The sequence below is a fragment of the Lissotriton vulgaris genome, chromosome 2_1, assembly GCF_964263255.1.
Source record: "Lissotriton vulgaris chromosome 2_1, aLisVul1.2, whole genome shotgun sequence".
NCBI classification, from domain to species: Eukaryota; Metazoa; Chordata; class Amphibia; order Caudata; family Salamandridae; genus Lissotriton; species Lissotriton vulgaris.
Window position 1 is genome coordinate 1,813,746,686 of NC_141687.1, and position 288,358 is coordinate 1,814,035,043.

At 45.6% G+C, this 288,358-nt stretch overlaps 1 protein-coding gene across 1 annotated transcript; it reads left to right on the top strand.

Moving 5' to 3' along the window:
* Window positions 1–58,847: 58,847 nt before the first annotated feature.
* Window positions 58,848–220,398, top strand: MTHFS (methenyltetrahydrofolate synthetase). Its single transcript, XM_086957894.1, has 3 exons — window positions 58,848–59,055; window positions 153,087–153,348; window positions 219,889–220,398. Exons 1-3 carry the CDS (start codon window positions 58,933–58,935, stop codon window positions 220,131–220,133), a joined length of 630 nt encoding a protein of 209 aa, XP_086814020.1. The 5' UTR covers window positions 58,848–58,932; the 3' UTR covers window positions 220,134–220,398.
* The last annotated feature ends 67,960 nt before the right edge of the window (window positions 220,399–288,358 follow it).

The following is a 288,358-nucleotide window of genomic DNA, read 5'->3' on the forward strand; positions in this document are numbered from 1 at the left end:
ATGGAAGGATGAAAGGGTGGATGGATGATGAATGGATGGATGGATGGATAAAAGGTTGCATGGATGAATGATGGATGGATGGATGTGTGAAAAGGTGGGTGTGTGGATGGACGGGTGGATAGGTAAAGGATGGATGTATGGATGGAAGGATGAAAGGGTGGATGGATGAAGGATGGATGGATGTGTGGAAGTGTGGGTGGATGAATGATGGATGGATGGATGTGATGAGGTCTAACAGGCGCATTTATGGTTGTCGATAGTTGTTTATGATGAGGAGTACCAGTTTCTAGAATCTTTTGTCGGAAGGGGGTCCTTACGCCTAAAAAGGTTTTACAAGGGGGTCTCAGCATCAAAAAGTTTGAAGACCTCTGGTGTAGAAGATGTCCACTTTTTAATGGAATCACTGTGTTAAATGTTCCTGTTAGTGCTGCATTAAAGCTGGCCAGCATGGCTGCGGGATCTTGGTCATTTCTACTGCTAGACAGGACGGGGATCCTTCTAGGGCTGGGATGCAGGTTTCCCATGTGAGAAAATTATAGGGTTGCATCTTCACTAAACAGATTGAGGAGTCTGACTCTCAATGTTAAAGGGCTCAATAACATAGTTAAAAGACGAGCTACCCTCTCTTATCTAGAACATAAACATGCTGATATTTGCTTGTTGCAGGAGACTCACCTATTAGCGAGTGATTGGCATAGGCTTAAGTCCAAGTTCTTTCCCCAACAACATTTCTCCTCCTCAGCGTACAAGGCAGCAGGAGTAGCAATATTATTGTCACGCTCTTTCTGAGGGAAAGTGTGGTCCAAAATAGCAGAAATTTGGGGCCTGCTTCTGGTTTATCGCATCTATTTCACACCACATTCATTGATAATAGGATCCCTGTACGCTCCCAATGAGGGACAGGAACAGTTCCTGTGCAGGGCAGTGATGGACACCATGACAACACAGGACCGGTGGGTGGTGCTCGGGAGGGACCTTAACCCAGTTTTCCATAATGAATTGGAACGCTCAGCCCACAGGTAGGGTGAGGCGGGAGCTGTTACCACAGGGGGTGCCCTCTAGCTCCAGGAGATGGGATTGAGGGATCTCTGGCAGGATAAATCTCCACTAACACAAGATTACACCTTTTATTCCCATGGACATAAATCATATGCAAGATTGGACAACTTCCTGGGTTCGCAAAGGTGCAGATGGTAGTCATCTCAGTGGAAATAGAACCATGCTTACTTTCTGATCACTCTGCCATTTTGTTGGATGTCACACTCTTGTGCGAGACACTATCACCATACCTGGCAGCTGTGAGAGACCCTTCTGTGTAGACCAGAAGTGGTCCAGCAAATAGCGAAGGCAATTGTGGATTATTTGAGGATTAACTTCACCCCTGTTACCCCTGTCTCAATTGTCTGGGACTCGCTCAAGGCAGTCATACAAGGGGACAATAAAATAAGGAAGGACAAGCCTGCATAATTACAGCAGCAGGTTCGGGAGTTGGAGTGCATCCATCACCGCACAGGGGCCCCTAGAGTGTGGCATCAGTTGGAGTCTGCCCCAAAACAACTAACAGGGTTGGATCTAGATAGCACAGAATACTCAATTCTCCATCTCAAAAAGTCCTTCTATGTAGGGAGGAACAAATGTGGGAGGTTATTGGTGAATAAACTCAGGGCCCAACGTCAAGCTACCACAGTAGACACCTTACTGATGGAGGAGGGACCCCCTGTTGAGGGGGACAGGCCTGTGCCGGCACAGTTTGGAGAATTCTATAGAGACCTTTATTCCACACAGGCTCTTCCCGCCCCTAGCATAACTACTTACTTAGGAGAATCTAGAGTGACCCATTTGACAGAAAAGTAGGCAGCAAGGATTAGACAGTCCGATAAAGATAGAAGATCTTATCATTGATCTTGAGGCAGAAACCCCTTAAATCACCTGGCCCAGACAGTTTCCAAGTGGCCTTCTATAAGGTCTTCTCTTTGTCCATAACTCCGCTTCTTACTAGAATATTTAACTCCATCACGAGCTCAGCCTTGCTTCCTCCCTCAACGACGGAAGCTTCCATATTGGTCCTAGCAAAACCAGGCAAAGACAAGCAGCAGTGTGTGTGTTCTATCGACCCATTTTCCTCTTAAATGTTGATGCGAAATTATCCAATGTAATATTGGGAGCCCGCCTTGCACCTTTAATGCCCGGATTGGTGGTCCCTGATCAAGCAGGTTTTATCCCTATCAGTCACTGCGCAGACAACACTAAACAGATTTGACATCTTATAGACAAAGCCACTTGTTCCCAGAGTGAAGTAATGCTATTTTCCATCGATGTCGAAAAGACGTTTGATCTCGTTCACTGGTAAAACTTAGCCAAGACACTGGCACACTTTGGCTTAGGGAAACAGTTCCGTGCCTAGATTCTTAGTGGTTATGGGGCACCGAATGCCTCCGTCACAGTTAATGGGAGAAGCACAACCCAGTTTCTCATACGTTGGGCACGTGGTAGGGGTGCCCCTTGTCTCCTCTAATAGTTACGCTCTTCATGGAGCTGTTTGCCCAGATGTAAAATGTAAAATGTAAATTGATACTTGTATAGCGCACTACTCACCCGCAAGGGTCTCAAGGCGCTTGTACGAATACCGCTGTGGAACCCATCCTGGCTTTCCTTGTGAGGCGTCCACTCCTGGGCACCCCCAAGGTGGAGGCCAGGCATCCTTAGCGTTGTGGGGGCCGTTGTGGAGATTAAGCAAGCTATTGCCCAGAGTTGCAGAGTGGAACTCCATGATTGGAATAGGCACCGAGGCGAGAATGATCAGGTCCGTGGAATTTTGAGCCCAAGACCCGCCGAGGCAGGTAATTGAACCCTGGTCCCGGGCTAGACCTTTGCATCAGGGTCTGCCGCTCTAATCATTGAGCCACACTTCTCGACAGATGGTCAGGGATAACCAAAACATCACTGGGGTAAGCTATGGAGGTGAAGAACAAGTTATTACACTATACGCTGTTGATGTTACTGTTTCCCTAGACAACCCTAGAGAGGACCCTCCCAGTTTCTTGGATGAGATGTAACACTTCGGATCTGCGTCTGAATTTCATATGAACCTTGCTAAATTACAGGCCCTAGACCTCACAGTCCCACCCACCGTAAAGGACTACTTGACCCAGAATTACTCAATCCAGCGGACTTCGGGATCTATCTCATACCAGGGTATCCAACTGGCCCCAACTATCGTCAGGGTCATGACTCTTAACTAAAGGGAAGGCTGACTTGGCATGATGTCAACTATATCCCCTTTCCTGGCTGGGACAGGCTGCAGCCCTTAAATGAAGGGTCTACCTAAGATTTTATATAGCTTCCAAACACTCCCCCTGCAACCCACACCGGGGATGCTCCAGACTCTACAAGATGGACTGCAGCATTTTGTGTGGGCTGGTAAGCGACCTCAGATGAAAAGTGATCGCAGTTGGCATCCCCCGGTCGAGGGTGGCCTGGAGTACCCATGCCTACTATAATTTTCAAGCAACACAGCTTCGGTATTTGGTGGAGTGTTCTTGGCCTGAGTCGGAAAAGTCATGGGTATTAATGGATAAAGCACTGGCGGGAATGTCTTCATGGAAGGATCGGTTTCTGGCCCGCATTCACCGCCCTGTAAATCTTTATTTGTCCTTAATCACTGCGCCTACCCTGAGGGTTTGGGATAGTCTAGCAACTCAGAGAGGCCTTACATCCTTTCCTTCCACCTTAACTCCAGTTTGAGGAAATGGAGACTTTACCCCCAGGTCTAGATAGCACACTGTTCCGAGCTTGGAAACAGTTGGGATACCGGTCTATAGGCCTATAGGACTGCAAATAACCACAGCTTTCAAACTCTATATTCTGTTCCCATTTCGGAAATATATGGATTTCATAGATACCTATTTTTCACCCTTTGTATTTTACCAAATGATTTGCTACTTATCCGGTACACAATGAAAAACCATTGCAAGACGTAACTCAGTTATTGTCTCTGGGTTCCTATAGTTCTTGGTTAACCTACAAGTCCTATATGACGCTGCAACTAGAAGGGTCCAGCAGATGTAACAGTATCTTGCTTTTAAAACTCTGACATACGTAGAAGAAGTTGCAAGTGAAAATGATGGCACAAATAGCTGTTTTTTTTTACACTCAATTCCAATATTTTTGTTATATTAAACTGTTAGTTTCTATCAGAAAACCTTGAAGGTTCTACACAAATGACCCCTTGCTGAATTTGCAAGTATGTCTCATTTTCAGAAATGTAAAGCTTTCGATTATTCATTATTGCTTTTACACCCATTTCTACCACTAACTGAAAGGAGGATGAACGCACATAAAATAGCAAAAATAGGCTATGTCCAAGTAAAAACTGTGCAGATAATATTGGTTTTCTGACAAAAGTCGGCTTGTCCCTAAAAGCTGGGAATATGGTGATGTCAGCATTACAAACTCTTGTTCATACCATTTTTATGATCAATACAGACTTACTTATTACTTTCTGCTCCTCTCCAAACCCCATTTCCAGACATCTGTGTTCATATCTAGGATGCTGCAAAATGTTGCTCATAAACATGGCTCTACAAGTCAGACATAGAAAAGCAAGCAGACGTGCTTACTAAAACTTAATGGTCCCCATATTTGGCAAGAACAAATGAGTTGTGATGGGAGAGATATATGTTAACCTCATTTGCAGCCGTCTTTTTAGAAAGTGAAATACAGAGATTGATTTGCTTAAACTTCTAATAGTCATTATTATGTTTATGTGAGCAAGCTCACTTCCACTCACAAGATTATTTTTTAGTTCCATCTCCAAAATATACTTTGAACTTTAATGAATTTTAAACAGATGTAAAACACTCCATATATAATGAAAGTTCATCTAAAGTTATGGAAATCATTGCTAGATTCCGTTTTTTACTGCTGTAAGTCATACTTGTCAATAGACTGGATACACAGATATGTTCATAGACGAGGCACTGGTATAATAAAGGAGTTTTAATGTAATTCCTTGAATATTCTGTTTGATTTTTTTCTCTAAGTAAGCTATGGCGCAGAAAGCTTAACATCTTTCTGAAGAATTGTTTATGAATGTCTGTAGAGTCATCTTACATCACAATGACAAAATGTAACCATATTCTGCTTACTTGAACCTGTGATGTTATGATTCACCTTGACTGTTGTTTAGTTTGTGTGGCTTGCTGAATCAGGGCAGTCTGTTCCAAGAAGTTACCGATCTTCCCTCCAGGGGTGGTTGATGAAAAATGATGTGGAAATGGTTGTAAGCATATTATATGGCGGCATTTAATTTTACACCAGTAGCCATATTGTTAATTATTCCCGCAAACTGCTTGCATAAGAGGCATTAGTACTCTCAGGTCCTGGTTTAGTAACACTGAATAGGCTTCTGTCACTACCAGCCTTTCCATTCCAAATGTGACTTTCCGTACGTTTTATCACTTCCTATTCAGTACCTGTGATTATTTAGTGACACATATTAGAGAGCTTCTAAGCTGCCTGACTGCATTCTGCTCCTTCCATATCTTTGAAAGCAGTTTGTGATGTATCCAATCTACTTTTATAGCCTGTTCGCTCCATGGCTAATAGTCCGACCAATCACTCATACTGCTGCATTGTGTTGATTGCAATTCTGATGTTGACTGGTCTAGTCTTGCTTTCATGGGGTCCACTTACTTTACTGTGCCTCCGTTCCACAGATTCCCATGTTTCCCTTACCTTTCCACCTTTGGGTGTAGATTAATATGCCTTGGTATGCTAAACCTGACACAGGGATGCCAGGGTGTTGTGTATCTTCACGTCATATTTTGCACAGACATTTGCCATAGTGACACAACTGACAGAAAATCCAGAATGTTGTTGTATAAATACATTGCTTAACATTTGAAAATGCCTTTAAAATAGAATGTTACAAAGCTTTGGGGATTTGTCAAATTATTATAGTTGGTTTTTTGTTTGTTCTGCTATTTAAAATGACGAGGGGGGCAACATTTTAATTTATAAGCCACTTACTTCTGATGGATAATTTTAACCATATATTTATTAGCTTGATAATATTCCTCAGGGGCCAGACAGGATCCGAAAACTTTTCATAACAAGGACCCCGTGCGCCTCTATGTTGCGCTGTGCGGCTTATAGTAGACTTTGTGCCACCCAAGATGTGACAGAGTGGAGCCACAAATAAGCGCCACCACTGTAGGCCGACATCAGTTCCTTTCTTCTCATTGGAATGTGGTTCTGGAGCTCCGCTCCCACTTTTGTCAGTCTTTGACTCCTAAAATGAAATTCAGTGTGCAAAGGAACAGTGTCTTCTCCTAAAACAACAGGTTTCCGACCATGCTATGAGTGCAGAAAGCATATGAGGCTCCATTTTCGTTTTTGCTCCGACTCTGGCCAGTGTTTGCTGCCGTCCATTTGTAGCCCTGGACCTCTTGGGAAGCGGTCCCACTTGAGTTCAATGCACAGAGACCGGCTGATAAGTTGCATGGTTGTTTTACCACTCACAATTCCCCCTTCCTGAACGGATTTTTCTATAACTCGTATTCAGCAAGGCAGTAGGCGGACTTTGTGCATGGTTGAAAGGGTTGGCAGTGCGTGCACCCGCCCTTTATGTGCCGTAAATCACTGGGGCATGTGTCAATGTGTGCATCATTATATTTTTGTTTCATTATATTCTTGTTTCAGGCACAAACCTAACCTTGCTTAAACCCAGTTTTGACAGTCACTGTCTTTGTTAGAACAGATTCACAATTGCTTTATTAACCTTCCTGCTTTCTCAAATTTGCTTGAAAATGTACTATTTGCCCAATATTTTTTCAAAATTTTCTGTGGGTGGGAACCCCACCAAAGCCCCCCCATAGCCCCATTAAGCGGTTCGGGCTGGCTCGCTTGGCTCGCACGCATTACCTTGTCATTATGTGGAGATTGTCTAAAAGGTGTGTCACCAACATGAAAAGTTTGGAAAGCTGTGTCCTAGGGAGTACTGCGGTACTTAAAATAAATATTTAAAACATTGTTAAAAAATTTAAAAATGCACTGTGCTGCACTATATTTTACAGCTATACTAGTACAGTGTATTTTCTATTTTTAAAATATTTAAATGTGCACAAAAAAGTGTATGGAGTATCGTGAAAATACCTACAAATTACAGTGAAACAAATGTGTAGCTCTCCCTAACCTGCTGTAAAAATATATAGAACATTATAAATACATTTCTCTACCTATAACCACTTAAATTAAGTGGTATTAGGTAGGGAAGAAAAATAAAACCTATCACTTACCTATATCTAAGATCCTGACCCAAAACGCAGCAAAACGTTACTCATAACTACATTGATGACTTTTACATTTGGAAAACACAGCTATTAGCCAATCACATATTGCCTTCTAATCTGCATGTATCATGGTATACTGAAGCAAAATATATAACTAAGTATTTTAAAAATTATAACTTTAAAGCTACTAACATTATTTGTACACAATTTCATAAATTAACATTTACACCTCATAAAGTGTATTCCTGCCACCTACATCTACATGTGTACACACATTTTCACATTAGGTATGTTTCAATTACCAAACTCCACTCTACGCCACTCTACTCTATGCCACTCTACTCTACGCTACTGCACTCTACATCACTCCACTCTACGTCAGTCCACTATCTACCACTCCATTCTCCCCTAATCCACTGTACGCCACACCACTCTATCACACTCCATTCTACGCCACTCCACTCTACACAACTCCACTGTATGCTGTTACACTCTAGGCCACCCTATTCTATGACACACCGGTGTCATATAATAGGGTGGCCTAAAGTGTAACAGGGACAACTCTACTCTACGATAAAGCCCTCTACACTATTTTACTATATGCCACTCCACTATACACAACTTCAGTGTGTACACCACTCCATTGTATGCCACTCAACTGTATCCGACTCCATTGTAAGCTATTACACTGCACACCACTCCACTCTATGACAATACACTTTATACTACTACACAATACACTATCCACTTTACAACACTCCACTTTGTGATATTCCACTATATGCCATTCCTTCTATGTCTCTGCACTGTACACCAGCAAACTCACCATTCTTCCGCTCTAAGCTATTCCACTATATGACAGTCGACTCTACCAAACTCTATGCCACTGCACTGTACACCACTCAACTGTACTCTATTCCTCTGTATGCACTCCACTTGTGTATATCACTCCACTACATGCCACTACACTATGTGCTAATCCTCTCTACACTATTCGACTTTACACCACTCCACTGTACCACACTCCACTTTATGCTATCCCACTCCATGCCACTCCGCTGTATGGTACTCCACTGTACACCACTCTACAATAAAGTTAACATTCCTTTGTACTCCATTTCACTCTACGCCCCTCTAGTTTACCCCACTCCACTCTATCTCATTCCACTCTATAGCACACCACGGTATGCCACTCCACTGTATCCCCTCCATTCTATGCATCTCCAGTCTCCGCCACTCCACTGTGGGCTACTCCATTACATGCAACCCCACTCTATGCTATTCCACTGTACGCAACTTCACTCTACGACATTCCACTCTATGCCACTTCACTGTATGCCACTCCAGTATACTCTACTACACAGTATGCGACTCCACTCTACACCACTACACTCTATGCCTCTTCAGTATATTCAACTACACTCGAAGCCACTTCAAGGTGCTCCGCTCAGCAACACCATAGTCTACTCAACAATAGTCTATGCCCCTCCACTCTACCACACTGTTCTCCACTTTTCAGCACTTCACTGTGCAGCAATAAACTTCTGTCAATACCAGTGTACATCACTCTACTTTACTACAATGTACTTCAGTCTATGATACTCTATGCATCTTTCTTTACGCCGCTCCACCCCAGCTAATATACTCTACTCTAGGAGACACTACCCCGCTGTACTCTGCTTCGCCACTCCACTGTATGCTGCCCTATGCCACTCAGTCTATCCCACTTCACTCTACCATACTGTACCGCACTATACTCTACTCCATACCACTCCACTATACACCACTTTCATTCACTCTGTGACACTCTACTCACCACTCTACTCCACTGTACTACACACCACTCCACTCTACAACACTTTATTCCACTGTATACTATGCTATTCCACTTCAATAGACTCCCGCCACTCTACTGAAGAACACACTACTCCACTATATGTTATGCTACTCTACTGGACTCCACTCCACCGCAGTACACTGAATGACACTTTACCCCACTCTGTGGCACTGTACAACACTCCACTCTACATCCCTTCACTATAGCACACTCTATTCCACTCTCTGCACATCCACCCTACAAGACTCTACTACACTGTGTGCCACTATACAACACTGTACTTCACTCTATGCCCCTATACCACACTATACAACCATCTACTCCTCTCTATGCCCCTACACCCCAGAGTAAAACACTGTACTGCACTCTACAACACTTTCCAACAATCTGTGACAAACCACTCCACTGTACTGTACCTTACTCCAACTTATAATCCTTTACTCGACTCAAACTGAACAGAGGAAAAAACTAAGTCTGAGTCCTCGGTAAACAACATGACCTTTGGAGCCCTAAGCATTGGCCTTCAGAGATGGGTGCCCCCCCTCCATCCGAACACGTGCAAAACCTAGGGGTTATCATTGATAATGGCCTTACTATGCAGTGTCAAGTAAACAAGGTGGCAGCCACCTGTTTCACCATTCTGCGTTGGTTAAAAAAGATTATCTGGATGCTGCCCCCGACACCCAAAAGTCCGTTGTCAATGCACCGAGAACCTCGAGGTTGGATTACGGAAATGTCCTCTACCTAGGGGCCACCAAGGCAGTCATCAGTCGCCTCCAACTTGTCCAAAATGCCGCTGCGAGACTGCTTTGCGACATCACTGGGCACCTGCGTGATCTTCACTGGCTGAGAGTGGAGAGCCGGGTCAAGTTAAAAACCCTGAGTTACATGCACAAAATAAAGTGGGGGACTGCCCCCCTTTACCTTCAATCTTTGGTCCACTCCTACATTCCTGCACGCTGTCTCCGATCTTCATCTCAAGGCCTTTTTCATGTACCTAAGTGCAGACTCGCCAGAATGGGCGGAAGGTCCTTTTCCTTCTTAGGTCCTAAACTATGGAACTCCCTCCCATGCAACATCCGTTCAGAGACTAGTTACTTCAGTTTCCGTAGGGCTATCAAGACCTGGCTCTTTAACCAGTAAAGCCCCAGTACATGGTATTTTCGAGACACTTGCTCACTGTCTCTTCAGCGCCGGGAAACCCTTTTTGGGTAGCTGTCGCGCTCTACAAACTCAACAAATAAATAAATAAAAAATACACTATGGCTATCCATTCTAGTGCACTCCACACCACTATATTATAAAACACACCACCGCACTATACAATTCATTCCACTGTACACTATGCCACTCTACCCTACTCTACTGTACCACATTCCACTCTACACCACTCTACTGTATGCTATTCCACTGTACGCCTCTCCGCGGTAACACACTCCACTCTACGGCAGTAAACGCTACGTACTATAACTAACCACTCTACCCTGCACTATATTCTCCCAAAAGTTGTTATTTGGGATGCCATAGCTATTATTGTAAATACTAATATTTTAAATGGTATAAATGATGTAATATAAAACTATATAAACAGCGCATGGAAAAGGTGTGAGTTATAATTAATGTAGTGTGGCTACTGAGTTGAATACAGTTGCATGGAGGTATGCGAGTTACAATAATTTGAAGGTGTTAGGTAAATACAAATATTAAAGGTATGAGTATCGGTTTTCAGTTTTTAATTTTCGCGAAGTTTGTTTTCATTTGTGGTTTAAGAATAAATAAAGTTATAAACTTTAGAATTGGTAATGTTTGTATATTTCAGGTTTGGTTTGTATAGAAAGACTAAATAATGTTTTCCTTACTATAACAACGGTTTAACCTTTGGTTTTTTTCTGTATATACACAAATACATATATATATAGTTTCAGTTTCAGTTTTCTGTTTATTACATTTTATTCGTCGTTGGTCAATGATGAAAGCATACATACAGTAAAATACAATTCAATACAATTTAAGGTCATTTGCAATATCAATTACCAGAGCATGCCACAACACTAAAATATAAAACTAAGAAGAATCTACAATGCGATACCGGCTTGCCTGCCAGTTACAAATACCAAGAAGCCCACAGAGCATACACCAATAACAAAATATTAATAAGAGCAGATTTATTTTAAAATGCACTGAGCCCCAAGAGCGAACAGCTGCACGGAGGAAAAAGCTTACACAAGCACATGTCTCTTCATACGACAGCTGTTGCAAATAATAGTAAGCTGGGGTACAATGCCTAAGGTTTCTTGATTCCATAACAGGCACAAAACATTTTTTGTGTGCAATTTGTAAAAATTACAAAGGAATACAAAGTGGAACATAGATTGCTTGGATGACCTGTAACAAGAGCATACACTCTCTTCAAGATTACATTATTAATTATTATTATTGGTACCCAAGAGGGGAGCACAACAAAAATCTGGTTGTATCAGTTCTGAAACGAAATTACAGGGAGCACTTCCAGTTCCCCCTGCTCTGCCGCAGATGGCTAGTAGCCACAGTACTTAGGTTCAAATAAGTTACAACTGCAAGCTTCAAGGATTCAACCTTTGACCTGTCTTCTCGTGACTGTGATAAAAGTAGTGCATGCACTTATTTTTTATCTACAGCCGCACACATGGTCGTATCGGAAATGGCTTGACCAAAACCAATCCTTTCCAATGATCATTTGACATTTGCCAACCATGGGATTGATAAGCCATTGTCGCAAGCTAGGCAGTCGGTGAATATATCTCTTGTTAGTGTTGCTTCCTCTGCCAACCAAATTGATAGCCACAGTGATGAGGGTCTAGCACTAATATAAACACTCAAGTAGGGGGGCATAGATATGGGGTAACCAAAGAGTTCCTGCTAAATCGATTTTATTCGCTTTGCAAGGCCAAGCAATCTGAGATGCCCTAAATTCCCACTCCGTAGGAAGCTATCGGGGCACATTGGTCGGTATTTATACGTAACATGGGGGCCGTTGCCCTGCCACATGGGGCACATGGAAGGCTTAACAGGGAACCAACCGATCCCTCTGGCTAGCTTTACCCTACTTTGGGCAATATGCTGAGCCCTAGGACCTGCTGAGCTAAAAGTCACGCCCAAGTAGTAAAAAGTATGAGGGCTATGCAAGGAATTTGAGTAAACTGAAATACTGGAGATTTGTAATCACTTAAGACCACAGGTCATAACTAATGATTTGCAAAAGTTGGTCAGTAGATCTAGATTTGCTGTAAAATGCACAAAAGAGTGAACAAGCTTGCAAAGGGCTTTCGTCATGTAAGCCATGAATATGGCATTGTCCACGTAGAGTAATGCAGAAAGAGGAACACCCTTAATCCTGGCAATGTTGTGCGAGTTCTTAACTAAGCGTGAACTAAGATTGTTAATGTATAGGATGAATAGTATTCGGGCGAGCACGCCACCTTGGCAAATTCTGCACCCAATGCTAATTTCAACCGCCACTTCACCATTCTGACAGAACCTGACCCTGGCTTTCGTGTTTGTATGCAAAATTAGCAAATTCACGAGGGCCTCATCTAACCCCCCCAACTGTGTTAGGAGTTGCGCCAACTTTGACATGTTAACACAGTCAAATGCCATGGACAAGTACATAAACGCCAAATTAAAGTGGGGCCCGTTTTGCAACTGTAGATTTTCCTATTACAAGATTTTTATTAAAACAATGTTCCACTGTGCCAATGTTAGCACGAAAGCTATACTGGCATGCATGTCAAATATTATTGCCAGTAACCCAATCTTGAATACTGTTATAAAGAACCCTCCCAAGAATTATTGAAGGGATGTAAATCAATCAGATGGGGCGGTAACAGAGCAGTTTCGAGAGCGATCCCATTTTTTGAAAATTGGTCCTATGACTGAGCTTACCCAAGAGCCAGGAATGGTAGAATGGGCTAGGCTTTTAAAAACATTAGTCAACTGGGGACCCATAGATTCACATTGCATTTAATTAGGTCTACTGGGACACCATTAGGTCCAGGGGCTTTACTCGCTCAACTCTGCTGAATGGCCAAAGTGACTTCCTGTACATTGGCCTGGATGAATGAGGGCCGAGCCTCACATACAGGCTTTAAAATATTACAGTTAGGAACTACGTAAATCTGAGAAAAATTAGTCATCCAGGTCTCATTATTTATGTGACAGCTAGTGCGGGATATTTTCTGATCAAGAGAGTGCATATTGGAGACGGCCACCGTAAAAGATTTAGGGCCAGATGTATCAAGGCTTTTGCGTCTCGCAAAGGCCGAAATTCGCAGAATTTCGGCCATTGCGACTCGCAAACGGCCGATTTGCGATTTTTGATATGTATCAAAAAATCGCAATTTAAGGAATCGCACTTATTTGCGATTCCTTATTTTGCCATAGCATTTAAGGAATCGCAAATTTTGCGATTCCTTAAATGATATGTATGACACATTTTTGTTTTGCGAATTTGTGTTAAGAAATCGCAATTTACCACCAACTTATAGTTGGTGGTAATTTGCGATTTCTTTTAAAAATGCCCTAATTGGCATTTGTAAGGGTGGCATGTGACACACATACATGCCCATAGGGCATGTATGTGTGCCACATGCACACACATGTAGATTTCAGGGGTGCAGCAGGGTGTCTTTGAGACACCCCTGCACCCTTGAAATAATTCTCAAATTGCGATTAGCAAATTGCGAATTCGCAATTTGAGAATTATTGCACTATCATTCCTATTGGCCTTCTGGCCCATAGGAATGCATTGGAAACTAGTCTTTATTTGCGAATTTGCAAATTGCGAATTCGCAAATAAAGAATAATGGGCCACATGCATCAATGTAAGGTTTTGCGATTCCTTATTTACGAAAAATAGGGAATCGCAAATAAGGAATCGCAAAACGGGATGCATCAATTTAATTGCATAATTTTTGCGATTTGGTAAAAATCGCAATTTTTACCGAATCGCAAATATTATGCGAATTCTAATTTGCGATTTCGCAATTCCCATTGATTCCTATGGGCCAAAAGGCCCATAGGAATCAATGAGAAGGCATTGACATTTTGTGAATTTTAATTAGCGATTCGCAAAATGTTAATGCATTCCATGGGTGCAGGGGGGGGTCCAAAGGACCCCCCCCCTGCACCCCTGAAATGTATTTTAAAGTGCATGTTTCACACACACATGTCCTAAGGACATGTGTGTCTGTAACATGACAGTGTTTAAAATGCTAATTTGAGCATTTTAAATGTTTTTCGCAAATTACCACGAGGTTCACCCTCGTGGTAATTTGCACCCCCTAATTGCGAATTCGCAATTTTAAAAGCAATCATGCATTGCTTTTAAGGAATCGCAAATGTGCGATTCCTTAAAAGCAATCGCATTTTTGGAATTCGCTAAAAATAGCGATTTTCCAAAAAATGTTTGATGCATCTCAAAAACCTATTTAGGAATCGCAAACGGCCGAATTTACCGAGTCGCACCGTTTGCACTTCCGAAATAAGTTGATGCATGTGCCCCAATAAGAAATCGCTAAAAAATAGCGATTTTGTACAAACATACCGTTTTGCGAATTCTAAATAGCGATTCTCAAAAAATCGCTATTTAGGATTCGCAAAACGGTATCTTGATACATCTGGCCCTTACTGTCTGCAGTGCATGCAGTGTGCGTGAGTGCTTCTCATTGTTGGGTGATGATTTTGTTTCACCTGCGTGCTATTGTTGGTTTATATTGCTTCCGCATAGTGGCTTCCACAGCTGGGTCGCTTGGTTTGTTCATCTATGGCTGTGCACAGAGGGAAGTTGAGGAGAGAGCAGTCATGGCCAACCATCTAGGGGCCTTAGGCACTGATGTATAAGGTTTACAAAGCAATTGTCTAACTTTTTTTTTAAACCTTTTTATTTTTATTGGAAGACAAGCAAAAGACAGTAGTGAAGCATATACAAAGCATATAAAGATTCAGATATAGTGCAATGCAGCAGCGTACATGGAAAGTCCAGGCGTCAGGTCCAGACGGGGAACACGGCAGGCAGGAATGGGGCCACGACATCAGCAAATACAAGGGGTGCAACACAGCTGTACAGAGCATAGAAGTACATTAGTAATGTGGATAACAAGCATACACCCCTACAGGAAGGAGATTAGCATCAGCACAGTGGGGGTGCACTTCTAGTTCATCTGTCCCTGAGTCGAGGCATCCTAAGCAGCACCACAAAGGGGAGGGCAGTGAATCCCCGCCTCCCCCCCAATGATCATACAGCGTACCCCATGCAAGTAAACAAGCAGTAGTATAAAGAGAACTTCCCGGTCATTGTGTCATATGGCATGTGGTAGACAGACGTGTAGTCCCAACAAATGGAACCCCATCAACCCACCCCAACCCGATCTGCACTGTCCGAATCAGAATCCTGCACAGCCCTGGTAAGTAGGTACACCTGCAGTGGGCTACAAAAGTCCTTAGGCCTACAGCGCACAGGCATCATTTCTGCGTATATATTATATTGGTCTTGACAATAAAGGACATTTTTCAGCCAGTCCCCGAACTGTGGTACCCTGCCCCGCCCCCAGCAACAGGCCACACGCCGTTTCGCCAGCAGTAAAGCCACATCCACAAATCTACGATAGAGCGCCGGCACTTCCTTGGTATATCCTAACAATAGGACCATAGGGTCGAATAATACCCCATCCTCAGTCATGACATGAAGGGCGTCATGAACCTGCACCCAGTACTCAGAAATAGCCCCACACTCCCACGCCAAGTGAAGAAAATCGGCCCCCGGCGCATGACAACGAGCACATCTGTCGTCTTCCGCTAACCGGAACCTGAGTTTCTTAGCTGGAGTGTAATAAAATCGTTGTATGAATTTATAGTGTATGATTTTTAAGCGGCAGCTAGAGGAGATATTGGCAGTCACACCACAACAGTATGCCCATTGGTCATCAGAGATAGAAATTCCAAGCTCAACATTCCACTGTTCACGTACCCGACCAGGCGACGCAACCCGTTGTTTCCTGATGGCACCATACAACCTAGACACCAGATGACGCCCATCAGAGAGTAACATCACGTGAAGCGGTAAAGCCACGCCCTGCTCCCTGGGGAACTCAGGTAGCAGCAACCTCAGGCCTTGTCGTAGCCGGACATAATAGAACATTTCCAGTGGGGAGTATTCTCCACCCCCAAAGAATTGCTCAAGGGTGCGGAAGGTGCCTTCACGAAAAAGGTCCCCCCAAGTAAGTATCACAAGACGTTTGCACAGGCGTTGGAACCCCGTCTCCTGCAGCAAAGACAGAGCTGGGTGATACACCAGAGGTAATGCAGGTGAGTAGAGGAATGCAAGATCCAGCGCCCTTGCGACTCGTTTCCAGGCATCAACCGTACACGTGACCGTCGTCTGGTGAGTGTCTATGTCCCCAACATTCCCCAGGACCATGCCCTCCAATGGGAGAGGATGAGCAACCCACTGTTCAGCAGCCACCTGAGGCATAAACGGTGTGGGGCGCATCCAGTGATAGGCGTAGTGTGCCTGGGCGCTAACATAATATAGTTCAAAATCAGGGACGTCAAAGCCCCCATTGACATAAGGCAACGTCAATGTAGACCATGCCACTCGCGGCTGTTTGCCCCCCCAAAATAGTCGAATCAGCTCCGAGCGGAGACGTGTGAAAAAATACGCCCCAGGGTGATATGGAATATTCTGAAACAAGTACAGGAAGCGGGGTAACACCACCATTTTTATCAGAGACGCCCTACCCGCCATGGACAGTGGCAAAGACATCCATCTCGTTATGTTATCCGCTAGCTTAGTTATAGCGACGCCGTAATTAAGCCTGATCGTCTCCTCCTTGTGCAAAGATACAACAATACCAAGATACCGTAGCTCCGAGTCACACCACTCCAGAGGGTAGTCAAGTGGGAAACGATGAACCGCTGCAGTGAGCGGAAAGAATTGGGATTTCTGCCAATTGATATGCACTCCAGAAACACCGCCAAAGGCAACAAACTCACGCAGAATCGCATTAAGATTCAACTGCGGATCTTTCACATACAGTGTAACATCATCCGCGTACAGAGATATCCCAATCTGTCGCTGAAAACAATTAAACGCACTCTGTTGATGTAATTGTCGAACCCTACATGCCAGAGGCTCTATGGCAATGGCAAACAGGAGGGGAGAGAGAGGACACCCCTGCCTGGTCCCCCTCGTGATCGGAAAAGGGGAGGACAGCACACCATTCACAACCACCCTTGCCACCGGGTCGGTGTAAAGCAATTTGACCCATGAGATAAATATCCGGGGAAAGCCCATTCGGCACAAAACGTCTATCAAGTAGCCCCATTCCACTGAGTCAAACGCTTTCGTAGCGTCTAAAAAAACAGCAGCCACCGGGAGCTCTGGAGCTATGGTCGGAATCAAGGAGAATAATGTCCGAAGATTATGAGATGTTGCCCGGCCAGGCACAAAGCCCGACTGGTCAGGTAGGACTATAACGGGCATAAGCTCAGAGAGACGCGTCGCCAATACTTTAGCCAAAATTTTAACATCGCAGTTAAGCAATGAAAGAGGCCTATAAGACCCCACGTCTAGGGGATCTTTTCCAGGTTTGAGCAACGAGGTGATAGCAACTTCCCTCATGGACCCCGGCAGTTTCCCCACCTCAAGGGATTCCTCAAACACCTCCCGGAGCACCGGAGCCATAATATCCACGTAACATTTATAGAATTCGGCGGGGAGACCATCCAGACCCGTAGCCTTGCCATTATTAAGAGACATAATGGCACTTCTGATTTCATCCACCTCCAGGGGCCTACCCAGAAAAGCCCTATGATCGTCGGATAGCCAACAGAGCGACAGCTCGTCCAGAAACCCCCCATATCTCACGTCTCCTGATTGCTGGGAAGTGTATAAGTGTGTGTAATGCTGTATAAACGTGTCCTGAATATCCTTCGTGTCTCTACAGCGCGTGCTATCAGGCAAGACCAATTCCAACACATCTGAACTATGCCTCTGATGTCTCGTAAGTGCGGCAAGCACCTTCCCTGGCCTCTCACCTTCACAATACCTTCTAGCCATCCAGTATTTCCCCCTATGCTTCGCCTCCCTGGCCGCCTCCTCCTCGTACTCTGAGAGTTTACTCCTAAACTGTTGCATGAGGTCAGGATCAGGGCCATCCAGCAACCCACGCTCTAGTTGTTGTAACTCAGCCTCCAAGCCTGCAATCCTACGTACAATAGTCCTGAGTATCCCACAGCTCTTGGAGATTGTGACCCCCCGGATTGTAACTTTAAATGCCTCCCATATCACTTCCACACTTTCGACAGAACCCCTATTCCTCGGGAAAAAAGCCTCCACTTCCTCGCCTAGCTCCGCCTTAAAGATGGGATCCAACAGGGCAGAAGGGAAAAGTCTCCAAGGTGGCCGCGGTCTGTGCAGTCCAGGCACCGATAATACAACCCTAACTGGACAGTGGTCTGAGTATGTCCTGGGGAGGTGTGTCACACCATGTAACCCCGCCACAAGTCCCCTGGAAAGGAAGATATAGTCCAATCTCGCCCAGGTACGGGCCTGTGCTGTAAAATGCGTGCCCTCCTTAACAGTGGGGTGTACATATCGCCAACTATCTATCAAGCCTGCTTCCTCCACAATGCCCCACAAGACATCTCTGGCCTGGACATTGTACTGAGAGCCTCCCTCCGACCTGTCTTCAAGAGCCCTCATTGCCAGATTGAAATCCCCCCCCATACAATATGCGAGGCGTCTACCGCAATAATATGGCCCCATAGTGCAAGAAAAAAGGCAGGTGTATCAACATTCGGTGCATAACAATTCACAAAAAGCACAGTGATCTGCCCAATCCTCCCCCACAGCAGCACGTATCTCCCGTCTGAGTCTATGCGTGATCCCAACTCCTGGAAGGTAAGTGATTTCTTGATCAATATAGCAACCTCCCGCGCGTAAGATGAGTACGATGAAAATTTCCTCACTGTGGCCCACCTCCCTCCGAACGCATGTGCAGGCGCCTGGCGCAGATGCGTTTCCTGCAGTAATGCCACCTGTATAGCATGTCGATCCAGATATTGAAGTACATTACGACATTTCCTGGCATCATTAAGCCCACGCACATTCCAAGACAAAATCGATATCCTATCTAACATCTCGACTGACATTACTCATAAGGAATGTGTGATAGGGTACGCTGAAACCCTGCACCAGGCACACTTCCCGAGCAAAGGCAGTGGACCGTAACCGCTGCATACATCTTCCACCTAGCGTAACGCACACCACAGTCATCCATGCCGTCTTCCATCCACAGAACCAATCCGCCCCTCCCAGATCCAAAAAAACCACAACCGTGCAACAGGCACGCGGTACATCCAGATATCAACGCGCATCCATCACAACCAGCAAGTGAAAGAGAAACTACCATTGCATTCCCTCCTCCCCCCGCCCACCTGACCAACCCCAAACTGTCAGGACCCCCTACCACCCCCCTCCCCACACTCCATTCATCCATCCAACCATCCAGAAAGTCAGTCGCACAAAAAAAGAAACTTTTAACAATGGTGGGGTATTCCCGTTGGGGGTGCCCACCAGAGGTGCACTTCACCACTCTCTCACACTATGCCGATCCTCCAGCCGCAGGGCAAAGAACCGACTCAGGCACAGTGCGGGAGTGGGTGCCCGGAGCAAAGAATTATCACCAACCATCGCCTCCATGACAGTCTCAACTAGTGGACGCTCGGAATAGACCGGCGATCCACCCAACCGCCCTCAACAGTACATGCCTGTGGAAACCCAGACTCTAAGAGCAGACATATAAGTATCAGTGCGAAGTGTGCAGCATAGCCATCCCGTTTCTAGAAACCTGGTCAGGCGTCCTCCTCTTCTCCCGCCGATTGGTGGCCATTCTGTCCCATCTCGTCCTGGCGTCCAGCAGCAGCCCGCTCCCTCCTGAGACGCTTCACAAAGTCCTCCGCCTGCTGCGGGTTCGTGAAGAAAGTCTGCCTCGCCTGATGAGTCACCCTTAGCTTCGCAGGGTATGACAAGGCGTAGTCCACCTGCAGTTCCCTAAGCTTTTTCTTAACCGCCAGGAATTTGCGTCGCTGCTCCTGCACCATGGGGGTGAAGTCCGGATATATGGTGAAATTGACCCCCTCAAAGGAGAGTGAGCGGGAAGTGCGAGCCGCACGAAGAGCCGCGTCACGATCCCGATAGTTCAGGAGGCGCGCAATGATAGGACGCGGCGCCGCGCCAGAGGCCGGCCGCGGTCCAAGGGATCGGTGTGCCCGCTCCACAATAAACTGAGTGGAAAAAGCTTCTGCTCCAACCGCACCAACCAGTAGTCTTTCCACATACGTCTCCATTTTCCCAACATTCGTCGTCTCCGGCACACCTACCACGCGAATGTTGTTACGCCGACTTCTCGCCTCCAACTCCTCATTCTTGGCAGCTATCACCCTCAGGATATTGTCCATCCTCGCCAATTGAGTGGTATGAGTGGCCGCAGTGTCGTCATGATCCGAGAAACGCTGCTCCGCCGTGGTCAGGCGTTCCTCATGGATATCAAGTTTTTGCACCACTGCGTCCATGCGCGAGGATAGTTTGTCCACTTTGTCCACAATGGTGGCGAAAACCTGCCGCATCTCCTGCATCATCTGCTGGAAATCCGGGGTGGTGGGCTGCGGAATAGCATCAGCGACAGGCGGAGGGGGGGATCTTGAGCTCCCTGCCTCCTGTGCCAGGCGAGCGCCCCTCCTAGAAGCCGTAGAGTCAAATGAGAGCTTAGGTTGCTTATTGTCCGGCTTCCCCATGATGATACACACACAACTTGCAGCAGTTCTCACAGTAATGTGCAAAGAGGAGTGAGGGGATCCCCGGGGACAAGCCCACGGCCACCAAGGTTGTGCACCCAACAGAACACGCAGCTCAGCAAAATTCAAAAGTGGGGTGTATTATGCTTACATCCACGCTGCATCGCCAGCACCCTCCAAACAGTCGCAGCCTGCTGTCGCCACCTGCGTGGCAAAAGGCAGCCACAATGCCAGCGGACGGAGGCAGCCCGATAGGACACAGCAGTGGCCCGCCACCGCCCACCACAGAGTAGTAAGGGCAGCGCCACTTACAAAGTGCGACAGGGACAGTGCGCAGGCATCAGCACCGATGTCGTCCCACAAGGACCAGGGCGGCACAATCCAAGACTGTGTGGCAAATGAAGCACAGCAGGGGGCGACGGTGGACAGCGCAGTCAGATGGGGCAGGTGCCACCATAACCAGTGGAGAACCCTGCCGCAATATCCAGCACGGCGGGCTCCGCCATATAGCAACCGCCGCGACGAAAATGGCGCCAAATGGAGGAAAGAACGGCCCCCCAGCAGGGTGATTAGCAATGTCTCATTTAAGCCTTTACCCCGACCGCAGTCCACCTCCGCTCGTACCTGGTAGATTCCAGTCGGTCAGGACAGCACCATAGACGGGGACACGAGCAGGCGTGTATGCCCCGCCACTCCCCTCTGTGCAATGGCCGTTTCCGAATCAGGGGGTAAATTGGAGCCCCCGCTGCAGCTCCTCCGCCACAGTCCTCGGCGACACCTGCGATGGCGCCTCACACCCTGCACCACCGGTCACGAGCCTCAGGGACAGCCACCGGCCGCGTCCAGGCGGGCAGTCACGAAGAAACACTGAGGGGGAGGGGATCGGGCCTCCACCCACGTGCAAAGCAGCGGACTAAAGTGGGCCGAGACGCCGGGCCGCGGAGCGCCTGCTCCCCAGAGTGCTTGGCGTTGAATCTTCCGGACCTTCTAACTCCGGCCAGGAACCTCCAATCGGCGCAGGATTTGGACCGAGTGTAGTCCGTAGCCTACCAAGGGATAATCCAGGATCAGGGTAGGTAACAGTGACGATCAGTAGGATAGTTAGACGGATGAAAGCTCCGGGCTGCAGGAGCCTCACGGCAGTGCGGCCATGCTGCAGTGCGCCCTCTAGCGCCCCCCTCAATTGTCTAACTTTGGCATATAGGGCAACAAAAAGCCAACTATATTAACTTGATCGGTAGCCTCAGCCAGGCATTCCTTATCTCACTCAAGGTTTTCTGTTGCTATTTTTTCCATAAATAGAGGGGGTCTGTCAGTTTCCAGCACAGTCTGAGTGTCAGTGGACATTGACAAATCTGTGAGGTCAGCTAGAATTTTTAAATCCTTGCGGGGTGGAACTGTGAGCGTCAACTCGACTGAGTTGTGATCCCCGTAGCTGGTCTTGATAACTGTGCGGGAGGCAAACATATGATGTAATCAATCACTGAGTGTCTATTCCTGCCCCTAAAGGTCGGTATGCTGAATGTATTGTTCCCCGTCAGTCTCATCATCCCGTTGAACAAGTCGAATGTAACAATATATCCTTCCAGCTCTTTACCTCTCATATGTAATATCCCCTACAGGCCATAGGGACACTGCAGTTATAAACATTGGGTAATTTAGCATTAAAGTTAACAAAGTCATTATTTTAAGAACTTGACTAGGTACCATATGAGGACAGGACCCTCCTCCCTCCCGCAAAGGACATGGAATGGGCCCCACTCTGGACTCAGCCGGGAGCTCTCGGGCCAGGGTACTGTGCCGAAAGGGCCCCCTGGGCTCGCCCCCACCTCCCCCGCACTGCAGGGGCCTTTGTTACGCCACTGCGCGAAGGGATGGCTGGAGAATGAGGCAGGGGAAACCACCGAAGGCTCCGGGGTGCACAGCCCAAGTCTCGTGCATTTAGCACAATATTAAAATATTTTACTAACAGTAGTCAGTCGGGCAGCGCTAGCTTATTACGCAGCCCTGCGATAGTCCAGCTCACTGTTCGTAGAGGGCGCTGAGTGAATACCGCTGGGCTCATAAGTCTCGCATGTTTGAAGGGCCTGCACTTATCCTTGGCGTGTGTGCTCTCTGGGTCTCCCGGCGTGGCTGTGGGCAATGATTCAGCAGGAGGCTGGTTCCTGACTGGGAGATATAGGGATCTTGTTCATAAAACGTTATGAATAAATAAATACATAGGGGGGCATGCAGGGAGCCTGGGCAAGTTAAAAGAGTTTAACCTGAAGTTACTCTCGGCACACTCTGTCAGCCAACCTCATTACAGTCAGATAACAGGGCAAAGCTGTTGCAACATTTATAGAGTTGTATTTTCAGATAGATAGGCAGGCAGACAGACAGACAGGCAGACAGACAGACAGACAGACAGATAGATAGATAGATAGATAGATAGATAGATAGATAGATAGATAGATAGATAGATAGATAGATAGATAGATAGATAGATAGATAGATAGATAGATAGATAGATAGATAGATAGATAGAGTGAGGGTGATAGATAGATAGACAGATAGATAGATACCATATCAAGAGAGGTGCAGGGTTGTTTAAAATCAAGAAGTGCTGCATCTTTTTGTGCTACCATTTTAGAATATCCGCTTCACTTTAAGAACCCGGAAATTTAGTTGTATAGGGATGCACTTTAGGTATATCTTAGCTACTGTTATGGCCAGACACCATACTTAAAAGACAGACCATTGAAGCATGAGATACACACAGGACTTTGTATCTATTACGTCCTGCTGACACAGCTTACAGCTGATTTTGAAGCCATTGGGTCAGACAGCAGGTGCAGCAAAATAATATTGTCTAGAAGCACAGTAATTGTCTGTGCCATTCTCGCACAATGTGACAGTGACCTTTTAGCACCAGCCACTGACTCTGTATAGCAGCCGACATGTGACCAAGCCTGCATCGACCTATTCCTAGGCAGACAAAGAGAGCCTGGCTGTGCTCTGGGACTCTGAACATTGTCATTTGTTCACATTTGGAAATCCGGCCCTTCAGTCATGATTCATCAAAAGCATGTCACAACATTTTAGAACCCAGGAAAGGTACTCCAACTTTATCCATTGCTAATGCACTCACTTTAAGCAATGTGTTGACAGGATTTCGGTGTCCATAATGCCTTGCAAATGTCAAAATAAGCATCATTGCGCCCTTCATTTCTCAGCCATAACACCGTGCCTTATTGAATTTCAGTGAGACTGAGCGTGATTTTTCTTGTGTTATATTGGGCAATGATGCCTATTTTGATAGTTGCAAGGCATTATGGACACTGAAGTCCTATTAACACATGGTTACTTGGATCAGTATGAAAAACTCTCGAACATTGCTTAAAGTGAGTGCATTAGAAATGGGTAAAGTTAGAGTACTTGTTTTATTATGTGCTCTTTGATCCTCAACAGTGAGAAACGGTGAAGTTTACAAGTAATTGACATTCTTGCTAACATTGTGTCTGCACACTGAGTCTTTCCTCACTGTTTAAGTTCACAGTGTATTTAAACCCAAGTTCAACTGACCCTGGTACTTTGCATATGATTAAGACCCTGTTTAGAATCGAAATGCCTCATGACATGCTGTTGGGTTTGCCTGCTGCCATTAAAAACCTGCTTTACCTGTTCTCGATTGGAGGGCTTGTCTTTTCACGCCGTCGAGTGTGCTAGATTTTTCTTGTGTATATATATAAATATATATATATATATATATATATATATATATATATATATATATATATATATTACAGCACGCTTGCCTCGATCCTCCTATCGCACGAAGAAGGCAAGTGCAGACCCAAGTCGATTAAAAGTGCTTTTTATTGTGCTACCACCCTTTCGCCATGACGTGTTTCGGCCGGAGACACCCAGCCTTGTTCACTCAACAGCGCATGGGCGGCAGTGTCTCCTTTTTAAAGTACAAGGTGATACATATCTCAGCATGGAAATAGAGGACATACTATATACATGGCTCCCAATGACAGTGTAAATGCTTTTAAAATTCAAGACTATACATTGAACTCTTTTAGAATTTTTTCAAAAACAATACTGTAGATAGCAGCATAAATTCTTTAAAAACTCCATATATAGCAGCATAAATGCATGTCAAATCAATTATTGCATGGTGGGGCAAACAGTTAATAACAAATATCCTCCTAAACAGCACCTATGTTTCTGTAAAATACACACAGTGTTTACTTGCTTTGTTTAAAAATGTCATTAAACTTCCTGTTAGGGGATAGTTATATATGTATATCCTATTATACATCATATATTTATATACCCGTCAATTGGCCACACTCCAAATCCCATAATGCACCTTGTGAGACAGCGTGCTCCTTGTGTGATCTTCGTGAAGTTACCTACTCCTGTCTCACAATCTTGATAGTATCAGGTAAGTATGGCCATACAGGAGAAAGACTGGTGCACCGGTGAGACAGGAGTAGGTAACATCACGAAGATCACACAAGGAGCTCGCTGTCTCACAAGGTGCATTATGGGATTTGGAGTGTGGCCAATTGATGGGTATGTGTTAAGGTACAACTGGGACATTGCACTTAATGAGGACCCACCTTTGAGAAAAGCAAATGCTGAAAACACTTCAGGTGCCACTGTCAAGGGACTGCCTGTGCCAATTGTAATAAAGCACCTTTTTCCAGGAACCGGGTCTTAGCGCATTTCTTGTTTGGATTGTTATTACGGAAATTGCTGTCTTCCGCATTTGTCAAGACCGCCCTGCAGGGTTGGGGGCCTCCGACGACAGCATCTCTTCTTTCATTGATATATGTATGTATGCGTGATCAAGGGCTTTCCGCCCGAAACGCGTCGCTGGTTCTGTTTTAATCAATAAATTACCATCTTGCTGACTTTGCTGGTCCGGTCCTCATTCTTTGCTGGCGTGGAGGCGGTGTCTGCGAGCGCAGAGCAAGCTGAGGAGGAATCTCTTTTTTCATATATATATATATATATATATATATATATATATATATATATATATATATATATATATATATATATATATATATATATATATATATATATATATATATATATATATTTCAAAGAGCATCTTCCTCCGTTGAGTAGCCAGAAGGGGACACGGTGTGGCTGTAATTATAGTAGTTCAGAGCCTGGCAAGACGCGTTTCGGCAAGAGCCTTCTTCAGTTGCCTCTGGCGCTGTGGTTCTAAGTTGATTTCAAAGTATTAGGCCATCCTCCTAGAGTAGGCTGTGATCCTCCTACTCACGCTCTAAGACACGCCCAAAAGCTGTTGTAAGGACTGCATTACCCATCATGCAGTTTGTTCGTCACGTTTTTGGGGGATGTTACTATCAGCCTGTTTTTTGGATGTCTCAAGTTTAAGGGGCTGATATCGAGCGTGGTTGGACTTGAACCGGCACTTGTACTGGGCAGAAACTGTCATTACAGCCCACACTTCCTACTTCCTATATATATAGCACAATCTTGCGGAAGTTGGTCCCGTGCTCACTACGCCACTGGAGTCAAGCTATCCTGGCTGATGATGGCTGAAAGCCAGAAACCGGTCCTAGGATGCTTGATTCCGGTCCAGGGAAGACATGGCTTAGCAGTTCGGGCTGGACTGTTCCCATGAGGCACAGAGTCAAGACTGATTTGCATATGGCCATGTCTGAACTGGGGTGGCGTGGTGAGCAAAATAACAATGGATTAAACCCAGATCTGTGACTGGGGGCGAATGTTCTGCCAATGTGCAACATTCAGTCCATCACCTTGTGTATTTTGCTAACGACATAACAACAACAGAAATAAGTAATAAAAAATCGAATATAAAGTCATCGAATTGTGTGCATCTCTTTGGGAAAGAATCTACGAAAACAGACTTGGCAACTGCCGGCATTAGGTTTCAAATTATTTTAAAGGCAACTGATAATATGGCTCTGAATCAAATGCTAGGTGCTCATCCTGGTCCTCATCCTTTGGCCGTAAAAGCTCAAGTCCATGCTCCCTGCGCTATGATTACCATGTCCAAGCCAAGTGGTATTAATAGTGGGTCTATGGAAAAGTAGTAACTAAGGCTAGAAATGGATCAGAGAAAAGCATGGAAAAGGATAAGAAAGATGGTAAATTACCTAATGAAGTGTACTGGAGAGAGGATACATCAGTGATAAGTATATCAACAGATATAGAGTCACATTGCATAGATGATGTATTTTTCCCATCCTTCATTCAATCACCAAGAAACCTGGCCCTACCTAGTTATAATAGGGATGAGATTGGTTACAACTTGAGTCCGGAAATCATGTTAAGTTCGAAGATTCAGAAAACCGGATCTGAACTGGATCCTTTTAACCTAATTTCAACAATAGGGAGATCCAGTTCTGATCCAAAACAGAAATGATTCCCAAGGTGGTAGATAATAAATGCACAAATCCGACAAATAAATCAGAGAACGCTGATTCTATGAATAATCCTCTCAATTCAGCTGATCTCTCCTAATTAGCCAAATATGACACAATTTCTTTTGTGGAAAGAGGAACAGATGAGGACTGTAAGGACATTCAAACCTTAGTATGGGGCAGTTTGCTTAATAGAATGGATACTATAACCAACTCCTTGAGCCATCATTCTGACAAACTGAGTATCCATGTGGATCTATTAAATACACTTGCCATTTATGTAGCAAGAATAGGCTCTAAATTATTAAATTTGACGGACCTAGTAGTAAGGGTATAAGCGGAAAGGGATATCCAAATGATTTCCTGTAGATGTGCAGATATAATAGATAAAATATCAGACCTTCCGATTATAGATGGTTCTCTCGTGGACGAAGTAATACTAATGTCAAGGCAGAGTAAAACAATGTCAGTCATTTCAAATATGAATGATCCTAACCATGGCCATGATATTAAGGATACATCTATCCCAAAACAATGTAGGCAGACTAAGTATAGATGATTATGTGAGGGGATTAATTATAAGGATTTACATAAGGATTTGGAATCAGAACCACAAATTTGCGAAAAGGATGAATAACAAATTAATATTAAAATTGAACAGGGAAGTATACAATCGTTGTTGGTTAATTGTGAAATTGAAGGCGATAGACAAGAAATAGCTCAAATTGGAGAGGTTTATCAAGTACCATACGCTTTAGAATCACCGGTTAACCAAAAATCAGTGGGTCTTACTAAAAGAGCAAGGAAAAAACAAAGAAAAGCACATAATAAAATAAATCGGAAAAATAAACAAACTAATTCAAGTGTTTTGCACACCATTAACCAGGTCTATCCAATGTTCAAAGTATCGAAAAAATTATCTTGTAATGCAACAGATGGAGATAAAGGGGATATAGGTAAATCCTCGTCGATTGAAGACGCATTGAGTAAGATAACACCTCCACAAAGTGGCGAAGTCCCACTTAGATTTTTTGTTGATTTATATTTTTATTAACATTTTCAATAAATAACAATGCTGCCTACCATATATGCTCATTGCGGCTCATATCACAGTAACAAACCACAACAAGATCATGAGATACAAGAATTTGAACAGTTCCATTTCAGGGTTTTTCTTTTGCACCCTCGTTTCTGTCCCAAGTTACATATAGCGTATGCACATCTGCTGTTGACATCTCATCTAGTCAGTGTCTTCCAATAGAGAGTCTTCCTGTGGGGGTTCACAAATGTTTCCTCGGTAGGAATTCCTCTTTCCCCATATTCGTGTCCTTTTTTTGGGGCATCTCCTATGCACGAATACTGATTTTTTCCATCACCATTAAGTCATCCATGTCTCAACACCATCTACCCGTTGTGTGAGTCGGCCTGGCACCCCATAATTGTGCTATGTTCCTTTTAGCTAATGTCATACCTAACGCCACCCAAGTTTGAGCTTCGTGATTAAGATCAGTCGGCTCCCAGAAGTTAAGTAAGAATCTTTTGGGTTCCGGATCAATCGATATCCTCATCACCTGAGAGATTGTGTGCATGATTGCCTTCCAGTACATAGTGATCTCTGTGCATTGCCAGATTGTATGACAAAATGTACTGTGTTCTCCACACTGCCGGAGACAAAGTGGTGTGTCTGGTATAATACGTGCAGTGCAGAACCTTGAGTTGTATTAGCTTGATTCTGGAGGAGATCGCTACCTCTCTAGGGGATGCCAGTGCTTCCTGGCATTCTGCCTCTTCTAGTTCACCCAGGTCTGTCTCCCATCTGTTTTTCAGTATTACTGTTGAGTCAAGTTGGTTATTGATTACTTTTTTATAAGTCAATGAGATGGTTCTTTTCGTCATATCATCAGTGAGGAGTCTATCTTCAAGGGGTGATGACTCTGGTAGTTGCGTGCCATTGGGGATCAGTGTCACGAGTGCGTGTCTAATCTGCACATATCTATAAGCCTCCGAATGTGCCAGGCCGTAGGAATGTTGTAGTTGTGGAAATGGGATGGTCTCACCTTTTTTCCATAGGTCTCCAATCTTTGAGATGCCTATTAGATCCCATTGCCAAAAAGCCCTTGGTGAAGTCCCACATAGTTGTGTGGTTCAACAAGGTTCTTTGCGAAAGTTGCCACCAGCAGATGGAGTCCTTAAGACTCAGATCCAGGTTGATAACAAAGAAAGTCAAAACAATTCCTTAATCATATTGGAGGAAATACAATTGTCAAATATAATATTGTCACTGTCCTCTTTAGTTGGTAAAAAGAAAATTCTTATACAACCTGACAAAGTCATTTCAGGACCAAATTGTGAACTTGGGCAAACTGCTTGTGTCAAAGAAAGTCAAAGAGCTCTGAGGTTACAAGGCACAAGTTTAAATTGTAATTTTATCTTTTATTAATCATCTACTTAAAAAGAATCCAACTATGATTGGGGATGTGTGGTTCTGTGGTTCTGTGGTTCTGCGGTACTGAGGTTCCGTGATTCCGAACCTGTTCAATGCAGGTCGTCGTATATAGACGATTTTGGTGTCAGCGGACCGCAAATGACGAGTGAGGTGTGTACGAGTGTTTTTCGTCATAACCGATCAATGAGAACACTGCGTATTCAGGGATTTCGTTTGAACCCTCAGGTTCCATTATGTGTGCGGCAGCCATTTTGTGTGGTTGCCCTCACATAGGCCAATGACTATGGCCGAACGAGTCTTTGGGACACGTACAACTTAGCTGACTTCTGTGTGACCTGGCCAAACTGACTCCCTTGCCCGAGGCTGACCTAGTTGAGCCAGTACCTTGTTAAGCAGCTGGTCAGATAGAGATCAAAGAGCAGGACATTGCTGAGTTTATGGTACATGCACACACCCTTCTATCTTGCTTCTCATCTGCTTCTGTTCCTTCCTTTATGGCTTAATTATTGATTTGGGTTGAGGTCTTTATGATGGGTTTGTCCGGCCCGTTCAAACAGGAATGTTGGATTTTGCTTGGTCATTTCTGGTGGGCTGGACAACGGAAAGTGGGATTGTCGTCATGCGATATGTTTGAAATGTCACCCTTCTATTGGTCAGTTTGTATGTAATTGATGCTAGCCAGGAATGTGATTTTTAGCATAAAAGACGATGCTCCGCTCTATGAATTTGTGCAGTCTCTAGCGAACCACCCGTGTTGTGCTTCGTAGACCTCTGTTCCTGGTTGCAGCCAATAAAATTTGGTCTTTGACGTCATCAAGAAGTGTCCCGTGTCTCTGTTTGCCGAGGCAGGGGAATCCGAAGACATCGGGCATTATCCCTGGCGCCGCTGGGTTCTAAAACCCGGTTCTTCAGTTGGCGCCCAACGTGGGGCGACTTCAGCGGTACCGGTCCAAGCCTGAAGATCGTGAGGAGCTTCGTGTGGAAATTCTGGAGGAAGGCCTGCCACTTCATCGACCCCTGTATGTCATTGTGGTCCGAAAGTCTTTGCTGCGAGGTTCCCCGCTTTCCGACGGCTACGAAGGACTGCTGCCCTGACTGTCACCCTGTCTTGGAGCCATTAGACGATTTGTAGAGCGAGACAATAGACGGGTCTTCTGGTGACGCCATCGACATTTCAGTTAAGAGTGAGTGGAGCGTCTCCCAGTCCTTAGTTTTGTTTGGTATCCCTTCGGGATCGCTTTGAATTGGTACCTGCAGGCCCCAAAGCCGAGGGACTCGTGTATTCACGAGACTATCGTTTTAAGATTTCCCTTGAAGTTTGAAGCTAGACTAGTGAGCGAAGATGCCTGGTCGTAGCAGACTTGGAAAGATATATGGTTGCGGTTGTACTAGGGATTCCCGATTGGAGGATTTGTGTCCGGTTCCTCCGATTGGAACTCCGACCTATGAGCTCTACGTAAAACATGGAGTGGGCCCCATTGCGTATTATGAAATATGGGTCAAATATACCAGGACAGACGGTGTCATACAGTGGCCCCGTTATGGTAGCTTTGAAACTGAGATTATAGACAATCTCGAAGTTAAACTGTTCAAAAAGAAAGCCCGGCCGGCGATGTTTGACTCTTTCCTCTTATGGCGCAAGGAAGCCAAACAGAAAGAAATTAAGTTGGCGAAGAAAAACAAACGAGAATGAGGTATGTCTATGATGCAAGCTGCTTTACAGTTTAGGGATAATGAAGAAGAACAAGAAAGCGAACAGATGCTTATGCAACGTAAACTAGCGGTAGACAAGTGCTATCCAGCTTTGCCACCTCAACAACAAGAAGAGAAGAAAGATCTTGTGAAAGATCCTTTAATGTTGCATCTATTGAGTTCGCCACCCCCTTATGTGCAGAGTGCTACAGCACCTCCGCCACCTGTAGTTGCGCAACCTCCGGTTGCTTTGCCTCCTGTGATTCTTCAACAGCCAGCTCTTCTTCCGTTGGCTCCTATTTCTCTGGTGCAGCCTTCTCAAGGGCCGCCGATTTTGCTACCTCCTTCGTCTGCTACTCCTACGCCTGTCTTGTTTACTCCTCCTGTTACTGTTCCTTCTTCGGTTTCTTCTCATTCTGCTCCGTCTCCTGTTCTTTTGTCAACTTCTCCTTCTGCTCGACAGAGAATGACTGATGCTGTTGCTGGTCTCTTTCCTCCTCTGGTTCATTGGGTATATCTCCTGTTGTAGAGCGTAAGCAATTGCGTAGCCAATTGCCTAGTCCTAATGAACGTGTTAGATCACTTAGCGCGTAAATGGGTTACGTAACCTTCGCACTATGACCTTGAGGGTGTTATGGATGTTTTCCATCAATGGGAAGCACCGAAACAAAGATATGTTTTCGATATGATGTGTTCTTTCCTTCGCGAACAATGGGAAGATGGTGAGGTAGGAGAAACTCCGCCTGAGTTGTACCGTATACGTTCTGAGTTTGCATAAGGGACTGTTGTGGGTCTTGGAGTTGAGAAAGCAGTTGCGACGTTGTTGTCGTTTAGGAGTGAATCTCCTTCTCAGCGACTGTTTGAGCCTGATCCGTCGGTTAGGAGAAAGGCACGCCAATATCCGATGCGTGAGGTTCCTCGAGTTTGGAGACCTGGTGATGCACAAGCTGTTCCACCTGTTCAGCCACACTTTCAGCGTGTCTGGGTACATGATCCATGGAAACGTGCTGAAGTCTTAGCTCTTAAGCAGACTTTGCCTGATCCGCGTAAAAATCCAGCAGGGTTTTATAAGGAGCTATCTCAAACTGCGGATTCATGTATCATGAATCTAGCTGATATAGATATGTTGTTTGGGAATGTTGTTCCACAGCCTATTTGGGGAAAAATTCGTCACACCGATCATGCGGATGAATTAGGTCATACATGGGATAATCTTAGAGCTGCAGATACTAGACAAGTAGGTGGTGCTAAGCCTGAAGATGTAATTGCCGAACTACCTGGTAGGATTATTGATTATATGAAGACTTTGATGCCGGCTTTGCGTGTTAATTGGGACAAATTGTCTGCATGCAAGCAGAAGAAAGACAAAACTGTGTCCGACTTTTTCACTAGATTTGAAGGGACCTTTGAAGACCACAGTGGTCAGGACATGAGTACAGAAGGTGGTCAACGGTTGTTCGTTGACAAATTTGTTCATAATTTGCTTCCAGAATTCTGCAATAGGATGAAGGATTCTGAGAGTGCTTGGGCTGTTTCTACGTCAGCCCAGATTTTGGCTACTGCCCTGTACTATGAGAATAGGAACAAGGATGAGATAGAGAAAGCGATAGGAAGACTAAGGAATTGAAGACAAAGGTTCTTCTACAGCAAGCTTATCCGCCTTGTAATAATCAGCGCGATTATCAGCAACCTCAGCAATATCAGAGAAACTCGCAGAGGTTCGAGTCTTCTCAACAGCGTTTTCCCGTAGGCCCTAATCAATGTGCGTATCGCAAAGAAGAGGGTAATTTTCAAGAGTAGTTGTCCGGTTCTGTTACAACGCACGAATGGTGCTTCTGGTGTGAGAGGTCGAGGTGTACAACAAGCTCCTAGAGGTAGAGGTCGTGGTCAGAATGCACGTTCTTTGCCTCCACAGAATTCTATGAATAGCTTTGATCAGCAGAATGGTGTGTCTGGTAGGACGGCACAGTACTATGCGGACGATTATTATGTTGAAGGTGAGAATGTGGATGGTAATGATTGCTAGGACAGCCATGGACAAAGAGAGGGAGTTGTTTCAGTTCGGTTCCAGTAGATCAGAGTGGACCTTATGTTGAAGTGATTGCATCAGGTGTGTCAGAGCCTTTTCTGTTGGATACTGGTGCTGCAAAGAGTTCTATTATGCACTCTAAACTCCCTGGCACACCTTTGTCTGGCTTAAAGAATGTTTCAGTAGGTTTTTCTGGTGCCCCGGTTACGAATCCGATTTCTGATCCGTTGTCTATTTTTGTTGGACCTTGTGAATTCGAAGCACCCCTCATTCTAACGACTGGTTGTGGTGAGAACTTGTTGGGATTGGACTTGTTAAAGAGATTGTATGCGACGCTATATTGTTCTCCTTCGGGAGTACATCTTACATTGGGTAACAGAGTGATCTCTCCGATGTACTTGTCTAAAGATTGGTTTCCACCTGAATTGTCTTCTCTCCCTGATTCTCTTTGGGCTACTGGTCCGAACGATGTGGGTCTCCTAGAGATTCCGCCATATGTTGTGACGTTGAAAGCGAATGCTAGATTACCACGCATTCCGCAATATCGAATTTCCAGTGATGGTGAAAGAGCACTTTTGGCAATCATCTATGATCTGATTGAGAAAGGTGTGATTGAGGAAACAAGAGGTAATGTGTGCAATAGTCCGGTTTTGCCTGTTCTGAAAAGAACTGATTCTTCACAGCCTCCTGTTTATAGGTTCGTGATCGATCTCCGCGAGGTGAATAAGATTGTAGTTCCGCAATTTCCTGTTGTACCTGATATCACCGCTTTACTGACTTTGATCCCGGCTACAGCCATGTGGTTTTCGGTGATTGACTTGAAGAATGCTTTCTTCAGCATCCCGATTGCCTTGGAAAGTAGAGATATTTTTGGCTTCTCTTTAGGAGGACGAAGTTTCCGGTTTAAGCGCGCTCCTCAAGGCTATTGTGAGAGTCCATCGATCTATAGTCAAGCTTTGAAGACGCAACTTGACTTGCTTGTTTTACCTGATGGTGCTGCTCTTATCCAGTATGTTGACGATCTGTTAGTTGCTGCTGACAATGAAGAGATCTGTAGAGAGGCTACTTTGTCGTTGTTACGTCATCTGTCCGATTTCCATCATAAGGTTTCTCTTTCGAAGTTGCAATATTGTCGACAAGAAGTTACCTATTTAGGTCACCTCTTATCAAAGGAGGGAAGGAAACTGACCCCAGAAAGAGTCCAAGCGATTGCGAAAATGAGTGTGCCAATGACACAGAGAGAAGTACGTGCTTTCTTAGGTATTACGTCGTACTGTAGACAGTGGATCCCTAATTTTTCGTTGCTTGCGAAGCCTTTGATAGCTCTTACTGTTAAGGATACTCCAAATCCTATTCCTTGGACTGACAAATGTCAGAAGAGCTTTTCAGAATTACGCGATGCGTTGTGTTTAGCTCCTGTGTTGGGTACCCCCGACTTCAGTAAGCCTTTCACATTGTATGTCCACAAGAGAGAGGGATGTGCATTGTCAGTTTTGACTCAACAGTTTGGCGATAAGCAGCGTCCATGTGCTTATTTTTCGTCGACTTTGGATCCGGTAGCTAGAGCATTGCCGAGTTGTCTGAGAGCTACAGCGGCAGCGGCTGTCTCGATCCGACAGTCTGCTGGTTTGGTGATGGACAATACACTGATTGTGATGGTTCCACATGCAGTGGATACCTTGTTGAATCGTACCAAGACACAGCACTTAACTAGTGCTCGGTTATTGGGTTACGAATTGACCTTGTTAGCGAGTCATGTGCATATAAAGAGATGCAACACGTTGAATCCAGCTACGTTGTTGCTGATTTCAACTGAGACAGACGTTGCTGAACAGCATGATTGTTTCCTTAGGACAGAGGAAGAAACGAAAGGGAGGATAGATCTTAGGGATACTCCTCTTTCAGAGTGTGATGGTACTCTATGGGTTGATGGTTCGTGCTTCAAGCTTCCGAATGGTGATACGACTGTGGCATATGCTGTTACGACTTTGCATACGATTGTTGAAGCTGCATGTATCTCACATAATTCAGCACAAGCAGCAGAGTTGATTGCATTGACAAGAGCGTGTGTGTTGGCGAAAGGAAAACGAGTGACTGTGTATACCGATAGCCAGTATGCGTTCGGTGTGGCTCATAGTTTTGGACGTTTGTGGAGAGAGCGTGGGTTCCTGACTTCGCATGGGACGAAGATCCAGCATGGTCAGTTGGTGAATGAACTTCTTCAATCTCTTACTTTGCCGTTGCAAGTAGCGATTGTGAAATGCAGTGTGCATAAGAAAGTTACGGATGATGTTGGTCGTGGTAATGCGTTTGTAGATGAAGTCACGAAAGAAACTGCAAGAGATGTGATGAGTCGAATGTATGTTGCGGGTCCGGCGAGATGGGTTCTAGATGGAAGTATGTGTGAAGATACGATTGAGAGTGTAAAATCCATCCAAGCTGAAGCTACAGAGAAAGAGTTGAATGAATGGAGAGAGAGCAAGGGTAAATTGGATTCGAATGGTTGTTGGATTGATTTGTCAAAGCATCAGAGATGGTTGTTACCTGATGCGTATGTACTTCCGGTGGTTACGATGGCTCATGGATTGGCTCACATTAGCGTGAAAGGGATTTGCAAGTTGTTGGCTCCGGTTTGACAGAATGCTGGAATTCCTAAGTGTGTAGAGAATCTGGTTAAGAACTGTATGGTGTGTTTGATGTACAATCCTGGTAAGAGAATTCCAACTCCAGCTGGTCATTTTGCTCCTCCAACGTATCCGTTTGAGGCTTTGCGGCTAGATTTCATCTACATGGAGAGGTGCAACAACCTAAAGTATGTGTTAGTGGTTGTTTGCTCTTTTTCTAGATGGGTGGAAGCCTACCCTTTGAAAGATAACACTGCCTTGTCCACAGCGAAAGCTCTTATTAAGGAATTCTTCCCTAGGTATGGTTTGCCGAGAATGATCTGGAGTGACAATTGGAGTGAATTTGTGGGTCAAGTGATGAAGAGAGTATGTGATGGATTAGGAATTAAGCAGAAGTTCCACGCTGCAAATCACCCCCAATCAGCTGGTCTAGTTGAGTGCTACAATGGCACTCTTAAACTGAAATTAGCCAAAATTCAAGCGAGCTCTGGTTTACAATGGCCAGATGCCTTGCCTCTAGCCCTTTTGTCCACTAGAATGACTGTGCATTCACGAATGGGTTTGAGTCCATACGAGGTAGTGTTTGGTCACCCGGCAAACATTTGGGGTGTGCCGCGGCCGACAAAGTTTAGCGAAATAGAACATCCTGTGTTGCTTGACTACCTGTATGAATTGACGGCTAAATTGCGTGTTTTGCATCAACAGGTTCACAATACACTGCCACAAGCTTCTGAAGATCCAGGACATGCCATTGAACCTGGCACGTGGGTGCTCGTGAAAAACTTTCAGCGGACCAAGAACGAGCAGCCCCGCTGGACTGGACCATATCTGGTGTTATTATCTACCCGTTCTGCAGTTCGAGTGCACTGTAAAAAGAACTGGATCCACGGCGTACATTGTAAGAGGGCTCCTTTACCTCTTCCGTACGACCGGTGGGTCCGGAAAGGACTTCCTGATTCTGAGACTGAGACCGTGCCTCGCTTTCTGCCTTTCAGCGATGCCCGTTTGATTGGAACGAACACTGAGCAAGAAAGTGATGATCTTCTTCAAGAAGCTGTGCCTCCATTGAATCGTTTGAACACTATTGAACCTGATTTACTGTTCCGTGAACAGACATTGCCTGGCAAAGAGCGTTATAATTTGCGAACAAGAGTCGCTGGACTAATAAAGTATTGAGATTTTTTTCTGATTTTGCAGGTTAACTCTCCTCCGAGGAACTACTTTGATTTTTTTTTTTCGAACCGCCATCCGGGTTCAGCTGTAGGGTCGCGGTTGTCAAGTCTTTGGAGTGCAAGCCGAAGACGTTAGGTCGACGGTTCTGGTTGGTCTAAGGGAGTTGCCCTGGACTGACAGAAGCATTCCTTAGCATAGAACACCCTACCGCCGCGAGCAGCAATTACAGAGGATGGAGTTTTTCGAGATGGCGAGACCTGTTGAAAGAATAAGCTTTAAAAGCAAAATCTGTAAATTGATGAGCCGAAAACGTTTTTTAATATTGTGTTTGTTTATGTTGCTTAGCTTAATGATGTTTTTAATTGGATATGTGACATTCTCTTTTCAAGTGACGTTCATGCCCACTACGCAACCTATACCTCCTTCTACTGTTTCTTCTCATTCTTTTCACCCTTTGCCCGAACATGAAATCGTTAGAAGATCGGAATTTGCTAACAATTCCTTTGTTCAGCTTTTGCACCAACTCCAGCTAGTAATGAACCCAACAAATTGTTGGATTTGTGGCCTTATGCCCCATACGACCGATAAAGGTATTCCTTACCTGGTTTTGCCTTTCAGCTACAATGGTTCTATTTGGGCATATAGAACGATGTTCATTTATGCTCATGGAGTCTATCCCCAACGTTCTGTGAAAGATAGTCCAAAGACTAGTGCTCTGGTCAAGGGTATAGTCGACATGATTAGAGGAATTAGTTCCTATGAGACTATTCCGAGAGATGAGACACAAGCATACATTGGTTGGAACCTTACTGGATATGGAGTTAGTCTGAGTGTTAACCAGCGAGCGAAAAGTTCTCCACCAATTTGGATAGTGCCCCATCAGGGTCATTATTGTCTGCAAGGTAATGGCAGGAATCCGAGAGCTCAGTTAGGGAAGAGTGTTTGCACTGAGACTTATGTATTTGCGTCTCAGACTTCCCCAGCGTTCCTAGCAGCTAAGGGTACCTATTTCATCTGTTACGATAAAGCGTAGACATGGTTGCCCCCTTACTTTTCGGGCACATGTTTTGTTTCATTCCTGTTGCCCCCCACTTTTACAGCTGCAGCAGATTACCATAAGACAAGAGTTGCTAGAGGTGTCTTCAGTAAGGAAGATACCGCAGGACAAGAATTGGGAGATTTCTTTAAGGGTTTTCTGCCGTTCTGGGGACCTATGGCTAACAGCAGGAACATTCGACAGTTGACGAGAGTGGTTGAGTCCACCATAGTCGAAACTGCCGGTGCCCTTAGTAACTTGACTGCTGAGCTCCAGTCGGATCAACTTATGACTCTTCAGAACAGAGTTGCGTTAGATGTCATACTTGCAGATTGAGGTGGGGTGTGTTAACTGATTCAATCGAGCTGCTGCGTTTTCATTCCAGACAACGCTCCGACAGTCTTCGAGGCCATTTCCAAGCTACATAAGATCTCCGAGTCTGTACTTATAGACGAGGGAGATTGGTCGTTGATGGGATGGTTTTGGCGATTGTTATCCATGTGGGGATGGAAGATTCTGATGGTCATTGGGATGATCTCAGCTATCCTTTTCCTGTTCTGTCTCTGTGTACAGTGTGCTCCTGCTATATGTGGCCTTTGTGCTACTTCGTGTGCAAGGAGACCTGTCCAGAGAGAGTTGCTTAGTACTAGGATGATGCTACAGCAACATCTTGATGATCTGATGAATATAGACCTGGATTCAGACTGACATGGGTTTGGGTTTATTGCCTATGTAAGGGCAAAAGGAGGGTCTGTGGTTCTGTGGTTCTGCGGTACTGAGGTTCCGTGATTCCGAACCTGTTCAATAAATGCCGTCGGATATAGACGATTTTGGTGTCAGCGGACCGCAAATGACGAGTGCGGTGTGTACAAGTGTTTTTCGTCATACCCGATCAATAAGAACACTACGTATTCAGGGATTTCGTTTGAAACCTCGGGTTCCATTTTGTGTGCGGCAGCCATTTTGTGTGGTTGCCCTCACATAGGCCGATGACTATGGCCGAACGAGTCTTTGGGACACGTACACCTTAGCTGACTTCTGTGTGACCTGGCCGAACTGACTCCCTTGCCCGAGGCTGACCTCGTTGAGCCAGTTCCTTGTTAAGCAGCTGGTCAGATACAGATCAAAGAGCAGGATATTGCTGAGTTTATGGTACATGCACACACCCTTCTATCTTGCTTCTCATCTGCTTCTGTTCCTTCCTTTATGGCTTAATTATTGATTTGGGTTGAGGTCTTTATGATGGGTTTGTCCGGCCCGTTCGAACAGGAATGTTGGATTTTGCTTGGTCATTTCTGGTGGGCTGGACAACGGAAAGTGGGATTGTCGTCATGCGATATGTTTGAAATGTCACTCTTCTATTGGTCAGTTTGTATGTAATTGATGCTAGCCAGGAATGTGATTTTTAGCATAAAAGACGATGCTCCGCTCTATGAATTTGTGCAGTCTCTAGCGAACCACCCGTGTCGTGCTTCGTAGACCTCTGTTCCTGGTTGCAGCCAATAAAATTTGGTCTTTGACGTCATCAAGAAGTGTCCCGTGTCTCTGTTTGCCGAGGCAGGGGAATCCGAAGACATCGGGCGTTATCCCTGGCGCCGCTGGGTTCTAAAACCCGGTTCTTCAGACGGTTGTGCTGTTTCTCCTGCAAAGTTACTTTTTATTCCCTTGTATGTCTCAAGGGGTCAATATGATATTTTAAATTGTGGCAATATATTAAAGCTATTAGCTTCTATACCAGAGCTTAGTAACCTAACATCGAATGCATTAGAAGCTGTTCAATTTAAACAGGATGCTGATAACCCCAAACATCAAGTAACTTGTACCATATGGCAAAGTGAAGAGATAATCGATAGAATACTGAAATATACACAGCAATTCGAGAAATGGGGAATTCAAATATAAAAATGTAAAGATAGTTTGTATCCAACATTGTTGATACCCAATATCAACATACAAATATATCTACAAGCTAAACCAACAATTATGGAATCAAAAGAGGAGAATGTTAAAACTTTGAAAGGGGCAATAGGATGTCAAACTTTAAAGGATACACTGGAGTGGCCCCCTCAGGAACAGAAGCTCTTACCCCAACTCCCCTCCAAGCCAAAACCAAAGACAACCTTGAACTCACTGCCCGTAGAATTAGCCCGGGGGGGAAAGGGGAAGTGGAAGACAAACCAGAGAGAGACACGCTTCGGACACTGGCTCCGACCCTGGTCTGGTCTGGATTTAGCTGCAAAGGAAAACACTTATTAGACTCCTGACTAAGCAATCTGTACGATTAATGCTAAACCTTTCTGACTAACTTTTGTGTCTTACCAGTGTCTAACTAGAAGCTAGCTCCTCCCTAGGTTGTTTGTCTGTAACATACAATATCTGATTCACCGGAAGAACAACTGACACCAAAAGGAACTTCTGATGTGGTGAACTTCCAATGCCAAGGAGAATTGTCCAAAATACTCTAGCGAACAGTCTTTATAGCCTAGCATTAGGCTCGTAGAACGTTGGAAACATGAGAGTCTTAATTTACCACACATTCCATTAGGTGAATTAGTCTCTGAAGGCTCAAGGATCCTCTGTTCTTCAGAGTTCGAAATGTCCGAAGATCGTATCACCTTTAGTCATAGCCTTAAGACTCTATGAACTGTACCAAATACGCTTACTTGAAATTGGTGAGGTCTTCTCTTGACTGAAGACGCTCCGGGATACTCTGCTCCGGTTATTCAGCCGAATAACTTTCAACACTATCTCTGGAAACGACTGTCTCGAGTGTTCTGAGGAGAAAAGTTTTAATTATCAACAATTCTTTAAACCAGGACTAAGGCATTCCATTCATACTTCCCATAGAAGTAGACGAGTGTAGGCAAACAAAATTCTCTGGAGACCCAGTCATCACAAATCAGGTATTCCACACGACAGGAAACAAAACACGAAACACTTTCTGACTCCACCCACCCTCCTGTCAGGTGCTATAACACACCTCACCACCAGAAGCAAATCCTGATGTACCAAGCACCAAAGGCCTGGAAAGGGAGGGCGGGCGGGATGTATGACTGGGTCGAGGACGAGTAGGACTAAGAGTAATCAAAGCATTACCTCTACGTCCCTCGTCCTCGACCCAGTCATCACAAATGAGGCATACCAAAGCAACCCCACAAAGGCCTTTGCCACACCACAAACAGCAACAGAACAGACACCAAGGAGTGCAGCAAGACAGAGTTTAATAATAAACAGAAACTAATAGAATCAAGCAGGGGGGGACCCCCACAGCTTGCAATACACCAGAACCAAAATTAGGGCGGCCAGACAGAGCACAATTCAAGCGATAATGGCGCACAAAAGTGGACTTGGATGCCCAGGTCCCCGCCCTACAAATCTCCTCAAGGGGAACTCCATGGAAAGCAGCCCAAGAAGCAGACACACCCCTGGTAGATCTCACCTGAACACCAGACGGGCAAGGCAAACCAGAGCCCTGGTAAGCCAAAGAGATCACAGCCTTGATCCAGCGACCCAAAGTAAGGCGAGAGGTAGCTTTACCCCTACCAGCCAAACCAAAGGTCACGAAGAGGGAGTCAGAAGACCTAAACCCAGCAGAACGTGCAACGTAAACAGACAAAGCACGCCTCACGTCCAAAGAATGGAGCAAGATGTCAGAAGGCGAGGAAGGAGAAGGACAGAGAGAAGGGAGAATCAATTCCTGGGAGGAATGGAAACGGGAACGAACTGTAGGCAAAAACCCGGGGTCCAAGGAAAGGGCACCGCGTCGTCCATAAACCTCAAAAAGGGGGGAGAACAGCGCAACGCCGTAAGCTCGCCCAACCTCCGAGCAGAAGTAACAGCGACCAAAAAGGCCACCTTGAAAGACAGGCACCCAAAACCAAAGAAAGATCCCAAGGAGGAACGGGAGAGCGGACAGAAGGAGCAGAAAGAGAGAAACTCCGAAACAGACGGGAAACCAACAACCCGTCCGAAGGCAGAAGAGAAGCTGGATCCCGAAAGGCCAGGATAGCAGCCCACTGACCCTTCAAAGCGGACAAAGCATAGCGCTCTTGAAAGCCATCCAAAAAAAACTGAAGACCAGAAGAAACATCACAGGAGGCAGGGGACAGGCCCCGGGAAGCACACAAAGAAGAAAAGGAACCCCAGTGCTTGGAATAGGAGGAAAGAGTGGACTTCCGACGAGAAGCCTGCATCACAGTGATGAGGTGGTCGGGCAAACCCTGGACACCAAGAGACAGCCGTTCAACCTCCAGACCACCAAGGTGAGAGGAACCAACAGGGAGGACGACGGGAAACCCAGAGGAGACGGGTAGCGGGGCAGGATCCACGGAGGGCCCACCGCCAGACTCAGCAGCAGAGGAAACCAGGAGCGGCGAGGCCAATAAGGGAGAACAGCCACCACCTGAGCCCCCACCCGCTGAACCTTCAGCAAGAAACAGGGATCAGAGGAAAGGGGGGAAATGCATAGAGGAACCAAAGAGGCCAAAGGACAGACAAGGCATCCACTCCCCAAGCCCCCGACTCCGGAGTCCTGGAACAGAACAGGGGAAGCAGGGCATCGGTCTGGGAGGCAAACAGATCCAGCACCGGAATCCCGAATCTCAGGCAGAGCAACCGGAAAAACTGAGGGGCCAGACACAGGGAGAGAGAGGACGGGAACCTCCGACTCAAGGAATCCGCAACCACGTTGTCCACACCCCGAATGTGCTGAGCAGAGAGGGCCACCAGATGACACTCGGCCCAACTCGCAATTGCACACGCCACCAAGTTCAGGGAAAGGCAGTGGGTACTGCCCTGGTGGTTGATGTAGGCCACGGCCACAGTATTGTCCGACCTCACCAACACGTTGCACCCCAGAAGACGATCCTTGAAAAGGTGAAGAGCCCTCTCCACCGCAGACAGCTCCCTCCAATTCGAAGAACGGCGTGACTCCAAAGGAAGCCAACGTGCCTGCACCGCCCAAGGACCCAGAGTCGCACCCCAACCGGAAGCGCTGGCATCCGTTGTCAACACCAAGGGGGGCGGAGGATGGAACCACATGCCCCGCGTCAGATCCGAAGAAACCAGCCACAACTGGAGAGCAGACACCAACTCTGGAGACACAGGCACAGGAAACGAGAAGTCCTGGACAGGAAAGGGCACCCAACGCTGAATATGCCACAACAGAGGCCGAAGATGAACCCTGGCCCAGGGCACCGTGAACACAGTGATAGACATGTGGCCCTGAACCACCAGCCACTGCAGGAGAGGAGCCGAAACCTTGGAAAGCAACCTCCTCAGCAAAGACTGAAGAAGCAGAATCCGGGACTCCGGGAGAAAGACCTTGCCCAGCACAGAGTCGAACACCGCCCCAATGAAGGTCCTCCGAGTATCAGGGTCTAGGTGACTCTTTGGCAGATTGACAAGGAAGCCATGATCCTCGAGCGTACACATGGTTACGGAAAGGTGGCGGGACATGACCTCCGGAGACGGAGCCTGCAGCAGTCAAATGTCTAGGTACGGAAACACGGACACCCCCAGGAGATGGAGATGAGCCACCAAGGGAGCAGCCACCTCGGTGAACACCCTGGGGGCAGACCGGAGACCGAAGGGAAGGACGCAGAACTGCCAGTGACGACCCTCCAGGCAGAAGTGCAGAACCCGCTTATCCCCCAACGCCATCAGAACATGCAGGTAGGCATCCTGGAGATCCAGCGAGGTGAACACCCAACCCTCCTGGATCAGGGGAATCACCTTCTGCAAAGTCTCAATCTTGAATGGGATTTTCTGGACAAATAAGTTCAGGGTCCGAAGATTGATGACAACACGGAAACTCCCCGTGATCTTCAGCACCACAAAAACAACGGAATAAGTCCCCAGACCACGTTCCAGGGGGGGAACCGGGACAATCGCCCGCTTGTCGAACAGTAATTGAACACCCTCCAGCAACGCCAGATGGCGAGAAGGGTCGAAGGTAAAGAGGTCACCACCACACCCGAGGGAGGAGGAGGAGACAGGAACTCTATCCGGTAACCCCAGGAAAGAACATCCAGCACCCACTGGTCGGAGGTCGTCAGCAGCCAAGCATGGAGGAGCAGCCGCAGTCTCCCACCAACCGCGGGCTGACCACCAGCGAGAACGGGCACCGGAACGGCGTAGTCAGGAACGAGGAGTGCCAGACCCACCATCCGGCTGGGGCTTCTTCTGGAATCTCCGAGGAAAGGACCTACGAGCACCACGCTAGCCCTTAAACGAGGACTGCTGAAATCTGGAAGGCTGGCGAAAGGACCGGGCATTCGAGAAGGAGGACCCCCTATGAGAAGGAGTATGACGGAATGACAACGAATGCTTCCTCTCCTTGAAGACCTTATGCTGCTTGTCCTCCAGGGCGTCTCCAAAAAGATGAGTACCAGAAAACGGCACCCTCAAGGCCATAGAACGCTGTGCAGCATCCGTCTTCCAACCCCCAGAAGTAAGTTCCGACGGGCAGCAACAGAGGAACCACAAGACAGAGCAGAAGCCCTGACCGAGCCAAAGGCGATGTCCGAAAGGAATTCCGATTGACGTTCCATAGATTCCAGCAACTCTGGACAAGTGCCCCCCTCCTGCATAGTAGAAAACAAAGTCTTGAAGTCAGCCAGCAAGGACTGCGCAACATACGCACCATACACCCCAGACCTCAGAGCCAGGTGAGAGCCAGCATAAGATTTCTTCAGAGCAGAGTCAATCTTTTTATCGACGCCATCCTTCGGGATATTATCATCCGCCATGGAAGGTCTACCAACCAGAGAAGCAACCACAGAATCCACCTGCACCGAATCAGGCAGGGCAACCTCCATATCTTGTAAGGGATACAGTTTAGACATGAACCTGGGCATAGAAATATGGTCCAGGTCCTTCCACTCCTTAAGGAGGACATCCATGACAAAGGGGTGGATGGGCATGGAAGAAGACACAGGCCTCCGAAACTGCAGCAGAACAGTGTCCTGGGAGGTACTGGGCACAGAGTCCATAGGGAAACCCATATTCTCCCGAACATGACAAAGAAGATCAGGCATCAGGTCCCTCGAAATGTACTTGCCCTGCAGATCCACCGCACCCAAAGTGGACTCATCAGAGGAAGCAGAGGAAGAAATATCCGAATATAGGGGAGCAGCAGTCTCAGAGCGACCCCAGCACCTTTCCTGGAAGCCTTGAGACCGGACAGCGTCTCCAAAATCAGGCGCTTCAGCCGCTTAGAGCCACCCAGACCAGCACTCCGATCAGCAGGGGCAGAATCACTACTGCCCGAGGAGGAGGAGGAAGACGACCTAACAGGAGAGACATGCATTCTCTTCCTGTGGTGTTTCCCCATTGCAAACAGCACCACGAGACACAGCAAACCAGCAAAAGCAACACGGGACGCACAGCAACTCCACAAGTGTCACAGGAGAGAAAGAACACTGGATTCCCGCCATAAATAGGAGGAAAACACTCACCCCACAGCTGCAGCCCGTGGAAACCGAGGAGGAAGAAGGAGGGGCAGAAAACCTGCCTCCCTGGAGCGGCCTTCAAAGGAAACAACCAAAGTCACCCAGGCCGAAAGAAGACAATGACGTCATCGCCACGAGCCGTCCAGCCAATCAGGAGAGGAAGGCAGGGAACCCGGAGCCCACCCGGGCTCCCACACAGGCAAAAATGAGGAGCAGAAGCGGGGAACGGCTTCCTGCCGACGTCCGACATCCCAGCCCCCGGTAACCTTTGAAGAAACGGCCCCCGCAATCCAGGGGCAACCAAAACAGAAGGGAGGACGTCCCCGAATCCACTGAGGTGAGCGAGCCCAGCCAACCAGAACTGGCAAGGGCAGGACGCGCGGGGAAGCAGCGCGCCCGTCCAAGCGCAGCCAGTCCACCGGAGCAAGCCGCCAAACAAGGGACAGTGAATCGGGCAGAAAGCCCCGGGGCGCCCCGCAGAACCACCGCATCCAGCGCTCCAACCACCAAAGATGTCCAGGAATCCAGGAGCACGAAGAAACCCACGGGGACCCGAGAAGCCCCGCAACCCAGGGCCCCCGCCAGGAGGAAAGCACAGGAAGCCCAGCAGCCCGTCTTTCAAAGTCCCACGGAGGTCCACGAGCACCCCCAAGGCCCAGCAAAGGAGGAAACCACAGGACAGTCATAGCAGGTAAGTGCCCGGCACTCACCCAAGCGTCACCCATCAGAAGTCCAACCGACAGGAAACAAAACAGGATTTGCTTCTGGTGGTGAGGTGTGTTATAGCACCTGACAGGAGGGTGGGAGGAGTCAGAAAGCGTTTCCTGTTTTGTTTCCAGTCGTGTGGAATACCTCATTTGTGATGACTGGGTCGAGGACGAGGGACGTAGAGGTAATGGTCGATCGCTTTCCGGTAAAACCAGCTTTTAGGGGAAACCTTCATACATCGAAAAGGAAAATATGGTATTCACACAGGTTACATAAAAAAAGGCTCTTACTAAAGCTTCTCATGCTATTTGTAAACCATCACATGGAGTAGTTAAATTTACCCAATTATGTTTAATAAAGAAATTAAGGAAATCATATAAAAATGAGATTTGGAAAGCAAAAAGAGAATATAAGGAAGATTTGTGGATACAACTGCACCATGTAAGTGAGACAAATAATCTAAGAGCATTTTGGGTATTATTAACTCTTTGGAACATGGCAATATGAGAGCTAGTAGTGCTTATATTTCCGCAATAGCCTGGGAGTCTTTTATTCCTACCCTGTATTGGACTAATACTGCAAATGGGCCACACTCCATTAATGACGCATGTAACCGATTGTCGATAATTAATATATATATTGAGAATAGAAAGCACGAAGATTATGATGATCGGTTATTAATATTTGAGACACCGCAGGTGGACATGGTAAAGTCATTGATAAGTAGGATGAAAACAAATGGTGTGCCTGGTCCAAATGGGATCCCGAATGCTGTTTTTAAAGCATATGGTCAAAATCCCTTACCCATATGTTTGAAGACATCGTAAAAAGCAAGAAGGTTCCAGAGTCTTGGCAAGACAGCATAATACATCCTATTTATAAAAGTGGCCTGCCTGAAAACCCAGCAAACTATAGGCTAATTGCCCTAACGGATGTAGAGGCAAAAATGTTTGCAACATTATTACTCAAAGATCTAGAAGAATGGGCAACTACAAGGAAAGTTATCCCAATTTTTCGAACTGGATTTCGTAGGGGACAATCAACAATAACGAATCTGGTGGCAGAAAAAACCAAATTCAAAAAGCAAAAACCTTTTATTTGTTATGTAGATGTAAAGGCAGCTTTTGATTCTGTTTCGCGTAATCTTCTTTGGGCAAAGTCATCAGCATGGGGCGTACCAAAAAATCTTTTAGATATGATTGTACAATTGTATACAAATACGTGGGTACAGGTCAAAGTGGGGGATGGAAATAGTACCACCCGTCGCCTTGAAACATATAGTGGCCTTAAACAGGGCTGCATACTTGTCCCTGTCTTTTTCACCTTTTTATGGCTGACTTGTCTCGTCATTTAAATAGTGTCAATGCACACTTGCCAATCCTTGCAGGCCAAAGTGTAAAATATTTGTAATATGCAGACGATACCATCTGCTAAGTCACACACAAATAGGTCTGCAAAGATTGATAGAGTCATTTGATCAATATATATTGGCAAATGGTTTACAAATAAATACCAAAAAAACTAAAATGATGATAATAGGATCAACAAAATCAGATAAGACATTATGGAAAATGAAGGATTTATCTATTGAAACAGTAAAGCAGAATAAATACTTAGGAGTTACGCTGGATGATAGAATGACTTTTAAATCACACTTTGATAACTTAAAGGCCAAGTCAACTTCATTGTCTTTTGCCTTTAGATCATTGCGTGATGAACTTTCATGCCCAAGTTACAGCCACTTATTATAAGTAATGAAAGTGAAACCTATCCCTGCTCTTACGTATGGGTCAATAATTTCCAGAGGAAAAGATAGCCCACTGTTGGATAAATTACAAATAAAAGTTTTCAAGTCAATTGTTAGGATTTCAAAAAATGTTGGACACGCTATAGTTAGATTGGAATTCGGTTTGCTAAACCAAATATTGGTAAGACAAGCTGCATTTTTAAAATGTCTATTTTCACTTTATTTATCGGACGCTGAGTCCCTTGCATATATGTATTGGCAAGAAATAAATAAGAAGGAGTATACCAGACCATGGAGGTCATATTTAACGGAAAGTTTGAATACTTTTAAGATCCTACCTTTTGACAATATGATTAGAAATAAAACCATTTTAAAACAGATTTTAAATCAAACAACTAAATTGGCATCATTGTTATTGGATCAGGATCAGACTGTAGAAAAAAGCACGCCTGGTCGGTTATTAATTTGTATAATAAAATTGAACCCCAATCTAACTTCTTGCTTGAAACCGGCGGTAAGGGATATATTGCTTAAGCTTAGGTTTGGCCACTACCCAACAAAAGATGGGACACCTAGATGGGTACAAGTTTGGCAATCACAAAAGTGTAGATTATGTGGTTATATTAATGAAACACTATTGCACATTGTATGTATTTGAACCAAATTGTGTCAAGAAAGATTAACACTTTTAAAACCAATATTCAACAAACAAGGGGTGAGAACGTGTCGCAAAGCGATAATATTGTGCTTCAAGGGTGTAGCATCAATTTAACAGTTAACTTTGTCAACTTTATCCTTATAACTGAGAAAAAACTGGCTCAGGACGATGTTGTGGTCATATAATAAGAATAGAAATCGGCTATGATTCCAACTATATTGTTTTCCCATATACTGGCAATGTAACTTGATACATTTTATAAAGTATCTAAGGTTTGGGGTAATTTTAAGAAGCATGGATGCACTTTATATTTTAAGCATTAAGATCATAACTGGACCAAATATGTGTTGCTGTATGCTTTGCATCTTTTAAGGGGCTGTTTAAAAACCAGAGAGGGGACTCAAAGATTATCTGTCAGGATGGGTTTACTAATATGTATGGTGAACAATAATGAAATGTAATGTTTATATTCGGTTATGAACAAAATACTTTTTTATGATATTTTATGTATTTCTAACAGTTATAAAGATATATTAACACTTCCTCATTATCTTTAAGAATGTAATAAATTGACTTGTTTTATGAACTGTGTTGTTTTATTGTAAGGATTTTAACTAATCGGACAATAAAGAATATATATATATATATATATATATATATATATATATATATATATATATATATATATCTCCTTTATATCTTCTGGATGCCTTTCTGACCTATTCTACCACTACAGGTCATGGCCTTCTGACAGTTCCTGGTTTCCACTGAAGCTTTTGATCTGACATTGCTAGGCTCAGTGGCCCATTTGCACATGGCTTGTTCAAGATCCTTGCCCACTACTCATCTGTTCTACCCCTGCCTTTCATCACCTCCCTTCGGGCCTTGTTTTCCCACTCCAGCACTTAGCCTTCCATCTGTTTCTGCCATTCCCTGAAGCACCTGGTTTGCGCCACAGCTCATGGCTCTCCTGGCAGTTCCAAACATCTCTATAGCTTGGCCTTCCCAATATTCCTGGAGCCCCTGAGCCAATTCCCCCTCCCCGCAGCGCTTGTCCTGACTGTGGGTCCTCTTCTTACCTCTCCTGCCATATCAGAATCTAACCTCCCTGCTGTCCCTCCTGTCCTTTCTGCTGTGTGAGCCTCTTTAAAGGTCCTGGGTCACCTTATCCTCCCTCCTTTTGTTGCCGCTGCAGAACCTGGCAGTTCAGCAGTTCCTGTACTTTTTGCATTTTCTGGGCTACTGTTTCCCTTGCAGGTACTAGGTGGGAAGAAATATATAGTATAATCCTAGTTAGGATGCAATGCAACAATGCTGAACAGCAGACGAGAGCCCAGGAATATGAATCATTAATATTAACATACATGCAAGTAATTGATGCGCTCCTGTTGTGTGGCTGGGCAGTGTTCTTGACGAGATGTGAGTTCAGATCGCTTCTGTATTACAGGAGGGCTGGACCCGTTCTGATGGTGGAGGTGCTGTGCCCTTAAAATTCCATCTGCCCTATGCCCATTGCTCACCTATACTGACCTTGCAGTTTCTGTCCTCCGTTCATCTCTTGGTCCTCTGGCCTCCCTCCAAATTCTGGTTTGTGGGTTGTGTGCAGCTCCTGTGCTCCCTGAGACCTGTCGGAAAGAGTTATCATGCCACCCTACCCCACACACGAGCAGCTCGTGCAGTGCTGTTTTTTTTGTTTAGAATTATAGTAACTCAATTTCTCCCCCATTGTAAATGCATGACTATCATGTATAAGAATGCAAAGTTAAACTAAACCCACAACTGAAGGGGGTATTGTTGCCTGACATGGAGAAACTTGAGAGCATATCTCTTTACCTGACGCATTCATCTCTTTTATTTTATTTGAAGGTTTTGGAAAGTGCTCAACCTACAAGCTGCAAACCCCCGGAGACCTGGCACATAGAGACAGAGAACACCATTGAATCCTTAGAAATGTACCGTTTTTGTATCAGGGAGCAAAATGCCTAAGAATACATTTACATTATATGAAAGGCAAAAGGTCTCCCAGGGTGTGAAAACCTTTAAGTAAGGATTGAGCGCTTCAATATGACTGGCCGCAGGTGGAAGGGAGTTCCAAAGGAATGACCCTGTGGATTTAGAGATCTACTGTTTGGCCCCCTGCAGCTCCTTCCTGCACTCCCTGCAGAATCTAGAGTCTGTGCTGCTATGTCCCTCCCATTGCAAGAAAAACAATGGTCCTTGACACAAAAATAGAAAGATATAATAATTATAGGCCACAATGTGCGCTATAATAGCAAAAAAGTCCAGCCGGACTTACAAATTTATTCAATAATTCAGTAAACTAATTTAAAGGGAACAATAAAACAGTGGGACACAGTCCTGTATCCACAATGCTTATACAAACTTGGAGACAATACAAACATATAAGGTGTATCAGGCATGTAAAAATTGGAGCAAGAAAGAGAAACTCTATAATGCACTTGCTTCACATATGTGGGGAACAAAACAAATTATGCACATAATAGTGAACTAGTGTTAAGCCCACATATCATGTCGACGGCGTTTCGATCCATTCAGAGATAGTGGATCATCATCAGGACAACAATTGTCTGCCTGAATTAAAGCATCAGGGCGAGGAGAAGTTGAGCTGCCACATTGAGTCCCGATGGGCTGGGGGGGACTGGGTCAGAGCTAACTAGCCGCGGTGCGCCGATGCGCTTGTGCCGAGTGCCCTGGGGTTGATTGGAGCAGTAGACTAGGCACCAGGTTTGCGAGTAGTCTGAGGATAATGGTATTGGGACAGCTGTGCAAGGATCATGGAAGTGCTCCGGATGGGGGCGAGGTCTCGTAGGAGTTGCGGCGTGGGTCTTAGGGTGACCAGGGTTGCGACGCTTGCGGAATTGAGGCACGGTCGCTAGTAGGGAAAATTAGAACCGGTAGGGGGTCGAAGGGTAAGCTGGATGGGGGGACCCGTACGGTCAGCTATCAGATGGGCTGAGTTGGGTTCCTTCGTTCTTGGTAGAACGGCAGGAGACGTCCCGGTGCACGATCGCGCCGTGGCTCCTCAATTCCGCAAGCGTCGCAACCCTGGTCACCCTAAGACCCACGCCGCAACTCCTACGAGACCTCGCCCCCATCCGGAGCACTTCCATGATCCTCGCACAGCTGTACCAATACCATTATCCTCAGACTACTCGCAAACCTGGTGCCTAGTCTACTGCTCCAATCAACCCCAGGGCACTCGGCACAAGCGCATCGGCGCACCGCGGCTAGTTAGCTCTGACCCAGTCCCCCCCAGCCCATCGGGACTCAACGTGGCAGCTCAACTTCTCCTCGCCCTGATGCTTTAATTCAGGCAGACAATGGTTGTCCTGATGATGATCCACTATCTCTGAATGGATCGAAACGCCGTCGACATGATATGTGGGCTTAACACTAGTTCACTATTATGTGCATAATTTGTTTTGTTCCCCACATATGTGAAGCAAGTGCATTATAGAGTTTCCCTTTCTTGCTCCAATTTTTACATGCCTGATACACCTTATATGTTTGTATTGTCTCCAAGTTTGTATAAGCATTGTGGATACAGGACTGTGTCCCACTGTTTTATTGTTCCCTTTAAATTAGTTTACTGAATTATTGAATACATTTGTAAGTCCGGCTGGACTTTTTTGCTATTATAGCGCACATTGGGGCCTATAATTATTATATCTTTCTATTTTTGTGTCAAGGACCATTGTTTTTCTTGCAATTGATACCCCAGGTCCTTGCCTACCTAGCGGGTTCCCTTGTTCTTTATAGTGCTATGTCCCTCCCAAGCATATTCTGAGCATCGCAGCCAAAGGCAATGCTTGACACTGACTGAAACTGAGATCTGACAGCTCGGCTGATTTCACCCATCCTGGTTGGCTTGAGGAATGGGTCTTGCACTGACTGACTCAAGGGTGTGCAGTGTGGGCACACTACTGAGAGGGAGGAATGCTCGAGCTAACTGAGCCGACTCACCACACAATACACAAATGGAACAAGGGAGAAAAAAAGCTCAAACATGAGTCTCCCTTTTGAGGTTTTTCCTCGAGTGTGGGCGGAGTTAACCCATTTCATGGCTCGAATGGAACCAGCTCCCAAATGAACCTGCTCTCAGGCACATCAGATCTCCTCTGAAGCCTAGCAGCCCAGTGTTAAATGTGTGCAATGGATGCAGAGGGGTGTGCGTCACTCACTGGACAGATGCAAGCACATATTACTCCTATAAATATGTGTTTGTCTAAAGAGCTAGCTTCAGCATAGTGTAATGCATGCAGTCTGTCTTCGTGCCTGGGTACCATGATGATGCCTGGGAGGGAAGCCCCCTCAGCAGCCCTGCTAGAGTTGGTCACGCGCATCTTTGCGGCTGAACTCGTTAAATCGTAATGCTGGAGTGGGCTTCATTGTCTTTTTGCTCTGAAATTACAAGTTCACCTATGTGCTTGAGATCTTTACTATTAAGCTCATCTCTTCACCACTAGGTGCCCCAGTACGAGCAAAAGGCCCCAAAAGGCTCATCAATGACATGGAGAAATTGTCACAGGTTGCCTGACAAGTAAGGACAGTATATAGTATCTTCATCTAGTGCATTCCCATGCAGTTGTACTGAAGCTACTGTTTCATGCCTTAGCCACCACTGAGCACAACACTAGGGGTGGGCGGAATTTGCGTAGTCACGCTACGCAAAGCTCTGTGAAACGGTAAGAAATCTCTGCAAGCATGCAGGGTTCCGCGAACACGTGGATTTGCTTGTTTCGTCCGTTTGCGATGCTTTTTTCCTGTTCGCAAACGCTGTTTGCATGCTCAGTGGCGGGGGGGGGGGGAATATCTCCTGAACACGCATTTTTAAAGCACGAACAAGCAAAAAATTCCACAAAGCCGCGGATCGTGGAATTTTTGGCAATTCTGCGTTATCCGCGGAATGGGTAATTACCCAAATTCCGCGAGCGGAACGGAATTTAGCGTCCAAGCCTACACATCACCACATCAGACGTGCGGGGCAGGGCTGAGAGATATTGCGGAGAGCTGCAGAGTAGAGCAAATTTGTGAAACAATGGCTTCAGTTTCAGACTGTTTTGTTACAGTAAGCACGCACCTGCAACCATTGGCTTTACCATATCATCCAGCAAGGACTTTGAGATCAGTCAGCATATGCCAAAAAAAGTAGATTTTGGAGGAAAGTCATTAAAAGTCCAGGGACCACTTATCTGGTATACTCTCCCTTACACGCTGAGAAAGCATGAGTACTTTTTGCCAAACCAGAAAAGAGTTGAAAACCGTCTTATTCACTGATGCTATTTTTATTCCCCCCAACCTCTCCCTCCCAGATAAAATGATTTTGATTTACTGTCTTTGACCTGCTTTTACAGCCTTATGATCTGCTTTTCCACACCTTTTCTAGTATTTATCCCACAGCCAGGGCCGGACTGGCAATCCCCCGGTGCGCCGCACAGGTGGGGGACGGTTTGGGCCCCTGGGGGCCGTTTTAGCTACAGGGCCGTTTTTGCAGCATAGCTGCAAAATCAGCCCTGTACTAAAATCGGCTGAAAACCGGCCCCGGCAAAGAGCTCGGCAGCACCTCCAACCCCCCCGAGTATGGAGGAGGGGCCGGCCGAGCACTTTGCCAGGGCCGGTTGTGGTTCCCAGTCCAGCCCTGCCCACAGCATCAATTCTCTTCCTTCTGACCCTCCTTTTTTCGGTCTAGCCTAGTGGCAGCGCACATGCAATAGTCGAATGTGCTGTGGAAGTCTAGCCTTCTCTCCGCCCATATTTTTGAAAGACTGGTGTCATTGTCCTTGGTAAATGCTGGTTTCCGATTGATAATGAGACTTGTTAGTCCCTCCTTGTTACAGCCCTATCGCCAGTTGTTACCTCCCATGAGGACTGGATCTTTTACTTGTGGCATTACACGGTCTCCTTCATAAGTCGGTAAGCACTATTTATTTTTTATTTGCAGCACGGTCCGCTGTGGCTGCGCTTGTTTATTTAATTAATTTGCCACGTGGGCCGAAAGGGAGCGTTTCTACTTACTAATCTAACAAGCATTTGCAATTAAATAGGTCTCACATTTATGCGAAGTTGAGCGACATTGCGACATAACAATTCCTTTTATTTTTGTTTTCGTTTTTAAAACATGAATAAAAGGCATTGTCATTTACAATGCCAATAGCTTAAACTCGTGTAAATGCCAGCCCTATTGCATTGCAAATCCTTGTGTTTTTTTAAGCAGCACGGCCACCCTGTAACACAGGCACCTGCTTTCAACCACTTTAACCCGGCATTATCTTGTGTCTTTTTCAAACCCCCTCTCCACCCCCAAAGTAAAATGGAATTAGAAAAGATTAGCAAATTAAGTCATGTGAATTCCAGGTAGCACATAATCATGTGCTAATGGGCTGAAGCTGACAATAGCCCATCTGTGTTACATGTCCTCTGTACTAAAGCCACCTGATGGGTTGTTTTCAAAAGCCTGTTTTATTAACAACACCACCACTACCACCAATACCTCCACCACCACCATTACCGCCAACACCAGTACCACCACCACCAGTACCACCAGTACCACTACCAGTACCACCACCACCACTACCAGTACCACCACTACCAGTACCACCACCACTACCAGTACCACCACCACCACCACTACCAGTACCACCACTACCACCACCACCATTACCACCAGTACCACCACCAGTACGACCACCACCAGTAACATCACCACCACCACCTCTACCACCACCACCACCAGTACCACCACCTCCACCACCAGTACCACCACCACAGTACCAGTACCACCACCTCTACCAGAACCACGAGTACCACCAGTACAAGTACCACCACCAGTACCACCAGTACCATAAACACAGTACCAGTACAACTGCCTCCCCCAGAACCACCACCAGTACCACCAGTACCAGTACCACCACCGTCAGTACCAGTGCCACCAGTACCACCACCAGTACCACCACCACCACTACCACCAGTTCCACCACCAGTACCACCACTACCGCTACCACCAGTACCACCACCACACCACCACTACCACCACCAGTACCACCACCGGTACCACCACTATACCACCACCACCACCAGTACCACCACCACCACCACCAGTACCACTAGTACCACCACCAGTACCACCTCCAGTACCACCAGTACCACCACCACCAGTTCTACCACCAATACCACTAGTACAAGTACCACCACCAATACCACCAGTACCATCACCACCAGTACCACGAGTACCGGTACCACCACCAGTACCACCACCACCAGTACCACCACAATCAGTACTACCACCAGAACCACCACCAGCACCAGTACCACCAGCACCAGTACAACCACCACCAGCAAAACCAGCACCAATACCACTTCAACCAGTACCACCACCAGTACCACCACCACCAGTACCACCACCCCCAGTACCACCACCACCAGTGCCACCAGTGCCACCACCACCACCCCCAGTACCACCGCCACCACCACCAGTACCATCACCACAACCTGTACCACCACCAGTACCACCACCACCACAAGTACTAGTACCACCACCACCACCACCAGTGCCACCACCACCCCCACCAGTACCACCACCACCTGTACCACCACCACCAGTACTACCACCACCAGTACCACAACCACCGGTATCACTCTACTCCACCACACTCTACTCCACAATAATCCACTCCAAGCCACTCTACGCCACTCCAATCTACGCCACACCACTCCACTCCACTCTACTATACTCCACTATATGACACTCTACATGTTTTAGGGCCATTGGACTGTTGAGAAGGGTGTTTCCCTATCTACCTGACAACCATAGGAAGACGTTAGTCCAGGCACTAGTTATTAGTAGACTGGACTACTGCAACTGCCTTCTTCTATCAACCAATGAAGGCCAATTTAACAAACTGCAAGTAGTCCAAAATACGGCGGCGAGGTTAGTCCTTAACGTTCCATCTAGGACTCCCTCCCGACCTCTACTGGCTGAACTCCACTGGCTGCCAGTGCGGCAACGCAATAAGTTTAAAATTTTGTGCACTATCCACAAATGTCTGATAGGAAAGGGCCCCAAATATCTTACAAAGGACTTTCAACCCTATGTCCCAGGCCGCTCCTTACGATCTAGTAACCTTCAGCTATTACAGGTTCCAAAAATAAAAAAATCTCGACAAGGAGGCCATGCTCTGGCACACACTGGACCCGCTCTCTGGAACTCCCTCCCCCTAACATTAAAACATATCACTAATCACCTATCCTTCCGAAAACCCCTCAAAACCCACCTTTTTACTAGTAGTTAAACACTCTTCATGCCCCAGTCACTCCGTGGTATGACCTGGTACAGTGTATGCTCCTTCTGCTGGCAAAAAGCGCGGAGATACCCCTTCGTGGGTCTATTCAGGCGCTATATAAGCACATAAAATAAAATAAATAAATAAATACTATATTCCACTCTACGCCACTCCACTCTAACCACTCTACTTTTCTCCCCTCCACTCTATGCCACTCCGCACCACTTTACTCCACTATATGTCACTGCACCCTACTCCATTTTACTTCACTCTACGACATTTTACTCAACTCCATGCCACTCCACTCCACTCAGTGCCAGTCCACTCTACATAATTCTACTCCACTGTGCTCCAATCTACTCTACTCCACTCCACTCCACTGTACTCCTCCACTCTATGTCACTTAACTCTACTCCACTTAATTCTACTCCTCCACTATATGCCACTCCATGACACCAGTGGCGTAATGAAACTTGAAGGGGCCCCCCTGCAAGGTACTTGGAGGGGCCCCCTTCGGGCTCAATCAGGAACTCCTGGGCTGGAGCAGTGTGCAGAAGGGGTTCCCCTGGATCTTGGGGGACCCCTGGATCCGAAGCTGCGGGTGCCTGTGTTACGCCCCGGCATGACACTTTACTCCACAACACTCTACTCCACAACACTCTATTCCATGCCACTCTTCACTACTCCACTCTACGCCACTCAACTCTACAACATTCTATTCCACTTTATGCCAAGCTACTCTACTCCACTTTACTCTTCAACTCTTTGCCAAATTACTCCACTTTACTCCTCCACTATATGCCACTCCATGACACTTTACTCCACAACACTCTGCTCCACAACCCTCTATTCCATGCCACTCTTCACTACTCCACTATACGCCACTCAACTCTACAACATTCTATTCCACTTTATGCCAAGCTACTCTATTCGACTCTACTCTTCAACTCTTTGCCAAATTACTCCACTTTACTCCTCCACTATATGCAACTCCATGACACTTTACTCCACAACTCTACTCCATAACAATCTACTCCACACCACACTTCGCAACTCCACTCTACGTCACACCACACCACTCTACTATACTCCTCTCTTGGACACTACTCTACTCTACTCCACTCTATGACACCACTACGCTGTACGGCACTCCCCTCTCTCCCCCACTCCACAATATGCCACTGTACTCTGCGCCACTCCATTCTTCGCCACTGCACTCAACAACACAATCCATTCTACTGTTATAACTTTCAGTTATGCAGAGCAGCATCCACGCTGGTGTTCAACCTGGCTAAAGCACATTGGATTTGTCAATATCTATTGCATAGGGAATACCTATTGGCTTAGCTAATGTTTGTCATTCCTTGAGATATCTTACTTTCATAGTGCTCCGAAGTGGCCGTTTGGCGACAAACCACTTTACAAAACTTCTTAAATAAATAAATACTATAAATGATTATAGTTTCTGGCAAGGGAATCTCGTTCATATTGTCTCAATCAGGGTCTAACTGTTGTAGAACGGCTCGCCGTCTGGCTTCGATATCAAGCATCGTGAGCAAAGCGTGTAGGTTCAGAAACGACTTAAATTGTGTGTTTTGTGGCAGGTGCAGAGACGCGCACGACGTAGGCTTCTGCTGCGTCACCGGAGGTGTGCGTGGCGCTAAGAAGCACGTGCTTCGTTGGAGGCGTGTCCTATGGATCTAAACATGGCTTCTGTCGGAGCCTTGAAACGAGCTCTTCGTGCGGAGCTGAAGCGGCGGCTCTCGCAAATGAGCCCCGAAGAGAAAGAGCGGCAGAGCCGGGAACTCAGCCGCAGGGTGAGGCCCTTAGAGAAGAAAGCACGCGGTTGAGGGGCGATCCTTGACAGCGCGAGCCAGGTTAAAGGGGAAAATCAGGAGCAACTCTGGCGAAGAAGGGGAGGGATGGGGGGGGGGGACTGTCTGCCGGTGCAAAGGTGGTTGGACAGGGAACAGCAGTAGGAGGGTGTAGTGAGTGACTGAGAACTTTGTCTCCAGAGACTTTTGCAGCTTGAAGAAAATGTGTTGACCACAGTTTTGTTGTGTGTTTTTGCTTGCCACGTGTTCTTATTATTATTTTTTTTTTTTGCAGTGTAAGGGGGCTTCTCATTATACATTTTAGGGACTGCTACTTGTGGCCTCTTCGAGCAGTTATAAGTGGCTCAATGCATGGCGTCCGCACATGGGCGTAGGAGACACTAAATTTCTGGGGGGACAGGGTCAACCTTGGGGACTTTCCAGTGACCTTATACAAATCGCCCATTGTGCGAGACCGTACGTGCGTTAAACGTATACAATCGCATAGTTATGAAGAGAAATATTGAGAAAGGCAGGCAAGTAGTCACAGTCTGCAAGTATGCTTTATTTTTATTTACATTCACAATAACGACCAAGTGGGAAAAAAATATGTATATGAATCTTGCATCTTCATGCACCAAGAAAACAAAGGCTGGACAAAAAAAGGAATAATAAACTAAACGCTCTTAGCGACATTCCTACATCTCAAAATGCAATATGACAAATTAGAAATAGTTTTTCTTGCTGCAGGAAGTAACTTATTACTTAAATTATTAATTGTTCCCCTAAATTAAGAATTTTAACCAAAACTAAAGTCATGTGTTTTTCACATGTCTTATAAAATGTAATGTGTGTCACAGAACATATCCAATCACAACAGGATTTTGGTTTTCTGGATCATTCTATTTTTTTATGTCAGCTGATTTCATTGCTGTTTTAGTAGTAGTAATTCGCCCCCCCCCCCCCCCCCACCTCCTTCCCGGACGATGTCACTGTCATGTCATACCTGAGCAATAAGACCAATTAAGTACGGAATGGCAAGTTTCAATGTTGTCTAAGCTGCATGCCAATACATTTAGTTCACAGCAGCACCAACCCACATGACTGGGTTTCACCTTTGAGGCTTTTGGATACTACGCAAGGGTGGGCAAAGGGACTAAAGTGATGAGCTCAAGAAAAAAGCCAGATACCAAGGAACAGGAAAAAGTGACTGAATACCAGCGCAGTCCCACTTTCCTTTGCATTGTAGGGTGTTGCAGTGACGAACAGCCTACAGTAACACCAGTGTCTGTGGGGGGCTGCTTGCATTCTTGGGTCTATGCTGAGCACCCCCAGCTGCTCAGAGGCCCCAGCTGACGTGGTGTTATGTACTGGAGTCTGTCACCAGGCAATGTCGGGCCTAGACAGGCTGAAAGACATGAAACCTATTGAGTGCAGTGCATTGAAGGGTGAGTGATGTCTGTGTGAGTGCAGGGTGAGCAGTGTGCCTGTGTGAGTCCAGGGTGAGTGATGTCTGTGTGAGCGCAGGGTGAGCAGTGTGCCTGTGCGAGTCCTGGGTGAGTGATGTCTGTGTGAGCGCAGGGTCAGCAGTGTGCGTGTGTGAGTGATGTCTGTGACAGTGCAGGGTCGGTGATGTCTGTGTGAGCGCAGGGTGAGCAGTGTGCCTGTGTGAGTCCAGGGTGAGTGATGTCTGTGTGAGTATAGGGTGAGCAGTGTGCCTGTGTGATTCCTGGGTGAGTGATGTCTGTGTGAGCGCAGGGTGAGCAGTGTGCCTGTGGGAGTCCAGGGTGAGTGAGGTCTGTGTGAGTGCAGGTTGAGCAGTGTGCCTGTGTGAGTCCAGAGTGAGTGATGTGCTGGCTTAGTGATGTGTCAGGGAAGGGTGAGTAATGGGTCTATGAGTGCAGGGTGACTGTGCCCATGCGAATGCAGGGAGAGAGATGCATCTGTGCAAGTACAAAGAGACTTGTCTGGCTACTCCCAGAGATGTATTGGCCAAGATACCTCTTTCTCAAATGTGCTTAAGAATGCACCATTTGCCCACTCTTTTTTCAAAATGTTCTCGTGGGAGAACCCCCGAATCCCCCATAGGTGGTTGGGCCTTGCTCGCTGCGCGCGCTCATCACAGTGCAGTATTTACGCCACACCACTTTCAAATGTCACCAGCCGCCCCTGCTTTTTAAATGAAAATACACTATGAAAATTACAGTGTAGGCATAAGGTGATCACATATCATTTCACACATTGACAAATCTGAATACACAATGTAATACAGCAATGTCTAGCACCATCCCCTAAATGATTATAAAAAAAACCTTTTGGCCTAATGTCTGATGTGTCAGTACGAATCTAGTTATACTGAAAACATTGACAGTCTTAACTATCACAGTATTTTAAGGAAGAAAGTCTTGAAAATTTCCAAAAGGCTTCCTCAGAGTTCTTAAAGAACACTACAGCCCGTCAACACAGAGCATTATATAAGTGTCCAATCTGCGACTGGGCTGCGCCGCGCCGGGCCCGAGAAGAGACCTGCACCTGGTGTGCCCAGAGAACCAAAGGTGTGTGCGGAGCTGCGGCTGTATGAGGTGACCTGGGGCCGCGATGTATACACTCACTGCACTGACTGCATGCCAAGAACAACGGTGCGGGACGCTGCTCACAAATGGACAGTGCCAAGAATGACAGAACAAAAGATAGCGCTAGCAACCCCAGCCTATGCGTTAAAAACACACGAATGTCCATTTTCGCACAACAATCTCCAAAATCTTTTCCCATCTTCTTACCTCGCAGATATTTCATTCACCCCTTGAAAGCCTTGTAAGCGGCCCTCTGATTAATTCCCAGTCCTTATGAGGTTAGATTTCTCACGTCCCGCTCATAAAACTAAATCTACTTTGTAAGCCTCATTCAGATAATTAGAAAAGTATCACATTTAAGCAAGAATATTGAGTCACAATGCCAGTGAATAGCCGAATTTAGAGACAGGCCTGCAAACACTAACTAGTCCACGGTGACATTTACACAATTCCAATTTAATAATTACTGGAACACGGCGTGAAAGGGCCCTTTGTTATCGGGAGTTATTCAAAGTGCGGAATTAAGACAGAACATACTGGGCACAATTTAAACAAAAAAGTGACGAGGAGAGGGCTTTCACGCACTATAAATAAAAAAAAATTAAAAAGCAGCATGGCAGCAGAGGTGAGGGCGAGGCTGCTGAGCAGAGGCTCAGGCTGCACTCCAGACTCCACTCAGTCACAACTTGTAAACCCCATACCCCCACCACTTTCAAATGTCACCAGGCGCCCCTGGCAATGCAGTGTAACAGCCCTTGCCCCTACTTACAAGTTACCAAGCGTCAGAGCGTGCTGCTGCCTGCAGCCCTTCGTTCAAGCCGGCAACAGGTCAGGTCAGCCAGCAAATCAACCAGAGCACTGGCTACAGGCAGCTGAGGTGAGAACTAAATCATTCCTGGAGCCTCAGGGGTGCTGCGCCACACAGACTTCAAAAGGGCAGAGGCAGGGGGGGTGAGTGGCCTCTGACATCACCTTATGCTGTGACTATCGGATCATTGGCGGCTCACAGACAGGTAACTGGAGAGGCACCAGGTCAAGTGCAAGGCCATTTATCCGATAGTCCCAGCATAAGGTGACGTCAGAGGCCACTTGCCCCCCTGCCACTGCCCTTTGAACTCTTTGTGTGGCTCAGCGCTGATGGCCTGCCAATCTCCCTCTCAGGAGGTAGAGGGGAAATTTGTTTAACCCCTCAGCCCCCCACCCTTGTCCCCTGTGTCCCCCCACTCCAAAATCTGGGGGGATATGTCCCCCGCGTCCCCCACAGTTCCTACGCTCATGCGTCCGCAGACATTTTTCCATGGGGGGCAAAATGTTAACGTCATCACCATCCTCCGACATGATGTGTGCCAGGTGGGGCACAAGAAACACTGGGGCGCAGGAGGAGCCATGGGGGGCAGGAAGCATGCCGCATATGATCTCCTACATCATAGGGTTGTTGTGCCACAGCCATCTTTCTTTTGTGGCAACCCAAAATCCATACCTGCCCTGGTCCCTAAAATTACCCCCTAGCACCCCAAAACCCATACCCACCCTGAACCCTAATATTACCCATGCTGCCCCAAAACTCATACCCCTCCTGTACCCTAAAATTACCCCCCCGGCACCCATACCCACACTGACCCCTGAATCCTAGAATTTCCCCCTTGCACCCCAAAACCAGTACCTGCCCTGAACCCTAAAATGACCCCCCTGGTACCCCAAAACCCATACCCTGAACCCTAAAATTATCCCCCTGGCACCCCAATCTTTAACCCATTGTGAACCTTAAAATTACTCCCTGGCACCTTAAAACCCACCCTGAACCCTAAAGTTACCCCCGGCACCCCAAAAGCTGAAAACTACATTCTGATTGTGTATCGCGCCGTCTCCCTGCTCAGGGAGGATCTGCTGGTCCTGATTTTCTCGCCCTGGTCCGGTTCTGCTCGCCCTTCTCTGGAGCTGTTCTGCCTGTCCTGTCCCTCTTCCGGACCCACCGAGCCTGCCTCAGTGCACACTGCATGGACCTACACTGTCTGGCCTGGTTCTTTCTCGTTTGGACCCGCTGTCTTCACTGGCGGAGTTAGGACACAGGTCTCACTTCTCTGAAGCTGCTCTCCCTCACCCAGACCCCCCCTACTCCCCCTCCACTTGCTATCTCATCATCCTTCCTCCCTACTTCTCAGTCTCTCTTTCCCCACTGCTTCTGTCTCTCTCTCTCTATCTCTCCCCCCTCTTCGTTCACTCTCACCCCCCACCTTATCCGTCTCCCCGACCCCACCAAGTCTTCCTCTGTCGCCCCTCTCTCTTCCTCCTCCTCATGTTGGTGATAGGGAGCCCGAGGCCCTCTCTGAAAATGCGAGCTGTAGGTGATGTTCAGTGTGAAAGCACCAAGGTGTGAACCGGGAGAAGAGGCGGGGGGAGAGGGTGGGCGGCAGGTAGAGGGTCAAAGGGGGCACAGGTTCTCAGAGAGGTGAGAAGGGGCGGAGAGCAGCCTCAGGACAAAAACAACACCAGAGAAAGAGGCAGACGCTCCGCAAGGAGCCTGGTGTAAACGGAAGAAACGTACACTTCTTAGCACTACAAAGCAGCCGATGGGCACCTTTCACTAGAGCCAAGAACCTGGCCCATCGCAATCAAACAGCAGCCACCGTTGAAATCAGCGGTGTCATGAAAACAACAAAGGACCGAGAGACAGACTGCAGCCGAAACCTGGAAATACAATTTACACCTTTAACAAAAGGCAATTCCTGATGCTAGCACCACACGCCAGAACACTATAAATATATGAATCTCCCATCAATGCACACCAGAGAGTGAATAAAAAGATGAGCAGCAAACTAAGGCAGTGACTGACAGACACTATGCTGGTCCTCTTGTACTGTGCCCTATTGATACTTACTATGTCACCAGTCACTCCAGCGTGGAAGAATTCCTTATTGATTGCTACTCTGACCGCCCCCATGTACCTCACTGTCTTGTGTAGACTAATGTTTTGTCGGACAAAATGAAAAATATATTTTTTAAATCTATAATTTACGTTATGCAGCTATTGTCCTCATAAGTTTCTCCCAGAGAAAAAGGGGGGTTTCCTTCCACAAGGATGATCTAGGCTGTGACACACAATATAAAGTCTGAGGTCTCCTGGCACTTCTGACTAAATTATAAGATGGAGGGAAGCGGGCAGAGGGTACTCGGAAGGATCTAGAAAAGAGTAGTCTCAAGGCGTTGTCTAGATGTGACGTGCGATGAGATGCACAGGAGTTCACCTAGAAGAGAGTGCCAAAGGGACGGTGCAGGAAAATGAAGCCCGCGTCTTGTCCTACTAAGCCATGGGACGCAGAGGAGCTTCAGACTAGAACAGAGAGTGCGAGCTGGAGAGGAACAGTGGCTGGAGCACCATGTGTAATGCTTAGTGGCATGGGCGCCCCCAGGGGGCAGTGCTCTAGCGCTGGTGGCACCCAGTGCGACAATGTTAGTTGGCGCTCCAATGACCACCTCCACCACAGATTCTGTCACTAGCACCCTTTAACAGTGACCAAGTCTCCATAACCACTCTCTCTCAGATGCATTGAATTCGTTATATAGCGCTACTCATACCATTAAAGTATGTCGGAGCACTTTGCATCACACACACATTACACAGACAATCAATCATACTTGTGTATATCAATGTATAGGAAATGTTACATAAGCCAAAGGACTAAAAGTGTAGGAGACACATGTCATCCATACTGATAGGCAGTATAGTTTAGGAGTGCTTGGTGTGGGGAAGCACAAACTCGGAGTCGAAAAAGAAACAGCATAGTTGGAGTTTTCTTTAATAATAAGAATCCATTTCTACCCAAATGAACCCTTTTTTGCAACATTATTCAATGTTCTATACTTAGCAGAGTGTATGCACTTCTATGATGAAAGTTAATATCTCACTATTCTATATTAGGACTTTAAGTTATAAATTGCACGTAACAAAAGGATGGCTCTTTTTTTAAAAGCAGTAACCTGCTGATCTATTTACATTAAATGCACTCTGTAATCTACTTGGAACACGTTCTTTGCAGTAGGCACATTAACCCTCTATACTACCTTCACATAAGTCAAAAACCTCAACTACACAAAACTCTGATCTCTGGCCAGAAAAAACATTAATCACAGAACTTATCTTGACATTTTTGTGAGGCCTGTTAATTGCAGGAGGAAAGGAACGTGCAGCAGATGCTTTTAAAATCATCATTAAGTTGTAAATACGGCGCCCCAAGGAAGCCCGCACCGGTCGCACCGCCCTAGAGCCAGCCCTGGCAGGGGGAGCAAGGAGGGACGCTCCAGGGAGGGGGGCAAGTGCCCCTCTTTGCCACCCCCATGGAATGTTTATCACACCGCTAATTACTAGCTGGGATAAAGTTTTCATCCTTTATCAAATTTCAACACGTCACCCAGGTAGAATCCATCAATTGACAAAGGCCTTGTACTTACAGGTACATGCAGGTTTGGATCCCCCCAAATTTATAGGTTATTCTCCCAGTCTACTGCTGAGCTACTGTATATTTTATTTTGAAGAAAGGATGAAATGTGGTCTGCAGTTAAATAATTGCTGCCTTCCGATTTTTAGTTTAAGCCTACTACACCCTGCATAGTCTGGTGCGAGGAATAATGTTGCTTACCAAGAACAGAGAGGGGCTTGGAACCCTGCCAATGCTTACCGTTAGTTTACTTTCCTCGTCACTCTCATTTGCCTGTTTTTAATTCATGTCCCAGCTTGTTAATCTTGTGTTTGGCACTCTCATGGAGCATTGACTCTTTACATTCTGTTTGGTTGGCTGACATTGCTACTTCCACTGCATACTTTTCAAGCACTACTTTTTGGGTATATCCAACCTTAAACTCCATGTTACTCTTTGTTGCCCGACAGCTTCTCCTTGCTCCTCTATTTTGCACTTGCTTATGTTTCTTTTGCCAAGGCTGTTCCCCCATGCTGCTTTCGTGTCCCCTCACCAGCCCTCCTGCTGTTGCTCTTGTGTCCCACCTTGTTTCGATGTTCCACCTTGTTTCGATGTTCCACCGCATTCTCCCGTGTGGTGCTTTGCCGTTTTCCCCATCCCTCCAGGATGTTGCGTCATGGTTTGCAGTGATGTTCCTGCTACCAACACCCCACCCCTCCAATCTGCCCACTTCAGGAAAAAAGTATTTTTGGGCAATTGTTTTTTTTTTTAAGGTTACTGTTTCAACTCTGATTGGCAACTTAAAAGAAAAAAAGTTATTTAGGTGCGCGCATGCGTATTGCGCACTTCTACAAAAGAATGTGAGTATGAGTCAAAGGGTTTTAATTTGCTTGTTTTATTTATTTTTTACTGTTTGATTGTGTTGCACATGGAATTTTATTGATCGAGTGGACCTGAAAAAACAATTTACGCAGAAGGACTAAAAGGAAGCCTAAGATAGTTCGCACTGTTCATGGTGCACCATTAACTTCAGATTTGGTAAGAAAGGCTTCTTTAAGATTACAGGCCTCTTTTGAAGATTGTATTAACCATAATTTTTCTGGTTAAAATAGCCTCTTCTAATTATGCTATGACCTTTTGGCATTCTTTGACTATGTAGACATGGTCCACATGTCAGTTTGACTACTGTGATCGTGTCATGATGATTCTGGAGTCTTACTGAGGAGATTAAAGATATTTCATGTCAACTTCTAATTTAATTGTGGATAATCTCTCTTCTGTGCTACCACAGTTCACTAGTCTATAGCCTTTGCTAAACCTGAAAACTGCTCCATTCGCCTACATGGGGAATATGATTGCAAGATGCCAATTGACTGGCACTGTTTAGCCTTTTGGGTGCATCTGTCCTGTGGCAGAACATGAGGAAGGGAAAAACTGTGGATGGGTTATTTGTATACTCTTCACCTAAAACAAGAACACCTCTATTCTTTTCTTCCAAAGGAACATCAAGATCTTTGAAATTGCATTGACTATAGAGGTTTAAATCAAATTACAACCAAGGATCGATACCCTTTGCTTCTTATTATAGAGGTTGTGGAGGCTATTCAAGTAGAACGAATATATACCAAACTTGATTTGAGAAGTAAAATCTCTTGTGTATAAAGAAGGAGGCTGAGCATCTTCGATTCAGAAAGAAAGGTTCTGGTCTTTCTGTGGAACCAAATCAATTTGTGCTATTTCTGGATGGCCTTACCCTACCAAGGTTACAGAAACTCAACTTTGTACTTGTTAACTCATATCATCAGTTTTATCAAAGATTTTGCAAAGATTATTACTGGCATTGCCTGGGTCTTCAATAAGCAAAATGTGAAAAATGTGTTTAGCTAGGTTGCTCAAGCTGAAACGGCATTTAATTAAAAGAATGTTCACTAAAGGTTACATTTTGTGTCATCCAAATACTTCAAAGAAATTAATTGTAGAATTTGTTTATAGAGCAGCGTGGGCTGTGTTGCCATGAAGGCAAGAAAGTGATGGAAGAGAAAATTCTTGTATTTATTTTTTATCTGTCTCGTGTTCTGTCTGAGTGAGTAGAATTTTTCGAGTTGCTTGCTATGAAGATGCAGCACTGACTGGAGACTTCTATAGATGGGTACCAGAAAACCTTTTGAAATCTGAATTCATAATCTGAATGCACGATGTATTCAAGATTTTCAGTGTAGAAATAGTAGTAGTCAAGCCATATGGACATTTTTCTTTGCTCTGTATGATTTCACTATAAACTATAACACTGGTTCAAAGAAGCCTTTGGCTTATGCATTAGCTCGTCACTATCCAGAGTCTTCATCAAGTTATGAGCAATCTTTATTTTATTTTCACAGTGGGTTGAAATGATTCAGCCTTTTCTGGATACGGTACAGGATGCTCAAGAGTAAACCGATCCTAAGGAGTTACTGACTGTTCATCTCAAGGCACCTCCTGCATGCTGGAATGAACTAGATTTAAGTCAACAGGCTTTTATTTAATGCCTTGTAAGGATTTACAGTTTGATGTGATGTTATCAAATGTCATGTCATTATTCAGTCATTACTGGCCTGAGTGAAATAAAGCCCACTTCAGATCGAGTTAGCTCTTCGGTAGGCCTACAGTTCATTCAGATTTCCAAGGAAACCAGGATATGGTCTTTCTTGTCCTATTTGACCTAAAAAGTTGTCACATTCCAAACCTTTCAGACATTCGCAGCCTTTAAACAGTGGCTCTGGAACCGTAGTATAGATTGGCTACAGAAGTCATAACAGATCATCCGCCCTCAAAGCCCCAGATGGGTTACAGTGGATACTTAAAAAAAAATTGGTTAATTTTTCTCCTTTGACCAAGTTACCATAAAAAGAGGAAATGGCTCTATATTGTCTGCCGTATATATTTTTTCTTGGTGGTCTATCGCATACAATCATTTCTGGCAGATGAACTCAATACCTTTCTGGTTCTTAAAAGCTCTTATTTGGTTTTGAACAAGCTCTCTCATCTTATTACCACTCCTTGTCTAATGGGCAGAAAGAACAAACTAATCAAAGTCTGGAACAGTACATCCAGTTTTATTGTATTGCTACTGAAGATGGCTGGGCATTCTATTTACCCATTACATAACTTTCTTATAATAATGAGATTTGCATTGCTAAGGTGTTGGCGTAGAAAAGTCTTCCCTTGTGACGGCGTGTACCCCTCCCCCAGCCACAAAGATATCTGGATCCCTGGTGTTGATTTTTGTTGTCATACTTGAACACAGATCATGCATGTGTGCCATGCCATAGGCCTGTCTTGCAGATGGCGGTCTTGTTAGACCGGAAGGGGCACCCAAAGCGCTACCCTTACGGTGCTAATAGGATACTGCTTTTACCAGGAATTGAGCAGCACAAGTGTGGTGGTGGCAGCTTACCTTGTAGTGATCAGTAACAGTAAACAGTCCTCCTTTCCTGTGTCACTGGAGCGAGATGTACAGGCTCACTCGTACAGGTCTGCTGCTGAGCGCTTAACTCACCTGTGGCCTACATTAAGTTGGTATGCAGCGCTGTGCAGCACGTGTGTGGTTGCATGCATGTGCTGGGTGTATGTGCGCCTGTGAGTAGTGCAATGCATGGAAAACTCTGGGTTTCAATTTGGGGGACCCAGGGCTGACTAAAAGAGCCTGAGGAGGTAGAGGATTTCCCCTGACAGATTTGTGGTTTACTGCATTCCTGAGAGCTGGATGGGACACACACCGGAGGAGGGAAGAGCCAGGCTGTTCAGTACATTTCAAAGGGTGCTTGTGCTTTGATTCGGAAAGAGGTTATAAGGAAGGGGCCTCGGTACATCTTGGAGAGGAGATGGGGCTGATAAGGGAATCTTAGAGTAGGGCTGGGACCCGTGGATAACCCTCTGATGCACATATCACTGTGGCTGACATTCAGGTGTGAACCTCTAGCAACTCCCATGGCCTATGTTGTGAGACTATCCGATTTGGATCACTTCTGCTGTGACAGATTGCCTTCTGGAGGAAGGGCAGGCCAGAGGAGTGGTCGTTTCAAATGAAAACCGACCCCCAATACAATCTTCAAAAACTCAGACAGTAAATCACATTTTGTGTCTGTAAATGGACTATAAGAAGGGGAGCCTTAGGCCCCCCAAATTGTCAACTACCAAGCAGCCAGTTAGGCTGTATGTTGATGGGGAGAAGCTTTGCATGGCTTATACCTATAACCAAGGCTAGGGGCTAAGGTGTGCCACTCTCCCAGCTGGGTGAGGGGATATCACCCTGGGAAGTACACAACCACCTGCACTTGAGCCTGGAGCTCCAGTGCCTGCCTGCTTGCTTAGGCCAGTAAGGAAGAGGAGAACACTTGGAGGGAGTGAGGTCCACTTGTGGGATCCCCATTGTGAGGTGTGAGGAAGCGGCTGCTGCACCGATCGGGCTAACGCCCATTTGCATATTCATGTCGGCGACCCTGTATGCCAGAGTGGGAAGCCATGAAACTAGCTACTGCTGCACTGATCGGGCCGGCACCTGTGGGCAGAGTAAAGTCTTTGACTCAGTTTGCCAAAGAGAGCTGTTGTGAAGAGGGCAATACTACTCTGCAGAGTGGTCCATCGCCTGTGTGTAGAGTAAAGTCGGCGACCCCATATTCCAGAGGGGACTGCCATGAAGATTGCATTACTACTGTGCTGATCAGGCCGCTGCCCATATGTGGAGTAAAGTCAGCAACCCTGTATGCCAGAGGGGGCCGCCATTAAGAGTGCATTATGGTTTTACCCGTTTTCTGTTTGAAAGGTTTCCATCCAAGAGTTTTTCCTACTTCTTATTGCATTGATCCTTTAGTTACAGTGGCTAGTTATTATGTGGAGAAGTGTGGCTCACTGGTTAGAGGAGGCAGACCTGGAAGCAGAGGTCAGCCCGGGACCAGGGTTCAATTCCCGGCTCGGCGGTGTCTTGAGTCCTAAAATGTCCATGGACTCGACAATTCTCGCTCCAGTGCCTACTCGATTCACGGGTTCACACTCTGCGACTCTGGGCAATAACTTGCTTAATCTCCACAACGGCCATTCGCGGCGGGATGCCTGGCTTTCACCTTGCGGATACCCTGCCGGGGTTATCTCGCAGGGGAATACCAGGACGGGTTCCCTAAGCAAGCGCTTAGAGACCGGTTGGTGATTTGCGCTGTATAAATTCCTGTACATTTACATTTTGTTTATAGAAATAAAGGCAATACGTGTCAAAGCCTGTTCCATTATAAAAAAAATCAAGGTGAAAGAATATGCTGAAAAATCCAGATCAGCTTCTTATAACTTTGCTCCTGGTGTTAAGTGCTAGTTGTCCTCCTGTTTTCTTGCTGTCCATTCTTTACCAGTCAAGTTTCAGCCACAATATTGTGGTCCATTTGGCATCACTCAGGTGATTTATCTGGTATCCTTTCATCTGAAGTTGTCTTGCATTCTGGAAAATTCATGCTTAATAGTTCTAACCATATGTTTATGATGCAAGGTCAACGGGAATGAGGTTCAAGAAATCTGTGACTCTGAATGTTTTTTTTGAAGTCACCTTTGATTCATCGGAAGGGTTATCAGTCTAGTAAATGCTCTTAGGAAAATGTTTCTTCACCTCAAGTCTTGTGATTGTATGTGTGTGTGTGTGTGTGTGTTTTTTATTCCCCAGCGACATCTTCGTAAAGCAGGAGCTTTAGGAGGGGGGGGTGGGCATATGGTTACATCTGGACAGTAGACTTACAAAGGGAGGCAGCCTTTTAGCAGGACTTCATGTCCCTGGAACTGAAGGCGGCACTTCTCTGGGCTTTGTCTGGCATGACCTCTTCATCTCCACTGCTCCTTAAGGTGCAGCATTTCCATGGTAGCAACTTGATAGGGGATTTTTTCCATGCCCTGTCTGCCATGATACTTTTGTGCAGTATTGTGAGCTGTACCAATCAGTCTTGCTTTTATTGCTAATTCCTTTGGGTACATTAGCACTGCTTCCCAGTCTATACCTTACTTTGGGACATATTCTTTTTCGGACCTCTCTTGGTTTAGAGAATTCCTCTTATTGCTTTATAAGAGTTTATATGTTCTATACTGCTCCTTTTTACACCCATGTCCCTCGACTCGTAACCCACCCAGAACTAGAGATTCCCAACTTTTCTCTAGTTATAAAAACAGAGATCATAACCCAACTGCTTTCTACTCCAGCAGGGACATCTCTACCCGTTGAATACTTTGTGAGGGATTCAGTATGGATATTGCTGTGCTATAAGAATTGGATCAAGAATCTGAATGTTCTGGAATCTAGATCCATCTGCTCCACATGGTGCTTGAGCGGACTGGGGGCTCCTTAGAGCTCACATATATGTGGGAAACAGAGAAATTGTGTCTTAGTGCATAAAAGTTACTAGCAGCGCCTGCACACTGGTGGAGTGATCGAATCTGAACAAGAGCACCGAACACCAGTCCTTATGTTTCTGAAAGTCAAACTACAAAAACTGCTGATGGGTTGAGGACTTTACGTTGAAAGGTCTATTTAGTTTCCTTCTTGATTGCTAAAGGAAAGGGTGACTCATCTCTGTAGCCACAATGCCCCCTAAATGTGGGAACGGTGTCAAGTGCCCCCTTAAGAGTGCCTGTTAGGAGGAACAAACTACAAGGGCACAGCAAACCTCCTTGGCAGTATTGGTGGTTCTCGATTTAAAGATGACTAATTGAGACAGCCACCAAAACAACCCTGAACCAGGGTTGAGAGAGCCCAGCATAAATCTTGTAGAACAAGAATCCAGGTAGAACTTTAGCTACAAATTAAAACAAAAAATCTGGGGAAAAAAGGCGACAAATATGTCAGAAAATGCTTTGAGACACATCCATCTCGTATCGAAGCCTTCTTTTGAATGCTCTAACAAAGGGGATGACACCTCTAGAAATTGGTTAGCTACATTTTGGATTGGAAATTTCATCCAAAAATCAGTGGAAAAATCACCACCTATCTCGAGGTGATATATAAACCTTGCCATACCTTCACATTCCTCTTCGTCGGCCAGCTTCCATATCCTCACCATCACACTTTAAGGTTGGATCTTCTTCCAAGCTGAGAAACTCTGCTCTGGCTGACTTCATGGCAGAAATGCTAATGCATTTTGAGCTGTGAAGGTGGAGGTACCTTCCCAGGCGCTGAGCATGAAGACCAAAGATCTGCTACCTCATCACATTCCAAGTGTGGATACCTGGAACGTGCTGCTTTCTCATAATTGTTCACCACTGCTTCTGATAGGTTCCTGAAAGAGATGTAACATGATGAGGCATACGTGTCTTTTAATTCTGTGCAGGACAGATAGTCACCCTGAGCAGTCTGAGGATGATCCATTGAAAGGCTTCCGTCTTGAAGAAAAGTTTTATAAAGTCTTTAACTTTGGTACCAGGTGGATTTCACAGAAGTATTTGAATTATTGAGTTGATTGAAGAATTTCATAGCCCCTGTTCTTCTCCCAGTGCTTCATGAATTAGCTTACTGGTAAGGTAAGAATACTCGAGATCTTTTGCACTTTTTGTGGCTGTGGTGTGGAAACTGTCCCACTACTTGAGGGCAGAGACACAAAATGTATTTACATTATCTATTTATTTGTAAGCGTTTTTATAGTGTGGTGGTACCCTGCTGGGCAGCACATTACTTTTCGTTTAACAATCAACAAGAAATGTACTGTAATTAGCAAAGACTAGACACGTGCGAATTTTTAATTACTCCAGAGTAACTGGCTCTATTTTGGTAATTTTGCATAAAAAATGTATGCTACATCGCATAATTTTGAGGAGAAATTTGAACCTGAGATGTCCTGTTCGGGTACGTTTTTTAACATGAGCAGTATTTCAGGTAGAATGTTTACCTGAGTGGAACATTCAGATAATTTCTGGGAGCAAAACTAGAAATCCAAACGCAAGTGGCAGTGTTCTTATATGTGAGTAACCGGAAATCAACTTGAAATTAAATTTTTCGATGTTAATTTCTTCTGTTTATCCTTTAGGTGAGCCTGTCTGTCTAAGTGAAGAGCTTTGTTGCTTAAGCATATTGTTATGAATTTGATTAAGGTTTCGAGAGCGAGCCAGTGAAAGTCTTAAACCCCTAAATTGGATATTGATAGGAGTCCGGTTTCCGGAAAGAACTGCAGCACGCCTCTGACTGTTTCTTAGTTGATGATCTAGCTATTCTTTATTTTGTAAATGGATCTGCTTAGAGACAGATGGAATAAAGAGTCCTCTTCCTACCTTGGCGTTCTTATAACTGATCTTTAAGACTACTGAATTTTTTTGTTACCTTTGTTCACTAGCTATGTAGGTGAAGATATCACATTGCAATGAAGGCTACAACTACTGCAAAGGCAGAAGCCCACACTCGAATTAAAGGCAAATCTAACAAATGATGTCTCCGTTGTATCCAATGGGGCCAACACCTAGGATCATCTAGCACCACCAGGTATAACATTTTCAAGTTTTTTTTATGAGGGGTAGGGCCATATATGTGGTATACATATTGGCTCCAAATGAGAGCTAGTTTAAGAATTCTGTTCACTCAGACCTCTTGTATTCGGGGTCCCTTGGTGGTGAACCTTGTGCTGACTTTTAGTGGGTTATCCTGGCAGATTGAATAATGTTATGACAGTGTAGGGAACGACACACACTCTTGGTGTGGTTAAGTCATGAATCTTTGTTCAGCAGAGAACCTGGCGTCGATCCTCCCTGAGAGCCTGAAGCCAACTCACTCTCATGGAACTCACAACACTAAGACAATCAGCACACATCTCCTTCTCTTAACCAACTTGCAAAACACATTTGAATGAAAGAAACCTCAAAGATATGAAATCAAATGATGTATACACATGACAGAAGTAAAACAGGAAGCAAACAAATATAATTATTAGCTTAACAATACCATGATCTTGTATATACTTTCAGATAAGGTTTTTTTTTAAAAATTCTTTTTATTAACAATGCTCAAGTGACCATGCTGTACAAGACAGTTCCATACATCAATACATGGAAGGACCACAGAATTCAATATCAAAGTATTCATGAGGGAACAGTAAAGACAGTGGAAAATTACCCATTCAACAAGCATCTATGTATGCATCCCCCCCCCAATTTCTCCATTTTCTCCAGGGCGCCCACACTCTCCCATTTTTTTTTTTTTTAGCACATTCCCTGCTTTTAAACAGTTTCTTCAGCCCGTTGGCACCAGTTAAGGTCATGTTTCCATTCCTCCAGCTGCGGAGGCTTCGGCGCCCCCCCACCCCCTTGCAATGTTGCACTTCGCAATTCCCGCAGCCAGGCCCAGCCATATTCCCATACATCTGGGCCAATCAGATTCACCTCTAATCATCAGGAGAAGCCACTTCGGTTCCATTGGGACTGTCTCCCCCACCACCCTAGGCATATCCGTAACGTTCTTTCAAAAGCAAACTATCTCTGGGCACTTTCATAGCAAATGTAGCAAGGTCTCCTCTTGCTGACATCCCCTAACACACTGCACTGCCGGAATCTTGCCCCATGTGTATAGGTGCATGCGAGGATAGTAGGTGCAGTGTAGGATCTTCAGCTGTACTAGTCTAAATCTAGAACATATTGCAATCTCCCCAGGGCTCTGCATGGCCTCCTGCCATTTCTCCTAGTCTGTGCTATCCAGGTCTTTAGCCCAGGCGTTCCGAAGGGCAGTTGGGGAATCCAGCACATTGTTTACCAGTTAACAATATATTGTGGATGTCCGTTTTGATGGGGTCGAGTAGCAACCTGTCCTCCAACTGGGAACACTCTGGAATGGATGTACCTCTATGTATGTGTGAATGCAGAGCATGCAGTAGTCTGATATGATGATAACCCTGTGACTGATGCAGGTTGTATTCCCTTTGGAGATCTGCAAACATGAGGGGGGAATCACCTTTCCATACGTCTCCTAAATATTCTATCCCCATCAGTTTCCAACCTTTGAAACCTTGCAGGGCGGCCACTTCGCGCAACCGATCGCCCATCCACAGTGGGGTTCTTCTGGTCAGTTTCCCTGCCCACCCTAAAAGTTTATTATCCTCTCAACAGCACTGCAGCACCACCTTAGTGTGGTCTGGCCACTCCGAGCGTGATCACAGAGCATATAGGAGGGATTCACCGTTTCCACTCTGCATAACCATTCTGTCTACTCTGTAGGCTGGTTCATCAACATTTACGTAGACCCAATCATGTATCACCTGAAGCTGCGAGGCCCAGTAATATAGCCTGATGTCCGGAATAGCCAGGCTGCCCTCATACAACTTGTGAAGTGCAATTCTGGGGATCCTCCCTTCCACAGCAAAGTTCCAACCGCCTGTGCTATGCATTTGAACACATTCGGGGGGGGACAGGGTATGGAGTATTCAAATCCTACCTTCTTTGATGACCTCATAAGAATCACAACAATCACCAGAATTATCAGTATTAGCTTCTCTGATTTCTTTGTTGTTCATCTCGTCATCGCTCATAAGCATAGCTCATGAACATCCATTTTCCTTTTCACCATCCTTATGCCTTCTACATTTCCTCCCCTTCTGATACAACACCATGTTCTTTAAATTTCCCCTCTCACCCCCTTCCACTACTACAAATTAACTTACTAAAAAAAAAAACTTACTAACTCTTTTCACACATAAAGGCACTTTAAATTCAGACAAACCGCCCTTTACGCTTCCTGATGTGATCTTGACCCAGTCACCTTTTTCTGTTTTGCTACACGAAGTCCAATTTGTCTCCGACAAACTCCTATCTCAAGAATCCACCCTGACCTTCAGACTCTGGGGGTGATGCCCGTTACGTCACACGCTAGACAAAACTTTGTGTCACCATGAAGTAAATTTGACGTGCAGGCGGACCTCATCCTCATCGCCAATTTGTCGTGACAGCTTAGGGAACAGCGCACACTCCTCGATATGGTTAAAAATGATGAACCTTTATTCAGCACCCAACCTGGCGTTGATCCTCCCTGAGAGCCTGAAGCCAACTGACTCTTATAGAACCCACAACGCTAAGACAATCTAGAACGCTAGCAAGTTTACATCATATCAGAAAAGATAGGTAGCTGAGAGTTTAAGTAGGGTACCATGAGTTTCTCATTCTGTTTCCAGAAGATCACTAACTTCATTGTCTTGAGGAGCGGGAGACCCATTCTGGTAGTTGACTGAAATTGCAGTCAAACTGGGACAGAGGAATTACCAGGAATTTCTATATATAGAAACACTTGTTAGTGGAAAGCAAGAATTTAAAACTGTTCTGATCTCAATTACCTCAAGCTTATTTTTCGCTTCTTTTTATCACTTCATGAGCAAAAGCCATGAGTTTGTTTGGCTAGATGAAGACTAGGAATAATCATCCTGCATGGACCTCTTATATTTTTCGCGCAGACGTATGAAATGATATCCTCAACAAAGGTTCAGGCAGGAGCTTCAGAAAGCATCATTTTTGTGTGATTGAGTGCTTCTTCCCCTACATTTTCTTTCTATTGTGTGCTTTATTCCCTCTGAGACACCCATAATTCCACAGCTTTGTTCAATGTAGTATGCAGAGTTAACATTCCCAGCAAGCTTGCCCTAAAGTGTTGACAATATGAAGAAGTAGATCTGAGGTAGCCATTTCCATTTATGACCACAAAATCTTACAGCTACTCATCAGTTCCTTTCTAATTAATTAAACTGTGCATATTCAGAGAAGATAAACTGTGCCTGCTATGAAAACTTTCTGTGACTCTTCTTGCCTTTGGTACCAACCGAACATACGTGCAGCACCAACCAGAAAACAAAATAGGAGTTGATAAAAAAGAACCACGTTTTGTTAAAGCCTTGTGAAAAGGGTACACTTGATCAAGATGATATATAGAGAGAAAGATGGAGAATGTACACCTCGAGCACAAACATCTGAATCTAGGTACCACAAGTTTGCAAGTGTCAGCAGACCTGATGAAGGTGGATATGGAGCATAGTGAGTGAACTTGTTCTGAAGATACAGAGGAGTTATTGCACGAAAAGTGCGAAAGCTATTACTAAAAGGTTTAAACAGTCCCCTTTTGGATGCAGGCAGCCAGTGAAGAAGAGGCATGATGAGAAGGCTAAAACAGCATTTTTAATTATTTGAAGCGTGTAAATGATGTAAGCAGGAGAGCTCAGAAAAAGACCATCAGTAGTTCTATGTGCCGAGCACTGTGACTGTTAGACCTGACATCATTGGCTTGAGTCTCTCCTCCATTCGTTCTGTTTTGCCTCTACTGTTTTACGATGTTTTTGCTGGTATATGCTTTGGGCGCCGTGTCACTGCTGATCAGTGCCATAGCGCAAGTGCTCCCTATGTTAAATTGATGTATCTATTGTATCCATGTTTGGCTTATTTGGTTTACTACCAGTCCCCCGTCTAGTGCACCCAGAGTGCCGGGGCTTGTAAACGCAAATGCCGCTCTTGGGCTTGCAGCACGTGTTGTGCCACCCACAGGAGCGGCCTCGTAAAAGAATGTCTACGGGTCGGTCATTGCGAGACCCACGTGCAGCCTCGTGCTGTCACGCCGGCCGCGCAAGTATACCTACTTGCCAGCCCTCCAAACCTTCCCTTGGCTTCATGTTAGTCGCCCCTATGGTAGGCCTTCGGGCAGGGTGCATTGTAAGTCTGAGGTAGGACACGCCTGACCAAGTTGTCATGTCCAGATAGTGAATTATCGCCATCTTGGTCCTTCACTATTGCGAGGTAGCCTGCTCTCCATTGATTAGAATGGGCCGCCGGGATTATTAGTACTATGATCCTAGCTGGCTCGGGGAGCATGGTGCAATGTCGAGTTTGGTATCCCTGAACTCGGGGTTCAATTACGCATACGTTGGTGTGGATGGTTTTTGGACTCTGGGTCCGAAAATAGCACTTTTAGAAGGTGTCTATTTTCTTGTCTAACCATATCTGGTTTCTGCTGGTTTTGCGTGTGTATGACAGGAGCTGGGTGGCTCCACAGGTCTGGATGAGTCAGTGTGGGTTGAGTGGGACATTTACGTTGAGAGTAGGGGGAGAGTAGTTGTTGATAGCCTGCCTTGCCTGATACAATGCCGGCTCCACCTCCTGCCAAGCGGCGGATGGCTCTGTGCCTGCCATGGACGATCCTAGCCCCACCTCCTGCCAGGAGGCCGATAGCTCTGCTCCTGCCAGTGTCAATGCTGGCTCCACCTCCTGCTGGGCGTCTGAGGACCCAGCCCTGCTCAGTGAATAGGCCAGGTGCTTCTGCCTGGCTCCACCCACAATGGACCCAGGATGTTGGGAAACCCCCGGCATGGACAAAGGGATCAAAGACGAACAGGGGTATAAGAGTAGGACCCCTGAACTAAGAAATCAGATCACTTCTGACAAGGAACCCTGTAACCAAGGACAAGAGGCCTGCTGATCTAAGGACTGCCTACCCCTTCTGCCAGTGTGCTGTTGTTGGGGGAATCCTGCAGTGCTTCTTTATTTTTGCCAAGGAACCAGGAGAGAGGAACTGTGTGTGTACTCTCACGCTTGCTAAGAAAATCTCCAAGGACTGGAAGAGTGCCAGTCTCCTGCTGAAGTCACAGGGCTAAAGGACTTCATCTGCTTAAAGTGCTATTTGCTGGAACCGTGAATCCAGCACCTCTGAAAGAATCAGCAATCTCGACGACCGAACGCTAGGCCCAACCGACGCCAGCAGCAACGCCAGTGAGTGGGAGTACGGCTCTAGCTCCAGAGGACCTCGTGTCTGCGCCGCTGCTGATCGCATCACCTGTGTGCCCTTCGACGCCGTGAGCGCTGCTCACTCTGTGCAACCGCATCATCAACGACGACGCCTGCTGAGGCCGGATCGACACCGAAGACGCGACGCCGGATTGCTCGACGCCGCTGATCCTCGTGTGCTTCATTCTCCTCAAGGTACAGTGTGTTGAGAGTCCGTGTGACTCCAGGCTCGACGTAGCGCTCCTCGCGGTCGACGCCGAACCTGTGGATTAACTTTGCCTCGACGTCGTGTAGCCCCCGTGTGGGTTACCCTGTTGCTAAGAACTGCATTACCAAGAAGAAGATTTGCTTTGATACTAAAAACTTTGTGCTAAAGAAGAAACTACCTTTGAACTATCCTTTTTCCCTTCCTAACGTATTTATTCCGATTGTGTACAGTTTTGTCGTTATCTGGTCTTGTGCTAAGCCTTATATAAAAATACTTATTTTTAGAATACTACGGTGTCGTGTCCCTTTGTAGTGTATTCACTGTATTACTGTATGTGGTCATAATTGCTTAACGCACAGCCTCCGAGATAAGCCTGTTCTGCTCTGCCAAGCTACCAAGGGGGTGAGCAGGGGTTATCGAAGGGTGTGATCCCCTTGCCCTGACTAGAAGAGGAGTGTCCCTATTTGTCAGAAGTGTATACCTCTGCCAACTAGAGACAGCCGGTTCTAACAGTGACCTAAATGACTAACTGGCATTAAGAAAGGGGAGGGAGTAGGGGCAAAAGGGGTAGGATTTTGCATAGGGTTTTAGGTAGGGGAAAAAAAAGGTTGAAGACGGTTTGCTGAATTGGCCCATGAAGAGAGTATATTATCTAAAATGAAACCCAGGTTCCGTACAGAAATCTGAGGGCCATGGACAGATACAAGAGATGGTCGGGCATGAGTACACAAGATGAGTAGGATTCAGTCTTCTCCATATTCAACATGAGAAAATTCCGACCCATCCTGTTTACCACTGCCGATAAAACGTTCTTGGGCTTATCTGTATTCTAATTTTCTAGAACTGAGGTCTTCAAACTTTTTTGTTCTGCGCCCCCAACACACCCCTTCTTAAGCAAAATGGTTTGATGTAGGGTCTTCTCCCAAAACTTTCTGGCAAAATTTAGGGGAGCGGGTGGAGCAGGGCCGACTGAGGGGATGGGGTTTATGAGGCAATATCTGGGAGACCTTTTCTTTAGCTCCTAATCCACACTAAATGTGAGACTTGGAACAAATACATCATAAAGAAATTAACCAAGTAACACTAATCCTCCTAACTGGGGTATTGTGAGCGCCTCATACTCTTGGGCCACGCCCCGATGCAACTGCACCTGCTGGGCTAATAGCTGCGGCCCTGAGTAGCAGGCGCTCTCCTCTACCTCTTTCATCCCTTGCCCACCAGCCTGAAAATTACACACATCTTGAAACAGACTCTCTGTCCCTTTCAAGAAAAGCAAGCATTTGCAATGCAATAGGTCTCGCAGCATTAAAGTTTGAGTTATTGGCATTGTGTATGACAATGCGTTGCATAAAATTTTTAGCATACTTTGAATTGGTGAACAGTTTGTGTGTGCAAGAGTGCTGTTGCTCACAGCTGTTATTATTCACGCAGCTCTAATGATGCACCTCATGCACGGGGCTGACGCAGTTATTATTCACCTCACCACGGGGCTGACGCAGTTATTATTCACACAGCTCTGATGATGCACCTTTGGCACAGACTCACAGCTGCCATTATTCACACAGCTCTGATGATGCACCTCACGCACAGGCTCACAGCTGTTATTATTCACACAGCTCTAATGATGCACCTCACGCACGGGGCTGACGCAGTTATTATTCACAAAGCTCTGATGATGCACCTCATGTACGGGTTCACAGCTGTTATTATTCACTCAGCTCTAATGATGCACCTTAGGCATGGGCTCACAGCTGTTATTATTCACACAGCTCTATTGATGCATCTCAGGCACGGGCTCACAGCTATTATTATTCACACAGCTCTGATGATGCACCTCACGCACAGGCTCACAGCTGTTATTATTTACACAGCTGTGATGATGCACCTCACGCACGGGGCTGACGCAGTGCCAAGGCAGTGCAGCATCTTCGCTTGCTGCGCTGCATGAACTCTTTGCAAATATACCCCTAGTTAAGTATGTTGCGAGGATTATTTGCGAACATCGCCTAAGGCACCATTAATTAAGAAGCAATCGCCTGATTGCACAGCCGTTGACATGTGAAGTCGCATAGCTCGCCACAACCTACCTGTCAATCAAAGACTAAGCTGCACACCAACAGTTCCCAGTGAGGCCGAATTGCACATGATGCAGGTGCCCAAGGTCACAGGAGGAGTCAGATGAGAGCAGAGAAGACTATAGTGACGGATCGCGCAGTCTAACCGTTTAATACGCACGTTAATGAGATGAGTGATGTGAGCAGTGGCGGTTTCTCCATATGGGCGTCGGGGCTCCGCCCTCGTTAAATTAAACAAAAGTGCAACATTTTTATTTAATAAAAAAATACCCGTTTTTTGTTGTAAACTTGTCTTCATTAATGATAAAACACAGGGCACACTCTTCGCCACTCACACCGATACTGCTGCAGTGACAATAGCCATTGTGAAGTCTGAATGCATGTTGTCACGTGATGTGAGTGACTCGCCTTGCAATGCATTCTCCCCGGGCAGTTTGAAAGAAGCTTAAGTGTTTGCCGGCTGAGAACCTCACAGCCCTGAAGGCTGTGATGTCATCAGCTCGGCAAAGACTTGGCTTCAGGGTCCAGTCTCCACCCCCTAATGGCGTGGAGGTTAAGTTAGCCACGGGCGTTTTAATACCAAGCCCGATATTGCTAACCCTCCACGTCAATCAGGGAGTGGAGAGCTTGTTACCACACCCCTTTCCCAACTCATTACAGGGCGTGCTGGGACCCACCCTGTGACGAGTTGGGAAACGGGTGTGGCAGGCGGAAAGCTGAGGAATCTAGTCTGGGCAGACTTGTGAGTCTGCAGGTTGCTGTTTGGTGTAGGACTGGATTAAAGTTAACTCCAGAGTTTTACCAGCCCAGGTAAGGCCCAGGCGGGCATTTTTTAAAGTTATTTAAGCCCGATTACAAGGGCCTTGTGTCACATGCATAAATAAGAGAGAGCGAGGGCCTGATAATTAACAGCTGCTGCTAACTGAATAAATGTTTCCTAAACAATTCGAAGCCTTATCATGTTGTGTTTGCCAAAACGAAGCATTTGTATGACGTGTTTCACATTATGTTCATTGACAAACCACAAACTTTTTAGAAACGTACATCAGTTATATTTTTTAGAAACAGAATATTTAGGCCGACGGCAAACAGACACTGCGCTCTCTACATCCGGCACCCACAAGCATATGACTTACAAAGTTTTAAAAAAGTGCATGACAAAGCTCAACTCTAAAATCAATTCATAGTCAAACATAATTATGCAACACCAAATACTGCCTGCCAGCAGCACTCAGTTTAAGCAAACAGACCTGCAAAAGTCTCACATTTATTCAAGACAAGAATTCCCTTTAGCTCTTTCATTGTGCTTTGGTTCCATTCAAGGAGTGCACTATTAATTACAAGATTAGATACGAGCTTCTTTGAATCCCGCGCATATGCAAGCCTACCAGGAGCTCGGTGTTAATGTGGGCTCAGTCTTTCTACGAGTAAGTTCCCTAACTCACTCCTGGTGTAACACACAAGAACTCAGAACACTCTGCAGCACACATTCCACCTCACAGTCAAGCATGCTCCATTCACTCTTCAAGTACCTCAGACCTAGATACCACGACTTCCTTACAAGGAATGTTGTATACCCAGGCCACGGTCAAGGCACCTATAGGACTGAATGTTGACAAGAGCCGAGGGAGTGCCCCCTCCCCTCCACCAGGCAGCAATGCTGGTGTTACACAACACGTTTTGCACTCAAAAAAATACCAGCTTCCTGATTGGTCAGCACGGGTTACGTTGATGAGCAGTCAAAACCGAGCAAGCATCGACCATTTCACAGCAAACAAATTAGCAAAGGAGTTATTTGAACCCTTTCTCTTCCACCTGCTGGAAACACCGACTCACCCTCGCCCGTTCATCTCTCGTGCTGATGCATTGTGGTGATTACATCTCGACAGGTGCTTGAGCGCTTTACAAATGCACCCAACATAACCTCTGTAAAACTTAAAACCCCAAAAACTTGTTCCACCGGCTCAGTTAGTAAACATGTGTAATTATGTAAATTAGAATTCGATTCAGGGCTAGCCTAACAAACACTGCCTATTCTATCGGAGGGTGCTTATTTTGTCAATGTGTGCTTAAAACTGCTTTTTTAAGTGCTCTCGGTTGTGCTGCCACCGGCGAAAGAAGTGGAACGTTTGCATTGAGGAGGAGAACGGGACAAACCGGGAAAAGAGATGGCCAGATGGACAGCAGGCGCAGCACGGCCTCCATCAGGATAGTGAAGCAGAGCGCGGTCAGGAAGACGGCGTTGCTGAGCGCGCCCACCACCTTGGCGCGCGCGTAGCCGAAGGTGGCGGCTGGACCGCGCAGCACCCGGCGGATGCCATTACTGAGTTTGTGCGCACGCAAATCGAAACCTATCGTGGGGCGGGACTTGCGTTTTGTGAAGCCCACGGAGTGCCTGGAGGAGCAGTGGTGACACGGGGCTCGAATGCCCGAGGGAGAGCCCTGCGGTCGGAGGCTGCACAAGTCCGGAGTGCCGGTGAGTGGGGAAAGGGGGGGGGGGATGCCTGTATCTGTATGTGTGTCTGTGTGTGCGAGGGGGGGGGGGATGTCTCTCCGTGCGTGTATGTGTGCTTGTGTATGTGTGTGCGCATGCGTGCAGGGGGAGGTGTGCCTGTATATGTTTGCGCTTCCCAGGAGACAGCCACGGCGAGCGCATTCGCGCGCCGATCGCCTTTTGCGAGATGCGCGCGGCCAGGCGTTGTCTCCTAGGAAGCAGAGTCAGTAACAATAGATCTCGGCGAGTACAGCGCTTACGCGCTGTATCGCTACGAGACCTAAAAAGGAGCTCCCATATATTGTCTGCCTCTGCAGAAAGGGTGGCCTCAGGCCTAATGCTAGAAATGAAAATGAGCCATGTAAAGTGAGACCGTCATAATTGGGATGCAGTGGTCCCCTCACACGTTTGGACCCCAGTGCCTCTGCATCTGCTTCACTAATGAGAAAGTGCAGACATTTTTTAAGTCCATTAGAAGGACACTATGTGCAGACTGTTCACCTATAAATAAAATGTATTCTTCTTAAGCACTCGTTTTATCTTAAACACTAAATCATGTTGTGGTAGCCTATCTTGTACTCCGGGCCGCTGGAGTTATACGATGCTGCTGCATTTTTTTGCATAATTATGAATTTTTGCATTTGTCACATAATCCGAAGTTACTAAAAACGTGGCAACATGTATTCCTGTGCAGTGGAAAACCCTTTGTATAGGTTGGCTGGTCATCTTTCAATTGCTTATTGCTGTATTTGATTGTTTAACTGGTACTAATAAAGTGAAATCTTTGCCCAGATAGTGCTAACGTGTAAAATGATAAAAAAGTAATACTATCACAAAATGTGCCACATTATGCAGCATAATTTGCCTCTTCTTTTTCTTCATCTAGTCAACCCTGATGCATAATTTGATCCTTCACTGCCACATAATTCCAGTGGCCCTGCTTAAACTGTGTGCAATACAATTTTAAAATAATTATCTATTTATTCACAGTACTATCTGTTTCTGGCTGGGACTTCACAGTACTATATATACACCCACAAGCCAGTGTACTGACCTGCGCCACCTAGTGTTCAATTCTGTGGAATTATATATTTTTTTGGGGTCTCGCATAGCGTTGCTGCACAACGCTTTGCTTCGCTTTGCGAGCCATGCTGTATTAGAGTATATTTTAGAAGTGGGGTGGAAGGTCTGCCCCTATTTTTCATTGGTTGACGTCATCATCCATGGTAAATGCTAACTTCTGATTGATAATGAGGCTTCTTAGTCCCTCCTTGTTACCGCCCTGTCTCTTTTTGGTACTGCCCATCAGGACTGGATCGTTTACTTGCGGTGTTACTGTCTCCTTCATTAGTCTGAAGTCACTATGTTTTGTCAGTCGCAAGTTGAACAGCTTGAAAGGCGGACAGTGGTCTTAAACCCACGTGCTTGTTAAACAAGTAGAGTCAGAACAATGGCTATCCCCGACAACCCTGTGCCTTGCATCTCCTTATAGAGGGCAGGGGCACGCAATCACATGACCTAGTCTTGCAGCCAGCGCTCCCCGCAGGACCGGCACTTTTTCTGGTTTCCCTCCTTTCTGACAGACTTTCTAGTGTCTGCTCCTTGATTCTTGTTACAACTTTTTTCCACAAGAGTAAATTCAACCCTCTCACCAGCGAGGCCACAGATTTCATGAACCTGGTCTGAACCTGCCTCACACCTCTCCAGCTGACTTGAAGCAGGCTGCGGATTGGGATCCTATTCCTTTGCTGTCAGGCCCTTTTCTCAAGTGCCAAAGTCACACACACCCTTAATTCCTCCAGCGCTTCGAGGCGCTTCATTTTATAGTGTTCACATAACGTTGAATCTTTCACTCTACCGCTATGTTGTGAGCATTTGTATAGCGCTTTCTATCATTAATATTTCAGTGAAACGCTAAAGTGAAACAGCTGAAGTGATGAGCGAATGTGGCCGGGCCCTGAAATGTCTGTTGTCCTGAAGTGTGCTGTGGAAGAAGGCTAGTGTTGAATCAAGAAGCTGGCATTGATTCAAGAGCTTTGCTTCTTGACGCTTTCGTCTCTCTGGTCTTTATTCTACTCATTCCTGTTTCTCTCCAGACTTACGTGATCTGCAAGGCTGCCGTCCACGCGGGGCGATATCAGATGACGTAGGGGAAAAGGTGACTCCAGTCAAAAATGTGAGCTGGCATCTCTGTTTGTTTTGAGGGGGAAGAGTTTTGTGGTCTATACTGATTCAATTTGCCTCCTTCAGTGTTTCACTTACATGGCCGGTATTTTTATGTCCAGGTCAGTAAAAAAGAATAGAAAATCAGCAATTCCTCTTTGAAAGATAAAATAAAAAATGCTGACAGACTCAGAAATCGCTTCAGAAGGCCCATCAAGCTACACAAACTAGAATTAAATGCAGTGGCGGTTGCCAGCTATAGGGACTGGGGGGGTTGAGGGTGGCGGGGGGAAATATAGAGCAGGAGGAGAAGAAACAAGCAGTTGCAATGCAATAGATCTCGCATTTAAGCGAGTTTTAGCTATTGTCATTGTAAATGACAATGCCTTTGATTTATGTTTTAAAAACCAAAACATAAATAAAAGGCAATGTGATTTACAATGCCAATAGATCAAATTTGCATAAATGCGAGACCTATTGCATTGCAAATGCTTGTTTTTTTTTTTAAACGGATTTTTTGTCTGGACTCTCATATGATGCACTGCTCCGAGCACCGGAGACTACTGCAAGCAATAGCATATCAAAAATATAAGATTCAGACTGTTGCAAGAACAGAACCCCAGCAAATGCTTGTTTTAATTTTACAAATAGACAGGAATTTGTGGGCAAAAAACAGTCTACCCCCCGCCCCTGAACAACACATCCCTAACCCCTCTCACCCTACCTTCCACCAGATCGCCCCTTAATCAGCAGAGACAGGATAAGGATGCAGCTGGGAATCCTGAATGTCCACACTGAAGTCCCTGTTTTGTTATTAAGAGGGTACTGTCATTCAATGGAGAGTCAGCCCAACAGTTATGCAGTCAATAGGTAAGTTCTGGAAAGTTGGTGTGGCTCAAATCACTATGGTGCACAGTTGTCATAGCTAGAACCATTCTGCTGCATACTTGTAGAGCAATGCCGCTGCATTCTGTGCTTGCAGAAATATCAGCTTGCTTACTGCCGAAGCAGTTATATAATTAACATTGGGGTGCTCCTCTGTGGATCTGCTAGTAATGTTAAGTTGTAAAGCTGCCAGTAATATAAAGGTGCTGCTGCACTATGGGTGTTGTCCTTAATATAGGGGTGCTGCTCAATTTGTCTGCTAGTTACATGAGGGACTGTTCACGTGATACATGTTTGACACATCCTAGTTTTTTCTTCAGAGTAGGTGCTGCCAAAAACATTATGGATATTGGCAGTGGAGAGGCCTTACCAAAAGTTTTGAAATTCGTTCAATTTGCTTGCCCGTGTCTTAAGTGCTCTCTTACACTGATCTGCAGTTTACCACCTGTATACTGCTCAGCATACTTGCCCCAGCATCCACTTACTTCCTTCTTAAAGGTATTCTCACACTGCCTCTTACCATAACCTGTGCAGAATTCAGGCCTGAACATCTTACCTCTGCTGCCAGAATATACTGGATTGTGGGCTGTTACCACACTAGTGGCAGGACCTGTGCCATGGAGGTATGAATTTGATACTGGCGAGGGAACTTGCAGTAGAACACCGGACTTGGGAACTGTGTTGTGCACACCTTCTACCTTTTATAGAAACCATTTCAGGACTAAAGCTCTTTAACATTTCTTGCCTTGCATGATCAGACCAGAGAGCACATACGATAAACATATTGCCTACAGACTTTAAAAAAGTAGACATTGTAAACAGACTATAAAAACAGATTTGGTACAGGGAAGAGTTTTCAATTTTGGTCATAGGTTGCTGCAAAATAAGTTTATCTAGCAGCCATTATTGTAGACTTTAAGATACTGAAACTTGGGGGATTATATGATATGATATAAAGGGTTTTGTAGCGCGCTCTGTTACTAAAATAGTATCCTGGCGCGGAAGGTGAGGTCAGATTCCGAGGAAAGACTAAAAATTTAGCAGAATTAAGGGGTGATGTTGAACAGATGGGTTTTCAGCCCTTTCTTGAAGGCCGTAATGTTAGGAGCAGCTCTAAGATGGAAAGGGAGAGCATTCCAGGCCCTAGAGGCCCTGACCGAGATGGACTGGCCACCTAATCGGGAGAGCCTAAATCTGGGGACCGTCATTTAGCACTGATTGGCCGAACGGAGACATCTATTAGGGATGTACAGGGCAAACCTTTTTCTCAGATAGACAGGACCGGTCAGATGGACCGAACGGAAGGCCAGAACAAGAGTTTTAAACATAATCCGGTGGGCAACCGGAAGCCAGTGGAGGGTCTTGAGACAGGAGCGGACACTAGAACTGATGGGGAGATTGAACAGAAGCCTGGCGGCAGCATTTTGGATGACCTGGAGACGTTGGATCAGGAAGGCTGGGAGACCACAAAACAGACCGTTGGCATAGTCGAGCCTAGAAAGAATTAGGGCGCGCAGCACCGTCTCCTTGGCCTCTCTCAGAAGGAGGGGAAAAAACCTGCGGAGGGCCTTGAGAGTGGCAAAGCAAACCCCCGGAAGTTTTTTAATATGGTCTTCGAACTTAATGTCATTCCCGAACCAGACTGCAAGGTTTTTTGCTGGGCCACCGATGGATTTAGGGCAAGTCGCGAGGCCATAAGAGGTCACTAAAATTGTCAGGGAAGGAGCCGTAGAAGATCACCTCAGACTTGACCTCATTGCACTTGAGCTGAGCAAACGCTAACCAACGGAAGACGGATGAGAGGCAGAGTTGGACCGCCGACGTATCCAAATTGTCCTTTGGCCAGGTGAACAAAAGTTGGGTATCGTTGGCGTACGCCATGATTTTGGCCCCCAGTTGTTGGATGAAGGTAGAGATCTACCTGGAGAATATTATTGGAAATGTCATGCTGTTGAGGTGTTGGGTAAGAGCCAGGGTATACAGTTTGTTGATGAGCGGTGTGGGCGGACAGGAGCAAAGCTGGGGAAAGAGCTGGAAACCTATGGAAAAGTTTGATGAGAGGCCTGAGGCCCTGGTGAGGAGGTGGTATAATGAGTGATGGACATAAAGTTTGGCGTACACTTTTTTTTACATACTAAAAGTGGTTGATGGGTACTGGGTTTGGATTGATTATTTCTCAATTTGCACTCCGCTATCATTTCAGATGCGAACTTCTTAGAGGAGTAGGATAATAATTTTGGATAAAGCTGGACAAGTAGTCAGCGATATCACATTAAAAATAAAATTTCTAAAGTCTCTGCACCTTGCTCTTAATTGACCGGAAGACGTGCAATGCATAGCAAACGTGACATTTAAGTTGTCTGGTCACCTTCTTCCATACCAAAACACTGTCATCTCGCAATGAATAATATTCACTTTTGTCTAATCATGGTCATTGGTCTAAAGCGGTGTGTAAGGAGAAGGAAAACCCTAAATTGTAGAGCAATGATGAATAGTGATATAATCCTAATTTAACAGATGCATCTGACAGCTGCAGATATGTAGAAGCCTAGTGTGAACTTAATAGATGCATGGGTGAGGATGCTAATCATTCAAAAAGGAGAACCTAAGGCGGGTTGTCCAGAACTAATGAAGCGTTCTGCACAGATACACACACACATTTGTAATTTCTTGATAATGGAACAGGATAGGATAGGATAGGATTTGGGCCCTCTACTTTCCAGTTGACCCAGTTAATGAAAAAAATGTCTTGCTACAGATCACACTTCAATAATGCAAAGCGTAGTAAAAATATATTAAAAAGATAATTGTTTGTTAACTTGTAACCAATAGAAAAGGTCGAAAGTAGAAAACGATGGTTCTATTTGAACCCAATAAATGGTACAGATATATATGTAAACATCAAAACAGATACTGTGTAACCTTTTGAAGATGTTAACTAGACCTGTGAAGATGCCAAACTACTGCCATGCATGTGGCAGTTGGAATAGGCTCTCTCCAAAGAGAAGTTTGTAATATAATGCACTTTACTATTGAATGTAGAATATTGTATAGAGATAAAAAATGCAATCCTTACTTTAATTAAAATACCTAACCCATTGTTGCACACTCTATCTTGAAAGCTGTCAATTGCACAAAAGGAAGTACCAGTGTGTCCGTCTCTGTGAAAGAGAACAGTATTATTAAAGCAAAACCATGATTAGAGGACTACAAGAATTTGAGGGGAAAATCCCCAAACTACAACTTCTTAAACTTTCAGGAAGCTCTAATATGATAACCATGCAATTGTGTCTAAAAGAACAGATCATTGATCTTTTTAAAGACGAGGTACTGTTATTCTTGGAATGCATTAAACTAGAGAATATCCTTGTTAAACTCATTAAAAAATACAAAGATCTAGAATAGAGGCAAAACAAAGATAAAATGATGCATTACTCAGAGCCTCGTATGGTATGTTTTTGCGCATTATCAAAAATTATATTCACCCACCAAGGAGGGAAAAGTGAGAATATGAAAGTATCCAGCGCGGCAGAGGAGAGCTAATGTAGGTCTGGAAAGAAGGCATTGAATCCTTGACGCAAGTGTGACTACAGGGAAGTACCCACTCCCTCTCAGCCACTGACTTTGGATCAGGAACCAAATATGATTCTATATATCTGTGAATACAGGTACGAGAGACATATGCTTCCTTGTTAAGCAAACTCCTTTATTGTGAGAGGTAGGCAGGCAGGGAGTTTTCTAGCCCTGAAGAAAGCGGAGTGACCCGTTTTGGCAGTTTGTGTTCGTCTGCAACATGCATACGACCTAACCTTTGTCTATAGGAACCGTTCTGTTTCAAGATAGATCCAGACTTGATTTTGTAAAGTGACATGGTTACTCATTAAATAAAGAGAAATCCGGGGTTTATCCATAATATTTTTTAACTGAAACCCTGCAATTGTCCAAAAAACACGTTATGAGTTCCCTGATTTTCTTTTAGTTGATCTCATTCGGGTGGTATTCTCTTACCCAGACGAGAGGAGGCACCTATGATGAAGCATGTCTTCATATAACGGGTGAGGTGCCTTCTCTAATATCTAAAAGATATTCCTGTCTGCCTGGGTATTATGTTAGGCATTACATAGAGGAATGACTGAATTTCGGACCATCGCATTTTTGTGGTGTGAATCTAAAGTGAGAATATGTGTCAGACTACTGATTGTGAATATTTTAAACTGAAATAAATCAGAATTGTATTAGAACCACCTGTATAATAACTCAAAATTGCCTTGCTTGAGCTTCTTAATTGCCAGTGAATTGCATAAGGACTAGGATGCTACAAAGCAACATCTAACAGTCAGGACTGACACCAAAACGACAGTCTTTTCCAGAAATACCCAAAGAAAAAGTGGTGAAAGTATCTATGACCGTAGCAACAATGTATATGCCAAAAGTAGACCGAATCCCGTTGTTGGTAACAGTTTTATCTGTCCTTCAATTATGTAAAGTTATATAAAAGAGTCTAGTATTTATGGTGTGTCTGAAGACGAGTAGGATTTGTCAAAGGAATAATGGTAAGCAGTAATAGGAGACTCTTTTGCCACCTACTTGAAGTAACAAACCCAAAGGAGATGCCCACGGCATAAATAACTTAGGTTGCAGAAATATACTTTCAGCAAAGAGTCTTGGACTCTTTAATTTGGTTAGGGTTAGGCAGACGTTACGGTGACACAACTGTAACCCTGCCACACACTTAAAGTTTGCAATCTAGAGAAGGAGTGCCTTACAGTTTGCTACAAATTGCGATGTGAGGGAAACGGATGCTCTCTAATGGGTTCGACACTTGACCTCAAATAAATATTACAAGCCTAAACTTCCTGTCCTGTATTCAATACATAAAACACTGACTCTTTTTGAGATCTAAGAAAGATAACGAGTATGCACTCAAATGTTGAGTGTTTGTCCAATATGATTTATTATTTTTTAATTCCATCTAGTATTCTCAGTTTCAGTCCGGAAACTGAGAAAACTTGATGAAATTAAAAATAATAAATCGTATTTGGCAAACACTCAACATTTGAGTTCATATTCGTTATCTTTCTTAGACCTCAAAAACAGTCCGTGTTTAGTGCCTTTGTGTCATTCCCAAAATGGCAATGTACAAAATTTTGAGAAAAGTGATCATAATGAGATTTCTTCACTATTTCCCAGGACTGGTCCCCTAGGACCAGTGGTGTTTCATGACCGATTGGAAAATGTAAATGAACATCAGACAAATCTTTTTTACTATGACCATTTGTGATCTCCATAGATTTAGAAAATGCATTTGACATGCCTAGTAGGTTTTATTTATCTGAAGTTTTGAAACAGAAATGCATGGGACAGGAGGTGTGCACTGGGTAGTACTGTTGTACAGTCAGCCAGTGGCAAGGGTCTGCAATGTAAGTGTAGCATGGACAATGAGCCGGATGAAGACATGTCCAGATGGGTCTGTCCAGGGTTGGCTAGAGACACCAGCACAGCCTCACCGGTTGAGTGTGGTAGTTCACTCTGCAACTGGGTACCTGAAAACCAATTTCAGGCTAGTAATTCCATGCATCCCAAGTAAAAGTCGACTATAGCAGTCTGGCCAGTCCAGGGGACTTCCGGAATGGCAATTCTATCATAACCTTTTTAATCTGTTGAGTTGTTAATGGGGACTGTAAGGTTTCTATCTCTTCTGTCATCAAGATCGCCACACCAAAAAGGGGGGTTGCTGTACTGTTCCTAAAGAAAGAAGAGGTAGGAAAATTCTTGCTGGCGTGACCAAGGGGGGGGAAGAAAAGGATATTACTGATACCCTGGGGCATCCATTATGTTGGATATATTTGCCTCACACACCCCGAGGAGTGTCATGCTTCATCATCGGCGGTTGCTCCTCGTCGGGGAGGCGGTGCAAGCCCCGACGGGCACACCTCAGAGAGGGGCTCTTTGGCGGAGATCTTTTTTCCAACTGCCTATAGGTGAAGTGGGGGTATGTGGGCAGGGAGGTGTGTACCTATGGTAAGGTGGCTTAAAATGTAACAAGGGGTACCGGAATGGACTTTATTCTGGGGGTCCCCTAGCTACGGTTAAAAGGTGAAGCTAGTTCCCTAGGTGTCAACCTATTATGTTGTGTTACCCTAGAAGATACTAGTGGTGCATGTGGTCAACATGTTTCTCGCTATTGGTATATTTACCGCGATTCTTCAGGACCAAAGTGAAGACAACAACATGCTCGTGTCATATGTGTTGTAATTTTACCTTAGTGGATCCTCCTATGCCTATGTCTAGAGGAAGGATAAGGAAACAGTAATTAAACAAAAATCGCCAGTCACAATATTGCCAGGAAGAACATATACTAACATGCTGGTGGTGTTTAAAGTGAATGTACTCATCCACCGCATGCCAAGTGTACTGAGCGTGCAATGTAAAACTGTGGAACACACGCAATAACTAGAACTGTGACTCATACTGTGTACAGTGAAGGTGAAGGTTTAAAAACAAGAGTGTAAATATACAAGGTTAAAACTGCAGCAGTATAAATCTCAATACCTGCCTGTGGTATATCAGGTATTAGGCAGGGTTTTTAGTGCAGACACCACTATGAAGTACAAAAGGCATAACAGCACACTTTCACTGTGATCTTCAAAACCATTAAAATGAGCATGTTAAGATTCCCCTACTCACCTAATGATCATGACCTAGAGGCCACATGAGTGTTCGGCAGGGCTGAACTACAGCGCTGAGCCCAGGGTGTGGCTGGAGTAGGGATAAGTAAGAACGCGGTCAATAACAGTAAAGTAAAGTAAAGTAAAGTGCATCCCTGCAGAACAAGGCTCACAGCCTGTTTTAGCGCTAAAAGCTCGCCTCCTCCGCCATGCGCTAAACGCACTCACCTGAAGTCTGCTGTGTCCGGGTGTAGTGACCTACCCATCCCCGCCGAGCTCGAGTAGATGTGTGAGCTCGGCGGCGGGGATTATTTCAATAACACCGGCGGGTCAGCGTGACGCGTAGGGTAACCGCCCACTGTCCTAGGTCACATGTATGGTCCCGAGAGCGTGGCGGCCATCTTGTAATGGTGTGATTAAAACGGGAAAGGATATTACCTTGGACAATCACCCCGTTTTGTAATATATAACAGAGCTTATACTACTTAGGTGGCATGGACCTCGGTATCGTATGGTAGACCTACGGGTCCGGTGGATCCATAATGAATCATTGTGGAGGTTGAGTTCACGAGTAGTGGAAAACGATGTAAAAGCCTAATAGTAGATGGCGGCCATGATGGAAAAGGTCCCTTGGGGTTGCCAGTGTGATCGGAAGTAAGTTATTATTAATGTACAAATGCCATTGCAAGGTGATCTGGGTTCACGAGTAGTGGAAACGATGTGAAAGCCCAATGGTAGATGGCGGCCATGGTGGAACAGGTCCCATTGGGTTGCCAGTGTGATCGGAAGTAAGTTATTATTAATGTACAAATGCCATTGCGAGGTGATCTCGCCCACTGGTCGTCCTGGTGTGTAGGACTAGCCTCACCATGCCTCAATGTGCCGGTAATAGCTTCAGGTCTCTGGATTTCGAAGGATCTGGTAACCATGTGTTCGGGTTCGTGAGTTTCGTGGGGTCAGTGGTGGCGCTTACAGGGTAGGGAATAGCCCGGAGAAGGTATATAGTCTATGTACAAGATCAAAGTCAGATCTCATGGCGTGGGAATGTGTCAGGTCACTATAACTCATGGGTGGACATTATGAATGTGGGGGTTCATAGTGAATGCCAGGGAATGTCTTCGTTGAGACCATGTTGGTCAGATGACAACCGATGTACCCATCTCTGTTCCTTAGTGAAGAGTACTTTTGTGGGGCAGTTAGGACTAGACTCCAGAACTACCCACTTCATTGAATTCTCATCATGGTTTGCTTCCACATAATGTTTGCACATTTTGGTGTGGGTCTTTCTGCAGCGGAAATTCCTGCGATGTTCTATGATTCGAGTCTTAATAGGGCGTGTTGTCATCCCTATGTACTGCAGGTTACATGGGCATATAAGCAGGTATATGCAGTGGGATGTGTTGCAATTTGTGTGTTGCCTTATTTCCCATTTAAAGGTGTCTGAAAGTTGTAAAGTTTTGAGAGTCAGGGTGTACCTACAGACACCACACATTCCGCAGGGGTAGTGGCCCGTCACTGGGGGTAGATTCCATAGAGTTCTTTGGCTTTCTTTCCTTGTTTGTTTAGGCCTGGTGCTAATCAAGATATCTTTCAGGTTTTGTGACCTTTTAAAAGCAAATCTAGGTTCCTCTAGGGACATGTCACCTGTGTTGAGTATGCCCCAGTGATGCTTAATCGTGTTCCTGATTTTATTGGACAGGGGGTTGAAAGTGGTCACACATGTGATAGGTTGGTTCTCAATAGGGGCCCTCTCCTGCCTTTCCAGTAGGGCTTCTCTATTGTTGTTTCTGGCACGTTTTCGTGCCTTTCGTACATCACTCTTGGGGTAACCCCTATCCAGAAGGTTCCTAGAGAGCAGAGCAGATTCTTTCTTGTAATCCGCCACAGCACTGCAATTACGCCTGATTCGTAAGAATTGGCCAAAGGGCAGATTGGTACGTAGGGCCCTTGGATGGTGACTCGTGTAATGCAGGAGGCTGTTACGATCTGTAGGTTTACGATACATAGTTGTTTTTATGGAACCTGCTTCCAATTTGATCGTAAGGTCAAGGAAAGCGATTTCATGGGGTGAGGCTGTCATGGTGAAATGTAGGTGAGGGTTGAGAGTGTTGACCCAAACCAAGAACCCTTCATAGGTGGTTGGTGGACCGCTCCATAGAATAAGAATGTCGTCTATGAAGCGTTTCCACATTCTGATGTTATTGCGGAAGGGATTGGACTCATGGTGTATGTGAGTCTCTTCAAATTTGGCCATGTATAAACAGGCCACCGAGGGGGCGAAGGTACTGCCCATAGAGGTCCCCTGGGTTTGATGGTAGAATTTGCCTCTGTATTCAAAATAATTTTCGGTCAGGGCTAATGTGGCGCATTCCATGATGAAGGTCTGGGGAGTGTTGGAGCTCCACAATTCTTGTCCCAGTCTTTCCTCAATTACCTCGAGAGTTGCCCTCTGGGGGATGTTCGTATAGAGTGCTTCGACATCCAGGGTAATTAGAAGGTCAATCTCTCCTGTATCCTGGACTGTATCCAATATTCTTAGGACATCAGTCTTATCCTGAATGTAGGAGGGGATGCTTTTTACCAGGGGTTGCAGGAAGTGGTCGCAAAACTGAGACAGGGGCTGTAGCACAGAGTCAATCCCAGAAACAATTGGCCTCCCTGGCACTGGTCTGGTGGCTTTATGGATCTTGGGTAGAATGTAGAAATATGGTACCCTGGGGTCCTTTTTCATGAGAAATTCTGCCTCCTTCTTACTGATCCACTGATCACATTCAGCACCGGATACCAGGCTTGTGATCCTGGTCTGTAAACGCGTAGTTGGGTCATCAGTGATTGGAGTATAGTATCTCTGGTCACTCAGCTGTCTTGTGCATTCCAACTCATAGTCCACAGTGTTCATGAGCACTGTGGCTCCCCCTTTGTCGGCCTGTTTAATTGTGATTGAGGAATCATTTGCCAATGACTTCAGTATTGCCAACTCATTCTTGGAGATGTTGCAATGTGGGGTCAGCCGGTCAAGTTTGTTAATGTCTTTCAATACTGCCTGCTCAAACGTCAGCACTTTGGGCTTTCACATCGTTTCCACTACTCGTGAACCCAGATCACCTTGCAATGGCATTTGTACATTAATAATAACTTACTTCCGATCACACTGGCAACCCCAAGGGACCTTTTCCATCATGGCCGCCATCTACTATTAGGCTTTTACATCGTTTTCCACTACTCGTGAACTCAACCTCCACAACGATTCATTATGGATCCACCGGACCCGTAGGTCTACCATACGATACCGAGGTCCATGCCACCTAAGTAGTATAAGCTCTGTTATATATTACAAAACGGGGTGATTGTCCAAGGTAATATCCTTTCCCGTTTTAATCACACCATTACAAGATGGCCGCCACGCTCTCGGGACCATACACGTGACCTAGGACAGTGGGCGGTTACCCTACACGTCACGCTGACCCGCCGGTGTTATTGAAATAATCCCCGCCGCCGAGCTCACACATCTACTCGAGCTCGGCGGGGATGGGTAGGTCACTACACCCGGACACAGCAGACTTCAGGTGAGTGCGTTTAGCGCATGGCGGAGGAGGCGAGCTTTTAGCGCTAAAACAGGCTGTGAGCCTTGTTCTGCAGGGATGCACTTTACTTTACTTTACTTTACTGTTATTGACCGCGTTCTTACTTATCCCTACTCCAGCCACACCCTGGGGTCAGCGCTGTAGTTCAGCCCTGCCGAACACTCATGTGGCCTCTAGGTCATGATCATTAGGTGAGTAGGGGAATCTTAACATGCTCATTTTAATGGTTTTGAAGATCACAGTGAAAGTGTGCTGTTATGCCTTTTGTACTACATAGTGGTGTCTGCACTAAAAACCCTGCCTAATACCTGATATACCACAGGCAGGTATTGAGATTTATACTGCTGCAGTTTTAACCTTGTATATTTACACTCTTGTTTTTAAACCTTCACCTTCACTGTCCACAGTATGAGTCACAGTTCTAGTTATTGCGTGTGTTCCACAGTTTTACATTGCACGCTCAGTACACTTGGCATGCGGTGGATGAGTACATTCACTTTAAACACCACCAGCATGTTAGTATATGTTCTTCCTGGCAATATTGTGACTGGCGATTTTTGTTTAATTACTGTTTCCTTATCCTTCCTCTAGACATAGGCATAGGAGGATCCACTAAGGTAAAATTACAACACATATGACACGAGCATGTTGTTGTCTTCACTTTGGTCCTGAAGAATCGCGGTAAATATACCAATAGCGAGAAACATGTTGACCACATGCACCACTAGTATCTTCTAGGGTAACACAACATAATAGGTTGACACCTAGGGAACTAGCTTCACCTTTTAACCGTAGCTAGGGGACCCCCAGAATAAAGTCCATTCCGGTACCCCTTGTTACATTTTAAGCCACCTTACCATAGGTACACACCTCCCTGCCCACATACCCCCACTTCACCTATAGGCAGTTGGAAAAAAGATCTCCGCCAAAGAGCCCCTCTCTGAGGTGTGCCCGTCGGGGCTTGCACCGCCTCCCCGACGAGGAGCAACCGCCGATGATGAAGCATGACACTCCTCGGGGTGTGTGAGGCAAATATATCCAACATAATGGATGCCCCAGGGTATCAGTAATATCCTTTTCTTCCCCCCCCTTGGTCACGCCAGCAAGAATTTTCCTACCTCTTCTTTCTTTAGGAACAGTACAGCAACCCCCCTTTTTGGTTTGACTCTCTAGTACTCTGTACGGACACTAAGCTGTTACTGGACCTTCCACCATCTTGAGTGGTAAATAGTGTCCTTTTGCCTCCCCCCTTTTTTTGAAACCCATCAAGATCGCCACCCCATTTCATTTTATGTAGTTTTTCACTCTGTCCCTCGACTTTTCTTGTTTCCCATATACTTCTGAGTAGCATCTGGTGAAAAGCAGAAGTTGGTGCACAACTTTCCTGTTCCAATCCTGTATGCTTGCTATTGGAGAGACCTGTGTTCTTGCATTTACCACTACACCAAAAGCATCCCTGTTTTTTCTACCTCAGCATGCTTGCTCTTCATGTATTCACCATAATCCACACAATTCATTCTTTCAGTGGTTTGTGCATGTAACAACGCTTCTTGGAGCCCTATGGTTCAAGTGTCCTAATGTGAATTTCAATGTCCCACTCTTTCCTCTGCATTTCTTTCTTCACCTCAAATGAAGTACATATTCAGTTGCCCAATTTACAACCTTACATACCTTCCATTCAATTACAGCATAATTTGCAGTACCGTCATAGTCTCTAAAATAATGCTTGATGTCCTCCTTTATTACACTTTTAGGGATGTACCTTCCTATGCAATAGACTGCTGTTTCCAGATGGGTATGGTGGGTCTAGGCTTAGTTATTCTGATGACTCACACTACTGGGTCCCGTTATTAGATGGTCCAGCAAAGATATTGCATTCTCACAATCGAGGTGTCGAATGGTTTTGAGGACAGGACCCTAACCAGATCTATCGAGAGGTAATGCATGTGGGGGTGGAGGCTAGATAGTATGAGTATTCCATGGTTAGGTGTTTAATCGCCAAGAGTCAACCAGTTCGAAATGTAACACCAAGTCGCAATAATCGTGTGTGGTTTTCTGCAACTACCCCAGAGTATACGCAGTATAAAAGTCAAGTACACTTTTGAAATCTCATCCTAAAATCATAGGGTGAGTTGCTAAGTGGGCCATCTATCCAGAAACCCTAGTTGGTACAAATATGATGCATAAACACTTAACAGCAGTACTTTGGCCAGTCTAAGTGGGCCCACTACAAACATGTGTCTCCCTTCACGATCTGCAAGCACCTTTCCTGGTCTCATCCAGATCAATGTCCCCCTGGCATATGATGAAAAACTCATAGCAAATATCAGACTCTTCTTTAAAAAAAAAAAATGTTTATTGGTTATTTCCCTTTTTTTTGCAAGGAATAAATACATCCGCAATCAGTTACAAGAAGATAAGAAAGAATTCATTTACAGAAAGACTGCACAAGAAACAAGCAATGGCGTTGCCAATAGGTCTCGCAGTAGGAAAGTTGGAGCTATTGGTTTTGTAAATGACATTTTATATTTGTTTTGTGATTTACAATGCCAATACTTTTAACTTTAGCATATGTGACACTTTTTGTATTTGTAATGTCACATGTTTTGTATTGACTTGACTTAGATGTATTGATATTACAATTAACATAAAGAGGAGAGGACATCACGGATGCTCACTTCAAGCACACACAAAAATTAATAACGAAACCTGCCCACTCCCAGCCAAACACAATGAAACAGTATTCAGGGTGACAGCTGTGCCCAGCAATGCCTGAAAAAAGGTGTTCCTATGCACAGGGCATCTGGATGCTCATCTTCATAACCACAATGGAGTGAGTCAGCCAGTGCCACCACACCGGAGTAGTGTACAATATAATCATGATAAACTCTGTGTCACAAATTAAGCACCCGGGCTCTCCTTGTAATGAGCTGCATTCATACTATAGTCAGGTGTTTATTTTAATTTTCTGTAATGAAGGAAAACACAAAACTAATAGTATTTAATTAACTAATCAGGGTGCATGAAAGTGGCGCTGATTCTGAACAAAGAAATGCAAGCTCAAAGTGAAAGCTGCACCTTTAATAAATAAATAAAGGCACACTGCCATGAATTGTGTTAGTGGCGTTCACCTTTGCTACTCCTTTACATTAGTATTGAAAGCGGCTCAGTGGAGTTACATTTTAAGTCAAAGTGTTGCCGTGCAAACTCTGGAACTAAGAGGGAATGGTGTGTGGTGTTTCAAGCTGCTTGCATGATACTTACTCAAAACTACGGTCTACAAAATAAACCAGCAGGCAAAGAACAACAAGGGAGGAAGGGTGACGAGACTCATGGGGAGCAGCAGCCTTTGATGTGCCGGCAGTAATCGGTCTCTGGTGCCTTGATTGATGGAGAATTTAAATGAATCACAGTCTTTTTACAGGGTTCTAGCCCTTGTGGTGCCCGGCTATAAGAGTGAGTTTATTGGCAAAGCAGAAGCTGTCCTTACGTTCCATGCCTCCTGTTCAGCGCTCTGTGAACACTGCAGTTCCGCTGCGCTCGGCTACTTGTTTCCCAAATTGAAAGATCTGGTTGTTTATTACTCACGGAGCCAAAGTGCTGCTTTTAAAAGTAGCAGATGAAAATACCACGCTGTTTTAGGTGTTCAAAAATTGCAGCAGCATGCTGCCTGCCAGGGTAAAGCAATTCCATTATACATTTATGGACACCTGAAATTAAGGCGCGTTGGTGGAAGAGCATGTAGCACTTTTTTAGCCCGATTTGTCCGTGATAAATGCTAACAAAAGCTATCACAGTTCTGCATATATTTATGGGCCATGCTAGAGGTTGGTTAAGTGAATTAAGTGCAGCCATGGTCAGGTAATTTTTACAGAGAGAGTGGGGTGGAGGAGTGAGGAAAGAGACACAATTAAAGCATAACCAGTGCAGCGCACATGAAAGAGCGCAGCGCTGATAGAGCTCATACCTCCAGTTTTAACCAGACACCATAGCCAGTCTACGCCTGGGGCAGCTGTGAGGAGCAAACACAGACCAGTGCCCTCTGCTCTGAGTTAAGTAGCACAGCCCTCCCCCTGGTGCGCCTGCTGGCTCTGTTGCGAGGCGTCCTTTGTTTTGTATTTCATGGGTCAACCGAAGAAAAAGTTAATGCACTTCGAAAGGAAAGGGGGTGAGCACAGTGCTAGGTGTGTAACAGACTTTGTTTATACATTTTTACAATGCACTGGCAAGTATACCACCCCAGCTCTCCCAGTAATGACGTTTATTTGTGGAATGTCATGTGTTTGTAGGCTGTTCCGGCAGACATTGGCTGAGTGAGAATTCTATAGCACCATGGGATATTGAATTCTATTATGGCATATTAACCGTACCAGTTAAAGTATGTACAATCATACCCGTGCATTGATTAAATATTTTTTAACTGCTTAAGTTCCCACCGTACATCGTTTTGTACGTCTATGAAATTATCCTTATTTTGGTTACCATGGTAGATTTTTTTGCAGTTCTTATATAGCGTGAAATCGACCAAATGGTATTGGCATGTTTTACATGAGAACCAGTTATATTATGTAATGACATGTTCATTGTTCGTAAAAACAGGGAGTTTAGGTGATTTGCCCAGAATCACAGTTGAGCCGACGCTCAGATTCCAACCAGGTTCCCCTGTTCCAATGTCGGAACCTGTGGCTGCTACACTATATCCTCTCAAAAGTAATGGGCACATTACTTTATAAAGGCGTGTTTCAAGCTGAAACACTTCGTTTTGCAGTAAGTAAAACAAGTGCCCTGCAACAAAGTGTAGTTTGATGAACCTTATTCTTTTGGATGGGGGCACATCCTGCTTGTTAGAGGTGGGCAGGAGGCACAGCAGTGCTGGGAGACGACAGAGGCGAGCTATGGAAAAACTCTGGCGGTTTAGCAAGCTTTCATGACCTCTGGCAGGCAAGGAGCGATGAGAGAGTCAGTCACACGTTGGACTTCACCTGTCACGCAACTGTCCCTGCCCCATCCCTACTTGCTTCTTGCAGCCACTGGCCTGCTGTGAAATCTTCAGATTTCCATGCAGGCTAGTAGCACTATGGCACCAGTGCAATCATAGGAGAGCCATGGTGCCTGGAGAGCACAGCCCGCGTCCCGGAGCCAGGAGGGGAGGTTCCGCTCGGAGGTAGCAAGCAGAGGGAAGGGGGAGAAGAGAACTTGAAGTACAGTCATCAAAGGCTCTGTAAAATTGATGAGCTGATCTTTCCTTTTGTTCATATTTTATACGGATGACAAAAAATGTGTTTTAACTCCTTGTCTCTCTGACGGAGACGGGTAAGAGTCTGTGCATGTGCAAGGGTTCTAAACCTAAAAAACTGCATGCCTGGGAGCAACGCCTTTATTCGATTCAATGGGGAATGCACTCATTTTGTTTATTTCATCATAATCCAGGACTACAAGTCCCAGAATTCAGCGAGTACATCTGGACTGGGGCAGTTCCTCACTTGTGGACTCTGGAAACATGGTAGCTATGTCTACCAAGAAAGTTCATCTCATGAAACGGGCTAACATATAGATTTGGTTACTTTGTGTTATCGCTCGCACGTCAGCATTAATTATCTCACTTATTTGGGCTAATGAACGTGCGTTGCCTTCGTAGGTAACACACTGTGCAGAGTGGGTGAATAATTGAATTACTGGAATGCCCGCCACCTGGCACCACCCGCTACCCCTCCTCCCCCTATCTACAGCGTCCCTTCAACTTTGAGGTTCGGCTTTCCAGATGTGCGCACATTCCTCGCAGAGGGCCTGTGAAGCTGTGAGCAGATGTTCACATTTTTTTTCCACTCACAAGTAATGCCCCCTCGGCCTCCAGCGGCCACTTGAAGCCACCCGTTCCCACTCACAAGTAATGCCCCCTCTGCCCCCTCGGCCTCCGGCGGCCACTGGAAGCCACCCGTTCAGGCCGGGAACGCCGTATCGCTGCGAACTCTTTGGAAAACAGTCTGCTTGCAAGAAATGTCTATGAGAACCTCCGCCAGGATCAATCCATGTGATCCGGTGGGAAATGAAGGATCAAACACTGCGCCCTGAAGTCTGCTTCTGAACGCTTGTGAATGAGCGTGTGCTTGCTCCAGCCGGAATAACAAATAAAACTAAACAGCTTCCGGATCCTGCCCTTGTGGTTGGCACACGCCTGAAGCGCTCCTGACAAACCTAACACGTGTACGTTTAACAACATTGGCAAACTAAACTGCGCAGACATAATATACCTACCTTCAGCAAGGGAGGGAAAGAAGCCGATATAATACCACAGACTACCTTCAGCAAGGGAGGGAAAGAAGCCGATATAATACCACAGACTGAGTGAGCCAAGAGGAAGTTACTGCTCCAACAGTCTGTTTCCACACAACGCAGGGTGTGAAGAAGAACAAGACGGAGGGAAGGCAGAGAAGGGGAGGGGGGAGGAGAAATGCGACACAGCGGGAGGGGGCTGAGCGGGGAGAGCGGGATGAGGGTGTGAAGCAGCAGGGGCCTATGAAGTGAAGCTAAGCTTCACTTCAAAGGTGTGGGAGGAGTGCTGCTGCGGCCTGGGGGAAGCTGGCTGGGGAGGGGGAGGAGAAATGCAAGTTTATGGCCCAAAAACGCGTGCCGATGGCCACGTGAACTTAATGAAAACCGCAGCAAAAAACCCGTGGTTTCACGAGGATTTTGAGCACTTGAATTCTCGATCCCTCAATGCGCTTGCGCGCATTGTAGGTCACGAGACCTAAAAATCAAGAACAGCAGTTATATACACTAGAAACAAAGCAAAAATCTAAATAAAATGCAAATGCAATGATTGAAAAAGCAAGGGAAGAGGCAAATGTAATTAAACTGAGATGTCTTTTAAATCCAATCCGTAATGGATCTCCAGATTTTAACTCCCATTGCCCTTTTTCTACTCCCCTTGGTCTTATAAATAGCCATTTCCAGATTATACATTGATAATAATCTTGCCCGCCAAGTCAAGAAAGATGGAGCTTCAGGGTTGATCCACTCCTTCGTGATACAAGCTTGTTCAATTGCCATGCAAATAAACACAAATGATGTCGTAGCTTTAGATCGCGTGTGGGTAGCGATGTCAGAGCTCAGCCCGATCAACAGGAGTTCTGCTGTGATATCAATTGTTACTCCCAATAGTGGACCCAGAAAATGCTCTATAGACACGAAAAGTTCAGCTAGTTTCGGGCAAGGGAAACACATATGGACTGCATCTGCAGCAAACAGCCCACACCTTTTACATTTAGTCCCAGCAGATGTGGCCCAATTAGAGATCTTTTTTGGTATATAATACAAGTCATGAATAGCCATATAACGCTGACTACGCATCATCCCTGTCAACAAAACCTGATTTATGTGTGTACAAAAAGAGGGTATCCCCGACTAGAGTTCCTAATTCGGGATAAATCAAACAGTTGAAAATACAAAAAATTAGGAACAGGTTAAATTATGGACTACGACTGACATTAGACAACAAACATTATGTCTGAACCAAGATTCGGGTACAAAAATATTCGTTCTTTATTAAATCATAATAAGTTTGAAAAGGGAGAGTTACATGTGAAGAACTTTCTACATGTGTTGAATACTGTAAATTCCAATTTGTGGATTTTTAAAGTGCATTACAGTACATATTAAAACATGGCTATAGGTTACAGTGTACTACGCGCGTTTCGGCTGTGAGCCTTCATCAGGAAGCCATGACTCTTTCCAGTTACCCTTGCATGTAGATAGGGATCTGCCTAGGCCGTCCTTGAAACTTGATGTTTTAGTTAATTCTGCCCATGGGCTGTATGGTGTGTTCCAATATTGGTGTCCAGTAGAAAAGTAGATGCGGATAAAAGATGCAGAAACAGGGGGAGGTTTAGGTTATATCTGGAGTATCAATGTTAGGTTTTCTCTATCGGTCACTCGGTTTTCCAAAATATGAGGTGCCCCGTGTTGAAGGTCCGCTATGTTAATTCTGTTCTGATGGTGCACAAAGCAATCCAATAATGGATTCTGTGTGATGTTTTCCGGAGTTGTTCCCGGAGTCAAAAGGGATGAAATAGCCTCAGTCTCAGGTCCGTTATATTGGATGCTGTTCAGACGGTTCCGAGGACGATCCAATGGTGGGTTCTGTGTGGCGTCTCCGGTGGAAGTTCCGGTAACAAAACCTGATTTGCAAGACTTAACGAGTCTACCATGTTAATCCCTTCTTGCCGGAGCTTCAAAGCCCACTTATTTTGAAAAGCCTGTATATCGTCAGGGAGTACCTCAATCAATAGAGTATACAGTTGGCCTATGGAGGCTTTACCCAGCTTCTCCATGAGCGGAATTGTTCTCAATTGATTTTCCCGTCCTGGATCTAAGGAATTTAAGAAGCTACGAATCTGAAAGTACTTATAAAAATCATGCTTAGGAATGCCATATTTAGTTTGAAGCTCAGTGAATGATTGAAGCTGGCCTGCCTCACATCGATCTCCAAGTGTAACAATTCTCTTTAAGCACCATCTAAAAGAAATTTGATCACGGAAAATCAGAGGCAACACCCCAGCGGCAGAAAAGGGAGTATAAGCACTAAGGTTGGGGATCCCCTGATGACGCTTAACTTGTCTCCAAATACGATAAGCGGACTTTAGGATCTTGAATTTAGTTTTTTTTTTAAATAACTGGCCTCTAGGATTTTAACAAGACACCCATTAGCCTCCTCCCCCAGACCCAGCGCATATATTACTGGACTATGACAAAACAGAATATCAACGCCCTCCCCAACTACTAATGGACTTATAAATTGCAGAACAGATGCCCAATAGTAAAACAAAAAATAAGGAATACCCCAGCCACCACGATTTTTAGGCAAGGCCATCTTTCTATAAGCCCTTCTCTGGCGTCTATAACCCCATAAAAACCTAGAGCTAACGCGCTCTAATTTTTTTAAAGCAAGAACTCGGAAATTCAAGGGGGATTGTTCTAAACATGTAAAGTAGCTTGGGAAGTACGAGCATTTTTAAAATATTTGATCTCCCATACAAGGATAAATGCAAGTGATCAAGTCTCTCCAAAGTGGTATTCAATTTAGTAAGGACTGGTTCCATATTTCGCTCAGGTATCTTATTGATAGGCAAGGAGATTGTAATACCTAGGTAAGTTAATTCAGAAACAGTTGGAATATTTGGAGGAGGTTCTTCTCCTATTACCGATATCTGAGATTTGGAGATATTAACTTTATTACACGAAAAGAGCCCATAATTAGTGGCAAGGGACTCTATTGCTGGTAAAGCAGTGACAATGTCGCTGGTAACTATGACAAAGTCATCTGCATACCCTATAGCTCTATAATCCGTTTGCTGTACATGAATGGGTTTGATGTCTATGGTGCAATTTAGTTTTTCCAAAAACAAATCCATATATAAAGCGAATAACAGCGGCTAACACGGACACCCGTACCGAGTACCGCAATTGATTGTGAGCAGGTCAGACTCTCGCCCCGATAACCGAACACAAGCAACTGGTAAAAGATAAAGAGACTTTATTGCCTGAAGCATTGCGGGGCCGAAGCCCTTTAATCCTCATTCTTCCCACATAAAGGGCCAAGAAACCCTGTTGAATGCCTTCTCGGCATCCAACAGGGTTATGCCGAGTGTAGAATTAGTTGCTTGTGCCCAGTCTATCAGTGCGATTAGGCGTCGCACATGATCCGCTGTGTCTCGACCAGGGATAAAACCATGTTGATATCGTGAAACAAGAGTACCAATGATCTTAGATAATCGTACGGCCAAAATTTACGAATAGAGTTTGCTGTCTGCGTTAATTAGGGAGATAGTTCTGTAGGAAGATGGAAGTGAAGCTGGTTTGTCTTTTTTTTTTTTTTTAAAAACACTGTGATAATTGATTTCTGCCAGGATTGAGGTACATTCCCCTTTTGTGCAGCTAAAAGAGTTGTCATAAGGTCCACTCTTAGCACAGAACGAAAAGTTCAATAAAATTCGAACGGGATCTCATCTGGTCCCACCGCCTTTCCTGTTGAAAGAGAAGTTAAAGCGGCTTCTACCTCGTCCAAAGTAATATCAGCTTCTAATTCTAATGTGTCCTCTAAATATCTGACCCTCCGACGTTTTTTACCGTCTGTTTCCTTCATATCTTGTAAGATAAGGTTCTTGTAGAAAACATTTGAGGAATCCTATTCTTTTGAATTAAGAATGTGCAGTGTATCACTGAGTGACTCTGTTCATTCCCCTAACTTTTCAAGTAAGGAATGTCAATACACAGAACATATGTCAGTCCTGTACTTGGTGACTCGTTCACACCCAACATTGTAATGTCTCATAGCCTATCCATTGCAGATGACATAGTGGCTGCCAACTTATTTCTAGGTGCATGCAATGTTGCGTGTAAGATGAAAGCAGCCGGTTAATAACAATCCCAGCTGTCATACTTCCCCCTAGAACCTCCCCAGACAGATAGGCAACCACCCCCTCCAAAACCAAAACCACTTAATGCATCTCACTATGTTTTTCCGTCTCTCGGAGGAAGGAATATCGAAAGTATGTAAAGCGCTAACTGTTCTCTGTCGGTCACTCCCGCTTTCATAGAACTGCCCTTTGTATTTGAAAAGCCTGTACTTCATGTCATGAAATTCAGCATATTTCATACCTCATCTAAGTCCTACCTCATGATCAGTGATTTCTGTATGGCATCAAATCAGGTCTGCCGACTGTGGGGTGACGCTCGGGACATTGACATCTCTCTGAATGCTGAGCTAGCATTCAACTTTTCCTCTATTGAGTCTTGATCCATCCCAGTGCCATCTTCAATGGCAACAGCTACGTCCTGCTGATCTTTTGCTTGTTGGTCTTTTGGCTTTGTAGTAGCCAGGCCAGGTCTTCTGTATACTCTTTTGACGTTGCCAGTGCCTCTTTAGTGTGCCTTCTTCCCCAGTATATTGGTGTTTCACCCACTCCAAAAGCTTCTTCAGGGTCTGTGAAGAATAGAACCTTATGCTTGGTGAGCTCTTGAAATTTTATGGGAACAGCAGCATATATTGCACAACCATGACCCTCCGCTATCTCTTCACCTCCATAAAAGGAGCCAGTTTTTACTGATTGTCAGTTGTGTAGGAGACCAAAGCTTTGCTATTGTCACCTGTGAATTGGCTGGCCTTGTGAGCCCTCAGAAGGCACATATCACGAACCCAGATATTTAGGAGTAGACTAGGGAGGGCAACTGTGTAGGCAAAGCCTTGTCTGTACCCTATGTGCTCTTTCAACTACAAAGAATTTCAAAAATCCATGTGGTGGCACAGGCTGAGAAGGCTTTTGTTCAGGATATGAAACCATATTGGGTCTTTGAATTTTTTCGGAGAGGTCAACTACACATACGTTATTCTGCCTCTTAGGCCCTTCATATCATCAGCCCTGTAGTTGAGGATGTGTATTTTTTATGCAGTAGGTCTTTGACATTTCCGTGGTGGTGGTTTGCAGTTCACTCTGCGCAGTGTTTTTTCTCTTGATCCGGTTAGCATTTTTTTTTTCTGATCGTCTCATCCAAGTCTTATATTGATTGCTACAGAGTCTACCTTGTGCTTCAGCCAGTGGCAGACAGCAGCAAAAAAAACTAGTAGGGGAAATATTTGACCCACTGATAAAAAACAACATTGCCCTTAGGCTCAATGCCAAAACTCTGTGTTTATAACGGGCTATTATTGAGAGCTATGGGGTTGAGGCTGAAGGCACTGCAACTTTATCACAATGCCTGTCGGTGAGTTAATCAATTTTAAATAAATAAAAGATATTTAATTACCCACTGCCTTAGTACTCTGTGCTCCTCTTAGTCATGCAGTCCGAGGCTCCAGCACAGGCTCCCAGAGCCTCCGCCAACTCCCCTCTACTAAACCAGACGCTGCTTTCATGCTATTCAAAGAACAAAAGGGGATAGGTCCATAAACACGTGGTGGGGGCTAGACCCTTTATAGAATATTTAACACAAATTGCCTGAACCACAAAATCTCTACAAGCTTATTAGGAGGGAAAAGATCAATTTATTGTGATCCCCCTCGACATCCTACTTAGTGTCAATGTTTATTATCTTTTTCAAGTTATGACAAGCTATATGACAGAAAACAACAATACATTAAATATGTACACACCTAAATATACTTTGTACATACATGAAAAACAGATTCTTTACACAGTACAAAAAGAACATTTCTTGCATCAAACATCACAAACAACATTAGAACAAACATTACAATCAAAAAATGAGAAAAATAGGAAAAAACAATCAAGGGGGAATTATAAGCAAATGAATGGCTCTTAAATAAATCAATTCGGGACCAGCCGGTCCTAGTGTCGTAGAGATGACATTTTATTCCACCCTATGAAAGTGCCGACGCGTTTGGAGATCAGGCACAGTGTCGCTGATCTCTCATCAGGGCTGTTTTATTCTTTATATCTGTAAGATGCAAAGAAAATATTTTACTCATCACTCTCAAAACTGAACTTCTTTTAAGGCAATGGGCTGAGAAAGAAAATTGCTACATACCAAACTTGGTTGTAAGTAGAGCAGGGCATTAAGGCGTAAAGGATTTCAAACCAAATATTTCTAAACGTGGCCAGGCAGGACAACCTACAAGAAATTTTAAGAAATGTTTGCATTGGTGAATCTAACCAGCTCGTGGTTTCAATACGAAGGCGTCACCCAGTGCTACATAAAGCATACCTTGCTATTGTCGACTGCCGCCAACCGGCGTTCTAATATATAATCCACCACCATGAAGGTAGGCTCCTAAAACAATAGTGACAAATGTTTTAGTGGTGGGGCTGTTTATTGCAATGTTCGCATAGTGCATGCATTATTAAAATACCGGGAAAGGCAGGAATAATTTCGCCTACCTTAATGATGTATTTCTATTCCCTTTTTAATTTTTGGAAATGTGCTCTCAATTTGCCGTCCTGTGTTAGCGAAAAAACCAAAAAGCGAGTGTAAGCGCTTGTAGCCAAAAGTATGACCATTCAAACAGATAATAAGCGTGAAATAGACAGGAAACATGTCCTGTGCTTGCTCCTTTTGGGAGGCTCCTCTTTTTGGCCTGTGGGTTTAAGTGCTGCTGGTATGTTTTGGTTAAGACTCGCCCGCCGCCCCTATAATGTCTTGTGACACAGAACCTTTGGTGGGTCCCTTGCACAGCGATCTTGCAGATAATTGAGCCCAGTTCAGGGCTCCATTGATGAGATTACCATGTGCTTCAGCTCCTTACATATTGAGTTCAGTTTGTGGTCACTGCGCTCTGGTGGGTTTTGGCTCATCAAAATTCAATACCTTGTAGTTTACTGATTCCCCAAAGGTTAAAACCATCCTGTCCCAGACCTGTGTTATGTTAGTTTTGAGTCCAGGTTACTGGAGTTTTCATGACCTGGCACCTTTTATTTAAAGTCCCCACTATATGAGGTGATGTTGGAATGCATATTTGTGATTCCAGGGTTAAGATTCCCTGGGTGCCGAAGCTAGCCTCTTCAGTATCAGCCCCACCGGTAACTCAGCCCAGACTCTGCTCACGAGGTCCCAAGAAGCTGCAGCCCTTTGTTTTTTTCATTGGTACTGGGCTCCTGCTGGTATTGGCCCTTCTGTTAGCAGCCCTAATGTCTACAGTGATCTCCATAGTACAAAGACGTCCCTTCCCCCTCCCCCCCCCCCCCACCCGAAGTCCTGCCAGTTTAATGTTCACTATGGAAAAAATATGCTCCACTTTCATACAGACATCTGTCCCCAGCCACCCTCATCCAGAGCACCCACTGACAATTGTGGTACAGAAAACAACCATCCACCATACCTCACTCTAGAACCTGCCATGTCTGGGTCCTTTCAGTTGTAGAAAGGCCTCCATCTTAGATCCTGCCAATTCCCTGGACTTGATATGTTCAGATGCTGTACCCCTCATTCAGATCTCGCTGTCTGCCTACCAATCTATGCACCATGATCTTCACAACATTCTGTCTTGGACCAAGTCAGATGGGTGTAGTAATGACTCTGGCAGTGCTGGACCAACACAACTGTTTTGTAGAACAGCCGGAGAATTGCTTCAAGCAGTGTGCTTTACTAGAGTGCTCTCAACTCGCACCTCCGATACTACTACTCCATATCATTTATCAACGCAACCAAATCCTTATATTGTAATGCATACTGAAAATGACATATTCCTCACCTTTTAGAATATCTCCAGGTGCCTGGACCTGGCGAATTTTACAGCAGTGCTCCTTCATGCCGGAAGGTGGCGATAAATCTTTGCATATTCCTTATTCCCCCATAAGTGACGGAGTTCAGCCGCTTATAAGTGCCATCCCTTCACACTGACCTTTGTTCTCATCTTTTTGTCAACTTGGATGTTGATCTGAAGCTGCCCTCACAACTTTGTTCGTTTTACTACAACATCAGAATTTATGTCAGACGGTGTGCTAGGTATGATATCTCCCCTAAATCAACGGGATTCAAGTATGGCCATGACTACAGGAAGCAGATGTCAGTCATGGCCCCATGTGATTTGTCCTTAAAGTGCTTGTTCTCCAGTCACTATCCAGTTGTGCAACAAATGTGCCCTCATGCACCAGAAGGCGAAGTGGAAGGTGAAATGACATCACATGAGAAGAGATGAAGGTCGAAACATATGTCCTGATTACATTCCAAGTCACAGGTTCTCTCTCTCTCTCTTGTTCAAGAGGACCGTCCTTTGAAGAGTCCTGTTACCAATCAAAGTTGCTTGTTATGTCAAAGAAGCATAAAAAAACTGAGCGAGATTTGACCTATCCCTCCATTCAAGATCAGGCATGAAGGCTCAAAAGTATTGTAGGAAATCTGCCTTTTCTGTGTGGTCACTCTAGTTTTTTCTCGTTTTCTGTGCCCTCTTTTTTTTCTGGGTTTAGATCTCTGTGCCCTTAACTCTGCTAGCCAGGAGTAGAGTACATGTGTGCGGTCTTTAAACATGGTTATATTTGCCTATTCCTAATTTAACTTTCCTATAAACGCCTAGTCTATGGTGCCGAGAGTGCACCCAGGGGATGGAAATTAAATGCCACTGGGGAATTGCGGCACATTTTGTGCCAACTACTACAGTGGCAGGGCTCTGTAAATTCAGACTAACTCTAGGTTGACTGCTGCAGTGTAAACCCTGCAGTATGACCTATCAAAAGAACTCCTTTTTGACAGGTGAAAACCTTCCTTTTAAATATTAATGTCACCCCCTATGTAGGCCTTGTAGCCTGCAAGATGGGGTGCATGGTATTTAAAAGTGGGACATGTACAAAATTAATGTTACCATTTCCCTACAGTGACAAGACCCAGAAAGCTATTTTTTCTGTGGTAGGCATTGCTATCCTATGCAGAAAACCATAGTACAGATTAAAATACTAATACTGTATTTCGGGAATGGGACCAGCTAGAAAAACAACGAAACTAGTTTTAATAGTTATTAAAAATCCAGGTCTATGGTGAAATCAGATTTTTAATGAAATTAAGGAAAAGTAACTTGTAGAAAGTTATTCTTTTATGCGCCTGAACTATCAGAAGGCAAATTAGCCTAAGCTTTTGCCAGCTCTCAGCTGTGTTCAGCCTTCAATAGGTTGTGAAACCGGTGCAAAATGCCTCCCAGGGGCAAACAATTGGGTTGCATGAATGGACAGAGATGAAATCGCCAAACTCCACAGAGTATTCAGAGTGGGGCCTGTTAGGAACATGTGACATCGCACTGCTAAATGCTGCTTCAGACCCCAGTTGAGTTACAGATATTACTGGGGTCAGACTTAAAAGGGAGAGAACAGGATGCCAATACAATTCTTGGGATCTCTTGTCTGAATGCTGAAGGACCCTGCTTTTGTCCTAGCAAGCTTCTGTCTCTGGGTGGTTTGATTGTAAAGTACCTGCTTCAAATTGGATTTTGGTGTTAGATGTGGGAGGACACTAGGATTATAATAATACACTCCATGCACATGCCCCTGGTACTCAGATTCCAGTGTTGTTGAAGGCCATTTCCATCTTGGATTTGCCCTGACACATTGCATTTTGGGCCTGTTTGCAGTAAGGCAAATACGAACTACTGCAACAGTAGGTACTCCAGGGCCTGGGAACTTTTACCCCATTAGTTATGAAAGGACCAAGAGTCACCCCCATCCACTAGCTAATGCTAGGCATAAAGGTGGCATCCCCAGACTGCTCCTTAAAAACCCATTCTGAACTGTGGAAGAACAGGAACGAACTGGATCTGCTGCCTGTAACCTTAGAGGGGTCCTGGAGTACTGCGCCTGCATCTCTTGTACCCAGGACAAAGGAATGGATTCCTAGGGTCTATCACTCCTAATACCTTTTTGACCAGTCCTCAGATGGAGAATAGAAATGTATTGATGTCTTTGGAAAGAGAATCTTTTCTCCAGCTAGTTTTGTCTGAAGATTTTGGAACGCAGTGTGCCTTCTGGACAGGTACATCCATCCTTTATGGGTCATGTTCATCTAGATCTAGCAGCAGAAATCTTGCTCTCTCAAATGATACGTGATGGCCAGGGCACTGCAAAGTATATCTTGCCTGTTGGCTTGGACACCACAAACTGTGTTAGCAGCGGCAGTGGCATCAGTGTGGTGCTTAATAGGCATTCCTGAATGAGATTAACTTGGTTTTCTGATAAGGACCAAGCAAAAAAAAAAAAAAAAAAATATATATATATATATATATATATATATATATATATACAGTTCTTTTTTCAGAGGCCATGTGCTGATGGGTGTCTAGAGATTCTCAATATTTCTTTTAGTTTTAGAAATATTGAGAATCTCCCATTAATTGTATAGATTTCGATCCCTCACTGTACATATTGTTTCCCCACGTGATCACCATTCACCATTGTCACTATTTTTGCACTTAAAATCCACTTTGACAGTCCTCTGTCTATATTACATGAAATACCAATTGAATGAATTTAATTCAGATAAATACGAAAATGCAATTAATAATACCTCGAGTCATTAATTGTGAGGTTCTGGAATTGTGTTGTCTAAAGAGGGGGTCCTCAATTACAGTAATAGTATTCTTTGAATTACTCATGTTTCGCACCCGACAGAACCGCTTTCTATATTATCCTTTCTGAGCTGGGAAGGGGCATCATTGGTCAGTGGGGCTTGTCCTAGTTAGATCTGTTCACCACTGTGTCAAAGGTACTGCACAATGGAGTTTTTTTCCAGGAAGGCCACTGGGAGATTAATTCCAGTTGTGATGGAACACTGGTCTCCTGGTTGCGTTCCTGTCACTGCCTCTCCTGCCTCAAATTCTGAGTAAAGTCAGGACACTCTGGACACAGTCATTGTAATAACACTAGCTTTGGGCAAGAGATAGTAGTACCCGGAGCTCATGAGAATTTGCTTTACGATCTGGCTGCCCTTTTGGGAACCTCCTGTGTCAGAAACAGGGGAAGGTCTTGCACCCGATTCTGCGACCCACAACTCCATGCATGGAGATTATGGTGGCGGTTAAATGTGTTCAGTCTGCCTACCACAGTAGTTGACATTTTTCTATCTGCCCAGCGCTGTTTGACAAAGACCATCTATGCTGTGCACCAGGAGAAATGAGTGACCTGGTGTAGGGCTTGTCATACAGACTCTCTTTAGGGGAAACATTTTTTTTTTTATTATTGTTTGTTCTATCATTCCCTCAGCAAGACCTCACAGTGCTTCCAAATAAGGGTCATCTATCGGCCCTTTTGGCCTTTAATGTTTACTTTTTAACCCTCTCTGTTTAAATCACCTGTTGAGATGCATTTTATCAATGGTATGACTCGCGTGTTTCCCCAGAAGCCCTTCATCATGTCCCAATATGAATTGAACTTAGTGTTGATATTTGTTTTGTGTATGCCTTTTGAGCTGATGCTCAGCTGCTCACTAAAGCTATTGGCGTTTAAACTATTTTCCTGATCACCATCACTTCTGCACAACATGAGAGGGAACTGTAGGCATTCTCGATGCAACTGCCCAAGCCCACTTTCTTCCCAGACAAATAAGTCCTGGGGCCCCAGGGTGCCGTCTTCGCCAAAGTTGTGACTCCTTTTCATATCAGCCAATCTATCAGTCTGCCAATGTGTTTTTTCGCCGCCTCACTCTTGTAGGGAGGAAAGGAGGCTCCACAGGCTGGACTCTTACACTGATCGCATAAAAGACCGTCTGATGGATGATCAGCTCTTTGTGGGATTCACAGGAGCAAAGAAAGGGATAGTGGTGTAGAAATGGACCCTGTCAAGATGGATAGACCTCTGCATCCACATCTGCTATACAGTGGCCAAGACACAACCTCCTGAGGGCCTTCAGACTCATATCGCCAGGGACAAGGCTGCTGCGGCGGCAATGGAGGAGCCTGTTCCAGACAACTGCATGCTGTGGCATTGGTGTTGCTGCACATGTTCATGAAACGCTACTGTCTTGACAGTTGGGCTAGATGCGAAGGCCAGTTTACCGGCTCAGTCCTGCAAGACTTCTGGTCCTCTTTCCAGACTCCTCCCCTTGTAAGAGGTACTGTTGTATATATTCCAAAGGCGAGGAGTCTGCAGTTAAAAGTATCCATCGGAACAAGCTACTTACTTTTAGTAAAGCTCTTCCTATTGAGTACTCTGTCTAACTGCAGATTCCCTAATGGACTCCAAACTCCCTATTCTGTGGAGCGTATTCCCAAACTTCATTAAAAGGTTCCAAATTAGAATAGGGCACACTGTCACCTTCAGTTCTTTCAAAGTGCACCCCTTTTGAAGGCTCAGGAGAAAGATTAAGAAACTCAAGTTAGCCCTCAGGGGTGGCTCTCATATGTGGCTGTACTCTGTCACTTCTGTGGAGCCACATGGAGCCATTTATTGCAGTATGGTTCATTGCGGTAAAAATTCTACAGGTCCAGTACGGCGCTGGGGGAGATCCTAAAGGTGAGGAATCTGTGATTAGAGTATTCACCAGGAAGAGCATTACCGAAGGTAAGTTACTTGTAAGTTTTGGAGCTGTGGCCTACTATTTGGTTAGCCAAAAAAAAAACAATTGATGATGATGGAATGCAGAACAAATCAAAACATTCACCCCCAGTCAAGAGATCTGGGATAAATCCATCATTCATTTGCTCACCATGCCACCTCAGTTTAGACCCAGCCATATATAAATCAGTCTTGACCCTGTGACTCATGGGAACAGTGCAGCCTGAACTGCCAAGCAGGTCCTCCATGGACTGGAAACAAGCATCCTAGGACTGATTTTGGGGTTTCACCCCCCATCAGACAGGATAGCTTGATTCCAGTGGCAGAGTGAGCCTGGGACCCACGTCTGGGCATACCCGGCGCACTTAGGGCAAGAAAGCAAAAGACAATCGATGGCCGGAATGCAGAACAAATCAAAACATTCACCCCCAGTCAAGAGATCTGGCTTAAATCCATCATTATTTTGCTCACCATGCCACCACAGTTTAGACCCGCCCCTATGCAAATCAGACATGAACCTGTGCCTCCTGGGAACTATTTGGTTACACTGCAATAAAGCCCTCTTGTGAATTTGTCATGCAAAGCAGTGCCACAGTGCAACAACTGCCACAACTGCATGCTTTATATTTTGCGTGGGGTGATAACATTGCTTAATATTTGGAAAATCAAGTGCCTGAGGACAAAATCTTTCTTCAGAAGCTGCAGCTGACATTGCTTGCCCCATCTCCATTTTTACAGCGTTCTTGGTCAATCTCACAGCTGATCCGGCCCACAACATCTAATGGTAGCTTTAGAGCATAATACCGAACAAACTAAAGTGCCATCCAGTCAGTAAACACCCACTTAAGTTAAACAAAAAAAACATGTGCTGGTGGTCTGACCCAAGAATGCGTAGTTGTTGCCCAATTATTTTACGATTTCTCACCTCCACAAAGTGTAGACGAGCAGTTAATCCTACTAAGAGGTTTTGGACTGCCCTAACTCAGTTGAAGAGCGCATCACATTTTGAATCTGGCAGGAATGTAGAAGTCTCGTTCCTGGATTGTGTTCCCTCTTTCAAAGAGCACACTCAAAACAAAAACCCTGCAAGCTGCCATGCAACCTTACTGAGACCAACAATGGGGCCGTGTCCTTGGGACATGGCATAGAGGTAAATGCATCTATCACATCTGATATTCATCGTACAGCGGTGGAATGCAAATTGAATTAAAGCCTGCAGGCCTCTGGGCCCCACGGATTTCAGTCTATAGTCTGCATGAAAGTGCTGCGCAAGAAAGTCCTCCATGAAAGGCAAGCGGAAGGGCACCTTTGCGTGCACAGAAAATCAGAGATGCAAGGTGGCTGGAAGGAGCAGCCCATAATAGAGCTGTAAATAAATCGATTATGTGCCGTGGAAACATTGCCTAGCAACATGTCACACATAGGGACTACTGCAGCTCTAATCACTATTGTGATTACAAGCAACAGAGCAGAATGGTGCCAAACAAGTGATACTTGCAAATTCGACTGTCAGCCTAAACGAAATCACAGAAGTGTTTAAACTGTGTTGGGTTCTGTGCAGTACAGGAGGAAACGAAATTCAACTGGCTAGGGATGTGGCGCCGTGAGGGGATGCAGGTGGAAAGGTTGCATTCATGAACCAAGGATTTAAGGTCTGTTTAGACAACGATGCTACCACCAGAGCATGTCTCTCATTGGAGACAAATTGGCTAAATGCCAGGGACGTCCTGACCAATAAATAACAAGCATTTGCAATGCAATTAGTCTCGCATTTAAACAAGTTTGAGCTATTGGTGTTGTATATATTAATGCCTTTTTTAATGTTGTGGTTTTTAAAACATAAATAAAAGGCATTGCCATTTACAAAGCCAACAGCTTAAACTCCTGTAAATGCGAGAACTATTTCATTACAAATGTTTTTTTTGGTAGGCACGAAGAGATTAAGAGATTTGCCCAGAATCACAGGATGCTGAGCCAATGACGAGACTCTGACCTTGTTCCCCAATTCCTAAGTCAGCACCTCTGGGCATTATGCCACATCCTTTCAAATTAACCTATACACCCCTTCTTCACACACACCGACTCCATGTAACTGAAACCTACTCCCTAGCCAAGAATGTAAGATTCCATGTGTTCGATGTGCACTGCCCCCCCCCCCAGGATCTGTTTCGGCACAGTAGCCAGCTCTGCCGAACCTGCGCCCCGCTCCTTGCAGCTCCATTCCTTCACACCTGGGGCTGTTGGGGGATCCCCCAATACTTCTGCCTACAGAGCGCCTCAAATGAGTACCGAAGAAGTCTGAAAAGAGCCCCCCTCGCCTAGTACCCAATGGACAGTGCCGCCCCATCGGCTCACCCTGACCCGTGACTCTACTGCGCCCCGCATAAGTTTAATGTCATTTTTAGGTACCCCGTGGACACCGCCACTCCATCGGCTCACAGTGACTCGCTGCACCCCCCCATCCTGCACACGTTTAATTTAATCACTGGTACCCCATGGACACCGGTGACCCCCTGCACCTCCCCATCCCACCGTCCTGCACACGTTTAATGTAATCACTAGTACAGTACCTCATGGACAACGCCGCCCCATCGGCTCACAGTGACACGTGACCATTAGCGCCACCAACCCCCCTCCCCCCTCATCAATCCTGCACACGTTTAATGTCCTCCTTAGGCACCTCACAGCCCGGTGGCCCCGGCCTGGTATTGGCCCCCCAACCCCTGCACAGAAAATCATGTCCCTTCACTGGAGAGCGTCCCCAGTCCCTGCATCACCGGAAGGACCCCAGTCCCTGCATCACCGTTAGGACCCCAGACCCTATATCACCTGAAGGACCCCAGTCCCTATATCACCGGAGGTGCCCCAGGTCCTTCCATTACCGGAAGGACCCCAGTCCCTGCATCCACTGGAGGTGTCTTCGCATCACATCTCTCAGACCCTAGAGCTCCCCTCCCCCAACACCGCAGGGGCTAATGTTACGCCACAGTTCGGACCCTTTCTCAACGAGAATGGCCCCTTAATTCCCAGGAGCCCGCTCTTTCGTTGCAGAGGGGGTGTCTAGGGCCCCATGAGAGACTATACGGTGCGACTAGCATACATAGTTGCAAAGCTCGAACAAAGCTTGGGTTTGGCGGGCCCAGTGCCAACTGAGGCTGGAGGGCCACTTGAAGCAGCCTTGGGATAACAAAACCGCCAGAAGCCGACCCAGAATAAAGCCATTTTTTATTAGTTTTGTGGTCCCTTGCATCTGAGATGAGCCAGGGACCCTAGTACTTTGAGACGCTTAAACGTTCTAGTAGTACCTGTAAATTAGGGAGTAAGAACCCATGCAGACAGTTTCAAAATCTGTGACGTGCCTCCATAGCGCTGAGGACACATACTGTAACACTGACCCACTGTCTTATCAGAGAGTCGGACAGGGCGCACCGAAGCACGAACCGCAACACTCTCAACGGCAACCCGTCCGCCCCCACAAACAACCGGATACTGGTGTCTTTATAGCTCTGAGAGCACGAGGCCTGAGGTTCCCCATCCCTTCCGCACTCCTTAGAACTATCGTTCTGTTCAAGTATTACACCACCCGATGTATACAACCTTTCTGTATTGTTTATTTGTTCCAAAGCTCGAATGAAGCTTGGGTTTGGGGGGCCCAGTGCCAGCAGGTGGGTGGATGTAGTTCCTGGCACTGATGGGAATTACATTGTGTGTGGGGATGTGATGCTTCTGAAAGGGCAGAGCGGCAGTGACATCACTCAAAGTGATGTCCGCTATTGGCAGAAGTCTACGGCTCCATGCAGCATGATGAGGCGCACCGAAACATGACGTACACAAAGACTGACCAATGGATACAGAGTTATTACATATGCACCCCAGGGAGCAGGGAAATGGTGGGCACCGGGGAAACGCCACCCTGTGCTGTCCTAGCCAAGGAGCCCTGGGCTTCGAACAGTTAGTCCATGAAGAAAATACCACAACCCCCTGAGAGCACGGTTTAAGCTGCTGTTAGTGACCTTTAAACAAACTTGTTTCTGCAAAGTATTGACACACGTGGCCCATTACTCTCACTGCTCTCTAACTAGAAAAGTAACTCTGTTCAGCCTTGTGAAATGGATGTAATGTCTCTCCCCCTCTTTCCCTTAACAGCTTGCTGTTGTTTTGCAAGCTGACGAGCCTAACTGGTGGTGTCCTCGCATTTCCTCTTCCCAGGGCTTGTCTGTGACGTGCAGAGACTCGAGCCTCGCCGCTCTCATTGCAGAGTCCATCTACAGCCACCTGGAGCTGGGTACACACAAGAGGCTGATTGCACATCAGCCAGTTTCCTTCGTGAATATTTTGTTTCCCTCGTAAAGAAAAAACCAGCACACAATAGAGCAAGGAGGGGTGGGACGGGGGAGCGAGCAAGGGGCGAACGGGAATACGTGTCTACAAGAAAGTGAAAGCGCACCATGCATGCGTTCTGTGATCAAAAGACGCGAGACTCTGGATGCAATACAATGCAAAAGAAAGTGCGCACACCGTATGCGTGCACATCTCCTGTCCGGCCAGGCATGCCGAGCAGGAGACAGGGAGAGATGCATGTTATTGTATAAAAATGCAAACAATGAATGCCGAGAATACTATTTCATAAGCACGTGCATGTCTGAGCACAATATCCATTCAGGGTGGGCGGGGCCTAAGGGAGACAGGGCGGACACCAACCCCGCTTCCAGAGAAGCCGGACACAAAAGCAACGACTATTGAGCTCGCCAAGGCGAAGCAGCGCATGCGCTGCAACGCAGGCGAGATCTAAAAAGAGCTTAGTAAATATATGTGGGTGAAACAAAGGAATGAGGTGTGGGGCGGAGAACACAGGGGAGGTGTGTGAAGACAGAAGTAGCACATGGGGAGAGAGCAAAAAAATGTACTAGAGTGCTAAAAGCAAAAGAAAAAAATAGTGTCCTGAATGTAGGCAATGGAAGGATACAATTGTATTTTATTTATTTATTTATTTATTTATAAAGCGTCAGAATCGACCCCCAAAGGGGTATCTCTGCGCTTTGGACAGGCATCAAGTGAAAAACTGTCTGCTAGGAATCAAAAGCAAAAAAGAAAGGTCTTGAGCGGTTTCCTAAAATGAAGATAATCCGTACACTGTCTCAGTTGCAAAGGAAGCTTATTCCAATGGTAGGGGCCCAAATAGGATAGGGCCTTCCCACCCGGTCTGGCTCTTTTGATTCCAGGTACCTCTAGTAGGGACATAGCTCCTGAGCGGAGGGACCTCCGAGGGGGGTATGGAATGAGTTTATCAGCAAGGTAGGCAGGGCCGGATTTAGACAGGGCCTTAAATATTGTGCAGCAAACTTTAAACTGCACTCGCTCCCGTATAGGGAGCCAGTGGAGCTGATAAAACAAGGGCCGGGAAGCAGTCCTGGGGGGGCATTAAGGATCAGGCGAGCGGCTGTGTTCTGAACAACCTGCAGTGTGTCTAGAGCGGCCTCATTTGCAGAGATCAACAAACCCTTACAATAATCCAGGCGACTTAAAATAAGTGCCTGGGTCAATGTTTTCCGGGTCGAATCCGGGAGCAAGGGAAGGATGCGAAGCAGCAGACCCAGCACATGAAAGCAGGAGCCAGCTATCTGTGCGGCGTGCGCCTTCATAGTGTGGGCCTGTTCTAGGCGAACACCTAGGTTTTTGACACAAGATGTTGGAGCAGGAGGAGTGCCCAAATCAGATAGCCACCAGTTAGGGGTCCATAATAAATGGGCCTTCGCGAAAAGCAATATCTCCGTCTTTCCCACGTTGCACTGCAGAAAATTAGTCTGCATCTATTGCGAAATCCATCTTATTCCTGAAGAAAAGGTGGCCTGTGCTGCGTAAACTTTGCAAAAGGAAAGAGCAGCTGAGTATCGACAGCATAGGAGATGGGCTTAAACCCACAACTCCTTAACAGATTGGCCAAGGGGGCCACATAGATATTGAACAAGGTCGGGCTCAGACAAGAGCCCTGTGGCACTCCCTTGGTCAGTTCTGTTGGTACAGAACGATCAGGACCAAGATTGATTGCCTGCGACCGAGAGGATAGAAAACTCGCCAGCCATTGAAGAGCCACATCCCTAAGTCCAGTCTCCTCCAGTCTCCTGAGCAATGCCTGATGGGAGATCGTGTCGCACGCGGCGGATAAGTCCAACAGCACCAGAATCTAGGGTCATCCTGATGTTATCGGTGACCGCTAGTAGGGCAGATTCTGTGCTGTATTTAGACCGAAAACCTGATTGAGAGGGGTCAAGACTACCCGCCTGTTCGACATGCTTGGAGAGAGGGATATTTATATATTTCTCCAGTATCTTGCTCGGGAAAGGAAGGAGAGAGATGGGACGGAGATTAGAGACTTCAGTCAACGGACCCTTGGTGTTCTTGCGAATAGGCATAACCTGTACTGCTTTCCACGTTAGGCAATCAAAAGGATGCCGGGAAGCTATGCTGCAGGGGAGGGGCAAGAAGATGAAGGAATGCTTATGAATAAAAAGTAAACAAATGAGGTTGACAAGAAAGCCAACCAGTAATAACCGATGGACTGACTCAAAGCACACTGTAAGTATTGCTATTGTCCACAATAAGTCTTTTGGCAACAGATGTTTCTTGAGCTAGTTGCTGCGCTCCCGTAGTGTTGATTGCCACTCCTTCACAGGCACCCTGCAACACAATGCTGGTTCCACCCTTGCAGCTCTGCACCACTCACGTACATAGTGTGCATGAGGGTACATCCTGTCCGGCCACATGAGGTGTCCCAATGTGGCAGAGCCTTTCATTCTTGCTCTGCTTTTCAGCACCAACGTGAAACTTCGCCTTAATAGTATCTCCATATCAAAGCAAGTACAACCACAGGTGGAATTCAGCTCACCGTTCAGCAAGCCCTAGAGCAGAGCATAGGGCAACCATCGAATGGAACAGAAAAGCATTACATTAGGTCTGGTGAGGGGGAGGCGTTTGGGCCCAGTAGCCGCACACCGGGCTGACTGCACTGGTTGGATCAGGGGAGGTCTTTCTCTTCTGCCGGGATGTCTGGGCAAGAGCACTTGGCTTGGGAGATGTAGGCTTTGTCAGTATTCATGGATCCTGGATGGTTGTGTTGTGTGAGTAGGAACTGAGTAATATTGGGGATGCGAGTATACAGAACAAAAGCAGAGAGTCTGAAATTGGTGGGCTGGTGAGTGTTGTGAAAGTACTCTATTGTGACCTTTATTTGGTTCTAGTGTCTTTAAAAGGGGGCTACTGTAACGGACGGTGAGGCGTGGGCATGGTTAAGGATTGTAGTGTAGTTCCTATTTTCCCAATAGGCTCTGCGCATTGGAATAACCTAAACAGCAGTGTAGACGTAGAACTGAGGTCATCTAGGTCTCTACTGACTATGTTAGACTTAATTTAGGTTTGCGCCAGTTAGCTCAGAGGTCACTGGAAACTTTCTTGAATGAATAGGGAGAGATCAGCTTCCCTGGCTCAGACAAGAAGGGATTCAGCTTCCGACAACCGCATAAACATGACAACTTTGCTCCCTCAGAATAAGAGTAAATCTCTAGAGTCGTGTGAAAACAATAGACCGCTTTTTCACTCAGTCAGATGTGCGTTCTTAGTTTCACCAGAGTGCAGAGAATAGAGAGACGGGCGTTTTCAATAAGGTATTATTTATTGAGCAGTCTTCCTTCTCATGCAAGAGAAATGAATTGCCACAATTGCAATACTTAATATAAAGTAAAGTACGTACAGTAAAAGGAGTATTATGAAATAATACTGTAAAAGCCTTGATATGGTTTCTTAGCCATAAGACACTTTAAAATGGATAAAATATATACATACATATATACATTGGCTAACGTGCTCAACTGGTGCTTCTAAAATATGCCTACCCCTGTGTACCTGACCTAAGCCTAATACGTGGGAATGAGTAAGTAAGTAGCAGTTTAAGTTAAGTTGGTTTTGCCAAGAATCTGATTCAAGAATTCTCTCTAAGGGTTTAGTCAGCACCCTACCTTGGGAATAGAATGCAGGAGGTCTGGTATCTCTCTCTCAGGACTCGATATCCCAGTCACCCGCAAGGGTATGCTGGAAACGCCGGAGCTGGATTTTCTCGGCAGGAGAAAAGACAGCGTCTTTCTCAGCGCGTCAAAGAGGAGGGGCAGCGTCCATGGGCTTTTCGCATCAGCTGGGCTCTCGGCAAGTAGATAGCTGCTCTGCTCCCAAACCACCACCGTGTGTTTGCTTAAGGCAACGTTGGTATATTTATACCTGAAAGGTGCAGAGTTTGACGTAAGGTTTGGACATAAGACGTCAATAAAGATGTCACTAAGAACTGGCCGTTCTTACAGTGTTCGCAGGAGTTCTATTACAAATCAAAACAAAGCACATGGGGATTTCCCAGGTTGCTGGAGGTTTGGTGTGTTGAAAGAACGTGTGCTTTCTAGGAATCTAAGGAAGTAGCTTTTGCCGTGCCTAGGACTGCAAGGGCGATTTACTGAAATATGGATCTGATTCTTATGCCATTATAGGGATATTATTGATTATAGCCATACAAGGGCATAAAATGGTAATATTGATTCAAGTTCCTAGATAAAAACACAATACCCACTCCACGATCTAATGTCCATCATTACTAAAAACTAAGCAATAGTAAACATGTAAAGGTGCATGTGTATTCCAACCCACCCCAAAATACATCTTCGCATTCGAAATGGTGTATGCGAAATACACAAAATATTATTGGTACTGTACGTTTTTTAAGCAGTGTAATCTTTCAGTAAAAAAAATATGCATATATAGTTAGCTGAACGATTTGCGAAAATTACACATGAAATGTCTCTTAATACAGAAAAGAAGGTCGAGACTATTTCATCACATATACATGCAATTGCTTGTAAGTGTGCTAGAGGCTGAGGTAATATTTTGTCTCTAGAATTACTAAAAATAGAAGCTCTGTTCTTTAGGAATAGTTCTACTTTAAGCAGAGTAAATGTGCCTAAAAAAAGTAAATATTTTGGAATTTGGAAAAAAATTATTTCGTTTTCAGGGAAGAAAATAGTTCCAAATGTTTTCAGTAGCTTTTGTTTATCAAAGCTGAAGGCCGAATTCAGAGTTCAGGGGAACGCTGTGTGCTACTTTGCTTAAAAAGTTATTCTTTCTGTTCAGGGGAGAACATTACTTCAGACAGATGTGCAAAAAAACAGTCTACAGCTTCAGGTGAAAGTTCGACCATGGTTGAAAATGCTGTAACCGGGCAGTCGTGGGAATGATTTCTATCATCGATGTCAGGATCAGCAATGCTCACAGAAGGTCGTACCTGGGTGATGTTGCTCTCATTTCTTGCTTCACTGCCACCTAATCGTAGTGGTGAAGTTTCAACGAATGCTGTCATCCGGATTGGTAACCGCTGGGGACAACACGATGCATGAGCCGTTACAGGACTTAGCAAAGTATCGATATCCATTGGTACTGCTGATTGTAGTGTGAGACAGGTGGCCAACACGCATTCTCCTCTGCATAGCATACATCGAAGCACAGGTAAGATGCAGTTCTGCCATATAGGTCTGAATGAAAGAAACCAGGTCATATTCAGATCTCTTAGCCGGGCTAATCCAAGGACTTTAGTTATGCGGTCCCGATAGCGTATAGCTAGGATCGTTTCTTCCATTGTTGCTGGAGTCTTGTCTGCATTTTGGCTTGCCATATCAGAGCAGAAGAGTCAAAATAAAATTCCTGTTACGAGTCCCAAAAGTAGTGGTAGGCCGCCAAAGACCGAATGGACAAAATTGGGAAAAATGCCCAGGACTGCTTCGAAGGGTGTTAACAGCCCCGAAAAAATTGTCTTAAATACATGTGCGATACCACTGGCATCAGACATATTTAGGATTTGGCTTAGCATTTCTACGAAATGCACAGGGCAATTAGTTGATAAAAGTGTATGTATCACTGCTGTTGTCCTTGCAGCTTGAAGATCATACTTTTGATGACGTTATAGGCACTGTTGTCTGTAAAAGAACAGACTTCATTCTGCTTAAAGTATCAATTCGTATAGAAGAGATATTCAAGGAAGGCCAAATCGTCGCCTATGTATCAGGAGGGCCGTTTGGATACAATACTTGCATACAGCAAGTGACCATGGAACTAACGCTTACGAGATATGCTTTCCCTGGCACCATGCCACAACAGCTGTGGTCCGTTATTCGAACGTAACTCCCGTCAGGAAATTTGTCTAAAGAATGGCTCTATCTGTGTTGCAGATGTGCCGTGCTGGTGGCATGAAAGGTTATTTGAAGTCCCCTCACAGGCCCCATGTAAATTAATACCTTGGCACAGAAGTATACCTCTTAGTGATGGTTTACAATTATTACCACGAAGAAATACATTCTGGTTTTTGTCACTATAACATGTGTGTGTATAAGGTAATTTCCATGATGACTTAATGTACCCTTTACCCAACCTTTCATACTGGCCTGCTGGTATATACTCTTGGCATTTTTTAAATTGGAAAGTTATCGGAATTGTGATTATTCCGTGTATTATCCATTCAAAGACAGGTCTTTCTGACATTGTCAATGGTAATCTCTCAAGTTTTTCAATGCTCAGAATCGTATAGTCTGCTCCTTTTTGTGCCAAACTGATTTGTTTATCAGTAAGGTTAAAGATAGAGAACAATGACGTTGTGTTGATTAAACGCCATGGCACATAGCCCGAACGTAGGTTTTGCAACGTCCAGCCTAGCTGTACAATAGAACGTAATTGGGACTGACCATGTTGTAACATTAGCAAGTCCTTATCTATTATATCGATCGCAGATGATACAATACTGTCCAGTGACTATATTCTGGAGGACAGTCATTAACCCATTGTCCACAACAGAAAGTGATTTTTCCAAATTAATACGATCAATTTCTCGTATTTTCTCTGCTGTCTCAATTTGAGTCACTTTCCAAGCTTCGTTGTACGCAGCGTATATACTGGCCGCTATGAAACGTTTTTGACGCTGTTTGCGTGGTCCCATTATGAAATCGCGCCAGTCAGCACCGTCTTTAAGTAAAGTCAAGTGTTGCTTAATTTCTGCAAGTGTGGATGTCTGTAGCCATTCAAGGCATAGTTTCCCTACACTGTATGTTGTTACTATCCCTGGATGTTGTCTCTGGGAGTATCTAGGGTCTGGTCTGGTCATTTTTAACCCCTGTATTTTGTTCAGGAATCTATCTTGACAGTTATTTGTGTCTGTTGGCCAGATCAACCACTTTTTCCAATCGGGATGTGTTCTGTTTTGATGTCAAATTTGGGATACGTCTATCTCAATATCTGTGGTTGTATTATCAGGTATTGGCTTTGGAATAGACGGTTTGGTTAAGGCTATAATCTTGGCTAGGCCAAGACAAGTAGTCTGTTGAATGGTGTCATTCAAGAACATTATTTGCTCTGGGATCATGCAGGCTCTAAATAATGCTTCTAAACCTTGGACCTGCCATTCTTTTGTACCCCAGATGGTTTTTGTTTCAATCTTGTTTTTCCAGAAATCAAAACCAAATGTAATAATTTTTTCATAAAATGTCTCCGAATAAATCAATTTAGTATTTGTCAGCATAGTTTTTGTCCCTGTTTTATCTAACAGTTTGTAATAAAATGTGTCTGCATCACTTGTGTTAAACCCTGAGAAGTATGGGAATTTCTCATAGAATGTTTTTGAACTGCTTTTAGGTGGAGTTGCACAATGTTCCCATTGATTATATTTAAAAACATTTCTAGGTTGAGCAGATTTATTCAAATAGTGATGTGCATAGTGGTTATAGCAGCACATCTGTTCATAGTTTGATGAACATTGTAAATAATCATGTTCTGTAAATTTTGCTGACATTACTAAATCTGACATCATATTATTTATGCTTTCAAAGTCCCAATCATCAGAGAATGTACTTGGTTTTACAAAGTCACTTAATGAAACCTTAAACTGGTGAGGATATTTCAAGAGTTCGACCGGGCCATAGATTTCGTAATCCGTTTTGTCCCAAACTACCCCGCCGGGTATTGGAATGGCTGTGACATTCACTGATGATAGTTCTCTTTTCTCGATGAGAGATGACTTGTGTGGCTTTAGCACCAAGTTGATGTTCGGACTTGCTGTGCCCATTGTACTGAAATACATTTTCCTAAAATTAGGCAGAGTAGGAGTATGAGTACGCCTAATACAATCCAAAATTCAATTAATGGTGCATTCAGATAGGTTTCTTTGAGTTGATGAAAGAGTTCTGTTGCTTTGTCTTTAAAAGTTTTTGTTGTTCACTTTTCTTCAGGTTTGCTCGGATCTACAGAAAAGTTATCGAAATTGATGAAGTAGCCAGATGCAGTTCTATCAATTGCTGGAATTGCTTTTTCAATTTTTCTTTCATTAGCATAGTCTGAGGCTACATCGTTGTAGACTGGGGTGTCTTGACGAACTGTTTCAATCTGGGTTTCAAGAGGCACAAGTTCCATGGCATTGCTGCATAGTCCTTTTTTATTCACTGCAGGTTTATTAAATGTGATTAGTCTCTCAGTTTGAACCTCTTGGATTGTAGCAAATTTTGGTATTCTGCTATTTCTTGGGAGTCCACTGGGCCTACTACTTATTATTGGCCACATGATTGTGGTTTTACCAGGTCGATGGATACAACTCGGTTCTCCTTTTTACCAGCAAGGGGCGGTAGTACAACTGATCTTGTTCCGCAGACAGCTAAGACCAGTAATGCTTTTCTGTAAGAAGGTCCAAATTCCTTCTTCACCGCGATCTTCTCTCTCACCAGAACCCCAATCTTTGGAATCCAGACAGGTCTTGCTGGGACAGGTGGTGTATCTTCAGTGGTTGTTGGCTGCTGTTTTAACTTTATGTTGCTCAGGGCTTTTCTTGTTTCATTTGAGTCCTGTGAAACAGCCAAACGATCTTTGATGTCAAAGCATTTTTTCTTATCTTCTACCACTGAAGTTTGACTATCTAATTTCTGAATATACATTCTAGTTCCGAACAATAGTTCGTACGGGCTGAAACCTTTTAGAGAATTTCTTGGCAGATTGTTAAGACTACGTTGGACACTTGTTAAATGTTGGACCCGCCCATTACCCGAACCTAATACTTTTGCAGTTATAGATTGCTTTAGGTCTCGGTTTTTTCTTTCCACAATCCCGTTTCCCCCAGGATGGAAGGGACAAGAGTACCGCAACACAATGCCCATGCTGGTCATGGCCTCCTTATAAGCTCGAGAGCTAAAAGCAGGACCCTGGTCAGAATGTAGCATGCCAATTGCGTATGTGCAGATAAAGACTCGCAAATCTTTTATAACAGTTCTGGCGTCAGCCGAGTGCTGGGGTCTGTATTTTTAAGTGAATCTAGTTTTAAAAGAAATTAATGGGACGCTGGGTTTTACGTATAGATAGCCTTATGCTAACTACAGAAATGGCCATGGCAAAACTCCAGTTGGCTCGTTACTGCGATCTCTGTTGCAGTTTGGACAGCTCTTTGCAAATTTATAATGTTGCAGGCTCATCCTCGGCCACCAGTATTCTGATTGTAATTCTGTCAGAGATTCCTTGATCTGTTTGTGCCTCGGACCTTCACCCATGTGTGCGTCTGCTATTAATAAGACTCTCCTGTTCGTGTTTGGAATTACTCTATCTCCCACACCAGGAATTCGAGCAAAAGGAACTGAGTTTGCATCAATTACGTATGTAAAATTGAGTGGATAGTTCACGGGTAGTGCTGCACAGTCGCCTTTTGAAAACGTTTTTACCGCCAGCATGGTTTCCCCGTCTATGTATTTTTCTGAACGCTTTTTTGTGGCTACGGAAGCCAGTTTAGTTGCTTTCGCTGTGGCTGTATTAGCCAATGAATTTCCTGCAACGTAAACGCCATCACGTTGATGACTCAGAGTGTGTATCATGTGAGTCTTCTGTAGTTCTTTCTGTAAAAGAACTACTTGTTCCCAAAGATTTTTATGCTTGATTGTGGCACCTGTGTCATCTTTGTAATCGTTTTGAACCCAGTTCTGCAAGTCATTATTGTAAGATTTTATGCAGAAATGCGAATCGCACACTATTAGTGTCGGGAATTCACGATCTTGTAACAACAAAGGGAGTTTGGCCCATGCGGACGGAAGTGGGGTAAGGGCCCAAATTACTGTGTAAGAAGAAGGAACCCACACTTCGGTAATTTCACACCATTCAACTTAAGGATGAAAAAAGATAAACAAAGTTTAATATGTTTATCTGGGCGATTAGTTGCGCCGTTTTATTTTTCAGTTTTATCAAAAAAGTAAAAGTCACTTCGGTCTAGGGAAATCACAGTGTCTTGAACGTACTCGCCACAAGCGTACGACAAGAAAATTAAATCAAACAGTGCATCAAAACACAACAATTTAACGCAACATACAACACAAATTGTAGAAACATACTACTAATGAAAATTACAGTGTACAAAAAAACATGTGATAATTTTTCACAAAAGAAGGGGGAAAATAATATATAACCATATATTTTGACATGACATTGTCAGAAAATTGTTAAATTTGACCAATAAGGAGTCTATTGATGGATCTCCAAAAAAGAACAAAACGACCTCTCGGTAGAAATGTTAGCAGGCTTGTAGTTCCTAACAATTTAATCTGTTTGTCAGAACTGAGGACTTGATCCTGTCCGCCTACGCGTTTCGAGTTTGTGAGGTATCTTCTCAAACTCTCCTCAGGGCCAATTGAATTCTTTTCCCCGTTTATTAAACCTATTAATAAAAAACACAAAAGGTTTTTGGGACACTCGTTACTATTTGCTCCCATCAACCTACTCACGCTTTCTCATATATACCACTTTGAAATGACACGTACCTCTGGGGAATTGAGGTGATTCTATTCATCCAACCCACATGTGCAGATCTCAGGGGGGTTGGTGGGTTCTGTGCGTGCAAGGAAAATCAATGCTTAGCTGCGATTTTCAAATCTGAGTTCTTCACTTTCCACATAGTTAACTGCAAGTAAAATGGGCGTATTACTCGCTGTTTTCAATGTGGGAAACAATACACTCTCCGATAGTGTGTATAACAAATAATCACTTACTTTGTTATGATCAGCTTTTCGAAAATCAGAGTTGCCTTAGTTTTAAGAAGAGACCGAGGGTTGTGCCGGTGGCCTTTCTACAGCGACCAGTGCCGTGAGTCTGTTGAAAAAAGCACGGGCGGCAATTAGAAGTCACTCGGGAGCAACGATCTCTGTTCTAAGGGCACGAAGCGCGCGCTGGGTGTTTAACACAAGCCGCGCTGTGAGCAATGCCCGGGTCGACTTTCCTAATAATGAACGTTAGTCATGTTCAGGCTTCGCCTTGTAACGCGCTGCCAGTTAACTAGGCGGTTGTCCTACCTTGCAGCTTAGCAGCGTTCTTCACTTCCTCATTCCTTCACTGAAAGTGAATGCGGATTCGGTTGCCTCAGTGATTCAAAGGGATGAGCTCATCCTGAATGAGCCAATCAGAAGGGGCTTATTTTACATTCTCATACTGGTGCATTATGGGGCCTGAAGTCCCTTTCATGGTGAAGCCGGATTACAGTCTAGAAACTTCACTCATGGAATTCAAACCGGTATTTATGGTATTAAACCGGAGTATCAAGTAGGCTTCTTTTCGTAGTAGCGCTTTCTCTACATCAGGTGACCGGTGCTGTGGGTCAATGCCGGCTAGGACTGTCCATCTAAAATCAGTTTCCTTGTGATTTGCTGACGCAAAGTGTTCGACCATTGGGGCATTTTGCACTTTTCTCTTAAGCCGAGAGCGATGTTGAGTTATTCTGACGTTCACTTGCTGGCATGTTTTGCCTATGTATAATTTATCACAGGCGCACAGGATCCCATAGATTACATTTTTACTTTTGCAGTTTGTTTGTAAACTGTGTCTCCATCTGATGCCATTATGACAAAATTCATCTCCCTCCACAACATTTGCACAGGCCACACACGTGCCACATTTATGATGGCCTGTGATGGGTTTGAGGTTCCATTTAGAAATTAGATCACTTTTGGGTTTTGGTAAAAAGCTGTCAGCTCTAATGATTTGTTGGCCGATACTTGGGTTTTTCCTCATCGCAAAAATTGGTTTTTGCAGGGGGAAATCTAATCCCTCCAACAAATGCCAATTCCGCAGAATAATCTGTCTGAATTTATTCGTGTGAGATCCATAGGTTGTAACACACACAAGTTTATCCAACTCTTTTTTGGTTTTTATTTTGAGCAGTTCCTCTCGGGGGGTATAGCGTGCTCTTTTTTTCGAGTGTTTGAGGAGTTTACTGGGGTAACCCCTTTTGCTCAGTTCATCACAAAAGGTCTCAGCATGCACATTAAATTCGTCAAGGTCCGAACAGTTACGCCTAATCCTAAGTAATTGACCATAGGGTAGGTTCTGTTTCAACCCTTGTGGGTGGAAGCTTTTATAATGTAAGATTGTGTTTTTATCTGTGGCCTTTTTAAACAAAGTGGTGGTGAACTTGCCCCCTTCGGTGCCCACGGCCACATCAAGAAATGTCATCCGCTGATTACTGCAATCAATAGAGAATTTGATGTCAGGGTGTCTCTGATTTAACCATTCATGGAATGCCATGAGGTCCGTCTGGCTCCCCTGCCACAGGAGCCAGACATCGTCAATGTACCTTAGCCATTGTATGATGTTTGCATCATAGGGGTTGTCCTTATAGATACATTTTTCTTCGTACTGTGACATGTACAGTACCGCCATTTCTGGGGCGTAAGGACAACCCATGGCTGTACCCTTGGTTTGTACAAAGAACTCATTTTCGAATTTGAAGTAATTGCTTTTTAGTGTAATCTGGGCCAAGGCTAGAATAAAAGAGGTTGGAACTCTGTGTGGTCTCTCACGCTGGTCTAGATATATTTCCATTACCTCAAGAGCCTCATCTTGGGGAATTTGTGTATACAGTGAGGTAACGTCAAGCGTTGCCATCAGCTGTGTGTCAGAATCAAATGTCATTTCTTGAAGTTTATTGAGGAAGTCAATAGTGTCCCTCAGGTACGATCTGACCCCAGTCAAAAAAGGTTTCAAGAAGAAATCAATTTATTTCGAGGCTGGTTCAAGGGCCGAATCACAACCGGAGACAATTGGTCTCCCTGGTGGTGTCAAGCTGTTTTTATGGATCTTCGGTAGGAAGTAGAGAACAGGTGTTCTCGGTGACTTCTTGTTTAAAAATTCATATTCTTTTGGACCCAAGAAGCCATTCTCTAGTGCATCTTTGGTGATACTCAGGATTTTATTCTGAATTTCAACAGGGTCATTTCTGACCACTCGATACCATTCTAAGTTGTCGACATGTGTCCTTCCTTCCAACAGATACATTGGGCGCGGCCACACTACCACCGCACCCCCCTTGTCAGCCTGTTTGATTATGATAGAAGGGTCTGTTTTTAACTCCTTTATGGCTGCGAGTTGTCCCTTGCTTATGTTATAGTTGACAAATGATTTGCTTTTCTCTAGTTTTGTAAGTGCTGACAACACTGCCTGCTCGAAAGCGTATACCTGTTTAGGAATATTCGTGGTAGGTAAAAAATTAGATTTTACTCGAAGGCCAGTAGTTTCACCCCTTATGGGAGCTTCTACACCGGCAAAGTATGTTTTCAGTCTGATTTTCCTACAAAAGTCCAAAGCCTCTAGCTTCAGTTTTGTAAAGTCAGTTCGTCGATTTGGGACAAATTTGAGGCCCAAATTGAGGATCATGCTTTCGTCTTTAGTGAGGGGTCTATCGGAGAGGTTCACTATTGTTGATAAATCTAATTGTTGTAGTATCTGTTCCTCGTCCGCATTTCCCAGCGGGGTTTGAAGCGGGCGTTTTGTTGTCCGCCCTTTCCTAAAAAAGGTTGGTTGGAGCCCTTTTTATTTTGCTGACCTTGGTTAGAATCAGGAGATGATCCTGATGAAGTAGATGAGAAGGTGGTGAATCTCGTCCTTGATCTGCCTTGGTAGTTGTTTAAAGCTCTTTTTGACTCTACCGTGGTATAATAATCTTCCTTTAAAAAGGGGTAAACTTGTTCTATTTTAAACGCTTTAGAGTCTTTCTCAAATTGGGCAGTTTTGATGTTAATAGTGATATCCTTAAATGTCTATTTCTTTTTCGATTTTCTCAATCAGGTTTTTGGCTTCTACTTCAGTTTTATTATCAGCGATCGGCATTTTCAAGCGCCATCTTAAATGCTAATAGTTAAGCTCGCTGAGCTGTACAATCTCCTAGAGATTGCGTTTTAGTGACCAGTGGTCTAAATTTTCCTTTGTGCCAACGACCTTTAACAATCGCGCACGCAGCACTGTAAGCTTGTTTACCCCCAACTGCGGGTTGTGCTGATCCGTCTGTATATATTCTACATTCGTAGCGTTCTAGAGGCAGGATGTCAGTTGGCAGAGGACATTCATATTCATATTGTAGAAATTCTTGTGTTTTTAGATTAGGATCAAATTCATATACTACGTCTGTTGCAGCAAGAGAATTAACCCATTGGATCCATCTAGGATGTAGTGCTTTAGCATTTGGAATGCTTGCTTTTGTTACCGCTTCTAGGGCTGGTATCGGTGTAACGATTATTATTCGTTTACTTTGTTCTAGGGCCCTTTCTTTTGCTACAGCAGTCTGAACCGCAGTTAGAATTTTTTCAGTTGAACTGAACTTTATTTCAGCTTTCGTGTACAAATGTGATTTGTAAGCTATTGGTACCGTTTCTCCCTCATTAGAGGTCAGATACGTGAATCCGCATCTTCCTGGGATGACTCGGATTACAAGGTTGCGTGTATTGTCGCGAGTCTGTGTGCAGTGATCTCAACATTTCTGTGTGTTTCTGAGTCCAATTGATAGGTTTAAAATCAGATTTTATTAATTCGTAGACAGGTTTAACCCTCTCTGCATAATTTAAAATTTAAGTTCTTCCGAAATTCAGGAAGCCTTGTATCGATTGTAAGTTCTTCAGCGTTTTTGGTGCTTGGAGTACAGCGCACTTCTCTAAGAAGTTGTCCGCTAGGCTTTTGCCTTCACTTGATGATTCATATCCTAAAAATAGGACAGTTAGATGGGCAATTCGTGACTTTTTAAAGTTTAATTTGTAACCCTCTGCTGCGAACCCAAGTATTATGGTGTTCACTCTTTTCAAGTGAGTATCCAGGTCGTCATCTGTGAGATAGATGTCATTGACATAAGATAATGCCTCATCATCATACATTTGTAGTAACTCTGTTACTCTTGCTGAGAATAATCCTGGGCTATTCTTGAATCCCTGTGGGAGTCGACAGAAATTTTTCTGTGACCCCATTATTGAGAAAGCGGTTAAATACCTGCTTTCTGGTGCAATATTTTGACAAAAGAACCCATTAGAAATGTCTAATGTTGTTTAGCATTTTTTCGAACTATATTATTCATTAGTGCTGCACTGTGCAAATTTTGTACCGCAAATGTCTTGCAACATGAGTTAAGGTGTCTGTAGTCCAAGACTAGATGATATGAATCGTCTGGTTTGGAGACGGGGAAACAAAGGATTGTTCATTTGAGAGGTGCATGTTTCAATCACCCCTTGGTATTCAAGTTGATCTCCCTGACCTGTTTTTTAGCTTCTTGCTTAATTGGGTACTGTCTCTGTGCAGTTGGTTGACTTTTTAACTGGATTTTGTGAGGAGGAGAATCCTCATCCCATCCTACATGATTCTTATATAATGAAGGTGCTTGGGCTACTGCCCATTTTCTTGCATATATGTATTTTCTATGTATTGGAATATGATTTGAGAAGGCGGGCATAATCATTTCTTCGCCATGAGGGCACTCTCTGACAAACTCTGGTGGCCAGTCTTTCTCAGCTAATAGGATGTCATAGCCTTTTGAGAGGTTATCCCAAAACAGACCCCATACCTTCCTAGTCTTATCTTCCTCTATATGCAATGTTATTTCGTATATTTTATGAGGTTCGCTAACTCTGGTATCTGCAGTTTCCACCTGATTGTATTCATTCGTGTCCACTGTCTCCAGATGATTCATCAGGATCTTGCGAGCTATGGTCACTTCTGCTGCGCTGTCTAGCATGGTCTGTGGCCACTCTCCGTTTTTCAGCTGTGTCCTCAGTATCCTCGGCATGTTTGATTATTTTAATACTTGCTACCTTCTTTCTTGGAAATTGTAATTTTTTACTGTGAGCAGGTTCCTTGTCTTTGGACTTGACGTGCTCTTCCCTGTGTTCTGACCGTCCTCTTCTTTCCGATTTCTGCGAGGAAGTCTGAAAAGATCAAGACGAACCTGTATCAATACCTTGATATCTATCAGGCTTTTTCAAATTATCCCTATTTCTAAGGTTGTATCTTTTTTCAGAGGGCTCCCTTTGGGGAGACTTGTGTTTTCGGTTCGGAGTTCTTTCCCTCCGCCGAGGAGACCTTCCTCTGGACTGGAATCTTTTTTCTTTGGGAGTGGATTGGTTATTTCCATCCCAGGTCTTTTTTGGAGTGTTTAGATTATTTTTAATATCTTTTCAGGATTTTCAAGTAGTTGGGGTTTTACCGGTGTCCCACCTAAACTATCTCTACCTAGTTCTTCATAGAATTTTTCTATGATTCTGGCGAGTTCAATTGGTTGGTCTGCTATATCTGTTTCTTTCAATTTCTGGAGGTAAGTTATATCCTCCATTGCCAATTGAACTAACTCTCTATATGCCTTTGTTAATTCTTTTATTTTTACTAAGAGTTCTTCACTTGACATTTTATCAATGTCTGGATTTGGTGTGTAGCTGGCTAGAAGCGGCCACGTTGCTCCTGGTCTACCTAGTGGACCGAGCCTGGTGATGTGATCATTATGTTTTAGGGCACCTTTAAACCAGAGCAGGTGCTCTTGGTAATTTAGTGGGATTTCCACATCCTCAAAAGGTGTGTATTCTTCCGGAGGTTCCTCTATTTTGTAATAGTGGAACTCGTGTGTTGTAGCGTTTGCCGCTGGAAAGTTTATCCATGAATAGAATACCTCTGTCTGCCGATATTCGTGTGCCTCTATCACGAAAATGACTGTACCACCTCGTGATGTCAGTCTGTTTTCTATAAGTTTTAGAGTTATAGTTTTTCTTATGTTGACCGGAATGAGAATAGCATTCCGGTCATTCTGTAGGAGACTCGTGTCATCCTCTATTAGTTGAGCTGCTATTCTAGCTGCCTCCCTCTCGTCTTCACTATCTGTCATTTTTACTGGCAGAAAGTTTTTTTTTTTGTTGCAGATCAAGTTTCAAGGAAACAAAAGATTAGGTGCACAATATTTTGGAAGACTGTATCCTTCAACGTTGACTAAACCAAAACTCTACATAGGAATCTCTTCCTACTAAGTTCCGACTGATTTTAACCTTTTACCCACTCCAGACGTCTTTTGGAGTATTTACGGGAAAAAGGGTCTGTGTGAAAAAGCACGACTGAGTTACTCTAACCTCTTGCGTTAGTTTTATCGCATTACCAAACGTTGGGCGCCATGTAGTGTAGTTCCTATTTTCCCAATAGGCTCTGCGCATTGGAATAACAAAAACAGCAGTGTAGACGTAGGACTGAGGTCATCTAGGTCTCTACTGACTATGTTAGACTTAATTTAGGTTTGCGCCGGCTAGCTCAGAGGTCACTGGAAACTTTCTTGAATGAATAGGGAGAGATCAGCTTCCCTGGCTCAGACAAGAAGGGATTCAGCTTCCGACAACCGCTTAAACATGACAACTTTGCTCCCTCAGAATAAGAGTAAATCTCTAGAGTCGTGTGAAAACAATAGACTGCTATTTCACTCAGTCAGATGTGCGTTCTTAGTTTCACCAGAGTGCAGAGAATAGAGAGACAGGCATTTTCAATAAAAGGTATTATTTACTGAGCAGTCTTCTTTCTCATGCAAGAGAAATGAATTGCCACAATTGCAATACTTTATATAAAGTAAAGTACGTACAGTAAAAGGAGTATTATGAAATAATACTGTAAAAGCCTTGATATGGTTTCTTAGCCATAAGACACTTTAAAATGGATAAAATATATACATACATATATACATTGGCTAACGTGCTCAACTGGTGCTTCTAAAATATGCCTACCCCTGTGTACCTGACCTAAGCCTAATACGTGGGAAGGAGTAAGTAAGTAGCAGTTTAAGTTAAGTTGGTTTTGCCAAGAATCTGATTCATGAATCCTCTCTAAGGGTTTAGTCAGCACTGTACCTTGGGAATACAATGTAGGAGGTCTGGTATCTCTCTCTCAGGACTCGATATCCCAGTCACCCGCAAGAGTAGGCTGGAAACGCCGGAGCTGGATTTTCTCGGCAGGAGAAAGACAGCGTCTTTCTCAGCGCGTCAAAGAGGAGGGGCAGCATCTGTGGGCTTTTCGCATATGCTGGGCACTCGGCAAGTAGATAGCTGCTCTGCTCCAAAACCACCACTGTGTGTTTGCTTAAGGCAACGTTGGTATATTTATACCTGAAAGGTGCCGAGTTTGACGTAAGGTTGGACATAAGACGTCAATAAAGATGTCACTAAGAACTTGCCATTCTTACAGTGTTCGCTGGGGTTCTATTACAAATTCAAACAAAGCACATGGGGATTTCCCAGGTTGCTGGAGGTTTGGTATGTTGAAAGAACTTGTTGTGCTTTCTAGGAATCGAAGGAAGTAGCTTTTGCCGTGCCTTGGACTGCAAGGGCGATTTACTGAAATATGGATCTGATTCTTATGCCATTATAGGGATATTATTGATTATAGCAATTCAATTTATAAAGCTTTATTCGACATTTGTCATAAAAGCATTCACCTAACCCTAATACAATAAATACTATATATAAAAGATACTTCTAAAAATACATATTAAACATTAAATGTCGAATAATACATAGTAAAAAGTACATCGAAATTACAACACCTTATTACACTTTAAAAAGTAAATTTCTGTAAGTTAAAAGACAAAAAACAATAATCCATGTCGCAAAAAGCAAAATTGAAGATTTACATAATTTCATTATGATGCAATGGCCGTTAATGATCGGGTACGAATTAGCCACGACCAAGCCAAAGATTTTGCTACACCAACCACAAGTAATGTTGAACAGTCTGTTTCAAGTATCCTAAGGGCTTCAGATTGGCTTCGGGTTCCCAACTTTAAGCACACCGGTTTGAACCATTTACGTCTGGGGGACAAGTACAGTGGACAACAAAACAGAAAATGGGAGATGTGTTCAGTTTCTTCATTACAATGGTGACAATGCTCATCCCATGCCAGGGACCAATGCCTCTTGAACGCATTCAAAGGAAGTGTACCAATGCGAAATTGAAAATAAAGTTTTCTATCGTATGGTTTTTCAATTAGGTCCCAGAAAGGTTCATAAGAGGGGTACATTTTTGTATTTAAGAAGCGAGATGTTAAATTAGCGCTTGTGCTGTCACTAAACATTGTAAAATATACCATTTCCCAATATAGGTCTTTTAGCTTTTCCTTAGTAGGGAAGCAGGCCGGATCTTTGTTGTCCCATAGAAAGTCCAGTTTCAATTTTGTAAGGAGTCCCCGCAATTCCCTTAACCATGGAATACTATGGAAACGGTCAAATTTGACGACATCCATCAATGCTGCTGCATAGTGGCCTAATTCTGGAGTCACCATAATTCGTCTCCAATATAGGAGGGGCCGAAGCCTCGCTATGTCCTCAACAGATTTCCTTCCCAGGTCCAATTTTAACGGGATTGTTGGTGTGCTTTGGGGGACCATTACGATCCCTCGTAAAAACCTGTTTTCCGCTCGGCCCAATTCTCTCAAGTTTGAGAACCCCCATAGTTCAGAACCATATAAACAAGCCCCCAGGACTTTCATAGAATAAATTTCCATCACGCAGTTTACAGGCTTTGTCAGTGAGGTGCGGTGTTTTAAGGAAATAGCGCCTGCTAGCTGTCTATACTTTAGTAGGGTTGTGGTTATGTGTTGTTTCCAGCTCATGTTTTCTTGCAGAGTGATACCTAGGTATGAAAAAGAGTCCACTCTTTCTAGGGGTGTGCCTTTGTATTTTATTACACCCTTAAAAGTGGACTGCTGATTGAGGCACATGAATTTCGTTTTGGTAGTGTTCAGTTCCAGGCCCCTTTCATCACAATATACACCAAAGGCATCAACCACTTTTTGTAGCCCACTGGGGGTGCGGGAAAGTAAGAGTGTATCATCTGCAAACATGAGGACTGGTACACGAGAGCCAGCTATTACTGGGGCGTCACTAGCAATCTTCTCTAGATGTTCAACAATACCATTTATATAGATAGAGAAGAGGGTTGGCGCTAGGACACACCCTTGTCTCACCCCACGTTCAACCGGAAAGGGATCAGTTACATCTCCTTGTTTGCCCCAACGTATCCTTGCAAAATTGTTTTCGTGTAGGCGAACAAGGAGTGTGAGCAATTCCTGGCTTAAGCCTGCGTCCGCCAGGGTCTGCCAGAGTTTTTCCCTGGGGACCAAGTCGAAAGCGGCTTTTAGATCTACAAAAACTGCATACAATGTCCCCTTCTTCAAGGTGACATTTCTCCAATAGATTGTTAGAAAATGGAGGACTTGGTCGACGCTACTAGTTAAGGGCCGAAACCCAGCTTGATAAGATGACAAAATGTTGTTTTCGTCGATCCATTGCTGCAGTTTATTTTGCACTAATCGGCCCATTAGCTTTTGTGCTGTATCGATCAAACTAATGGGCCTGTAATTTTTAGCCAGGGATCGGTCACCTTTCTTATATATGGGAATTATTTCAGCTCCCTTCCATGAAGCAGGCACTTTCCCTCCCATAGCCACCGCATTAGCCAGCATTGTAAAGTAGCTACACCAGGACTTCCGGTCCGATAAGAAAATATCAGCCGGAATTCCATCCATGCCTGGGGCTTTCCCCCCTGCTACACAGTCCAGTACAATACTCACATCCCTCTCAACAAATATAGGTGCTTTGTAGTAAACTTGCGGGGGAGGACTAACATTATCAAACAAGGGGTTACGGGCATATTGTGGTTGAAAGTATTCTATCCAACTGTTTTTTGCGACATTATTAGTAGGCTGGGGTGCTATGCCACCCTTTGCCCATTTTACTGAAGCCCAGAAGCGCTTAGAGTCCTTGGAGGCACACACCTCCTTGAGTTCTCGCCAACAATCCTCATCCCAACGCTTCTTAGCTAATTTTTGAACCTGTCTGTACTGGTTTCTTGCCAGCCTTACTGCTACTGGCCCTCCTGATCTTAGTTCCCTGCTAAGATTATCTCGTGCTGCCCTACAGCTCTTGTCATACCACCCTCTAGTTTCTTGGGCTTTCTTCATTTTATTTGGGGCTGTTCTTTTAAGAAAGAAACTTTGGATTTTGGAAAAAAGTATCTCATGGGCAGCCATCATATAGTCAGTAAAATCAGTCTGTCCATCATGAGACTTAATCTTAGCAACTTCGGCCACCACTACTTTCTTTAGAGTCTCTATTTTAGCAATATCTTCTAGGAGCATACTCCACTTCAAATATCGGGAGTTGTTTGAACTTACAAGGTCCTGCGTAACCATGTGATCCTCTCTAGGATGCTCGGGTTTGTCGTGGTAGGTATGTAGTGTCAGGCACAGAGGATTGTGATCACTTTCAATTTTATCCTTCACTTCCATATCTACCAGTTTATCCCAAGCCCTTACATCCAGGAGTATGTAATCTATCCTACTGGCCGATCGACCATTATCAAAGGTATTTTTCCCCATAAGATCTGACAATGCCCGACCATTGGCTGCTCTAAGTCCTCTAGAAAGACAAAAACTTTTCAGTTGGATTGCTACTGTGCTCCATTTCCTAATTGCTGGGATATCTAGTTGGGGAATTCCCCACTTGGTATCCTCATCTTCGGCCAGGATCTTATCCTCCTCACCCAAGGGTTCAAAGGTAGTGTTGAAATCCCCGCCTATTATTATATGGGTAGGGTCTGGTAGCAATTCAATATGATTCTCAAGGCACGTTAGGGTCTCTGATGGTTTACCCCTGGCAACTCCCCTTGAATAAAGATTAAACAGGGCTAGATGTTGACCATTTTGCCAGGTAATATCAAGTGCCAAAATGTCGTTAGAGGGTATGGACCTTTGTTTAACCGAACAATTCAGAGTTTGGCGTACCCAAATTAACAGGCCCCCAGAGGGACGTCCCACTCGATTTCTTGTGGCCGGGACGTAAAAGTTCAAATACCCTTGCCTGAAGATTGGTGAAAGCGACCAAGTTTCTTGGAACATAATATCGTAATTCTTGATGAAGTCGACCCAATCTGGAATGTTTAGCTTATTTGTAATTCCAGCTATGTTCCAAGAAATAATTGATAATTGTGGTTTAGCCTTTTGGAGGTATGTCTGGTCAATATCGGGGATATTTAATGGTTCTACAGGATCTATTCCTAGTGTTACATTTCTACTCAATGTTGGTGACTTCTCAATTACCTCCTGTTCTATCTGAACTCTATTTACTTCCTCTAGGACAGAAGTACAGAATACATCAGGGACTAATGAAGGTTCATCTAACATGGGAGTGTTAGCATATCCTTGGTCCGACGGCATATCTAGAGGGACGGGGGAGGCACATGAGAGTCAATCACACTCGTTTAGGTCAGTTAACACAGAGTATTGGTTGTCCAAGTTTAGCCCCCACTCGCATACTGGATTGGACCTGGCCCTTCTATTTCCCACAACTGTCCATTTTGTTCTTAGTATGCTAGGTTTAGCTACTAGACCTCTTCTGCTATAGAAGAAATCCAGTGTCAGTGGAACTATTTCAGCTGTCCTACGTTGTGGAGGGAGGATGTTCCGTAGGACGTCAGGTAGGACTTCAGGGCCCTTGAAGTTTAAGACCACACAATCCCCTTGGAATTTCTTCGCCTTAGTACCTATCCACCTAACCCTTCTTGCTGTGAGCAGATCGTCAGATAGTTTTTCCTTCCCCCAGGGAGTTATGTGCATATTACTACTAAGCCACTGGAGAGCCTTGTTTCTTAAGGAATCTGGAGACTCGATCTGTCCAGTTTTCAGCAAAGGTGTGTTTGCTAGTACTAAGATCAGGGGCGAGGCTTCAACAATTAGTTCAACTGGGGCAGTTTCTGGGTTTAGGATCTCAGGGATAGTATTGCCCACTAGTTGGGCTGTATCTGGAATTAGGGCCGTGTCAGGGGTATTATCGTGCATAGAGCTGGCTTGTTGGATTTGCTCGGAAGGAGCTTGTAAGCAAGTATTCATGTTCACCCCGAGTGATTTTACCACAGTCTCCATTTGTTCGAATTTGGTTACTACTAGATTTGAAATTTCCCCCACCCCCTCATTAGTTTTCCTTAAGAGGGTCTCTAGCTTGTTGACCTTATTGGCTAGTTGATCTACTTTTGATATGAGGGGTTTCATAAATCCTAATAGTTTGGACTCTAATATACCCATGAGCTTATTTAGGAGGATGTCCTCCCCTTCTACATTTTCATACTCTTCCTCCCTTATCCCGTCTTCTGCCTTTTTCTTTGCTCGTCTGGGAGGGGTTGCAGGTTTGTTTTTACTAGAGCGTAGGCCGCCTCTTCTAGGTGGTGCCTTAGTGATCCCTTTTTTGGCTCTTAGAGCGGGGACCGGTGTAGGAGGGGTAATGGTCTCTATAGCTAACTCCTCAATTGTAACAGATTTGTCTTGATCTTCTAACTCAATTAAATCTGCAAAGGGGTCAGGTTGTTGGTCAGTAGAGGCCATGGATACATTAATTGTAGAGCGCTCATTTGGGTCCTCAATGGGGTCGGTGACAGTGAAATCATCAGCGACAGACTGAAATACCCCTGATTGGTTAATTTGAGCACAAGGTGGCGAATCCCCAATACCCAAGGAGGACCTCCGATTGTTATTGATTTTTGTCACTACCTGAACCAGGTAGTTGTGCATTGTATTGGCCGGGGTGACAGGCGTTTTTTGCTTTGACATATCGGTCACACAATAATTAGCAGCGAGGCCCTGGTGATATCTATAACAGTAATAGTCCGATTACACTGTAAATATAGGAGTGTTTTACCTTACCAGAGTTCGGTTTAAAGGATGGGAGTAAGAGGGGTGGCCCAGTCCAGTCTCTCAGTCTAGAACGGGCTAAAACGGGCCCGCCCTTGGCCCGCCCTTGGCCCGGCGTCCCGCTCGCGTCCCGCGAGACGGGGGTGACGCGCTATTTCAGCGCCTCCTGGCGCGCAGATGACGCGGCGTGCGCCGCTCGGAATTCTGGGAAGTGTAGTCTTCCCCCTCGACCGCGCTCCTCTCGGCTACCGTGCTCCGAGATGGCAGGGGAGACAGGCAGCCGGAGGCGGGAGGCGGGAGGGCAGTCAGCGAGGTACAGATTTCACCAGGTAATCAGGTAGGCGTCTGGGCAGCAGAGGCTTCCTTAGCACAGAGGTTCCCCCCCTCGACCGGGGTGACGCGCTATTTCAGCGCCTCCTGGCGCGCAGATGACGCGGCGTGCGCCGCTCGGAATTCTGGGAAGTGTAGTCTTCCCCCTCGACCGCGCTCCTCTCGGCTACCGTGCTCCGAGATGGCAGGGGAGACAGGCAGCGGGAGGCGGGAGGCGGGAGGGCAGTCAGCAAGGTACAGATTTCACCAGGTAATCAGGTAGGCGTCTGGGCAGCAGAGGCTTCCTTAGCACAGAGGTTCCCCCCCTCGACCGGGGTGACGCGCTATTTCAGCGCCTCCTGGCGCGCAGATGACGCGGCGTGCGCCGCTCGGAATTCTGGGAAGTGTAGTCTTCCCCCTCGACCGCGCTCCTCTCGGCTACCGTGCTCCGAGATGGCAGGGGAGACAGGCAGCGGGAGGCGGGAGGCAGGAGGGCAGTCAGCGAGGTACAGATTTCACCAGGTAATCAGGTAGGCGTCTGGGCAGCAGAGGCTTCCTTAGCACAGAGGTTCCCCCCCTCGACCGGGGTGACGCGCTATTTCAGCGCCTCCTGGCGTGCAGATGACGCGGCGTGCGCCGCTCGGAATTCTGGGAAGTGTAGTCTTCCCCCTCGACCGCGCTCCTCTCGGCTACCGTGCTCCGAGATGGCAGGGGAGACAGGCAGCGGGAGGCGGGAGGCGGGAGGGCAGTCAGCGAGGTACAGATTTCACCAGGTAATCAGGTAGGCGTCTGGGCAGCAGAGGCTTCCTTAGCACAGAGGTATTGATTATAGCCTTACAAGGGCATAAAATGGTAATATTGATTCAGGTTCCTAGATAAAAACACAATAGGATGCTTCGCTCACCTGCACAGATTCTTGGACCCTTTCCAACTGCTTGTGTAGACATATTTGCTTCATTAGGCAGTGGATTTGAAGGCAACATGCTTAGAATACAGTCCACAGTTTGCGGAGCACCCGATTCCAAATAAGTAGAAAATTGGGATACTGTTGCAATCCATTTTAAATACAAAGCAAAATCATCTTATATATCTAAAAACTCAAACACTTATACGTAGTTTTCTCCACTACACTTACAAGACTGACTCGCTGACTACCTTTTGCTATTTTCTCATCCCTTCATCCCACTACGCACAAATCTGCTCTCTCCCCCGTTTTTCAAAACCCCTCTCTCCCTTTCATGCTCAGCTATATAATGACTTCCTGACAAGTGCATTTAATTCTAATCCACTTTTTTAACTACATTCTCACTAATAAGCTGCCAGTCCATTCACCTAACCTGTAACGTCTATCCTACACCTACGTCCCATTCACACACTCACCCGCTTCGTGGCTCTGCATCGACTCGTGCTTTCTGTTCTCACATTTTCAACAATCTTCAACACCATCCTCACTGTTTGTAATACCAAAAGAAAAGAGTCCACCAATTTTCTATAAATTATACAACAATATTAAGCTTTTAGGTTCAAAGCGTGTTATGTATGTATTTATTTATTTATTTTCTCTAGTGCTTTACCTCGCTCTTGCCCTCACTCCAAGCTTCCACTGTTGTGGTGTTCTAGATTGTGGAGCAGTTGGAGAGCTGAGGGAAGAGAGTAGAGGTGTTTCTCTACTGCGCTACTGATACTGGAATAAATCTCCTTTCAACATTATTTACATGTCCTAGTGTCTTTACAAATTGGCGAATTGCGGAAATACGAACTCACGCTCATCTGACTTCGTCTGGATTTTCTCTTTGCCAAACTTGGATTTCTGTACCTGTTAACTTTAGTTTATTCAAAGATTTGTTCTCTTCCTTCATTAACATTGTGTTTAAAGTTTAACTGCCTACTCTTGAGTGCAAGCGCCTTACCTCGGCTCAAGAGAGTTCCATCCAAGCTCAGCAGAGTTCGCCTCAAAGCTTCTGTATTCTTTGTCCGAGAGGGATTGACGTCCTGCGCATTACGCTCGGATCACGTACGTTGACCTCTACGTGCCGCCATCTTGGGTGTGGATATTATTGCCGTTTCAGTGAGGCGCACGCCCGCGTATTCTGCGCAAAAGTAATCCTTCTACTTATGGTTATTATTGCTGCTACGCACCTTTGGAATTACACTAAGAAGTGTGTTACGATGATTTCAAGGAGCGCCAGATAATTTAAAGACTTTAATGCAGATCGCTCTCCATGCAGTTCACGGTGATGTGCACACCCTCAATATTGATGAGCACAGTTAAGTATTAATACAAAGCACACAGTGATGTGCACACCATTTTTATTATTCTAATTTCAGCGTAGTGTATATTTCAAGTTGCAAGTTGCATGTTATGTGCATAGCCAATGTTTATTAAATTTTAGCATCAGTGATGTGCACACTCTGGGAAGCGCATTACTGATTTTGGTGCAAACTCAATATATACGCTAGATTTTTTTGTTACTTAATAGCTTTTATTTTTCTTTCTCAAACTCTTCAACATGACAAGTCAAAATTATTCTATACAACCCCCTCAGGGGTTCTGGCCGGCAGCATCCGAACCATGCATGAAATGGTCAGAATGGAAGGCTTATTTCCTTAACTTTATTGATACTATCGATGAGGAAGGTAAAATGACACCTAAAAGGAAAAAGAAACTCTTACTACATTCCTTGGGTCCTGGTGGGCTTAAAGCTTATGAGGAAATGACAAAAGCATTGAGGGGTGGTGATGTTAATGTATTCAATGCTATTGTGAATGATTTTGATACTTATTTTGCACCAAAAGTATGCATTGGTATTGTAAGATTTCGTGTTTTCCAGCGTAAACAAGAAAGTAATGAAACTATTGATCAATATGTATCTTCACTTAGGAAACTTGCACAAGATTGTAAGTTTGATCATTTAGTAGTTCAATTTATTAGAGATCAGGTAGTTATGCACAATAAGGACCCAGCTGTGCAAGACAGACTGTGGATAAATGGTGATGCTGAACTTAAAGACATTCTTAGAATTGTCAGGAAAGCTGAAATGTCTAGCCGTAGTGCTAAACTCCTCAAACAAGATGCTGCTGTTGCTGAAACTTCGGCTGAAGTTGATAACACCTTGGCTGCTTAGGATATTCATCTGCTGTGCTGGGCCATAATGACAATGGGTGTGGTCATGACGAGCTCAGCTCGTCATGAGCACACGAGCACCGTGCCTCATGACGAGCTCAGCTCGTCATGAGCACCGAAGGGGTTAATAAGATTAGAACAAAGGTATCAAATTTGAAACCTTTAATTCCTGTTTAACATAAATTTGAGTTGAATAAGAAGAAAGAGTTTAACCGTAACTCTGGTTTCAGATGTTTTAGGTGTGATAGTCCTTCACATTTAGCTTCAAGTAAGTTGTGCCCTGCTCTGAAACAGCGTTGTTCTAATTGTGGAATGATTGGCCATTTTACCAAGGTTTGTAGAAGAAAAGGGGGTGGTAGAAGGTTCAAATGCTTAGAGGAACCAGATTATGAATCCAGTGACGGTGATGAGGGTATTCAGAAACTCACCATCAAAGATTCTAGTGATGATTCTATAGACCATTTTGTCTGGAACATAAATGATTACGACAACAAGTCATGTAAGAAAACCTTATGTTCTATGATCATAGGAGGGATTACTGTACAAATGTATTCAGACTCTGGTTCCCCTTATACTATTATTGATGAAGCTACATGGAAATCTCTTTTCGACAATAGATTTGGGAACAAACTTTTTGTTTCAGATATCCAGCCTGAAGGGTTTTCTGGAGAAAAATCGATATGGTTGGATACAGGCCATTAGTTTTCAAATTTAAGAACAGACAGACTTCTAGCAAATTGTATGTTGCTAAGAAAGGTCCATCTGTTTTTGGTTGGAAGGACCAGGGCAAGTTAAACATAATTCTTAACCCTAACAGTCCAGAACCTGTCATGGTTCTCAATAAAAATGATTTAATATGTGGAGAGTTGTTAAAGAAATGTCCTAATGTTTTTAATGGGAACATTGGTAATCTCAATGATTTTGAACACAAAATTGTCTTAAAGTCCAATGCCTGTCCTAAGGTGCACAACATTAGACACATTCCAATTCTCCTGAGGAATGATGTAGAGAAAGAGTTGGATAAACTTGTCAAAGCTGATCTAATTGAGCCTATAGAGTCTGCTGAGTGGATTTCTCCAATTGTGGTTGCCAGACGCAGTAATGGCAAATTGAGATTATGCATTGACCTCAGGCATTTAAATAATAATATTGTAGTAGACAAATATCTCCTTCCCAAAATCTCGGAAATGTTGTCACTTGTGAAGGATGCTGAGTAGTTTTCATCTATTGATTTATCTGCTGCCTATCATCAGATTTCTCTAGCCGAGGAAAGCAAACAATTGACAGCTTTCATTACACCTTTTGGCTGTTTTCAATATAAAAGGCTTCATTTCGGTTTGGCCTCTGCGGCTGCTTTATTTCAAAGATTGAGGTATCACCTTTTTGGCAAGATGAAAAATGTAAGGTGTTTTCAGAATGACATCCTTGTTTTTGGTGTTGATAGGAATGAACATGATAAAATTCTTAATGAGGTACTTTCTATTCTCGAATCCAAGGGCCTGACTGTTGAACATTCCAAATGTAAATTTGCTGTGAAATTTATTACGTATTTGGGTCATACTCTTTGCAAAGATGGTATCTCACGTAAGTCTTCTTTGATAGAGGCAATTCGTGATGCTCCAAATCCAAAGAACAAAGAAGAGGGTCGGTCCTTTTTAGGGCTTGCGGAGTTCTACTCTAGATTTGTTGACAATTTTTCTTCAAAAATGTAAATCAGACAACTCCTCAAGAATAGAGTTAAGTTTTTGGGAGTTTGGAATGCCAGGCTGAGTTTGATTTGATTAAATTTGCTATTGTCAATGCCCCTGCTCTTAAAGGGTTTGATCCAGAATTTGAAATTGTTATCACTGTTGACGCCAGCAATAACAGTTTGGGTGGTGTGTTGTCCCAAATAAGACCGGATGGAAAGGAAAATATTGTTGGTTACGCTTCACGTGCTGTCTCCTTCGGAGGAGAAATTCTCCGTTATTGAAAAAGAGACCCTTGCCTGTGCCTGGGCTATGGATTATTTTAGATCCTTTGTGTGGGGTAGATTTTGCTTATTAAGTACTGATCACAAACCCCTTTTTAAATAGTTGACAACGGAGGGTATTCTTAACGCTTCTGCTAGAATTGCAAGATTACCTCTACGTTTATAGGATTATAATTACCAGGTTGTTTGTGCCTGGCAAAAAGATTGTTATTGCAGACTTTCTGTCCAGGTTACCGTTTGACATTTTTGAGTGTGATTCTTCTGATTTGGATGTGGAGCAGGTTGCTTTGGTTCTCAATGAAGGTTTGTCCAATTTTAGCGAAGATGAATGGTTGACAAGTTATAAAATGGATGCTTCTTTACAATAATTGTTGGATTTCATAAACCAAGTCTGGCTTGTAAGAGCAGAATTCCTGATTCGCCTAGAGCTTTTTGGGAAGTTAGGCAAGAACTCTGTCACTAATAATTCAATCTTCAGAGGTGATAAAGTGGTTCCTCCTAGTTCCTTAAGATCGAAGGTTGTGGAACTCTGTCATGAAGAACATTGTGGTATCCTTAAAACAAAACCAAGAGTTAAGCAATAGCTTTGGTGGCCGGGTTTTGATGTTTTAATTGAAAGAGTAGTTCGAGATTGTTTACAATGCTGCAATTCTGACAAATTTTTTGTTACTTTGAGACCTAAATTAGGAGAATCTTTTGTTCCGAGCAAAGCTTGGCATACTGTTGCCACAGATATCATGGGTCCCATTGGTCCTGAAAAGAAGCATGTGAACTCCATTATTGACATTTTTTCGAGATGGCCAGTTATTAGCACCTTCATCGCGGCGCGAATTCTCGCGCTGTGCTGAAGGTTCTAATGAGCCAACGGGCTCATGACGCAACGGTTCCGTCATGAGCACAGGCCAACCGACGCTCATGACGGAACCGTTCCTTCATGAGCATCGAAGAGGTTAAGGTTGTTGACAGGATTACTTCTAAGGAGGTTTTGAAGTTTCTTGATAGGACCTTTATTGAAGAAGGGTTGCCAGTTGAGATTATTTCTGATAATGGTGTTCAGTTTTTGTCCAACCTCATCCAGCAGTATTTTAAAAGGGTTGGTATCAAGCATAAGACCACCTCACTCTATAATCCTTCTGGTAACGGCATGATCGAAAGATTCAACAGAGTGTTAAAGAATTCCATTCAAATGGCTGTTCAGAATCAAAGTGATTGGGAGGTGGAGATTTTCAAAACCATGTGGATGTATAGAAATACTCCTCATGACTCCTTGGAGGTTTCCCCATTTGAAGTAATGAGAGGCCGTGGTGCGAGAACTAAATGCAATCCTCAGTGGCTTTTGGAACCTGCTTCTACTACTGTTCCTACTGAAGTTGTTAGATCAAGAATTGTTGACAAGAGTAACAAGTACTATGATAAGTATAACTTGAAACATAACACCAAAGTTGTTTCTGTCAAAATTGGTTCATGGGTTAGAGTTAAGAAACCTTGGAAGGTTTGTAAGGGAGAAAGTCAAATCTTTAAACCTATGAGGGTTATCAAAGTTCTTAGAAATGCTGTAAAATTGACAGATGGTAAAGTTTGGAATTTAAAAAGAGTAGCAATTTTTCATCCCTCTTCTAAGTGGTCTGATAATTCAGTTTCTTTGCGGGCTGCTCGTCCTTTTGATCCTCATTCTGAATGGGATATTCATACAGAAGCACTTTCTGATTCTTCAAATGCCAATAATGATGTTGTTGAAAGAGGTGATGATGCCATTACACCTTCTGATGACACACTTAAAATTTGCCTTCTGATGACACTCAAAATGTGCCTATTTGTGTGGAACATAGCAATTTTGATGTAAATCAAAAGCGCTGTGATAAGTGCATTTGTCAAAAAACAAAATGGATGTCTGATTAGATTTGTAAGATTGTATCTTGATCGGTTTTTTTTGTTTTGTTTTATTAGGAGGGAGATGTTATGTATGTATTTATTTATTTTCTTTTGTTCTCTCGTGCTTTTTCCTCGCTCTTGCCCTCGCTCCAAGCTTCCACTGTTGTGGTGTTCTAGATAGTGGAGCAGTTGGAGAGCTGAGGAAAGAGAGTAAAGGCGTTTCTCTGTTGCGCTACTGATACTGGAATAAATCTCCTTTCAAGATTATTTACCTGTCCTACTGTCTTTACAAAGCGTTTTAGAATTGCTGACTTTCTGTGCATTTGTCTTGTTCTCCACCCACCTCCAAAGCAGTTCATGAAGCCTCTGAGCCCATGCTTCTTATATGGAGATGGGTCCCTCTCATTCGGCTGTCTCCATGTGACATATTTGCAGGGGCCATTCATGCAGTCTCAGATCCCTGCAGTTCCAGGTACTGGTAGTTTGATTCACATAAAGTTAGATCCTCGGTTCGAAATAAGTAATCACAAGATTAATTTTTTATTCTATGCAGATTGGTTTAAAGTAGGTACACAAGGATGAGTTCCCTACTAAAAAGTTTGAAGCCAGCTTGCTAGGTCCCTATTTTGTGGCGTCTGTTCACTACATCTCTGTTCAAAACAGTAAGCAATCAGCTGCCCAAGGTCACTTTGCTGCACAATCGAGGGCTGTTAGCTGTTTAGGTGGTGGTGGTCTCCTCCATCTTTCAGTGCTCTGACAAAGTGATCTCTGTGGCTGACAATCCCTTTCCCTCCATGCAACTATGTAATAATCTCCTGGGCAGTTCTTGCTCTGAACAAGGACTTCCCTTAATGGTTGTCCAGAATGGAAAACTCTCCTGCTGACCAGGTGTTGATGGTCCGTAACACTGAACTTCTTTTTCCCTTATAGCTCTTTTCGCATAGTAGGTACAGAGAGTCTGAACGTATTGCCATCTATCTCAGTATGCCCGATGAAGTGCAGACAGGAGAGATCATCCGTGACCTGTTCAGGTGCGGCAAAGAGTGCTTCATCCCAAGGTATCGTCCACGGAGCAACCACATGGACATGGTGAAGCTGACATCAGTGGAGGAGATTGCCAGGCTTCCCATGACATCCTGGAATATCGCCCAGCCGGCCGATGATGAGACGCGAGAAGAAGCCCTGTCAACGGGTGAGTGTGTCCATGGGCCTTCACTGTAGGTTCTCATACTGTGCACTACATTTTTATTTATCCAGGTTACGCACATGCAACTTTGAGTATCCGTGTGGTACTTTTTTAATGTAAACCATGTCATGGGTAATGTAATACGTGAGGTCATAAGCTGTGCATTGCAAGGGAGCGTAAGGTATAGTTAACTCTGGTAACTATAACTGATACATTTCAATGCTTTGTGTGTGTAAAATCTGAACCGAACTATAATGTCCCTGTAACTGTTTTCTTCAATGAAAATATATATTCACTGAAAAAACATATCATTACTGAAGAATGAATACATACTTATATGTGTGTGTGTGTGTGTATGTATGTATATATATATATATATATATATATATTTTTTTATTTTTTTTTTTCACTAAAAAAGGAAAAGATTAAAGTAACGTTATAGTTAGGTGAATGTCTGTGATCACAGAAACGTTTTGAACTAAACCAAACACAGAAAATCCAGTTATAGTTTTCAGCGCTAACTAGAACTTGCTCCCCCGCCATGCACTGCTTATGACCTCACATATGACATCACTCATGAGAGGTTCTATGACATCATTGATAACCCTGAAATTACATCATTGATGACCTCATCCAAGTTTCTATTGTACACATCACTCTTTAAACGGGTATACCATTAGAGCTAGGAAAGTAAATGTGAAATAGCTTAGAATAATATGAAACATCTTTACTGCTATCCTACATACTTTGTGTGCAGCAGAGGGTTGGCTGCAGGTCCTGGCCTGTTTCTAGGCCCTGCAATCAAACCCCCCCCCCCCCCCCCCCCCCCCCCATACAGCCAACCCCACGCCACACAAGCCTTCACAGTAGGGGGTTGGCTAAAGGGCACGGCCCTGGGGACCCCATGCCCCAGAGCACCCACCATAGTGTCGTTGGGGGCCACGAGTTAGCCTGAAGGCCCCCACGGCCCCAGCTAGCTCCCACACCCAGAAGGAGCTGGCATTGCTCCTACCCACAGGGAGCAGTATTTACATTTGTTGATGCAGGCAGGGAAACATATCTAAAGTCCACTCCCAGCAGGTGCGAGCATTATTGAAGCTCCCAACTGCTGGGAGTGGTTTTGATGTTTGCTCCCACTTGGCGAGAGATTTAAAAATTCTCCTTCTAAATGAGAACAAACACTGGTTTCTCTGCCCGCGCTGCTGCAGGCAGGGAAACCACTATGTCCAAAATAGCCTGTGGACCAGCCCTTGGGGATGGGGTCCCTGAAGCTATTATTGGCTCAAGGTAGGGTATCTCATGGCCCCCTCCCTTAAAGGAATTGGCCCTGGAGGTAGGCTCCACGAGGGCTTTAGAGGCTCTAGGAAGGTAGCCACATGGACCCCCTGCCCATTTTCTTACATTTCGGCCACAGTGGTGTGCTCCCCCGGAACTCTCGAAGCACGGGTGGCGGCTCGGGGAAGGGGGGCTACGCAGCCCCCCCCCCCCCCCCCCCCCCCCCATATGAAGTCTTGCGGGATCCTGGTATTCTTTCTATGCCATTATTTTACATATATATTTTTTTCATAACGCATTTAATTACATATTCTGCCACAATATAGCCAAAGGGCCGGGTACATATACAGGTAGTCATCCAAATATTGACATGACATTACCAATGTTTGCTGATAAGGAAAGAAAAACACAGTACAACAATATAACAGAGTGCGCTTTGTTTCAACAGTGTTCTCCGTGCCCACCCAGCACATCCTAAAGTCCGCTGAATTCTTGAATTGAGAAGAATTTCGTGTGTCCAGGCCATATAGTCAGATTTTAGTGTCTAATTACCTGTCTACGGAGGCGATGGGCTCCAGGATCAAAACTCGGTAGTAGGCCTACCATTGCCAGATTTTGGGATGAGTTTGTGGGCATCCCTGTTCTTGGAATACAGGTAACTCTATGCCCATACAGAAATCCAGGCCCTTCTTCCTTACACCTAGCAGGCCCTCCTCTTGCAGGCAGACGAAAGCCACGTGTTTGGGCATAACCAGGCTTAAGCCCTTAACCCCTTGCGTGCGGCCGCGATTCTGCGCCTGTGCAGCGCTTTTAAAGAGTGGGCGGATTCATGACGGCCCCCAGCCGTCATCAGCACGCGCCCACCGTGCTGCATGGCGGCCCCTGTCCGTCATGCAGCACGCAAGGGGTTAAACAGACCTGAGGCAATTATCTTGCAGAAAAGCTCCAAGGATTGCAATTACCATGAAAAACATTGAAAATCAGCAAAAAGGATATATAACCTCAACATGCTAGAAAAGTCAATCCTGCTGCACAGAGAAAGAAGTGTCAAGTTTGTAAATTTTGCTTAGGCCTCGAGCATGGCCGAGCTTAGAATGAGGCTCAAACAGTTCTCTTTTGAGGAAGTGCATTACACAGTCTTAAACATATCCTGAAATTAACACACACACACACACATGTTGACATATTCTGGCCTAGGATCTAAAACAGAGTCCAGTCAGAATGACCTCCAGATTACAGCCAGAAACACTCAGAGAAGGGTGGAATAACTGTGTGCAAGCGTGCAACGTTATCAGTTGCTGTTTGGAGAAAAAAAACAGACTTTAAAGGTTATTTCTCAACATTTTCAAACAGATTCCTTGATGCAAGTATATTTTGTCCGGATCCTTTTCAGCTTTTGATCCGGAGCTTCTTTCCATCCCGTCATTCTTATGAAATATATTTGCTGACTGTAATTTAGTGGGTCACAAAGATGCTGCACTTTAAGATATCTTGCAGTGTTAAGTCACATGCTGCAAAGATGTGTGTGCGCCCAGCAGTTTTTAGAGCATATTGATAATGGCAAGCTAGGATTAATGTTCTTTTAATTAATCGCAACGTTTAGTGTGCCTTCTGCAAAGCGCAACTTTGAACATGTCTGTCACACAATTGTATTTATTTGTAGATAGGTCAGTGGGTTTTGACACATATGTTTTTTCGTGCCTGCAGTTCACACTTTGCAATCCTTCCAAATAACACAGTGACTTATAAACCGGAATCAAAGAGCTGCAAGCAAACTGTCAAGCACGAGTTTAGGAAGTATTTTTTTTCTCAATCTTTCCTCATCCTAAGGTTGCTAAAAACTGTTTCTTTAGGTAGCGATACTCTTATTAGGATATATAACCCCAATCACTGTGTTACATTTGAAACCCTTAGTTTGTGTTTTTTTGTGAGAGAATCTGTGCAAAATGAGGTCATGGTGAGACGCAAAGAAACATTGTAGAACTAGCCGCCACCAATGTGTCAAAAAGGGTACTGGGGGTGCCGAGGTGAGAATGTCTCGAAGGCCAGAGCAACACCTGAACCCCAGGGAAGCTGATTTTCACACATAATCACCCGCTCCCCAACCCCCCTTCAGAGCGATTGCTTGGCAAGACAGGGGGTCAAGGAGAGGCTACCACTGATCCTCGCCCAAGAGCCATATGACATGGCCCGCCAGTGGGGCTCCTTTACTCTCCCTGTCCAGAGCCCTCTGTGGGGTGAGAAAGAAAACAAGCATTTGCAATGCAATAGGTCTCGCATTAGGAAAGTTTGAGCTATTGGTATTGTAAATGACAATTTTTTTATTTATGTGTTGGTTTTGAAAATAGCGAAATTAATAACTGTCATTTACAAAGGCAATAGTTTTAACTTTCGCAAATGTGACACCTATAGCATTTGTATTGCAATATGTGTTGTATTTACGTGACTTAGATGTATTGATATTACAAATAACAATGGCTTTAATTTTTTTAATAATGAATACTTAAATAAAAGTTATTGTAATTTATAATGGCAATAGCTTAAACTTTTGTAAATAACTTTTGTGAAGATCAAGTTCAGTATATTCTATTGTGACGAAAATCCAAGAGCAGAAGTGAAATATTAACATCTTTTTGTGACATTTGTAAAAAAGCTTGAAACATTGAGAGAATATATTTGAACCAGTTGTTGTTGAATGGTTGCACAGATTGATGTTGTGGTGGTGCTGAGTGATATTGTGGTGGCACTGAGTGGTATTTTGAGTGCCTGTTGCATTGAGTGCAGTGTAATTATGTGGTGTGTAATTATGTGGCACTGAGTGGTATTTGGACTGTATGTTGCATTTAGCGCAGTGTAATTATGTAGCATATAATTATGTGACACTGAGTGTAATTGTGTGGCGTGTAATTATGTGGCACTGAGTGGTATTGTGTGGAGTGTATGTTGTGTTCTTTAAAGTAATTGTGTGGCGTGTATGTTGTATTCAGTAGAGTGTAATTGTGTGGCGTGTAATTATGTGGCACTGAGTGGTATTGTATGTTGCATTGAGTGCAGTGTAATTATATAGCATATAATTATGTGGCACTGAGTGGAGGCATACCTGTGTGTTAAGGTTTATCATGATAGGGTTGACCTATTGGACAGGAAATTTAGGACATGCTATTTGGTCCCTGAGCTCTTCTAGAGCTTTCTGGAAGACACTACCACTTTCGGTGGGAGGCAGAATAGCGCACCTGAAAATGGTTGCTCTTCCCCGCCTTCTTTATTTGTTCAAATATTTCCAATATGGATCCCGAAAGTGCTATTCAAAGAATTGGACTCACTTGTCACTGTGATCATCAGGGGGTGGGCAACAACGGCGGTCCCTGATTTTGAAACATAATTACATTGCAGCCCAATTTCAGTGGTTGAATCAGGGACTGGTTCACAGGCGCAACCCAGACCGGAACCCGTGCCCCTTCATGCCATGCCCCTTCATACCATGCCCCTTCATGACATGCCCCTTCATGCCATACCCCTTCATGCCATCATTGTCTGACTTCCTTCAAGTGTTCCTCAGAGTGAGGCGGTCAATGCGAACGACTCACAAGAGTTTTGAGTGATGGCAAAATGCTGGAGCAGAAGCGTACAGAAAATAAGCACCGAACTCTCTACTCAATGGAACAGCCTCTCGAGCTCCTGAGCGCACTTCTTCATGGAGGAAACTGGCGGGTCCTTGATCATTGGATAAAAGCAGGGGCGACACAAGTGGGAGACCTTTTAGGGACTCAGAGCTGCTCTTGTTCGAGGACTTCAGGGCGGAATTTGACCTGCCCCAGGCACATTTTCTGTTACATAGAGCGCTCACAACAGCAATAAGGAAACACTGGGGCACAGGGACTACTGAACCTCAAACATCAGAGTTGTTAATATATGCGATGCAGGCTGGTCAACAGCTGCCATTAGAGAAATTATGAACTAGGTGGGAAGACGTCCTGGGCATTTCGATTACTGCTAAGGATTGGGACAATATCCTGGACAGAACACTTAAGGTTTCTAGAACGCATAGTACAAACTCATCCTGTCTGCAGACTATGTGGGCAAATGGAAGAATCAATGTTGCACATATTGTGCATCTGCCCATCTTTGAAAACCTTGAAACGTTATTATCTACTGCATGTATTTAGTCTTTTTCAGATTAGATCATGCCGCCCAGCTGTCATGCTAGCACTGAATAGTTACCATCTGCAGACAGCTTGTAGGGCCACCAGGTTCTGTCAAAAGGCATTGCTGCTAGTAGTGAAGACTGAGAAAAAAGATTACTGAACGCTCGAACACGGATGCTTGAAGTGTTATGAACAGACTCTGAATCCCCTCTCATAAATATACCAAGTATATAGACATTTTAGAAAGTTATTCTTTTTGTGTTTTTTTTAACGATCCTCTAAAGTCATATATTTTATTCTTAATAACATGTGTTTTAATGTAACCATATTGTAAAGGTTTTAATTAACTATATACAATAAAAAATGAACTTTACTTCATTAATTATTATATGCTCCATACATCATACCTGACCCCATAGGTAGATACTTCCAGATTTCTGATGCGTCATGCCCTAGATGTGAAGAAGAGGGAGCGCACATCCTCCGCTTGTTCTGGTCCTGCCCCACACTGAACATATTTTGGGAAAGGGTTATACACACGGTTGAGAGGGAGATCCAGCGCACCCCAGGGCTCTCTTTTTTTGGGTGGGTCTCCCACCCGGCGAAGACCAAGGTCACAAGTACGTTCCAAGATTTAGCTTTTTATCATTGCCAAGAGTGAGATTGCGAGAAATTGGAAGGCACCGTGGAGGGTCCTCGACTGGTAGTTTAGAGGAGAGAAATGCTAATATGGGTGAGGGGAGGAAACTTCTGAGGAAGCCCATCATGGCGTAGGTAAGATTGACATTGATCGAGTCTGGGGAAATATGGTGGATCGCTTATCTCACCCTGAGCCAGAGACACCCGCAGTGACCCCTGAGAGGCCGCCTTAATTATTTTCACAATCCACTATACTCGTCCTTCTGGGAATCCTACGATACCCGCTAGGGGTTGACATCTGATTGTAGAATGCCTCGAGTTCCCCTATCCAGCCTGCTGGAGCACTTCATTGAATGTCTTGCAGAATACTATTTATATAGCCTCGTACTGACTCATGAGGGAGAGGAGGATAAGGAATTGAATATTGTCTGATTACCTGTTGTCATGACCATTCTTTTTCTATCTACTGTGAGTACTAGACGTATGACAATTGTAACGTCTACATTGTTTATCACATGAAAACCAATACAATTTGGTTAAAAAGATGTTAACACTGTGAACTTTTGATTTTTCACGATCTGTATTAGTTGAATCTATTTTATCATATATATATTCTGTGTGTTATGGACAGCCTAATAATACAAGTAATTGATGAATAGCTTTTTATGTCGTGGTTTGTGGACAGTAAGAATTTTACTGTGTGGAAGCTTGTAATGTATTACGAATAGAAGCTTTCATACTCTGCCAGATGGGGATCATTATTTGACCCTTAATATCCATGTTTAATAAATGGCATCTCTCCCACAATTCTTGTCAGAATTGTGACACCCTACAGAACCACTTGTAGTTTATAAACTTACTTAATGGCACAAGTTATAGTTTCTCCAGATAAGTATAAGTATAACTATATCTGCTGAATTTCTATGGTTTTGTGTGGGTAAAACTCCAACTTAACTATAATGTCCCTGTAACATTTTTTTTTCTGAGAATTTCTGTTTTTTTGTAATATATAATTACCATACATTAATGGTGGGGGTATTGTGTGAATTTCTTTTTTCTTTCTTTGGGCTTCAGATCCACGGATCCATTGCAGATTTACAAGGGGTGTCATGCTGTACGCCGCAGTGGATCCACAGCCAACCTCCCCCCCCCCCCCATCAAAGGCTGATTAATTTATTTTACCCATTAGGGGTCCCTCAGAGATCCCTCCATGTGTCCAATAGGGTCAGGTTTCCTCTATCCAAACCCCTTGTGTGTTTTTATTTATGTTTAACCCCCCGGGGCCCAGCCAAGGAACAAAATGGCAGTTGCAACTTTCCTTTCAGGTTGTGGTCAGCCAATCAGGGCCTTGCTTTTTGCCAGGATCCACAGTACCAGTAGATCCTCTTGGGTACCCGTGGATTCACAAAGAATCTGTGTCCGTAGATATCTACATTTTTCTTCCCTTAAAAACTCAAACTACTGAACAGATTTTCCCAAAATTACAAAAAAAGCACAACCTGCACAACAAGGTACAGCTTTCCGCCAAATTTGGTGTAATGCTGTTCAGTGGTTCGTGCTGAGCCATGTCTAAAATGTGCAAAATCCCCATAGACATTGCACAGGGAAAAGGCTTTTATAGACTCCCCCAACCCCACCTTTTTTTTTTTTTTAGGCCCCCATTTGATGAATCACCCAAAGCTTTCCAGACAGCAGCTGAACTAACTTGTATACTAGTTTTGAAAATATTGTGAAGATTCGTCAAACTGAGCCAAAGTTATTAACAAAATAGGCATTTGTAAATGCATTAGGTTTCAGCTGTGTGACTAATAATACGCTGTATTTTGTTGTAAGTTGTAGCTTGCTGAGTAGATGTACAGTATAAGTTACAGAAAGTCAGTTAAGTGTTATGAGTTGTGCAGAGTAGAGTAGCATAGAGCATAGTAGTGGTGTAAAGCTCAGTAGATTGTTGTGGATTGGCAGAGTGGAGTAGTATAGGAGAGTGGAATAGAGTGGAGTAGAGGTTGTAGCCTCTACTGGCATACCTTGAAGTTGCATAGAGTTTCAGAATGGAGTTACAGAGTGAAGTGGCACAGAGTGGAGTAGTGTGGTGGTCAGTAGAGTGGAGTGCAGTAAAGTGGCATGGAGTGGCGTAGAGGTAGTTGCTTAGAGCGCCATGGAGTAGTGTTGTAGAGTGGCATAGAGTGAAGTAGAGTGTCAGAGTGGAGTACAGCATCAGAGTGGAGCATCATAGAGTGTAATGTGTCGTAGAGTGACCTGGCATGAAATGGCATATAGTACAGTGGTGCAGAGTAAATTGACGGAGAGTGCAGTGACGTAGAGTGCATTGGATTTGAGTAAAATGGTGTAGAGTGCATTGGTGTAAAGTACTGACAGTAGAGTGGCATAGAGTGCAGTGGCATAGAGTGCAGTGGCATAGAGTGCAGTGGCATAGAGTATAGTGATGCAGAGTGAACTGCAGTGGTGTAGAGTAGATTGTTAGAGTAGAGTGGAGTAGCGTAGAGTGGAGTGGTTCAAGGTAGAGCGGTGCAGCATATAGTACAGCGGTGCATTGCAGAATGGCATAGAGTAGAGTGGTATGGAGTGTAGTGGAGCACAATAGATTAGAGTAGTGTAGTGGAGTGGAGAGAGTGGCATAGAGTTGAGCGTCGCAGAGTAGAGTGCAGCGGCGTAGAGTGTGGCAAAGTAGAATAGAAAGGCATAGAGCTCAATAGTGTAGAGTGGCATAGCATGCAGATATGGAGAGGGCAGTGGTGCAGAGTAGAGTAACTCTGAGTTCAGTGGCAGACAGAGCAGTTTTGACAGAGTTGTAGAGTGGCGAAATGTAGAGTGGTGCATAGAGGAGTGGCGTAGAGAAGAGTGGTGCAGAGAACAGTGACACACACTAGAATAGAGTGGCTTAGCGTGCAGTGGCATAGCGTGCAGTGTTGGAGAATCCAGTCCTAGGATGCTTGTTTCAAGTCCAGGGAGTACCTGGATTGGCAGTTCTATCTGAACTGTCCCCATTGGGCGCAGGGTCAAGACTGATTTGCATATGGCTGGGTCCAAACTGGAATGGCGTGGTGAGCAAAAAAATCGATGGATTTAGGCTCAGATCTCTGTACTGGAGTGAATGTATGACATTGTTCTGCATTCTGTCCATCAATTGTTCTTTCTACATCGGTCACCCCGAGTGGGACGGGTATGCCCAGATGTGGGTCCCGTGCTCTCCATGCCACTGGAGTCAAGCTATCCTGACTGATGAGGGCTGAAAGCCCGAAACTGGTCCTAGGATGCTTGTTTCCAGTCCAGGGAGGACCTGGCCTGCCAGTTCTGGCTGGAATGTTCCCATTGGGCGCAGGGTCAAGACTGATTTGCAAATGGCTGGGTCCAAACTAGAATGGCACGGTGAGCAACAAAACAATGGATTTAGGCCCATATCTCCATACTGGGGTAAATGTATGATATTGTTCTGCATTCTGTCCATCAATTGCTCTTTTTGTGTTGGAGATTTGAGCATTATGGCATAGAGTGCAGTGATGCAGTATAGTTGGTGTGGAGTGACTGCAGAATAGTTGGTGTGGAGTGCAGTGGCGTAGAGTGGATTTATTTTAGTAAAGTGGTAGTTAATGCATTGGCATAGAGTGCAGTGGTTTACAGTAGAGTGGCGTAGTGGCCAGTGGCGCAGAGTGGCGCAGCACAAAGGCATAGAGTTCAGTGGCAGACATTGCAGTGTTGCAGAGTAGACTGCTTGAGAGCGCAGTGGTGTACAGTGAAATGACATAGAGGTCATTGGCGTAGAGTGGTGCAGAGTAGAAAGGCCTAGGGTACAGTGGTGCAGGGTAGAACAGTTTGGCGTAGAGTGCAGTGACATAGAGCACAATGGCATATTGTGCAGTGGCATAAAGTGTTGCAGAGCAGAGTCTATTGTAGAGTTCAGAGTACATTGGCATGTGGCGTAGACTGCATTGGTTTTTAGTAAAGTGGTATAGAGAGCAAGATAAAACATGCACTCCCATGGAGTGCTCAAAGAAAAAGAAACTTGCTTTCTAATGTAAATTATGGAAGGATACAAGTCCTCAAATGTAAAGTGCTGCAAATAAACTATGCTTCAGGAGAGCGACAGATGCAATAAGAGAAAGGAAAGCTATTGAATAAGAAGCAGGCACACTCTTACACCCACATAGGTGCTGGAGTTAACAAGGAGACCTTGTGCTCTCACAGCAGGGCTGGAGGAGTAATAGAGGAGGTAGCAGTTACTTTCACTGAAGAGATAAAACTGCAATCAAGCCAAAGACTCTCACAGCAAGCATCGAGTCCGGCATCTTTCACAGCATATTTGTAGGGTAGCCAACCATCTTGTTTTCTGTGGGTTTCTCCTGATATCCGCGGTAAGGTGCTGCAGGACACCAAATGTCTTGCTTTTTTGATCTTCTAGGTCAAGCAAAACAAAAACCTATTGGGAGGATTTGGGCCTGCCAGCTGGATGGCACAAACTACCTGTCAGGGTGTCACTTTTTAGGTCGAGCATTCGGGACCCCTTGTATATACTTAATATATACTTGTATGTTTATGTACTTGGTGGACTCTGGAGATCAGTCTTAGGACTTGTCTACTTCCGCTTAGCACAAGCACCCATAGACAATAATATTTTTCCAAATCTTGTATTTTCAGTGATATGACCATTGAATGCCCTGATTTTATATTAAAAAGAGAGCTTTGGGATCTACCATTTCCCGCTGAAAGGCAATATTTCTCTCCATACCTCGTATGTCACACAGTTTTGTGCTTACTTTCCCTCCATGTTAAAGAACAGTAGATGTTTCCGTACCCAGGCTAATGTGTTGCATAGTTAAATGTATATAAGGTCCCAAAGGCGAGACCGATTGCATTGCAAATGCTTGTTCTTTTTTTTTTTTTAAACCCTACAAGAGCTGTTAAGAGGAGCTTGTCTGCAGGCTCAAGCAAGCATTTGGTTACTCTGTAATTGGGAGTGAAAAGCTATAGCTCCAGAGGGTTTCTGCACAATCTAGTTTCAGGAACACCTTCATGTTTAGATATGCTAAGAGGGAAAGATATGCCTGCAATTATTCAACTCTAAATCTGTGAATAAAAACCATGCTAGGGGGAGGGGTGGGGAGTGTTGTCATGGTAATATACTCTTGGTGTTTTTTTTCCATCAGATAATTCAGGGTGCCACATATTGTTACAGTAGGGCACAGATTATTTGCCTAAGATCTTACATTTTGTGAAAGTAAGTACTGCTTGCTGGAAATTATGTAACTTTATCACAGTATTACTTTTTGGCAAACAGACCTTGAAACAAGGTACTACCTAGCCCCCTACCCCACTTCACCTCAAGGTAATATCCAATCCACTTTTTATTGTAACCACGCACTAAATGGGATTTTTAAAAAACATTCTAAAGACTCTCAAGCTTAGCAAAAATTACAACAGGGAGTGCGTTTAAAAAATAATTGCCCGAGAGCCTGCAGTTTAACCAAATGGCGAGATGTGTCTTCTCATTTCACCGTTACCAACTAAGCCACTAGATCACTTCTAAGGTGGTTTATATCTTTTAAAAGTACTAATCTAGAGCAGTGGTTATTAAATGAAACCCCAAAACTCCCCTGTGTCTTAACCCTTGCACTCCTACAGAAGTCTTCTGCTATGTCCGCAGACGTAAAATGTCCTAAGTATTGATCCTAGAAAGCTGTCCACCCTACATATTCAGAACGCAGGAGGGAAGGAAGCAACAGTTAGGCCTCAGCGCCGAAGAAGCACTGGTGGCTTGTACCGAGGTTTCATATAGGAGATGTGAAATCGGTGAAACTGCAGTAGTAGCCACCTGTTCCAACTTTGAAACCTTCGCAACAAACTCTCGCAGTTTTAACAAGTGTTGCAAAATCGCACAAGTTTTCGTGAGACTGAACAGCGAGGTTGCCTTTTTAGGTCTCAACTAAGGCATTGCTTTAGCAATGCTTGTTGGCGAGATGTCATGTAGGGGCTTTAAAAAATGCACCCTTAGGCTTTTCTAGGCGGATTGCTTACAGTGCATGTGTGCGAGCGCGTGCACATTGCACACCATTTGTCAGCCTGTGAGCCTCTCTCCGCACTCATGCTGGTTTACACTTCAAAGGAATCCACTCCCCCGCACCCCTCCGCGCAATGCCAGAGCTTGTTGTTTACAAGCAACACCCCAGCTGCTTTCGGGCAGGGAGGAGACTGCAGATTGTTGAGGGGCAGTGTCTTATATACTTGTTAGTTTTGTGAGCTAGCTAGCACTCCATCTGCAGATCGTCCATATTCTATCCTCAGCGGCACTTGGGGGGGCATGGCTGCTTAGTTTACATTCCTCAAGCAGCCTATAAATGTGTTTTCCATGGTTTTTTTTTCACCCTGAGAGGGCAGACTTTACGTATTAACAACTGTTGTAGCAACTGCTCGTTTGTTTAGCTGGGGTGGGGCGGAGTTTTCTGAAATTTTTCGCCTAGTGTTGCTAATGTTACTGCTTTTAATGAAGGCCTCATTGATTATCACATGCTTTGTTTCTTTCCAAACAGCTGTCCCAATTCACATTTCACTGCCTTATTCCCATTCAAACACGAAGGGAAGAACATCTCAAATGTTCAATTTTTCAGTGAAGTTCAGAATCCTAACTTGTGTATCATTTCCCATTTTGTGCCCAAATCGGGATTCCCGCCAGCTTTAGAACTCGTGACAAGCGCATGTGAACAGAAATTTCACACCAGTGGCATTTTCATGTGTGCATGAAATGGATTTTTAACATGAAGGCTAGTCAGTTCCAGCACTTGTTTCCTTCTCTACCCTCAGTGGCACATTATTATATGCTACAAAATTTACACTGCGCTCAACGCAATTTACACTCCAAATACCATTCAGTGCCGCATAATTACACGCCACATAATTACACTGCACTCAATGCAACGTACACTCCAAATACCACTCAGTGCCACATAATTATATGCTACATAATTACACTGCGCTCAACGCAACATACACTCAAATACCACTCAGTGCCGCACAAGTTACTTACCTTCGGTAACGATATATCTGTAAAACAGTAGTCTTATTAGATTCCTTACCTTAGAATATCCCCAGACGTCAGACTGGATTCGGAAACTTTTGCGTAGCAGTACCCCTGCGCGTTGGTAGGCGTGGTCTGCGGCTCCGCGTCCGTCGTTGGCGCCGAGATGACGTCGCCGGAGTACTTAGACGCCGCCCTCGTGCACTGACGTCAGTTTTATGCACAGCTTTTCCGCGCCAGAAACGCAGAGCCATGATAAAAACCAACACTGGTGCCATGAAACTAGGGCCCTGAAAGGGGATGACCTCAACCCTAGATATCCCTTTGCAGATCGGGGAGGATGGGTGGGGCGGTAAGGAATGTAATACTAACTACTATTTCTTACAGATATATCGTTACCGAAGGTAAGTAACTTGTGCAGCACTGAGTGGTATTTGGAGTATATGTTGCGTTGAGCGCAGTGTAATTATGTAGCATATAATTTGTAACTTGTGCATCTGAAAGAAACAGGTTAGTATTAGATTCCTTACCTTAGAATAGATACCCCAGCAATACCAACCCCGGTGGTGGGTCTGCGAACCAATAATCACACCAGAAAGTCCTGGAGGACGGAACGGCCAAAGAAGCCATCCCTCCGGACTTGGCTGTCCAGGCAGTAGTGTCTTGCGAACGTGTGCAGCGAGGCCCACGTAGCTGCCTGACAGATGTCCTGCAAGTGGACTCCCCGGCCCAGGACAGTAGTAGCCGCCGTGGCCCGAGTGGAATGGGCCCTCAGCCCAACAGGAGGCTTCTTCTTAGCCAAAGAGTAGCATGCATTGATACACAACACGACCCACCGAGAGATGGTCAGTTTGTGCACCGCCTGTCCCTTCTTAGCGCCCACGTAACCAACAAAGAGTTGGTCATCCACCCGGAACGGGCGTGTGCGATCCAGATAGAATGAGAGCGCACATTTTGGGTCCAGACGGTGGAGCCGCTCTTCCTCTTTAGAGGGATGCGGAGGCGGAAAGAAGGTGGGCAAGGTGATGGGCTGCCCGATGTGGAAGGCTGTGACTACCTTGGGTAGGAAAGAGGGTCTTGTCCGCAACACAACCTTGTCCCGATGGACGCAAAGGAATGGAGGCTTGGATGAAAGAGCCTGGAGCTCACACACTCTCCTGGCAGAGATGATGGCAACCAGGAAAGCAGTCTTAAGGGTAAGAAGACGGAGAGGACAGTTGTGAAGTGGCTCGAAAGGAGCGCACATCAGAAAACTAAGTACAAGGTTCAAGTCCCACCGAGGCATCACAAAAGGAACAGGGGGGAACATATGAGTGATGCCCTTTAAGAATCTGTTAACAACCGAGGACTTGAACAAAGAAGGCTGATCAGGTAACCTTAAGAAGGCGGAAAGGGAGAAAGGTAGCCCTTGATAGTGCCCAGAGCAAAGCCCTGCTGGGCAAGAGAAAGAAGGAAGAGGAGAACCTCAGAAAGATGGGCAAAAAGGAGATCCACAGCCTTTGCTGTGCACCATGCCACAAACTTGTTCCACCTGCAGGCGTATACTGACTTTGTGGAGGGACGCCTGGCTGCCAGAATCACATCACAAACTTCAGGAGGCAAGTCAAATGGCCTCAACTCTTATCACTCAATCTCCAAGCATGGAGGTGGAGACTGGACAGGTTCAAGTGGAGGACCGTCCCCTGCTGCTGCGGACAGTAGGTCCTCCTTAAGGATCGAGAGACATACTGAATAGCTCAGGATACCAGTATCTTCGTGCCCAGTCCAGATCCACAAGGATAACTTGGGCCCGGTCACTCCTGATCTTCTTCAGCACTCTGGGCAAAAGTGGTATAGGCGGAAAGGCGTACAACAGACCGCAGCTCCACTCGCGACGAAAAGCTCTCCGGCGAGTGCCACCTTGGAAATTCCAACAATTTAAGACATTGCGCGCTCTCTTCTGTGGCGAATAGATCTAACCAAGGCTCTCCCCACTGCTGAAAGAGGCCTTGCACCACGTCAGAGTTCAGACGCCATTCGTGATCCATCATGCACCGACGGCTGAGTTCGTCCGCCCTGGCGTTCAGGGAACTGCCAGGTGTTGAACCACCAGGGTCACGCCCTGATGTTCAAGCCAGAGGCGCAGAGGCTCCTGGCAAAGCGTCCACGACCCCACCAGCCCTGTTTGTTGCAGTACCACATGGCAGTGGTGTTGTCCGTGAACACCTGCACTACACTCCCCCGGACAGAGGGGAGGGAATGCCTTCTGTGCAAGCCGGATCGCCCGCAGCTCCAGAAGGTTGATGTGGAGCCGGGACTCCGCCGGAGACCAGAGGCCTCTGATCTCCGCCTCTCCCATGTGGCCTCCCCAGTTCTGGAGGGACGCGTCCTTCACACCTACATGCTCCGGTTGGGGTAGGGAGAGGGATCTGCCGCTGACCCAATCGTGGTCCGTGAGCCACCACTGCAACTGTCTTGCAGTGCCCTCCGATATCAAGACCTGGTCGGACAGGTTGCCCTGATGCTGGGCCCACTGAAACTTCAGGTCCCACTGCAGAGCCCGCATCCGCCACCTGGCGTGACGCACCAGAAGGATGCAGTAGGTAATCCGCGCCAGAAGCCACAGCGTCAACCTGACAGACTCTGGATAACGGCTGAAAGATCGGAATCAGAGCCTGAATATCCCAAACCCACTGCTGGGGAGGATAAACCCGAAACTGCGCCAAGTCCAGAACCGCTCTGATGAAGAGGAGCTTATGAGAGGGACACAGGTGTGACTTCGGCACATTGATTGAGAACCCCAGCAGGTGCAGGAGGTCGGCCGTAGTCTGGAGGTGGCTGACGACTATCTGGGGCGAGCCCGCATTCAACAACCACTCATCGAGGTAGGGGAAGACGGAAACCCCTAACCTGCGCAGATGAGCTGCGACCAACGCCATCACTTTCGTGAACACCCGTGGGTTGCTGGTAAGGCCAAAGTGGAGCACAGTAAACTGAAAGTGCTCGTGGCCTACCGTGAACCGCAGGTAGCGCCGGTGGGCCGGCAGGACGGGGATATGAAAATAAGCGTCCTGCAAGTCCAACACTGCCCTGGACCCAGGAGACTGGATGGTAGTTAGGACCAGAGCTAGTGTCAGCATTTCGAACTTCTCCTGTCGGAGGAAGCTGTTGATGTTCCGTAGGTCCAAGATAGGGCGTAGGCCCCCTTTGCCCTTCTTGGGTACCAGAAAGTAGTGGGAGTAACAACCACACCCTACTTCTGGACCAGGAACGTGCTCGATGGCCCCCTCGGCCAAGAGGGCCGTAACTTCGTCGCGTAGAAGTGTCAAGTGATCACCGACACGCGGTGGTATCACGGTGGCATGGCTGGAGGGGTCGCCTCGAAGGGGAGGGAGTAGCCCCTTCGGACGATTTGCAGCACCCACCTGTCTAATGTGACAGTGCTCCAGTGGAGGTGGTGATTGCGAACCCTGCCCCCCACTGGCGTCCCATGGGCCTGAAAGCTCGAACTAGGAGGGTTTTGAGGCGGATGCTGCGGGGGCGGGTGTGGACTGGCCTCTCCGTTGTCCCCGACCGCCGCCACGGCGGTTGCCACGTCCGCCACCGCGATGGACGGTAGTCTGCGGACCGTGGCTGGCAGGACGTGTGGGGGTGCCCCTTCCTTGGCCACGAAAGGAGCGAAAGGCAGCCGTCTGCTGGCGGGGGCCGAGAGGCCCAAGGACTTGGCCGTAGCCCTGGAGTCCTTAAAGCGCTCAAGCGCATGGTGTGCCTTGTCACCAAAGATAATTAATCTTCACACAGTTACACAAGATCAAAATCAAAGATACTTATGGTTGACAGTGTTTTTATTTTCACTGAACCCAGAAAAACCGTATAATGTTTTTACATTCACTAGTATTGTGCACAAATTTCAAGTGCGCCCACACAGGGGAGGGGGAGGAGTGCAGAGGGAGGGGGGGGGGGGTTTGTGTTTCAATTAGTTACCATCACTAATCAAACAAGTCCATAAGCACAAATCCACAAGTGAAACCATCATTATCATTGATCCATGAGTGAGAGATCAAGAAAAACACATGTTAAATAAACCATTATACATAAAACAGAGACTCCTGTAATGATTCTTAATATCAATCTTGGGGTAAGGAGTTCGTATAGGTAGAAGATGGTCTACGTTTCGACCCAGAGGTGTAGGACATTGGATCCTTACTGGAGGGTCTTCATCAGGACGTGAGGGGGTGAAGGAAAAGGTGGGGCCGGGTCCTAAGTATAATATGAAAAAATGCGCATTATTTTAAACGGTCTCAAAAGAGTCCCGACATACATGATTTAAAAAGCCCGAAGGCCGGTCACATCAAGATACACAACGTGTGAGAGAGGAGTTAAGAGAAATAAAAAGGAGGGTAGATGAACTGAGGGCAGAACAAAAATGATTACCTGGCCGCGCAGGTAGACAAGGCCACAGGCCTGCTGGGCGTGTTGCGTCTCCAGGCAGGGCCAGTCCGGGTAAATATTAGAGGTGTCTGAAAAAACATATGAAAGCCGTTCGGTACCATAGCACCAAACACCAGTGATACCCTGTTTTTGAACAGGTAGGGGGCAAGGGCGTCAAAAGCCTACCTTATAGTAAATAGGTCAAACGTTCTGGATGGCACGGCGGGTAGGGTCCCTCAAACGCGCTTTTGGAAAAACCCCCAGGCGCTCGTCTGAAAAGAGCGAGTGGAGTATCAGATATCAAATAATGGAGAGCTTGATATGCAAGCAGTATGGCACGCATTGTCAAAGAGCTGTGAATAACGAGCTATGACTCACCCAAAGGGGATTGTAAAATACTATCAGAAAGGAGCCGGCTCAGCGTGTCTCCTTGGAAGTGGCAGGGGCCTCCGTGGCCTGAGCGTCCCAGAAAGTGGATCAGGCAGCCATCTGTAAAAACGATTGTCAGAGACAAAGTAAGGAAACAGATTTGGCTCTAGACTAAAAGGTTGCAAACGCGGCTGCTTTCAGGGAACTCACCCGTGATGGGTCAGAGCGGAGCCAGCGTTAGCGCGTGTCTGCCTGGAACCAGGAAGTGTTGCCATGGCTACCCGGATCGATTTTATAGACTCCTAAAAGAAAGACTCAGACGCGTTGCTGAGTAACAGGGTAGCGTCCCAAATAGAGGAAAGACTGGATCAAGGGGATTATTACAAAGGGTGACGAAAGGTGATATTGGTATGACACATTGATGTGGGTTCAGCCTGCAGTAATTGACAGTAATTGAGTTGAGGGGTGAATTACAGTCAGCAAATAAAAACAGATATGCGCGAACCTGCCAAGCATGGCGGTAAAGCGCACAGTGTCTCAAAACAGGGGAGGTCAACCGAGTCGCAAGACCATAAGGGTCACATAGACATAAACATTAGGAAAAAACCTTAAGAAAAACCGCATTCAAGGGAAAGGGCTTACATATGTGTTGATTGTCGTACATATGCGCGGACCCACCCAGCATGGTGGTCAAAGCGCCTATTGGTCAAAGGAATATTATACAAAGATTCCGTATGTGTTGATTGTCCTACATATGCGCGGACCAACCCAGTATGGTAGTCAAGGAGCATATGGGTCAAGGGAATATTATACAAGAAATCCATATAGCAACCATTGTATAATAACATTAGCTATAACATTGGTATACAGCACATGTACTCCATGGTCGCGGACAAACCATACAAGGTAGTCAAGCGGCTAGGGGTCAAAAAAGAACCAGCTTGCAAAAAAACACGTATGATTCCCCAATGTAGCCCTGCATGGAATGCAAAGGCGCGGACCCACTGAGAAGGGGGTCAGACGCCTGGAATCAGAAAAAACACTCAAAATGGATTAAAGAGACAGATGAATTAGAAAGTCAGCATGTTAGTATGTAAAGGCACCACAGAGCTTGGAAGAAAAAAGACCTAATTCACAGCGTGGCCATCTGTGCAAAACTACTTTCTGATTCATTTAAACCACTGGACACTGAATCAAAAAAGCGAATCCACTTAATCTCCCTTACATTGAGGACGGGTTCGATGCTACCGCCCCTGGGGCCCAGTCGGACCTGTTCCAGGATTGTCCACTTCAGACTTTCAGGGAGGTGGTTGTGTGTGTTACAGTGATCGACCAGAGGGGCTCCCACGACTTTACATCTCACGCGGCTGCAGTGCTGCAGAAAACGTACCTTCGCACGTTGCTGTGTCTGACCCACATATATCTGGTCGCAGGGGCATATTATACAATAAACCACATTGGTGGAGTTACAATTGGTGTGTGACTTGAGGGGAACTTGATATTGTTTGTAGGTGAAGATCTTCGTCTGAATAGTCGACGGACAGGCTTTGCAGGACCCACATCGGTAGTGTCCTACAATAGGGGGAAGGTTCCACATGGTTGTGATCGATTGTTCAGCTGGGCTCGATAGAAAGGAGCGCACCACATGGTCTCGGATATTCCTTGCCTTTTTAAATGCGTGGAGAGGAGGGCACTTCATATTTAGGTCCTCAGATATCAGGTTCCAATATTTATTGATGGTATGTTTTATCCTGTTACTTTTTGTGGAAAAAGTTGTAACACAGATCATGCGATCCTCATTCTTGTTCTGTTTGTCTCCTGGTTCTAGTAAAGTCTCTCTGGGGTTGAACCATGCTCTCTTCATGGCTTTCTTTACCAACCGCCTGGGGTATCCACGTTCAAGTAGTCTGCCCAATAGGATTGAGGATTGGTCCATGTAGTCCTCCTTCCTGCTGCAATTGCGGCGAATCCGCAAAAACTGGCCGAAGGGGAGGTTGTCACGGAGGCCCCTAGGATGGTGACTGGAGTACAGAAGGAGGGAATTCCTCTCCGTGGGTTTCCTAAACAAGTTGGTTTGGAGGATTTCATTTTCCACAAAGATGGTTAGGTCCAGGAAATCGATGGATTTCTTATCAACTTTAGTGGTAAATTTGATATCCGGTGATCTATCATTGAGCCAGTTGAAGAAGTTGGTGATGTCATCCTCAGTGCCTGACCAGATACAGATAACGTCATCTATGTATCTCATCCAAAGATGTATTTGGGATCTGAACGGATTGGCGTTGGTGAGTACAAAAGTATCTTCATACAAAGACATGAAGATTATGGCCAGATCAGGAGCAAAGGCCGCCCCCATCGCCACGCCCTTGGTCTGGAGATAAAAGGAATTGCGGAAAATGAAGAAGTTCCTCATCATAGCGATCTTGAGCAATAGGATGATAAATGTTGTTGGTACCTGAACGGGTGCCTCCCGTTTGTCAAGGGCAATCGACATTGCCACCAGGGCCTCATCCTGGGGTATGCTGGTGTACAAAGATACAATGTCGCACGTTACCAGGAGGTCTCGTGTAGAGTCGAAAGGATGTCCATCGATCAGGTTGATGGTTTGAGTGGTGTCCCTTAAGTATGTGGTTGTAGCCTCGGCCAGTGGTTTTAGGAAAAAGTCTATATATCTGCACAGTGGTTCCAGCAGGGAGCCACAACCGGACACAATAGGGCGTCCCGGGGGCTTATGGAGATCCTTGTGGACTTTGGGTAAAGTGTAGATGGTGGGGAGGCGAGGGTGCTTCTGATTCAAATACTGGAATTCATGTTCCGATAGAAACCCTTGTTGGAGGCCATCTTGGGTGACCCTCAGAATCTCAGCCATTATACTTTGAGATGGATCCCCACCCAATTGTCTATAACTGATCCCGTCGTTTAGTTGTCGTAGGATCTCATTGGTATAGTTGTCCTGGTCCTGTATAACAATTGCACCGCCTTTGTCCGCAGGTTTCACAACTATTGCGGTGTTATCCTTTAGGGATTGGAGTGCCAACTTCTCAGCTCTACTCGTGTTGTGTTTCGTGAAGGTATTGTCATTCAGGATGGTCTGCACATCGCGGAGCACTAGACTCTCGTAGGCCAGAATTCGTTGAGTCATGGCATACGTGGATGGTACAAAGGTGGACGGTGGCCTCAGGTTGGTTGCTGAGGAGGCTGGTTGATAGGGCTTATCCTTGAAAAAATATCGCAGTCTTATCTTCCTAAAGAACTTGTGGAGTTCGACCACAGTGTTGAAGGGGTCCGGTGTAGAGGTGGGAACAAAGGATAGACCACGACTTAATACTTTGGTTTCATCCTCCTTGAGGGTGTAGGTAGAGATGTTAATCACAGGGGAAGTCTCCTTTACCACCTGTAGTTCTTCCTGCGTGTGGATCTCTCCCCATGCTCCTCCTGGGGGAAGCTCACTTGCTTCGTGCCTCTCCCTCTCCCGGAGTCCCACTCCTGGCCCGCATTGTATTGGCCTCTGCCAGTGCCCCTGTCCCAATTGTTTCCTCTGCCCCGTGGGGGTCTCCATCCTCCCTGTCCTAAAAAAGGTTGGGGTTGGTGGGGTGGTCCGTAGGAGTCCTGGTATCCGTATGCACCACTAGGGCCGGCTCGTTCAGAGTCCTCACCTGAACTGTACGAGGAATCTGAGAAAGTTGTAAAATTACGCCTGCCCCTGTACGAGCCCCGGCCGCGGTTATCAACCAGCCTCCTCAGCAACCAACCTGAGGCCACCGTCCACCTTTGTACCATCCACGTATGCCATGACTCAACGAATTCTGGCCTACGAGAGTCTAGTGCTCCGCGATGTGCAGACCATCCTGAATGACAATACCTTCACGAAACACAACACGAGTAGAGCTGAGAAGTTGGCACTCCAATCCCTAAAGGATAACACCGCAATAGTTGTGAAACCTGCGGACAAAGGCGGTGCAATTGTTATACAGGACCAGGACAACTATACCAATGAGATCCTACGACAACTAAACGACGGGATCAGTTATAGACAATTGGGTGGGGATCCATCTCAAAGTATAATGGCTGAGATTCTGAGGGTCACCCAAGATGGCCTCCAACAAGGGTTTCTATCGGAACATGAATTCCAGTATTTGAATCAGAAGCACCCTAGCCTCCGCAGCATCTACACTTTACCCGAAGTCCACAAGGATCTCCATAAGCCCCCGGGACGCCCTATTGTGTCCGGTTGTGGCTCCCTGCTGGAACCACTGTGCAGATATATAGACTTTTTCCTAAAACCACTGGCCGAGGCTACAACCACATACTTAAGGGACACCACTCAAACCATCAACCTGATCGATGGACATCCTTTCGACTCTACACGAGACCTCCTGGTAACGTGCGACATTGTATCTTTGTACACCAGCATACCCCAGGATGAGGCCCTGGTGGCAATGTCGATTGCCCTTGACAAACGGGAGGCACCCGTTCAGGTACCAACAACATTTATCATCCTATTGCTCAAGATCGCTATGATGAGGAACTTCTTCATTTTCCGCAATTCCTTTTATCTCCAGACCAAGGGCGTGGCGATGGGGGCGGCCTTTGCTCCTGATCTGGCCATAATCTTCATGTCTTTGTATGAAGATACTTTTGTACTCACCAACGCCAATCCGTTCAGATCCCAAATACATCTTTGGATGAGATACATAGATGACGTTATCTGTATCTGGTCAGGCACTGAGGATGACATCACCAACTTCTTCAACTGGCTCAATGATAGATCACCGGATATCAAATTTACCACTAAAGTTGATAAGAAATCCATCGATTTCCTGGACCTAACCATCTTTGTGGAAAATGAAATCCTCCAAACCAACTTGTTTAGGAAACCCACGGAGAGGAATTCCCTCCTTCTGTACTCCAGTCACCATCCTAGGGGCCTCCGTGACAACCTCCCCTTCGGCCAGTTTTTGCGGATTCGCCGCAATTGCAGCAGGAAGGAGGACTACATGGACCAATCCTCAATCCTATTGGGCAGACTACTTGAACGTGGATACCCCAGGCGGTTGGTAAAGAAAGCCATGAAGAGAGCATGGTTCAACCCCAGAGAGACTTTACTAGAACCAGGAGACAAACAGAACAAGAATGAGGATCGCATGATCTGTGTTACAACTTTTTCCACAAAAAGTAACAGGATAAAACATACCATCAATAAATATTGGAACCTGATATCTGAGGACCTAAATATGAAGTGCCCTCCTCTCCACGCATTTAAAAAGGCAAGGAATATCCGAGACCATGTGGTGCGCTCCTTTCTATCGAGCCCAGCTGAACAATCGATCACAACCATGTGGAACCTTCCCCCTATTGTAGGACACTACCGATGTGGGTCCTGCAAAGCCTGTCCGTCGACTAATCAGACGAAGATCTTCACCTACAAACAATATCAAGTTCCCCTCAAGTCACACACCAATTGTAACTCCACCAATGTGGTTTATTGTATAATATGCCCCTGCGACCAGATATATGTGGGTCAGACACAGCAACGTGCGAAGGTACGTTTTCTGCAGCACTGCAGCCGCGTGAGATGTAAAGTCGTGGGAGCCCCTCTGGTCGATCACTGTAACACACACAACCACCTCCCTGAAAGTCTGAAGTGGACAATCCTGGAACAGGTCCGACTGGGCCCCAGGGGTGGTAGCATCGAACCCGTCCTCAATGTAAGGGAGATTAAGTGGATTCGCTTTTTTGATTCAGTGTCCAGTGGTTTAAATGAATCAGAAAGTAGTTTTGCACAGATGGCCACGCTGTGAATTAGGTCTTTTTTCTTCCAAGCTCTGTGGTGCCTTTACATACTAACATGCTGACTTTCTAATTCATCTGTCTCTTTAATCCATTTTGAGTGTTTTTTCTGATTCCAGGCGTCTGACCCCCTTCTCAGTGAGTCCGCGCCTTTGCATTCCATGCAGGGCTACATTGGGGAATCATACGTGTTTTTTTGCAAGCTGGTTCTTTTTTGACCCCTAGCCGCTTGACTACCTTGTATGGTTTGTCCGCGACCATGGAGTACATGTGCTGTATACCAATGTTATAGCTAATGTTATTATACAATGGTTGCTATATGGATTTCTTGTATAATATTCCCTTGACCCATATGCTCCTTGACTACCATACTGGGTTGGTCCGCGCATATGTAGGACAATCAACACATACGGAATCTTTGTATAATATTCCTTTGACCAATAGGCGCTTTGACCACCATGCTGGGTGGGTCCGCGCATATGTACGACAATCAACACATATGTAAGCCCTTTCCCTTGAATGCGGTTTTTCTTAAGGTTTTTTCCTAATGTTTATGTCTATGTGACCCTTATGGTCTTGCGACTCGGTTGACCTCCCCTGTTTTGAGACACTGTGCGCTTTACCGCCATGCTTGGCAGGTTCGCGCATATCTGTTTTTATTTGCTGACTGTAATTCACCCCTCAACTCAATTACTGTCAATTACTGCAGGCTGAACCCACATCAATGTGTCATACCAATATCACCTTTCGTCACCCTTTGTAATAATCCCCTTGATCCAGTCTTTCCTCTATTTGGGACGCTACCCTGTTACTCAGCAACGCGTCTGAGTCTTTCTTTTAGGAGTCTATAAAATCGATCCGGGTAGCCATGGCAACACTTCCTGGTTCCAGGCAGACACGCGCTAACGCTGGCTCCGCTCTGACCCATCACGGGTGAGTTCCCTGAAAGCAGCCGCGTTTGCAACCTTTTAGTCTAGAGCCAAATCTGTTTCCTTACTTTGTCTCTGACAATCGTTTTTACAGATGGCTGCCTGATCCACTTTCTGGGACGCTCAGGCCACGGAGGCCCCTGCCACTTCCAAGGAGACACGCTGAGCCGGCTCCTTTCTGATAGTATTTTACAATCCCCTTTGGGTGAGTCATAGCTCGTTATTCACAGCTCTTTGACAATGCGTGCCATACTGCTTGCATATCAAGCTCTCCATTATTTGATATCTGATACTCCACTCGCTCTTTTCAGACGAGCGCCTGGGGTTTTTTCCAAAAGCGCGTTTGAGGGACCCTACCCGCCGTGCCATCCAGAACGTTTTACCTATTTACTATAAGGTAGGCTTTTGACGCCCTTGCCCCCTACCTGTTCAAAAACAGGGTATCACTGGTGTTTGGTGCTATGGTACCGAACGGCTTTCATATGTTTTTTCAGACACCTCTAATATTTACCCGGACTGGCCCTGCCTGGAGACGCAACACGCCCAGCAGGCCTGTGGCCTTGTCTACCTGCGCTGCCAGGTAATCATTTTTGTTCTGCCCTCAGTTCATCTACCCTCCTTTTTATTTCTCTTAACTCCTCTCTCACACGTTGTGTATCTTGATGTGACCGGCCTTCGGGCTTTTTAAATCATGTATGTCGGGACTCTTTTGAGACCGTTTAAAATAATGCGCATTTTTTCATATTATACTTAGGACCCGGCCCCACCTTTTCCTTCACCCCCTCACGTCCTGATGAAGACCCTCCAGTAAGGATCCAATGTCCTACACCTCTGGGTCGAAACGTAGACCATCTTCTACCTATACGAACTCCTTACCCCAAGATTGATATTAAGAATCATTACAGGAGTCTCTGTTTTATGTATAATGGTTTATTTAACAGGTGTTTTTCTTGATCTCTCACTCATGGATCAATGATAATGATGGTTTCACTTGTGGATTTGTGCTTATGGACTTGTTTGATTAGTGATGGTAACTAATTGAAACACAAACCCCCCCCCCCCCCCCCCCCCCCCCCTCCCTCTGCACTCCTCCCCCTCCCCTGTGTGGGCGCACTTGAAATTTGTGCACAATACTAGTGAATGTAAAAACATTATACGGTTTTTCTGGGTTCAGTGAAAATAAAAACACTGTCAACCATAAGTATCTTTGATTTTGATCTTGTGTAACTGTGTGAAGATTAATTATCTATTGTGTTTTCTGGTCTGGGACCCTTTCATATACCTCAATCTATTACCCAGGTCCCACTGACCACATGGGTCGAACCCCTCTGTCTACAACATTGTCACCAAAGAGGCGACCGCCTTCAAACGGCATGTCCATAAGGGTGTTCTGGACATCAGCCGAAAAGTGTGCGGACCTCAACCAGGCGTGGCGACAAATCGCCACCGTCGTTGCCAGCGCTCTGCCCAGTGAGTACGTGGTATCCACTCCACTCCGGATGGAGTACCGTACTGCATCTCGACCCTCTGCAAGGGCTTGAGTGAGTTTAGTAAGGACCTCCGCCGGACATTGTGGCAGCACGTCTGCGACTGTGTCCCACAGAGAGTGGGTATAACGGCCCAAGATGCACGCGGTGTTGACTGACTGCTGCCCTAAGCTCAGGGAGGAGAATGCCTTCTTTCCGTATTGCTCGTACCTCTTGGATTCCCGATCGGGGCGAGCCATCGGGAATGCGGTCTGGGAATTAGAGGCCTGGATGACCAGGCTCTCTGGGGTGGGATGGGTGGACAGGAAGCAAGGGTTGCCCTGAGCCGGGCGGTGGCGTCTGGCCACGTTCCTATGTACAGGCTGACCTGTAGCGGGCTTGAACCAAGTGCCCAGAATAACGTTAGACAAGGCCTCATTAAACGGCAGCAGAGGCTCGGCCGAGCTTGCCTGCGGTTTAAGGACCTCAGTGAGGAGGTTAGTCCTCACGGCCGCGACGGGGAGCTCCAGGCCCAAGGCCTTGGCCGCCTGCGTCAGAACCACACTATAGGCAGCCCCCTCCTCCGTAGCCACGGTAGGAGGGGCGACAAAACCAGTTTCCGGCGAGGTGTCCACACCACTGGCCTCCCCTAGCTCACCTGTCTAGTCCTGATAGGACTGACACTCCCGTGCCAGAGGGTCCTCAGACCCCTCCCAATCCCCCTCGCCACCCATCTCCTTAGACTCCGGACCAAAGGATGGGGCCGGGTCATAGAAGTAGAAATCTCCTAGCGGCGTCGAATACGGCCTTGAGCGACGCGGTTCCGGCGCCGGACCCGAATTGAGGGAGGGATCTGGGAATCGCATATGTTCCAAAATTCGTTTTTTGAGTTCACACACTGTACTACCCACATATTTTAAGCCACATGGGCATTCAATGATGTACACTACTTACTGGCTTTTGCACGCAATATGTTGGCTTATTGTCCATTCCTGTTTATTGGCAAATGTCATCTGTTTTGGGTGTTATTTAGCACACTTTGCAGTTGCTGCATGTAAAAAAACAAAAACATTTGCATTAACCAATTGGAGCCAATCTTCTTTTCTTTGCAGAAATGGCTGTGTACCAATTTATCTTTCACATTTTTGGTTCGTCTGAACTCTATATAGGGATGATTACCCATAATGTTTGCTACTGTTTGATCTAATCTTAAGATATTCCAATTCTTCCTTAAGATCCTTTTATGTTTAACTTTGTTTTATTGACCGTTTGCAAGAAGGAAAACCACATACATAGGCTTTCCTGTTTTCAGTTTCTATTTTTAGTAAATTCTGGTGGGGTTTTTCAGTTTTTTCAAAAAGTTAAAAAACAGTGGTTATCAGTGGTTACACATTTTTGCGCCATCAAAAACAACAGAAACAGTGTTTTTCCGGTGTTTATGGAATTTTTATTTAATTGTAATTATTGCTTGCTTTCTGCACTGATGAGGTATATAAGGGCCAAAAACATTGTTACTGAACCGGAATGGACTACAAAGTCAATAGCATTCTGCATTAACTCTGAAGATTGTAAAAATGCTTTCAGCATACCGTCTAGCAAGTGACAAGGATTTCTTATGGGGAAGCACTTCAGCTCAGGTAATGATTTTGATGGACCATCATACATTTTCACATACATAGCTGAATTACTGCAAATACAAACAATATCACTTCAATCTTGATTGAACTTGCTAGGAACCTTTTTCAGCAGCATTCCAAATGACACTGCGTTACATTTTTACCAAACATCTGGTGTCATGTTTTCACCACTATCTCAGATGCTTGGTGAAAACATTCTTTTCACATATACCTGTCACTACATCTTGCATTGAATGTTTAAAGCTCGGGGTGTTTGGCAATTCACTTGCAATCAACACTGACTCACTAGAAAAGGTGGCTGATGTATCAAAGGATTTCACCCATTCTCTGTCTGTGGGTAAATGTGATGGTACATATTAGGAAAGATTCTTATGAAACCAGCCATTTTACTTCTCAGTGAAATCAAATTTAGCCAAAATATCAAATAAGATTTTGATATTTCCAGATTCTCTACAGTTTATAAAATAACTAAATAAGACCTAAAACATGGTTCTAAATACCGCATCTTTAGACCAAACACCACAAAACTGAAAAAAGCAGAAGGAAGAAGAGATAATGTTTTAGTGACATCCCTAAACAACAAAACTGAAGCAGAATAATGTTAGCCCAGTCTTTCTTCATGCTACCTTGTATAACAAAGTTACATTGTATTTGCCCCTTCAGGAAGATATAAAAATGTCTCTCTCGCTCATCTTTTCATTTCTTTGGATAGCACTTAGTGTCTGGTTACAAAGGTGTTTTTCAGTGTTTATATGTTTACACCAGTGATGGCTATTTTCCTCTCTGTGGGGTTTTATCAGTTATTATAGGTTTAAACCTAAAACCAGATAGTCTACATATACACAACAGATAATCCCGTAACCAAAGCCAATTGCGTTATCCCCTCCCAGTTTATGTTCCAGTCCAAATTGGCCACGTGGAGGCACTCAAATGTCCACAGGGTACTCCTCTGAGATTGGTTCTTGTCATAGTGTAAAGAAAATGTAGGGAGGGTCAATAGGGCATGTTTACCGACCAGAGCTATTCGTGCCCTAACTACAACTAGCAAAAAAGAAGAAATAGCCTGGTCTAGATAACTGTAGGTGTGCCGTGTTGAATCCAGACCCCGGAAACCATTAGTAGCACTAGAGTGATAGCACTGGGCTGGGAAAAATTCCCATCAGCCCACCCATCTGGTGGAGGTTCGTCACTTGGGAGATGTATCATCAATCCAGATCTCAACCAATGCACCTATTGATTGTGCAGAGATGGATTATACGATGTAAACTCAGACCACAGTGCTTCACTGGTGATGCTAATGGGGTGCAGTGCAAATGAAAAATCAATATGTGAAAAAGTGAGGATAAAATTGACTCCTAGGACCAAAAACAAGTTTAATAGGTATGGTGCTAAGGTCAAAATTAAAATGCCAAAAATAGTTTTAAATAATAACTATATGAAGGCAGAGTTAGTGAAGGTCGACATGTTTCAGCTAGATGGACTCTCTGATCCAAGCTTTCGTCAGGACCAAGTGAAAAATGCGACTGCAAAGTAAAAAAGTGACTGTGTTCACTATATATTGGATAAATCCTACCAGCTCCTCTGAGCCCAGATGTATACTGGTGGTACTCCAAATCTTGTTTTGTCTCCTAAAGTAAAAGAGAGAAAAAGTGTACAACGGAACAAGGTTAGTGTCTAACGGTATCAAGGATACAGGAAACAACCACACAGCACACAAACAGGGCGGTGGAGAGATTATCTCCCCGCTATCACAGTAAACGCGAGGATTTACCGGTTTCAGTGTATCTATAATCACTGACAGTTAATGATATGAACTCACCCAGCGTTGTGTGGGAGTTTGCCTCACCTCACCCGGCACCCACCCACTAGTGTGCCTCGAGGCTTGCCCTCCACAACCAGGAACACCCACCCACCCCTCCCAGCCCTAAACTGGTGTGCTTAGGGCCTGTCTCAGCTTTGGTCAATATGGGGAACGCTGCCCTGAAATCCAGTCATGTAGCCTCTCTTGTTCCGTCTGTCTCTGAGTCGGAGAAGACGAAGATACTTCAGGCAGGTTACTTCATTCAGCTCCATAGCTCACAGGGACACTAGGGGTTGCCAAGTTACCCTAAATCCCTCTTCGGAATTAGTAAAGGACTCCTGGATCCTTTCCATCCCTAAGCCTATGCAACTATCCTGTGTATGTTGGTAGAGTCTGAGTCCCCCAATGTGATAAGATGTGTTTTAAGTGCTGCCCCAAGGCCAAACCCATCTATCTCCCCAGTCTAGATTAAAGAGGATAGGTTAGTGAGTTAGGCAGTCCCAACACCACATAAGCCGGAAACAGCGGAATATCCATCTCAAACTGTCGACCAATATCCTCTAAAATCCTGGTCCAGTAACTCGTCAGTTCCTTACAGTCCCATAGCAGGTGTACTAGCATGCTCACTTCACTGCATCCTCGCCAACAAGTCTTACTGTGGTCTGGATTCCCACTATTCAAACGGGCTTTCGTCAAGTACCAGTAGGTGGCTATCTTGACCGCAGCTTCCCTGCTGGCTGTGTTGCGTGCTGTATGATTGGCCCTGTAATATATGCCCCTCCACTCTTTCCCTGTAAGCTCCCTCCCCAGTTCTCTCACCCATCGTTTCTGGCCATCAGTGGGTTGTGAAGGGATTGGTGGGCGCAGCATGTCATGGAATTCAGAGATCATTTTCTTGTCTGTATGTTTCGTCACTAGCCATTTTTTCGTATTTTGTGAGTGTCCTGCTCACTTTTGGTCGAATCTCTAGCTGTAAAAGCCAATGGCGGATTTGGAAATTCTGGAACCGTTCCAGTTCCCTAAATGGCATAAATTTGTCACACCTCCGAAAATGAAAGAATCCCATCCTGATCAAATAAGTGCCGTGCCGCCTTGCAGTCCGACTCCCGCCACGCCAAGAACGCTCTTTCATCCGTCTACGGGCTGAACTCCCGATGATCAAATAAGGGAGTCATAGGGAAGGGGAAGGACGTCCACCCCAGTCTAATGGCCACTCCATCCCACACTCGCAGTAAGAAATTTGTTATGGGCGAGCCCCTGAGTTTCGATGGCCTATCCGCTTTCCTCTTGAAGGGAACTTTCCACAGGGAGAGTTTCGCCAGTGCCCTGTCCTGAGACAGCCACCTCTTCTCTGATTCCGGTCGGCTCCACTCCACTAAATATCCTAGCTGAGCCGCTCTAAAATATTCCACTTAAGATCCTTTGGATGTTTTTAGCTTCTGCTGAAAACATTGTAAAAGTTGTAATCCAACGGATTAGTTCCTTTTGTTTGGAGATGTTCATTTCTTTTTTTATTTTCAACAGATCTATTCTTTGTTTTTGTGCAGTTCTGTTGAGGTAAGCGGTGATTTTTCCCCGAGTGTAGCCTCCTTTTTTGAATCTCCGAGCTGTGAAATTCTCCTTGTGGGATGTTCTTGATGAGTGATGGAAACTTTGGGCATGGAGGATTGAATTAGTTCCTTTCGATTTAGAGTTGTTTGGATTTTATTTTCCTGGATATATACTTCTGTATCCAGAAACACAACTCTAGATTCACTTATAGAGTATGTGAATTTCAACGTGGGGCGGTGCATTATTTCTTCCTTGCACAGTACATGATTGTAGCCTGACTCATTGCTTTGTTTCTTCCTGGTATAGGGCCTGCTGGTAGTGAAAAGCATCGCATTATTCCTTCTATTGCAAAGTACATGACTGTGGCGCTACGTATGGCATTGTTACACTGTTGCACAGTACAAGAGAATATCGTTACGCATTGCAGTATTTCTTTTCTTTTGCAACGTGTGTGATTCTAGCAATATAATTTGCCTAACCTTTTGGAAACGGTTAGAAGTGAGCTTAACTGTTGGTTAGAAGCGGTGGTTGGGATTAGAACCTACCAACCCACTGGAAGGAATACTACCCATTCCTAGATGCTAATTTTGTATTAAGTGGTCATATCATATAACTTCTCATATAAAGATTTATACTCATTATATAAAAACTGGTGTGTAGTCTATTTGTGGTGACATCATTGGGTTGCTGTGAGTGTGGTTGCACATATTGTATACTCGTGCCTTGGAGATCAGCCTGGCTGCTGGTGCCGAGCTACTAAGGAGGGTGAGCAGGGCTATCTCAGACGGTGTCCCTACTTATCCTAACCTTGAATCGAGGGATCAGGTACGCCCGCGTCCAGAATTTGGTGGCAGCAGTGAGGGATAAGGACCCCCACTTCCACAGTTCCCAAATAGGAAGATATTTTGGGTCAAGCATAGTTGGGTCATTTTGAGCAGCATTTCGTTATGGCAGGCAAATTAAGTTTCTTTTGTTTAAAAAATATTCACATGCTATGATACCCGTTTCATTTTCAATGTTGGTATATAAAGAGATTATATCGATTGTTATTAGTTTATAAGTATCAGGAAACTGAGGGGGTGGGATGTTAGTCCCTTGTACGATTTATATTAAAACAATAGATTTCTCAAGCACAGCGCAAGCACTGTGCAGGTGAAACCTAAAATTGCTTAGTCTATTCAGGACGGGGCTTCTATCCACTTGGACATACATTTTGGGTTAGAAGTTGAAGAAATGGAAAGCCGCCCCACATGGGGAAGATCCTGCGCACTACAATGCCCAGAAAACCATGTGAATGGGCACGCCCACTTGGGTCGGGATTTGGAACATAAATCGTGCGCAGGAACAGTGCTTTTTATGGTCTTCAAATAATGCCACTGAAGAAGGGACATTGTATTTCCTGAAAGGTGTCTGGCGAAATAATTACTGAAGCCTGTACCTGAAATGTTGCCTGCTTGCAAGATGTGAAATAAAGTGGAGTGCGATTTTGCTTCTTGCGGCCCCACTCCTTATGGGGCTTACCTGCACGTTGGATGTATTACGGCTGTGATTTGTCCCAAAAAAATCCTACCGGGGGCCAATAAGCTTATTCTACCAGTGAAAATCTACAATTACGTTCCTGACTATTAGTGTTCTGTTGTTGGTCATCTACCAAGCTGCTGCGTGGGCTTCTTTCCATATCTTCACCAGGCACAACTTTTTCGAGATTCGTGTCTGTAGGTAATTTTGCTCACTTGATCCAGCAGGCTATTGTAAAACCCAGTCCTCCGATCCCCCATCTTTTGGGAGGCACTTATTTGGTATCTATTAAAAGGTGAGCAATCTGTGGTCATTCATGTCTATTTAGAGAATAAGTTAGCTTCGGGAACACTCTTTTTTGGTGGATACTGTATCTAATCACTTTGGAGCCCCATTATCCTAGAGCCTGTTGACTCCAGAGGAAAATGCTTGTTGTTGTTATTGGAGGGAAATGTGTCTACAGAGCACTGATCTGGGCCAAGGACTATCCTTGCTAGGACAAGCGACCTGGTGGCTGTGGCTTATGATAACTGGTAGTGGTTAATAATGTCCAGGGCCAAGGACAACGTTTCCCGTTCTATGGGCCAACTGACAGAGAACAATCTGCATTCACTGGTGCTTTCTGTCATTTCTGGGACAGGATGTCAGACATCCTGATCAGGGGTTATTAATTATCTAAAGTTTTCCCAGAATCTACATATTTTTCTACTGATCTGCCAGAGTAATGGTGCCCTGTCCATTGTCTGCTTTGCATCCTGTACTGATGTCCTTCTTCCAATGTATGGTTCAGGATCGCAGACCAGGTGATGTATGGGGTAGATATTGAATCCAGTGGGCCAATTGTTTGAGTGACTAACCCAGGGGCGTCATGAAATCCCCGTGTTAGCAGCTACCACAGAGGTGGAGCTCTTTATGGCACTCTTTATGGGGCTTTTATGTTTGCAACTAGCTCGGCAATAACGCTATAATGAAGAAAAAAGATGGCTTGATAGAAAAGGGTATGAATGGATGAGTGAGTGAAAGAATGGGCTGTTAAGAGGATAGATTGATGAGTAGATGAAAGTATGGCTGGATGAAAGGATACCTGGATGAAAGGATGTGTGTGTAAATGAGTGGATCAATGAGTAGGTAAAAGGATGGTGGGTAAAAAGCTGGATGGCTTGGTAAAGGTATGCATGGATGGGTGATTGAAGGAATGGATGGGTGGGTGAAGTGAGTGGGTGAAACGATGGATGGATGGGTGGTGAGATGAGTGAGTGAAAAGATGGATTGATAAGTGGGTGAAAGAATGGGGAAGAATGAATGAATGAATGGCTGGCTGAAAGGATGGATGTGTGGGTGAAAAGGTGGGTGAGAGGATAGGTGGATGGGTGCGTGAAAGGATGGCAGAGTAAAAGTAGATTTGAGAGGATGGCTGGTTAAATGAGAGGATGAGAGAATGAATGAGTGGGCGCAAGATTGAGTGGGTGAGAGGATGGATGGGTAAATGGATGAATGAGTGGATGAAAGGATGGCTGTATGAAAGGATAATGAGTGAAAGGATGCAAGGATGGGTGGATGAGTTGGTGGGATGATAGGTGGATGGGAGGGTGAAAGAATGACAGAGTAAATGGTGATCTGGGAGGATGGATGGGTAGGTGAAACGATGGCAGAAGTAATGAAAATCTGAGAGAATGGATTGATGGGTGAAAGGATCAATTGATGGGTGAAAAGCTTTATTTATGGTTGTGTACATCAAATTATTGGTTGATGGATGGAGGCCTGCATAATTGATGGATTTGAGAACGAATAGATGGATGGATAGATAGAATGCCAGACAATGGATGGTATGGTGAAAGATAGAATAATAGATGAAATAAAGAATGGCGGACAGAATCCCAAGGTGAAATGGTGGATATCAGCAGGTGGATGGAAGGGTTAAAGGAGGAATGAATAGATGATTGGACAGATGAGATGTGAGCTCTTTTCGGTAGGGTTGGCTCAGTTGCTTATTACCATCGGAGCTTTAATTCAAAGGGGAGGATTAAAGTTTTCTGGCTACTACCTTGGTCAAACCTTTCTGTGGTGCAGGGAGTTTGGGAGTTTAACTACAAAATTACGAGATGGGAGTGACAGTGAGAGTGATTGAGATTGTTCTTAGGCTGACCTACTAGACTTTTATATTCCGCAACTTTCCCAGAGTTATTCATTCCATTGGAGTCCAAGTAGTAGCCCTGCCACTCGTTGCTGCGGATGTAGTTCATAGCCTGGCTTCTGAACATTCTGAGCCTTGGTTGTAGAGTCAGAGAATTTTTCAATAATGGTCTTATGATGACATCCTTTGGATTGCAGATGGTTGCATTATTGACATCAACTAGTTTTCCTCAACCCTTTGAAATATCTATCTCTATTTCTGGTGCAGGACTCCTGCTTGGGATAACCCATTTGTTCTGCAGCCCAACCACCAGACTCCCTTCAAGCCTCTTTGAAGTGTGTCCATAAATCGCATTCTGCTCAAAGTTGTCTGTGTGGTAGCAATCACCTTCCCACAGCACTTGTGTGAAGATAGAGGTGATTCTGCCCGTTTTGAGCCCTACACCTCTGGTTCATCATGGTGGTTTCCACATCCTTCTTGCTAGCTGATCAGTCAGGTTTTATTTGTAATGCATTACTCACTTCAGATCTGTTGTTTGGTATGGCGGGTACGTGTAAGAAGGCATCCACTATGATTTAATGGGTATGTTAAATCATTTTGGTGGCCTACTGTCAGGCAGATGTCCCATAGCCTGCCTCAATTGAGGGTAGATCAATAGGACACAATGGTACATTGGACAGTGTCCAGGGGATGTACTTGACATCATTTTGCTTAGCTCTTCGTTTTCTTGTTAAAATCCTGTTCCTGCCCTGTTGATTGTTTCTAGGAAACTTTGATAAAGAGTATCTGCATGCTTGTTTGCACAGTATGAGCCAGGTACAGTGTGCCTCAGTTTACTGTTAACTGGTTGACAGGGAAGGCGTTCAAAGTTATTATTGCGGTGATTTGTCTGTCCAAGAGAGCTGGATACCACCAATGTTCCTGGCCTGTGCTGTGGAAGGTTAGGATTCAGTGCAATGAAGATTACTGGGAAGTAATAAAAAGGCTAAGTGTTGGCACAAAAGGTAGAGGTAGGCAAGTCACTGAAGAGTAAAGTGGGGGGCATTTAAGCAAACATTCAGGATTTGTTTTATTTTCTGTGTGGGTAAAGCCAAGCCGTGTATGGAGTGGTAAAAATGTTATAGACCAATAGGGAGGTCAGTCTGGTGTCCTTGAGTTATCAGTAGCCTACTTGCGTGGTTAAATACGTGTTAAATTTTAAATTGAGTAGGCTACATGATCATTCTTTTACCTGCCATACCTTTATCTTCTGCTTTCACACACATTTACCTTACTGTTTGAGCCATCGCAAATCGGGCTGCTTTGTAGTTCTTGGTTCCTTCTCACACTTCCCTGGAGGGCATATGTTCAAAATAATAGTTTTTATTCGTGTAAGGTAATACTAGCCTTTTGCATCCCATCCAGCTGAATCTTTTTTAATTTAAATGTGTTTTATTGATTTTAAGAGCAAAATTCAGCATTGCAGTACAATGGAGAGGTGATAGGCATATATTACGAGCGAGACAGACAGACACGTCTTCTCTGTACATTGAACAATAGGCGAGGTGCTTATGCCAGTTCAGAGGTATAATGCCAAGGCAACAAAAGGTAGGTGTTGTAAAAAGGCAAAACTGTAAAAACAGAACCCAGGAACCCACCCCCACACCACCCCTCCCACCCCAACCAGTGTGCCGTGCCTGAGAGACGTTCGCGGATACAATCAGGTAATGGGTATTGCAACGATACATGAGATCACGGAGGGTCATGTGTGGCTTCGGTAAGTCGCAGAATGCGGAGGTATCTGGAGCATGTGATTTCATTGAACTCTTTGAACAAGAGGGATAGCAGCAGGAGCCAGACCTTCTGAAAAGTCGCTGCGTTGTGTGTAAGTGTAGCTTGGATACGTTCCATCCCCAAAGTGAACCAGAGTTTGTGTAGCCATCCCGTGTGTGTAGGCCTGGTGGTCGAGCACCAGAGCGATAGGACATGTTGAGTAGCTGCTTGCATGGCAATTCCCATTTGGCCACCTCGAATAGATATCAGGGGAAAAGTGAGTGCATTTGGTAGGCCCAAGACGGTGTAGGCTGGAAATCTCGGGACTTTGGTGTCAAAGGTAGAATCAATGTCGTCTAGGACCCTGTTCCCCACATCCCCTCCAGCACAATGCACTACGGGTCGGGTTCCCTATATGGTGCCGGGCCGGAGTGAGATGCCAATACATGGCTAACTTCACCGCTGCTTCCCTGCCTGCGGTGTTACGTGTGGTGTGTGAGGCCCTATAATAGATGTAGCTCCATTCTTTGGGTGTCAAAGCCCTGACAAGTTCTGCTTCCCAGCATTTCTGACCCGCTGATTTGCCCGGGACGGCTGGGGGCGTGAGCATTTTATAGATGTCCGAGATGAGGTGTCTATCTGAGTCTTTTGTCATCAGCCATTTCTCAAAGGCCGTCATCGGTTGACCAGCTAGAGGGGCGTTGATCGGGTTTGTGAGCCAGTGTTGGAGTTGGAGGTATTGGAAAAGGTGAGGGTTCGCTATGTCATAGCCCAGCGGAATCTTTTTATGGTCTGGCTTGTCAGCGCAGCAGTTGCAAGACAATTATGTGAGTATTGAGAGGAACTGTGGCTCCGCCCACATGTTGGGATCCAGGAGTAAATGTTTTGATTGGGCAGAAGTTATGTACTTTAACAAAAATGTGCCTGCTCTCCAGGTAGCTGTGGTCGTTTTCTTTATTTATCCAGCTGTCTAAGCTTGAACACTTAGGGGAACACACATCAGAATGCCATTAAAGTGTCTTAGATATTCCAGCAGCACAGATGGGAGGAGGGTAATCCTTACCCTATATGGAATTTTGGGTCTGGTTTGACCGTGGGACTGTCACTTGACTTTTTAAATCTACACCAATATTATTATATAGTTCTTTGCTTCCACACAAATACATATATCCCCAAGCCATTTACTTCTAATACTTTACCATACAACATTATTTTAAATCCAGACCTATTGGCATTGCCAGTGCTTATTTTTCTTGGCATTGGCACATTTTTACACCTTGCATTGCAAATCTTTAACCTGATTTAGGCATGATGGAAGAGGTTGGCCTAAGTGTTCTGGTCACTTTCTGGAGCCATTCACCCTCTAGTCCAGTTTCTCACTTAGGGAGTAGAAGGACAGCGTTTAAAATGTGAGCTCCATGTTAAATATTTACATTGAATATCTCCTTCTCAAGGTCCGAGTTTCTCAAGGCAAAACATCCTATAAATAGGTGTGTTTAGCTCTGCACACAAGTTGGTAGCCAGGAGTACGTTTTGATTGGGCAGAAGTTGTGTGCTTCCACAGAACAAAGTGTTTCCCCTCCACGCAGCTGTGACCATTTTGCTTGTTTATTTTGATTTAGACAGCTGCCTGAGCCAGTAGCAGTATGGCTGCCTGCGCCTGAACTTTCAGGACCACACATATGACACTGCTATGTTGTTAAAGTGCCTTAGATTACCAGCTAATGTACAGTGTGTGTTTTTTCTCTGAAAGCAGCACAGGTAGAAGGAAGGCAGTCAGTCATGAGGAATATATTGCAGTCCCTGAACCCTCACCTTTTATCATCAACTTGAGACTTCAGAGTGCAGTTTTGTATTTGAGAGCAATATTGGATGCCCAGAATTGGATTTGAAAATGCAACTGTTGCTTGACTTTATATGATCAACAAAAAAAGAGTTTTCAGACTACTACTGAGAGAGGGGCTAAGGCTCCACCTTCATGTTAGGTCGCCCGAGTACAGGATTTGATTGGGCCATATTTGTGTGCTTCCTATAAAAAGACTGCTTGTATTGCACTTTTTGACTTATGGCAAATACTGCATACAGCAGGATTGAGTTGGTTATAATGGCAAGCCTGTGAGCATAGCTATAGGCCTGACCTGTTTGTAACGAAATGTTATGATAAAAGCACTAATCCTGGCACACATTTATTGTGCAAATTGTATATTAAACTCCATAGGTATGTAGTTTGGATTGCTAATTCTCTGTATTAAAGCCTAAAGATAGTTATTTTTTATTACATAGAATCTCACAGATTACCATAGTAAGCAATGGTTTTGGTGTTTGTTGCCTAGTGTGACAAATCATGGATATGGAAGTTCTGTTCTCGAAGAATACTTGTTTGACCCACTTGCGAGAGATAGCATTTGTTTAGCCATCTTGAATTTTATATACCTTTCTAATTTTATGACTTTTGTCTCTGATTAGCTCAAAACTGTAGTCCTGAGTTTGTTGTTGTGACTATTGAAATTGGGTAGCTGGCTGAGGGGGTGAATCCCTACTAAAGCAGGAACCACAATCTGTCAGGATGAAACACAAGCAAACCCTACATTAACCTGTGCTTAACTCTCTGGGAGATTGGCACAAAGCAGTCAGGCTTAACTTAGAGGTGATGTGTAAAGTATTGATGCAGCAATTCAGACAGTAATAACTTGAAGACACAACTCAAGAAAAATCCCACACCAATTTAGAAAAAATAGGGTTACATTTAATAAAATATTTGAGACAAACACAACAAAAATCCAATCAGTAGAACCAGAGATATGCAATTAAAAGGATTTAAGTAAAAATCGTGCCTAGAAGCACAAAGCGCCAACTGTGGCTCCCAAACTATAAGTCCTGACCCACTGGTGGGTTGCAAGCCATTTTGATGGGGCGCAAAATTCATAGCAATAAATAAAGATGCCTTTTGAATACTGAATTTACCTTCTCACATTTGCTGCACATAGCCTGACATTTGACAGTGGTCAAATTTCAGGATATGTCTTATGCTGCTTATTTTTTAACATGGGGACTGGTGTTTACAATAATGGGCGCGCAGTATCAGTCAAGATTTTTTTGGCAGACCCTCAAGTACTGGAATGCTCCCTAGAATCTCCTTCTGCACACTTGTAAAAGCGAACTACCTGCCAATTTCTTTTAAAAAAACAACAAAAAAGTGTAAAAAGCACAAAAGCTGGGTTTGATCCAATTTGTCAACAAATTGCCATTAACGGTTTGGCACTTCTGCCCTACATCCTCTGGAAAGAGTTTGACGTGCTGTTCATTGCAATATATGTGTGATATTTATGCCTAACGGCAAACTGAATCCGTTCTAGGGATACCCAGTTATGCCAGATAAAGAAAACGAAGTTCAAGGAGTTGGGTAACTTGCTTAGGATCACACAGTTTAGTGAATCATGGTGAATTGGTTTAACCTTTGACACCGAAGAATGAAGATCCTCAAAGGGTAACGAAATGGATGACCTTTCAGTACTGCCTTCGGTGACCAACGATGTACCCGTGGTTTAAGCATCCTGAGGTTTGTAACTTCAGCCTTTTCTCAGGCCATCGATTACCTCATGTGACGCTTGCCTCACCTTCCGGCCGAAACAAACAATGCGCTAATAAACAAAGAGGCATTGGGCGCACTACAAGATGCATCAGCAGTCCGCTGCCAACACACCCGATATCTTTGACGCACAAGACCCCTTTGGTGCTGAGGAAAGTGACAATGCCTGCCTTTCTGGCACTCTCTGCAACAACCTACTCCCAGCATAGAGGCCATATTCCTCTGCTCTTCCTACCCTGAGGAAGAAGAGGAGGTCCCATTGACCACCAGGAACAGTGGCCCCTGATTGAAAACCTCACCCAGGGTCATAAGTACGGTTGGCTCCAACATCCATTCCAAGCCTCCCAAGAGGCCTCACGGTGAGGCAAAGCACTGCTCATGAGGGAGTCTGGCTTCAAACCCTATGCTGAAGTGATTACTGCCTCCAGGGCATCCATCATCTTCGAGCTCCAGTTTGCACAATGAAAAGGCACCTGACCTGAAGAAGGATCCAGCCAAGGGAGTCAGCCCTTCCCTGCCGTCAAGCCCCAGGCCACCAGCAAACCTTGACTGCACTCTAAGCTGAAGGTTCCTTCAACACTGGTGCCCTAGTCTTTGTCGACTCCGAAGCCATTGTCGACGCTTAGAGCACCTTCATTCATCTCAGAGTATTCAGAGCAGCCAATTCTCTAAAGATTCCAGGAGAACTTCAATACAAGGCAGAAACACCTCTTTATCCACACCCTGAACAGGAATATTTTGTCGAAGACTCTTACCCTGAAGAAGGGGCCTGCATTTGAGGAGGACCGTGCATCAGAAGACCCTTAAGGGCCCATGCCCAAAAAGCATAGATATGGTGCCCTCAGTCTTCCCCTTTTGCTCCACCACTGCCTCCACCACAGTCACCAGAGGGATCACCTCACTCCTCTTAAGGCTCAGGCAGTCCCTTTGGCCCTGCTGTTCCCTACGATGCACCCTTCGAGCCAGGGCCCACAGACGACCCTTGGGAAAACTAAGACCACTCCCAGGTGACTGCTGCGACTATTACCCCTTATGGGCATTTTCCTATGACTATACCATGTCTTCAGCAAGGAAGATGATTTCCCCATCGAGACGCCCTCGAGTTGGAAAAGCGCAGTTTCTGCCTATGCTGAGGGGCATGCTCACATCCACCCATGAGACATTCAAATAACCTCTGAATGTCAGGGTAGTAACACTCAGGGTGGATAAAAATATATATATAAGCTATCCACCAGTGACCGTGTCTATAGCAGGGGTCATGTCCTCCCCAACTCTTTAGTAGTGCATACCCCTCTCAAGCAGGCCTCTGCTCAAGCCGAAAGCCATGCCTGCCCGCCTGACAGAGTACAAAGATGGATGCAGCAGTTCAAAGAATGGCTATAGGGCTGTGACTTACTGGCATATAGCTAACTCCATGGGACTCCTTTTCTGCTACGATAGATCCCAGTGGAAAGATCTACAGCAGCTGGTGAAGCATCTCTCTCAGGAGTTCAAGAAAAGGGGGGGAGATGGTGTCCAAGTTAAGATCATCTTCAACACTCATTATTTTTTGCTCCCTTGATGCAGCTGGCAAAGCCTCCAGATGGGTTAACACCAGCGTTCTTTCCAGATGCCTTGTTTGGCTCTATATCTCTGGGTTTAAGCTGCAGGTTCAACAGCATCTCTTTAATCTACCCTTCAATGGGACACTCTTATTTAGGCCACAAGTTGATAAGATGCTTGAAAAAAGTAAGCAGGACTCTGGCATTGCAAACTCAATGAGTACCCTTCAAGCCCTGGCTGCCAAAGCCTCCTTTCGAAGGCATCAACTTCAATGAGGGGCCAAGGCCACTGTCCCTGATCCCCTGCACTCATACCAGAGAGGGAGCACAAGAGGTGCCTATAGAGGCAACAACAATAAAGGTAGGGGGAGAAGCCCTGCCTCCCCACTGACCATGTCACCTGTTGGGGGACATTACAGGAGTTCCTCTCTCGCTGGGAGAAAATCACTTCAGATCAGTGTTGCTGTGGTGGTTTCCAATGCCTACTGCCTAAATCTTCTCACAACTGCTTTCAACAGCCCACCCAAAAACATACCCTCAGCAGACAAAATTGCAGCCTTCTAGAGTATAAGGTTCAGACGCTCCTTCACAAAGGAAAAAGTGCCCCCTCACCACTGGACTTAGGGCATCTACTCTTTACTTCCTCATATCCAAGAAAGACTGCTCTCTCAGGCCAATCTTGGACCTCAGGCCCCTAAATCAATAAATCCTATCGGAACATTTCTTCATGACAACCCTGCAGGTTTTCATCCCTCTGCTCCGATAAGGTGACTGCATGACCATGCTAGATCTGAAGGATGCCTACTTTGACATCCCAATCAATCCCTGGCACCTCCTTTACCTCAACGTTTGATGAGTGCTTCCCTTTGGGGTTGCCACCACTCCAAATGTATGCATAAAGTGCCTAGCAGTGGTAGCCGTTTATTTAGGGGAAGAGAAAACAGCCACTTTTGATTGGCTTATCAAAAGTGGAGGCAATCAACAATGCCTCGCTTGCACTCAAGTTGAGAACTCCTTATTTCACAGCCTGGGACTCACTGTAAATTCCACCAAGTCTCACCTCCAAACGCTGCAAATACAGCCCTTCCTGGAGTCTATACTTGGGGCTCTATTTTAAAACTTAGTGGTCAAGCCGACCTCCGCCAGGGCAACTGAGTAAATGATTCCATTGCCTTGGCGAGAGATCCCGATGACCACATTTTGAACTATCCTTCTGGACGGCGGACATTTCAGAAATTGACAAGAACCACAGTCATGGCGATTCCTGCCAATGTGTTGTAACTTTACCGTACGGCTCCATCAAACATAACTGAGATGTACAGTAGAGTTACACTTTTTTTTTCTTCAAAAATAAAACCCCAAAGCAGGTCTTGTTTTTGAAAATGCAAGTAACCATGCACCCCGCCATGGGAGTTATCGCCCAAGGCAAGGATGTCGGTTTGCAGTTTTCACTTCACCTTACCACCTGGCTTTTCCTAGCTGTAACGAGCAGTTGAAAATGATATGTATGCCTGCCCATCTAAATTAAGTGGATGGACATAATGGTCAACCTCTGACCACCCTGGCTGTGTCATGCCGTCTGATGTGTGTAACAACGATATAGGCGTAGTAGTCTCCACCGTTGTTACACCAGAGGTCCACCAGCATTTCAATCAAGCAAGCAAACCATTATGTTGGTGAAAAAGGTACTCCATTGCCATCACAACAGAGTATCTTTTCTGCCTACTTCTAAATTGGGCCAATAGTGCAGTCACATGCAAAGCCTACCTCAGCTAGCAAACTGTATTGGTCTTCAGCAGCTTATTTTTTTTTTCCTTGATTCCCATTGTCAATTGAGCGAACTGGCCTAGGGACAACTGCCTCCAGCATCGCCATAGTACCCCATCCCAGGCTCCACGTGTGCCCATTGCAGGAATGCCTCTGCACAGTTATCACAAGCAAAAGGTCACTGGGAATATCTGGTGTTGGCAAATGCCAGCACCCATTGCTCTCTGCAGTAGTGGAACAGCAACAACCTGTTTCAGGACAGGTAGTTTTATGACCCAGTTCCACAAATCACCATTACCAAGGACACCTCTCATGCTGGTGGTTGGTGGGGGGGGGGGGGGGGGGGTGGGGGGGGGGGGGCACAATGATGATATGACAAAGCAGTGTATAGTCCCTTCCTATGACCTGACAATATAGGCGGATGCCCCCCTTATAACTCTTTAGAAAAGGGGGTGGTGATGAACAGAGTGTCTGAGTTAAACAGACCACTCTTACCCAGTCCAAAGATCAGGGCTTGATCCATCACCGTTATTTATCTCACTGCCCCATCCCAGCTCAGAACCTGGCTATATGCAAATCAGTCTGTCCCTGGCCCAGTGCATCATGGGAACAGGGCAGACTAAACTACCAAGCCAATTCTTCACCAGAAAGGAGACAAGCTACCGGGGACCGGTTTCTGGCATATCAGCCTTCTTCGGCCCGGCTTGCTTGAATCCTGATGGAGCAGTGAGAAAGGGACTCATGTCTGAGTATACCCTGCCACACCTATAGTGGCCAAAAACGATTTAGAAAAGGGGGTGGTGATGAACAGAGTGTCTGAGTTAAACAGACCACTCTTACCCAGTCCAAAGATCAGGGCTTGATCCATCACCGTTATTTATCTCACTGCCCCATCCCAGCTCAGAACCCATTGCTCTCTGCAGTAGTGGAACAGCAACAACCTGTTTCAGGACAGGTAGTTTTATGACCCAGTTCCACTAATCACCATTACCAAGGACACCTCTCACGCTGGTGGTTGGTGGGGGGGGGGCACAATGATGATATGACAAAGCAGTGTATAGTCCCTTCCTATGACCTGACAATATAGGCGGATGCCCCCCTTATAACTCTGGCAGCAGCCCCCCTTATCACTCGGGCAGCACATCTCAAGCTGCTGGCCATTTGGCGTGCTCTCAAGGCCTTCCTTCAGGTAATTCAGGGCAACGTAGTCCTTACCAAGACAGACCGCTTAACTGCCATGTATGACGTTCAGAAGTTAGGCAGCATACATTTAAGCGCTCTCATCGCTAGTGCAGCCGACCTGGCTTTGGGCTATCTGCCACCCTACACTCCTCATGGCAGAGTGCCTTCTGGAAGTGGACCATAACCTTGCAGATCTGCTCCGCAGGTCGCTTTAACCAGTCCATGAGTGGAAACTACCCGCAAGTCCTACCCAAATACTCCCAATGATAGGCCGCTCCACAAATAGACCTGTTGCCCAACTCCGAACACGCAAATTGCCTAAGTTCGAGGCATGTGGGCTGCTGAATTCATATCTGTGCATAGATCGCCGCCTAGTGTTGGGTCCGGATTATTGCACATTGTTGTCCTGGAAGAGTCTTCGAAGTATCACGAGATAGGTGGCTCCTCCCCTGGACTACAGTGCGCATGGGCATCCTCTCCATCCTCAGATTGTTTTTTTCTGCCATTGGGTTCGGATGTCTTTAATTCCCTCTTGTCGGAATCGATAGATAAACTTTCTTAAGACCAAAAGGTCTTTAGGCTATACGTCGGTATTGTCTTGCGTTCGGCTTTACTTCTTCCAGCTCGACTCCGAGCCGGTTTTCTGTACTTCCGCGTGCTCTCGGCGCGGAAGGCCTAGTCGACGCTCCTGCCTTATCGACCATCCATCATGGACCGAAGTCCATTCAAGCAATGTCCGGTCTGTAACTCGAAGTACCCACACATCGATGTCCACCCGGTGTGCAACAAGTGTCTGTCGCCGGACCACGATGAGGCCAAGTGTATGGCCTGTTCCCGATTCAGGTCCAAGAAGGCACTCAAGCTCCGACGAGCCGCGCGCCTGGAGGCCCAGCAATCTGCTCCGGCGCCTACGGACATTTTCGATGCTGGGGATGTCGAGGAAGAATATATCCAGGACGTCTCGGAATCGAGCCCCGCGTCTGACGTCGAAGAAGATTATGACGCTGATGCTGAGGTGTTCGAAGGCGAAGTCGTCGAGGAGGTAAGAGACTACGACGGTGCCCTCGGGCCATGGAGGATAGCTCGGACGAGGAGCTCCCTCAAACTGACTCTGGGGCCGTGCCTATACATAAGGCCCAGGTCGAGGGATCGCCTTCGGGCCTTACCCAAGACCTTCATATGGGTTTGACGGCCCCGCCTTTGGGACCGCCCACGGACATTGTTACCGAGCCACTCCCGGTCAAAACGAAACCGAAAGTGAAAGCTACGGTTTCGACATCAGATACTGCGCAGGTGCAAGTATCGAAACCGAAAGTGCACATCGCATTGGTCGGATCAAAAGGTTCTGAGGCCTCGGTGCCGAAGAAGACCAAGATGGCTGTCGAGCCGAAAGGCCATGTCAAGTGCGCCGAGACAAAGTCTGCCGCGCCGAAGACTAAGGCGAAAGTGGTCGATATCGGCGCCGAAGACGGTCGACGCCGGCAAGGACCTTGTCAACCCGAAGAAGGCTGTCGACGACCCAAAGAAAACTCTCGGCGACCCAAAGAAGCGACCCGATGACCCGAAGGTCCTCTCTGCCCCGTGTCCTCACGACAAAGCCAAGGGTGCTGCGGCCCGAGAGTCGACTCCGAAGTTGGCCTCAAAGGACTCGACTCCAAAAGTGGCCTCCAAGGACTCCGATGAACCGGCGCGTCCATCTGCCGCATTCACCCAAAAAGTTGCGGACTCCCTACAACGCATTAGGGACGGCACCGCGGCGGTCGAGCCGAAGGACCCTACGCCTGCGAAGCCTGTGGAGAAACCGGTTAAGGCGTCCACGCCGATCCTCTTTACCTTGCCGCCTAAGACGCCGAGAAGGTCTCCTTGGCGCCGAAGGTGTCGTCGGTGGTCCACGGCCCGCGACCTCGACACCCCTCGGAAGATGAGCGTCAAGAACACTTCATCGACGCCGAAACGGGCAGGCTTTCCCTTCTGAAGCGGAAAATCACCCCGGAACTGCAACTGGAGTCTTACAAGATCCCTCTCAAGAAGAAGGACTCTGCTTGCTCTCCTGTTTTGGTGGAACCCCTTTTACCACAAACTCATGTGTCGCCCACTTACTCAGATGTGGACGCCGGTGAGGGTGATCAGGAGGATGAATACAGTTATCCGGTCTATACAGACCCTGAGGATACAACTGAGCCCTGGGCAGCTGGTGGTGACCCTGGGGATCCTCATTCAGGACAAGACCTTCAACTCTTTTCTGCTAAGACTTCACCTACTGAAGACTCTGCTGCTTTCAATGCCCTCATTGAACGGGCTGCTAACAATCACAATGTCCAGCTACATGCTGACCCTGTGGAGGTGGATTTCCTCTTTGACACTTTTTCAGTATCGGAAAAGACTGTGAAAACTCTGCCTATGCTGAAATGTGTTTTGAAGCATGCTGCTGAGGTCTTTAAGGAACCTACCAGGGCAAGGGTGATAAACCCTAGGATTGACAAAAAATACAAGGCGGCACCTACTGATCCTACCTACATTAAAGGACAGTTGCCTCTGGACTCCCTTGTTGTCTCGAATGCCAGGAAGAGGGCCAATTCTCAGACTACGGGTGATGCTTCTCCCCCAGACAAAGACTCCAAGGTCTTTGAGGCTTTGGGGAAGAGGGTAGCAGTACAGGCAGCCAACATATGGCGCATCTCTAACACACAGGCGCTCCTAGCGCGTTATGACAGGGCGCACTACGATACACTAGAGACCCTGCTGCAACACCTGCCTGATCAATACAAAGAAGGGGCTGAGATGCTAATTCAAGAGGGGAAGCTAATCTCCAACGCTTCCATTAAGTGCGCTCTGGACGCAGCAGATACCGCGGCCAGAGCTATAAACACCAGTGTTATGCTTCGGAGACATGCCTGGCTGGGAATCTCTGGATTTAAGCCAGACATCCAAACCACTATCCTGAACCAAACGGTTAACCCAGATCACCTGTTTGGACCAGAGGTGGACACCACCCTAGAAAAAATGAAAAAGGACACTGACACTGCAAAATCCATGGGTGCCTTGCAGTCCCAGCAGTTTCGGGGTGGGTCCTTTCGTCGCTCCAACGTTAGAGGCGTCTCAAGGGGTCAGCTTTCCCAATCCACGCAATACTACAAGGGCAACACCCAGACTACTTATGCCAACAAGAGTCGAGGTGGATATCGCGGCAACAGCGCCAAGGACAGAGGACGTGGCAACAACAGCTCCAGGTCCTCTACCACCAGCAAACAGTGACTCCTTGTCACTGCCCCCCGACCATACAACACCGGTCGGGGAGACTCCAGCAGTTCTTGCCCGTCTGGAAGTCCATCACCACGGACAGGTGGGTCACAAAACTTATCCAATACGGTTATTGTCTGGAGTTAACGTCCACTCCACCCAACATGCCCCCAAGGCACCGTCCTATGTCAGACGAGCACTTGCACTTATTGCAGCAGGAGGTCACAGTCATGCTGCAAAAGGGGCAATAGAGCTCGTGCCTATGCAAGAGAGGCACAGGGGTCTACTCCCTGTACTTCCTGATACCAAAGGACGGGTCCCTCAGACCCATCCTGGACCTCAGGCCACTCAACTTCTACATCCTGTCGGAGCACTTCCATATGCTGACCCTGCAGCAAGTGCTCCCGTTGCTCAGGCAGGGGGATTTTCTCGCAACTTTAGACTTAAAGGATGCTTACTTTCACATTCCACTGCACCCTTCACACAGGAAATATCTCAGGTTCACTATCCAAAACCAGCACTACCAATTCAAGGTTTTGCCTTTCGGTGTCACCACGGCACCCAGGGTGTTCACGAAGTGCCTGGCGACTGTGGCGGCGCATCTCAGGAGACGAAACATTCACGTCTACCCCTATCTGGACGACTGGCTCATCCAAGCGAAGTCAGCCCAGCAGTGTGCCGCCCACATGTCCCACACCATTCACCTCCTGCACGATCTGGGATTCTCACTGAATTACCCAAAATCCCACCTTCAGCCCGCCCTCATATGACAGTATCTGGGTGCGACCATAAACACTCTGGCGGCCACAGCACAGCCAAATTCAGTGAGAGTCAGCAGCATTCAGTCACTGATCCAAAAATTCAGGCCTCAACACTCACTTCCAGCAAGAGTGTTCATGCAGTTGATAGGCATGATGGCCTCCTGCATTTCCATAGTCCCGCACGCAAGACTACATATGCGCCCGCTTCAGGAGTGCTTAGCACGTCAGTGGACTCAGGCTCACGGGCAGTTGAAAGACCTAGTGTTGGTGAGCGGTCGGGCATACAACTCTCTGCATTGGTGGAATCCACGAAACCTTTGCAAGGGCCGACCGTTCCAGGAGTCTGTGCCACAGATTATCTTGACGACGGACGCTTCTCTCCAGGGTTGGGGAGCGCATGTACTCCATTACACTGTGCAGGGCCTATGGACGCAACAGCAGAGGAAGATGCACATCAATGTTCTGGAACTGATGGCGATCTTCTTGGCACTGAAAGCCTTCAAAGTACATCTATGCAACAAGGTCGTGTTGATCCGGACGGACAACATGACGGCAATGTACTACATTCAAAAGCAGGGAGGGACACACTCTCCGCAGTTGTCTCATCTGGCTCAGAGCATGTGGAAGTGGGCCATTCAGAGGAACATCTCCCTCATGGCGGAGCACCTCCCAGGCAGGGACAATCAGATGGCGGACCTGCTCAGCAGTCACAGCCACCAAATGCACGAGTGGGAGATACATCCATCAGTTCTCCAACCGTACTTCCAAAGGTGGGGTCATCCAGAGATTGACCTCTTCGCCACAAGGGAGAACGCAAAATGCCAAAGCTTCGCCGCCAGGTTCCCACACCCACAGTCGCAGGGCAATGCGATATGGATGAACTGGTCAGGCAAATTTGCATACGCTTTTCCCCCAGCACCGCTGATACCGCTGGTGGCACACAAGCTCAGGCAGCACTCGATGACTCTCATCCTGGTTGCTCCAACGTGGGCTCGCCAACCATGGTACACCACGTTTCTAGAACTGTCCGTGGTACCGCATCAGAGGCTACGTCTCACACCCATCCTTCTGACGCAGAGCCATGGCGACATTCAGCATCCAGATCCGCAACAGCTCAACCTGGCGATCTGGCTCCTGAAGTCCTAGAGTTTGGCTACCTACACTTGCCTTCTGACTGTATGGACATCATTCGGGAGGCAAGGAAGCCCACCACTAGAGCATGCTATGTGGCGAAATGGAAGCGGTTTGTAATTTATTGTGCAGACCACAACATTAACCCGCTGGATGCTTCTATTCAAAATATCATCTGTTACCTTTTCCATCTCTACAAATGTAATCTGGCATATGCTTCCATTCGCATTCATCTATTTGCAATGGCCGCTTATCTCCAGAATAGGCAGCACCTCTCCCTCTTCAAGGTGCCTGCCGTTAAGGCTTTTCTGGAGGGACTCAAACGAGTCATTCCTCCGCAGACTCCACCAGCTCCGGAGTGGAACCTCAATGTGGTCCTCACCAGGTTGATGGGTCCTCCCTTTGAACCACTACATTCCTGCGAGATTCAGTTCTTGACGTGGAAAGTGGCTCTCCTCATAGCAATTACATCGCTACGGAGGGTTAGTGAGTTACAAGCCCTTACTATCCAAGAGCCGTTAATTCAAATTCACTCCAACAGGGTAGTGCTTCGCACCAACCCTAAATTTCTTCCCAAGGTTGTGTCTCAATTCCATATCAACCAAACTATTGAGTTACCTGTTTTCTTTCCAAATCCTGAGTCATTGGCGGAGCGGATGCTCCACACCCTTGACGTCAAAAGGGCTCTGATGTATTACATCGATAGGACCAAGGATTTCAGGAAAACTAAGCAACTTTGTCGCCTTTGCACCACACCACAAAGGTAACCCTATTTCCAAGGCTGGTATTGCTCGGTGGATCGTTAAATGTATCCAGATCTGCTATCTGAAAGCAAAACGTACCCTTACCATTCGGCCAAGAGCCCACTCCACCAGAAAGTTGGGGGCCTCTATGGCATTCCTTGGAAACATTCCTTTGGAAGACATATGTAGAGCAGCCACATGGTCTACCACACACACATTTACAAAGCATTACTGTGTTGATGTGCACTCCAAACAGCAGGCAGCTGTAGGGCAGGCTGTTCTCAAAACACTTTTCCAAACTGCTGCAGCTGGCATGGGTGGCCGCCGCTAATGGAGGGACTGCTATGTATTCTATGCACAGATATGAATTCAGCAGCCCACATGCCTCGAACCGAAAATGCTACTTACCAGTATGCATCTGTTCTTGGCATGTAGGGCTGCTGACATTCATATCGCCCGCCCTCCTCCCCGGCGCCTGTAGCAGCTGCAGAATTCACACATGGTCATCATTCACTGAGTTCCACTCCATCTTGGCCACAATGGCTAAAAACAATCTGAGGATGGAGTCGATGCCCATGCGCACTGTAGTCCAGGGGAGGAGCCACCTATCTCGTGATACTTCGAAGACTCTTCCAGGACAACAATGTGCAATCATCCGGACCCAACACTAGGAGGCGATCTATGCACAGATATGAATGTCAGCAGCCCTACATGCCAAGAACAGATGCATACTGGTAAGTAGCATATTCGACTTCACATCCACGTACCCACACCCATAGTATGGGCAAAACAATATGGATGAACTTAGGGATCTTTTCCTACCCTTCTCCGTCCCTCCCACTGCTTCTGTATGTGGTACAGAAGATGCAGCGAACATCAGAAATGCTTATCGGAGTAGCTCCCAAGTAGGCCAGGCAGCTCTGGTACTCTACTGTACTCCACATGCCCATAAGCCCCCACAAGAAGCACCACATCAGGCCGGGCCTTCTCACATGGAACAATGACCTAATCGGGCACCCAGACATCTCAATTTAGTGACCTGACACCTGAGGTCCCAGAGTTTGGTTACCTGTTTCTCATTCAGAAATGCATGAACATTGCTTGCAAATCCTGCAGGCCTACTACATGGGCCTGCTAAGCTGCAAAGTGAATGATGGGTATCCACTGTTTCATCTTTAGTCACCTGTGCCCAGGACATCATTTGTTATCTTCCCCATCCATCTGCAGAAGTCAGGCCTTGCCTACACTTCCCCACAACTAAATTTAGCTGCCATGGTTGCATACATGCAAAACAGGGAACACTCCTATATTGCATTCAGTAAATCAAAGCCTTTATCGCGGGTCTGCAGAGGGTCATCCCTCTTTGGAGACCCCTCATCCCCTGTACAGAAAGTAAGTGTGGTCCTTATCAGGCCCATGGGTCTGCCCTTTGAGTCCTTGCACACTTGCTCTTTATAATTCTGTTCCTGGAAAGTGGTTTTCCTCATGGTACTAACCTCCCTGAGACGTATTAGTAAGCTGCAGGCCCTTACCCTACAAAACCCTTCGTTCAGGTTCATATGGACTGGGTCATTCTCAGCCAATATAAACAATAAGGAAACCTAGGGGTCTCTGCAGGAAATATCTTGGAGATTCCTTATTTAATATCCGGATGTCTAATATAGTACATCAAAATAGTGTCAAGACTAAATAGTTCTGACAAAGTACAAGAAATGTTTGGCAGTGGGCCACCTGTGATTGCAGATCAAACTCTTGTAGGATTCCCATCAAAGTCTTGTAGTGATCAATACTATCATTTGGTCATCTTTAGGGTCATGTGTCTCTGGATCATTGAGACATTGATCGTACCCTTTGCTGGGTTAGGGTTCCGACCCACAATCACTGTTGGACCATATGGTGTTGATCTGATGGGATCAAGTGCAGTGCAAAAAATAAATAAAAGTGGTGAGTTAAAATAGGATAGAGAACCAAAATAGGAACTTTTTTATTAGAGAAGGCCTCTTCCTGTTAAAACTAAGAACAGCGCAAAATTATATATACCTAGCAGTTAAACCAAATACCTGCATGGGGGCCAACCTGTTTCAGCCTTGTGGGAAAGGGACCCTAGGCTTTCTTCAGGGCCTCTGTTCTCAAAAAATGTGCCAACAGAAAGTATAATAATACAAAAGTGAATATAAACCAGTAACAGCGAAGGATATATTTTCCATCGTCTGTTAATTCTCCTCTGTGACACCTGGTGTGTTTGCTACATCTATAATGAAAAAACCACACTATGAACCCACTGTTAAAACCAATTGTCTAAGATAACATGTCCATAGAACTTCAATATAGAGGACAGTATCTACTCACCCAGTATGCCCGGGGACCAGACCTCACCTCTTCTGGACCTGGCTCAGGAACTGTGAGACCCCGCTCTGTGGAAGTAAGACAACCTGGTCTTAAATACAGCAGAGAGAACAAGCCTGTCCTGCTCTGTCATATATATATCTAGCCCAGGCTATCACAAAGCTTACTACCAGAGCCAACTATCTATCATAGTCATATCTCCATAGATCTGACCACCAAGACTCAACACACATCCCTTCAGGTGCCCTTTTCGCTAAGAGTTATGAAAGAGCACACTAAAACAACCCTTAATAATATATACCTGCTGTAAACCATATGAGCAAGTCCACCTAAAAAACACACATTGGGAAACATGTGGGTTGCTTACCTGTCCGTCGTTGCCTCTGGCCGGTACAGAGTCAGGGGGAGGCAACAAACAGGACAGGTACACCCTTTTAGAATGGCAAGGAACAATACTGACCGGCCAATCAGCGAGGGTTACATATAGGGAGACCCTCGTTTTTTAAAAAGGTGTTGTAAAATGAGCAAACCCTACCTGATGCGACATATATATTGACGCGGAAAACAGCAACAAAGCCGGTATGTCAGACACTCGACTAAAAGTGTCCTCTCACGATATTCCTCGAACTACAGAATGATGTCATGCCCTAGTCATCTGTAGTTCGGTTAATCGCGGGGGCGCATAACCAAAATGCACAACCTGTTTGTTTGCAACAATGCGTAAGCCTCTAAACTAGTTTGAAAGCATTTGCCTCAAACACATGGTTTCCCCGTCTATAACGGAGTATTGTCTCTCACTTCGCGTCTTCAAGATAACTACAAAATGACGTCACGAATGAGTGCTTGTAGTCCAGGAGGTGCGGGAAAAGTATGTGCCGGCATTATTTCTCTAAATAGACGCTCTATAGAGAATAGAAACTAGTAAAGAAAAGGGCGCTAATACCGCCTAATTACAGTGCGGACACAAAAATTAGCTAGACTTATCCTGATCTAGTAAGCTCGCCAGGTTGGACCAACTACAAAATCCAGGAGAGGTCCAAGAGAGGTGAGGTCTGGTCCCCGGGCATACTGGGTGAGTAGATACTGTCCTCTATATTGAAGTTCTATGGACATGTTATCTTAGACAATTGGTTTTAACAGTGGGTTCATCGTGTGGTTTTTTATTATAGATGTAGCAAACACACCAGGTGTCACCGAGGAGAATTAACAGACGACGGAAAATATATCCTTTGCTGTTACTGGTTTATATTCACTTTTGTATTATTATACTTTCTGTTGGCACATTTTTTGCACTATATGCAGTAGCATTATCAATGAGAACAGAGGCCCTGAAGAAAGCCTAGGGTCCCTTTCCCACAAGGCTGAAACATGTTGGCCCCATGCAGGTATTTGGTTAAACTGCTAGCTATATGTAATTTTGCGCTGTTCTTGGTTTTAACAGGAAGAGGCCTTCTCTAATAAAAAAAGTTCCTATTTTGGTTCTCTATCCTATTTAACTCACCACTTTTATTTATTTTTTGCACTGCACTTGATCCCATCAGATCAACACCATATGGTCCAACAGTGATTGTGGGTCGGAACCCTAATCCAGCAAAGGGTACGATCAATGTCTCAATGATCCAGAGACACACGACCCTAAGGATGACCAAATGATAGTATTGATCACTACAAGACTTTGATGGGAATCCTACAAGAGTTTGATCTACAATCACAGGTGGCCCACTGCTAAACATTTCTTGTCCTTTGTCAGAACTATTTAGTCTTGACACTATGTTGATGTACTATATTGGACATCAGGATATTAAATAAGGAATCACCAAGATATTTCCTGCAGAGACCCCTAGGTTTCCTTGTTGTTTATATAGCTCTGTAGAGGGGTACAACCTAGGCTGGTCTATAAATATCCCTCAGGCCCTCCACCAAAGTATTGTTATTTGTGTGTGTCATTCTCAGCCAACCCAAAGTTCCTCCCCAAGGTGGTCTCTCTTTTCTCAGCCATACTATGGAACTTCCAGTATTTTTCCCACAACCAGACTGTCGCAGAGAGAGCCCTTCATACCCTAGATGTCAAACGCTCTCTCACGTACTACATCAACAGAAGCAAGCCCTTCTGCAGGTCCGATCAGCTATTCGTAGCCTTTCCAAAACCTCCCAAGAGCCACTCTTTTTCCAAGGCTGATATTGCCAGATGGATAGTCAAGTGCATCCAACCCTGTTACCACAAAGATAAAAGAGCTCTCTGTTACCTGCAGGCTGCAATCTACACGCAAGAAAGCAGCAACCATGGCTTTCTTTGGTAGCATCCTGTTAGCTGACATATGTCAAGCAACCAGCTGGTGAATCCCACACACCTTCATTAATCACTTTTTTGTGGAAATCTTGGCCTGAAAGCAGGCTATGATTGGCCAGACAGTCTTATGGGCTTTATTGCAGACATCCGCATCATCCACACGACAGCCACCACTTGTAAGGATATAGTTTTATAGTCCATGCCGGAGAGCATGTGTGTCTATAGCAACACATGCTATGAACAGAAAATGTTACCTTGTAAACATCTATTTATAGCATGTAGTGCTATAGATGTATATGCGCCGACCATCCTCCATGTAAGGGTGTGTCGCCACTTGTAGATTTCGGTGCTCATTACCTAATTTACTTTCACTTTAAGCGCCAGGATGCCCGTCGGGTGACAGTGATAGCGCTATACAAGAACGCCTATACATACATACATACATACAATACACATGGTGCACCATGCTATGTTTACTCACCGTTCCATACGTACTCTCTCCCACTGTGCGAAAAACAATCTATCACAGCGTCAGCCCACTAAGGGTGGAGTTATAGTGCAACCCGTGACTCGAAAGCCTTCCTCAAAGAAAAAGAACGTGCAAACGTCCAAGCCCAACACTAGCTGGCAAGAGTATTCATATCATGTCAATCTACGGCAGGGCTCGCGGTGAATGGATGCTTGTGGGGGTAAGTAACACTCTCCATGAGTACCAGGTGAACTATTCTATATGTAAAAAAAAACATGCTTTTCTGGACACAAAACAGTTTTTAATTAAAGGGTGAAGTAGTGATGGTAACAGTTAAGTCTTCATTTTTTTTATGAATGTAATTTCCATCTACATGTTCCTCACAGAGTAATCTGATGAAGACCCTTTTCTTGAGGCCTCCTTTAGGGTGATGACTGTTCAGTATGCAGAAAATGTAAGTTTTGCTATGCCAGATACGGACACAGACCTTCAACCCCTATTTTGTAAATTAAATGTTATTACCTGCTGTCGTGACTAGATTTATGCAGTTAATTGTATCAATCGCCCGCTGCCGGGTTGTATAGTACGGAACTTGAACACATCGGGTGGCAGGGAGATTGTATGTGGGTGGCAGGGAGATTGTATGTTGGGGAGAGGGGCTCTCCTGGCTTTACGTGCAGAGGAGCATCCTAACGTTTTGTTATGCCACTGCCATCATCAGGCTTCCATTTACATGAAGTGCACGCGATTACAAAAAGCGAGTGAAGTGTTGTCCAATTTGAAAGAAATACTAATTCAGCCCAAGATAGGATGAACACGGACACGGACTGCCAGCTGGGGTGTGCACCAGGGAGGGAGCAGGCCTTGCACTACGCTAAGGAGAACCACCAGACTGAGAAATAATCACCGAAAGACGCGTCGTGATAGGTTTCTGCCAGCAGAGGGCAGCTGGAGACAGAGGAACCGTTTTACAGCTGCATTAGCATGCATGGAAAGTACAAACTGGGAAAGCTGAAGCGTTCACACAGCATTCAGAAAAGCAGTGATTCGCAGTTATTTATCATCACAGACAGGCGCGCGGGCGCGAACACATGCCACGCACAGGCAGACGCACACAAGGCTGGGGTCGGAAGTAAAAGCGTAAAGAGGGATAAGACCGTGCAGGCAGCCGTGGCGCAAACTGGGTGACTGAGCCCAGGGCAAGGAGAATGGCACGCTTACTCGCAGCTGGGATAATCTTTGCTTATTGGTACAGTAGGCCACACATACCTGGCCCTGGTGCCACTGGACCTGATGCACTAATGATAGTACGCTTCTGATAGTCTTGCACACTAGCAGTTGGGGGTGGGGAGGAAGGTGGGGGGATGCAGTACGAGTTTTGGGTGCACTGCTGTCTTGCTATTTGTGTCTGGTCGTGCGTAGCCAAGAGACCACCTTATTGTGCAGATTCCTGATCCTACGGTTGAGTGGTTAAATAGTAGACACGCAACACGCATTTAACAAGCATTTGGAATGCAATAGGTCTCGCATTATTAAAGTTAGAGCTATTGGCATTGTAAATGGCAATGCCTTTTATTTATGTTTTTGCTTTTAAAACATAAATAAAAGGCATTGTCATTTACAATGCTGATAGCTTAAACTTTCGCAAAAGTGAGACCTATTGCATTGCAAATGCTTGTTTAAAGGACGCCCCAGACACTTCTTCCCCAACCTACCAACCTTCAGCGATAGGACAAAACTGCAAGCTTATCTTAGCAAGTCCATACCTGAATACAGCGTGCTTCGAAGAGCAGCACATGCGCTGCTCATGATCAACCTAAAAAGTCTCTGTTTTAATAGCAATATGGTCGGGTATACAGGAAAGAGCTGGCAGTGTTGGATAGTTGTCAGGGGCTATTTATTCGTTTTTGTGTTAAGCACTACACATGGAACATTGTTTAATGTAATTAATACCTAGTGTTAATTTGTCCTTTTTTTCAGTCACTTTGTGTGCATGCATGCGTGTGCATATATTTATGTGTGTGTGTTTGTGTTTGGTTTTGTTTGTGTTTGTATGTACGTATGTGTGTGTGTATGTATGTATGTGTGTATGTATGTATGTGCCTTGCCCTAGCAGCACTCCTCCCACACCAGCACCTCCCCCCTCCCACACCAGCACCTCCCCTCTCTCTCCCCGCAACAGCACTCCTCCCACACCACACAGAGGATTCAGCAGCCGCTCTCACCAGCTTGTGGCTGTTGCAGGCAGTCTCCTCTAATCAGGCCCGGCCGATGCACCACGCTCCTGATTCAGCCGTATTGCAGGCCTCACCCGGGCCTCATGTCTGCCGCAGAGAGCTATCAGCACTTTGCAGGCAGTCTCCTCTAATCAGGCCCGGCCGATGCACCACGCTCCTGATTCAGCCGTATTGCAGGCCTCACCCGGGCCTCATGTTGTCTGCCGCAGACAGCTATCGGCACTCCGCATGTTCCACCCAATGCAGGGCAGCAGCAGATCCAGATCACCAGGGCGAACCAGTCATCTCATCCCCAGTCGCCAGCAAACCGGTGGAGTTTTCGGGGTGCTGCACCAGGGGGCGCCCTCTCAGCCAGGCACTCAGAGTGAAGGCCAAGAGCCGGGTCGGCACTCCCGGGTTTGTGTGACCCCAGACGCCGCCTCCCAAGCCATGTTAACTACCTCAGCACTGGCCCCAGGAAGTCAGTCCAGGTGCTGTGGAACACGGGGCCCGTAATTTGTACCCTCTCGAGCCAGATAAAAGACAGGCCAGTGCGGAGCTAGTCGCTCACGCGTCTGCCATCTTCAAGGTGGCAAGCCACAGCCCCCCAAATTAAAACAAAGTTGAGTATGTTTGGGGCAAATTAAGTAGAAGACATCATTAAAAAAACACAGGTATATAGTGTGCATGGTGAGAGAACAAGGCCTCGGAACTGAAACAGGGATCTATGAGGTTATCCCACTCACATATCAACAGGGTGCAATATTTTTTCTTGAATTAATATGCACCACGAGGTGCAGAGCATTGTAATACATAAAAAATATGTACAGTATCAAATCCCACTTTATCCAGGGTATGAATGCGCTGGTGAAATACACTGGATTTACAAGTGAAGATGCAATCACATGAGGTATCAGCTAGTAAAATGCAACTTTTCTTTACAGTGACACGCCACAAGACCCTAAAAGTAGACCGCAATCAGCTTTCACTAGAATAGTAAATTTAAAAACAAGTATGCATAATGTTATGCAAAGCAACAGAAGCAAGCACTCCGGTAGCAGTGTGCTATCCCTGGGCCTTTGCAGCAATATTAATAAAAATTAAGCAAGTGTGGGAAGCGGACATGCGGGGATCATGACGAGTGGCAAAGCAGTAATAGTCTTTCAGACACGCAACGCCACTCACACCCACGCAAGCCCACTATCACCCACGCAACGCCACTCACCCAAGCAACGCCACTCACCCAAGCAACACCACTCACCCAAGCAACACCACTCACACACGCAACACAACTCACCCACGCAACCCCACTCACACGCAACCCCACTCACACGCAACCCCACTCATCCACGCAACGCCACTCATCCACGCAACGCCACTCATCCACGCAACGCCACTCATCCACGCAACGCCACTCACCCACGCAACGCCACTCACCCACGCAACGCCACTCACCCACGCAACGCCACTCACCCACGCAACGCCACTCACCCACGCAACGCCACTCACCCACGCAACGCCACTCACACACGCAACACCACTCACGTTGCCAATAGGTCTCGCAGTAGGAAAGTTGGAGCCATTACAATTGCAAATAACAATGCCTTTTATTTTTTTTGCATTTTAAAAACATAAAGGGCTTTGTCATTTACAAAACCAATAGCTCCAACTTTCCTACTGCGAGACCTATTGGCAACGCCAGTGCTTGTGTTCCTGGGGGCCCATATTGCAGCACTAATGTAAAACCGGACCCCCACCCTTCCGGCCTCCAGGGAAATGCCCCATTCTCAGTACGGCAAATCTGGCCCTGACAGCAGTAAGTAGTATAGAAGGGTGAAGAAGGAGACAGGGGAAGGGGCATGGGATAGTTTAGGGTACAAGCTTTCATCACTCTTAGAACATATACAATTAAGGCTTGAGTGGCGTAACTTATAGAAAGGTCTCACTGAGGGGGCTGCAGTGCTTACATTGAAAACACAAGCATTTGCAATGCAATAGGTCTCGCATTTACTTGAGTTTGAGCTATTGGCATTGTAAATGACAGTGCCTTTTATTTATGTTTTGGTTTTTAAAGTAGATAAATAAAAGGCATTGTCATTTACAATGCTAATAGCGTAAACTAGCGTAAATGCGAGACCGATTGCATTGCAAATGCGTGTTCTCTTCTGCATACACAAAACATCAATCCGCATAGTGATGGCCAGGGACAGCTTTAGCGCTGTTGTGGCACAATTGGGTTGCAGCTGAAGGCAGTGTGAGTTTCTCTCAGTGGGGCAGTATGGTGTTCAGTGGGGGAGAGGGTGTGACACTCTGCTGATGACAGAAACTGCAAGGCTCTGAGACAAATGGCTTGTGTTGACCAATAACAACTGAGCGCATGTGTGCATTGTCAATCTAAATAAACCTGGAAAAATACTAATTGTAAAGTCATCTTTTGCTTGTGTCAAAAATAAATGTGGATAAATACAGAAAAATTGCCCCAAAAATAAATATGGATAAACACAGACGGAAATGGCAAAAAAATAAATACCATAAAACCGGGAGCCCTAATCATTATCTCCGCTTGAAGGATTGTTTCGTGGGGCGATGCTGATTTTTCCTCCTGCACGTTTGTGAATTTGTGTATTTTAAATATATTTCCTCTCTCTAAAATACCTAGTTTTACGGATCTTATCGGCACTCGGCTGGAAAGACGTTTCAATGGTGTTTAGAGTATTTTTTTTAAAGGCACTCCATCTATGCTTTAATCTGGGGGATTTGCGTCGCTCCCCACACCCCCTCTAACTGAGGAAGGGGTTGTGGTGGTGCAGAGCGCTCTAGCAGTGTTCTACATGAGGGTTTTTCTGACTTTTTATTGGTGTAAACCCTACAAACCAGGCTTGTCCGTGTCGTAACGCTGCTAAATCAATAAATTATATTTTCATGTGATATTGACATGTTACTGATCTGGTGCTAACAGGTGACTCCTGTCCCTGCCTGCTGCTGACCCTGCTGGCGCCGTGGACCACGAGATTGGGAGGCTCTATTCATCCATTCATCCACCCAAGATTGCCCTGGGAGATGCTGACACATGAAGAGGCTTCGGAGGACCATGGTTGAGAAGGCCAGCAAGTTTCTCTTTATTTTGGTTGGCTCTGTGTTTTTCATGCTGATCCTCTACCAGTACGTGGGTCCGGGTGTGAACTTGGGTTCTCCCAGTCGGTACCCCCAGGAGGACCCGGACCTCTTTCCCACCCCGGACCCGAACTACGTGAAGAAGTACTACTTCCCGGTGCGTGACCTGGAGCGGGCTCTGTCTTTCGACATGAAGGGCGATGACGTGATCGTCTTCCTGCACATCCAAAAGACTGGGGGCACCACCGACCGGGCGCCACCTGGTCCCGAACGTGTGCTTGGAGGTGCCCTGCGACTGCTACTGGCCCAACCGCAAGGAGATCTGGCTCTTTTCGCGCTTTTCCATGGGCTGGAGCTGCGGCCTGCACGCGGACTGGACCGAGCTGACCAGTTGCGTGCCCACCCCCGCTCACATGTGCACTCATATTTTAGTGAACTGTTTTTTCACCCTCTCTGTCGATCCTACCCACACCTTATACCACCTGTACCGTTTCACAGCCCCTAATGAAATTTGACCCACCCAGGCCTCTTGCTTCTAAGCCCCCCGCCGCCTATGCAGAGTGTCATTGCGCTCCAGCTGTTTAACGGCTAACAACGCTCCCACACCCCTGCGACCATCTAGCGTGTGCTTTCAGGCCTTTAATTCTATTACGGCCCCATTGTGCGCTGTTTGGATGAGCCCTGATGGGCTCAGCCCACTGTTTGCAAAGAGGAGCCCTTGAGATGCCGTGGGCCAGTGAATCCTAATCTGCTCTCACTGGGGACAGCTCGGGCCATGTTGCAAATACCCCACCCCCTGGTGTTTCTAACCGTCAGTGTTTGCCAGCCATTACTCGTATATCTTCATGGCTCCGAAATCTCACTTGCTGCCTAGCACCACCTTTTGAAGACCCCTACCCGCTCTTTTTAGAGGCTGCCCCATTTTCCTGCCTGTCCCATTACCGGTGTACAATTTTCCCATTGCCACATTTCTATGCTTGGACGGGGACAGGCGTTTGCCAGCGCTGGCCTCCGTAGTTGTGCGAGCTGTTTCCTCACCTTGATTACATTTTGTTTCTGATTCACATATCTACAGTTGTGTACAGGCTGTTCTGATAGCTCAGTGGTTGAGGGTCTTCTGAAATGGTTTGCAATGAAGCTGCAAGTACACATTCGCAGCCTTTCTTTTGCCTGAGCAGAGGTTGGCAGCAGGAGTGACGTGCTGTTGAGTCATTAAAGCGCCTAGAGACTGTTCCGGAACATGCACAGATACAGAGCCGTACAGCGCCCTTTTGTTTTCATTCCCTGTGTGTTCTTTCTGCCTCCTGCATATTGCCGTCTCAGAGCGTCGGGCGGGGTGGGAGGATGGGTTCGGGGTGGTTCCTTTGTCTTAGCGGCACGTGTTGTCCATGTCCTTGACCCACATTGCTGCTTTCCGTTCATCGGAGGGTATCGAGGGGGGAGGGGGCATAGGTCTATTTCAGTGCCCTCCCCCATCCAGTTCGGTCGAGCCCCCCCTCAAATTATCGTGCCTGCCTCTACGGTACATGGAGCAGGGCGGAACCAAGTAAATGCCCCAAATACGGTGTTCATCCGGTGCTGGGGAGTGTCACCAGTCTCCACCGGTATACTGAAGTATTCGGAGACAGAAACCTCGATTATCGGTAAAAAAAAAGTGCTGCTGTGGAGTATGTCCCATCCCCCCTCATCGTCCTGTCCAGCCCTCATCGTCCTCTCCAGTCAGCTGAGATTCAAACTCCGTCGCAGCTGTACGCACGAGTATATAACTTGCATTACACACACCCAAAGCTGCCTGAAACACCCTGTCCGAGATTGCTGCTTCACTGCACGGCCCACACTGGTTTGTCTTTGTAAATGGTTTTAAACTACTTTATTGAGCTCTCGAAGAACTGACTAGCTGTGCATGTCGTCATTCTCCCCAAAATGACCTCTAACGCGTGCTTTCCGCCTGGTGCTTATTTTTGGAGGAGTGAGCGTACGTGGGAGTAATCTGCCAATGTTATTTTCATGGCAGGGAAGGGCCCTCCGTATTCTCCCAGCAGCAGGAAAGCTGCACGCTGTGCGGGGCCGTGTGGTGTGCTGGGGTCACATTGGATGGCCGTCACATGGGGACAAATGGCGCAGTAGTGTGTACAATGAGATGGAACTGAAAGCCAGGTGTGATGTGGCATCAGTATGTGGGGAGAGGGTTCTCCAAAGGGATATTGTCCAGGGTTCATTTGTAGAAGCATTTTCTAGCTTTGTTTTTCCTTGTGGTTGTCCGCCTTTCTTTTTGTGTATACCGCGTCCTTGCACTTGGCTCTATACACAGGCAATAAAACAATGTGACAACTACTTGGAAACCAGTGTTCACACGAGAGTGTTTCCAAGTCACGGCAGACAGCTGGTCACTGCTCTCAAGTCCTCTTATGTGATTTTATACCTGCCCCGGCTGTCGCGTGATGCTTAACCACTTGGATGCTAGGCATTTTCCCGCTGTGTTCTGGAAAATGCCATTTTAGTGGCACCATGACGAGCTCAGCTCGTCATCAGCACACGACCCCCGTGGGTGATGAAGAGCTGAGCTCGTCATCAGCATCGAAGGGGTTAAACAAAAGTTGCTGATAGCTGCCTTTGAGCTTGACTTGCTCAGGGACACAAGCGGCCATTACAAAAAGTAAACAGCAATCCGGACACCCACCTGAAAGAAGCATTTTGAGGGACAACGGCGTCGATCTGAGAGGACGATGCGGTGAGTGAATCGATCAGACTGAGCAGGGAGGGGCCGACATCGGAGTCCCTGGGTCGGCATCTGCAGCAGGCCGCGGTCCACAGCAGGAATGTGAGGGAGTGAACAGGGAGCTCTCTCCCCATAGAAAATACGTTTTGTATGGCTCAGGTGCGAGGAGGGGCAGAGCTGCTTTGGCTGGAGCGTCTGGTTACTACGCATGCGCGTTTGAGCCAGTTCCAAGTCCCGCGCACGCGCCCACGGAGTGCCTGAGAGCGGGGCTCCCATGCCCGAGGGAGAGCCCCGGCTACAGAAGTCCCGAATGGCGGTAAGTGGGGCTTAGTTCTAGGGAGGAGGGGGGTGCGCTTGTGTGTGTGTGTGTGCGATGGCGGCGGGGGGAGGGTGGGTCTTTGTATGTGTGCGCTGGTGTGAGTAGGTGCGCTGGTGTGTGTGTGGGGGGTCTGTGTGTGCGTGTAGGTGCGCTAGTGTGTGTAGGTGCGGCGGCAACGGGGGGGGTGTGTGTGTGTGCGCCTGTGTATACGTGTGGCTGTGTATGCGTGTGGCTGTGCGCATGCGTGAGTGTGGCTGCGCGTGCACGCAGTCAAATCCAGCGAGGGGAAGCGCGTGACACTTTCTTGTCCTTCATTCCCCTGAGTCAGACAGCTAAGTCTCCACCTGGACGCATCCTTCGGATGCTAATTCCAGGCGAGACCTAAAAAGGGGGGGGGCCGGGGGGGGGTGGAGATTGATGTGAAGTCAGATAAGCCAAAGGCAGTGATTTTGGTTAATGAATCCACATTTTTCAGCTTGTTTTTTATTTTTTATAATAGACCCAGCATTTTAGTCACTCATAAACAGCACATCGTAGAAAACGCAAGGGGAGGAGGATACTAGGTTATAGTTGACCTCGCCGTCTTAAGGTATGGCCTCGTAGAAAAGAAGGTGTTCTTCAAAAGTGTGGTCTTCCTGCATGCATAGAAAATAATAATACAAGTGTTATCCAAGGCAGTAATGTTGCTGGATTGGATTTCATCGTCGGAATACTTGAGGTACTTCCAAGTGATGGAAGTGTTTTGAGTGAAGATTAAATAGTTAAATGTGTCAAATGAAAACAGTTGCTAAACACCCCCGCCCCCCACTGCTTCCACGTTTGTTGCAAGGGCAACACCGGAGGCAGCATCGCATCCCCATCAGCGGTACCTATAGACCTATCCATCCACATGGTCCTCAAGGAATTTTGAGTAAGAAGCAGGCTCTTGGCTTTAAGGTGCCCTTTAACGGGCATCTTTGCACTCCTGCAGATGTCTGAGCTACCCAGTAAAATAGAAACTTAAAGCTGGGTTAGTCCAGATTCTTTGTCCCGAACCAGAAGTAATGGATGTTGTTGAAGGTGAACTCAGTGCTAGCAGATAGGCACTTAGTTAGGCTCTGCAGAGCAAAACAATTAAAAACAGCCATTGGCAAAGTAAAGGCTTATGACGCGAACACGTCTGACATGCACTAAATGAAAGTTACCAGAGGAGAGTCGCTTTCAGCAGGAGAAGGCTGGGGGAGTGCAGCGGGCAGGGCAGCAAAGCTCCAGTGTGAGATTCACCTGTATACAGATGCTGCTTCTGTTGGATTTGCACTAGCTATTTTTGCAGTAAGAAACTGTTTTGCTGCATGTGAATAACCGTAACGTAAAGACAGTGGCATAGTGTAACCCTTCAAAAAGCTGTGGTCCTGTATTGATCACATGAACTCTTGCTACAGGCAGCTAAAGTTATCTGTAGGCAGTAGCTAATGAATGGAAAGGGTTCATGCAAGCGACCACCTAGGCATTAAAACAATTTTCAGGGACAGGCTGGCCTTGTCTCCATTAAGATACTGACATTGAAATTTACCAATACTCACATTTTCATGTTTCTAAAAATGTAGGTCTGTGTGGCCCACAGAATGGATTCATATACTTGCTATAAACCAGGGAAATGCATGTCCAGCAAGGGGGCATTCAAACATTTACATGCCCCATAATAAAACCGCGTTATCAGTCCTTTCTCGCCTGTAGGGGTAGAGTGCAAAACTATAAGTGGAGATCATCATTGTGGGTGACTGTAGTCTGGAATTAATTACTGTAATATACACCCTACGTTTCCCTCTCTCAGCCACTCTACATTGCAGTTTAATTTTAAACTCCTACTATAATTTCCTGGGCCGGAAAGAATATGGAAAGGAGGAAATGCTGGCATTCTGCACAAAGGCGTCTATGCTCATTACTATACCAACAAGACATGCAAGTCACCCGCACAGTGTCCGAGTACAATACTGTAGTGTGAGTATGATTGAATGTGCATCGTCTCAGCTGTGTAAATATTATGTGATACCTTCTTTTGTGTAGTACACTGAAGAAGTACATGCGGATCAATTTTTGTCCTGCTCTTCCTGACTCTTGGAGTATTTAATAGTCTCTGGCATAATCAGTACTTAAAACACCCTGATCCAGAAAAACAAACACAAGCTTGTAGAGCATGTGAGCAATACAGACAGTGGGTTCGATGCTGGTGGTAGCACATACAGTTAAAGAGCGAGTCTTGTGGTACAATTCATTTGTACCCCTCATCTCGCCCCAAGCCTCCTTGAACATTGTATTTATAAAACAAAATTTTATGGGGAGCCAAAACATACCTTTCAATTGGTGAATGATGTATAAATCACATACATGGATTTCAGTCTCTGGTAGCTGTGGTAGAAATTGCCTAGTAATCAAATAAAGAAAAGGCTTTAAAGTTGCGTCCCTCTTTTTATCCTGTTGAATCTTTTTTCAGTATATTCATATGGTTCACAGCATGACACAATTAATAGGCAATTCATACAGATCACAGGTGGCGCTAGGTGCACACACACATGCACACCCCCACACACACCCACTCATTTACTCACTCACTCACGCACTCTCTGAATCGTTGACAGAGATGTAGATTCATGATGTGCCTGTTGTTCCTTGACTTGCTTTCTACTGTTGTTGCAGATGGTCTGGATCTCATTCTGATGCCAGGGCTCGGATTTGACGGGAAGGGCCGGCGCCTGGGAAGAGGAAAGGGGTACTATGACACATACTTACAGCGCTGCTTGTGCCACCCCAGAGGAAAGCCTTACACCATCGCACTGGCCTTCAAGGAGCAGATATGCGACACTGTGCCTGTGTCGGACCATGATATTGCAGTGGATGAAATCCTATATGAATGTGAGGATGGTGCTACGGACGGCCGGTGATGCTCCTGCTGGACCAAAGTGAAGTGCCTGTTGTGGCTGCATAATCATGATGCTGATGCACCCTCCTGGTGTAATCCTGTGAGGAAATACCTATTGTGACACAATTTTTTGTGTCCTTCATGTGCTGTGGACTATACAAGGGTGCTGAGGATGGTGCATCATCCAACGGAGATCTTGTCATCTTATAAAGAAATAATTGAACAGTTAAGCCTTGACCTGTGTTTGTTAAATAAAACGACTGTGATAGCTTTTTTGAGCATGATAATATGAAGAGGTGTACCTTTGGCTAGTCTTTAAATGTAAGATCACATTGATATGAACCCTTTATGTTAAATGGTGATGGATGGCAGGGAAAATCTGCAGACAATTTTTAAATCTATTTTATGTCACAACTATGTTTTAAAAATTCCATGAAGACTTAATTTCTCAGATTCTGGCATGCCTGCTTTTGCCTTTTCTTTATGAAAGCCACATTCTACATCGGGCTGGGTTGGTGCTCTCTTGAGTCAAGTTCCTGAGGGTGGGATAAATGCTTATTGCCAGTGGCAGAGTGTCTAAGACTGTTGACCAGCCCTACCCCTTTGAAGAGTTAGATTTTTCCCACCAAAGAGTATCGGAGCAAGATTCCCATCTCAGCGTGGCGTATCCTGCCCATCTTGAAGATTAGTTATGCCTCCAGATTGTCTCAGTGATATCCAGAGTGTATAAAACCCCTTCTGAGTTATGAACCTGTTAAACAAGTGTGAATAACCACTGGATTTTCATATTTATTTCCTAAATGTTGGTGTTCAGTCACTCCTATGATAATTCTGGGTGTCTGAGTCATCTTGCTTGGTTCATGAATCGTGCTATTATTTCCCTACTCTCTTTCCAAGTTTCACAATCTTCCATGTGCCTCAACCCCCCATGTACCTCCCCTCGGACAGGATAACACAAATCCAAGAAGCACACCAGGTGTATGTGGAAAAGCATGAGATGGGTGTGCATCACAATCTGCAAACACACGACCAAAGACATGCAGACAGTGCTTAATCTGAGCCGGTGGTTTCAGGTGCTTGGCACCGGCACTTAATTGTTAAACCAGCTCTTGTGACAGTCTGCCACAAGGTGGCACTGTCTTGCTAATTTAGAGATGACCACAACAATAGTTCATTATTAATTCAATATACATTATAAAAATTACTATCTGCCGCCCAAGCCATTTGTCTACCTTGGGGGCTGTGGAATAGTCTGAATCGTCACACTTGTAGGATTGTGATGGTTAGTATTTGAGTTCTTACCATCATTGGCAGCAAACCCGCCAAACCAGGCAAATCCTCCAAACACGCTAGCTGGTTCACCCCAGAACTCAAAGCAGCAAATGACTGGAGAGAGAATTTGCTGCACCAGCGAATCACCTCATGAATGAGACGATTTCAAGCTGACCCTCAATAAATACCATTAATCAGCAGGTGGATAGGACACTTGTAACCACGTTGCACGGAGATATGTTAGACAACCCTCATAAACACTGTGTATTGGTCGTGCGGTTTATATCTTTTCTCCGCCCCACACTAGCGCTGTGGCATGTATCATTGGGTTAACTAACGTGCTTCATGCCAACCTCAACCTGAGGTATTCTGTGGTGTTACGTGGCAGTATCCAGAGATCTCCGTACGTACCCCCACATGAAGGTTTTTTGCTAAAAAACTCTAGTCTCCAAACAACACTCAACTTTTATTTTGTTGGTTGGATAACTACTTTAAAAATAGGTGGGTATGCTTAACCCCTCCCCTGCTGATGACGGAGCCGCTCCGTCATCAGCTACAGTTGAGCTGTGCTGATGACGGAGCGGCTCCGTCATGGCCCGGCCGCCGCGCCTGCGCGGCGCTGATTTCGCGCCTGCGCGGCGCTGATTTCGCGCCTGCGCGGCAGGTTTAATGAGCGGGGCGGGTCATGACGGAACCGCTCCGTCACCAGCACAGCTCAACTGTAGCTGGTGACGGAGCGGTTCTGTCACCAGCATGCGGCGGCCGCGCAGCCGCCCCGCCCCTTTAGCGCTGCGGCGGAATAGCCGCCGCAGCGAAAGGGTTAACAGACCGCGGTACTTGGTCTGTTGCATGTCACTTCAACATACACAAAAACGTCAACATGTTTCAGCTCCTTCTGGCCCAGCCGGGTCTATGGAGCCTTCGTCAGGACAAAATACACAAGTTTTAAAATGTACTTACACAATTAGTGTAAAATATTTGGGTTTAAATGTCTTACTTCCAAATAGTATTCAGGGGTATTGTTCACCTTTGTATTACGGTGACCTCTCCTTGAATATGCTTAATATTTTAAACGACCTTCGTCATCAGGGGAATGGACTACTTGGTCCCAGGCCGCGAGGAAGGCGGATTCCGCGTCTGGTGCTGGCTCTGCCCCCTGGACCTCAATAAATACCAGCAACACCCGGAAAATGCCAAGAAGAACTCCCTGACTACCTGCCTCAAAGCCAGTTCCAACCACAGCAAAGAACTCTTCAGCATCATCAAAGAGTTCCCCAATCCCTCAGCATCTGAGAACTCCATAACCCCCTCCCAGGACATTTGCAACACACTCTCAGACATTTACATCAGTCGCCATAATTTATGAATACTTTGACCCCCCCAACCTCCCATTGCCCTCATCCACAGCCGCCCCAACCTCTCCGACACCAACTCAAATGCAAACATTACTAGGTGGGACCAACTCACCATTCAAACCACCACCTCCATCATGAGCTCCATTCACTCAGGAGCACCCACGGACCTCTGCCCCACCACATGTTCAAAATGGGGAGCAACACCATCAGCATGGAACTTACTTCAATCCTCAACTCCTCCATCACCTCCTCCTCCTTCCCAGGGGCATGGAAACACATGGAAGTCAAACCACTCCTCCAAAAAGCCCTCCGCAAACCGGGAAGATCTCAAGAACTACTGGCTCATCTCTCTGCTCCCGTTCCCTGCAAAAGTTCTGGAGAAAGCTATCAACCACCAACTCATCAACCACTTGGAGAACAACAACCTCCTAGACTCATCCCAATCTAATTTCCGCTCAAATCACAGCACAGAGGCCACCCTGATCGCTGACACCGATGACATCAGGTCCCTCCTGGATCAGGGAGAACCCGCAGCCCTGGTCCTCCACGATCTCTCTACAGCCTTCGTCACACTTCACTCTCCTACAAGGACTTCACCGAATAGGGTCCTAGGGAATGCCCTCCAGTTGACCACATCCTTCCTCACCGGAAGAACCGAGAACATCCTGCTCCCATCCTACACCTGAGCCCCATAAAACATAATTTGCGGCATTCCCCAAGGATCTAAACTCAGCCCCACCCTGTTCATCACATACATGGCCCCTCGGGCCACCGTAGTCAGAACCGATTGTATGATCATCATAGCATAAGACGACAACACTCAGCTTATCCTGTCCTTGTCAGCGGACCCCACTAACACCAAAGCCAATTTGCACAGGTGCATGTCCAGCCTAGCTAGCTGGATGCAAAACAAAACATCTGCCTCAAACTCAACACCGACAAAACAGAAGTACTCCTGTTCGGGAGCAACACATCCCGTGGGACAACTCTTGGTATCCAGAAGAACTGGGCCCCACTCCCATAGAAAACATGCTAGGAACTTCAGCATTATACTTGACAACAGGCTCACAATGAGGAAACGGATAAATAGTGTGTCCTCAGCCTGCTTCCTCACTCTCTGCATACTCTGGAAAATCTTCAAGTGAATCCCAATCGGCATCAGATGCACCGTCAGCCAGGCCCTCATCACCCGCCGCCTGGACTATAGCAATACCTTATAAGCGGGAATCCGTGACCAGCTGCTCAACCAACTTCAGACCATTCAGAATCCAGCAGCATGGCTCATCCTCGACACATCCAGAGGAGGGCCAACATCACTCCTCACCTCAGAACTCTTCACTGACTCCCAGTCAACAAAAGATGCCAGTTCAAGATGCTAACCCACGCCTTTAAACCCCTGCATGACGAAGGGCCTGCCTACCTTAACCATAATGTAAACTTCCACCACCCTTGCAGACAGTTACTCTCCGCTTCCCTCTCCCTCTCCCACACCCCCTGCGTCCGCTGAAGCAGGAGCAGAACCCGCACAATCTCTTGTGTTGCTGCAGAAACTTGGAACGGCATCCACCTCCGTACTTCGCCCACCCTGCAGAAGTTCAGAAACTGCTTAAAAACCAGGCTGTTCGACTGACCACTACCAGCAGCAGCATTACACTCCCTCCACCCCCCACCACCTGGATACCCTCACAAGTGATAAGTAGCTCTTTACAAATCCGTTTGTTTTTTATTAATGGTAGGGGCGATATGTGGTGCAAGCTGCAATGGCCTTCTGACAAGAACCCTGGCACTTTTTTTTTTATACCACCTCACTAAACACACAATATACCTAACCACAAATTACTGCCACCCTTTAACATCCCATGAACCTTTTAGTTTGACTATTCCCATCTTGAGCCTCCTCCCCACCCCATCTCAAAAACTGCTTCCAGTATCTTTGGGTGTCCTGGCTCCCTGCCCTTACCCCTTTTAGCAACCTCCTTTATTTCAAGTTCTGATTCCTTCCATCTAAGATTACTCCATCTTCTCACCATCTGGCCCCTTGAGTTGGTCCGCCCGATCAGAAGCCTGTTCGGCTAAAAAAAACAGTCAACACAGTCTACAAAAGCACATGTGCTTGTCAGAGACAAACCATAGCAACTCAACGTTGCACATCTGTCCACTGAAGCAGCCTTTTTTCCCCTTACTCCACCACTACCTGACAAGACCTATACCATGAAACAGATGCCTCAACAAAAGAAGAAAATGCGACCCTTCAAATACCAAAAATTACAAGTAGTCAGGAAAATATCCTGCCGAAGCGACCGATACGTCGGCAGCTAAAGCAAATTTAATGAGACATCTGTACATCGCAAAATACAAAGCCTTACAGACTTCACCAAATCAATAATATGCCCAACCACTACTCGCCACCAATCTTAAAGATTCCTTGTACCTTATAGTTTAAAATTCCTGTCTTGAACCTCTAATCCTCAAAAACTACCCGTACCTACCAATCCAGGCTCCCCGACCACTAGCCATTTTACTAATCTCTGTTCTTTCAAATTTTGATTCCTTCTAATTCAGATTTCTCATTCTTCTAACCCGCATCGCCTCTTCCTACCTATGCGCTGGCACCCCTTTTCAGTAGTGAGACCTACTTTCACTCAAGCTTAATGAGCCCCAAACACTTGCAACCCAGGAAAAGTCTCCCCCAAGGAAGTTTTGCAACCTCCCTCTATGAAAAGGTGAAGTCCCTGCACCTAGTGCCAAATCTCTTTTCCCAATGTGTACTCTCTTCTATCGATTCCAAAAGATAAAGCTCTATCCCTATAAGAAACACAGATGCTCTTGCATCTCAAAAGATAGTGGTATTATGCAAATTGAGGCTTACCGTGCCTATTCGTATAAGTCCCCCCTACAATAATCTTGCATCTCTCTACTGACTTTTCTTCTGATAGCTTTCCGCGCCTCGCCTCACCTTTAGAATGTGCCCAGGCCCCAGACTGGATCAACAGTCTTTTCTAGTAATGCTCCAGCATGCCGTTAGGTGGCGTCCTGCTGCTCCGTGCTGACTCCTTACCTCACTGGAAGTGGCCGAGTAGAGCCACTTATAAGAACAACCTCTGTGCATTGAGCATCCAAGCCGGTTGACAGTTCTTTCTTTTTGCACTTCCAATGCGGCTCTCGACCTCTACTTTCTACTTTGTGGGTTTTGCGATGACTCCAGAAAATTCTTCACAGTGTGCTATGGAGCAATGTTTATGCAAACAAAAAGAAGGAGTATCCCCAGCGTCAGGTTTTTTGAAGGAAAAAACTTTCGGAGGGTGAGTTGTTTGGCACAAGAAAAGGAAAAAGTCAACCTTTTTGATAGGAAACCCCTCACTCACCACCTAGTGGTGACTTGCTTCATCATCGGGGTCCACCCTGGTGACCTAGCGTCACCAGGATGTGCTTCGACACCTGGATTACAGTGGAGCAGGTGTGACTGTTTGTGCAAAAAGAGGTGTTAAAAATTGTCCTGGTAATCTTAAAAACAATCTTTATTACAAAGTAATCAGAACAATGTTTAAAAATTATTGGCGAGATGTACCTTGGTGAGTTACGGCCAAGGTATCTCTATATGTGTGTGGATGGCTTGGTCAACATGTTTCTACCTTTAGGGCAGTAGCCCGGTATTCTTCAGGACCAAAAACAGGTGGATGGGGGGTGTGTGCCCCCTAAAAGGCACACCCTCACCTATCCCCTGTGTACCAACTGGAAAAATTACCAGCGGTTGATGAGCTCTTTAGAATTAAGAGCAATATCTGGTTACAAAAAAGACTTGTTTTAAGTCCTTTGATTACTTCAACGGGCAGGGGGTAGGGTTTTATAATCACCGCACCTAGTTAGTTGGCGGGAAATAAAGCGGCCATTCACCTACTCCTCTCCTCCTCTGCTCGGCTAGTGGCTAGCCGAGCAGAGGAGGAGAGGAGTAGGTGAATGGCCGCTTTATTTCCCGCCAACTAACTAGGTGCGGTGATTATAAAACCCTACCCCCTGCCCGTTGAAGTAATCAAAGGACTTAAAACAAGTCTTTTTTGTAACCAGATATTGCTCTTAATTCTAAAGAGCTCATCAACCGCTGGTAATTTTTCCAGTTGGTACACAGGGGATAGGTGAGGGTGTGCCTTTTAGGGGGCACACACCCCCCATCCACCTGTTTTTGGTCCTGAAGAATACCGGGCTACTGCCCTAAAGGTAGAAACATGTTGACCAAGCCATCCACACACATATAGAGATACCTTGGCCGTAACTCACCAAGGTACATCTCGCCAATAATTTTTAAACATTGTTCTGATTACTTTGTAATAAAGATTGTTTTTAAGATTACCAGGACAATTTTTAACACCTCTTTTTGCACAAACAGTCACACCTGCTCCACTGTAATCCAGGTGTCGAAGCACATCCTGGTGACGCTAGGTCACCAGGGTGGACCCCGATGATGAAGCAAGTCACCACTAGGTGGTGAGTGAGGGGTTTCCTATCAAAAAGGTTGACTTTTTCCTTTTCTTGTGCCAAACAACTCACCCTCCGAAAGTTTTTTCCTTCAAAAAACCTGACGCTGGGGATACTCCTTCTTTTTGTTTGCATAAATATTCCTACCAGGGGAATAGGAGATATCTCTTGTCACTTCCCAAGTGACATTATCCCTTGCTCTCTCTATTTGTTTTCCAAAACTATGGAGCAATGTCCCTTCTGAAGACAACAATATTGTAGCCATGCCCAGACTACAGGAAGCAGATGTCTGTCATGACGCACACAAGGCGTAACTTTGGTTCCTGGGCTCTGCCCACAACTCTAAAGTCATGAGACCAATGTGCTGGAATGTGCCCAAAGGTTAATTGAGACCAGGAAGTGAAGCTGTAAGTCAACAAGCATATGAAATTGCAGTCTTCACACATGTTCTTCTACTACTCCAAGTCATGTGCCTGGTCCTAGACACAAGACCGTACCTGCAACCACTACACTTCCTGTACTCAATTTTATGGCAAGTAAAAATCAAAGTTCAAATGCAAGCACAAAAAAACACCCCCACCGCCACTCTAGTTCAAAAGAGAAGGGTAAAGGGTGTCAAGTTGCACTCTTTCAAGGTTACAGGCTACATAACTGATTCTGCGCACCACATGTTCTCTGAGATCTCACCGACACCATATTAAATTGTGACCTTCTAAGTGGCCATGCTGCAAATCATTAGTGTGTTTCCGTCTCCCGCTGACTCATTTTATGGTCACATAGAACCCCAGTGGTCTGCAGTCATTTAGTTACTTCTGGTGGGCCATCCACTGATGCGTTCTTTACACACTGAGCTCAAGATTCATGCTGGTTCCCCTTTCCCCGAAGCCAACACCTGCCCCACCGGTGCCGACACCCATGTCGGACCCAAAACCGAGCTCGACCGATGTCACGGTACAAGATCACAAAAGCACACCAGTAGTTATGCTGATTGATTCTAACCCGGTTTTTCCATTGTAACAGAATGATCAGCTGTATCCCCGTCTTTTTGGCTCTGATTCTCATTCTTTGCTAGAACAGGGAGCACACAGGATACTGATGGTTATGATAAAGGGAATGGCTTGCTTCCCTCTGATTATACTGGTTATGCCTCATTCTTCCACTTACAAACAAAATGCCAATGGGCTAGATACCTCCCCTGAAACAGCTTGACTCGGCCCATGTACCACCAACAGAGGAAAGTGCCTAGTTCGGACTACAGCTGAGGTACTAGATTGCAACGAAGACAAATGTTCTGACAGAGATTCTCCAAACTAGGCCAGCGACATTGGTGCCCTTGCTCCCATTCAGTGATGCCTTCTTGCTCAAAACCATGTTCTTGTCCACCAGATAGTTGGGGAACAGCCAGACAACACAGGCCTGCGCCTGGTGATCAAGATTTCCTCACCAAACACCCAACTTTGAAGAATCTCATTAAACAGGCTTCGACCAGTAAGGTCAACCCTAACGTCTTACCGACCAATTCTTTGGGCAGAAAATCCAAGAGGATTGATTGCATTCTGCAAGCAAATGTTTTTTTATGCCGTTTGGCACTTAGGTCCATAAAGGCTGTTTGTCTGTTAGGTGCCATAGACATGCCTTGTGGGGGCTTGGCCGGCAAGAGTTTACCAGTGATCCAGGAGGACCTCGGGCCTCCTTCTGTAAAATTCCATGGTGAGCGGGAGGCAACTAAATGTCATTCGCAGAGGCTTAGACACGTCCTGATGCATTGGCAGATGGTTGGTACCAGTGTTCTTCGATGGTCACCTGAATGAGGTCAACCAGATTTTCTGGCGATGTCCCTCTTTCCTCCCCCACCAAACCACATTACTCATGCACCAAAAAGTATTTCGGTGGAGCATCTTTCTACCCTGCTGCAGGAGGTACACCTCTTAATTTCCAATGATGCCATTTAAACATGTATCAGACTTGTAACTTCCTTGTCCTTTTAAAAGACGGAGGCCGCAGACCTTTCTTAGACCTTCGACCCCTGCCTTCCTGTGGATGAACACATTCAAAATGCTCAGATCCTATCTGCATTGGACAAAGAGACTGGCTGGTGTCCTTGGACTTTCAGAATGCATATTTTCATTTACCTGTACCACAGTCCTACAGACGATACCTGCAGGTTAAGGTGGGCCAGGAACATTTTGCAATTTGCCATGCTCCTCTTCGCCATTACCTCTGCTCAAGTTGCTCATTGCAATCATTCATAGACTACATCAGGATGTGGCAGAACTGACTTCACTGAGTTTAACCATCAGTGAGCCAAAGTCCCACCTGCTTCATCACAGAGGCTTCTATTCATTGGTGTGCTTCTGTATACAGTAAAGTTCAAGACTTTTACAACGCCACAGTAAGTCCTGGTATATTCAGGCTATGATCCTGATATTTTGCACGTGATCCTGGATTGACCCAGAGGCTTCTTGGCATATTAACCTTGTGCATCTTCCTTGTTGACTATGCAAGGTGGCACATGCAAGCCCTGCAATGAAACCTGAAATTCCAGTGGGCCCAGCATCAAGGCTACCTTTCCATCTCCATCGAGGTCTCAAGGGAGATGGCCCAAGATCTGTAGTGGTGGCTGACCCATCACACTTTGTCGTGTCGCAGACTGTTCACTCTTCCCCACATAGAACTGACCACAGTGACTGATGCACTCCAGAGGAGAGCCAGCTCCACATCAACCTACTGGAGCAGCAGACAATTCATCTGGTTTCAAAGGCTGTCCTCCCTTAGGTCAGGGGAGGGTGGTTCAGTTTCTCAAAGAAAACACTACCATATGGTTCTGCAACAAGCAAGGCAGAGTGAGGCCTTCAAGCCGACGCCAAGAGGCTTTGCATCCCTGGAGGCGGCTGGAACAGAAGAACATCTTAATACTCACCAACCACCGGGGTCCCTGAATGCCTGAGCAGACGTTGGTTGGAAGATCAAAAGTGATGTCTACATCCTGAGGTGATTCTGGCATATTCAATCAGTAGGGAGAACACTGGCCAGATTTATTCACCACAGTTGAATGTTCGGCGGCTTTGTGATTTGCAGTTTCTGTGAGAACGCTTGTTAGGAGATGGATGCTGGCTGAAATGAAAAAAAGATCCCTATACACTTTTCTGCCTCTTCTTCTGCTGCCCAGAATGCTTGGGAGCAAGTGATATTTTTTTACTTCCCCGAATGGGGCCAGGAGAGTGTGGTACCTGGAACTCCTCATCTTGAATATCTGTCCTCTGATCAGACTACCACTTTGGCAAGTTTCCTGTCTCAACAACATGCCAAGGTCCTCTATCTCAACCTCTGCAACTTACATTTCTGTAGATCGCAATTGGGTGACCGCTCACATGAGCATACTGCAGACACTTTTAGTGCATCCTCCCTACACCACCTTCTTCCCGGATGATTTGGTACTGAGGATTCTGGTGGCTTTTTTTACCTAAAGTTGGAACTTCTTCTACTTTGGACAGTCAGTCAAGCTACCAGCATTGTTTGCTTTCCCTTACCCTGTCGGTTTAACCCCAAAAGGGCTTTGAGTTTTTTTTATTGATTGGACCAATGCCCATTGAGTGGACAACACGCTTTTTTTGTTGTATTTTCTGGATCCAAGAAAGGGAAGGCTGTGCAGAAGAGGGCCTTGCTGAGGTACATAGTCCTCTGCATCAGGATATGCTATTCACTGGACAAGAATATACCTCTAAGGGTCTGATTAGGCCATTCTAACAGGGCAAAGAATGCTGAAACGATATTGGCATGAGGGGGTCTCCGTTTTTGTTATCTGACAGGCTGCAACACTGTCCGCGTAAATGCATTCACAAAGCACTACTGCCTTGACAGCCAGGTCTGCCAAGAGGGTCATTTGGCTTGCTCTGCCTTGCAGGTCCCTACCAAAGAACTTCCAACTTTGGGAGGTAATGCTTTGGTATCAATTTTAAAGTGGAGGAATCTTCAATTAGAAGTAGCCGTCAAAAGAACAAATTACTTACATTAGGTATCATTCTTTCTGAAGGATACTCTCTGTACCAACAGAATCATCACTGATCTCCCGACTACCCTCTCTGTGGAATAGTCTTTAGATGACTTCTAAAAAAAGTCCCAAGTTACAAGTCTGCACATTGTCGGTAAAAATCTGAGGGTGTGGAAAGGGAAGAGAAAAGAAGCTGATATCAGCGTGCAGGGGAGGAGCTTATGTCTGGCAGTTCTCAGAGTGCGGAGTCAGCATGGACTTACCTGATGCCACCTTAAGGCACATAGGAGCATTCCTTGAATATTCTTCAGATTCAATCTGGTGCCTGATAAATATTCTAAATGTGAGGCATCCATCAAAAAAAGGATTGCCATAGGCACGTAACTTGTTCATCAAGCTTTATTAATGGCAGATGGTACCATCACTCCACATTACACCCGCTCACGAGTGATTGGCCACGCCCATAAGACCTGCCACAATTGTTTTAACTCCTTCATGTCCCTCTTCGTTCCTTACGACAAAACAGTATTCAGCAAACTAAATAATTTTTACCTAGTGAACCACTAACACATCAGGACATTACTTCACTCAAAATAAATCAGCCAGCTGGCCCCACCGCACCCCCTCCCACCCCCACCCTCTATCACACCATTTATTCTGAAAATAAGCCTCCGCAAAACTCAGCTGCTTCCAAAAAAGACTTTGCCTTGACTGCCTAGCAGACTATTTCACAATCAAGTGACCCCCAAATCACTGCAATAAACTCCTCAGCAGGATCAGGAACACAACCAAAAAATAAAAAAAGTCAGTGAAAACATTCTTGAACATCCAACTCACACTAGGGTCTGATGTATCTCTTAGAGCAATCTGACGTCCGTCTTCCCAGTCCTTTAATCTGCACTTCCAGTAACCCACTCCTTTCTGCCTCCATCAGTGTCCAAGGAGTGAGTACCAAATTCCTTCCCAATCTTACAAGCAAGATCATTTTATTCACAACTCAACTTGGTGAAAAATCCTCAAAACCTGAAAGCTGGACACTGGGATACCTTTGGCATGTATAAAAACCCATGTATTACGCCCTACACCTGCCCCTTGAAAATGGTGCCACAACTCTGTCAAATCAACCCTACCCAGTTATCTCGTAGCCATACAACATTCTCCTTTCCCCTGATATTTTTGATTTTTTTCCCCACCATAATTAAATAACCTCCCCATTATCCACAACATCCTCACTCTAAAACCAACCCTCCCTTTATTACCTAGTAAGCCCAAAATCCTGAAGGCCCCAAAGTACAACCTAGACATGCATTGGCAACAAGCGCATGTGCCTCACTGCTTAAACGGCCACTCCGCAGAGACCACAAGATCATCCTCAACAGCGATAAAGCCACCTTGTGCCTCACTCTCGCCTGCCACTCTCATTCTCTGGTCCAACCTTTCAGTCATGCTCCCCTATTCGTCCGCTGAACGTTCATAACCCTACAATAAAATAACATAAAATGGGTGCTTTGCAATCTTCGCACCATCCGGAGGAAGGGGTAGCATGTACTTGCTACCTCCTCGCTGTAGTGGCTTTAAAAATATATATATATTATAATAACCAGAGAGTGACAAATATAGTGGGCATGAAAGATTATATGTCTTCAGAATCCATCAGGTAACTGAATAGAAATTGATTATCGCATATAAACAGATGTAGTAATATTCCTCAGCATAAACTCATGCCTTGGGGCAGGGCTTTAAGTGGGCCGGGTCCTGCCTGTGCTCAGCACCAGCAGTTCTAAAAAAGCAGGTGCTGAGATGGGCACCTATCGGGCTCTGCATTTTTACCCTCACCCTGAGTGAAAAAAATAAAACTTTACTCTGCAGCAGTACCACCCTTCACTGCCTCAAAGAGACTTGTTATAGTTCTTGCACAGTCTCATCATTTGAGAACAGACGCATTTTTAATATGCTATACCATCATGATACCATAGTTGTTGCTTATTTATCGTATGCAACTAACAACCATTGCCAAAGACAATAGTTCTGAGTTGTTGAAGGTGTAATGTTACTTGTATTATATATCCGGATGCAATGACAGAAGCAGCAAAATACCACTTGGGCGGCACACTATGCTAAGCACAGATTTTCAGTTTACATGTTTTAAGCCACATCCCTAATACACTGGGCACGCCCCTTTGAGAGACCCACCCCTCCAGTTTTTTTTATTCTACTTAAAGCCCTGCCTTGGGGTTATGGGGCTCCCACTGAGTAATGCACAAGTCACCAGTGTCTACATTGCCCTCAAAAACAGATGGTTGGTTTTAGATAATTGTTCTGTCATTATTCCCACAGGTGATCCACATTACCTGTAACCACAGCAAAACAGTTATTACAGGATGCCCTGCAGTTGACACGGGTGGAGTGATCATGGGCATACATCTCTATGCTACTCTAGTGCATCATGAAGCCAGCATGTGCTAACAGTGATTATCTCCCTTTATCAATAAAATTAATGTTTTTCACCCATCAACTGAGTTTCCCGCAGTACTATCATTAACATTCCAAGACAGGGTTTTCCGTGAAGGTTGTAAGACCACTGAGTTTCTAGCCTCTGTCCTTCCAGTATTGTATTGTATTGTAATTGCATTTATATAGTACTTACTACCCCTGACGAGGCGTCAAAGCGCTTTTTCGGCGAGTAGCACACTACTCCGGGACCTATTGAGGATTAGTGTTGAATTGGTATAGTGAAACATGCAAGTACATTTTAAGTGGTGGATGGGTTAGTCAGTTATTTGGATTCGGAAGGGTGGCAGAGGATAGAAGAGGAAAAAAGGTTTGTATTTATATAGCCCTTGTTACTCCTAATGGGGTGTTGAAGCACGCTACTCCTGAAACCCATTAAAGATCAGTACTGAAGGCTTATGGTGATATATGAAAGTAATTTAAGTGGTGGATATAAGTCAGTTATTTGGAGTGAGAAGGATAGCGGAGGGATAAAAGGGGAAGAAAGGTTTGCATTCATGTCGCACCTGTTGAAGCACTTTTCTGGTAAGTAGGACGGTACTCCGGAATCCATAAAGGATTAGTGTTGAAAATTAGTATAGTGAAATATGAAGTAATTTGATTGGTGGATGTGCTATTCAGTTATTTGGATAGAGAAGGGTAGGTTGTGGGATAGAAGAGGGAAAGAGGTTTGTATTTATATAGAGCTTGCTACCCCTTGATGGGGTTTTGAAGCGCTTTATTGGCGAGTAGCACGCAACTCTGGAACCCATAAGGATTAGTGTTGAATTCGTATGGTGAAACATGAAAGTAATTTGAGTGGTGGATATGTTAGTTAGATATTTGGATTGAAAAGGGTTGGGGAGGAGTAGAAAAGGGAAAAAAGATTTGCATTTATATAGCGCTGGTAACCCGGATGGGGTGTTGAAACGCTTTATTGGCGAGTAGTACGCTACTCTGGAACCCATAAAGGATTAGTGGTGAATTAGTGTAGTGGAATATGGAATTTGAGAAGTGAACATGGTAGTCTGTTATTTTGATTGGAAAGGATAGTGGAGGGATAGAAGAGTGAGGTCATAGCAGTAGGAGGAGGCTTTTGGATCAGTAAAAAGTGTTTTTGTGGGGAAAAGTCAGAGGGAAGTGTTTAGAAAGGTTTGTTTTGGGGTATCGGTATAGTAAAAGAGGTGTCAGATGATGCAAGGAGTTGTAGAGTAGGAGAGAGTCTAGAAAGGGTCATTTTGGGGATCATAGTAGTGGTATGGGGTTTGGGATAAAGGAGAGAGTGGATTTAGAGGATATATTGATAGATGTATAGGGTGATAGATAGGGTAGTGCATTGGAAAGAGTAGTAGAAAAGTTTGAGATGAGTTGGAAGGTTGGGCTAGTAGATATATTGAGAGAAGTATAGGCTGAGAAATAGGGTAGTGCACTTGAAATGCTAAATTAGAAGAAAGTGATAAATATATAGATCCATAAGTACATTATAAGTATATAGATGCATAAAGGATGTAAGTATATGTAGATTAAAGATATTGATAGAGGTTCAGGATGAGAAATAGGGTAGTGCATTGGCTATGCTTTTTTAGGAGAAAAGTAACTGAGACACAGATCCAAGTACATGGAGGGTTCATAGATGCACAGTGGAAGTAAGTACATGTAGACCAAAGATGATTTTTATTTATTTATTTTCAACAACATAATTATTCTACATGTTTATACTAAGCAGTACACAAAGATAGGTACATATCTATAGTGAAAATAAATGCCTATATATGGAGGGATATGCTGTAAATTTCTGTTTGTGTATGGTGCTTATGTGGGGGAAGAGCCAAATCTTGAGTAGTTTTCTGAAGATAAGGTGGTTGTTGGTCGATCTTATGTTGGGGGGCAAAGAGTTCCATAGTTTGGCTGCTTGAACAGAGAAGGATGTGCCTTTTTTTAATGTGTTTGGTGATTTTATTTCTGATGAAGAGTGGTCTCATTCCATGTATTGCTTTGTGGGTGGTACAAAGTAGCTAGAACGTGGATCTTCTGGTAACCGGTAACCAATGCAGTGCTTTCAAGGCAGGGTAGATGTGGTCTCGCTGTTTGATATGCAAGAGTAGTCTGGCAGCCAAATTCTGAATCTGTTGTAGTCTTGGTCGTTAAAGGTGAAATTGAGTTTGGACCGAACAAGGGAGATGGTAAATAGGACCTTGAATGGATTTCCCGAATGAGGGAAAATTTGTTGCAGCGTTTTTATAGTGACAAAGCTTGATCTTGCTAGTTTGTCCACTTGGGCATTCATCGACAGCTTGGAGTCCATGGTCATTCCCAGGTTTCTTACTTCCTTTGATACTTTAGGCGGTGATCCCAGTTCATCAGACCAGGCGGCGAGCTGGTCTTAATGTTTCTATTCGCCACACGCGAGTATGTCTGTTTTTGAAGCATTCAATTTGAGACAACTGAAAGTTGGGGATTTTCCAATGTGTTTGGGCCATTTGAGTTGAAGGAGTATTTTTGTGTCATCTGCATAGTTATAGCACGCGAGGTGAAATTGATTGATCAGTACCGGTAATGACTTCATGTAGATGTTGAAAAGGATGGGCGAGATGATAGAACCTTGAGGGACCCCTGCTTTTGTGGAGTATGGTTTGTACGAGAAAGGTGGGATATGGATGACATTAGTTCTGTTTTGAAGGTAGGACGTGATCCAGTCTAGAGCGGTTTCCTCTATGCCGGCTTCATGGAGTTTTTGAGCGTGTCATGGTCAACCGTGTCAAAGGCAGCCGAGAGGTCCAAGAGGAGTAGCGCAGCAACCCTGTTGCGGTCAACTGTATTCTTCAGGTCATCCCAAAAGCCAGGAGGGCAGATTGAGTGCCTCTTCCCAGACGGAATCCTGTTTGGAAGTCTGAGAGTATGTCATTCTCTTCAATGAATTGTGACATCTGGGCAAACACTGCTCTTACCATCAGTTTGCCCAGGAAAGGTCCATTTGCAATGGGTCTGTAGTTGTCGGGGTTTAGTGGGTCCAAGTTTTTTTTCTTCAGAATGCAGCTGCTTCTCACAAGTCAACCATCCAACAGTCGTCCTTTTCATCTCCACCAAAACGCAACCAAATTCTGATCCCACACTATCGCACAGACGATCTACTACCCTCTACCAATAAAATGCATGAGGTGCCTGTTGCTTCACCAATATTGCTAATGCTAATCACGAGTAATGCATACAATGCAAGAGCTAGAAAGAGAAGATTATCCAACCATCCGGGCTCTAATAGACCTTAAATAAAGGCAAAGAAGGAGCTCCTGGACGAGAAGTATTGTGCCCACCCCATTGTCTGACATCTCCATCAGCAGGAGAATAATTACTCTAACTGGAGAACCAATCAAGTAATTGCATGACACCATACATCAGATCATAGGAAAGATGCCATTTGAGGCCACTAGGTCAAATAGGAGATATTAGGACTAAACCCTGGCTTTACAGGAAAAGGTCATGAGCACCATTCCAGTCACTGGTGTGCCCTGTATAGGTCAGTTTCGGACAGACTCTCAAAATGACCCATCAGAGCAGATTTAGTTCCTTATACAGGCATAATTTCACCAAATCTGTGTTTGGTGGTCCAGGAACACCCTCTTTGTCGGAGTTTGGTTCCCTGGAGACCATCCAGTGCTCAGACGCCCTCCCTCCAAGTGCCAAGGTTCCAACCACCTGAGCTGAAGCTGCCAAATTCAACCCGACCCATCCCCAGTTTTCTTTAGCAGCACCTCTACCTGGTAGTGCTCTAATAGCACTCTTGGGATTATCTTCGCTCCCTCCAAGACAGACAATTGCGTGGTTGGAACAAATATATAGTCTAGTCTGGAGAAGAACGTATGTGGGAAGGAGAAGAAGGTAAATTACCTGGCACATGGATGCAATGCTCTCCAGACATCTGCAAAGCCCAAAGAGGCAGCCAGGAGCCCAGTATCACCACCCTATGGGCTGCTGATTCTGGGCTAGAGTCCTTTGGTGTATTAGTTATATTGTTAAACTCATCCCCCACAATAATGCAGCCCTTCGGGGCTGCTGTGTCAATCATTGTGGGGTCTTTCAGTGTACTATCTCTCAGGGCTGGTGTAACCTATACACTAATTATTGTCAGGTGCCTCCCTTCTATGCCTGTAAGCGCCCCAGCCATCTGCGACGGTGTCCACTTCCACTAGTGTGATCTTGTGCAGCAAGATAGCTACCCTGCTTGATCCCCTTGTGAACCTTGCATGGTAAACTCTGGTAAAGCTGTAGCAGCCCAGAAGGTTGCAATTGTTGTCTAATAAGTGAATTTTCTGTAGAAGGAGCCCTATCTGGCCCATTTCTTTAGGTCAGCGTAGTATTACCCTGCTCTTGACCCTATTGTTTAGTCCATTGACATTCCTCGTGATTAGTCTAGAGGTAAAGACCTGGGAGTCTGAGTCATGGTGGGTCACACGGAAACCAAATAGCATCCGTTGCCTGCATAGGCCACCTTCTCCCCCCAAATCACCCATACTTCTAAACATTAAGCACCTGTAACCCACATAACTCTCTTAGCCACTAAACATAAACAAAAAAAATTAAAACAAAAATTCAAATAATGTTCTATTGGAGTAGGAGGAAGAGTTCCCTTCTGTTGCCATTGTTATCCTACATTTCATCTCACCAACTTGTGTTACTCAACCATAGGGCCTCTCTCTCCGTACTCTTGAACATGGTCTCCCGTGGAGTCCTGGTTAGCAGGTAGCCCTGATCACCATGTTCAAGGGGGATCCTGACTGGTGTCCTCTCCAGAGTTCAGAGAGGATGAGTCTTTACACCCCTACACCACACTTCCTTGAGTCTTGCCGTTTCCTGGTGCACCGTTCTGAGTTGCGCAGGGGCAGGGGTTGCCTGTGCCATGGCCTCAACTTCCCCATTCGTCATGAGAGTTCCAGAGACTTGAGGGAGTGACTTACTCTCTTGCAGCCATGCAGCCATTCCCATGCAGTCTTAGGAGTATTAAAGAAAACAGCCTTTCCTTGAAACAATACATTTAGTCTATCAGGATAATGGAACATGTATTGTAATTGTAAGCCTCCATTTTCCCTCCAGGTAGGACTTGTGTTGAGCCTGCATTTTGTTGGTATAATCGAGGAATTACATAACTTTCGCAGTCGCATAGCGCAGGTGTGTTTGCATTCTCGCCTGTTGTCGGATCACATTTCTATTGGCTTAATTGAGTACTTTGATTATGACTGGGGGAATGGGGGGTGGAGTCACAGGAGGACGTCTGGGCACCAGTGCCCTGTGGGCCCTCTCAAAGATAAAGCATGAGGACAAAACAGCCATACCAAACCAGGATCTGAACTTGTCAGAGACGAAGGCGTTTGTCTCTCACCGTCCTTTAGCAATCCCACAATCTGGAGGTTGTACTGCGGGACCTACCCTCTGCCCTCCTTTTGAGTTGTCCTGTCAGCACCTGCAGCCATTTGATTTCCTTCAGAGTGGGACTCACTTCATAATCCAATGTCAACATTCTGGTCTCCACCTAATTCATGTGGTTTAAAAGGTTTTGCAGATGTTGCCAGAGAAGGGACAATCCTTTTCCTCAAGATCTTTATGCAAGTCTTTAATTGCCGGGAGTATCACAGCTGGTGAAATGCAGACATTTGTTCATCCAGCTGCCCAGGAGCTCCCTGCGCCAACCCATTCCCCTCTCCATCAGAGGGAGGAGAGGACCTAGCACATTTACCTATTTCCCCTTGGCCAGGGACTGGTGCCCTATCCTTCACCATGGTGTTCGTAAGAGGTGCAGGGGTCTGCCGCACCCGAGGAACGTGCACTGCAGAAGGTCTAGGGCTCACCACTAGCCCCCTACAGGTCTGTCATTCTGGTGGAAATGTCCTTGGGCCCCACAACTGAGGACGGCAGGTAAAGGGAGAGGTGAGTCCGCTCAAAGTACACCTGTCCATGATGTCTGTGGGCAACCGTCCATCTCGTGTCCATGCTGAGATCATCTATGGCTTACCTGCCGCTCTCTCAGTGGATCCCAAGTGCTGGGGAGATACACCTCCCACAGAGGATATCCCACGGTGTGGCATTCCCTACCACCCAGTCCGGGCCGACCGCTGTCCAGTGGCTCTTGCTGCCGCCACACACCCCCTCAGGCTGGGTGGGAGAAAGGGCCACCCGCCAGCCCACGGCTCTCCATCCTGGGTGGACCCTTATTTGGGAGACCTCTGCTCCTCAATCCAGGTCTTGCTGGGTCCAGCCCTTTACCCAGGTCCCTTGCCATCATGCCTCTCCGGCTATGCTGGTTCGGAGGCAGTCACCCCTACTAACCTGTAGTGTTCCGCCCGGGGTTGATTCTCTGTCTCTGCCTCGCCCCTGCAGCCAGTCCTGGCTCATGGGAACGCCGTTTGCCTCCACTCTCCGGTCCAACTGCCATGAGGCACGGCTGGCTGGTCCCCAACTTCTCTCCTGCACCATGGTCCTGCATCGATTCGGCCCAGGCGTCCTCCTTGATTCTGGCAGGCCTGCACTTCTGGCCCCCTCGGTGGCCCCTCAGAGCAGTTTTTGGGACCCAGTTAGTTTCAGATTTCACTTGGCCCGCCAGTGTTTTACAGGTTTAGGGTAGGATATTCAAAGGATGTAAGTGGCAGTGAGGAGCTTGCTCAGCCTGCGGCTGCCATCTTCAGGCGCCAAGCCACGCCCCCACTCACCCAATTTTAAGATTCCCACCTCTGTGCGCCAGAGAAGGCACTGAACTTTATCTGTTTTTTTATTTTCAATAAACTCCCAATGCGTTGGTTTATTTCTTGGAAAAACATAATGGACCAAATGTGCAAAGAGCTTTCCCTTTTTAGGTTTCGCCTGGAGTCGGAGCTCCTAGCTCCGCCCAGGAGAAATCTTATGTCCCTACAGTGTAGGGCTTAGTCCTGCCCTCTGTTCCATTGGCTTATTCCATAAATGGAGGCTAGCCATTGGAACAGAGATCTGTCCGTCATGGCCGGACCAGATTCGTGGGCGTTCCCGAGATTTTTTCGCTCTCCGCCTCTGCGATGTCGTCATCGCGGCCGTGGGCGGGGTTTATTTTTGTTTTTGTCGAGGTTGCTTTTCGTCATTCCGCGGCCGACCGAAGTCCAGGTGAGTTGCTTTCAGCCTCCATTCCCGTAACGTAATGCACTGCATAAAATCGGGTCGGCTCGGTTAAGATTATTTGAGTTTACATTTGAATTGATTCGTATATGTTTTCCCCGTGTTTCATTTGCATTTTATTAAAGAATTTGTGCCCACCATTCATCTGTAATTCTACATGGAGTTAATTTGTGTTTCGGGTGAATACTGTTAACAGACGTAACCTGTTTGATCCCCTTTAATTATTAACCTGTTGTAGGCTCGTGTACCTAGTCCTCTTTTGAGTGAAACAAGGAGTGGAGAGTGGAGAGTGCATAGGGAGTGGAGAGTGCATAGGGAGTGGAGAGTGCATAGGGAGTGGAGAGTGGAGAGTGCATAGGGAGTGGAGAGTGGAGAGTGCATAGGGAGTGGAGAGTGGAGAGTGCATAGGGAGTGGAGAGTGGAGAGTGCATAGGGAGTGGAGAGTGCATAGGGAGTGGAGAGTGCATAGGGAGTGGAGAGTGGAGAGTGCATAGGGAGTGGAGAGTGCATAGGGAGTGGAGAGTGGAGAGTGCATAGGGAGTGGAGAGTGAGTGCATAGGGAGTGGAGAGTGAGTGCATAGGGAGTGGAGAGTGTATAGGGAGTGGAGAGTGAGTGCATAGGGAGTGGAGAGTGAGTGCATAGGGAGTGGAGAGTGCATAGGGAGTGGAGAGTGCATAGGGAGTGGAGAGTGAGTGCATAGGGAGTGGAGAGTGCATAGGGAGTGGAGAGTGCATAGGGAGTGGAGAGTGCATAGGGAGTGGAGAGGGAGTGGAGAGTGCATAGGGAGTGGAGAGTGCATAGGGCAGAGGGAGTGCAGAGTGCATAGGGAATGCAGAGGGAGTAGGGAGTGCTAGAGAGTGCAGAGGGAGTAGGGAGTGCTAGAGAGTGCAGAGTGAGTAGGGAGTGCTAGAGAGTGCAGAGTGAGTAGGGAGTGCTAGAGAGTGCAGAGATTAAGCTAATGGCAATGTAAATGACAATGCCATTTATTTATCTGTTTTCAAAACCAACACATAAATACAAATTTTGTCATTTACAATGCCAATAACTCTAACTTTTCCAAAGGCGAAACCATTGCATTGAAAATGCTTGTATAGGGGCCAGTGCAATTTTTCCCTGCTGGTTAGAGCCATGCAATGCCATGAATATGGGTAGTGGCAGGCAAAGTAAATCTTTTACCAGCTGAGATAACTTAGCCTCCACTGGTATAAACTAGTGGTTCCTCGACTCTCTATAGAGAGTAAGAACTGCTTATTTGCTGCTGTGTTCTAGCTCTACCAAACAGTAAGAGATTGACGCAGTCTAGTTCAGCTATGAATGTCTCAAAGCAGTGCATAATGATGTTTTCTTATTTTCCGATATGATTATTAAGATCTTATGTGAAGCCTTAAGTGTTCCAAATATGACAAAGCACAAGATAAGGTGATATGGTTGTGCCTTCTCTGAATTGATAATGCAACTTCACTCTGTTGGAAGTCTAAAAAAAAATTAAATTGCTTTTTTCACCGCAGGTGAAGCGACATGCTTTCAAAACTGCACATTTTGAGACTTTAGAAAATTGCACTTTCACTAAATAAACAGAGCTCATTGACCATACATTGATGTAGACAACTTGTTGTACCAGACTTTGCTTTCCATGTATCCTCCCCCCCCCCCCATATCCATATACACTTTGCCAAAGTGGGAGCACTGCTGTAAATAGGCAGCAGGCCTGTTCAAATAATCTTGTGGTACCATTGTTCTATTTAGAGTTGGAGTGTAAACCTCTAACCCGGCAGCCTGTCTGCCAACACTTTGCCAGGTCACAGTGACAGTCGCCCAACCCATTACATGCAAGGTGGACATTGTTATCGAAAAGCTCATTGGGGAATAGGGGGAGCAGCACAGTCCTCTGACACCGGATTTGTATAAAAAAAGGGCGATTTTTTTTCTTCTAAAGAGGTGCACATCTCATTTGTAATCCCTGAGCCTTTGCCTTACAAAACTAAAACCTCACTATACGATTAGGTTACCTATGTTAAACTACCACCAACCTTAAATGCCCCCTCCCCACCCCAAAACTTAAACCTGCAAGTCTCTCCCTCCTCCTGGGCTAGCGTTCAGCAATTGAGACCTTTAACTTCTCCAACAGTTTTACTGCAACTATTAACCTCTAACTAAATTATTATCCTAATGAACCTTTAACTTCCTGTCTCATCCAGTCATGAGCTTGTTTACCCATTACCTTTCAGCCTATATTGCCTAGTCAGCAATAATAAACTTGTCTAACACATGCAAACGTCTTGTATAAACGCCACCCAGAAAAAGGTCCTGTCCCCGCCCTGCTAGACCACTAATGCATGTTGAGCGCCTTTGCCAGTGTGTCCAGTACTTACAGCAGACAGAGCTCCACTCCATATTAAGATAGATGAACTGGAAAAAATTCCACAGCATCATACTTCAGTTCTACATGCTGCACCTTACAGATACTTCTCTCCTTACAGAAAGATCTAATTTCTTTGTTAATCTACCTCCTTGTTTTCTCTGTCTGTACCATTTGTTTAGCTCCACACCACACTCTTCTAGCTATAAACTCTGTCCACATTATATTAGCACCCCGACCACTCTCTTTGTACCTCTTGTATATCATCCTTCATTGCTTGCATCAGTGCCACCCCTTTCTCTACCTCCAAGTCGTTCTTCACTAAATGCAGCAACAAAACATCTGGGCAGTGTTCCCTTCCCACTAGAGGATGTAGCCGAACGGCTAGAGCGGTTGACCTCGAAGCTGGAGAACCGGGTTTGAGTCTCGGCAACGACGCTCAACATCCTACGATTCTGGGCAAATCACTTAATCTCCCCGTGCCTAACAAAAATGAGTGTCCTCATGTACCGAAACTGGTGCTCATGTAAAGTGCTCTGATACCCAATGTCTCTGGTCTAGTTCACGCTATATAAAAATCTAACAAAAAAAACAAAAACTATTCAAACAAGTAAACAGTTCTTTCCACTCCCCTTTCCATGTCAGCACACTTGTATCCCACTGGGTTCAAGAATCAAGTTGACACCCTGTCTGCTCTGCCGCTCCTGCGATTCGGCCTATCCAGACCGAAGTCCAGTGACCCTCCCCAGGGCCCAGAACAGAACTTGGAAAAATTATTGAAAAGGTGAAATGGTTGACAGTCCCCTTTCCCCTCCCTTACGTAGTACTAAAAACATTCTTGTTGTATCTGGTTTATGGTATAATGCTTCTTTCCTGCTTCTCTGCCCTCGCTGCTCAGCCAGTGTGAATGTGCTGTGGAATGTTGGTGTGCATGGCGATGTAATGGAATGTGAGGAAACCTGGATGTGGAGAGTCAGTTGGAGTATGGGCTGAGCAGCAGGGAGGCTGCTCCCGGTGGGGCTGAATACAGGCATACTTAAAGACCAACTAAGAACAATAAACCTTCATCTTTCACATACATCTCGGCTACTAGACTTATTACATTACAATATATTTTGGCGGCGATTTGGGATTAATCTATAGAAACTACCTGTGAGGATCAACTATAAGAAACGATAAAGGAAAGGTAACTGAATAAACAATTGGAGAACTTATGATAAGAGCCTGCCTAAATGTAAATTGATATTTGTATAGCGCACTACTCACCCGCAAGGGTCTCAGGGCGCTTGTACGAATACCGCTGTGGAACCCATCCTGGCTTTTCCTGTGAGGCGTCCACTCCTGGGCACCCACTAAGGATTTTACACCCTGCTGCCCCACCAGTGTCCAGCTTCATTTGCACAGCCCATAAAACAGGTTGTGTGTCTTTCGGCCTGATTTTAATATTTCCAAACTTCTGGTTACATCCACCACAGGTCAGGAGGCAGCTCGTACTTCAAGCTTACAATAAGTGCAACAGCGGAATTTGACTCTTGCTACTCGGCTATTTTATTGGATGGGCAGTTACATTTGGTACTATACTGGCTGTGGAACATTTTACATATCATCTTTGACTTTTTTTTTGTATTTTTCCGGTGAGGCAAATTTGAGACTTGCATTTTTGGGCATGAAGTTACGAGTGTTTACTGTTTTCTCACTTTGATTTCAATATGCGACATTTGAATCTGCTTACTCAGCGCGCACCCTCACCATTACCAAAGTGCGGCATTCAAATTTTTATCCGGCTGAGTGGAGAAGTCAGCCACATGAGGAAGACCGCCTTCGCCCCTTACCTTGCTCATGGGGTTGCGTAAATGCACCGTAGAGAGCTAGACGTGCATTTCAAAGGAGTTGCAGCAAGAGGATATAGGACGTCTCCTTGTTCTTCTAGATGCCGCGCGTCTTGGATTTCAACATTGTGAGCACGTCTGTGGCTAGAGCCACTCTGCATTTATTTCAGTGCGTTCCGCCATCTTGACATTGAAGGAAGCTGTACAGTATGGATTCTTTATGAGCTCCTTGCTGTTTTTCCTTCAGTTTAATTTTGTTTCTAGTACGTAGTATGCAAGTTTCCATACGTGGGAATTACTACTTATATTGGTATGTTTTGAGATTGCTTGTTTTAGTGTGATGTTCCACCTGTGCTCAAATCCATATGCATGGACTTGACACCTTTATTTTTCCTTCATGATAGTTTAGTTTCCAGTACTTGGTTTGCAAGTTTCCTGTGCATGGGATTTATTTCTGTGATGTTGCTACTTTAAAGGTTTATTCTGTCAGTGTCTATTCTTACCTGTGCGCAAGGATTTTGTGCATGGAATAGTCATTCATATTTCTGGCATGTGATTTTGATATTTTTATTACTTGTGCGCAAGTTTTCTGTGCGTGAGAACTTGATAATTTCTGCTACATTATTTAGACGTCAAATGACAGTGTGCATTTTTACCTATGCACATTGTTCTTGTGCGTGGATTCTGCACTTATTTATTGTCATGTTGGTTTTATTTTTAAATCTAGTTTATACACTAGTGGTTTTTTACAAAATGCATTAAAGTTGCACCAACACCTAATTTGGTATACTCAATCTAATATATACAGTTCATTAAATGAGTATAAATTCCTTCTGTGTTTTTTTCTTCTTTTTATTTGTTCAATCGCAGCCAACGCTTTTCGTTCTGAAACCAGAACTTCTTCAGGGCGTTTAATGTTCTTTGTCGCAAATTGCGGCTATGCAGTAATATTATATCCTCCGTAGATGCAAAAAAAGAAGATTGCCATACTTCATGTACGCTGCGGATTTGGCGGTTTCGCTTGGCAACTTGGGGAGAGGTCGGACCGATATCAGAGGCTATTAACGGATGCCGGGTTTGGGATGCGTATACAATTCACCTCTCTAAAACTCTTTTTTTAATAAAACTACAAACAAAAGGAGGATTATTGCCTGGTATAACTATATGGACCAATTGTTTAAAGAATTAAAGAAAAAAGGAAAAGGCAAAACAAAACGGAATTGGATCTAACTCTTCCTGAAGAATATGGAAGGGACCACATGAAGTATGGGGATCTTCTTTTTGTGCATCTACGGAGGATATAATATTACTGCATAGCTGCAATTTGCGACAAAGAACATTATACGCCCTGAAGAAGTTCTGGTTTCAGAACGAAACGCGTTGGCTGCAATTGAACAAATAAAAAGAAGAAAAAACACAGGAGAAGGAATTTGTACTCATTTAATGAACTGTATATATTAGATAGAGTATACCAAATTAGGTGGTGGTGCAACTTTAATGCATTTTGTAAAGAAACACTAGTGTATAAACTAGATTTAAAAATAAAACCAACATGACAATAAATAAGTGCAGAATCCACGCACAAGAACCATGTGCATAGGTAAAAATGCACACTGTCATTTGACGTCTAAATAATGTAGCAGAAATTATCAAGTTCTCATGCACAGAAAACTTGCGCACAAGTAATAAAAATAACATCAAACTCACATGCCAGAAATGTGAATGACTATTCCATGCACAAATGAACTGTATATATTAGATTGAGTATACCAAATTAGGTGGTGGTGCAACTTTAATACATTTTGTAAAATATTTGTTTGACCCTATGGTAAGGGTGGTGCTTTTTGGACAGAGGGCACGGTTAAAGTTTTGCACACAAAATTACTTTCGATTTCTGGTTAAGATATGGAAAATATTTCTGAGTTTTGGTGCCGTAGGAAGGATTGATCCACTGTCCAGTTCTTTTTGTATTTTATACACTAGTGGGGTGTAGTTATTTCACCCTTCTATTGCTTTTCCCCAGTTGCCCTTCTTCTGTGATGATGTGTTGGATTTTAGCCAACCTTTTCCTTCCTTTCAGGTTAGGTGTCGTTTGCGTGTGTGAGTAGGAGAGTCCTGTGTGGTGTTTTGGGAGTACCTTTTCTCGTGTTTTAGGTTGTGTCCTTTACTTTTCATTGGTTGGTGTTCTGTGTTATTTCTCACCTCCATGCTAGTCTGGCCAGCTGGTGTGTTTGGTAATAACTCAGAGCGTCAGGTTTGTTTGTGTGCGTGGGCTGAGCAGTAGGGAGGCTGCTCCTGGTGGGGCTGAATACAGACATACTTCAAGGCCAATTAATAACTAAGAACAATAAACCTTCATCTTTAATATAATTCTCGACTACTGGACTTATTACATTTCAACATCCAGTGACCCTTGTGGCCCAGAACAGAACTTGGAAGAATTATTGAAAAGGTGAAATGGTTGACAGTCCCCTTCCCCCTCCATTAAGTAGTACTAAAAACATTCTGAAGCCCATCTACCCAGTCACATGATGGCCGCCCTGTTCCAGCCCCTCCTACCCTTCTCTCTCGCCATGCCTATGCTGAATTATTGTGTCCTGAAACCTTTCGCATCCACTCCCAGCTGGGTCAGCCCTTTTTGCAAAAAAGTCAAGAGCTGAAATGTGGTAACCGGCCATCCATTCAAAAAACCTGACCTGTCTCCTGGAAATCAATCCCGTAGTGGGGCAGCCCATCTTACTGGGCAAAACGTGGCGACTGAGTACCTATGCAGCAGGACCGATCTATCTTGACCCTTCTGGTCCATTTTTGACCTATACAGCCTAACCTTCAGGCTCCCGTCACATGTGCAGACTTCCTCATAAATGACCCCAGTAGTCCTCCTTCCCCACAAAAGCTCAGACACCCTAAACACCCCAAAAACATCCAGGTCATGCAAGTCATCAATGCCGTGAACTCTACCCTTTCATCCTCGTTGGTGCGTATCCCCCACAGGGTATGGCGTACTTTTCTAAGCACTTTACTAAGTAAGCCCTAAGTCAATGGCCTCCTCTACTGCCCTATCTGCCTTAACCCTCTATTCCACCCCTCTAGCATACTGGTTCCAAGCTTTCCTGCCGATGGGGTGTAGCCCCACTAAAGCTTTCCCATGAACCCAATGCCTGCTAATTTATCCGCAATCGTAATTCTGGACTGCCCTTTCACAACCAGCCCTAAAATGAACTGGCCCACATGTCGTTCCTTCTCCTCGCACCACTGTCTAGAAACTCCCCCATGCCTGACTCTAAGCCCTCCTTGTTGACAAGGCCAGTGATTTTAACACCAGCTGGAGCATCCTCTGTCGCCTACTAACCATAGCTCCTAAGGCACCATGGTCCTGACTCTGTCCGCCTCCATGGCCAGCCCATGGAATGTCTCCCGCAGTGAATGAGACAAAGCATCCGCAATGTCATTGTCCACACCTGGCACATGCACGCTCATCGCATTGGGGACAATGCAACTCAAAAACCTGCAGCAACTTCAAAGCTTGGGCGTCCCTTGTAGACTGCCTGATAACTACCTTTTTTTTTTTTTTACTGATTTTTATATAGCGCGAACTTGACCCGAATCGGGTATCAAAGCGCTATACATAGCACCAGTTGCATTACATGAGGACGCATTAATTTTTTTGTTAGGCATGGGTAGATTAAGTGATTTACCCAGAATCGCAGGATGTTCAGCCAAATATCCCCAGGGAGGTCCTCGCGTTGGATCCTGGGGGAGTGACGGCGCCCCGTAAGTCCTACAGGCGGTTGTGGACTTGAGCAACCGGGGAATGCCTGCAACGCTCCGCCCCCCTTAGCTGGGGGGCGTGAGTAAGGGTGTGTACTGGCGGTCCACCGGTGGGAGGGGCTAGCCCCTCCTCCAAATCTAACAAACACCGGTTGGCTAGGGCCACAGTGTAATTTGGCTCATCAGGCGGCGAGGGGCTACCTGCCCTGGGATCGCCCGTAAGATAACCCACCAAGTTGTCAGTATGGAAGAGAACCTTTCTGTGTGCTAACTGGGCTCCCCACAAGCAAACTGTTACCGCCATTCAGTAGAATTCCTAGAAGGCTATGCTCCTGCCCCCATGCTTGCATCCAGTGGGCCATTACTCTGGGCACCCTTTTCCCTGCCAGTATAGCCGAAAACCTATACCGCAGCAGCATCTTAGTAAACATGTGCATCACACTGAAGTTCTGCCATAGCCACCAAGGGTACTCCATTGAATGATTCCCAAAAAATAGTACTACATTGTAGAGTCCTCCTTAGTCCCCGCTGACCATCTGATGGGGTGATTAGGAAAGGCCAGGCCAGGCAATGGCATCCCAACTGCCTACTGAATATCCTCCTCGCTCTCACCACCCTACAGGCAAAATTCAAATGCCCAACAGCACTTAAACCTCTTTAACCGTGACTTTGTTCATTGCCAACATGGCATTCTGCAGCAATTGCATCATTAATTGTTTCTCCAGTGGTAGGTGAGCCTCCATTGCCGCCGAGTCCATTTCAATGCCCAAGATTGACAGCACCTACTGGGTTTGACTGTCTTATTTGGTGCCAAAGGCACCCCTAGATGCCCCCTGGTGTCCTGAAAGTTGCCCAGCATTCCTTGGAATTCAGGATTTCCCCAAAAAATGAAATCATTGAAATAGTGTGTTTCACTGTACGTGACCTGTGCATCAAGAAAACACCCATTGCAGAAAGGTACTGAAATGCTCAAATAGCGCACATCACATGGAACACCCAAAAGGAAGCTCTTTGTCCACATACCATTGGCCCTCAAACTGAATGCCTTGAGCTGAAAGTCATTCAGGTGCACCAGACGTAGGTGGAAAGCCGACTTGATGTCTCTTTTAGCCATGAGGGCCCCTTTCCTAACTCTTCAACTATGGTCAATGCTACATCTACAGAGGAGTATCTGACTGACACTTGGTCCTTTGGGATGACATTATTAACCACTGTCCCCTCTGGCCACAACAGATGTTAAAATAAGCCTGAACTGACCCTTTTCTTTTTTCGAAACCACTCCGATGGGAGACGCTTTACCTGTCTTGAATACTAGCAGCGCTTCGCCACGCTTGATTTAATAAGCTTTTTATGCTCATTTAAACTTGTGGGGTATCTCACCTCTAGCTCGATTTTAATTAGCGCTTGCATCTGGAATTGTCTCCTCACCTCTCTCTGCTGTCTGGGCCACTCTCAGCTGAGTATTGACACTGAGAGTTGGTCCCGGGGAGGCGAGGGCAGGACAGCGGCCATATTGGGTCGGGCTGCGCCGTGACGCGCTCCAGATTGCTTTAAAAAGGGGTGGGCCTCTCCGCGTAGCGGATGCGCCGGATGCCCGCCGGAGTCACGCCAGAGTCCAGCCCGTCTGCGCCCGTCCGCGCTAGGCCGGGCTCTGGGCTCTGGCATACTCTTCATTTGGTGAGTAAAGCCACTATTTCCATCATGGTTCTCGCATACTCCTTTGAGGAGCTATGTGCACTACGTGGTACTCCCAATAATAACTGTTCCATCTACCATTTCCCCCCTACTAAGTTTCGCTGTCCTAACTGTAACTTCTCATTAAAAACCCCTACCATGTGTAGATCCCTGTGCTACCAAGGTAGACGAAATAGACAGGTATGCCCCAGGATAGTCTCCCCTCGACCCCGCTAAGCTTCTGGAGTATAAACTGTAGATCCCTGCCACAACATAGATACAATATTCATGATTTTCTTGTTGAACATCAACCTGATGCAATATTCCTGACCGAGACTTGGCTCAGGGACTGCTCAGGTCCGGATATTGCAGATGCCATTCCCTCCAATTACGCTATTCTTTGCCAGGATAGAATTTCTGGCAGGGGGGGTGGAATTGCAATTATCTACAAGATCATATATACTTGTAAATTGGTTGATGCCACCCAAAAAGACTGCGAATCAGCTCTATTTCAACTGTTCATAACTCCTCAATTCACGCTGTCAGGTCTATTGGTATACCGTCCCCCTGGGACAGCTAGTTCATGGATAACTTAATTACCGGACCTCTTAGCCCCGGTTATGCTCAAAGCGTCTAATTTTACTATTTTAGGGGACTTAAATATACATTTAGATGATAACGAATGCCCTCACAGGAATCAGCTCCTCTCTACCCTGGAAGCTTTTAACCTCCAACTACACAACACAGGTCCGACACATTGCGCTGGACATTTACTTGACCTAATTTTATCCAATTTGCCCCTGGACTGTTCCCGTGAAGCTCTACAAATTACCTGGTCCGATCACTCAGCTGTCCCTTTTTCCTTAGACATGGCTGAAACAGCAACAAGATCTGCGACAGAAAAATTGAGGCCATCTCGGAATTGGGGAAAGGTCAGCATTCCAGAACTCAATAAATTCCTGATTAAAACACTCCCATCTATTGACGCACTGGTTACTGCTCTCAACAGTGCTACTGAACTCTGGCTAACCAATGCTGTAAATCGGGCGCTGCCAATGACGTCAAAGCCCGCAGTTTCACATCATCCTCCAGCCCCATGGCACTCGGAACAACTTAAGAGTCTTCGCTCACAATGTAAGACCTTGGAGCGTCAATGGAGAAAAGGCTACTTTCCTTCACGTAAAATCATATATAAAGAGGCCTTAAAAAAGTACCACAATAGCTGCAAAACTGCTAAAGCAAACTATACTACAAAAACAGTGACTGATGCACAAAACTGTCCCAAGGTGTTATTTTCCGTTGTGAAGAAACTGACCGGTGTAAATTCCACTCCCCCTCCTCCGGCTCTTGATGCCGTTCAGTGTCAGTCCTTAGCGGATTATTTTATAAACAAAGTGGATCTTATTTACGATCATTTTTCTCCACCTCCAGAGACCACTTTCACCGCCCCTATTACGGTCCAGGAATTGGTGAATACCACCACTGATGCAGTAATCACTACCTGGCAGCCTCTAGATGCCACTTCTTTTGTGTCCTGTTTAAACAGTGTGCGATCTGGTTCCCCACTGGATGTTTTCCTGGCCAAAATATTAAAACAACTGGATCCCCTTACTCACCCCATTCTTATTAAATTACTTAACACCTCTTTGAGCGAGGCCCAGGTCCCCCAACCTTGGAAACACGCCATGGTGGTACCGTTACTAAAAAAATCGGGTGCTGACTCTTCCAACCCTGCCAACTTCCGCCCGATATCTCTGTTGCCAATCTTTTCGAAGATATTAGAGAGACATATAAATTCCCAGCTTTCTAAACTGGTCGAAAACACCGCCTTTCTCCATCCTTCTCAGTCGGGTTTCCGGCCTAGGCAATCAACTGAGACAGCGCTCCTGGGGGTAACAGAGTCTGAGGCACGGTGTCGACCAAGGTAACACCATGGTGCTCATCCTGTTGGACTCGAGCGCAGCGTTCGACACCGTGTCACATTCCATCCTCATTGACTCTCTGAAGTCTCTAGGTGTGGCTGGCCAGGCCTTGGCCTGGCTGGTGTCTTTCCTTAATGACCGAAGCTTCCAAGTGTTCTCTCCTAAAGCAGCTTCCACCATCTGTCCATCTACCTGCGGCGTTCCCCAAGGCTCAATCCTTAGTCCTTTATTATTTAATATTTATGTTAAACCCTTGGCATCTATTGTTGAACAGGCTGGGCTAACCCTGTTTTCCTACGCAGATGACACCCAGATTGTCTTCTCCCTATCAGGGAGAGACGAGAACAACATCTCCGCACTCAAGTCAGGCCTCACTCTTGTGGCCGACTGGATGCGGAGAAACTGTCTCAAACTGAATGGGGAGAAGACAGAGGTGGTCATCCTGGGTCGGAATAAACATCTCTGGGGTCCCCGCCATTGGCCCATCGAACTGGGCAATGCGCCAATACCATCCACCGCAGTTCGTAACCTGGGTGTCATTATAGACGACAGGTTAACTATGAGACAACAGGCCACTAAGGTTGCGGCCATCTGCTTTTCAACGCTGCGGTGGCTTCATAAGATCCTGTGGATGCTCCCACTCTCCTCCCGCAGAACCGTAGTCCAGGCGCTTGTAACATCACGCCTGGACTATGGTAACATACTTTATTTGGGTGCAGACAAAGCCACCTTACAGGTGTTGCAGGTAGTGCAAAATGCGGCTGCGCGCCTGTTAAAAAACATCCCCAGACGCACTTCAGCCAAGGCCGCCTTACGTGACCTTCATTGGTTAAGCATCCCTGAACGTATTAAATTTAAGGCACTCTGCTATATGTTCAAGGTTAAGCAGGGTAGTGCCCCAGCCTACCTCCAAGGGTTGATAACACCCTATAGACCCCTACGTCCACTAAGGTCATCGGACATGGGAAACTTCACTATGCCAAGATGGAAGCTGACAAAAATGGGAGGTCGTTCCTTTTCTACTCTGGGCCCCAAATATTGGAACTCCCTCCCACTGGCTCTAAAACTTGAGACCAATTTGCTTCGCTTCCGTAAAGCTTTGAAGACATTGCTCTTTACTCAACGTGCCCAATAGTCTGCTGTGGCTCAAGCTAGGTGAAACTACCTCCTTTCTTCTTCAGTCTATCCCTAGCGCCGGGAAACCCATTGTGGGTAGCTGTGCGCGATATAAGCTTAAATAAATAAATAAAATAAAAATAAATTTGCCCCATGGGCCAGTCCTCAAACGGGCCAGCCGTTCTCCCTTTCTGTATTTTATTTCCTTTCTCAGTAAAGAATCTGGCAGATTTGAGATTACTTGCCCACTTGAGCTTGAAGCCCCATGTGAATCCCTCTCTCAAAAACCTGGCATCCTCCATTTTATCATAGTGTCAGCCAAAAATTCAGTCGGTCTATCTTAATGGATGTACAAGCTTTTACCACCAGGTACCTGTGCTCTTCATCCACCCCTGAACCCGGACGTTTGCCCATACTGCTGACGGCTCTTAGGCCCTGCTACTGTGGCCCCTGGCCTGAGGAATTCCTGGGGTGTCCTCCTGTCCCATAGCAATTAGCAAGGCAGTGTTTACTGGCCAATTTTTTGTATTCATGCTGCAACTTGCAATATTCTCTGTTGCATACACCTTTGTTTAAGTCCCAGAAGGCTTTGAAAGGGTTGAGACACAAGGGGTAATCCAGTGGCGTAAAGGTTGTCTTACCAAACTTTGCCGGTCCCTTGGTATGGTGCCATAGGTCTGAGTCCACCTCCCCCCACTGTGCCTTGGAGTCCAGTGCCATGTGTGCCCTAAACTCATCATCATACTGGGCTGACACGTAACTCCCATAATTGATTTGCACCCTCCATATCGTGTCAATGTACATGCTGGCATTAATTAGAAATGCTGCTTTCTAGTTCTATATTGTCATGGGGACCTTAGGAGACTTGGCAAGCTCATATTCTTCTACCTTTGAACCCTCCTTAGTCCTCGACTCCCTATGCAGTAATTTCAACATTTCAATGTATTCCCCATTCCAGATTTTTTCTTCGTTGCTAGCATTAGGTATGCTCTTAAGGGTTTAGACACTCTTATTTAGGACAGTTTCTTGATCTATAACTCCTTGCTCTTCTTCCCTTCTGCGTTTTTCTCCCCCGCCTCCCCACACGCTCTTTTCTGCTGCTTTGGCGTGTGCCTCTGGTGTCCCACCATCGGAGCCTGCAACTGTCTCCATGACCTCTGGTTTCTTGTCCCCAGGCCCCTGTTTACCGTTTGCTGCCTCCACTGAGCTCTGCTCCTCTGTGCGTACCCTCATGTCTGCCACAAAGCAACTTTTACGCAAGCATATCCTGCTCCAGTCCTGTGACTCCATCGCATCCACACCCATTGATACCTTTTCAGCCGCTGTGATTTTGCTTCTGCGATCCTTACCTGGCGCCAAGGCCGTTGCCTGTTCTGGAGCCCGCTGCATCGCCACTCTTCCTCTTCTGTCTGACCCTCCGTAACTGCTGTGCTTTGTCTGCACAGTGCTTCCCCTCTGTAGGACAGTATAAACAACTTAATGAGTTTCACTCCTCCGCTACCTCTTGCCCCGTGTTGCCACCACCGTGATTCATCCTCCTGCTGTTTGTCATCCGCCACTAATTACCCTTCCTCCAAGCTTTCGTCGTCATAGTCCAAAACCATGTCCTCTATGGCAGTGACCTCAACCTCTGTGGCAGCGTTTGCTGCCTCCTACTGTGGCCTTAGCATTTGCTGGATAGCCATGCTGCATTCCTGTCCGAGTTGAGGTTGCCCTCCCAACTTCACCTCTAATGCAGGGCACCAGGTCACCTGCCGCCTGTCACTAGATGTCATCCCTTACTCTCCAGTCTGTTGCACTGCCAACGTTGTTCTGGACCTTCTTTGAGCAGAGATCATGTTGGCCACCGCCACTGTGCAGCTGGCCATACTGGGACAAGCCACTGAGCTCCTCCGAGTCTGCCATGCTACTGAAACGACTGCCCAGCGAAAAAGAGAGGACCGGTGTACTGGTATCTAAATTACTTCTCACTGTACTAAACCCTACTTCTGGCAACCAACCACTACCATATACCACCATGCTCTTGCCTGTTGTCCTCATATCCCACTTTGCCCCTTATCAACTGAGCAGTCGCACTACGTGGGTCCCTCTGCCTATCTGATGGTCAATCCTGGCATACATTCTAAAAGGTCTTCTCTCCACTGCCCCCACTGAAATGCTTCTACCCACAACCATCTGGCCCCTCGCCTTGCTCTGCCTCCTACCTCTCCCCCTCTCCGTCACTCCATTTTAATTGTGCATCCTCTGTCACTGTAAACGGGCCCTGTGACGCCTCCAGCGTATTCCCCTGTAGGCCTCCTCTCCTTCCACCAAGGTGTTCCTCTATTGCCCCCGCCTCCCACAAAGTCTCATCCCTTAACACTTCCCATGCCAAATACTCCCTGGCTGCATCTGGTGCCCGCTGCAAAAATCCCCCCTTTACTATGAAGATTGGCACTGAGGAGAGGTGGGCCTATATCCCACTTCTTGCTTTGTTCAACTGTGTCTCCCAGGGCTATTGCCACCTGCCTACCCCCCATGCCTACAGCATCTGCTACTTTAAATGAGAGCCTGACCTAGCTGCTCTTTCCTTCCCAGCTAGTAAGTACCTGCCACTGCCAGAAGCCCCTCCCCTCTCCAGCGCCCCTCACAGACTCCCACAAATGAGGGTCTGATTCAGCTCGGGCCCCCTGACTTGCCCCCCAGTACCTTTGCCTCTAGATTGTCACACGTTCGAGAGGCCCACCCACTGCTCCTGTCAGCCCTGCCAAATGCCACGCTTTAAACGTTGGTGTAACACATTGTAGTGGGTGCCCCCGCATCACCGCACTAAATTGTGTTGTCCGGCATATTTAGCTCCTGTGCAGCACTGTATAAGGTGCTTTTCTCTCCTACAGGAGGTGCCCTCAACTTCTGTTCCGCAAGCAGTGCGAGCTTGGGCAGTGTGAGCTGTGCCCAGAGACCTTACTGTGGTTGCCATGGAAACCTGCTCTTTGGCCTGGCATGTTACACTTTATTAAACAGTGTCTCGACATATAGCCAGCCGTCTAAGTAGCATTCAGCACTAATCAAGCAAACTTAATATAAAAGTACTGTTTTTTTCGTCCTGGGGGCAGGAGGAAACAGGCTATGGTTCGTGTATATCAACTTTTTACTGTTTTGTTTGCTATGTGGTGAAGAGATTTTGTCCGTCATAGTCAATGAAATGTCACTCATAATTACACTGAAATTATGAAAATGTCACACATAGCAATCTGAAACCTTGGCAGTTATGTCCTGTCAATTGTGCTACAACAGAGCCGTCAGCTGTTTTCTTAAGGATGTCGGCTCCTGTGCATCAGCGTTTACCCTCTGGGTTTCCCATGTGTGTATTCCCCCCATGTTGCTCAGCCTAGCAGGCTGCCCGGGCACCACCTATGCCCTGCGGCCTGCCAGCCGAGCCCTCAGAACAGCTCTCCTCACTACGTAGTAGCCAAATAAAGTCCAAAAGCCGGACTGCTCCATTCCCCAAATTCTCCCTAGCGGCAGAACTCCCCCTGGTCAGCTGCCCCGCAAGATCCCATTGGCTCCTACATGCAGAGAGAACTATTCTGCTGGACGTACCATTTACTTTTTGTTTAGTGACAAACTCTAGTCTTAAAATGCATCACTCTACCCAACCGCTTTCTGATTCTCTCCCCTCATCCCTGATCAAGAACAGAGTGCGCCCCCACCCCCCAAAGAAAACCCACTGACTCAATAACTGCAGCATCAAACTACAGCCCTTTTTAGGTCTCCGCCTGCGAAAGACTACACACATGCGCAGTCGAGCTGGCAAGACTTAATGGGATAGAGAGAAGATCACTAGCGAGGTTAAGTCCTGCCCCTCTTCTCCATTGGCTGGCCTCCTAAACGGTGGCCAGCCATTGGAGAAGAGGTCCTAGTGACGTTCTTCTTTCTCTTTAAGCCTCGTCCTTTTCAGATTGGGTTCCTTGCCTTACTGCTGAAGTAAAAGGTTTCTTATCTTCTTTATAGGTGCAGATGGCCCCATAAAGAAGATAAGGAACGTTTTACCCCAGCAGGAAGTCGGGGGTGCCCAGTCTGAAAAGAATGGGGCTTAAAGAAAACTTGCGTCATGCCTGCCGTGGCCACAGAGGCGACGCCAGGAAAAGGAAAAACCTCCCCCCACCCCAGCTGTGGCCGCCGGTGCCCGCGATACTGCCTCCTTTCTGAAACCGCTTCTTGTATGCATTTAATCCTGTGGTGATTGTGTTTTTTTGCAAACCCTGTTACACGTCCTTGTAGTGTGCTGTGCGAATTTCACTTGAAGTGAGAGAGGCCCTGCTCTGTTGCAGATATTTTATCCGTGTCGAATTTGTCATGCGTGTTGGATGTAGCCATGCCGTGTTCTCGCCTACCTAGTTCCTGTCCTCACTGATCAGCCTGGGCTGTGGGTCGCCTGCTTGTTTACTCGTATGTGCCCGCAGCTGATGACCCCCCGTGAAAGGGTGCCCTGGGTTCGAGCTGAGGCTATATTTGGAAGGGGAAACAAAGCCATTGATACCATTAGGAAGAAGTGGGGGCCGCGCGCAGCCCCCTCCCCACACTGTCCAGTATAGTACGGTGTCGTCTGGTGGAAGACGCGGCGTGCCCATGATGAACGGACTGTGCCGTGCGTTGCGTTATGTCGGCCATTTTCGTGTGCACCCTTTTTATCTTTAACACACAAGTCCGAGACGCCCCCTCTCTGATGTTATCTAAAATGCACTCTGGGGTTGGCTCAGTGGGGCAGTCACAACCCCTGGCTCAGGCTCGAAGCCTCCTACTTGGTTGTTACTGTGCCGAGCTGGCTAGGTCTGTTTCCTATCAGGGTCTGCAAGCGAGGCGGCTGAGGACGGGAGAGGGAGGGGCCAGCTAAATGTGACCGATGGCTGAGAACAGTTTTGGGGGGGTGAAGAGGTGAGTTAAGTGGATGCGCAGATGTTGGTAGCTGCAGAGGTGAGGTGGAGTGAGAGAGGAGTGACAACACTGCTATGCAAGGTTCCGTGAAGGCATATCAGGCAAGGCGGTGGGTCAGTACATAGCTGGAGAGGGGGGAGTGACAGCTGCAGGGGAGAGCGAGAGTCGGCATCGGGCGCAAATAATGATTTAATGAACTTCATCAGCTGTTCAGATATCGAGGGTTTAAGGGGAAGAAAAGGCACAGATGGAGGCTGTTTGTAGACAAGTCTGTAAGATAAAATGGTCTTGTGGTGGAGGATTATGTAAACTGGTACGTAGAGGAGGGTGGTCTGTGTACTAGTATGTAGGAGAAAGTGGTATTTGCACTGGTTTACAGCGGATGGCGCTGTATGAATGGGTCTTTGGTGGAGCACGTCCTGCAATCTTGTCTTCAGGCGGGGGATTCTAAACTAACCTTCAGGCGAGGTTGGTCTGTATAGAAAACCACATGTCTACATACCTGTATGGGAGGGCAATCTTGTTTGTGTGTAGAAAGAGCCCCGTGGTGGTAGGGGCTGTCACTAAGCTAGTCTACTGTGCCTGTGGAAACTTTCCAAAAGGAGGCGGGCAGGCGGTTGCCTGGTCCAAACGGGGCTGGGGCCTTTTCACCTGTGAGGCAGTTCCTAATGGTTGCTATTTAGGGGTATAGTTTCTGCAGACAGTGAGGGAACCTTCGGAGATGGCGGTCTATAGGCCGGACCCAGAGTGTGGACGGCTGTCTGTAGACACGTCTGTGGTTTACACACACGTGGCCTGCAAAAAGGTTTTACAAAACTTGCACCTACAACAGAGGCTTTAAAAATCTCGACCAGGCACACATCTATTTGTAAACATGTTGACATGCGCCTAATCCCTCCATCACATATGTACCGCAGAAATACCGGGATAGGAAGTAGGGTAAAGCAAACCCGGCTGATGCCACCACGTATGCTACCCTTATTTCCAGGCATAGTGCGCTCCATCTGGGACGCGTGGGGCCTAAACGGTCACATGAAGCAGTTTCTTGCCAAACGGTCTTGTGAAGCCGATCCGTACGCTCTGCACCAGCCCGGCATTGTATGTGTTGGAGTACGCCCAGGCGTCTGCAGTAGGCCTAAATACCCCTGTACAAAAGTACTTAGAGCACAATGATAGATGGACGTTTAGAAGTGCACGTATGTCCTTCTTTTGGCTGCAGGGGAGGGTTTGCAGTCGAGCGCACAAAATAGGAGCGAGGCTATCATCTGCACTCAACCCAGGCAGAGGGCCTTGACCACAGCCCTCCTAGTGCTCGCCTGACATCAAGTGTGTTTATTCCAGCCCTGACCTGACAGTCTCTGCTCACCGGCTCCTGGTGACCACCACTACATGCCCCGCCCCCAGGCCGCCATGCTCACCTCCACCCTTCCTGCTCACAGCTCTCCTCCACACTAGGCACCAAAGTCCCAGTTCTTGGCAGTCTTCTCTCTCTCTCTCTCTTTCTCTCTCTCTCTCGCGGGCTCGAGTGGGGGTTTGCAGCGGGCAGATTGGTTGCTGGGTTCACGCACCCGCTGCTGTGTACTGAGTACTGTACTGAGCCCTGAGTACTCATGTTACCCTTTCTGCGGGGGAATGATCGATGCCTCGTCCTTAATCTCAGAAGTTTTCTAGGGCTCCCCTCCTCCCACTCATGTGGGCACAAAGATGCATAATGTACCCTCTCAGTTATCCTACAGCGGGTTTTCCTGTGGAAAGCAGTTTACCCGCTGGCATCTGCAGTGGGCGCATTCACCCACAGGGCTATCTTACTCGAGCTGAGATTGCAGGTTATATGTATTTCTATGCAGCACCTACAGCTCAAAAATATTTAGGGGACGAAATTGAGTATTAAAGTTAAGGCGCGTACCTGGGGTTAATCCCCATTGACATGAGCAGATCACGGATTGGCGGTGAGTGGCGCAGGGAATGGGGCGGTTCTGGCGGTCAGGGACGCGTGTGAGGGTCCACCTCACACCTAGCGCTGCTGGCGCTGGCAGCAGAGGGGTTAATCAGTACAGAGCCTGGGCGGAAGGGCTGCCTACAGATGGAGCAGCCCCCCCCCCTTCATTAGCATGCTGTTAGTGTGATGAAGGCTGCCTCAGGTTTATGTAGTCGATATTTCTTCATGGCTGCTACAGAGGGATTATTTTTATACATGCATATCTTACTGTATATATATATATATATATATATATATATATATATCTATCCCTGGCAAGGTCGCCGAGGCCCCACCCAAAAAAAAAGGGCAGACACACGTGTGAAAGCACCGCAGCGTGCAGAGGGTTCGTGCGCCTGCTGCACAGGCATCTGCAGATCAGAGATCCGACTCCCTGGAAGGGAGGACTCTGATAATGTTACCCGAGCACCCCTGGATAAGACGGGAGGAGCCGTGCATGCGGTGCCTGCATGTGTTGGGGAGGGGAGTTACGGAGTGGCAAGGGTCAATGGCGTTTGGGCGGCGTATTGGTAAAGGAGGTTAGGTTGTTGCCCCTCTGCCAGTGTGGTGTGAGGCAAGAGGGTTCCCGTGAGAGGTGGGGGCACTTTACTGCCTCCGGTGTGTGCTGCACGATGTGCGACGCCTCTGGTAGGGGGCTGCTGGCACAGCGTTGGTACTGCTACTCTGCAGTGAGGGTCTGCTGGGCGCCATTCTCCCCCGGCTCGGGACGCACAAAGCTGTGCAGGTATCAGTCTTTTACCTCAACTTTACGTACTCCTCTCCTTCAGTCTCAAGCCTGCTCTTTGGGAGGACGCAGGCTGTCTCTTGTGTTTAAACAACCACATGATTTCCATCCACCTTCAGCGTCAACTGTGCAGTTACATGTTTAATGCATTCTTGCCGCATAAAGATACCTGAATAATGCAGAAAGTCCGTTAAAAGCACGTTTTCATTTAGCATTGTTCTGATACAGGGCATTTTGGTGGCATCGGGTTGTTTACAGGAGCCCCGCTCCAGGTGGAAAAGTCAATAATTCTGATGTGCGGAGTTTGTGGCACGTTTTAACTATCCAAACACCGTGCCATTACAAATACGCAAATATTGCAAAGTAATCCAAAGAAGGCAGCAAGTGATGTATATATGTGTTTGCCCGCCGAGCTCGGACTCGTCGCCACCTGTAGTTTTTTTAGGTCTCTGGCGGCCTCGTGACGCAGGGCGTACCTCAGCACCCAGTGATGGAGCCCCGGGCGCACGTAAGCAAATGAGCTGTCTGTGCCTCCACGGTACCCCGAATGCTTCATCACAAGTAATTTTTTAACTACATTGGCTCTTGGAATTGAACTCTGTGGCTCTGTGTGTGTGTGTGTGGCTCTGTGTGTTTGTGAGGCTCTGTGTGTGTGGCTCTGTGTGTGTGTGTGTGTGTGTGTGTGTGTGTGTGTGTGTGTCTGTGTCTGTGTGTGCGCAAATGCAATAGGTCTCGCATTTGCGAGAGATTAAGCTTTTGGCATTGTAAATGACAATGCCATTTATTTATCTGTTTTCAAAACCAACACATAACTAAAAATGTTGTCATTAACAATGCCAATAGCTTTAACTTTTGCAAAGGCGAGAACGTTGCATTGTAAATGCTTGGTTGTTATGGAGAACCAGTCTCAGACACCATGCAGAAAATCCTTGGCCCCCTCCTCCTGCACACGTTACTTGCCATGATAGTCCTGTTAATAGCAAGTCTTCTTGGAGATGCTAAAAATACCTTCTTGGTTCCTAGAAATAGACGGCTGCTTTCCTTTTCCACTCATGATTGCAGTATCGTATAAATGTAGGTGATAATTAAAAGCAACAGAAGAAAACTCTAGTTCCCAGTGGATAAAACCTAATTAATCTAAAAAAACTCAGAAATGCAGACAAGACATCAGCAGTCAACAGAAATAAAGAATCGGGAAATCCTGGGCTCCAACGATGACGGTGCAAAACGATGAAAGCAACAGGAATCGAAATCCAACAGATCAACAAGTGACGTTGAGACGCAACCCCAAACTCTCCAATTTTGGAAAAAAGATCTGGAAGTGCAAAACGATAATGAACAGGAAGTACAGTGCACCATATTGGTATGAAACTAAGGATTGATATGCTACTAATCGCAAACTAATCTCTGAGGATGCTGAAAATTAAAAAAGAAAAAAATCACGATGAGATCCTGGAATGTTCTTGAATCCGGTGCCATCCCCCTCCCCGGAACCCCCCACCTCCCCCAGCCCCCACCCGCCAGTAAGCAGCCTGTGGAGAGACTTTGATTCTATGTCAGTCCACGGAGGCTCAGATTCTGCTTCTCTTCACTTTACTGACACAAACAGCAGCCAATAAAAACTTTAAACTGGCATGACCCCGGAAGGACAACCCCCTCCAACAGTCTGCACCAATCACTAACAAGTCCAATATATAACTGTCCATGTTTATCCATACGACCTCCTCTTTCTTTGCTGCTGCAGCAGCGAGTTAAGTGCCCTTTACGTTTTCTACTTGATTGTGGTTAATTGTTTTAAGGGCGGTGGTTATTAACGGCGCGTGATTGTGCCCTTGACTTTGTTGTGCCTAATGTGTTATTGATGCCTTCGCATTTATTGACTGTGTTTCCATCCGGTACGCTAATTATAGCCCACACGTTTCTTTCATGTTGCTGATGTGTGCTTATGCCTTCGCTTCATTGCCGGTCTTTATTCCCGTTGCTTAATTGGCCGTTGCGGTATTTGCCGCACGTTTGTTTTGTTTGAGAGGACGCGAGTCGGCGGTGCGCGGGGTTCGCTCGGTAGGGGGCGGTGGAGCAGGAGGAGACGGACGCGAGCCTCTCGCGCTCAGGAGGCAGTCGAGTTCGGCCCCACATGCGGCGCGCATGCGCGAGGAGCTGACTTTCGTTTTCTGTGATACCGGCTCCTCGCACATCGCGCGTCTTTAAGACTGCATAAATCCTGGTCTCAACGAACGCCTACTGGAGCGTGTCCGGATCTGAGCTTGGCTCTAGGGGAGATTTGTGTGCATAAAGGGGTCTCCTTCCACCTCAATCTTGGCCTCACAGAGTGGTGTACCTTACGGACTGCAGTGTGTGTGTGTGTGTTTGAGGCACCCCTGGGCTGCTCCCCCCCTGTAGAAGTTCCTCCACACCTCCCTGCTTTAGCGCTATGGCGTACTACGCCGAGGAGGATAACCAATGGGTAGAATACAACGAGTATGAAGAGTATGAGCCGCAAGAAGAACAATTGGAGGAAAACTTGGTTGAGGCCCTGGATACCCATGTCCAAGGGTCAGTTAATAAGGCACTGATCAAGGCTCTCAAGCCTTTTACTAAACCCCTTCAGAAATATGGTAAGAGGAAGTTCAAGTCAGCCCGCCAGGGTGATACCTCTACTCAATCCTCGGCCCAGGTGTTAGCACAGATGGCCAGGAATGTTATGAAGGATCATGGCTCGATGATTAATGATACGTCTGGGGATTCTTCCCCGACCCCACCTGTCACCTCTGATTCTGAGGTGGAATCGGTAACGTCCAGGAAGAAATCGAAGAAGGTGCATCACACCGCTTATAAGGCCGATGATAGTCAGGCGCCGAAGAACCTTCTTTTTGATCCAAATAACATCGTGCACCCTAGGTCCACGGAATGGGTGCCGTGCCCGGAAGTGGCACATTATGTGGGTAACAACCTGCGACAGGGTTTCGACAGCAGTGTGAGAGCCATGCTCAGATCTGAATGTCCCAGACCATCCTTGACAGGAAAGGTAGCAGATACGCCGGACTTGGATCCCACGATGGCGGCCTTTATGAGGAAGTTTGCGAAGGACCCTAAAAAGGGGCTGGATAGGGCCTGGCGGGGGTGTCAGGACAAAATGTTGGATGTTGCTGGACCCCTCACGAAGATACTAGACGCAGCGGTTAAGGCAAAGGATAAAAAGGTACCACTGGATGTATCGGAGGTCCTTGAATGGGCACAACGTGCCATGTGCTTCTTGGGGAATGCAAATGTGGCCCTGTCTACAGAGCGGAGACGCTCTTTTCTTATGAGAATCGACTCCCAGCTGGCGGAAATGGCCCCTTCCGAACCTGGCTCTCTTGCTAATGGTATGCTTTTTGGGGACAAATTTGTTAGAGAAATGGGCAAGTACGTTGCCACCTTCTCCGCGCTGGACCGGGCGCAATCAAACATCAAGAAGGTATTCCACACTGGTGTTTTTGATAGGGCCGGACGCCCACGAGGTCGAGGGTCCGGCCGAGGTTATGCACAGACCTCGCGTGGAGCAGATCAGAGGGGCAGAGGCAACCGACGCTCCAACTTCTACCCCTCCCGCGATAGAGGAGGGCGAGGCAAAGGACAGAGAGGAACCTATCGTGGACAACAGAGTAATTCTGGAGACAACTCCTATTCAGGTACGACTTTTGTGTCCGTCAGAACATATGGTGGGAGGCAGACTGTCTCTTTTTCTCCACAGGTGGCGCATGCTCACGAGCGACCCATGGGTGTTAGACAGTACAGGGATTTCACATAGAGTTCTATGCCTCCCCGATACAACAGCGGAGAGCGAATCCCCTGCATTTTTCCCAGACAGAGCAGAGTTTCATCGACGTAGAGATATGCTCCTTACTCCAGAAAGGCGCGATTGTGGAAACCGCCCCACACGACCTGGGCTTCGTAAGCACCGTCTTTGTGGTCCCCAAAAAGGACCAGGGGTATCGGCTGGTGTTGAACCTCAGGGAGTTTAACGGCTGGGTGGTGTATCGACACTTCAAAATGGAAGGTATACACCTACTGCGCGACATCCTCCTGGAACAAGATTGGATGGTACGCTTGGACGTAAAAGACGCCTACCTGGCGGTGCCCATTTACCCCCCACACCGGCGGTTCCTACAGTTTCAGTGGCGCAACCGGTGGTTCGAGTTTTCCGCCATGCCCTTTGGACTGTCGTCCGCCCCATGGTGTTTCACCAAGTTGATGAAACCCATCGTGCAGAACTTGAGGGAAAGGGGCGTTCGCCTCATTATTTACCTCGACGACATACTAATTTTAGGTCAGTCGCCGGACATGGTGTCACTCCATCTGTCATGGACGATTCAACTTCTTCAGGACTTGGGTTTCCTTCTGAATTTACAGAAGTCCATCTTGAGACCTTCTCAGGTGATGGAATTCCTGGGTTTCCAGGTCGACTCGGTGAAAGCTCAATTACTCTTGCCCCTCAAGAAGAGAGTGGCGATCAGGAAGTTGAGGAGAGCGCTTGTCTCTCCGACAATCTCCTTGAGGACTTTGACGCGCTTGGTCGGGCTTCTAGCTTCGTCTATCCAGGCAATTTTACCGGGCCCTTTACATTACAGGGCCCTGCAGCGTTTGAAGGCGTTGCACTTGCGCAAGGGTCTGACTTACGCTCAACAAGTTTCTCTTTCGGCAGAGGCTCGTACGGAGATGAACTGGTGGTTAGAGCATATGGATGCGTGGAATGGCAGAGCCATTTTCGCGGCCACCCCGGAGGTGGTGATCGAGTCAGATGCCATCCGCTGGGGCTGGGGAGCCCGTTGCGGCTCGGTGGAGATGGGGGGTCGTTGGTCCAGCGACGAGCCTCCACATCAATTGCCTGGAACTCCTGGCGGGTTCCTTTGCGATTCGCACCCTGTCTCCTCAGAAAGTGTCATGCTGCATTCTCCTACGCATGGACAATGTGTCCGCGGTGCGATACATAAATCGCCTGGGAGGCACCAGGTCTCGGCTCCTGGCGGAGATAGCAAAGGATTTCTGGCACTATTGCCTAGCCCATCAAATTTCAGTGACGGCGGAGTATATACCGGGGTCTGCCAACGTGACGGCGGATTGGAACTCTCGGTATTTGAGAGATGCGAGCGATTGGAGGTTGCACCCCCGGATCTTCAGGGCATTGAACCACAAATGGGGTCCGTGTGTGATGGATCTTTTTGCCTCACGGCTCAACAGGCAGCTACCCCAGTTTTACAGCTGGCGCCCGGACCCCTTGGCGATCAGCTCGGACGCCTTCCTTCAATCATGGACGACGGGCATTCTATATGAGTTTCCTCCGTTTATCATGATCCCGAGGGTTCTGGCTCAGGTTCGGAGGCAGAAGGCGGAGCTGATCTTGATCTCGCCGTGTTGGAAAGCACAAGCGTGGTTCCCGGTAGCAATGAGTCTCACCTGTGCAGCGCCGGTGCGGATTTCATCGTTTCCGGAGGGCACCTTCCACCCACAAGCGCTATGAGTCAGCTTGGAGACGATGGGTTGGTTGGTGTAACGAACGGCAGGGAAATCCGATGGGATCCGATATCACTGTGATAGCAAATTTCTTATCTGAATTGGCGCGGTCAGGAATGGCTTATCGATCAGTGAATAACTTCCGATCGGCAATCTCTGCGGGACACCCGCATGTTGACGGCAAACCTGTTGGGGAACACCCCCTGGTGTGTAGAGTAGTCAGGGGGGTCCGCTTAGTGAATCCCCCTCAACCCAGGTATACTGAACTCTGGGACGTTTCAGTGGTCCTACGTTTTTTGGCGGCCTGGCCAGCTAATGAGGGTCTGTCTCGCAAACAACTCCCGGCTAAGCTTACACTTCTGCTCTGTTTGATCTCATGCAGGCGAGTGTCGGATATTCGGGCCTTGGATTTGTCAGGTAGAGTATTCACTCCCACTGGAGTTTCTTTTACAATCTCTAGACGTACAAAAACACATACAAAATGTATTGCTTATCCTGCATTTCCTCATCATAGTAAATTATGTGTGGTCAAATGTCTGAAGGTATATGAGGATTGTACTAGAGAATTTAGAACTGGTTTTGGTCAATTATTGATTTCATTGCAGAGACCTTTCCGCCCAGTCACCAGTGCGACTCTGGCCAGGTGGGTTACCTGGTTGTTGAACCTGGCGGGTATTGATACCTCTAAATTTGGGGCTCATTCTGTGAGGGGGGCTATGGCCTCAAAATCTTTTGGTGCCGGTTCTCGGCTTCAGGATATCATGACTGCCGCAGATTGGTCATCTGATTCCACCTTTAAAGTGTTTTATCATAAGCCTATTGTGGATGTGGCCTCGGTGGTGGTGGAGAAACTTTAAACTAGCATAATCTGAGCCTCCGTGGACTGACATAGAATGGAAAATTGTCTAGCAAATGCGACAAAGAATTTTCAATTCTATTAAGGACACGGAGGCGAGGATTATCCCACCTGGGCTTGCAGAACTGTATTTCATGCATTATTGTATGGTTTTGTGATTTATTGTGCCCACCCGAATGAATGTTATGGCTTGTTGTATTTCCAAGTTTGGGAATGGCCATTACGACTTATATTCTTGTTTCAGGAGATCAGCACAAGCAGACATGAGATGATCAGTCTATGATCTGGAACTGTGGGACGTGGTACAGGAGGTGACTTCCTCGACGAAGGATGCGATGGTTGCCACGTTGGCCTCCGGTCTCGTTGGACTGATGATGTATTCGCAAAGAAAGAGGAGGTCGTATGGATAAACATGGACAGTTATATATTGGACTTGTTAGTGATTGGTGCAGACTGTTGGAGGGGGTTGTCCCTCCGGGGTCATGCCAGTTTAAAGTTTTTATTGGCTGCTGTTAGTGTCAGTAAAGTGAAGAGAAGCATAATCCTCGCCTCCGTGTCCTTAATAGAATTGAAAATTCTTTGTCGCGTTTGCTAGACAATTTTTCATTCTCAGACCTCCTCGTTACCTTATCCACGGAAACAACGACCTCCCCCGGCCCAAAAGCACACGAGGGGTGTCCAGAAAAACCCCAACAAGACGTGGGTGCCAAAAGACTGCTGTGTTCTGGAACATCAAGGCAACCTTCTTTTATCTCAGACACTGGACCATAAACTTGGTCAATTGCATTCCTAAACAAAACATCAGGCTCGTGAAAAACGTTGTCACAGGTATGGTTGCTACCTTTCCCAGAAGAAAATCTCAGCCACCTGTTCACATTGTAAGATTGTGAAAAGGCCCGGGCATTATTATCACATCAAACAGTATGTTAAGTCATTTGTATTTGTTTTTAGGGTCAAGCCTGCGAAAGCATGCGCTAGCTTGCGAGACACTGCTATATGCATAAAAGGGCTTGGAGCCTGCCCCAGGCTTCCCATTTGTCTTCTGCAGCATTACGCTTCTTTGAAACTGTCTGCATTTGAAACTGCAGCCGAAAAGTCACTTCCAATGCCTGCTGTGGAACAGGGACCAAGCACAGATTGATTCATCTTAATCTGTGCCCTACCGCTGGAACCCGACATGATTCAGGTACTGTATTTTGTCCCCTTCCTCTGGCCCTTTCTGATGCTCCTCGATAGTCCTTTTTAGGTTGAGCCTAGTTAGCGCGCATTTCGTTGTCTTTGAGACATGCTGTATTCACTCTGTGGGCTTTAATCATGCTCCCTCCTTTTGATTTGCTTTTGCCAGTTTCGTTTAAAAAACGTTCCTTCTAAGTGGGTAATGCTTGCTGCGTGTTACACCTTTTTCTCAATTAACTCCTATGGAGTATCGCTGCAGGACTTGTCCTCTTCCACTTCTGTCGTATTCATCTCTTGGGAACTTTTTTTAAATCATGTTTTGTTGTTGTGTGTTAGCTTAGGGTCCATTTCCTGTATGCTGCGCTTTCTATTTCCTAAAACTTGACATGCGTCACTCGATCTGCTTTGGGTGCCTATAAGTTCCTTAGACTTCCCTTCGGCCTAGCAACCAGCAGCTAGTGTCTTTCAAAGATTGATGGACACAGTTTTTAAGGGAATGAAGGGTGTCCAGACATATTCGGTGGTGAAGCCTATGTGTTACTCAGTGTAGAGACAAATCCTCGCCACTCCTCTGCTGTATTCAATCCTTGCGCTATCGAGTCAGTACGTTCTATCCAACGACATTCATGACTTGCCTGTAGTCAACGCCCCATTAGTCAGCCACTTCACCGAAAAAAAACACACAGGAGATGACATAAGGGGCAAGTCATAGACGGAGCTTCCATCCCAGAAAGAGGAGGAGATCTTACACAAATTCTCCAACGACTACTGGTTGTATAACACATAGGCTTCACCACCAGTGTTGGTTAGAAAACACAATAAAGCGCACTGGATTCTAACAAAACGTGTAGGAACTCCGCCATACTTGTATAGAGTTGTAACCGGCTGTCATGTCACAATTATGCTACACTACAAATCAGATTAAGCAGACAGTATTCCTGATATTAGAATAAATGTTAATACCTGTTAAACACTCTGCATGCAATCACTACAATGCATATCCAATAAAGCAATTGTTGAATAAGGAAAGCGAAATAATCCAACTTGAGCATTTCGGCATGTCGTAAACAATAAGCCCAAATAAGGTGAAGAAATTGTACATATTAACAGAATTACATGAGCATTTTATATGATAGGACTATCACTTACAGTTGTTAAAGTCTTGTGCACTGAGCGGATCGTCGTACATGTGATATAACATAATGTTTAGAACACGTAATTTAGTGTCTTGAAGTACAATACCATTCATGGATTATCGGATGGTGTGCCACACTGTCATACCAACCTATACAGCCACTCTAGGCACAACTGTCAATCGTGTACCCTGAATGCCTCCTCACACATTTATTATGAATGCTATATATTATGTTCTTGACTATGTAAATAATGTGGAATAACTGTCCTGATGTACAGTTCCATACAATGGGCTAGCGCAAAGTGGGTGAGCCCATTATACCCACCAAATCGAACACAGTAGACAATAGGAACACCTATCGTCTTGGCGGTGATATGAACAAGACATAGCACAGACCATGTAAACTGCACAAGACATAACTGTCATTTAACATAATGGGTGTTGGACACAAGTAAGCGCGCATTAAAACTAGGACACCCGGCCAGTCCCCACACTCAAAAGAATCATCAAATTCATTACGGTATAAATGTACGCAATCTATAAATAATATCCACGCACAATACATGCCCTTTAGAACTTGGATGGGCCTTACACACGTGTCGGGCAGCAGTCTTTTTTTTGTTTTCATTACTGATAACAAAAATACAGATCTCATCCGTTGATCACACTCCACAGTGGGGTTTGAACAAAGACTCTTGGCGGGAAGGCAGGCCTTTATAAATCCAGAGCAAGCATTGACCCCTTGTCATCGTACCAGAGCAGACAGACACACGCTGTCCTGCTACTTGGAAGGATTGCCACAGGCTGCAGTTGATTCATTCTCCATAAGCGGTAAGTGGGCTTGTGCTTGAATGCTGTCAGCGCGGTGCTATATCATGTTTTTTCCGAGCGCACATTTTTTAATGCATTGACTTCTTCTTTTAGACACCAAAGTGTGAATATTCTCACCCTCCATATGAAATAAATAGGGGCTCGTCGTGATTACCGACAGAACGAAGTAGCCTGCTTCCATGCATGCTCTCAGAATTGGAACTCAGTAAGTGCTGAGCCTTTATTAAATATATATTCACCCCATTACAAGTGTCCCCGTACTATTACCAATGCACATGCTCCCTCCCCCTCTCTACAGACCCGTCTTGACATCGGTTTGATTGTGCATTCTTCCACACCCAGGGATCCTTACATTGTGGGAATTCACATAATAGCCTGCTCACCACCCACCTCACACTTGGGGTAAGTTCCATGTCTGTTCCAAGTTGCAATATTATGTAAGGCCTCCAACTCCCACGTTTTGAATGCTAATTACTTGTTTTTCTCACATGTGTAGCTCCCGGCTGGGACCCATGTGAGTATCCTTTTCTTATCCTTTGCACTGTGCCATACCCTCCATACGAGCCGGTCCATTACCCTTCAGGTATTATACAAACAAAACCTTAGTTCCACCACATAATAGCAGTTGCTTAAAATGAGCCACATACTGACATTATCCCTCATCTTCTCACAGGTGTCCCTACAATCATAGGTCCTGAAGAGACCCTACACTGCAAACAGGGTCGAAACACAGTCTACAAGTTGCATAAATGAACCATTGTTCACCAGCACTGATCACTGTATCTAGCGCTGTATACTGTACATATATATGTAAATTGTCGTTTCTATGAAGCATTGGAAACCCTGTATATATTTCACATATATGTCACTAATTTTCTAGGTTCTGTTTTTCACGGGGACACCTTTCCCCAGAACTATATGTTCAAATGTATTACTTTGTAACAGTATTTCATTTCAAGGATTATATACATATTTTTGATTAAAAAACAAATCAGGTGTATTTGCTACCTTCTCTCTCCAATATCACTATAAGCCAATATATTGCCATTGTGCTCATATACATTGAAATTACTTCATTAAGTGTCCACAAGAGCCTCTGTCTTTTGATAATAAGTTTATTACCCTGGTTCCACGTGAGTAGGGTTTCCTTGTTCCTGCCCTACTGAATTTGTAAGGTAACTGGTGCTCATGTAAAGCGCTCCAATACCTTCGGGTCGAGTTCGCACTTTATAAAATCTGCAAAACATGGTTTATAATATCGAAGTGTAATTCTGCCACTAAAAGCAGAGACTTACGTAATTCACTCATCCTTTTGATTGTCTTGGGGACTCCGAGGAAGTGGGTGACTGTATCATTTGACTGAGAACAGGTATTTTATAAACAGTTCTAGAACTAAAGTAGATCTTATGCTAACAGGACCCGAGCTGAATGGACACCCCAAGGGGCTATGGTTAGGCCTGAATAGGAGTGGCAATCTGAGGCATTCATTTTAGGAAGTGCTCTTCTCAGAAGGGGGACCTCATCAACAAAGTTGAGCTGTTGGCAGTGACGTAACAAAAGGTGTGCCCCCACCCCCCCTTCCCCTCCTCACCCTGTCCAGTCAGGAGCTGTCATGCCAGGGGGCCGCCGCCCGTGCACAGTGCAGGAGGGGGCCTCTTGGAGTTCGTCACCCGCACTGCAGAGGCTAATGTGAGGCCACTGGCTGTTGGTTTGTATAGAGGGCTTAATGTTGCACAAATTGGGAAATGTGCTCCCACTTTCCAGTGTCCTTCACACTTCAAAAACATTCTTGGCGATGCCATGTATACAAGCCAAGTTATAGATATGACCAGGGAACGTTGTGGGTTTAATTACTTTATTCTCCCCGAGCACCGGAAAATGCGTCTGTCCCCTAGCGCTGCTCGCGGCACTCAAAATTCCCGCAGGCATGTACCCACAATGCACTGGAGTGCGCTCCGAGCAACTAGAGCGCGTCGCCAGACCATTATGTTTAACCCCTTCCATGCTGATGACGGCCGGGAGCCGTCATGGCACACAGTGCTCGTGTGCTGATGACGGCTCCTGGCCGTCATGACTGCACCCGCAATCGGAATGTGCCGCACACGCGCAAAATCGAGGCCGCGCCCAAGGGGTTAAAAAAAATACTCAGGCTTCCAAGGAAACAAATGGTCAGTTTTGAAAACTTTAACGAAGGACTCTCTCCTAGACATCAACTGAGTGCCGACACTGAGTAATGAAAGGATCGCAACAGCCCCTGTCATCGCAGTACGTCAACAGCTGTCATTGACACTGGTTTTAACGGCGTGTAGCCCCCCACATGGTATCAACAGCAAGAACCATCAGCACCCATTTGTGGGAGGAAACGTTGCGAGAATGAATAGGTGCGTTTCAAGACCTCTGTGTCTAGCATGGGAAAGAGGGCAAAGTAGCCGAGGGTCAAAATGGGACACGCATATACCACGGTCTAGTACCGAAAGTGAGATGCAAGACTGTGTTATGTGTCGGAGGCTGGTTATGTATGTATGTTTTGAATAATAAAGATCCGAGAAAGGTTTTGTCAGACAAAATATAAAGTTGTGCTTCATGGCTATATATATATATATATGTGTGTTTGTGTGTGTGTGTACTTGCCTGTAAGAGAGTGAGAGAGAGAGCGAGAGAGAAAAGAGAGAGCGGACTAAATTAGTCAGGATAGTGTTGGTTAAGTCTAAATGGGCCAGACATACACCATCTTGAGTGAGGATCACATTGCTCACTATGACGAACAGTGTGTGTCTGTGAACCAGTGTCCATGTCAGCACTGTGAATTCTCTTTCTCCCACCTTCAGTCCCAGTTCAATGAGACTCTTCGGGGCATATGTACAATAAAGTGATTGAGTGTGGCATTAACCTTACTGGTTTAACGCCGCACTCGGCCACTTCAGAAACGCAGGGCTGCCCCATATTTACAACAATATGGTGCAGCCCTGCGTTTCCCCCTGCACTGGCACTAAACTTAGCAGCCTAGCGCCGACGCAGGCACCCTTGCACCATGGTGCAAGGGTGTCTGCGTTGAGGGGAAGATTGTTTATGTGCAGGAAGGTCTCCCTTCCAGCACATAAACTATCTTTAATTGACGTTTTGTAACTTTTATGTGTGCTGCTTAATGCAGCACACATAAAAGTTGCAAGACGTCTTTTATTTGTTGGATTGTTTATGTACAGGCAGGGCCACCTTCCTGCACATAAACAATCATAAAAGTTGCAAGACATCATTTTTAAGGGTTTGTTTATGTACAGGAAGGGTTACCTTCCTGCACATAAACAATCAATGGCAATTTACTGTTTCTATGTGTGCTGTACAATGCAGCATGCATAGAAACAGCAAACATGAGTAGAAATAAAGCATTTCTCCTCGTTTTGCCTGTTTAAGACAAGGTTTTCCTTGGTCTTAATTTTGGCGCTGCATCCTATTTACGCCACCCTTGTAAATAGTAGGCAGCATAAAAATCAATGGGAGTTGCAGTGGAACGCCCACTGCAACACCCATTGCCCTCTCATTTCAAGCCAAGTACAGCATGAAACTGTGCCTTATTTACAAGGCAGGGTTAAGCCCCGTTAAGTGGCTTAACACTGCCTTGTAAAATTGGCGAAGCCCCTATCGCCATCACAACATCGCTAAAAGTGATGTTCTGGTGGCGATAGGGTCTTGTAAATATGCCCCTTAGTATTGTCATTTCAATGGTGCTTTCTGACTATCCAATAGTACAGTTATCCACAAAGTACGGCCTGGGGTCCACATGCAGCCCTCCTGACCTTTACATGTGGTCCCCTGATCCACACTAGCACTAGGCTGTTGTTCACTTGACTCGGCACTAACATTAAAAATATGTCAAACAAAATGGCAAGCCTATATTTAAAGGTTAATTGAAGTTAAAGAAAGGCAGTAACTAGGCTGCTCTGCACCACTTAACTTTAGGAACATGTTCATTTTCATAGCCATTTTTCAGTAAAAGCATTACAATTTGATAAGGTATCTAAAAATTCAAGCAATGTGTATTTCGTTTAGATGCAGAGCCATTTCACCTTAGTACATTATATTATATCCCTATATTGAGAAGTTTTTTTTTTTAAGGTGATAGTTTTCAATATTCTGCATGGCTAAATACATAAGGTCCCAAAGGCGAGACCGATGCATTGCAAATGCTTGTTTTAAAACTCTTTAGTGGACTATTGCTAATTCTTACTAACCGGAAAGCTTTCCCTCCCGGGGCGGGATGTTTCAGGGTAATGTGTTTTATGGCAGCACCTTATAATACACATAGCTGTTTTGCAGCAACACATGGTAAAGTTACTTGGGGCCTACCCAAAAGGCTGGGTGGAATTTTTTGGGGGGATGTGAAGTTTTGAAAAGTTTACAGATTTCGGACTTTGTAAAGTATTTAGGAGAAAATTCTTCCACTCCAAGCACATTTTTGGAGTGCTTTTAACCGCATCGCTGCGGCGGCTTTTCCCGCTGTGCGCGGCAAATTCGAAAATACCGCGTTACGTGACGAGCTGGCCTTGTCATCCGCGCAGGACAGGTAAGCGCGATGACGAGCCCAGCTCGTCAATAGCCTCGAAGGGGTTAAAAAAATTTTAAACGCACTTTTGTAGGATGTTCATTAGAAATTTAAATGGTGAATCTTTGCGAAAGTTGCTCCTTACATTTTTTTCATAGCATATAAGTGTATGGCTGTCAGGGAGGTGGAACGCCTCCTAGCTTAGGACTGGAATGAGGTGGACTCCATGAGGGGTAAGAGCAGATCTTCCCAGTGCTTAGCTTGTCATCAAATAAGTGCTGGGTCACAAGACTTTGCTTAGAAGCTCATGCCAGGTGTTGTAGATTGATTGATCGATGGCTTTATTTCGATATAAAAATATCATAAAAGCTTGTACAACAAGTATAAAACACAACATTTATAACAATCACTTCCTAATAGCACAAAAAGGGAAAACAAGGAAGAAATGTTAAAACAGGATTAAATTGACAAAGAAAGCCTTCTTGCACGAATCAACGATGACCACTTTAGAAGCTCACGCCGGTGTTGTAGAAGGGCAGGGTGCCGAATTCCTAGGCCCGGTAGTCTTGAGCCCACCTCATGCTTCTTTAATCCACCACTAGGCGTGCCATGCCTCTTTATCTCACTCTTCCAGCTTCTTTTTAGGGCCGAGACTGCGAGACCATGTGCCAGCGTATACGTCTCGCTTGCGAGACACTGTTGTTAACAGAAAGTGCTCGGAGCCCACCCTTGCTTACCCTTTGTTGGCTTGCATGCTACTCTTCTTTACAGCCTCATAATTTGTCAAGGCAGGTCTAACATAATTTCCATTCCTCTCTGTGGAGCAGTGTCCAAGCACTGATTGAGTCAACTTAATCAGTGCCTATCTGCTGCTCCTGATGTGATTGAGGTACTATTTCATTCTTTTTACCTTTTAGCATACATGCCAATAGACCTGATTAAGGCGGGAGACTCCTGTTTTTTAAATCCCAAAATAGCTTACTTTTGGATGTCTCCCACACGAAATTGCCTATTCCAATAACTGTCAATGGGGAAATACATTCTGCAGATTATTTGTTTGATCTCCCACTTTCCTACACTAAAATGTTAGCATGTATGTTTTAGTGCTCTGCAAACAGAAGGAGAGTGAGTGGCTGAAATGTGCCTAGCAGGACAAAAATTTATTTTCTATAGTTAACTTTCTTTTATTTTGCCAAGTCTTCGTTTCTCACTTTGAACTCATGTTTACTTCTGTTTTTGGTCGTGGGCCCTGTTCTCAAAAGATCAGGATTATTTTTTTGCAAAGCGACATTGTTTCTGTCCTATGTGTAATTTCTGAAATTATTTTAACACATAATCATGCAGTGCACACCAATCCACCCCATTCCAATCCACCCCATCCACACCAATTCACCCCAATTGACTCCAATGCACCCAGACCAATTCAATCCACCCCACTCCATCCCAACCACTCACCCCAATCTAATCTGTTCCAATTCGCCTCATTTCAAACCAAAACAATCTGCCCCACTCCAATCCAAAACAATTTGCCACACTCCAGTCCAAAACAATCTGCCCAGCTCGAAAACAATCTGCCCTACTCCAATACAAAATAATCTGCCAAACTCCAGCCTAAAACAATCTGCCCAACTCCAATCGAAAACCGTCTGCCCCACTCCATTACAAAATAGTCTGCCCCAGTTCAATCCAAAACAATATGCCCCATTCCAATCTGCTCCACTCCAATCCAAAACAATCTGCTCCACTCAATTCAAAACTATCTGCCCTACTCCATTCCAAAACAATCTTCCCCACTCCAATTTGCTCCACTTCAATCCAAAACAATCTTCCCAACTCCAATCTGCCCCAGTCCAACCCAAAATAGTCTGCCCCACTCCAATATGCCCCACTCTAATCCTTCTACTCCAATCCATCTCACTTCAAAAGATCCCACTTTAATCCAAAAAAATCTGCTCACTCAAATCTGTCCCGCTCTAGTCTACCCCACACATCTGCCCCACCCCAATCCAAAACAATCTGCCCACTCCAATCCTAAACAATCGGCCACACTCCAATCCATCCCACTCCAATCCAAAACAATATGCTTCACTTCAATCTGCCCTACTCCAATCCACCCCACTCCAGTCCACCTCACAACAGCCCACCCATTCCATCCCAATCCACCCCACTCCAATCCACCCCACCCCACCCCACTCCAATCCAACCCACACCAATCCAATCCACCGCACGGCATTTCAATTCACCCCACTCCCATTCAAACCAGTCTTCCCCACCCAATCTTAACCAAAACAATTTGTCCCACTCCAGTCCAAAAGAGTCTGCCCCATTCCAATCCAAAACAATCTGCCCCACACCATTCCAAAACAACCTGCCACACTCCAATCCAAAACAATCCACGTCACTCCAATTCACCTCACTCCAATCCAATCCACCTCACTTCAATCCAATCTAATCCACGCCACACCAAGTCAATCCACCTCAATCCCGCCAAATCCAATCCACCCCTAACCAATTCAATCCACCTCAATCCAGCCAAATCCAATCCACCCCTAACCAATTCAATCCACCTCAATCCAGCCAAATCCAATCCACCTCACTCCAATCCAACCCACTCACCCCACCCCAATCCAATTCACTCAAGTCCATTCCACTCAATCCAATCCACCCCACTCCCATCCAATCAAACCCACTCCAATCCAAAACAATCTGCTATCCTCAAATCAAAACTATCTGCCCCACTCCAGTTCAAAATAATCTGCCCCACTCCATTCCAAAACAACCTGCCCCACTTCAATCAGCCTCACTCCAATCCAAAACAATACGTCCCACTCCAATTCGCCCCACTTCAATCCCATCCACCTCACCTCACTTCGCCCCAATCCAATCCAATCCACCCCAGACCAATTCAATCCACCCCAATCAAGTCAAATCCAATCGAGCCCATACCAATCCAATTCAGCCCAATCCAGCGAAATCCAATCTACCCCACTCTAATGCAATCCAATCCAACCCACCCAAATCCAATCCACTTCAATGAAATCCACTCCACTCCAATCCAGTTCACCCGATCTCAATCCAATTCAATCAAATCCACCCCAGTCCATTCCACACCAATCAAATCTACCCCACTCATATTTGTCCCACTCCATTCCACCCAACTCATTTCCACCCCATGCCAGTCCTCCTCACTCCAGTCCCCCACCCCAATCCACCCCAATCCACCCAATTCCAATCTAATCCACCCTACTCCGCTAACGTCCATATACACCCACTCCAATCCATCCCATTCTACCCCAATCCAATCCAATCCACCCCACCCCAATTCAGTCCATCCCACGCCAATCCAATCCACCTCACTCCAATTCAATCCACACCCCTCCAGTCCAGTCCAATCTACCCCCCTCCACTTCAATTAATCCTACTCCAAACCACACTAGACTAATCCAGTCCACCCACCCAATCCATTCCACCCTACCCCAAACCATTAAAATCCACCCACTCCAGTCCCTCCCAATTTAATCCTCCTCACCCCATTTCATATCCACCGCACTTAATTCCAATCCATCACACTCCAATCCAATCCACCTCATCCAGTCCACCCACTCCAATCCACACCTCTCTACTCAATCCAACTCACTCTACCCCTATCCAATCCACCACAATCTACTCCAATCCAGTCCACCCCAGTATCTCAATCCATTCCAACCCACTCCACCCTATTTCACAACACTCCACTCTACGGCACTCCAATCTGACACAGCACTTTACAGCACTCTTTGCCACTAACCTTCCCCCCTTGGTACTCAACTCTGCAACAGTCAACGCACCATACTCTACGACGCTCTACTCCAACAAATCCACTCTACTACACTCTACTCCCCCTCCCCACTCTAGGACACCCCCCACCACTAACGTTTAGCCATGCTGAACAGCAGCCACATCGCTGTACAACATGGCAAAAACACATTGCCAAAGCCAATAGCTCTTTTATAGGCGAGACCTAGTGCTTGTTAACATGGTCTTTCAGACTTTATTTATTTTATTTATAGAGTTTTATATTTGTTTGCTTTAATTGCCACTCAGGGGTCTTTAGGGCAGATGTGTAAAACATTTCAGAGTGTTTTGTTCAGCATTTACTGTTTACAGTATGAACTGATAAAGGGGAAAATTACCAGTTTAAGATAATTTTTCTTATTTTTGTACTGGCAGGGACATTAAAGTACTGGTCTTGCCTGTATAACACCAGGTGGCAACCCTACCAACAGGTGAGGCCAGACTGTTTTAATAGAGTGTTAATAGGTTCACCAATAGCTTTTTACATATTCAAAGCCATCTTAATTTCCAGCAGAGCCCTGTTTTTAATCCTTTCCTTAGGATGTACATCTGGAAAGAGCATTAATGGGAATTTCTGCAGAAGACCTACTTCTGCCTTTTCACCTCTGAGAATTTTTTCTCCTATTTGCCGTCCTCAAGATTTTCATCACTGTTCGCTGTCCCTCCTTCCACTCAGTGACTGCTTGGCGGAACGGGCGTGGGTGATTGGGGGGGTTTCTATCACTGCAATAGCATGGTTGCAAAAGGTTTTGGAATTAGTACCAGAGGGCACTCTGACCTCTAGTAATACCCAGTGAAATGCTGAAGCACCTGTTTTATTTTGCAATGCAAAGTGGTTGCGGGGATTCCAGATGGAACTCCCAACACCCCAGGTTGCTCCCCCTTCCTTGACTTTGTAAAGTGTTTCACCCGGGGGTCCAATTTCAGGACACAAATCATCACAGGCGTCTTAAAGTCCCCAAGAAGGCTGACCTCTGGAATAGAGAACTGTTAGAGGTGTATGGAATAAACCCTGCTACCTTCCCAGTAGGAGAGATCTCAAAACAGGAATGTGAACTAGTATACGTCCTAGGAGGTAGGTGTTTCCAATGTGTGAATGGCAGACTGAAGACCGATTGCCCAGCAGGGAATACCTTTAAATTAGGCTCACAGAACTGCCCAATAGACTATATGTTTCTACAAGCCAGGAACTTCCCCCTAGTTCGAGAATTTAGGATAGAACAAAAAGAGGTCAGTGATCACAATCTACTATACCTAACATTATCCGGGGGAAGCAAAATGCTTGGAGACAAAGTGATCCCCCAGGAGTTCGAGTACCCCAAACGGGTGTCGACACGACTGACGGAGGAATATCAGGAAAAACTAAAGGCCATGCAAATTAAGGTTGAGCCCGGAAACTTAGAGAACAAAAACTTGGAATGGTTCATAGAAAAGCTAGAGGAAGTGGTCCAGTGCCTAAGAATAGAACTAAAAAGGAACAAACATTCTAGAGTAAAACCGCCCTGCCGAGTAAAATGGTTCTCCGCTGAGTGTCAATCTAAAAAAAGGGAGATACGTGCAGCACAAAGAAGGCAAAAAAAGCGCTTCACACACGAGAGACAGGCACATATAAACAAGTTGAAAAGGGAATTAAAAAAATGGCAGACAATGCGAAAAGGACATATAAAGAGAAATGTTTGTTAAACCTGTTAGAAGCAATTGAAGAAAAAAACCTTAGACAATTTTGGAAATTGGTAAAAGCAGCAATTGGCCCAATAGATGGCGAACTAAAATGCGTAGTTAGCGAGGCAGCATGGGAGGAGTATATAAGAAAATTGTACGGAATAAGAGCTCCTAGAGGTCACGAAGATAATGAAAATTGGCAAGAAATTTCAGAAGATCTCAAAGATAAATTTAAAGCTAAAAAGGTAGAGCTTACAATAAGAGAACTGAAGCTAACCCGTGCTGCTGGACCTGACAATCTACCTGCAATAATATTAAAATCGAAAGTAAATTGGTGGGTAAGATTCTTCACACAGATGTTTCATATAATCCTTACTGAAGGCATAATGCCACCTAACTGGAAGGGCTCAATAATTAGGCCAATCCATAAAAAAGGGAGTAGGGAGGAACCACTAAATTACTGATTAATTAACCTCCTTGATATAGGAGAGAAAGTCTTCTCAAAAATTGTACTGAACCAACTTAATGCATGGGTAAAGGAGTTCCACATTGTACCCATAGAACAGGCAGGATTTAGGGAGGGGCACTCCACGATTGATCACGGATTTGCACTATGGGCTATGGCGAAGAAGTCGACGGAACAAAATGGCAAGTTATGCTGTTGCTTCGTCGACTTCCGAGCCGCATTCGATTCAGTCGATCGGGTCTGCTTATGGGAAACCTTAACGAAGGTAAATATCCTCAAAGACCTCCTGACCATAATAAAAGAATTACATAGAGGAAACTGGGCGCAAGTTATTAAGGATTCCGAGGGGTCTTTGACAAAAAAAATACCCATTGATAATGGGCTAAGACAGGGTTGCATTCTGGCCCCACAGCTATTCTCTATATTCCTGTCAATTCTCCCGGCCTACTTAGAGGTGGAAGGCATTGCAAGCCCGAGAATGGATGGTAACAAGGTGCCCTGCTTACTCTATGCAGACGACCTGGTAATAGTGGACCAGACCGAGAGAGGCCTCCAAAGAAAGCTAAATGCTTTCAATGTATATTGTGCCAGGAAATTCCTAACCGTTAACCTAGATAAAACAAAAATACTATGTTTTGGAAAAAAGACAAGCAGGTTTAACTGGTACCTAGGGGAGCTTAAACTAGAGACGGTAAATGAATACTTATACTTAGGTATATGGTTTGACAAAGCATTGAACTGGTTCACCCATTTGGATTCACAAAAAGCAAAAGCACACACTTCAATTTGTGGACTAAAAATGTTTAATAGGGACTACGGAGAAATGTCACACCGACCTATGCTAAGAGCCTTTGAGGCAATGATCCACCCCCAAGTCCTATATGGAGCAGAAATCCTTTATTTGAGCGGTAAAGGAGCCTTGGACTTGGTGGAGGGAAAATGTCTAAAAAGCCTTCTATCTCTCCCACAATCATCTATGGTCCAAGCCATAAGAACTGAATTAGGAACAAAGTCTTGGGATATACAAACACAAATGGCACTAATTAGACTTTGGAATCGATTTGAAGATTCAGAAGGCCAAAAAGTGGCACAATGGTGCAGGAGAGAAATACAAAAGAGTGACCTAAAATGGGCAAAAGCATGTAGGGAAAGACTGATGCAAATTTGTAAAAGATTAAAGGTGGAGGTGTCCCAGGAAACATTCCAAGTATCATGTACTAAGAGCGAGTTGAAATTGAATGGGAAGGAAACATCCAGAACCACTGATATGGGATACTTAGCAAAGAAGAAATCAGTAACACACATGTTGAATGCCTGGTCAAATAAAAAATGGTTTCCCTACCTAGACATTCTTCCCAACCGCGGATATAGGCAGGAGATATTAAGGCTGCGGATAGGGATCCACCCATGGTTAATGAATAAAGACCTGAGAGCAAAAATGCTAGATCAGACAGGGTGTTGTAGGTGTGGTTTAGGATGCAAAGGAGATCTGGTACATATCTTACTTGATTGTCTGTCATTCCTAAAACAGCGGAAAATGTGGCTGCGATCTGTATTTGTAAAACATGATATAAGAACAAGGGTGCAGGCAACAAATCTACTATTTGAAATCCCAACTATCGACATTGCAATTGCCCTGGGGAAATATATAAAGGTGATATTAAGTGCACTAAGAGTCCAGGAATAACCTGTAGTACTGCATGAACTTTTATATGAAGGAAACATTACAAGAACACAAGGAAAGTAATGTGTTTTAAATGTAAGAATACGTTTTATCTCAAGATGTAAATTTTAGTGAAGTTGGTAAACGTAAAAAGGCATGTAAGAGTTTTATTTGATATTGGACTAATTTTATAACCGTTTTATGGGTCTTATGGGAATATTTTAAACTTGTGATATTGTCTCTTGCTCTTGTTTAAAGACTATGGTCATAATAAACACAATCTTGACTTGACTTGATAAAGGGGAAAATTACCAGTTTAAGATAATTTTTCTTATTTTTGTACTGGCAGGGACATTAAAGTACCGGTCTTGCCTGTATAACACCAGGTGGCAACCCTACCAACAGGTAAGGCCAGACGGTTTTAATAGAGTGTTAATAGGTTCACCCATAGCTTTTTACATATTCAAATCCATCTTCATTTCCAGCAGAGCCCTGTTTTTAATCCTTTCCTTAGGATGTACATCTGGAAAGAGCATTAATGGGAATTTCTGCAGAAGACCTACTTCTGCCTTTTCACCTCTGAGAATTTTTTCTCCTATTTGCTGTCCTCAAGATTTTCATCACTGTTCGCTGTCCCTCCTTCCTTCCACTCAGTGACTGCACGGCGGAACGCGCGGGGGTGATTGGGGGGTCTCTATCACTGCAATAGCATTGTTGCAAAATGTTTTGGAATTAGTACCAGAGGGCACTCTGACCTCTAGTGATCCCCAGTGAAATGCTGAAGCACCTGTTTTATTTTGCAATGCAAAGTGGTTGTGGGGATTCCAGATGGGACTCCCAACGCCCCAGGTTGCTCCCCCTGCCTTGACTTTGTAAAGTGTTTCACCCGGGGGTCCAATTTCAGGACACAGATCATCGCAGGCGTCTTAAAGTCCCCATATCTTTCTGAGAAGAATCAAGTTCCACCTTGTGCTGCTCAAGGGGGGTGTAGGTTCTTATAAATTGTATAATTGCATTACAACAATGTAATTGATACATAATTCAATATACTCTTCTACAAGGCTGTGTTTATTTTAACATTGTATAATGTAGGCCTCGATTTCGAAAAGGTTGTTGCTGTCTGCAGCCCTCTTATTTTTGCACAAAGTCATCGCTCTGCCTTTCCCTGCTGTGCGCACTGTGTACAATAGTTATTTAGTCAACAATGTTTGACACACAACATCGTTCTCTCATGTACGACATGATGCTTCCTTCTCAGGGTTTATTTCATGCTGTGTTAGCAAAGTGAATGTTTCCCTAGGCCTCACCTATTGGGGCCACAAAACTGATTCTCATGAGAATGTAAACTTGATTAGTAGTAATATTTGTATTAACTATTGCGGTGTCTTAGGAGCAATGGGGATGGGAACCCCATAATGTGAATATGTGGCACAGCGCTGAATAATGTGACTTGGAAACTGTTTCTGATTGGGCTAAATGTGAGACCTTAATGTAATTGTATTCAGGTACAGTTTCTTTTGTATTTTTCATTATAAAAGCCAAAGCTCCCTTTTCTGAGGGTGTTGTGCTCACTCTAATCTGATCTTTAGAAGGCACCACTCTGTCAGTCTGACCTCTGATTTTTTTACTTATTTACTTGAGCTGAAATCTACTTCGTTCTGCCATTTCATTATTTACATTTTATTCTGAGCTTCACGCTTTTAAATGACAATTGCATAGCTAACTGACCTCTTGCCCCTTATTTTGCTTTCTGTAAAGCCTTACATTTTTTCAATAAACTTTCATGGTTTTCATTTTAACTCTTGTCAATCTTTATTGTGAAGCCTAATGTGCTTTACATTTAATACTGAAATGTTGCTGGATATTGAAGTTATATGTTGACTGGGAGAGCATGGAGTAGTATAACTTGCGGCTGGAGTTTCTTAGGTAGATTCAGCGCACTGCATACCTGTCAAAAAGTCAGGAAGGCCGTGTTCCCTGTGAAAGGCAAACATGAGTTGCTTCAGCTCCTCTCCTCCTGGACTTGGCCCAGTTTCAGAAGAAAGTCCATGCTGTAGAATTTCTGGCAGTCAAGATCCTCTCTGGCAGTGTATGACGTGATAATCTGGGGCGTAGGATCCTACCAAGTGGTCAAGCATCAGCCGTTTTATACTATGTCTTATCTAAGGTAGGATTTTCTGACATAACTTCAGGAATGTCTGGCATAGCCTATGTACATCAACATGCGCATCTTAAACGCATTCTTAGAAACAAATAATGTAAACGTAAATGGTCACTGGAATCTTTGGCCAACAAAGTGGCAACTTTCTAAGTGCCATTTGTTCAAAAGTTACATTAAGTTTCATCATCATCATATAAATCTTATTTCGATCCACAAACCATAAAAGAACAGTAAAAAGAAAGCCACAATATATAAAAACAAGTTTAAAATACTAAAAACCCAATGAGACTATATCAAATTGATGCTTTACATGTGTAAAAAATCATCAATCTGCATTCAGTTAATTTTTCATCTCCTAGAAAAACCTTATGTGCCTGCCACAAAGAGATTAAAAAACGTAATCCAGCATATACAATTGTTGTCTGCGTGTTATATTTCGCAAGTCTAAATGCTTCTTCACAGCATCTTGTACTTAAATTCTCGCACAGTTTGATCAACTATTTTTGCCTTATTTTCTTATACCCTGGTCAAAAGAAAAATACATGTAGTTCAGTCTCCTCTAGGCTATTGCATGCAGGGCAACGTAGGACAGAGCTGCCAGCCTATTTGTTGGTACATGCACAAAGCGGAAGCATGCCATGACGGGAAAACATGGCGACCGCAGGTTAACGCGGCTCGCACACCCAGAGTCGGCTCTTCGGAACCTCACCTGCCCTGTCAATTTGGGACCATGCTGTGGGACATCTTTAGGCGGTAACTGATCTTGTACGATTTGGAGGACACGCTCTGCAGGGCGGGGGGCAATAACCGCAAGATACACAACGAGCAACGAACAAAAGTAACGTAGAAGCCGGGTGGCCGCAAAGCTCTTACTGACCTCCGGTCTCTACCGATGTGCCTGCCGGCGGAGTCCCGCCCTCTTCCGCCCGCGTTCCTGCCTCGCTGGAGACAAGCAGCCGTGGAGCTTCGGCGCGGTCGCACGGCGGCTGCCCGGGTGCTCCGAGGAGCCGTGGTGGCGGAGCGGAGGAGGAGAGGGGGCCAAGCCGAGATTCAAGCTGCTGCTGTTGCAAAAGCGGACGCAGGCTCGAAGGTGAGCTGGGACACATCAGCGTGCTTGCAGGGCACGGACAAGGTAGGCACGCCAGACTTTTTTGTAACGGGCTGTAAGGCAGTCAGAGATTCCAGCAGGGAATCTGACTCTGAAGGGGGAGATAACCCCATAGTGCAAAAAAACGCTAGGAGTGGGGACAAGTGTATAGAGAAAGGGCGCAGGGGTCTAAAAAAGAAAAGACAACCTCAGGGGGGCTCTGCAAGTGCCACTAGTGAAGTGGTTAAAAACCCCAAGCAGAAAAGGGGAAAGAGTCAACCCCTAAAGAAACTTAGTGGCATAACCCCTTCGCTACGCACGTTCTTTAAAGCACTACCCCAAGTACTGGACATTACATCTGAGATGGCGGCTACCGGGGCAGGGGGGTCAGAGGTACAGTCGGTTTCAACTGCAGTAACAGCGCCTGTAGTACTAACACTCCCAATAGCCATCAATGTCCCTAATACAACAATTGGGTTAGTGGAGCCCTGCACACCTATTAATGAAACGGAGGTTACAGCAGTAAGTAGCCAGCAATCCCGTGAAGGACACCAAGGGCACCAAAAGGGGGTTGCCTTTAACAACGTAGCAACAACAGACGAAGGTGGAGGTGATGGCGATTTGGAAGGCTCAGGGGTAGGAAACACACTGGAGGCCTTAGTAAAATCCATAGCAGCGATGAGGGAGGAAATTCGCGCTGATTTCGCAGTTTCTAAAGTGAATCAGAATGAGATTAGAGCAACCTGCGACATGCTGGATCAAAAAGTGGACGGATTATGCACAAGGACAGAGGTTTTGGAAGGTTCGGTGGGATTATTGACATCTAAACTCGAGATAGCTAGATCCAAAATTCAAGTGCTGCAGAAGGATGGCGAAAATATGCGAGAGCGAGTCGAGAGTTTGGAGAATTATTCCCGGAGAAATAACCTGCGACTTTTAAAGATCCCGGAAGGAAAAGAGGGCACTAATCTTAAAAGTTTTGTGATCAAGATCTTAATAGACTCTCTTAACTTGGAGGAGTCGGCTGAGATGCTTGACAACGATATCCAGCGAGTGCACCGCGACCCATTTCGCCTAAAGCCGGGGAGAGACAAACCTAGAAAGGTCTTGATTAACTTCCTAACGTTCTCACTTAAAGACAAGATCTTGAACCTCGCACTGAAAGCTAGATCACTACAGGGCCCGGACTTCTCTTTTGAGGTGCGATCAGACCTATCTAAAACCACGCTTGACAGGCAATGGGAGTTGGGGCAGCGCATGGAAAAATTTAGAGCTCTGGGCGCCACTGTCCAGATGAGGTTCCCAGCATTCCTGCGTATTATGTACAACAATAAAATGCATAATGTCCGGCTACCATCAGAAGCAGATGAGCTATTAGAATCTATTAGAGACCATGCCCAGGCTCAGGCTCAGTATATGGGATAGTGGTTATTTGGGTCTGAGATAAGTGATCCGACATTACAAGTTACGTCTGGTTTATACCAGTTATGTTAAAGTCTAAATAGCCCTGTATCACAATAGGTAATAAGCATGGTAGGAAGAAAAATGTATGGGAAAAAAAAAAGAGTATATATATATATATTGATTAAAAAAAACCTTATAAAAGGAAAAAAAAAAAAAAAAAAAAAGGGGGAAGGGAAACAGTAAAGGGGGGTGAGTAGGAATGAGGTATAATAAATAAATAAATGCAAAAAAAAAAAAAAAAATAACACACAACTGCACCTGCTACTAGTAATGATATAACAACAAATTCCTTCTCTATCTTTCTCCTAACTTACCCCATGATAAAAGTGAGTGTAGGGGGAACACAAGTTAAATTAAAATCCAATATGGTCTGTGTGTATTCGAGTGTGGCCCTCTCACCGTATTCCTTTCACCTTGTAAATGTCCCCTGACGTCACTATACAAATGACTCTTTTTAATAGCGTGTTTGTTTTGAATATGTCTATAGACTATTCCAAAAGGGTAGAGGTGAGGTTGGAGAGTCGTAGTGGGTGTAAAACTGGCCATCCACCAGGCCAGAGTAAGTAGGGGAGGGTTTTCCTGGGGAGGGTGGGTGCAGGGGGGCAAGGGGAATAAAGTAAAATATCCTCATAAGTCTGCCTACTATTTTTCGGAAAGTCTATTCCTGACATCTGTCCAACATCAAAAATGGCAAAAATTAAGGTTCCCGCAAGAGCTACAGAGAGAGGTTGATACGAGGGGGGTAGCGGTGGTAAAATGACAGCTCTCCACTACTTGTCTTGGAATGTCAATGGCTTACGAGGGAGAAGTAGGAGGGAGCGTATAATGCAGTATCTGAGGGACTCCCCGGCG

What these genes read in the sequence shown, in the direction of transcription:
- MTHFS (XM_086957894.1), top strand. Translation starts at nt 58,933, where the DNA reads ATGGATCTAAACATGGCTTCTGTCGGAGCCTTGAAACGAGCTCTTCGT. An exon ending in GCCGGGAACTCAGCCGCAGG is followed by an intron (nt 59,056 to 153,086) that starts GTGAGGCCCTTA and finishes TTTCCCTTATAG; the next exon opens with CTCTTTTCGCATAGTAGGTA. An exon ending in AGAAGAAGCCCTGTCAACGG is followed by an intron (nt 153,349 to 219,888) that starts GTGAGTGTGTCC and finishes CTGTTGTTGCAG; the next exon opens with ATGGTCTGGATCTCATTCTG.